At 35.5% G+C, this 288,358-nt stretch overlaps 1 protein-coding gene and 2 non-coding genes across 4 annotated transcripts; 1 reads left to right on the plus strand and 2 right to left on the minus strand.

Moving 5' to 3' along the window:
- Nucleotides 1-5,484: 5,484 nt before the first annotated feature.
- Nucleotides 5,485-127,253, minus strand: LOC138691096 (NPC intracellular cholesterol transporter 1 homolog 1b-like). Of its 2 annotated transcripts, XM_069812806.1 has the most exons (25): nt 127,125-127,253; nt 116,724-116,793; nt 100,467-100,620; nt 97,203-97,397; nt 94,596-94,749; nt 87,134-87,269; nt 74,265-74,463; nt 72,484-72,576; nt 67,121-67,338; nt 60,994-61,080; nt 55,270-55,439; nt 53,523-53,699; nt 44,998-45,199; nt 43,016-43,132; nt 37,113-37,293; nt 34,320-34,447; nt 29,149-29,409; nt 23,792-23,955; nt 19,571-19,656; nt 19,359-19,495; nt 17,531-17,724; nt 14,639-14,870; nt 9,369-9,482; nt 6,121-6,283; nt 5,485-5,675 (listed from the first exon to the last, which is right to left on the minus strand). In XM_069812806.1, exons 2-25 carry the CDS (start codon nt 116,781-116,783, stop codon nt 5,500-5,502), a joined length of 3,798 nt encoding a protein of 1,265 aa, XP_069668907.1. In that variant the 5' UTR covers nt 116,784-116,793; nt 127,125-127,253; the 3' UTR covers nt 5,485-5,499. The 2 variants fall into 2 exon arrangements, with proteins under 2 accessions (XP_069668907.1, XP_069668906.1); XM_069812805.1 differs by having other exon boundaries at nt 19,359-19,656.
- Nucleotides 127,254-171,213: 43,960 nt separating this feature from the next.
- TRNAK-UUU (transfer RNA lysine (anticodon UUU)) lies at nt 171,214-171,285 on the plus strand. The gene has a single exon. It is a non-coding gene; the product is annotated as a tRNA-Lys (tRNA).
- Nucleotides 171,286-287,045: 115,760 nt separating this feature from the next.
- On the minus strand, nt 287,046-287,118 carry TRNAS-ACU (transfer RNA serine (anticodon ACU)). Its single transcript has one exon. It is a non-coding gene; the product is annotated as a tRNA-Ser (tRNA).
- Between the last annotated feature and the right edge of the window lie 1,240 nt (nt 287,119-288,358).

The raw sequence follows: 288,358 nt of genomic DNA on the forward strand, positions 1-288,358 counted from the left end.
TACAAATTTTATAGGCTACAATTATAGGTTAAGTTACTCGTACCTGTGGGAGCAGGACCAATGTCTGCTGTGTCTTATTTCGACCGTTACTTACAATCAGTGCTACACGAAAGCATTTTTTATAGCTCGACAAACGCATTCTCGCTGTAGTGTGTAACGGAACTAAAGCTGCATCTATACAGTTCAATATTCCAACCGCGTATGCGTGCAATCTGGGAAGAATATCGAAAAAATCAAGTTTAAAAGTACGTTCAATTAAGATGCATGAAGATTTTGTGTCTACATGGTGCGCCGTTTTGAATGTCGTCTTCACTGCGTAAATATATTAATTAATATTAAATATCAATCTTGCATTCATTGCTTTAAAGTTGAAAGAAACGTTTAACCGTGTAGTTGCAACTTAATGTATTCATGATCATCATTTTTACGGGGAAACAGTTGACGACAACGACTAAACATAAGAACAACCATGCGATAAATTGATAGCGATAAATGTAGCTGCAAAAATTATCGCAAAGTGTGACTGTGATTGGTTGGAATTCAAAATTTCATTACACTTCATTGGTCGAAAATGGAATGACGTCATATAAACGAAATAGTCGATTTAAATTGTTCTACATGTTATGCTAATTATGTGAATAAATAATCACTTAGCATCTTGATAAGCTAACTAAGACAGCAAATACGTTAATTATTTTATTTAATTCCTAATGTGGAAGAGGTTTCATCAAATTAGGCCTACTTGGCATTATTCTGACAGTTTTTTCCACCCACCAGCAGTTTCCGTATAATTTACTGTAGAAGATGCTATGATGGGGCAGGTTTTCTTCGAGTATATGTCATTTAAAACCAAAAATCTGGCACCAAAGTAACATACTAAAATAGATTGCACGTTTCATTGTGTCCGAATATACCTGCAAATTAAATTTCGATACATTGACGTTAAAAATATCAGACCCCTACTACTCGATAGTGATCGGTAATTTGTTCCTGTAAATCTAGCTTCTTTAGTTAGGCCTATTATTACTTCTATGAATGGATGACGAAGATAACATTCAGTGTCGCCAATAATACATCAAAACCCGCATTATAAAGTTCAAAATTTCATCCCCTCTAATGATTGCAAATACACTAGACTCAGCATGAAACCGCTGATACTGTCAATTATGAGAACAATTTATACTTAATCCTCGTACATCAACATTTTCCCAAATAATTTTTAACTCGTCCCAATAATAGGGTCACCTCTTGAGAACTAGCGGAACTACTTCAAAGTTTGTCAATTTGTTAGACTTATCCCGTGGTTAGAAAGTTCTCTTACACGATCATAAAATTGTAGGTTAAATCTCATTGAACACCAGTGAACGATTTTAAACGAGCTATCAGCTCACATAACACGAGTTTATGTGTAATGCAAAGTTCACTGTGCGCACTACAGATGGCAGGCAAAGCAGTACTAGTATTCTATAATCTTACTTCAGTATTATATTATTTACGTTAAACTAAAATATACTTTATTTAAAATATATTCAACAGAAATCAAATTTTATGGCGAGTGGAATTTTGTATACAAATGAATAAAAGATAAAATAAGCTCACGGGAAAATGGCATTTTTCCTCAGAATATTAAATAGAAACGTTAAACCCAATGAATAAATGATTAGGCAGAATAATGCGTAAAATAACACGGAAACAAATTTTATATTGAAAACCAGCAAAAAAATTAAAGCTTTGTTATGCAAGTCAGAGATGGCAAAATAAAACCGAAACAGTGGGTTCTCCCATTTATCCAAGTAATGATGGTGATGGTGATGGTCATGCGTGGGCGACTGATCATGGAGGGGTGGTTTGTTTAGCTCTCACCCCATGACGCACTATCGAAGAGAGTAAGGTAACCCGTTTTGCTTCCGCTTGTTTCGTTGCATCATTGGCGGACGTATTTTAAACATAATACTGAGTTTAACATATTGCTAAGTAACTGATTATCTATTTCTATTATTACTAAAAACAGTTTACAAACATGTGTAAACGTCCCAAACATCAGTTTAACATCAGTCACTTACAGTATCATTTGTAATCCGTAGCTATTATTTTTCTCGCGGTATATGGCATTCAAATCATTCCAACTTTTCTGATGATACTATTATTCCTTGCTTAACTGCAAATGACCATGTACGCTACTTAGGTGTAAATTTTCCTGACGTTTTATATATTCGATTCCCTAACCGTTTCAAATGTAAATCATTTTATCTTTTAAGTGTGTTTTTCAAATTATACAGAGTGTAAGGGGTATAAGTGCCGTCCTTTTAACAGTCGTCGAGGACGGTCTACAGGATCAAAAAATGTCCATACGACATAGGGTCAAAACTCGTTAGTTTTCCCAGAAAAACGTTTTTCTTTCCTTATTTTATTTGCGTTATACTGCTTATATCGTTACTAAAATTACGAAAATAATTACATCAGTAGATACATCTAGCAAAGAGTTAATATTAGTTTAAATAAATATTTATGTGTTCTATTATGTTTTCGTGAAATGAAATAAAAATGCATGCTTAAATTTGTTAATATTCTGGCATGAAAGACGTGGCAACGTGTTGAGCAGGCAGTACTCTGCTTAGACGTAAGTACGAGTCAGCTGAGTTCAAGCTCCCTGTGCATAGCTCTACTGCCGAGCGGATGGCAGTTCAGTACAGGGTATTCGACAATGTCATTCACAGTTTAGGAATATCATGTTATGGAGAAAGTCGTCGTAATTCAAGTGAGGCAAGAAGATGTACCGTCAATGTTTTCCTCAAAGAAGGTTACCTAATCGGCGAACTTTTGTAGTAGTTTCTCAACGATTATTAGAAACTAGAAGTCTCTTACCCCATTTCGAAAATCACACAATCAGAAATTTGTTTAAAAATGATACTGCTTTACGGAAGCGGAAGAGATTAAAATGTTGCATCAGAAAAAAAAGTTCGTGTGATTTTGTGGAGACAACCATTATTGTTTACTTTTTAGACGTAAGTTACAATTAAAAATGGAGCAATATTGTTACATAAAATGTAAATTCACCATAATTTTCTATTAATGAGATTGGAGGTTTGTATTTGCTGCTCGTTTTATGTAAACAACAGTATTGTCATGGTCCACTCCTACACTAGAACAGAACATCTGTTTTGTACCGGTATGTCTGTATCCACTTGTAATGTGTACTTATAAACCCCCTCCACCCCTCTTGAGCTGTACTGTATACTTCTAAACCCCCTCCTCCCATCCAGCAACGTTGTCAAACGCTTAATATCGTAAATTTTAATAATTATTTAAATACTGCAATTATAAAAAAATTGTAAAGACATTTTTTCCTTATGGCATGAATAATCATCAGTTAAAATAATGGCACTTATACCCCTTACACCCTGTATATAGGTCTAATACATTTTATCAAACCTGGCAACCTTTTCATAAAGGATGCTCAATTAATTAATAATATTGTATCAATTTACAAAATATAATATTGAATCATTGTTCCATAGATTAATTTGAAGGTTTAATATTAATCTTCACAGCAAACCCGAAATAATGACGTATAAATAAATATTTTATAAACCTATAGGCTTAACCAGTTTGCAACACAATTAATTTACACTTTTACTATGTGTACCTGTACATGGGAATGTTCCCGAAGACTTCTGACACCTGTTCCTCTGAACTAGTATGTTAATATCTGGTTTTAAGCCAGATGAACACAGTCGCAAAACTGAAACTAGCTTGAACTGCACACCGTACCTTTTGCTGAATGGAAGCTTCAGTCTTAGGTTTATTTATACCTTTTAGTCCTATATTACGATGTACCGAAGTACATATGATATTTCAGTGCAGAAATTCTGCATCGTCATATGATGATGGAAGAGTGGAACAGAGAAAAATTCTCTCCGGCACCGGAATTTGAACCCGGGTTTTCAGCTCTACGTGCTGATGCTTTATTCACTAAGCCATACCGGATTCCCATCTGAGGATTCGATCCGACATCGGGAATAACCAACCATTGAATAAGTAAACTGGTGAACAAAAAAGAACCCATACATCTGGCGCACGTTGCATTTAAACGAAGTTAATTACAGGAATGATTTTCCTTTATATTCACATTATAAATTAGATTTGTTTTAGTTTCTATTACGAGATCAACATAGTCAATTTCACTTAAACTAGAAGTTATGTACTTTCATAATTTAAAAAAAGTTATGAATGATTCAATTTTTACAAGCAAAATTATATTATACAGACCTAAATGCCAATAAAACGATAAGGCATTTAATCTGATTGTTTATAGCAATATGTTTTGAAAAGAAGTAGCCTACTTAAGTATTTTATTCATGACTAAAATTTACCTAAGCTACTAAGACTACAACAGGGATAAGTTTTGTTTAAACATTTGTATCATTAGTTCATTTTAACCAATTGAAGTTAAATGTGAAATTGTGCATTTAAGTAGCTTCAAATCTTTTTTCTTACATATAAACGCATAGTATTCGTTTACATACCATTATACAGGGTACAAGGGAAACATTACATTAGTTCAGAGAGATAATAGATGAAGTCAATGCTAACAAATTTTGTCATACAAATTTTTTGATATGTCCAATAGTTTTGGAGTACGAAATGTAACGCGTTGCAACGCTGTAACGCTGCTTGAGGCCATTACTCTGCAGAGCGGGTCAGTACGTATTCATCCATTCCGAAAGACTTGTGAGAGAAGAGTGTGAACAAACATGCATCAAGGAGCGTTACAGCGTTGCAACGTTTTAAATTTCGTACTGTCAAAACTATTGGACGTAACAAAAAACTAATTTTACAAAACAGCCTGTATATATATGTAATGCATTTAATCAGAATTCGTTGATTAAGTTAATGTTATAATTATTGTGTTCCGAAATACTTTCATTTTGTTTGTGAGCACCAGTTTGTTGTAATCCGCCACATGGTTGTGGACAGATCACGGAGACGTCATTCAACGTGTTTGGTCTGTGGAAAGGGAACCAATGCTTTCCCCATGCTTCTGCCTCTATCTCTGTCAGTTCTGCATCCCTGCCTCGGTGTAGTCAGCCGGTGTGGGTTGGGGATGCGCAATATCTCCTAGGTCACAATGCTCCTTCTGAAACTCAATTCAGTTCACTACGAAATAGCCTATTAGTGTTGTTTAGCCAACTGTCGAAGACAGATCCACAGCCAATAAGTAACACCAATAAGACATCACTCATGAGATAATAGGGTAGCGTGGCCAGTTCCTTTCTCCCTCCATTGCATACATCGCTGGCTACATATTACACTAATCAGACTTCAGAAGTATATGTACAAACAATTATTATTTTTCCTCTGACACATATCGTCGAGTGAGAAGTACTGCCTGATAATTAATGTATTGATGTACATATCAGCCAGAATCTCAATCAGAAGAAATTTAAGGAAGGATTAATCATAAATAAATGTGATTAGACAACATAACAAAATCAAATGTTATTTATTTTCATTCATGTGACTTGAACCATTGCATTGAGTAATGTTAACATCAGTATGGATATTTTGCTCATTCTGTATGTTTATTACTTGCGAAGGTATATCTGTTACTTGCGAAGGTACATTTATTACTTCCGGAGTCGTAGGAGTGACTATTTTTGCCTTTCTCAATGGACCTGCGAACAAAATAATTTCTATTAATTATCTGTCTTACATCTCAATGAAAATAACTTTTTAAATATGTACCGGTATTTCGAATATCTTATCGATGTCTACTCATGGCTATTCCAGGCATGCCAAAACCCTGCACATTGTGCAGTAGCCTCTGTGCGATATGCATTTTCTATTCCCCTACCTGGAGGGAGTGAATCGCCTTGGAGGGGAACGAAACAGGGCTATACAGACCTGCAACAGCATATCAGCTTTTCTTGTTTAAGTTTTAGCTTACCTTGGGTGTAATTAACTATTTTTTTTTTATAAATGTCACTTATACCTCTTTGTTTCTGACTCCCTCATATTAGATAGGCTGCAAGCAACTAACGAAATTAACTTTGTGTGAATACCTATTTAGGCTTGGAAGATATTGATATTATAATGTAAAAGTGAAAGCAATAGCCTCACCTATGTAGCTGAGAACCACAGGGAGGAATACCAAACCATGTAAGGCGCCAATGAGAACTATTCCCAGGTACATGCGGAAATAAAACACTCTGAAGATCTGCGATTTCGCGAAAGCCAGAACAACAATGCCGGCGAACTTTGTGAGCGTTATGCCTGACAGAACCTGCGGACAAGAAAAACTTATAAATATTTTTGTTAAACAATACAGACTACTTGTACACACATACACATATCGCAGTAAGGTTTGGTGTTCTATTCAGATTTAATTTAATTTCAAAATCTGACTCTCTTGATCGAACACCAGGACCACATGGGGGAAATATAGTATGACCTCCAGCTCAGACAAGGCTCGCATGATATAGAAGGGTTTTCAATCCAAAACTGTGGTTTCCTCTAACGGGGTTTCTCATGCACTGAGGACAATACATTATTTTATGCTCGACCATGCTGAAATGTAGTAATTATACACCTGGTAGCAGCCCTTTAATGGACCTCATTAAAGTACACCTATTCATTAAAGTTCAGGTGCTCTACCAATCAGAAAACACCATTGTAGCAATATGAAAGCGCAAGTATCGATTATTCTCGGATATGCAATCGAAAGACAACTAGCGAAACGTCACGGAGGCTGGAAATCCAATACTGTCGCAGAAGGTTATGTTCTGTTACTATAATAATTAGCGTTAATTGTAAATAATATTCAAATAAATTCAATTTCTCATCTCGTTTTTCAATGTCTAAATCAATTTCAAGGTTATATCAAGATTAATGTTTATTTTACTCTCTAGATTATATCAAGGTCAATGGCATTTGTGTCTCGGAAAAAATCAATACTTTCGCGTCTGCGCACATCTCACAATTTACGAGATATTGCACAAGGTCAGTTTGGCTCCCCAGTCAGATAAGAATAACATGAATACTTCTGAATAATTTCAAGTTAGAAATATGGTCGAGCATAAAAAGTCGTATGAAACTTGACTATAATGGTAATTAAGACGCTCGTATGAAAATTATGAAACTCGCGTCTTAATTACTACCATTATAGGCTCGTTGCATAATGTACTATTATTGTTCATCTTTCTGACGGTAACAGTGGTATAAGTCCACCAAAATGTCAGTAAAGTTTGAAGTTGATGTCGTTACTAATACGAGAGATCAAAATAATACTAACGAGAATTTGTTTGTGAAATAAATTTGTTTCTTTCTTTATTGATTGCAACTGACTACTGTGGCTGAGAAGATCAGGACAATAAAATTATTCATTACAACTTAATTCAGAATGCTTCAAACCTAGCAGCGGTAGTAGAGGTGGAGATCGATAGTAGTTTAGGAATTATTCTAGTGAGAAAAAATTAAATATGCCCATATTTAGGTGATTTTATGTGGAAGGATGTCATCGATCGTGAAAAAATGTGTAGCCTATCATGTATGGACGCCGCTAATCGGAAGTCAAATTGTTGGAAGAGCTTCAATTTGAAATAAACGGATTAGCGTGAATTGGTTGTGAAGAGAACTAGGAATATTACACACAAGCACTATTGTCAGAATTGTAAAAGAGAGAGTAAACGAAATTTCGGGACAGGTTATCTTTCGTAATATAAAGGACCTAGGATCACTTAAGTGCTAGGTAAGAGAGAGATTAAAACGATTTGGTGACTGGAAGAATATATTAGAATAAATTGAAGAGAAGAGAGAAAAGGAATGGCATGGTGGTAATTAGTAGGCCTATTTGGAGGCTCAATAATAGGACAGAAAACGTACATAGGAAAGATAAATGTCCCTTATGCGGGCAAGTTGAAGACGCAATCCATATAAGCTTGAAATTGTTCAACAACAAATGATTTGAGAAATTTTTGGCTGGATAGAAAATTTTTGAACATCAAAGCAATAATAAGAAATGAATGACCTCTAAATGCTAAAATTCAGATAAATTAGGGAAATTTCTACGTAAAGTTAAAATAAGGTGGGAAAACAAGGTAACAGCTCTGACTGAACATTGAAGACAGAATAATATTGCAGAATTCTCATAAAGACACTGAGTAAAAACACGGAAAGTCACATCCAGAATACAAAACGATTACTGAACCAACAACCACTGACTTCATTCTTTACTGAATCGGCACATATCTCCTGCGAACTACGTTTAAAAGTACATTCTTGACTTGAAATGTGTACACCGTACGCCAGCCGTGACGAAAATGTGACTCACGAGCACACTGTGGCTCGCAATGATAGCTATACATTTCTCTTGCTTCTTACCTCCCCCAACCCCCACCCTCTCACTCACTGGAGTCAAACTCTGTTCCATTTGTACTTGTCTCTGACCTACGAGTGGCATATCGTCGCAATGTCTCTCTCGAAACCATGTACCTCTACAATAACGGAAGTTCCAAGTAGGATGGGAGGACGCATTTTTGTGCTGCCAATATGATGAGAATATTAACTGTATGATTTGTTCACAAGTATTACGAGGAAAACGGTTGTATAACATAAAACGGCATTATACTACATGTTACTGATGAAACATTAAAAGGTTAAGTGTTGTTATTGTTGTTATTATTATTATTATTATTATTATTATTATCACCTCTGTACGTCGATCCTTTTTCAGCAGATGTACGAATAATGCAGTTATATCTTCAATTTGAACTCACTGATTTACAATGTGATGTCAAATGGAAGCTAGATGTAAAGACTTGACAAATGTTGAACTTCTCAAATCGTTGCCAAAAAATAAATATCCGAAGCTTCGTCCTTTCGCTTGCTCCGTTGAAGCCATGTCCGCTACAACTTACGTTTGTGAAAAATTATTTTCAACAATGAAAATAGTAAAACCCAAATTTAGATCACGACTGACAGACAAATACCTTCGTGATCAACTACGGCTGGCAGTAAGTGACATAATTCCTGATTTTGAAACTCTGTCGCAGAGACATTCTGAAGACAGTTAATTTTAGGTTGTGATAATGTGTCCTATGTTTTATTGTTCATTTCTTTTTTCGTTACAGGTACTAAACATTAGTTTGTAGCCTTATACTGTATAAAATTATATTTAAGTGCTTGACGTAAGGAAAATGAAAATCCTTTAATAAGTCAAACAGTTGCTTCACTTCCCCTTCGGGTGTCCGCCTCCCTCCATAGGTGCTATGCACGTTGCAGGTTACACAATGGCTCGGCGCACGATCACATTTTCGCCATGGCTGCCGTACTCTATCTTAAGGCACCTTTGATTTCGATAACAGACTTACAGAGCTTCCGGTGTTGACGAGAGCATCTGTGGCTTTATCAACTCTGGTTTCGCCGGTAGACAGAGTGAAGGCATGCACGATGTGGCTGCAGAACTCCACAGCTATGCCAACAGCCTGCAACGAGAGAAAATGTCATGGTTATCACCACAATGTATTCATCATCATCATGCTTAGAAATTGGTAAGTTTCTTGTTCCAGTTTTGATTTGTCATTTCGGAGAAGATGAACAACATATCCGGCAAAGGCGCTTGCCTGCTGATTCGGAACTGGGTTCGTTTTCCGCTTGGACTGATTACCTGTTTAGAACTTTTCCCAAGTTTTCCCCAACCTAAGGCGAATGTCAAGTAAATCTATGGAAAATCCTCGGTCTCATCTCCTCAAATTCGGTCTCTTTAGCACCGATCCTATCGACGCTAAATAAACTAGTAGTTAATACAGCTTCGTTAACTTTTTAATTGGTTATTTTACGACGTTGTTATCTAGCGTCTGAATGAGATGAAGGTGATAATGACAGAGAAACGAGTCCGGGGTTCAGCGCTAAAAGTTACTCAGCATTTGCTCTTAAGGGGACACTCAACTTAAAAATTGGAGAAAAAGTGTCATAGAAATGAAAAATTCAATTTCTACACTAATTTACGTGACAGAACTAAATCAATACGCAGAATTCTTCCCCTATTCATTGAGAAGTCACAGTCAAATGCACAAAGTCAAAAAATAAAAAAAATTAAAATTAAAAGTGATATTTCAATTAATGATTGATTAAAAATTAAATTTTTTTTATTTTGAAAAGTATTGGATCCAATGAGCTGAGATTTTGCATGTTACTTTCCATGTGTATATTAAACTTTTTCTCCAAATTTGAAAAAGATTGGACAAATAGGAAAAAAGTTCCAAAATATAGTTGAGTGTCCCCTTAATGAGTTGAAGGAAAACCCTGGAAAAACCTCAACCAGGTAACTTATTCCAACCAGGATTTGAACCCGGACCCGCTTCTTTCACGGTCAGGCATGCTAACCGTTACTCCACAGCGGTGGACAGCTTAGTTAAATAAAGAACTTAAGGGGAGGGGATTTTTGTATGTAGAGAGGTCATACCTGTGGCAACTCAACCAAATAAAAATATTTTGAAAAATAAATTATTTGGGGGCCCAAATTTGAAAAAATATATATACCCAATATAGGATTGTACTAAAACCAATATATCTAAACCATCTTTAATGATAGACTCAAACGGTTTTTTACGATGTATTTGCAAAAGCATGTTCTACAAACTGTCTGTAACAGAATTTTGATATTAGTCCCTACGTCTGTAAAATAAACAATTAAATTTTAATAACAATTTTCTGATTTCCTTTCTTGCAAACAAACGGACGTATTTTTTTAAATGAAATCAATTAACAAAATTCTGTTACACAGAAAAGTTTCCTAATAGTCTAAAGAATGTGTGTTCTAAATTTCATGCATGTATCTTTAATAGTTCAGAAATTATATCCATTTTTGTCTGGCAATGTAGCAAAAAAAATGAAGTTACTGGAAACCGATAAAAGCGGGCGTGTGGTTTAAAAATCCATAGCGCAGGAAGTTTAAAAATGACGTCTCAACATCCGATAAGGGCACAAATACCCATTAAATGTTATGCAATGCATTCCACATGTATCAAAGGGCATCTTAAAGAAAAAAATTTTTTTGAAAATTTAATTTACCGGAAACAACAATAAAAGTGGGCGAGTGATTTAAAAATCCCATAGCGCAGGAAGTTTAAAAATGACGACTCAACTTCCGATAAGGGCACAAATACCCACAAATTATTATGCTATGCATTCCACACATATCACAGAGTATTTTAAAGATTTTTTTTAAATTTATTCATTTTTCACCAAAAAATACCATCCTCTCCCCATTTGGTTAATATTGAAAGCTGATATCTGTATCCTTACACTCTTCATTTTATACTGTAAAGCTTATGTCATTTATCTACGGTCCATCCGAGTGGTTATGTCGCAGGGTCGTAGAAACGGGGGAAATCACGTGTCAGTTACTTACTCAACGGGGCCCTTTTCTTTAAATTATTTAAATCAGTTACATAATATTATGTAGACTTCCAATTCCGTATGGCAAATGTTTTAAGGAAAAAGCCTAACAGCCCAGCCACTAGCCTTTACAGAGGGGCTAACAGAAATGGATGAGAGAAACTGGGATACGACATAATCATTTGGACAGCCAATATAGGATCTGCAATATTTTATTTTCTTTTCCAGAAGAAATCACATCACTGAAGGATATAATTTCCGTTTTACAGATTTCTCTTATAATGTCTTGTGCTCCGAAACTGCACTCGGGCGTGAGTTCGAATCTCGCTTGGGCTGGTTAAAGTATTTGGATTGTTTTTCTCGAGGTTTTCCACAAAGCGATTTTCAGGTAATCTCATGGCAAATACTGGCATTAATCTATTATTATTGTTATTATTATTATTATCATTATTATTATTATTATTATTATTATTATTATTATTATTATTTTGGTGAATAAATATCGTTCCTTTCCGAGGTTTGTTATTGGGTCATGGAATTGAACGACATCTATACTAATAATAAATCTGTAGCCAAAATTGTTCTGGTAATTTTCGATTTTACAAAAATAATTGGTGTTAACATGTATAATTAACCATCCTGAAACCGAAAATCGCTTTTTTTTAATTTTTGTTTGTATGTCTGTCTGTCTGTCTGGATGTTTGTTACCTTTTCACGCGATAATGGCTGAACCGATTTATATGAAAATTGGAATATAAATTAAGTTCGTTGTAACTTAGATTTTAGGCTATATGGCATTCAAAATACTTTATTTAAAAGCTGGGTTATAAGGGGACCTGAATTAAATAAATCGAAATATCTCCTTATTATTGATTTTCATGACAAATATTACATAACAAAAGTTTCTTTAAAAATAATTTTCGATAAGTTTTATCCTATACAAAATTTTGATAGGACTGATATTTAATGAGATAAATGAGTTTTAAAATTACAATAACAACACCATCTAAGGCGCTGTACTGAAATAAAAACGAATGACTTCGTCTATAATGGGCCTTGCCTTGGACAACAACAATCGAAAGCTATTAAACATAGCCTACAGATAATGTTTCTGTGTTTGTATGAAATAATATCGGAAGCTAATTAATTGTTTAATTATTATTCCACCATTGGGAAGTGTAGTTTCTCTAGATGGACATAATTCTACAATGTTATTACAGTAACTTCTGAAACATATAGCAAGCAATATAAATTATACACATTAAAACTAAATGATATGTCAATCTTCATTAAACTATGGTTGCATGTAATAACAAATAAGAAACATGTTAAAGGAATTGGCATTGCACCAAATGATTGCTCTCCGGACCAAAATGGCCGCATTTTAATCATTTAAATACAATTTAAATTAAGTAACATATTAAACGATTTATCCTTCTATCAAACACGAATGTTCCTTGGATCAAAAGTACTATTTTAATTATGTAATTATTTTATATTTATTTCTAACGGGTGCAGCGGAGCGCACGGGTACGGCTAATTTACTAATAAAAATTAAGAAAGGAGATCCTGAAATTGTCCGCCTTCTTGTTCCAAACTTACTTAAAAATTACTTCATACAGTGCTCGATCATATAATTATCAGTGAGTATTATCAAAGAGAGGAAGACCAAGACATAGTTGCAAATACAATATTAAGGAAGAAGACTGCTTGGATAGAGAGAGTTGAAAACTGGAGGCTGAGAAACGACATTTTAGCACTCCTGCCTGTATATGCCGTTTCAAGTGCTTTTATTTAGTAATATTTTACATTAGTAGTCTGTGTTTTGTAGAATCATCGATACTACGCTTTCTCTTCAATCAGAGTGTGGGTGAGCACTCAGCTACGCCAATGTTGCCGCTCTCAGACAGGGAGATAATGTGTTCACCCAGAAGTATGATAATGTCAGGAAAACAAAACAGCCCTCACATAACCTGCAGCAATCGCCTTATGCGCCATAAACCTAAGGCAGTCATGTCAATTGATGCCCATAGGAGCAAGCGCGCGCTTTAGAGTTCAGGAGAGCCTGAGCGCTTTACAGCGGAAAGGAAAGAGACAGACGAAAGAGGTAGTATATGCCGCTTGGTCGAGCTATATTCAGGGATGGCCAGCACTGATTCAATGGATAAAGGAAAGAGAACTTATTAAAACTGTATCCATGTTAATTTTTAGATTTGCCTGAGAAGTATAAGTGCATTATAAGAATGTAAGTTTTAATTTTAATGCTCATTTTTCACAAGTTTGATTTTTTTATTCAAAAGAAATATTTTCTCAACTTTTCGTATAGAAAAGTGAAATTTTCAGGTATTGGCCTATTTATTTAGTAGCCTTACAGAATGTTTTCGTAAATCTATTATACCGTAAATACGTATTACTGAAGATAGCATATTACAAATTTTGAAAATATTCGCATGGAAATGAATTAACAAAGCAACTACTGTTACATCATAAGCAAAAGATACGTGCCCATATGTTGTAAAAATGTCAGCTCTATAGCTTCAGTAGGTTTCGAGAAAATAATTTAATATTCTCTTGATAGGAAGTTGCTCACCATGCAATAAGAGTTTTGTTATGTAATATTAGTTACAATTAAAACAGATACAGTACCTAGGTAACTTTGCTTTGTACTGTAATAGTGTTTTAATTAGTTTATTGACTACTTTTGTAAGACTGAAGGTACCATCAATATCAATTCCAACTTATCATGTCATACTCAATCCCTTTTTTTTTGGGGGGGGGGGATATCACTTTCTTTATGAATGATGTGTTTCATCCACTTAGTACAATACAGTTGTACTACTATGGAATTTATGTGAATATTCCTTCTTAACTCTTTATTATGTTATTAACATTTAAAACACAACTGCAATATTAAGAAATTGGTGTTAGTACTTTTGTTTTACAGACAATATAAATAATATCAAACAGAAGGAAGTCATATAAAAATAACGACATAACATTTCACGTTCCATTTGAAGTTTGTGCACCACTGTTTTCTTAATCCAACAGGTTGCTTATTCCTTCTTTCATACCAAGCGCTTGATGCCCGCGCATGACGTCAAGGTCAGAAAAATGCGTTTGCTTTAACATCACTGACCTAAGGCTATATAACCTTCTCCAGGGACTGGCCAGTGAACCTTTTGGTCTTAAGTCGTCAGTTTATTGAGCTATGGTTGAGCACTCTTATGTAGGCTACACTTACCATGACGAGATTTACTAAGGACACAGCGTTGAGAGACACGCTCCACCAATACATGAGGCCTCCCAGGTTGATCAGCACCATCGTCACCATGACAAGTACGATGATTGCGGAGAAGATATCGAAACCCGTTAGCACCAGCGTCGCTAAGAACACGGCGGCGAGGGAGAATCCTAGGGACTGAATAGCGTCTGCCCAGATGGTGAGATATTGCTCGTAAAACACGTAGAATACGCTGGAAAAAAAAAATTAAAATTCATAAATATGGTGCACAAACTATAGCAAAACAATCTAACATATTGTAAAAAAAAAAACTTGTTGTTTTCCTTTTTTTCTAACAATCTGTAAATTAAATAGTTTTTATGTAGATCTAAGGTAAAGGTGGGTGATAGGATAGAAAGGTGAAGCAGAGAGAAAATAATAAACCCCCGCCAAATTGCGAGATAACGGGATATAAGAGCAATTACTTACAGATAGTCACCATTGGTGCCTATGTTGCCAGTGAAAGTGCTTGGGTGTCAAAACGGACTAAGAAAACGCCAGAAATCAGTACTTTTGTGAATTTATTAGGTAAGTTTAGTTTGCATAAAACATTTTTCTTAATTTTTCACATCAGAAAATTGTGAATATACAACTTCCTTGAAGCACAATTGTGTATGTAATAGTCCGAAAGAAAAGTGTTTGAAGGAACTAATGGCTATTAAACATTTTCTATTGCCATTTTTAAGATCTTCATAAATCATGGATTTAGAAATAGCAACAAAAGAGGGTGAATCAGTGAATGCTATTCTCGAGGATAATTCTGACATTAGAGATAAATTATTTCGAAAAATTGTTTAATTATGAAATTATTATAAGGCAAAACCGAGATAATGTCTATGGTCATGGGGTTATAGTGCCTGACTGTAGATCTGGAGATCTTGGATTCTTGGATTCCGCCTTCCTCCATAGGTGCTATGCACGTTACAGGTTACACAGTGGCTCGGCGCACGATTACATTTTCGCCGCCGCTGCTGTACACCATTCCTGTACTGTTAGTTATTATTATTTCTTGTTTCGTATTTCCCCATAAGTAGGAATTCAACGGTTCCAGGAAGTAGGGACACAAGGCTAACTTGGCATTTAACTTCGTAAGGAAAAACTTCCAACGCCTATGAAGTTACTTCTAATTTCAGATATTAGAACATAATTTTTGCATACTGTGTATCCATTATACAGAGACATCATTTTATTTTTACTAACATTTTTAATATTAACCTGGCTATATCTTTAGAGAACCGGAAACACAGTTTGCTACCCCCTTCCACGACTGTAGTTCGATGATACTGGCGTAAAACGCAAACAAATCACTTTACTAGGTATAGGATGGAAGAAAAGTAGTTCATCCATTTACGTAAACTAGGAAATATCGCGATTTTGATTTCGATAATTTTCATTAGGTTTTTCTTTAATCAAAATACAGTCCTGTATTAACAATGAGTGTTTTTACTCACGAACTGAGTTATCCACTCGAACGTATTCATTATGCAGTGCATATTATACTGTCTACTGTATACATTTCGATACAGGCTTCAGTTCTTTTGTGCATATTATCGCACTACTGACTATTGCATCTAATCCAATTGCCAGTTTCGTCCTTCGTAATAGTAACTCATGTTGAAATAATTCTGTACCTACTCTATAAAAGAGTACCTTACGTACTGTAAATTCAATCTTCACTTCCGCCCGATTCGAAAAGATAAAATTACTCAGACATGCTATCTACTGTCCGTCCAAGTGGTTACGTCGCAGGATCGTAGAAAGGGGGGGGATCACGTGATAGTTAATTACTTAAAGAGGCCCTTTTATTTAAGTTATTTTAAACAGTTGTATAATATCACGTAGAAGTCCAATTAATTTCTAACAGAACTTAATGTTTTCAGAAAAGAGCTAAGACAGCCCAGTTTTACAGAGGGGCGAGCAGAAGTAGGTGGAGGAAACCGGGATGCGACGTAGGCAAATGGACGACAGTACCTGTGCGAAAATATGATTCAATATTGAAAGCTCTTTCGTCACTGGAAAACGCGAACATATTTCTGGAACATACTACACTCACTAACTCAGTACTGTTTACTATATTCGGTGTTGGTTCTGTGTGGAAGACAGTTGGAACTTCATTAGTAGAAGGGATGGGAGTGAAGTACATTCAAAAACTCAGATACAATAAAAATTGAAGTAAAAATAAAATGATGTCGCTGTACAAACATAAGTTGACTACATGAAAGTAAAAATTAATTTGTGCATTTTTTATAATTATGTTCATAATTGAATGTACCGATTGTTTTACTTGTAATTCCTCCCTCCTTCAGTGTACTTTATCATATTTATGGCAGCCAGGATTTCCAGAACGGGCGATCCAAATAGTATGGAAAACACTCTTTGCAACAGGGAACATATTGCATCCATAATTTCATTGCCAATAATATCTTACATACCTCTGATTGAGGTTCTGCCTGATATGAACATCTATTATCAGGCAGTACATCTCACATGACAATATGTCTGATTAGTCGACTATGTTGCTAATCAGTGATGAATGCAATGGAGGGGCGAAGGAACTGTTCACCCTATCTCACTATCTCCTAGCTACCATGACTGATGCCTTATTGGTGCCACTTACGAGGTTCCAACATCATCTTACTTTAACAATATGGATGATAAACTGTGAAGAATGTGAAGAGGAATAAAATTAAAAGCAAATATCATTAAAAAACCTACTAACACTAATTTTATTCATATTTGATCTGACCAAAATTTTAACCCGTTCATGAACAGGAATGAGAAACTACGTATCTTATATATAAAATTATTGTCGATCCCCCAACGTCTGTAGTAAGTAGAGAAGAGAAGCCTTACCTGTACGGAAACACCTCCACGTGGGAAGAACCCGTCTTGCTCTTGATCATGCCGGATATATCACTAGCCACGCTGCGGGCAGCTCTCAGAGCCTCGTAGTAATCTTTGGAAGTCTTGAGCGTTGTGTGGTACGCCATGAAGTAGCTGTCCTGAGGATGAGCGTTGCCCTGGTTGTCCAGAATATAATTCAAACCCTACGATAGATACATAATACAAAGTTACATATACTGTACATACAAGTTGTACAAACATACAAACAAATATGCGCATATGTTTACATGTATCTTTGTTCATTTTAAGAAAAATCTTCAATAATAGTAATAATAATAATAATAATAATAATAATAATAATAATAATAATAATAATATTTGCCGTGGACGATTTTTTATTCCGAAGTGTATTCTTTTGGAGGACAATCTGAGAATTTCTTCGTTCTGCCTACGAGCTATTCCATCTCAAATCGACCGAAATATAGAGAAAATTGACCTTGCAATTTCTAAATACAATGAAACTTTTTTTGTACGTAGAGAACTGTGATACAATGCTTTGTGCAAAGTTTGAGGCACCAGAACTTCATAATGTTTAAATTAAAAAATATTTAAATTTATCGTATTTTCATAAAATTAGAAACTTTAAACTGTTGTGGCTCCGAAACCCTTTCACCCAATGATCAAAATCATGGTTTATTTTGATGCTGAGAAATTAAAGTTTATATTGACATACAAAACAGATTTTCTTACTTTTTATGGAAATGGAGAAATTTAGATTTTTCCTTATTAAGACGCCTTTGCCTAGGAAAAAATATTTTAAAAATATATAGTTAGATTCCGCATTGAAAGTACAAATAAACACATATGCTTTACTGGCGCAACGTTGATAAGAAAGTATTGAAAAATCAAATAAAAAAATAAGTAGTACGCCCGTGAACTAACCAGCTGACTGCGACGCGGGAGCTAGCCGAGACAAGCAAGGCCAGGAGACATAAACACGTGATGTGTCGTCTAGCAGTCATGGCTGTGCTAGCTTTATCAAAGGTTTTCATAAACACAGGAGTAAAATGACGCCCAACGCTCGCTTATCTTCAGCTCTCGGCCAGTGCGTGCAGTACTGCGCCGTTCAAGTCTAGGCGTGTGAAAATAATTTATTTAATACCCTCGAAACTTATTGCCGAGCCACTAAGCAAACAATGCCGAATCCCTCTTAATAATGCAAGGTTTTTCTCAATATTTTTAAAATTTGTACAAATAGGCAAGAAGTCTAAAAGTAAGTAAAATCAGATTATCTGTCTCTCTGTATACAATGAAAACAAGGATTACTTCTTAACATAACCTACCAAATGTCACCTTCAAAATGAGCTCTAGTTCGATGTTCTGCAGTAAATGGTTCCCGAGTTCTGAGCGCTGAAAGAGGCTTGTTTTTATAAAATACGCTAAATTTGTCGCTCAATAGTACGAAAACCGTTTGACTTTCGATAGTATACTTTTTGAAAATGCACCCTCCTCAGCACCTTGTAGGCTATAAGTAGGGAAAAAATTAGAGTATAAAAAATGCGAAATTTTTTACTGATCGATTTCATATGGAATTACATATCAGACCATCTAACTTGTAACTTAATTAAAAATTAAGCAATAAAAAAATACCCACGCAAAATACATATACGCAAATACATAAACATAAACACATATATTTACACATACATAAACACTGACTCCCTTATGCATTTTCTTCTCACATTTGAAATCTCCATACTTAGTATCCCCTCTTCTTTCAATGATGTTAACACATCACGTAGTGTTTTAGGTCGGCATAATGTAACAATTGTATTACCTGCGCATATGCCGCATGTCCTCCCTTCGCACATGATGGCCCTGGATTGCTAGCCAGAAACTCAGGCAGGTATTCCTCGAACTCCTGAAGGGTGGGCCGCACAACGCCGTTCGTTACAGTATCAGCACACACACCGTCTGCGCAGAAACATCGCGTGTTACTCAAGTCATCGTTTGAACTCTTTATTCTCAAGCTATGAGCGCATACGTTACCTATTGGTGAGCTACAGCAACTGTCCAATGTCGTCCAGTCGAAGTAGTCATCAATCCAAGACGAAGCAGGGCGTGCCAAGCGTGAGCTGTGAGAAGATACGAAATAAAAATAGGATATAGCCTGCAAACATCTCCACCATTGACTTTATCGATCCGTTAGCTTTACAAATGAACTTGTGGCAGTGGCGAAACTAAGGTGTAAATATTTATTTATTTATTTATTTAATCTGACAGGATTAAGGCCATAAGGCCTTCTTTTCCATCCTACCAGATAGCACATATAAAAAGAAATACAAACACTAATGGAAATAATACAAATTAAATTAAAGCCCTATAGAGGGTCAACAGGGTCAAAAGAACACTATAGAGCTCTCATCGAGCTAATACAAGAAAAAAAACAGAGATAGCAATGATGATAGTGATAACTGATGATAATAATAATAATAATAATAATAATAATAATAATAATAATAATAACACTTAAGCTTTTAATGTTTCATCAGTAACATCTATATAATTTGAACTGGTAATGGAAATTACGGGAAAACGGCCGAACGGATTTTAATAAATGACCCCTCATTTTGAAGCTTGGAACCCAAAGTTTTTTAGAAAAATAGTAGTTTTAAGTGAAATGTCCATTTTCCTACATCATTTTCCTATTTTCCTACATCATTTTCCTATTTTCCAAAATCCGTCTTTCGTCAGTTTTGAGAACTAATTAATTGCATTTCAGAATAAAATAAAACAGACACTACAATAAACAATAGACTATTACACGAGGGCCATGACATATGGGATTGCTGACATAGAGTTCAGATGGCTCAGATTCTTTCACATCATAATGCCAATATGTCGATCTTCATTTGTGTAATTTTTTGATAACATATAAAAAATAATTTACAGGTCTGATTCTCTGGTCTGTAGTTTTCCGAGTACAGCTGTGTATTGGATATTAAGAATTATAAAACTTAAGAATGTTTGATGACATTATTACCATTAAAAATGAAATATTATTATAGTTAATGCAACACATAATGCTATACTGATGATATGAAAGTGAAACCTTTTGGGGCTTTAAGTAAGTAGACTCAGAGAAAGAATATTTTATATTATATCTTTATTTCTATAATTTACTGAGTAACGGCTGTATATATGTTACTGAAAACTATAAATCTTACGTAAGGTAACAATGTTATTAAAAATGAAATACTTTTATAGTTATTAATCAAGTAGCGTATTCTCTAACTTTCCTTGGTAGTAATTGAGTCATGCTTCGTATTTTAGCTGCGTCTTTAAACTATATCAAAATTAATTTAATATTTCTTTCGTTTAATCGATTAGATTTGTGATCGCTGCCAAGCATATTTTGTTGTAGGGAAAATAGCATGCTATTTCACTTCTTGCTACCGTGATGAGTAAGTTTATTTCCCGCAACCAGCAACGAATGAAACACTGAAACTGCTAACGATTTACGATGGACAATTTTATTTAGGGCGCATATAAGGTTCTACAACTCTGACATATCATCGCCTCATTTTCCGCATCTCAGCAATAGATTTCTCACAACAGCCTATATTACAGAAAATATATGAGATAACATTCATTGTTACACAAATTAATCCAGCAGTATTTGGTAGATCAGTATTGTCTGGAGGAAGCGCAAAAATTACAATTCCTAAGAAAAGACCAAAAGGTGTTACTTACTGATAAAATAAGAGGCTACAAGATTTTGTAGTCACGAAACATGCAGCAGCTATACCAAGTCTTTTGTACAAAGCATGACAAACCTTACATTTTCTTAACTTTCACCTACAATCCGCAATGACCTGAAATAGCTACTGCAGTACTCCCATATGAAAAACTCGCTGATCGTCCTGACATTGATACTTGCGATTTCGCATTGAAACTCAAGAACTAAAGACGGATAGGTTCAAGGAAAAGTATTTGGCATAAAAAAACATTCACAGGGAGTATGTTCCACTATTATGGAAGCAAATAACTTTCAAAATGTCTGGTATTCTTCATTGAAAATAAATCTGAACAATTTTTATTTGAACTTCTTATGGACTTAGTTTGCAGTATTTACTGCACAAGCCACTTAGTTTAGTATAACTTAATGCTGTTTTATGTTATACAACCGTTTTCCTCGTAATATTTGTGAACAAATCATACAGTTAATATTCTCATCATACTGGCAGCAAAAAATGCGTCCTCCCATCCTACTTGGAACTTTTGTTCTTGTAGAGGTATATGGTTTCGAGAGAGACGTTGGGACGATACGCCACTCGCAGGTCAAAAACAAATAAAAATGGAACGGAGTTTGACTCCAGTGAGTGAGAGGGTGGGGGTTGTGGGAGGTAGGAAGCAAGAGAAATGTTGTTGTTGTTGTTGTTGTTTTCTAATGCCAGGCGTTTGACAATAAAGTCATTTGACCTCTTGCACTCCAATAATTTTCAACGATATTATCATGACCAGCCAATGAAGCACAGATTTTGAGGTGTTCCGAATCCATTTCTTGGTTTGAGTCGCACAATGGGCAGTTAGGGGACTGATATATTCCAATTCTATGCAGGTGTTTAGCCAAACAATCATGGCCTGTTGCCAATCTAAATGCAGCTGCAGACGATTTTCGTGGTAAATCGGGAATTAACTGTGGATCTTTATGCAGAGAGTTCCATTTTTTCCCTTGGGATTGTGTTATCAAATTTTGTTTGTTGAAGTCTAAGTATGTAGATTTAATAAATCTCTTCACAGAGTAGGCTATACGTAGATTTAGTAAAAGGTCTGTAAGTAGCAGTGCTGCCCTTCTTTGCTAAAGCATCCGCATTCTCGTTTCCCAGGATTCCACAATGGGATGGTATCCATTGGAATACAATTCTTTTATTGAGTGATATTAATTGAGAGAGCATTTCAGTTATTTCTGCTGTTTGAGATGAAGGTGTGTGTTTAGAGACGATTGATAGAATAGCTGTTTGGAGTCTGACAATATAACTGCATTCCTAAATTTATTGATGTGGCATAGAAGATTCCTGAGACATTCACTTATTGCAATGATTTGACCATCAAAACTTGTTGTTCCATGTCCAAGTGATCTATAAAGTGAGAAGAGACAGCACGTAACACCTGCACCGGCACCTTGTTCTCTGGAGATCAAGGATCCGTCGGTGTATAAATGAAGCCAGTTTTGTGGAGGGAACCTAATATTAATTGTCTCTAAAGACAATTGTTTCAATATTTCATTGTTTACTTCTGATTTCAGTATTTCTTCTGTTAAATTTAGATTATATTCTATATTTAATAGAGTTAAAGGGTTTGGTTTAATTTGTAAGTTTTCTTTTTAAAATTCGGGATATTGATTTTCTGTTTTAATTCTTGAACAATGGATATGAAACTTTTTTGAGTTTTCAATCTATAGAGAGGACTGTATGAATGCCAATTGTTTCCTGGTAATCTGATAAGTTTTTCATATTGAATCAGTGCTTTTTCTTCTATTGTCATTTTGATGCTGTTAATATTAGTGAGGAATCTCACAGAATCTATTGGAGTTGTTTTGATTCCACCAGTAATGAGTCTGAGAGCTTGGTTTTGAACATGTTCTATGTCGTTTATGAAAGGTGAAGTAATTAAAATTTCTCCGCAGTATGTCAGCACTGGCTGTATAAACATTTTGTATGTAGTGTTCAAAGTATTCCTAGAGCATCCCTATTTCTTTCCTGCTAGTCTTTTTAGAAGGGAGAATCTTTTACGAGCTTTTCCAGAAATGTATTTCAAATGGTTGCTCCGTGTTAACTTACTATCGAAAATAACTCCAAGATATTTGGATTCATAAGTCCTAGGAAGGTGTTGGCCATTGTATTGGATGTTGAATTCTCTTTCTTATTTACCGAGTGAAAATATTTGGTAGTTGCAAGAGAAATGTATAGCTATCATTGTGAGCCACAATGTGCTCGTGAGTCACATTTTCGCCACGGCTGGCCTAGTGTGAAAGCGATGTATTCACATGGTACGAGAAGTTCTCGAAACAGGCATTTCTTCGAATCGATTTCGTGCGGACAACAGGGTACACAAGGGTCGATTTTTTCCCGTGAATAATGAAATTTAAATTATGAAAATCGAATCGTGTGTACACTGCTGTCCGCAAGAAATGGATTTGAGAAATGTCCGTACTGTATGAATTGGCACTAACTTGACAATATTGGCATAAAGGCAGATGAAACCTACCTGTCAGGGTACAGCGCAGCGCGGTACAAATACGTGCTGAGAGAATCCGCATTACAACCTTGGCCGCCGCACACCACGTTCTGTGTGCTGGTGTCACTGTAGTTCAAACCAGCCGTCAGTACGAAGTATACGGGAGGACCCATGGAAAGCAGATCCTTCATGTACTGTAAATAGGCAAACATACATAGAACATAGCATGAAAAACAAAGAGAAACTTAGGTAAGACACATACAGCACAAACAATTTTCTTAGGTCTGATCCTGAGAACATAGTCCATTTTCTGAAGTCCTAGAACTTTGATTACAAATCCATCGCACTCACAGTTGAAGTGGAAATATATCTGCCTCTCATGTGTACTAGTTGTGCTGTCTCTTCTCATGTGACTGTTGTGTTTCATGTCCTTGTGCCATACTAACAAAATGGATGTCTACTGTATTAACTGCAGTTATACTGAGGATCACGTAAGAGTAATTCCTATGGGTGCGGACACGTTGGAGCGACGATAAACGATAAAAGAAGCAGCGATGCTATATCAGAGAGAATTGAAGCATGCATTGTCATTGAGGTGTGCATATTGGAGTAACGATAAAAGAGAAGAAGCACGATAAAAGCGACGAAAAAGAAAAGTTCCATTTTCTTCGCTGTTGTCGTTTATATGATCTCTGATTAAGCTAATATTAATCTGTATAATGACCGGTAGTTATCAATATATCCGAATATTAACCGATTTATTATTATTTCGGCATACTAAATTAATTATTGTAGATATTGGCAAATTGATCAGTTGTGTATTTATTCGTCTTATGTTATGTGATCACAAGAACCAATCACAACACAACGAATTTATACTATCTCTGGGATGAGAAACGGGTTTAATTTTGTACGTATTTAAGTTATATTAACCTTGAACTTAGCAGCTGATATTTCCTATATATCTTCTGTCATTAAGTGGATGCATAGAATATCTTCTACTGATAAATCAAAATGTTCGCTTCCCGCGTCCTCGTTGCTCCGATATGACGATATGAACACTTGATTCTTTGATAATATCAAAGCGTCGCTAGATCATTTCTTTTATCGTTTATCGTTGCTCCAACGTGTACGTACCCTAAAAGACTAATTTGACCGTCTCGTCAGTGTTGCCAACTAATACTAAATATCACCAAAGGAAGATAAAATCACACAATGCCATGTACTATAATAATAATAATAATAATAATAATAATAATAATAATAATAATATAGTATTAACAATAACGATGTTTTGCTCATTTACCACATCTCATCTTTATGTTGGGGAGCTGTTGTATAAAAGGTTCAATAATTTGTGAAAGAGTATATTAATTTTTCTTCTGGATCTCTCACACATTATGTTAGTAGTTAGTAGATTAGTGTATAATCTAATATTAAAATGTATTTTGTCTGACAACATGAAATTCATTGCTTTGATTAAACAGTTAACGAATCATGAGACCTTAACCTAAAAATGTATTTTGTTTGATCACGTGAAATGATTAGTATGAATTCCGAAAACGAATGTCACTTTGAAATGTATGCTTTAGAATATTTATTCCATTATTGTAATACAAGTCTAAACACGAAAGAAATTAATTAAAATGTGAAATGGTATTTTTATCATTACTCAAGGGCATGTATCACGCGAAATAGGTTATATTTATTTACACTTATTCTACTTGACTCTGATCTTGAAGTTGTAACCACAAAACAAAGCAACACATACAATAACTATTATGTATTAATATTAATACTGATATTAATTAATTATTAGTATGTTCAAATTTCACTAGCTTCCAGTAATAGACTCAGAAATCTAGAACAATTCGAATTTTCATAATTTAAACTACTGACAACTTGTGTCACTGCTGCCAACATAACAGTTATAAAATCACTACCAGGTGTACTATTGCTCAGTACCGAAATTCGAAACGAAGCTGGCAAAAGAAAATTCAACCTGCAAACTAGAAAATCACTATAATCCACTAGCTTATGTAGTAATGGGAGAAAAATGGTTAGGTTTCACCCTTAGGGTATTAAGTAAGCTGACCCGGACTATATACTGGTGACAGACTACAGTCGCTAATCACAATTAGCATTATCGCACACACTAGGTCCCGTCTGGTCAACAGCTGAATTATCATAGAGGAAACAATTTTCTCTATGTACATACGTATATATTTGTTTCCCTCCTGGACAACACCTAAAGTTCATACTTTATTTTGATGTTTGTTCATTGTTTTTTTCCTTTTTTGTTGTTTCTTGCAGCTTGATATGGGAATTTATTTGTTAAAATAATTATATGCTTTACAATGCAAACTGATACAATTTATATCATTACTATTTATATTATTTTGAAGAGAGATTTTATAACCTATAAAATTTATATCATCCTGTCAAAAATGTATATTATTTTGTAATAAAACATATTTTTAAAATCAACCCTAACCTCAACGATAGCTTCGTAATGGAGACTGAAATTGAAAATCTGAAAAAGAAACCAGTTCCAGTTTGTAATCCATTATTTATTGAAATGAAACATCTTTCAGCAGCCTTCTATTGTGTGTGTGTATATATATATATATATATATATATATATATATATGAAATATGAATAATTCGTCTGTCATCTGTTAATATATTTCTTTTTACTTTTCTCACATCTGCATTAAATTTCTCCACTACGTCTAATAGTAGCCAAATTCATTTTCTACCCATTCTTTTTCGTTTCTGTTTCATATAATACAATGGAAGGAGTAACAAAATTCCATAGCAGAAGCTATCACGACTTCCTAAATAATATAAATCAAGGTGATTCGAAACCAAAGATTACTAAAATGTTACTTTCGTTCACTGGGCCGTGCCTCAGCGCGATTATCTTGTTCTGGGAACAGAATTTAGCTCCTGATCGCGATCGGGACGGTGACACACTACAAACCCCATCGCAATTAGGTCGATAATCGCGATTAGTGACTGTAGTCTGTCACCAGTATTAGAGACTGGAACAAGCTCACGCGCTTTTGAGTCATTCTTTGGGCCCATTTCCATATCTCCAAATTTTGATGTGATCGAAAAAAAAAACCGATAAATATTGTTAGGTGTCCTCTCATTGAGGTTCAAATTTCTCTTAGGTGCCACAAATCTACGACGAAGGACACTCAGTTTTACCACCTTTCCGAACTTTCGAAGGAAGTCAAGCTGTAGATTTCTATCGCTCTTCATATTCATCGCGCTCTGTTGGCTTTGAACCGGAGATCTGGGATACAACGGCAAGAAATATGTTTCATACGACTTTTTATGCTCGACCATATTTCTAACTTGAAATTATTCATAAGTATTCGTGTTATTCTTGTCTGACTGGGGAGCGGAACTGACCTTGTGCAATATCTCGTAAATTGTGAGATGTGCGCAGACGCGAAAGCATTGATTTTTTCCGAGAAACAAATGTCGACATTGACCTTGATATAATCTAGAGAGTAAAATGAACATTAATCTTGATATAACCTTGAAATTGATTTAGACATTGAAAAACGAGATGAGAAATTGAATTTATTTGAATATTATTTACAATTAACGCTAATTATTATAGTAACAGAACATAACCTTCTGCGACAGTATTGGATTTCCAGCCTCCGTGACGTTTCGCTAGTTGTCTTTCGATTGCATATCCGAGAATAATCGATACTTGCGCTTTCATATTGCTACAATGGTGTTTTTTGATTGGTGGAACACCTGAACTTTAATGAATAGGTGTACTTTAATGAGGTCCATTAAAGGGCTGCTACCAGATGTATAATTACTACATTTCGGCATGGTCGAGCATAAAATGTATTAATCAACAGAAAAGATTGCATTAGAGACCTCGGTGTATTAATTGACAATAAATTATATTTTCACAACATTGATTATATTTATAACCATGCAATAAGAATGTTAGGAATAATTCGGTCAATTACTTATTCTTTTTCAACACCTGACTCTCTTTTAATACTATACTATACATTAGTGAGATCGAAACTCGAATATGCATCTGTAGTTTGGAACTCTATTACTAGTTCTGATTCGGCTAAACTGGAAAATATTCAAAGGAAATTTATTTCATTATGTTCGTACAGATTCCTGCCTAATAACTCTGGGTATAACTATGATAAAAATGCGAGCACTTTAAATGTCGAAGCCTGTATGCCAAACGTCATGATCTCGATTACTTATTCTCATGTAAGGTCCTTAAAGGTGACATTAATTGTCAATCTTTCTTAAACAGTGACATCCTTCGTATTCCTATGAAGGACATGAGACATCACAAACTCTTCTATATTAGAAATTCTAAATCTTCCTCGCCGGTCTCCAGATGTATTAAACATGCTAACTTACATGTAGGCGATTTCGATCCATTCAATGTATAGAAGTATTAGAACATGGCAATGTCTTTCCTAATATTATTTGCATAATCCTTATACACAAATTGGTAGTACGAATCAATTCCTTTTCCTAATAATTTATAGTTTTAATTATTGTAAATTAAGTATTGTAATCTATGTTCTTTATTTTGTTGTTAACTCAAGTAATTAATTTGTACCATAGTTGTTCATTTTAATGTATTAATTGTATCACTGTGCTGGACTTTTATTGGCCAATGGCTGTTGTCCAGCAAATAAATAAATAAATAAATAAATTAATTAATTAATTAATATATGAATAAATAAATAAATAAATAAATAAATAGATGAAGAAATATGTGAATGAATGAATAAATACATAAAAATAAATAAATAAATAAATGAATAAATAAATGAATGGATGAATAAATAAATAAATGAATAAATAAATAAATAATAAATAAATAAATAAATAAATAAATAAATAAGTAAATAAATAAAGAAATGAATAAATAAATAAATGAATAAATAAATAAGTAAATAAATAAATAAATAAATAAATTAATTAATAAGTAAATAATTAAATAAATTAATGAATGAGTGAATAAATAAATAAATAAATGAATAAATAAATAAATAAGTAAATAAATAAATGAATAAATAAATACATAAATGAATGAATGAATGAATGAATGAATGAATGAATGAATGAATGAATGAATGAATGAATAAATAAATAAGTAAATAAATGAATAAATAAATTACTATTATTATTATTATTATTGTTATTATTATTATTATTATTATTATTATTACCATTAATAATAGCATCACTATTCTAATGCCTTTTCTATTTCTCGACTATAAATTGCCGTTTACTAATTTTGCAAATGAAATTGAAGAATGAATTTCTGTTTTCTTTTACTAACGTCCAAAATAATATACTCAAGAAGAGTTTCTTACCTGAAAATATACGAGGACATACGAATCTTCAGGCATAGACAATTCCTGATCCAGTCCAACGTCCACATGTTCGAAAAGCGAGAGACTGACGAAGAACCACAGCGGAAACAAAAGAAACACGATGGCACGCACCCATGGCATTCCCAACAGAAAAGGAGCGTAAAACTTCCTAAAGATGCCGGACAGGAGATTCTGATGCTCAGTCGACTCATCGTCCTTCTTGGAGGAAACTACGCAGCACAACACGTCGAATCTTCTATCCTAAACAAAGAAATCACATGATTAAAAACGTAATCGTTTAGAGACCTTAAGGCTAAGTTTTTATTGTCCTATCTATAGGATGAAAACCATGCAATAACTACATACCCCAGTATACATTTCTTTACAATCTTAAATAAACTTACATAAGTTTCTTTTATACGTGCATGCAAACATAAATATTTGATATAAATGACAATTTATTACATGTGCCGTCTATGCTTATCCTTATTTAACAAATATATTGGTTATACAATATTTTGTTACATAATATATTTTTTTAACGTTTTCGGCTCTATGGAGCCATCATCAGAAACAAGTAAGCCCATATGTATGGTGTGAGTACACTATATGTTGCCGTACAAGTAAACTCAATTAATGTTAAGATTAAAATGACATGTTTCTATTTAAAATCAATAATTGTAATAGATTCATGTGAATTATTAAGATCTTGGCATTAATAGCATTGAGATATGTATATGCTTTGTTCTGGAAACGAGCATCATTGAAATTTTGAGTATAGATATTACATTTGATACTTTCTTCCCCACAGCTGTTGCCCCAGCTCCCACCAAATATGGAAAGCTACATAACCATCAAACTGGACGACTATTAATTCTGATCTTAACAATTTTAAAGTATTTTAGTTAATTTTATTATCAGCAATTGTAACATTTTATTACGGCCCATAGAGCCGCCTTGTATTTATAATGTAATTTCTGCCTTACAATTATTGATTTTAAATAGAAACATGTCATTTTAATCTTAACATTAACTGAGTTTACTTGTACTGCAACATATAGTGTACTCACACCATACATATGGGCTTACTTGTTTCTGATGATGGCTCCATAGAGCCGAAAACGTTCAAATAAATATATTATGTAACAAAATATTGTATAACCAATATATTTGTTAAATAAGGATAAGCATAGACGGCACATATAATAAATTGTCATTTATAGTAATTAGCTTATCGGCCCCATCATGCCTCTTAAATAAATATTTGAACCATTTCTTTAATTTGCTTGCTTGTATCACTTGAATTACGGTGAGCGCATACTCTCATTGTGCGCGCAAGTGCACGCATAACACGTACACATTACATACATAGCTGAATCTTGAAATCTGGGTATTTAATTAGTTGTTAAATTTATATGAAAAATAAATTTGAATAATCTTACATTGCTTAGAAAGGTAGATGTACAGAATGTAAATAAAATAATAGTTATTGTTATCAGAAAAAATTATGAACGAAAAATTCCTTTCCAATGTATTTGGTTTGGCTTGGCTTGGCTTGGCTTGGCTTGGCTTGGTTGTTTGTTTGTTTGTTTGTTTGTTTTTTGTTTTTTTTTTAAATACAGTACAGTATTAACAATAAGTGTTTTCACTCACGAACTGAGCTATCAATTCGGACGTATTCATTATGCAGTGTATATCATACTGTCTACAGCACATTAGCGTACAATATAGCCTAGAGAATGAAGTTAAATTGAAAAATGATCATAGTATGGATAGGCTATATAAACACATGTTTGAAAATTGTGGCCGTTCATTTCGATACAGGCTTCAGTTCTAATGTGCATATTATCGCACTATTGACTATTGTACCTAATTCCAATTACCAGTTTCGTCCTTCGTACTAGTAACTCATGTTGAAAAAATTCTGTACCTACTCTATAAAAGAGTACCTTACGTACTGTAAATTCAGTCTTCACTTCTACCCGATCAGAAAAGATAAAATTATTCAGACATGCTAGCTACTGTCCGTCCAAGTAGTTTTGTCGCAGGGACGTAGAAAGGAGGAAAATCACGTGACAGTTAAATAATTAACGAGGCCCTTTCATTTAAGTTATTTTAAACAGTTGTATAATATAGCGTAGACGTTCAATTCCTAACAGAAATTAATGTTTTCAGAAAAGAGCTAAGACACCCCAGCCACTAGCCTTTACAGAGGGGCGAGCAGAAGCGGATGGGGGAAACCGGGATGAGACATAGGCAAACGGACGACAGTACCTATGCGAGAATATGATTCAATATTGAAAGCTCTTTCGTCACTGGAAAACGCGAACATATTTCTGGAACGTACTATACTATCTCAGTACTGTTTGTGTTTACTATGACCGTAAGCCGACTTTGACTGTATACGCTTGGTTCTGTGTGGAGAACGGTTGGACGTTTACTAGTAGAGGTGGTGGGAGTGAAGTACATTAAACAACTTAGGTACAATAAAAATTGAAGTAAAAATAAAATGGTGTCCCTGTATTAATGAATACATAAATAAATAATAAATGCTCTCTCAATTAATATCAGTCAATAAAAGAATTGTATTCCAATGGATACCATCCCATTGTGGAATCCTGGGAAACTAGAATGCTGATGCTTTAGCAAAGAAGGCCAGCACTGCTACTAACAGACCTGTTACTAAATCTACGTATTACTCTGTGAAGAGATTTATTAAATCTACATACTTAGACTTCAACAAACAAAATTTCATAACACAATCCCAAGGGACAAAATGGAACTCTCTGCATCAAAATCCTCAGTTAATACCCGATTTAACACGAAAATCGTCTGCAGCTGCATTTAGATTGGCAACAGGCCATGATTGTTTGGCTAAACACCTGCCTAGAATTGGAATATATCAGTCCCCTAGCTGCCCATTGTGCAACTAAAACCAAGAAATGGATTCGGAACACCTCAAAATCTGTGCTTCATTGGCTGGTCATGATAATATCTTTGAAAAATAATGGAGTGCAAGAGGTCAAATGACTTTATTGTCAAACGCCTGGCATTAGAAAACAACAACAACATAAATAATTATTAAAAATTACAATAATACAGTAAATCACAATAAAAACAAACTTATTTACACCGACTATTTGCTTTACGAGTCTCTATACATTATAAGGAGTGACTGACTGTAAACATTTTTAGTGTTTCAATTTTTTTTTTCTGATAACATACGTTTTCTTCTTTCCGAATGAAGTTTTTGCTACATACCAAATTCTCCTATGGGAACATTCGTTTCTAAACGTCTAGTTTTGTTTTGTTTTGACATGGTTCACTAGACACTAGCGCTATATTCCTACGCTGTTGCGCCTTGCTCGGAGGCTTCAAGTAACCAAACGCAGGACTCTACTAATAACAGATGAGAAAAATGGCGATAATATCCGAATGTTTTTAAATTTATTTCTACCTGAATAAACCCTATTCTTTTACTAACAATGCAGCATTATTATTTTTTATACACTCACATCTTAACAAAGTTAGGGAACTTTCAAATTTTTCGTCACTTTTGAATAATTCTGTGCCTCCTATAAAACATTCACTCTTATTCAGTTACTTTGAAATAAATATATTTGATATCATAAACTAATATTAATAATAATAATAATAATAATAATAATAATAATAATAATAATAACAGCTGTAAATTATACTAAATTGCATATCGGGACGAAATTGACCGTCGAGAGTGATTAATATAAATCAAAGAGTAAGTAATCCTCTAACGCAGGCCTGCACAAGGTTTGCGCTCTCCGTGCCGACTCACAGTTCACGAGCGGAATGCAGATATTAGCTGTGCTCTGTATAAGGGTGTACTGGAAGAAGGGGTGATCTCGTACAAAATATACACAAAAGGAAGTACTATTACGAGTCTTTAAGAAATGAATTCCCGTTCGTGTTTGCAAAACTATCTTGGACTATTATTAATTAATAAAGAAATATTTATTTTACAGAAATAATAGAAATTCTATAGCTACTTAAATGTACAATATCATTTTGTTATATTTTTATTTATCAGTACATCAAAACGAGGTTTTATTCTGTTGGCAGCTGAAAGGAACAGTAGCCTACTGATCGTAATGAAACATCAGTTACAGATGTTCGATGTCTGCCTTTATTAAAGTTGATTATAGAAAACAGTTGCTCACAAATATAAATGTTGAGCCAAACATAGCAAACATTTTTACAGCCAGCCTGTGTAGTCGTGGATATTATTGCTAATGTTTAGTCTTGTAAAACTCAACCAGGCTAGTAGTATTATTCAAAAGATCTTTAGCCCTTAGGTCACAATGAAGATCAATAAGTTCTAGCTGTAAATCGTTAAATGTTAAATGTTATGTTTTAGGCCTATTTAACGACGCTCGCAACTGCCGAAGTTATATCAGTGTCGCCCGTGTGCCGGAATTTTGTCCCGCAGGAGTTCTTTTACATGCCATTAAATCTACTGACATGATCCTGTCACATTTAAGCACACTTAAATGCAATCGACCTAGCCCGGAATCAAACCCGCAACCTCGGGCATAGAAGTGATTAAGAAAGTATCTGTGATAAGACAATGTATTTCAAATTCATAAAAAATAAATACAGACTGTATCTACCTCGGGTAATAATGCAGTTTCCAAGTCCTGAACCTTTTCAGTGCGATCTTCAGCAACAAAACAACCGTAAGTATCTTTATGTCTGGACTCGTAAAGACGCATTACGTATGTTATGTTTCTTTCCACCTTTCAAAATGTTGTAGCAGATAAGGCACTGAGTATTTAATCCAGCAGCTATGAAAAAAATAAGCATTTCTCCATGCAACATTGAAAAAATTTGCCTGATGATCATTTTTCCGTCTTTTAGATTCCTCCATATTGTACTGTAGCAGTAGGTAAGGTGAGAATTCACTGAGAATACACACTGCACTCCACTAGATAGCTGAGTGGTTGTTTCCCACTCCTCTACCTACTGCGAGTCTATGTCATTCTGACGTATCTTCCTCTCCGTTCCGGCGAGCGGTAAACATAGCTCTCCCGCTCCGAACAAGCGCGCGCTCGTTGAGCGCTATTTGTGCAGGTATGCTCTAACTCTAACGTGTAACACAAGTTAGCTTTACAGAAGGAAAATAAGGAGTTGCTTACAGCACGTCGCTTGTCATCCAGAGCCAGAAGGCTGACGAAACACGTGATTTGGAACAGGAAGTCCAACAAAAGAGCGACAGCGGCGTATAACGCAAAAGTCTTCACCGCAGGCATGTCAGACAAAGCACCTGGAAACAGTAAACTAAATTATAAATTTCACATTCTAACACAAAAGTATGACAGGATGAACACAGAAAAATGTGAAAAATATCGACATTTCTATGGAAAGTTACAATGTCGTTAAAATATCGATATGATTGAAACTAACTCTCAGAGGTTACGCTCATATGGAATAATTAAACTCATCATTATTTGCCTTTCAGCAGACCATTAAGACCTCACTATTGACAGTAAATTAAAAAAGAATATAATAATTTTAAAAGAAAATAAAGATATCTGTAAAAATACGATTGTGTGGTTTTCTCCAGATGAAAAACAAATTCTTTAAATTTCAGTAAAATAATGGAAATGTAAAATAATGATTTCACTTCCCTACACTACAATAATTTGTGCATCTACTATTATCACGTACACCCAGTCAAAGTACAGTGAACTAAAGATGGTAGATTATATTTCATGATTGAAAAGAAAAGTGTAGCCCACATTTATAGTGCTTATTGTCTTCTATGAACATAAACACAAGTTGAAACCATGAGATTCACTTATACAGACATTACAAAGAGTCAACACAGATCTCATGCAGTTCGAACATTTTTCTGAAAAGTGTCGAGATTTCCCAAAACGACCCTACGCCTAGTTTAATTGGAAAGAAACAAATTCTCCATATTACTCGAGAATTGAACCTGGACTTGTTAACTTTGAAGTTAAAGGCACTATCTCTTCAGCTACTGTGGGGTGATAATTAAATTTACCATATATGTATATATGCATGCACGCACACATAACACACACACACACGGTTTATCACGTACTACGCAACCGCCTGCCCACATCTCCCACGGCACGTCTACCGCATAGCCTAGCACTGTTGCCGTATCACGGCCGACTAGTCTCCCCTGAGTTTTGCTTAAACTAAGGCCCATTCACAATGAAAATTAAACATAACCGTAACATAAACACAGAAGTTTGCGTCCAGGCTACCAAATGGGATCATTCACAATAATTCACATAAGCATTGACATAAACATTACCGTAAGACGTTAACATGAAAGTTTGCAAACTCCAAACTTTCATGCTTATGCTTACGTGATTTGCAAACAGAACACAATCGTAGAGCGCTGAAGTATACGACAGAATATGAGGAAATGGCATCGTTGTTATGTTTCCATGGTTACCAAGTATGTTTGCTGTTATGTTTATGTTCCCATCGTGAATGATGGTATGACTTCTTGATTTTACTGTAACGTTAAGTTAACGCTTACGTTATGTTTAATTTTCATTGTGAACGAGCCTTAAGAAGTGATGTGACTAGATTAAGCTTACCTTTATTTCATTTTGTAAACTCTCTTTTCATTTTGTAAACTCTCTACAATCTGTAAATGCTCTTGCCTGAAATAATCTGTAGATGTGAAATACCTGGGAATTATTGTTGATCAGCACTTGAAATGGGATAGACAAATCACCTTTTTATGTAACAGGATCCGTAAAACAATTTACAGATTTATAAACCTTCGCCATTACTTGCCTACTCATGTTCTACGTTTGGTTTATTTGGCTATAGTTGAATCTGTTATCCAATATGGTATAACTGGATGGGGAGGCATTACAAAAACTGCTCTTCCCTCTAATTATGTTGCAAAAACGTATAATCAAAATCTGTTTGAAAAGGCGACTGGATTATTCAACAAATTTGATCCATTCCGAATTGAATGTTTTTAGAATTGACCAAATTTATAAATACTCCTTAATAAAATTCTATCATAAAAATAGAATGAATTTTGCAGCTCAGCCACATGATCATAATACAAGACGAAACGAAATTCTTAATTTAGTTGAACCTAAATGTTTCACATCTGCTGCTTTACTACACAGTACAAATTATGGTCCACGTCTATATAATTCTATAATAAAATTTCATCCAGAATTGACTACTTTAAGCAATGAAATTTTCAGATCCAGAATTAAAAAATTTATATGACAGACTTCCCTGTATTATATTATGTACCATGTATTGTAAAACGAGTTTATTTCTATCCTAAGTATATTTTTTCTATCTTATCTTGGTTACTATATCAACATGACCTGTACTAATTATACTACTAATAATAATTTAATATTAATCCACCAATCTCAACGTCGTCTCTTTTTTTCACTCAGTTATTACTAGTATTATTACTTACTAAATTTACTATCATCTTTATGTGACCATTTTCTGAAGTATTTGTCTACGAAGTATGTATATCTATGTAACGGAACTGTCCCAGAACACGAGCTTTGCTCTTTCGGGGTATTTTAATGTAACGTTTTTTGTGTACGGTATATGTTATTATTAAATAAATAAATAAATAAATAAATAAATGAAATAAATTTACAGAAGGTGCTCAAAATGACGTTCCTCTGCTGATAGAGAAGCCTGGCACCTTTTGAACACGTTCTTAAACACTTGACGAATTTCGGCTGCCGAAATTGTTGAAATCATAATCAATGAAATGCTAAACGAGGCAACGATTTTCTCGGACCTCTTTCTGCGTCGTACGTGAGAAACCCGTTTTATATAGGAGACAGGCAGAGAATAAAATACTATAGAACCCTCATACTTGCTAGGTGTGAAATAGAAGCGAAATAAGTAACAAAAATACGATGTAATCTCTTGAACTACTTCTGTTGACGTACCAATGAGGAAACATGCAGCTTCTGACACACTGGTTAGGAGCATGCTGGGTCCAACTCGACCGAGAGTGCGGCCGACGTGCTGCGCATGCGTTTCGTCTTTCCGTCTTCCTTCACGTTGGTGGGTTTGTACCAGAATAAATATATTATCCACGCCCACCGCCAGTACCAAGAAAGGTATCACCTGTAAATGATTGTTAGCCTATGTAAAATACGAAATGATATCTCACCAAACACTATTGGATTTTGTTATGGCCAGATTCTGAGAGTTTCCTTATTGAGCTAAAACCAGATATCCTCTAAGAACTTTGGTTTGCCTGACCACTGTCATTCCACTTTTCCTTTTTCATGAATGTGTTACAAATATTTCATCAACTTTGATTAGTAGGGCTAGGATTTTGATGAAATTGCATCTTTTTTCTAGTAAGCCAGAAACATAGCTGCTTTAGTATTTATATGTTATGTGATAAACTGAGTGTTTTAAGACATATTTGTTTGGGCATTTTTTTTTTAATTTTTTTGCCTGTTTCAACTCATATGAGCATCTTTTGTGTTTTTCGGACTTTTTTTTAGGCATTTTCATTTAATTTTGGCCACAAATCCCCATTATTAATATAGAATAATGTTTATTTCCTTTGATATTTTGTCTACATATTTTCTCCATTAATACCATTTATTTTTTACTTGGTTATTTAACGACGCTGTACCAACTACGAGATTATTTAGCGTCAATGGAGTTGGTGATAGTGATATGATATTTGGCGAGATGAGGCCGAGGATTCGCCATAGATTACCTGACATTTGCATTACGGTTGGGAAAAACCTCGGAAAAAACCCAACCAGATAATCAGCCCAAACGGGAATCGAACCCGCGCCCGAGTGCAACTCCGGATCGGTCTTAACCGACCGAGATACGCCAGTGGCTAATACTTATTATTTTGTATAATATTTTAATAGTTTTTCTGTACAAATATTGCCCTTTTAACGTAGTACACCCCATGTAATGGATCAGTCCAACCATCCCTTCAATATAGACTCCTCTATACTTTCTAATTCCGGATAAGAGTGGCCTTGTGAGATAAAATAATTAATTAAAGTGTAGCACTTAGAAAAAAAAATGTAAAATTAAATAAACTTAAATGTTGGTACTAGAATTTAATTTAATTACTAGTCCAAATATTAAGTAGCACAAAACTCCTTTTCCTACTAAGCCAATTTTAGAATGTAAGATCAATTTTTAGGGCATTTTAAGGGCATTTTTGAAAGATTTTTAGGTCATAAATGCATTGTTATTAGGACATTTTTTTATGATTTATAGGTCATCAAAATCCTAGCTCTATTGATTAGTATCTGCAGTTGGAAAGGAATGTGAAATTACGTAGGCTATAATTATTTTCATAAAGACTGAAAATGGATGTTAAATATATAATTGTTGTTTAGTCAACTATCCGAAGACAGGTCTGAAACTCACTAATGATACTAAGAACGCTTATGAGACAACTAGGCCAGGAGATAATGGGGTAGGGTGGCCAGTTCCTTTCCCCCTCCATTGCATACATCGCCAATTAGCTACATATTACACTAATCAGACTTCAGATGCGTACAGAAAATTGTTCTTCCTCTGACACACATCGTCAAGCCTGATAATAGATGTACATATCAGCCAGAACCTCAATCAGAGGAAAGATATAATTATCTTGTCTCTCGATATCTTCGGTAACTTAAGTAGAACGCTAAATTCTTATCATTTTGTTACATCTGGATAACCTTATTAGTTTAAAGGAATTTTAAATCCTGCATTATAATTATTATTAGGAATACAGAATAATTTTGTCTACTTCATTACTTCTCGTAGTTAAAAAGGAACATGAAGTATTGAAGTTACTATTCTCAACTTATCTATTCTATTTTATTTATTTATTTTTTTATTTATTTATTTACCTCTGTTGCTTAAAAGAATGTTAAATAAACCATTAATCTTATAATTTCATTTTCTCTTCATATCCTATGTTATTTAAAATAAGACACAAAACGTATTAGTATTATTATTATTATTATTATTATTATTATTATTATTATTATTATTATTATTATTATTATTGTTATTAGTATTAGTATTATTATTCCAGAAATGCATATAGAGTGTTAGTTGGAAGGCCGGAAGGAAAAAGACCTTTAGGGAGGCCGAGATGTAGATGGGAAGATGATATTAAAAGGATTTGAGGGAGGTGGGATATGATGGTAGAGACTGGATTAATCTTGCTCAGGATAGGGACCAATGGCGGGCTTATGTGAGGGCGGCAATGAACCTCCGGGTTCCTTAAAAGCCAGTAAGTATTATTATTGTTATTATTATTATTATTATTATTATTATTATTATTATTATTATTATGTTGTTGTTGTTTAAAGGGAATGCTAAATGAAGTATTGAACTTACTACAATCATTTTATCACCTCTACATAGACCAGCGGTTCTCAAACTGTGAGGCACGCCCCCTCCCTGGGGGGGCGCCGTCTCTTGCCGGGGCGGGCGTCAAATAAATGAACATGATAGAACATTTTTCTTGCATTTTTATTCCATATTTAAATTTTGAATTTAAAATATAATAAAAACTAAAGCATTGCAATAAAACATTTCTAAGGCAAAGATCTAATGACTAATATGTGCCTGCTTTGGTTTTATATTCGAGATAGTCACTCTGAGCTCATTTTATATTTGAAGTTTGTTTCTATATATTTAGATTTTGAAGCAGCTACAGCTGAAAACCAATTTCGCAAAGGTAAGAAGTGAGAAAAGGTAATGATAATAAGAGAATAATTACAAGACAGTTATTCCAGAAATTTAATAAAGACTTAATAACAGAATATGATTTTTCTGAGCTACTTGAAGAAAGATCTATCAGTTGTTCTTCTTATTGCAGCGATAGGCCGGGAGGTGTACTGTCAAATGGATTTATTACTTAATTCAGTCACACAATTTAATGTCTTCTCCGAAAAAATATTTGCTGACATAGACTATGTTGTCTAATGGAATATTAAATAAAACATTGAACTTACTATTATCATTTATATCTTCTGGCTAAAAAGAAACTACTGAAGGATGCATTGGAATGAATGGTAAACGAGAGAAAAGTTCAGGTCAGAAGAACATTAAGACATCATATGAATCGTATGCGGAGATTAAGAGGAAGAGCGGAACTAGAGAGATTGAAGAATGCTGATTTGCAGTGAAAGACCTGCCCTCGGACAGAAAACTATGAATGAATGAATGAATGAATGAATGAACAGAAATGTGAGTGAATCACTACAGGAAAGCAATATGATGATAATAAACATGGTTATGAATATGAATGACGTTTCTTTAAGGGAATTTTAAATAAAGTACTGCACCCAGTATTATCATTTTGCCTCGTCTACATAGATTGTGTTATGTAAAGGGAAAGTTAATAATGCATTGAACTTACCTTTGTCACTTATCGTTACTATGTCTTCTCTACATAGTCTATCTTGGTTAATGGCAATAATAAATAAAATACTAAACTTACTACTATCATATTATTATCTGCTGTTAAATGTTATGTTTTATTTAACGACGCTAGCAACTGCAGAGGTTATATCAGCGTCGCCGGATGTACCGGAATTTTGTCCCGCAGGAGATCTTTTACATGCCAGTAAATCTACTGACATGAGCCTGCAGCATTTAAGCACACTTAAATGCCATCGACCTTGCCCGGGATCAAACCCGCAACCTTGGGCAAAGAAGGCCAGCGCTATACTAACTTGCCAACCAGGTCGACTCTGCTGTTAATATCCTCTGTTGTTTAAAAGGAACGTTAAATAAAGCGTTATATTTTTAATTATCAATCTATCACTACTGAATAGCCTCTATACTTTACGAGAATACTGAAAAAGTATTACAACTGCTATTATAATTTTATTGTCTCTTAATAGTGGCTGTAACTTAAAATAGCCCGTGATAAACAATTTACAAATTGTAGTTGTCATCTAAACGTCTCTGAATATAGCACAGTTTGAATATATTTTCGTATAATTTCTGAACATTCCCTGCAGCTTAAATTGGACGTTGAATATAGAATTGAGAGTATATTCGTCATTTCATCATATTTGAATGACCTTTACATTTTAAAAGGAACGTGAAATAAAATAATTCAAAACCACAACTATAATCTTATCGTCTCAGAGTAAATACTGCATGTTAAATAGAACGTTAATGAATAATTAAAGTTACATTTATCATTGTGCTATATTTAATAGACTCTAATTGCTTAAAAGGAAAATACAGTAAAGAATTAAACATCTAGATTACAAACTTTTAACACTATGTTTCTTCGGAAAACGTATTATGTGTCTTTCTCGTGTTAAGTTTTACGTTATCTAGTTAACAGGCTGAAACATGTTAACGAGGTAATGTTTTTTTTTTTTTATCCAATGCCACCAGGTTGTCTTTTCGACATTTCTGGTCTTCTCTCCTTGCCCTGGCTTAATTGTAACTTCTGAGGTTGGGGCGCCTGGAAGGCGGAGTTACATTACTCCGATGATGTGATAGGATGATTATGATAATGTGGTGCCAGGAGAGGTCTTAAATCTAAACTTAACCTAAATTCCACACCATGGACGAACACAGGAATAATCCCCTTTTAAGGAAAAATTCCTGTGCTCTAACCGGGAATCGAACCCGGGACCTCATGAACTATAGCCAGAAGCTCTGACCACTAGACCATGAGGCTGATAATGTAATGTAAAATTTAACACGAGAAAGATACATAGGCGTAATACGTTTTCCGAAAAGAATTAAAGTTAAGAGTATAATATTATAGACACTAAATAGTCTCTGTGATTTATGTTTAGCCTATATGGAAATTAGGTAAGAGTATTACTAAATGAAATCTTCAAAGAGAAAGCGCGAAAGCGTCAAATCTTAAATTATACTTTAATATAATTTATGCTCGATCATGCCGAAATGTAGTAATTATACACCTAGTAGCAGCCCTTTAATGGACCTCATTAAAGTACACCTATTCATTAAAGTTCAGGAGTTCCACCAATCAGAAAATACCATTGTAGCAATATGAAAGCGCAAGTATCGATTATTCTCAGATATGCAATCGAAAGACAACTAGCGAAACGTCACGGAGGCTGGAAATCCAATACTGTCGCAGAAGGTTATGTTGAAGAATCGATCCAAAATAAAATTGAAATCTCAAATATGATATTAATCTCAGTCGAAAAAAACAACACACAAATTAACATCAATTCACCGTCATCTTCCAGCCTTTCACAAATCACATTCCCGCAAAATCATTTCACCAATTGCACAATAAATCACCTATATTTGAAATAAAGTCAGTTCCGTTACTATAATAATTAGCGTTAATTGTAAATAATATTAAAATATATTCAATTTGTCATCTCGTTTTTCAATGTCTAATTCAATTTCAAGGTTATATCAAGAGTAATGTTTATTTTACTCTCTAGATTATTTCAAGGTCAATGTCGACATTTGTTTCTCGGAAAAAAATCAATACTTTCCCGTCTGCGCACATCTCACAATTTACGAGATATTGCACAAGGTCAGTTTGGCTCCCCAGTCAGATAAGAATAACATGAATACTTATGAATAATTTCAAGTTAGAAATATGGTCGAGCATAAAAAGTCGTATGAAACTTGCATACAATGGTAATTAAGACGCTCGTATGAAAATTATAAACTCGCTTGCGCTCGTTTCATAAACATACTCGCGTCTTAATTACTACCATTATAGGCTCGTTGCATAATGTACTATTATGTAACATCACATCATTTCATTCATTCATATATTAACATAACGAACTATTAATATGTATGTTAATTAGGCCTACTATAAAATACAGTTTGTAAAACTTACTTCTATGGTTAGAAGGGTCGTGGTGACACCAGCGTAGCCGAATATCCCAAGGGCACACACCACGGCCATGAGCACGATCAGAATGCCTCCTACGCCAAGTGTAATTTTACTGTCTACCTGTAACATGAATTGTAAGGTTGAACGGGAAAAAGTATTTGTAATAGAAGGATATTCAATCACTATCACCTACTGCATCGGTTAATCACTTGAGAAAGAACACACAAATATGGATTACTAAAAATGTTGTAGTTCGAAACAAATATTGGTTGTCGCAAAGCTCTCAACTACAATATTGTCATTAAAAGATATCAAAGAATATCAAAACAAATGACGAAAATATCTAAGAAAAATGTCCTCGAGTCCATGTAAGTGGATGGCAATTCGTCTTTCGCGCAGGTGCCACGAGTTGGCGATCGGGCTCTACAATGGGCCCACCCGAGCGGCTGCTTGTGAGGACAGTTCCAGTCCGTGCCTTCCCTTGAAGATATATAGCATGCTAGCACTGAGCCACAGAAGCAATAATCAAATGAATAATTGCAATTACATATATCATTAGCCATGACCATAACGAAAAACATGCCTTTACTAAATACTTTTGCGTTTTTAAAGTAGGCTTTTATTCAACATTACTTTATTTCACTAGTGAGATAAAGACTTTACCTCACAGTTTGAACTTTATCTCACAGTTCATCAGTATTTTCCTAGTACCCGGGCACACACGTAACTTTTACATTCAACTATTACTCAAGAAGTTAATTATTAGTTACTAGATGTCACTACTTCTACTTCTTTATTACCATTTCTTAAATATACATACACTCAATCTCCTTATCTTATTGTATTTTTCATTTAACCTCTGCTTTGTATTCTGGATCCTAGTCGTCAGCCGTAGATTTCGGCCAGATGTCCCAAATTGTGGAATTTGTTGTACTACGTCGTAATTTGTGCATTGCATCCATATCTAATATGTATTTTTTTTTTAATTTGTAATAATTTACCTTTTGGAATGCGAGCAGACTTGAACCTGCGAAGTTGGGTTTATAGGATTTTAGTTTTAGGATTTTAAAACAACACGCGTTAGTCAACTGAGCTAAACAGACACGACGATTAATTGAATGGGTTATTTATGAAAGGGCCTAAGTCTTGAATACTAAATTGTTAACAATGTATGAAAAACTGCTTACAGGCCGAAATTTTTAAGTTAAGGCTGAAATAAAAATTGTATCATAAATTCTACTAAGCATTAGAGTTTGAAACTTAGTCCTCTTCATATCTAAATCGAAGTATCTACACCAAAAGAACAGTTATTACATTACAAACTCATTTTAACAAAATAATGACGTAGGCCCTTTAATATATAACCTATTAAATTAAGCTTTAATATTCCTCTTAAGTTTACAGAAGTAAAATGTGAAATTATTTTAATCACATTAGTCCTGTGAACACTTCTCAACAATCCCTGAAACTTCAAAAAGACGAAAATTCACGTTTAAAATGAAAATATATATATATATATATATATATATATATATATATATATATATTCAAATTATATAATTATTATAATTTGTTATTTATCCAATGCCTTAGATACCATTCTTCACTAATCATGGCCTCCTACATCATGGCCTACCTACTACACATATCGATTCTAAAATCCATGTCATGATAAATGTGATTATACGAGGACTTATTTTCAACATATTTTCCTTTATAAAACATAATTTTTCGTTATGGTCATGGATAAAATTACGTATGGTACTTGTGAGCGTGATCTTTATCTCGCTCGGCTGACGCCTCGTGCTTAAATCTTTCCACTCGCGCAATAAAGATGCACTTACCTCACAAGTACCATAAATAACTATTTCATATTATCTGTAATTTAAAATGGACATAAAGTAAAGTAATATAGTGAAGATTACAGAAGTGAACGCGGACTGTCAGTTGAGCATTGGGAATTTCTTATTGAGAATTTGACTCACCAGAAGAGTAGAAAAGCTGCGAAACTGACCAAGTGCCACGGCGATATACACGAACATGACCGCATAGCTGATGACCACCGTGATTATCTCAGCCTCAGACTCGCGTTCCAACTCGTCCTGTATGGAGCGCTCTGAGGAAAACGCCACTGACATGAAAGGCGGCATTTGCGTCTGCGTCCAGTTCTTCATGAACTCCACAAATCTAAACAAATTTTATGAAATTAGGCTTTTGTGAAAGATAAGGAGGCAGATTCGCGATGCGAAAAAGAAGCTAAAACATTATTGATTTTCGACGGTGATTATTATTATTATTATTATTATTATTATTATTATTATTATTATTATTATTTGAGGGAGGTGGAATATGATGATAGAGACTGGATTAATCTTGCTCAGGATAGGGACCAATGGCGGCCTTGTGTGAGGGCGGCAATGAACCTCCGGGTTCCTTAAAAGCCAGTAAGTATTACTATTATTATTATTATTATTATTATTATTATTATTATTATTATTATTATTATTATTATTATTTGAGGGAGGAGGGATATGATGGTAGAGACTGGATTAATGTTGCTCAGGATAGGAACCAATGGCGGGCTTATGTGAGGGCGGCAATGAACCTCCGGATTCCTTAAAAGCAAGTAAGTATTATTATTATTATTATTATTATTATTATTATTATTACTGTTATTATTATTACTGTTATTATTATTATTATTATTATTGTTATTATTATTGTTATTATTATTATCATCATCACTGTCATCATCTATATCACATTTTATTAATATTTAATAAAGCAGAGGTTATTAAGCGCCGAAATTCAACGTGAACTTCAAGTCCAACGGCTAGCGCTGGAACACCAAATCTCCGAGGACGGTGTTGATGGGGCTGATTGATGCACCGCAGTGTGGGAGCTGTTTTATTAATTTTGTACATGCATTACTATACTCATACGTTTGAGTTGGGCAGGGCATGTAGCACGTATGGGCGAATCCAGAAATGTATATAGAGTGTTAGTTGGGAGGCAGGAGGGAAAAAGACCTTTGGGGAGGCCGAGACTAAAATGGGATGATAATATTAAAATGGATTTGAGGGAGGTGGGATATGATGATAGAGACTGGATTAATCTTGCTCAGGAAGGGACCAATGGCGGGCTTATGTGAGGGCGGCAATGAACCTCCGGGTTCCTTAAAAGCCAGTAAGTAAGTAAGTATTAATATAATAATCCGTGGCGCTACAGCCCGTGAAGGGCCTAGACCGACCAGCCGGCTGCTGGCCTCACGTCCACATGTCGAAGCAGAGGTGGACGATCATCCAACCAGAATGGAGGTATCGTGTGGTTAGCACGATGATCCCCCCAGCCGTTATAGCTGGCATTCGCAACCGGATTTCGCTACCTATCGTAGCTCCACAAGTGCATCATGATGCTGGGTGGGCACCGGTCCCATACACTGGCCGAAATTTATGAGAAAATTTCTTCCCCCATGAGGACTCGAACCAGCGAGCATTCCGTAACGCGCGTCCCAGGCAGGATGCCTTACACCGCGACGCCACGGCGCGGGACAAGTAAGTATTTCTATACTCATTTATTTTGAATTTATTATAATATGTGTGTTGACTGTCGGCATGTGAAAAAAAGAAAACCTTCCAGAAAGAAGGCGTTGTCCGATATAAATTTGCGAGAAAAATGTATTATAGATGTTCATCTGCGGCCTTCGCACGAAAATAATAATAAATGAATATTTTAGAGAAAAATATTTTTTACTTTGCTATATTTTCGTAACAGGTAGGCCTACGGTTACTTTCATTGTTAAAAGTAATTCTTGTAGATAAATTCAAGTTTTAAGTTTGTTGTGTGAATGAATTTCCAAATCGAGGAAAACTTCTGTAGATGTTACTGGATGAGCGGATGAAAGTTATTTCGTAAAATATTTCTTATATAACCCTATCTTTCCAATTTACGCCACTGCAAAGGAAAGCTCTCTAAGTTTATTCCATAACCCGCTCAAGCGCATGCAACATTTGGTGACAGTCGATCTTACTAAACAGTGTCGACTCCGCAGGAGGATGTTGCATGCGTGTTGTGGCTAGCCGAGTCAAAGTCTGCTACCGCTGTTTAGCTTCGTTTTAGAACGCAATATGGACGTGAGCCTCCAAGACGGAAGCATTCGGATTTCAGGCAAACTCATTACAGGAAGTCCGTTTTATTTTTTGGAGACATTTCATATGGACACACTATCATTAAGTTTAATAGTAAATGAAGTTATTTCTTCTTTTTACGCAACGGGTAAAAATATCTTCGCACAGCCTAGATATAACCTCGTCTGCCCTTCGGTATCATATATGATAGCTTAGAAATTTATTCATGTTATTCGTTATGCGCTTATATAGGTCCGTGGTCTGAGGTATCTTATTCTATACCATTCTATACCATTCTGCACTTCCGGGTTATGATTCGAGTTTCTTCTATTTTCTTGTCACTAGATGCTTCCATTTGATTGGATTTATCATTCCGTCCAGTCAGCAGCATGGCTGACAAAAGCAAATGTAATTAGCGATTTGTTATATGTTAAATGAAATAATATTAACTGTTGATACATTCTTACACATTACCTATTCACGTAATAATAATAGAAACATTGTTTGGGCTCTCATACAGGCGTACAACACTACTTTTTAAGAGGTATCATTGGCGATAGCTTTGGTCACTAGCATGACGTTTCATAAATCACATTACTATAGTTTTCTATAATAAGTAGAATACATAATATTGTACAAACGTGATAGCTGTTATTTCGTGCTCGCATCATTTTCATATAATCAAAATATTCTTTACAATATAATACGCTTCACTAAAAAGTGACACTGATATGAAGAAAGAATGTAGGGATAGTTACGAGCAAGTGGTGAGAAATTACGACAAACTAGCTCTACTAAAGTAGTTTACAATGCGTCCATTTTATGGCATCCACTGAATTCAGTGTGGAACTAGTAGAAGACTGTAAGTGCTGGTAAAAAAAAAAAGGAAACTGTGCCCGTGTATTGTATAATACTCCAATAGATGGACAGTTTAGTAAAAAATTGTGGGCAGAAACAATTCGTATAAGGCAATGGCTGTAATAGGAAGTGTGTGTGAAACTCCCAATCAGATGTGATAGCTAGCCCATGTATTGTATAATACTCCAATAGATGGACAGTTTAGTAAAAAATTGTGGGCAGAAACAATTCGTATAAGGCAATGGCTGTAATAGGAAGTGTGTGTGAAACTGCCAATCAGATTTGATCGCTAGCCCATGTATTGTATAATACTCCAATAGATGGACAGTTTAGTAAAAAATTGTGGGCAGAAACAATTCGTATAAGGCAATGGCTGTAATAAGAAGTGTATGTGAAACTCCCAATCAGATGTGATAGCTAGCCCATGTATTGTATAATACTCCAATAGATGGACAGTTTAGTAAAAAATTGTGGGCAGAAACAATTCGTATAAGGCAATGGCTGTAATAGGAAGTGTGTGTGAAACTGCCAATCAGATTTGATCGCTAGCCCATGTATTGTATAATACTCCAATAGATGGACAGTTTAGTAAAAAATTGTGGGCAGAAACAATTCGTATAAGGCAATGGCTGTAATAGGAAGTGTGTGTGAAACTGCCAATCAGATTTGATCACTGTGCCCGTGTATTGTATAATACTCCAATAGATGAACAATTTAGTAAAAAAAATTGTGGGCAGAAACGTATTGTTGTTGCTGTTATTTGAGTTATTGTTATTATTATTATTATTATTATTATTATTATTATTAATATTATTATTATTATTATTATTATTATTATTATTATTATTATTATTCAGATGCTTTTTTTTACCTGTAATGTAGTTCCTGGTACAGAGCATCTTTTATATAATAATGTATATATTTAACGAGAGTATTATATTTGCCATGATTTCTAAGCGTAGTGTTGCTGTTAGAATACAGATACTTTCATTTCATTATTTGTAAGGAATTGTATGCATTTTTGTAAAATAAATGAAATTGAATGGATACCAAATTAAGTCCCCATAGAATCCCAAGGTATCACATAATGATATCTAGTATAAAACAAGAATTGAGGTCATGATAAAAATTTTGATTGGTTAGTGTTTGTCTTTGTATCGCCAATTATCAAATAAATAATATTTTAAATTTTTTTTTACTTTAAATTTATCTCGGGACTGAAGAGGATAATATTTCAGATCTGCATTTTCTGTCAAAACAAGTTTTCGATTCAAGACACAATTATTAAACAATAGGTTTAATTTCTCTACTAGAAAAGTTTTTGGACACAATGTTCGTACAATTTCGTTCATTACGTCATCTTGTGCAAATATAGTTTGGGTCCAATTCGAGGAATTCTCCGTTTTGTGCCATTACTCTAAAATAAAGATATTATTAATTCTTCTAAAAATAGGGCTATCGCTAAACTGGAGAATTAGCACGGTAGATTTGAACCATGCCGTTACGGTTACGACCAAATTTAACTCAATACACAATGTTGACAAAACTTTGGTCTGTGGTGTCGTTAGAAGGAGAAATTTCTTTCTTTTTTTCTCTACCTCCTTCGTTCTGAACATTACTGAGAGATAGCACCACTGTTACTCTAATCTATTTCAATGATTTTTCCCTGAACCGCCAATTTGTTTGGACGACATTTCTACATAGAAGATTAAGACAGATCTTACAAGCGATCTCCAGTTACTAACAGTATGGTCATCAAAATTGTGTGTCCATTTTATCTCGAACTAAAATCTCTCTCGCATTTTCTTTTGTTTCATCGAGGCCGAATGGATTTATCTCTTCGGCATCGATGTTTCTAGTCGGTCATAGCCTTCATGACAGTTTTTGTTTCGTAATATTGATAAACAATAATATAATTAAAGCAGGGAATAATTTCATGGTCCATAAAAGGTTTTTTTTCGTAAAAGGTTAGGTATTTTCTCTAGGTCACAAATAAAACTTCAACGCGGTCATAATTACGTACTAATGCTTTGGCGAAAATTAACCGGAAATTTAAATTCCGTTATTTAAATGATATGCCGTAAAACACACCTTTTCCCCTTTATTTCGTTGTTATTTTACTACATATGCATTTTCTTTTAGTGCATTCAAAACATCGTCGTTGTACTGCATAAACTTTGCACTTGACTAATGGAGTGATTTATTTAAGAATATAGTCGCGAATTTTACTACCACCATTTCGATTGTCTTTTGTTTGAACGGCTCCGTACGGCCCGGTGACTAGTGGCCAGCGAGTAACTTCGACTATTGACATTGCTCTGCAGTGGGTATTATCCAGTTTTTCCATTATAGCTATGTTAATTAGCAAATGAATAGATTCGTAGACACTAAGTCTGAACCAAAACTATTCAACAGCTTAGGAGAAATCGTAGTGCAGAGACGAACAATGGATAGATAGCATGTACAAAATCAGTTTATTAGATAATATATCAAAAGCGTATATTTCCATAAAAAATTTCAATAAATATATTTCTTGTAGAATGCCAAGACTTGCCATTACTGAAATTAAAAATGGAAAAGTAAAAAAATCAGTTTCTAAAATATACATAGGATCACGAGATCTGTAATTGGCTGTGCAGTAACAAATCAGAGCACGGGCATCGATATTAGAAGAAATTGTGGACACTAGCCCAAATTATATTACATCGATACAAAAGTAATTTCAAAAGTGGATTCTAACAAGTTAATGTATAAGGGCTATTCCATATGAAATCGATGAGTACAAAACCTCGCATTTTTTTTAATACTCTAATTTTTTCCCTATTTATACAAGGTGCTGAGGACAGTGCATTTTCAAAAATACACTATCGAAAGTCAAACGGTTTTCGTACTATTGAGCGACAAATTTAGCGTATTGCATAAAAACAAGCCTCTTTCAGCGCTCAGAACTCTGGAACCATTTACTGCAGAACATTGAACGAGAGCTCATTTTGAAGCTGACATTTGGTAGGTTATGAAAAGAAGTAGCATTTATTTTTATTGTAACAGAGAGACAGATAATCTGATTTTACTTACTTTTAGGCTTTTTGCCAATTTGTAAAAATGTAAAAAATATTGAGAAAAAACCTCGCATTATTAAGAGGGATTCGGCATTGTTTGCTTAGTAGCTCAGCAATAAGTTTCGAGGGTATTAAATAAATTTTCACACGCCTAGACTTGAACGGCGCAGTACCGCACGCACTGGCCGAGAGCTGAAGATAAGCGAGCGTTGGGCGTCATTTTACTCCTGTGTTTATGAAAACTTGTGATAAACATAGCTCGGAACTTGGGGACTTGTGTGTCGTGTGCTTGAGTAAGGTTACAGGTACAACGTACACAAAGCTAACCCTGCAAGTGCTCAGGGACAGTCGTGTGTACTAAGAAAGTGGTCACATCGAATGACAGGAAGACGGACGAGGAAACTGTGTCGTGTCGAAGCCAATGACATTCAGATAATTAATTAGAGGTAAACGGTCTGTTTGAAAATAAGAAAATACGTATTATTCGAATGGGTATTGTATACGTTTGAAAATATATTTCTTAAAATTTAGGTACAGAATTTCGTGGAGGAATTCTGAGGAGATACATTATTTTCTTCGAATGGAGAGATAATATTTTGTAACTTGTGTCAAACACAAACTAGAGATTGGAAACGGGCATTCATTGAAATACATTGCAGTCCCTTAAATCGGTGGAAAATTTGTCCATAGCCATGGATCAAGTCGTAGTGGAACCTTCCCTAGTAGTGACATAGAAATTGAAAACTATTTTCGAGACAAATTTAGGATACTTATCTTTCTCAGATACGAGATCAGCTAGCAACTACTGAAAATCGAACAGGAAACAGTGACAGTGAAAACATTCAATACTTTATTTCGGCCTAAGACTTTATAATTTTCCAAATTTGAAATTTTTTAAAATTGAAGCTTTTAAAAAATAAATTTGTAAAATTATCCACAATATAATATTAACAAATGTATTTTTTTTTTTACCTTTTATTTCTGTCTACTATATTCATGTTTTTATTGAATATCACTGGCTTCTGTCGAATTGTCAATTTATATTAAATGCGTATTTTTCTCTCTTTTTCTCTTTCTTCTTTATTCTTGCTCTTGTGTTGTATTTATTGGTTTGAATTAAGTTACTTACTGTATTTAGTAAAGTGTCCTTGTAAATTTTATGTTATATTATTGACTAAGACCACACCGTACACGAGCCTGGCTCTTACGGTAGTGGCTAGAAACATTTTTGTTTTATAAATGTAATTTGTATTCAGTAGGTAGCTAGTTAAAATAAATAAAATAAAAAAATTAATTTTGCTCCCGTCACTTCATGAGACGTGGAAATAAGTTTCTTTCGTTTCAAATCATGTTTAACTAACAGATGAAGAAGGTATGGGTTCGAAAAATATTCGAATGTATGTAGTCATACACTGTAATAAAATGTACAGAGCAGAACTGTAAATTTGATATATTCCGCATGTTTATTTATATATATGCTATAAAATTACTTGTTTCAACCTACCATAATATTATCATTATGTTGTTCCAGCCAGGAACCACTTTTATAGCAGACCTTACAGTACCTCTGTGCTGGAAGCGGGAGTTTGTTGACATTGAAGTCTGGTCGCTTAGCTACGTTCAAAGACACAAGTCCCCAAGTTCCGAGCTTTGGTGATAAAGCTAGCCCAGCTATGCGCTACTAGACGACACGTCATGTGTTTATGTCTCCTGGCCTTGCTTGTCTCGGCTAGCTCCCGCCTCACAGTCAGCTGGTTAGTTCACGAGCGTACTATTTATTTTCTTTGTTTGATATGTTCAATACTTTCTTATCAACGGTGCACCAGTAAAAAATATGTGTTTATTTGTATTTTCAATGCGGAATCTAACCACATATTTTTAAAATATTTTTTGTGGTCAAAGGCGTCTTAAAGAAGAAAAATCTAAATTTCTCCATTTTCATAAAAAGTAAGAAAAACTGTTTATATGTCAATATAAACTTTAATTTCTCAGCATCAAAATAAACCATGATTTTGATCATTGGGTGAAAGGGTTTCGGAGCCACAATAGTTTAAAATTGCTAACTTTATGAAAATGCGATAAATTTAAATATTTTTAATTTAAACACTATGAAGTTCTGATGCCTCAAATTTTGCACAAAACATTGTATCACAGTTGTCAACGGACAGAAAAAGTTTCAATGTATTTAAAAACTGTAAGGTCAATTTTCTCTATATTTCGGTCGATTTGAGATGGAATAGCCCCATTAGTTGTTATATTACATATCAGACTGATCACGTGCAAAAGTAATGTTTGATGACAGAAAAAAATGTTATCACATACATTTAAATAGATATTAAAATATGTATCATTTTTATGAACCGGAACATGTCTAAGGGCCTAGTCATGCAATGTAGGCCTATATCATGATGAATTTAAGTTTGTCGAATACAGTTTGTCAACAAGTAAATTCTATTGAGTATATACCTGAGTTCCCATTCCATTGCCGGTAGCAATTTCGTCTTGTTGTGATGATTATTCACCATGAAGGATATAGATAAGCCTGTTGCTTGCGTGAAGTCTGAGCCTTCAAAGCCTCCTAGAGCGACGCCAGGCTCCACAGGTCCCCCATAGGGAGCAAGACAGCTGTAGTCGTACGTGTTTCTGTTGTAGTAACGAAGAATAATATTTTACAGTTGGTGTTGAGAATACTCGTACACTGACGTTCAAAGATTGTATGATCACAGTCTAATATATACAGTCACGAAGCTCAATTCTTACTAAATATGCAAACATAGACAGTTGAAATATGCATCCATAGATAGTTGCTAACCACCAGGATCGCTACTATCGCCTCATCACAGACCCTTTCCCCAGCAGACGATAAAATGTATTGTACTTTCGATATCGTATTCTTTTCAAAAAATTAACACCTTCCTTCCACTATTGAAATATGAAATACATAAGGTTTATATATTATTTTCATAAAGTATATATTATATTTTATAAACTCACCTTCCTGGATCTTTCGGAAGAAGGATAACTCTGACCTCTTTTTCTTACAATATTTATAGTACCACAAACGTCTCCTTGTCCCATATTATTATTCAAATTATTGTATTTTAGCCATTTACAGTTATTACAACCGATAACGAACATTTCACAGTTTACACAACTTTTCACAACAAAGCGAATTACAAAACTGTGTTATTTTAATGTGAAGAGAATTTTACGTGTTAACATAATCTGTCTGCATCAACATTTCAAGTTTAGAATGGAAGCTAATTTGCGGTTCAATAAAAACGAATTTATATTGTGATTTTAATTCAGCACATCTACCTTCCTTAATTGTAGAGAGAAAATTTACCATACCACTCCTACGAAATTAGTGTAACTACGATTGTGTTACTTCGTCTCTTAAGTAGTAGATAAATACAATAATTCAGTACTCAATTGTAGTATTAAAATACAGACAAGTAGAATGTGACGGTTGTCATATATGACATTATGTTTAATTATAATTGCGAATATAGGAATGTATGTTAAATATAGTAAACATAACCTATAATTTCCATATGACATAACATACATATGTAGTGGCAGGGCATTGGAGACCACTAAAATTAGACAGAAAGGGGCAACTGGTACCTACAGTAAACATAACCTATAATTTCAACATATCTAAATATTCGTACGGTGCAACTGAAAATTACTGAATCGTGCATAAATGAATGTACAAGAATTTCGCAATATTTAATCGAAATAAAGGCAGGTATTACACATACGAACAACGTAATTTTCACACCAAAAATAATATTACACCTTAACTCGCAAGGAATTATGTCTGAAGTGTCTCCTAATCATTGTTTTAAATTTTATTAATGCAATTACACTACATTTTAGAGAAACATGTGTTACTCTTTATGCATTCCAATTAATTTATATGGTTGAAACGCCGCCCTTCGTGATCGGGTTAAGCCAGTCACATAGTTGTGCCTTACGGCCTGTATTAGATCACGATGGTAGTGACACAGTATATTGTTCCTAGTACTCACAGCAATCCAAGCGGCTAGCAACTATCGCGAGAAATGCAAAAAATCATCCCAAGCTTCGTGACTGTACATAGTAGACTGTGGTATGTTCGTGTAAGCGATCGTTCTAACTACGGGATAAGTCAGAACCAAAGATATTAAAATTGAAAAACTTTGAAAGTGTCATTACTGATTGTACGTACTGGATACATTTGACCATGGTGTCCACGTAGTTGTCCGGTAGAGTTTGGCTGTTCTGCAGGTAGCCCCAGACACTCTGCACGGTGCAATTTTGTACTGTAACGTTCTGACCCTCGTTTACAAGCGGAGCAAAACAGATTTTGCTTAAACCTTTTCCCTCATCTTCTCCAAGCTGTAATATACGAAGTTACATATTATTTGTAGTTTAGAAATTGTTACAATCATTCACTGCTAAAAGTATAATTTTCTTGATAGGAATGGAATTTGTATTATACAGAGTCAGTCAACCAGAGATAGACCGGCGTCAGAGGAAAATCGTATGCTTAGTAAAGGCCCATTCACAATGAAAATTAAACATAACCGTAACATAAAAACTGACATTAACATTACCTTAAGACGTTAACATGGAAGTTTGCAAACTCCAAACTTTAATGCTTATGCTTACGTGATTTGCAAACAGAACACAATTGTGAAGCGCTGAAGTATACGACAGAATATGAGGAAATGGCGTCGTTGTTATGTTTCCATGGTTACCAAGTATGTTTGCTGTTATGTTTATGCAGCGAATAGGGATTATAAAGAATGGACACTGAGCGAATTTTCCTGTGTTTTGTTTTTCTGTGCGCCAGCGGATAGTTCCACTTTCAAGCGCTAGAGGTAGTGTAATCGAGCATACGCTAACATAATAATTGAGAATAGAGTTGAGACACAGGATCCAAACATCGCCTACCTCATTGCATAATCCAGTAACGCTTTGCTTCAAATAAATTCAAGTTAACAGCTTTTCCTTATTTCTCAGTGACAAACTAGTTGTAATAATAATATTTTATATTTCAGATATCATAAATTATATTATAAAATAATATAATACATTATAAAATTAAGCATCAAATTCGTTTAATATTTTTATAATATAATATAATATAGGTATATGGTTTTACTTCTCGTGAGAGTTTTGTTTTTCCATTTTCAGCGCTATCAAATCATTACATATTTTAATTGTTCTTGGGGTCAACGTCTGAACTCTCATTATAAAGGAACTCTAGAGTCTAGACATTACAGTTAATGATGGATTTATTATTTTATGGATCCAATTTATTTTATTTGAGTACATAATGTACCTAGATGTATTAATTATATGTGTTATATTTCCGCTGTGTCGACTGCTAGCTGGTGTGATGTCAGCGCCAACTCTAGGGAGAAAGCAGAATCTGACGCTCTAGCTGGCTTGAAGGCCATTGAAATCGGTCCGGTTACATCAAAGGTACCGACGCGAAGTGTCCATTCTTTATAATCCCTATTCGCTGGTTTATGTTCCCATCGTGAATGATGGTATGACTTCTTGATTTTACCGTAACGTTTACATTCTTAAGTTAACGCTTACGCGAAGTTTAATTTTCATTGTGAATGAGCCTTAACTGCTGCGCCATCGCAGTGATCAGACCTCTTGCTCGCGAACGTTTCGTGTTTAGTTACGTAAACACGTTTACACAGTGAGGGTGCAGCTGTATACCGTACATTTGGAGTACAGTAGCGAGTTCATTATGAAATATAGCCTGGAACAACGAGTGTTTATTTACGACAACTTTGTGAAATACGAATCGTGGAGAACAGTTGTAACAAACTTCCGTCAGTCATTCCTTGATTCGCCAGATTCTTCTAAAGCAAAATTTAGTGAAGAAATTTCGTACAACTGAATCAGTATTAGATAATAAACGAACATGGGTGAAGCGTGTTCTCACTGAGGAGATGTTAGATGAAATTGGCCACCGACTAGAGAGAAGTCCTACGACGTCATCCCGCCGTGTAGCTCAGCAGGTAGGGGTGTAACAGTCTTCAGTGATAAGAGGTACGAAACAAAATTAAAACCTTACAAAATTCGTGTAGTTCAGAGGTTAACGGAACCGATTATCAGAGTAGAATTAGGTTTTGCATGTAGAAATATGTAGTCTGCCAGATATCACAAGGACGGAATTATGGATTCGGTAAGTACATCATTACGCAATACTAACCGCAAAAGCGCGGAGGGAATCCTCCGCATATGGTAGCGTCGTTATGTTTGAATCAGCCGCCATGAGTGCGGTTAGGAGTCTAGCTCTGGCTGGTTCACTCTGTATTAGGTTACCTGGCAATGCTGAGACTAACGGGAAAGTATCAAAGTAATGGTTGGTTGGGTGGTTGCTCGTTTGGTCGGTCGGTCGATTGATTGATTGGTTGATTGATTAATTGATGGAATGGATTGATTGATATGAGATGCGTTGGATGAGTTGGGTTGTTTGGTCCCTTTCTGGCAGTATCAAATTACATATTTCTCATATGTGATTATTGATATAGCGAGATTCATTATCTATGCACTTGAGAGCGATTTTGTGTATTTGTATGTATTAGCGTATTCCGAATCTCACCGGACGGTGGACAACAATGACGTCACGTTGCAGGGAGATAGGAACAAAACTGCTGGAAGGATCGATGGCTGTCATGGCGACTGTATAAGTTGTTGTCTGTGCTACGCTAGCAGAATTTTGCGAAATTTCCGTACTGCCATCACGTTCAAAGAAAAGAGAGCATAAGCAATTTATTTCTTGAACCAGTAGTAATAACTGGTCCATTGACATGTTCGCTCATAAGCCATTAACATATTGTTTTACGTTGTGCTCATTACAAACAATACAGCAGAATACACCGCCATGACACAACAGTGCACGATGTTATTCGTCTGCTAATTCCCGCCCTATACAAGAACCAATCAGATTCATTGATGGCGGCTATTGGAGACTGCCACCACCTCTGCAAGCTGATGGCACCGGTGCGACACCGGTGGAGCATCAGTGACGACATCGGTGAAATTCGGAACACCGTGATGCCATCAGATTGCTCAGCGCTGAGATTCGGAATACATTCTATGTCTATAGGTAGAATAATAATTATGAACATTAAATCCAGACGTTTGAGATGGACAGGGCATGTAGTACGTATAGGCGAATCCAGAAATGCATATAGTGTGTTAGTTGGGAGACCGGACGGAAAAAGACCTTTGGGGAGCCCGAGAAGTAGATGGGAGGATAATATTAAAATGGATTTGAGGGAGGTGGGATATGATGATAGAGACTGGATTAATCTTGCTCAAGATAGGGACCGATGGCGGGCTTATGTGAGGGCGGCAATGAACCTGCGGGTTCCTTAAAAGCCATTTGTAAGTAAGTAAGTTGTATATAGGTAGATTGGAAAGAACGAAAGTCTTTCTGCATGTCGAGCATAGTTAATTCATTATGGATACAACCCCGTAGAGGTAGGGTTGTAATAAATGAGAAACTCTACGGATGGTTCAGGACGACAGAAATGCTTATGTAGACTCATAACGGTCACCAGATATCACACACCAATCCCGAATACTAAAGAGACGCCACTTAGACGAGCTACAACTGACACTATAACCATTCTGTGTCTCGCTGCAACACGCTCTCCGTTTAGCTAGCCAGCACCCCCATTGAGCTTCTCCTCGTGGGGTCCGGTGTTCGATCTCGAGCATTTTACAGAGAAGTTTCAGTCTGGCTTATCATCTACATTCGGTGTCACCAAACTCAGATAGCCTATCTTATCTCGAAAGTTAATTTTATAGATATGATGTGAAGAAAAAACAGAATGAGATGAAGTGTTAGTGATATGAAATCTGTAATGTTGAGGGAAACCCCTCATTCTTCGGTCTAGAGAAAAGAATGGTGACAATTACACCTCTGACGTGAGAATGACTAAACATCGCAAACCTCAGAAAATAACAAAATGGATGACCGTTACAAGAAAATAGGATTAATAAGAACAAAAGACAGCCATTTTAACTAATATAACAATAAGTGTAAAATGTAAAGAAAGATAGAGACAGATATGAATCTTTATCACAAGTTATTTTCCAAGTTATAAAAATGTCTGCTATAAAAAAAAGAGTACTAAAGCTGGGTCAACACTATATAACAAAACACGTTATATAACAAGCTTTGTAAGCAACATGTTTCTTTAACTTGCTATATGTTATATTTATGTTGGTATCAAACTAATATTCTTATAACAAATTATATAACTCGATAAATGAAATAATGTCACGTTTGAAAATGGCGTCGAGGGCAGATGATATAGTTCTTGCTGCTGCTGCTGCTGCTGCTGCTTGTGTGATTCTGGCAGGAAGTAGTAGGCCTTGTAAACGAAAATGTTGGGTGCGACCATCTTTACAAGCTATAAAGCAATAGAGTATCAGTAACCTTTCAGCAGATCTTAAGAGAGATGATAGACATTCCTTGGCAGGGGAACTTCGATGTGATTGAAGTTTCAAAAACTTTGTTTTTTATTTCTGTACACAGTTGTTTCTGACCTCAGGTAACGAATTTGAATGACATGTGCGTCAGGAGTCACACGACAGCTGAACTGTGGCGCGAGGTGACAGACCAGTAGTGAGTGATCTCATAGTCAGAGTGCACGGCTACTCACAGCAGAAATTCCGAAGAAAATGGAGCCATTTTTGGAGGGGTACATTATGACCCTTTCCAATGCCAAATACAGTTAAGTGAAAATAAAATAAGCCTGCAATAAACGAGGTTTCGTTATTTCCAAGAAAGGCATCTTCTATGTACTTAATAAGATAGGTAAAGTTCGAATGGAATTAATTTGTATCATCTCGTGGGGTGCGGCGACTTGTGACGGGGGATGGATTTGCTTACTTTTTCCACTTTGGAATTAATCCCATTCGAGCTTTGCCAGTCTTATTAGGTACACACAAGATGCCTTTCTTGGAAATAACGAAACCACGTTTTTTGCAGGCTCCTATGATTTTCACGTAACTGTACTTGGCATGGGAAAGGGTTATTATGTACCACTCCCAAAAAAGGCTCGATTTTCTTGGGCATTGCTACTGTGATACACCGTGCACTCTGATTATGAAATCACTCACTACTGGTCTGTCACATTTCGCCGCAATCCAGCTGTCGGTGTGATTCTTGACGTACATGGTGTCAGAGATCGGAAACAACCCTGTAGTCCATGTAAGTCGGATCTCTCAATGCCCTTTTTTTCTCTGTACAGCTGAATTAAGTCACAAGTTGCAGTCTTATTTCACTACATTATGCCAAGTTGACTTCGGAACAGATGAATAATCACGCCAAGCGCACAGAGAATTCGTATAAGATACTACGCAATAATTCAAAACACATGATGTGATGATTCCAGCAAGACTCGGCTCGTACAGTTTTATGCAGCGGGTGTGTTTTGTAACAAGTTACACGATGCGCAAACATGTTATATAACGATGTTTTATAACATCCGTTGATCTTTACCGACAACCGATGGATAACATATAACTTGCTATATAACAGAAAAGAACTCATTTTAAATAACATTTTCTTCCCGTGTCTATAAAGGCTGGTTCACAATAAACCGGGGACGGAAACGACAATGAGAACGAGAACGGAAATAATGTTAAAATAAATGTATTTAAATGTCAGTATTCACAATTAACTATTGTGAATGCTCTCATTTAAACACATTTATTTTAACATTATTTCCGTTCTCGTTCTCGTTGTCGTTTCCGTTCCCGGTTTATTGTGAACCAGCCTTTACAAGTTATGTAACTTTGTTATATAACGTGTTTTGTTACATAGTGTGGACCCAGCTTAAGTAGAATGTCTTTCATGAGATACTTATTTAAATTTTTTGCAACGTTAATATTTTCTAATACTTGCCTGTTGTATTTGATCCTGGAGGTCGAACACTGCACTTAGAAACTTTTTATTGAAGATGGGTCCATACTCCCTATCTCCCCATTTCACCTGTAACATGCATGCATTACAGTATTGAATACTCTGAATTTTATCTGCAACAAGTAACAGACTAACGTGTATACAGTTACGTAAGAGTGTGATTCAATAGGTGCAGATTGTTAATATAAAGTGTTACTATTTTTCCACAGGCCTTCTATTCGTACAGCAAGGAAATTCTTGTCTTGACATCTGTTACTCATTCCTCACCTCGCCATTGTTTCTATGCCTGTTACGTAGAACTTATTATACTGATCAAAAGAATAGAAATCATAGTATCGTTATGTCTAAACCAGCGGTGACCAAAACTCGAGCTGTAGTGATTACATGCGACATACAGCCTATGAAGTAAGGAGACGGAGGAAAGGTACTTGGCATGAAAACTACAACCAGTGGTGGTTCCTGTACTAACATCTTGATCAATCTCAAGTAATCACTGTATCAGTAATGTCACTGCTGTCATCAAGAGCCAGTGAATAATGTAAGATTTTTCTTGCTTCTTTTTTTAACCTTCCTTTTGAATATAATCAGGAATTTTCTAAATTCTTCTCTCGATACTTGGGCGAGAAATTCGTAGTTTTTCAAAAATAAAACTTCTTATGGACAAGTTACTTAAGCTATTTTAATCATTATTCTTTTGAGAAATTCTGTTCTATTAAAAGCCTTTAGAGCACGAGATATTCCAAACCCCTTTAGGTAGCTGACTTCCTTACATTTATTTATCTCATCTTTCTCTTCCTGGCTATGATTTAAGACATGTCAATTCCTGGCGTTTAAAAGTTCGTTGGCACATAATATTGAATCACTTTTCCTACAATATTGTTTTTAAATGAATAACTAATAAATAGTTACACTCGTCTAAAGATTAAGAAGATCAAAATTGAGATAAAACCTAATAATTTTATGCTTCTAGGGAGAAGATCTAAAAATATCAATATTCATGCACGTACAGAAGAATTATAGAAACACATACTTAGTGGTCAGTAGTAATAAGCTAATAATAATAATAATAATAATAATAATAATAATAATAATAATAATACATTATTCAGCATGGCAATTAATGTTTCTAATTGAACCGTTGAGTAAAATAAACATATTACATTTTGTTCGACAGAACAACAAAAAAGTTCTCATTCTTTACGAAACCAGCTCTTACTGCTTGTAGAGGCAGAGTTTGTAGAGCGACTTGATACCGCCACTGCTTGCCTTCAGTACGTGAATGAAACACACAGAAATGGACAGGAAACTCCTCGTACCCGTCTGAACGTCTGTGATTACACGATGTAATCACGACACCCGCTTTGGTCACCGCCGGTCTAAACTGTAAGTTATGTGATGACGTACTTGACAACGCATTTCAGAGAATGTTTGGAAAGTGTATTTTCCACCGTGTGATTTAATATTATCAAGCATCAGAATTACAGTAGGCTACATTTCCTCAGATGCCAAGAACGTTTGCTCATAAGTACAGATTCAATTTTTTTCTTTACTTAGTTGAAATAGTATTCATTTCCGACTTTCCTTTCATCTTCCAGATAATCGCAAAATGTCCGGTTCTATGTAATCAATAAGAAGCTGCAACTTTCGTGCTATATTAAGCCCAGTTCAGACGGTGCTAATTTCTGTGATGGATTCCAAGGTGGCTGCGCTGATGGTTGCCCTGCGTACTCTCTTGCTGGCTCCTGTGTTGCCTACGGTGATGGTAGTTGTTCACAAGGAGCTGGCTCTTTTCACAGTTCAAATTGGAAAATCATTGCTGCTTCATCTGTTGCCAACACTCATGGTCAAAAAGAAACTAAACCGTGAGTGAAAAACAACTGAAGTCCCACATTAATAATAAATGTCGTAATAAAGTAATTAAGCCATAAGTGCAAAACAGCTAAAGTCCGATATTTAAATGTTGTTTCTTAGAAACTAAAGAATATAGAAAAAAAAACAGGTTTAGTTGGGAAACAACGGACAAGGCGACATGGTTTCAGTGGTGATATTATATGATTATCTTTGGATCTAGCCTGCAAACCATCACGAAAAATAGCAAGGAACCTACCCTCGAAATCCAGCAAGCTAGCCATCCAATGAGCGACCAGAGCGCATTACTTCCGGCGAGTGACCACGCAGGCTACCCATCAGCGCAGCCACCTTGGAATCCATCACAGAAACACGCATCGTCTGAACCGGGCTTTAGTGTTCATATTTTGAATAATATTTAAAGGTTTATACAAGATTTGCTAGCTCATAACTACAGAGTAGCCTACATCAGTTGCTGGAGCAACTAGCTACGGATTGAATGGTGAAGGGATTTTTCCAGAACAGCCACGAGGTTCACGCGGCATCCTGTCAAACTGAATACCGTATCTTCCTGGGGGTAAAATGCAGCCGGAGAGTGGTGCAGGCCACACCACCTCATTCTAGTGCCGAGGTCACGGAATCATGCTTATTTTAAGTCCATGTCACCATGCGCCTTCAAAGCGTCTAAAGGGGATACCTTCACCATTACCTATATAACTAGCTACAGAAGTAATTTCAAACAAATTTGTGGAAAATGATATAAGACTCAATCTACACCTGGACGTCCAAACACTGTTAGAAGAAGGGAGGGTGGACTCACCTCCTCCTACTTATTGCAAGAGAAAGACGTATTCAAGCACGCTTTATGTTTAAAACGTCTCCACTAATTCCTTTCTTTCAGTGACGAATCTGTGGGTTAACCTATTATCTAGATCCAATAAGTTGCTATAATTTGGAGCTTTGCTTTGTTTATTTGCATAAGTAAATATTTTTTAAATTAATATTTGAGGAGAAAAATTCGCTCCGGCGCCGGGGATCGAACCCGGGTCCTTGGTTCTACGTACCAAGCGCTCTGACCACTGAGCTACGCCGAATTCAATCCACAGCATCGGGGCGAACCTTCCTCTTTGAATGTTTCCCTTTGGCCTGACTCCAAGTTAGGCATATATGTTGACGTATATGTCTAATGTCAACTGCCATTACCGTATATTAGGAGCGCTCTCAGTTGAGTGACTTGTTTGGCCGGGATTCCGCAGTTAAGTGCACAGTAATCAGAAATATGCACTGCTAGCTATGAGAATATTAAAGATATTTTTATTAATTTGTCCTACAGAATAATATCTGTAATATTGACAATCGATATTTGAGGAGATTACAGATATTATTCTGTAGGACAAATTAATAAAAATATCTTTAATGCATAAATAAAGTTGTAGCCAGGCAGGATGACGTGTGACCGCGTATGCGTATTTTCACCCAACCTCTACTCTTGTTCCAACTTTACCCAAAAGTACACACCAGTGCAAAATGCTGTCAGCTGTCTGTCTGTATTAGCACATCTCATCGCACTTTTCCCCTCTGGTAAGTCTTCCTAGATCAGGGATTCTTAATATTTTTGGCCAAGACCCGAAATCAACCAGACGATCAACTTGCACGACTCATGGATCCATTTTGAAGTTAAACTGTGTCAATTTAATAACACCAGTACTCTACAATATGCCGACTTTGTATTGTTTTCATTATTGATCGTAAAACCTCGTTCTGAAAAGGTTTACAATTTTAAATTTAACACCATATAAACTCATGGACATATAAGTCAACGGTATATTGGTGCAAGAGGGATCATAAAAAATAATCGCTATCATTCTGTCGTATATCTGGAGTTCCAACGACAATAATGGAAATTTCTATGCTAGCTTTCAAGGCTTCTCTGCAAATTTTACGGCGACACTTGTACTTCAGTTAAAAATACAATTAATTTTTTTTCATTTTATTTTTATCTTCATGATCTTAAATTGCAAATCATTTTATCTACTGTACTTGCTGTAAATTTCAATTTATGTAGGTATACTATTTTCTTGTGAGGCACTTAAATGTCACATCTTAATGTTATTGTTCAACATTCTTTGTTTTCGGCAACCTCACCAAATTGAGGAAGATTAAATATTAATTAATATTATTAATTTTTTCAGAAAGCTACGACGATCCATCTTGAAAGCCACGGCGACCCATAGGTTAAGTATATTTATTCTAGAAGATTCGAACTATACTACTCTCCCATGCTTCCCGCGCTTCCGAGTCATTCCTCCTGCCCGTGATCACGCCTATTTGGACGCAAGACTATGGCTGATATCTTATTTCCCGCCGATACTTCTAGAATAAAAAAGATGTAAGTAGGCTGTTTAGTACTTCAGCCTTTTCTCTAATCAACCTTAAAACTAACACAATAGTCTTCCTTCCAGTCAGGGTGCCACAAATCCAGAACCACGATGGCATTGTTGTGAAAGAATACAGTCTCTACTTCAAATTATCAGCACAATTCTGTTTGTTCCTGGATTTTAAATTCCCAGTCCACTTTCCTCTGAGCAGTGGCGGCTCGCGTTAAGGGGCACATGGGCACGTGCCCTCCCATTCGTTTTATTTTCCCAGAAAAAAATAAAGCAATTTTTGCTTAAAATTATCCGCTTAAAACTTAATGATTTAAGAGCATACTGTGAAATGTGAATGCCTTCAGCTACCGGTACGTCGAGCGAGTGAAATCGTGGAAACATCTGTCTCGGACACCGGAGTTCTAGTGTCCATCCTTTGCACATGCGCACAACTACTCAGAGTTTCAAGTGCAAGAGAGCAGTGTGAGGTGATGGATGCGGGGATCGAGAAGATGAGAGGGGAAGCGTCGGGCAGGGCTCTGTCATTCGCGTGGTCATTCTGTGCACATGCGCAAATGGTTTTCAAACGTTGAATGCGATGAGGAAGACGTTACGTATAGAAGTATGATGGTAACGCTGTCATGGCCCGAAGAACCAATTGAGTTGCCAGGTTAGCTATTCTGTAGCTACATCTAGTTTTTTTAGATTAGTGACTATAATTGCTATATTTCATATCAGAGGTAATGCTTTACTATGTTTTCTGATTAATTTAGCTATTAAAATTAAACAGTTTAACATTGTTAATATAGAAGTTTAGCTATATTCAAAATTATGGTAGGCTGCTTTTTTTTATAAAGATTGTTGGCAACATTGACAACAGTACGAAATACATGTTATCGGTTCCTGCGTTTGTATTCGTAGCGGCAATAATAAAATTCTGAGTGTTATTAATAATTCTCTTCTTTTCTATTTTAAGTGTGAAGTTAATTGAGTAATTTAATATCAAAGACGGACGTCTATCGTCTCCATAGTTTTGACCTAGAGACAATTTTTTAATTCACAGTGTTCTTTGTAATATTTAGCACCATTTATTTTATAAATGTAGTGTTAGAGTTTGCATATGGTTTCACTATAACTGGAAAGAGCTTGAAAAATTGTATAAAGAACCACAGCTATCTAAATTTCGATTGAGGTCAGATGTCCGTCTTTGATATTAAGCTACTCAATTATATTAGTGTTCGTTGAGTGCTTGTGTATTTGATCATTTCAATATGAATAAAGTTAGTGAACTAATTGGAAGGCAATTAGATTTCGACAGCAGAGTTCGCGCCAAGAAAGACTGACAGCATTAGCAATGCTTTCAATTAAGAGTAAAATGGTGCGTTTGATTCCTAACTTCAACCAGCGAGTTATCGAAGTATTTGTTCGAACTAAGGATCGAAGAATGGACTTCATCTATAAAATAGAAATGTTACTGTATAATACATTCCTTATATTTACATTTTTCTATTGAAATCTTCAGCAATTATTCAGTATGGCAAGCCTATGTTCGTGTAGTGAGGAACTTATTGGTTCAATTAATCCAATATTAGTGTTTTAAGTTGTGCCCCGCCGAATAATTTGTTCACGAGCCGCCACTGCCTCTGAGGTCGAATATCATGGCTGTAACCCCCAACTTGAGAGTTAATAAGAGAAGAGACCCAGGAACTTTCTTCCTATCCTTCAGCCGCTCTTTGTCCTTCGTGTGGAATTTTAAAGACTAGAATACATTCTGTACCCATATTTCTCCCTCACAATTCTGCTACTCCTACAAAGTGAGTCGATGAGAAAGAAATCTAGTCAAAACAAGCAAACGTTAAGCAACTCTATTCTATTTTAAAAATTTGACTTACCTTATCTAAACCAACGGTCTTCACGAATACTTGTTCAGTTCGATAGAAAGGTTCGAATCTGCTGTCAAAATATTCTTTCTCAATACGCGAGCGACTCTCAGGTGCCGCCCATATTTCCACGGGATCTGTCGTAACATTCAGGTCGAAAGCACCATACCCCAAAGCTAACACGACCCAAGATGATGCAAACAGCACTATCGTAGGGTGTGAAGCGAACACTGAAAAAAAGGCAAAGAAAATAGATGATAGTGTAATAAATTCTGACAGATTTCGCACTAATCTAATAAGAATAGAGATATAGCTCCTTAACGAAAGTAGTGGAGATTATACCTGTCAATAAAATGTATAATTTAAAATGGATGTTAAATAAAGATTCCAGTTTATTAGAATTATCACTCCGTCAAATGTAAGTAGAGATCACAGTGCTGCATTGGAGTTAAATCGCTCGCTTGAACTCGGTCGAGTGTCTCACCCTCGAGTGAGATACCATCGGTCGTGATACGCTCGTAATAAATAGAAACACAGTACAAGGTCATCTCACTGACATGTCTTATGTTGTATGGAAGGCGACAGATAAGATACACATATGTTTTGCCCACACGGTAAAAATAAGGCTTTATTTTCTGCGTTTATGACAAACGTTTAATGGAACAGTCAATGGAACGTACCAAAACAGGAATATGAAATTATAAATAAGATAGTATGAAAAACTTCGATATACAGTTATTATTGCTAATTAATAATTATTCAATATTTGATTTACCACATATATAATATGATAGGTCCGTACATAGTGTTCCGCCTATATACTGCGACAATGTAGAAACGTTTTACAAAATATTATTGTTGTAGCAGTAGATTAATAACAATCTTAGTACAGAGATAACGTCACAGAAAATATAACAAAACGAATAATCATGCTGCACAACTGTTACAGACGCAAAGATTGATACACTAATTATTATTATTATTATTATTATTATTATTATTAGAAAACTTGATACAGGATACCGTTCTTGCCTTATCGTGATTGTGTTCTCCGTTTATAATAATTACATTTACATCCAATAACATCTAACAGATGTGGCAAAAACAAAAAAAAAATATATATATATATATATATATATATATATATATACCTACAACATTCATATTACATTTTAAAGCAAGTTTTGTAGTTGTACTATGGAGAGGTTAGTTAAACACTGCAAAGTTTTGAAATGATAAACATCTATGATGTTACTACACAGTTCATCACTGTAACAAGAACGAATATCTAACCCTCGGCTTATACCGTTCGAGGATTTATCCCTCGTGCCAATTTTACCCATCATGCATGTGCGCTACCCATCGGATTATGCTATGAACTACTTGGCGCTCGAGCGAAAACGTCCCATGCAGACCTCTGGTAGATATATTATTGATTAAACTTATGTTGCGATACTCCATCAATATGTAAAATTTATTCTACATACTTTTTCTTGGGTTCAATCGCTATTCGTGATTTTGATTTCAAACAAAGTCTCATTAATATTTTACTGAAATGTATTACATTTAATGCTTATTTCCTGATAAATCGATTCATATCCACATACTGAGCAGGACAAATCCCACCCATCAGTTTAGGAGGAACTGTTGTACACTGGCGTTCAAAGATAACTAACTGACTCCTACTGATCGATAATTTGAATAATTTCGAGGGAAAAATTGTTCTGGGGCCAGGCATCGAACCCGGGACCTTTGGTTTAACGTACCAACGCTCTACCAACTGAGCAACCCGGGAACTCTACCAGACACCGATCCAATTTTTCCCTCTATATCCACAGACCTCAAAGTGGGCTGACAACCGTCAAGCAACCAACGTTGAGTACACACTAACTCTGTGTGACTTAAATTGTGGTTTTCTGTCAACGAACAATGACGTGTATTATGCAAATCAAGCTTTCAGGTATAACTCCCTGTAAAGTTGATTTGAATAATTTCGAGGGAAAAATTGTTCCGGGGCCAGGGATCGAACCCATTGTTCAAGAATTTAAACAGAAAATCAATATCCCGAATTTAAAAGAAAACTTACAAATTAAACCAAACCCTTTAACTCTATTAAATATAGAATATAATCTAAATTTAACAGAAGAAATACTGAAATCAGAAGTAAACACTGAAATACTGAAACAATTGTCTTTAGAGACAATTAAACCACAAAACTGGCTTCATTTATACACCGACGGATCCTTGATCTCCAGAGAACAAGGTGCCGGTGCAGGTGTTACGTGCTGTCTCTTCTCACTTTATAGATCTCTTGGACATGGAACAACAAGTTTTGATGGTGAAATCATTGCAATAAGTGAATGTCTCAGGTATCTTCTATCCTACATCAATAAATTTAGGAATGCAGTTATATTGTCAGACTCCAGAGCAGCTATTCTATCAATTGTCTCTAAACACACACCTTCATCTCAAACTGCAGCAGAAATAACTAAAATGCTCTCTCAATTAATATCACTCAATAAAAGAATTGTATTCCAATGGATACCATTCCATTGTGGAATCCTGGGAAACGAGAATGCGGATGCTTTAGCAAAGAAGGGCAGCACTGCTACTTACAGACCTGTTACTAAATCTACTTATTAGCCTACTCTGCGAAGAGATTTATTAAATGTACATACTTAGACTTCAACAAACAAAATTTGATAACACAATCCCAAGGGAAAAAAATGGAACTATCTGCATCAAAATCCACAGTTAATTTCCGATTTACCATGAAAATCGTCTGTAGCTGCATTTAGATTGACAACAGGCCATGATTGTTTGGCTAAACACCTGCATATAATTGGAATATATCAGTCCCCTAACTGCCCATTGTGCAACTCAAACCAAGAAATGGATTCGGAACACCTCAAAATCTGTGCTTCAGTGGCTGGTCATGATAATATCTTTGAAAAATATTGGAGTGCAAGAGGTCAAATGACTTTATTGTCAAACGCCTGGCATTAGAAAACAACAACAACAATAACAGTAAAAAACCTCGCATTTGTTTAATACTCTAATTTTTTCCCTATTTATACTAGGTTCTGAGGAGAGTGCATTTTCAAAAATATACTGTCGAAAGTCAAACGGTTTTCATACTATTGAGCGACAAATTTAACGTATTTTATAAAGCAAGCCTCTTTCAGCGCTCAGAACTCTGGAACCATTTACTGCAGAACATTGAAAAGGAGCTCATTTTCAAGCTGACATTTGGCAGGTTATGTTAAGAAGTAAGCTTTATTTTTATTGTATACAGAGACAGATAATCTGATTTTACTTACTTTTAGGCTTTTTGCCCATTTGTAAAAATTTTAAAAATATTGAGAAAAAACCTTGCATTATTAAGAGGGATTAGGCATTGTTTGCTTAGTGGTATTGCAATAAGTTTCGAGGGTCTTAAATAAATTATTTTCACACGCCTAGACTTGAACGGCGCAGTACCGCACGCACTGGCCGAGAGCTGAAGATAAGCGAGCGTTGGGCGTCATTTTACTCCTGTATTTATGAAAACTTGTGATAAAGCTAGCATAGTCATGACTGCTAGACGACACATCACGTGTTTGTCTCCTGGTCTTGCTTGCCTCGGCTAGCTCCCGTCTCACAGTCAGCTGGTTAGTTCACGCGCGTACAATTTATTTTCTTTATTTGATATTTTCAATACTTTCTTATCAACGGTGCACCAGTAAAAAATATGTGTTTATTTGTACTTTAAATGCGGAATCTAACTATATATTTTAAGATATTTTTTCGTGGTCAAAGGCGTCTTAAAGAAGAAAAATCTAAATTTCTCCATTTCCATAAAAAGTAAGAAAATCTGTTTTGTATGTCGATATAAACTTTAATTTCTCAGCATCAAAATAAACCATGATTTTGATCATTGGGTGAAAGGGTTTCGGAGTCACAACAGTTTAAATTTGCTAATTTGATGAAAATACGATAAATTTAAATATTTTAAATTTAAACATTATGAAGTTCTGATGCCTCAAACTTTGCACAAAGCATTGTATCACAGTTGTCAACGGACAGAAAAAGTTTCATTGTATTTAAAAATTGCAAGGTCAATTTTCTCTATATTTCGGTCGATTTGAGATGCAATAGCCCATACAGTCCTTTTCTCCATTAAAAATAAGAATAAGAATAATGGAATACGGAACTACGTGTTGGGATCCCTATAGAATATATCAGATAAATTCCTTAGAAAGAATCCAGTATAGGGCAGCTAAATTTGTTAAAGGTAAAAGAGAAGATGGGAACGATACGATAAAAGAACTTAAATGGGAAACTTTGGAAAACAGACGTAGGAAAACTAGAATAACATCATTGTATAGAGCACATCTAGGTCAGAAAGCATGGGTAGACATAACGGCTCGGTTAGAAAAGCCAACGTACTATGGTAGGAACGATCATGATTTTAAAATCAAATGTAGGAAACAGAAAACGGATGTAGGTAAATTCTCATTCTTAAATAGAACTATAAATGATTGGAATGACCTACCTGCAGCGGTCTTTGAGGGCTGTCCTTCCTTAAGGAGATTCAAGAATAATTTAAAGAGTTGTGTATAAAGTGAAAATTAAAATTAAGGTGACATTCAACATTTAATTTTTTAAGGTGACATGTATTTATCTAGCCTGACGAGTTTACTTCCTTGGTTTGAATTGTAAATTATTTAAAAATAGCGTGTAAGCGGGCCTTAGACTAGAAATGTTTAGTTTAAATGTAGTTCTGTTTATAAGTATGCATAAGAATGCAATTATTTGACTTATTTGAACTGTTGTATCAGTGAAGCGAGGTGAGTCAGTGAAGTTATGGTTTTACAGTGCAGTGAACAGTTCCAATCAGTGATAATTTATAGCGTCAATGAAATGTGTTCTATAGTGTCAGTGAAATGTGTTACAGAGTGTCAGTGAAATGTGTGCTAAAGTGTCAGTGAAATGCGTCATAGTGCCACTACAGGGAATGAGATGAGAGTAAAGTGAAAGACTATTGAAACTTATGTAGGACCTATACATAATTATGTAGGTTGTGTTGTAAAATTAGGTGTTTTATTTTATGTTTTATTATTATTGTGTTAAATTGTATTGTGTATTCTTATTGTATTGTGTATAAAATTGTATATGTGTTGTAAATTGTACTATGTATTGTACATTTTATTGTGTATTGCTTATCATTTTAACTGTGTATTGTTAATATTGTATATACCACTGCCACCGGGTGCTTGCCCACTTGCAGTGTAAATAAATACATACATACATCCGTGGCTTGCGGATTAGCATATTTCAGAATGGAGATTATTGTACTACGCAAAACGAGTGACGTGTCCTTCTGTAATACTTACCAAATCCCCACTTGTAGAAGAATTTTTCTATCAGCCGATTGAAGGCATCTTCAAAAACCGTTAAAATCGAAGGCCAGTAGCACGTTAAGTTCACTACAACATACAAAGTTGGAGTTGCACATAAGTAGTGAATATAGTTCTTAGATGACGTAACAGCTGCTTGGGTTAGAACAGAATTAATTTTGAAAAAAAAAAAAAAAAAACGTATATTCTGCTTAAATGCTATACAGTTAAGAGTCTGCGATTTGGGTAACTAATGCTACTAAGGAAATTGATCTTTACATAAAGGGTTGAAGTTATCTAGAGCAGTGAAAAGATCTCTTTAAATTAAGGGGAAAGGATGGTATTTTTTAAAACTTGTTTCCTATTTGGTGTAAAATATTAATTTTTGTATGTAGAGAGCTCATAGCTGTGGCAACTTAAGAAAATAAAAATATTTTGAAAAAAATTATTTGGGGGCCCAAATTTGAACAAAATATACCCAATGCAGGATTGTACTAAAAACAGATATTTATCTAAACCGTTTTTAAAGATAGATTCAAACAGTTCTTTTGCAATGTATTTTCAAAAGCATGTTCTACAAACTGTCTGTAACAGAATTTTGATATTAGTCCCTACGTTTGTAAAATAAACAATTAAAATTTAATGACACTCTTCTGATTTTCTTTCTTGCAAACAAACGCACGTATTTTTTAAATGAAATCAAGTAACAAAATTCTGTTACAGAGAAAAGTTTCCTAATAGTCTAAGGAAAGTGTGTTCTAAATTTCATGCATGTATCTTTAATAGTTCAGAAATTGTATCCATTTTTGTCTGGCAATGTAGCAAAAAAACCGATAAAAGCGGGCGTGTGATTTAAAAATCCATAGCGCAGGAAGTTTAAAAATGACGTCTCAACATCCGATAAGGGACAAATACGCACAAAATGTTATGCAATGCATTCCACACATATTAAAGAGCATTTTAAAGAAAAAAAAAGTTTGAAAATTTAATTTACCGGAAACAACAATAAAAGTGGGCGAGTGATTTAAAAATCCGTAACGCAGGAAGTTTAAAAATGGCGACTCAACATCCGATAAGGGCACAAATATCCACAAAATGTTATGCTATGCATTCCACACACATCACAGAGTATTTTAAAGATTTTTTTTGAAAATTTACTAATTTTTCACCAAAAAATACCATCCTCTCCCCTTAACATAACCATATGAATTACGTCACAATCAAGCTTGAAAATTATGCGAAAACCCTTTAAAGTAATAATCTTGCAATTGCTCTATAGCTCCTAAAGAAATTTTTATATCAAACGACTTCAAGTTACATTTAAATCTGGCAATGCATTGAGAATGAGAGATATTGTCCAATTACAATGTAGTAAAATTGCTATTTGTCCTTGATATCCTTCCAAGTTAATAGTATAGAACTATGATGAAATTCACCTTTGCTTTTATTATACTTTGTAAGTATAAAACAAAATGTGACTTTACATTTATCTTTCTTGAGGCGCTACTTCATCATATCAGATATTTTAGCCTTGGCTTTGGGCCAACATTATACTCTTTCTTCCTCACGGAAGAGGGCTTTCCTGACCGTATGTTCAACACATTATAAGGCCACCGCGGAGACATCACAGAACAAGAAAAGTAATAATCTTCATCCACATCGGGAATCGAACCACGGGCTCCTTGGTTGGAGAGAACATGCGTTATTCACTGACCCATAGCGACGGACAATTTCAAGTTTACACATTGATATTTAATTAATTAACACTTCTAACTTACCCTTAAGACAATAAAAAATGAGCAAAAAAGCAATAAAACCAACAGCGAATATTAAGTACACAAATCCAGAGATAACAGCCAAGCCATATGCCTCAAAGATTAAAAATTCTTCGTCGCCTTCTATCACGATGGGGTCCAAACCTCCGGCATTAGGACAACTCGCTTCACAGTCCAAGCAGCTACAAGCCGCACTGTTACTCTGTAACATGACAAAACAGGTAAAGGATATTATATATCTGTAATTTTGCGAGTAACACAATGTTAGGATAGTTAATTTGAAATAGAATAAAGTGGGAAGCAACAAGTTACTCGTTTACTAAGGGTCGTATTCATAGACGAGACTTTGGACCAAAGTTGACTTTGGAAAGTACAAAGTCGCCATTTTCCTATTCACAGTAGACTCTTTGACGAAAGGAAACTTCGATCGTGACCTTACTTCGAAGTCGCCGAAAACCTAGATTTTGACTTTGACTTTCGTTGGTGGACATAAGAAAAATGGCTACTATTTGGGAAATTGTTATATTTGCCGCGAAGATTGATAACATCCAGGAAATTATTGAAGCTCTTCATGTGTCTCGGCGTATTATTAGACATGTACAACAAAACTCTGCTGAATTTTATATAGATAATGAATTCAAATCAAGATACAGATTTGAAAAATGGACCGTATTAAATAATATCCGCGATTCAACATGCACTGATGAATAATAGAATAATAAAAAAGGATTACCTGTTCCATTAATAATACTCTTATTTCACTTCGATATTGCTCTATGGGTATAAGGATTAATGGTTTACTATTGATTTTGTATGTTTAATTGTATTATTTATACGTCTTCACAGTTCTAGTAGCATGTCTCTTTCATAGTCTGTCTTTGGTGGCATCTTCTTATCTTTCACGTCTTCACAATTATTTTACATTGAAATAATATTATAATGCTGCAACGATCGCTTAACGTCTGCCGATGTTCAATTGTTTCACTGATTTGAGACTCAAAAGTTGGCTTTTATTGTGGCAATGCCTACTCTACTTCAGCTATTCATTAATTTAATTCGTTCAGAATGCCATGATTGCGATTGCTAACATTCATAAAAGATCGTCAAATCTCGACTTACCGAAGTGAAAGTCAAATTTTCAGAAGTAGTGTTTATGAATAGGACTTTTAACAAAGTTAAACTTTACTATGAAAGTCGACTTTGGGAAGTCTTCAACCAAAGTCTCGTTTATGAATACTACCCTTAGTGCGTTTAAAATATTCATATAATACGAAAATCAATGCATGACAATAAATAGCAAACTAAACTATGAATTAATAAACTATATTGGGTGTTGCGAGTAGCAATAGTAAACTAAACTATGAATTAATAAACTACTGTATATTAGGTGTTGCGAGTAGCAAATCTGAACTCTTGACAATCGTCCAGTGTTACGATTGACGTAAACGGCTACCGTACTAAGTTCCTGCAGTGGTCTAGCCCATCAGCTTGTCAGAATGGGAATTTTTTAATTAAAATTCGTAGTGATACTTGTGGCGGACAAGGTCGCAGTTAGGGCTTTTCTTTGGATTCTCCATCTCTTGTTTCCCCACTTTAGACATCAACATCATCCCGTTGGCAAGCCTTACCGTGAAATGAGTGGGCCTGGGTTCAAATCCTCGTTGGGACAAGTTATCTTGTTTTTTTCTCCGGGGTTTTCCCTCAACCCATTAAGAGCAAATGCTGGGTAAATTAAGGCGCTGGACCTCGGACTTGTTTCGCTGGCATTATAAAAGAATCGTTAGAAAGTTTTAAGAACAAGAAAGCGCCAGGAACAGACACATTAAATATAGAACTAATAAAATATGGTTCACCATCTATGCATAAAAGAATATTAGATTTACTTAACCAGTGGTGGAAAATAGGAAGTATCCCAGAGGAATGGAAAGAACCAATTCTATAAATAGTATTTATGTTTAGGGAGATTTTTGGTTTATTTATTATTTTTATTTTGTTGATTATTTGTTTTGGATAAACATGCGAGAATAAATTTATTTGCCTAGTTCCTTTTAAAATCTTAACAAAAATTTAACAGTATAATTAGAAAATTTAAGAAAGGAAATAAAGAAGACTGCAACAACTACAGAGGAATCAGTTTGCTGAACTCTTGCTGCAAGATATATGCAAAAATTTTGAGAAATAGAATTAATAATATAATGGAAACATTTCTCTTGGAACAACAACATGGATTCAGAAAAGGCAGGTCTTGTTGTGACTGTATTTTTACAATAATGCAACTGCTTGAGAAAAGAAAGAAATATAATTTGCCAATATTTATAGCATTTATAGATTATGTTAAAGCCTTTGATAAAGTAAAAAGAAATATAATATGGGATATAATGAACCTACGAGGCTTTCCAAGTCACATGATAGGAGAAATTCAAAGCTCGTACGCTGGAATAATGATAAAAATAAAAAATGGAAACAGACAGTCAACTACCAATATAGAGATAAATCAAGGTGTGAGACAAGGATGCCCTTTAGCACCCGCTCTGTGTAAACTTATATTGACGATGTCATAAGGAAATGGCAATATATTTTATCAGAAAAGTTTAGGGTTGATAATAGAAAATTACATACACTCCTCTTCGCAGATGATCAGGCAGTGATAGCAACTGACGAGGACGGCTTACAGAGAGCCATTATCCAATTAGAAAGAGTTGCTGCTGAGTATAACCTACAGATATCGCCAAGCAAAACCAAGGTAATGGCGTTCCATGGGAAGAATATAGTAAGAGTCAAAATAGTAGTGAATAACCTTTTAATAATACAGGTAACTGATTTTAACTATTAGGGGTCTTCCTAGGAAATGCTAGGACAAAGGATATTAAGAGAAAATTAAACCTGTTCCAACATATTTGTGGTACAATTAAGACAACACTAGGAAGGAAAACCAGAAGAGAAACTCTACTTAAGTTCCATAATGTTTTAGCTTTGCCTGTATTGATGTCTGGCTCGGAATCCTGGACCCTTAATAAAAGCATGATAAGAAGTGTGGAAGCAGCAGAAATGAGATTTCTTCTATATGTAGCAGGATATACTCTTTTAGACAAGAAAAGGAATGAAGATATCCGCAAAGAACTACAAATAGTCAGCATAGTAACAAAAATAGAGGACTATAGAAATAAATGATTTGAACACGTCAGCAGAATGAATGAAGAAAGGCTGCCCCGTATGATCCTAAATTATAAGCCTCAAGGTCACAGAAGTCGAGGACGACCAACCAAAAGATGGCGTGATCAACTATACTTTGGAGCCGGAACAGATCAGTAATGATCTAATCCATGAAGGAGATGATGATGATGATTATCACATTCATCTCATTCAGATGCTAGATGACCACAACTTTTGATAAAGCGTCGTAAATGCCAATTAAAGAAACATAATTCCGTTCGATCGTCATTTCGTAGCATTCTCTGATCGTTGACGCTGTTCTAGGGAAGGGAGAAGAGGAGCGAAGCCTGTTCTAAACCTGGATACTCAGCGAACGTTAGTGTGGTTGGGAATACGCCTAGTTGGGGATCAGAGTAATAGTCTTTTGAAATGGACGTAGCGCTAGGATTCCTCTCTTCCATCAAGATAATAAAAGCATGTATTCCAAATTTTGGGGTTTTCCCTGCATTACGAGTAGGCTAGCATTAGCGAACTTGACTGCTGCGTCTGAAAAAACAGTTATTGCCTTGATAATTTGATGACGCACAGTTGTCTTATCATGTTAGCAATGATATTTCATTTATAGTTAAATTTCTTGGACTACGTTGATATGTCATGCATACATGAAATCACTGTACCATACACATAAATAAGTAAATAAACTTCCATTTTCTTCATTGCAAAAAAAAAAAAAAAAAAAAAAAAAAAAAAAAAAAAAAAGAAAAGAAATTATGTTCTTTATAATTAAAAAAGTAATATATAATTCAATTGTTTTATATGATATTCTTATTGAATTTGGTATTCCCAAGAAACTAGTTCGATTAATTAAAATGTGTCTCAGTGAAACGTACAGTAGATTTCGTATAGGTTAGTTTCTGTCGGATGCGTTTCCAATTCACTGCAGGCTAAAGCAAGGAGATGCACTATCACCTTTACTTTTTAACTTTGCTCTAGAGTAGGCCATTAGGAAAGTCCAGGATAACAGAGAGGGTTTGGAATTGAACGGGTTACATCAGCTGCTTGTCTATGCGGATGATGTGAATATGTTAGGAGAAAATCCACAAACGATTAGGGAAAACACGGGAATTTCACTGGAAGCAAGTAAAGTGATAGGTTTGGAAGTAAATCCCGAAAAGACAACGTATATGATTATGTCTCGTGACGAGAATATTGTACGAAATGGAAATATAAAAATTGGAAATTTATCTTTTGAAGAGGTGGAGAAGTTCAAATATCTTGGTGCAACAGTAACAAATATAAATGATACCCGGAGGAAATTAAACACAGAATAAATATGGGAAATGCCTGTTATTATTCAGTTGAGAAGCTTTTATCATCCAGTCTGCTGTCAAAAAATGTGAAAGTTAGAATTTATAAAACAGTTATATTACCGATTGTTCTTTATGGTTGTGCAACTTGAACTCTCACTTTGAGAGAGGAACATAGGTTAAGGGTGTTTGAGAATAAGGTGCTTAGGAAAATATTTGGGGCTAAGAGGGATGAAGTTACAGGAGAATGGAGAAAGTTACACAACGCAGAGCTGCACGCATTGTATTCTTCACCTGACATATTTAGGAACATTAAATCCAGACGTTTGAGATGGGCAGGGCATGTAGCACATATGAGCGAATCCAGAAATGCATGTAGAGTGTTAGTTGGGAGGCCGGAGGGAAAAAGACCTTTAGGGAGGCCGAGACGTAGATGGGAAGATAATATTAAAATAGATTTGAAGGAGGTGGGATATGATGATATAGAATGGATTAATCTTGCTCAGGATAGGGACCAATGGCCGGCTTATGTGAGGGCGGCAATGAACCTCCGGGTTCCTTAAAAGCCAGTAAGTAATTAAGTAAGTAAGTATTATTCAATTTCTTCATTAATAAGTTATATGATTTAGATAGATATAAATATGGCATTAGATTTGTATAAATTAATATAAAATACAGTACTGTTGTTTAGTTAACTGTCCGAAGACAGGTTTGAACCTCACAAGTGATATCATGTCACCACTTATGAGACAACTAGGCCAGGAGATAATAAGGTAGGGTGGCCAATTCCTTTCCCCCTCCATTGCATACATCGCCGATTAGCTACATATCACACTAATCAGACTTCAGATACATACAAACAATTTTTCTTCCTCTGACATATATATATATGTCAAGTGAGATGTACTGCCTGATAATAGATATACGTATCAGCGAAATTTTATGTATACGAAAATCTGTTTTAAAAGATATAAACACATTAAAAGACATTAATGGGTTATAGTGTGATTCTAACAAATATATCCCTTCTTTATAAATAACGAGAAGCAGTGTGAAATAAGATTGTTCGCCTGTTCATAAAAAGGGGCCTAAAATAGTGGCCGGTAGCCTAATAGTTCAAGAAAGAGTAAATCTATTATTAGCAGCACGTCCTGTAGATTTTTTTGATGTTACGTTTTGTTGAGATGGATTAACTTAGATGGAAATTACATCTAGTGGTAAAAATTATTCTGTGGACAAAACTTCCATTTTTCTGGAGAAATAACTTGATCCATTCATAACACAATACCATTTCATTTGTTAGTAACTCGTTTACTTTGATTTGGAATAAGTAGCACTTCAGCCCAAAAAGACCCAACTAAACCATGTGCCACACTATCCATTCCTCTCCAGCTTTAAAATCCATATATCCAGCGTTTCTCAACCTTTGGTTCGCGAAGGCGGGACAGGAGGTCTGCAGGCAGAATTAAAAATTTAATTTTAACTGAATTAAAAATATCATAACAAAAACTAAATGAATAAAAATTATTCACATAAATTGGATACCGTACTGTATAAGTCACTTTCTAAAAGCCACGAATATTTAAACGAGCAGACAAAAATCTGGTATTTCAAGGAAATGTGGGTGTGACTGCATTGTTGCTAACTTCAGAGGGACCGCAATACAGGCTGATAAGAATTGGTAAGGTTGGTAACATAAGAGCGGTGAAGTAAACAACAATACAACGTGGTTTTATTGCTCCCTTTTTCCCTTGCTGTTTTAAGTAAACATATGTTGTCCATACTTCAACAAATTGATTGCTTATTGTTATTTGCTACTAGTTTTGCTCACAGTTGCCAATTTAGCGATCTAGCAGTTTCAGTAGATCTTCAGAAGTGCTAAGTTATATGTAGTTGGACAAAGTGTGTCGTAAATTGACTCCAGTTTAAGTGTGACGATCTGTTCATAATTCGTATAATCAACAGCAGAAAGGGTCCATGTCTACTAGCAACTACATTATTATAAATGATTGATTAAATGGCAGCCATTTAATCAATCATTTATATTTAAGTGTTAAAAGTAGTGTACGCAAGATTGAAGATGGATACATTATATTATATTATATTATATTATATTATATTATATTATATTATATTATATTATATTATATTATATTATATTATATTATTATATTATATTATATTATATTATATTACTAGCTGTACCCGTGCGCTCTGCTGCACTTTTTAGAAATAAATATGAAGTAATTACATAATTAAAATAGGACATTGGTCCAGGCAACATTCGTGTTTATAGAAGGATAAATCGTTTAATATGTCACTTAATTTAAATTGTATTTAAATAATTAAAATGCGATCATTTTGGTCCAGAGACCACTCATTTGGTGCAATGATAATTTCTTTAACATATTTCTTAATTGTTATTGCATGCAAATACTTAAATTATGATCATTTGGTTCAGAGAACATCCGTTTATGGTGCAATTTGATCCCATAAAAATTTTGCATAGAATAAAACTTATTGGAAATCACCTTTAAAAAACTTTTGTTATGCAATATTTTTCATGAAAATTAATAATAAGGGAGATATTTCGATTTATTTAATTCAAGCTCCCTTATAATCCCCCTTTTAAATAAAGTATTTTGAATGTCATATAGCCTAAAATCTAAGTTACAACAAACTTAATTTATATTTCAATTTTCGTATAAATCGGTTCAGCTATTATCGCGTGAAAAGGTAACAAACATCCAGACAGACAGACAGGCAGATAAAAATTTCAAAAAAGCGATTTTCGGTTTCAGGATGGTTAATTATACATGTTAACACCAATTATTTTTGGAAAATCGAAAATTACCAGAAAAATTTTGGCTACAGATTTATTATTAGTATAGATTTACGCAGTGAAGACGACGTTCAAAACGGCGCACCATGTAGACACAATATCTTCATGCATCTTAAATGACCGTACCTTTTAAACTTGATTCTTTCAATATTCTTCCCAGATTGCACGCATACGCGATTGGAATGTTGAACTGTGTAGATGCAGCTTTAGTTCCGTTACACACTACAGCGAGAATGCGTTTGTCGAGCTATAAAAAATGCTTTCGTGTAGCACTGATTGTAACGGTCGAAATAAGGCACAGCTGACATTCTCCCACAGATAACTTAACCTATAAAGAGTATAAAATTTGTATTTTGTGAATGAAATGAAACAATTAATAGCAAGTCAGATGTTCAAATTTATGTAACATCATCGCATATCAAACCAAAAGACCTTGCATGGTAATAATAAGGTCTTTGATCAAACTGCCTTCCGTATGGCGTAATAAAATTCGTGTTTTAATTAGGCCTATCTATACAGAGATGGCTTCACTGTGTAGCAACATGTCTCGCTGTGAATACATAAGCATTGGTATATAGATGTCCCTACTGTTACTGTTAAATTAAATTATGATTTCAGCAGATAATGAAAATGTATTTATGTTATAATAATAAGAGAAAAGTGCAGTACATGTAATTAACATTGTTAAACCTGTATTTCGCTTTTCGCAAATGGCATTACTGAATAATAACATCGAATTTCTTTATTGCAGTAATCGATATTAATCTACGAGTATTTCAACTTCACAATGTCTGAATAGGTTAAGTATTCGTTAATATACAATTATTAACATTTTGTGATCGAATTTTAGGAATATATTATTTACATTTTTATTTTATTCACTAAATAGTCCTAATAAATGTCACTCGAGGTCTGAGATTACTACAGAGAGTTCCACCTAAATTGCAAAAATGTCTCACTGATAACGTATATCTAAAGAAATTAGTGTTCACAAAAAATATGAAATGGTGTAAATAATGATCAGTCAAACATGACAAAATAAGTATTGAAGATCAAGACTCATCTTCATGGCTGTTTCTCACGTACAATAGCAGTATCGGCAACTTAATTGACATTGTTGACAATGTAATGAAATTCGTGAGCATTACCCACTATATTTATTTGTCTGTAGCCATACCGTGGTTGCATTGTTCTTTTATGCACATGCAATAAATATTTCACTCTCAGGTTATGTCACAGCCTGGCGAGAATGCGACTCGCGAGACATTGTGGCTCGCAGTGAGAGCTACACATTTCTCTTGCTTCTAACCTACCCTAACCCCCACCCTCTCACTCACTGGAGTCAAACTCCGTTGTATTTGTCTCTGAAATGCGAGTGGCATATGTCCCTCTCGAAACCATACACCTCTACAAAAACGAAAGTTTCAAATAGGATGGGAGGACGCATTTTTTTTTTTTTTTTGCTGTCAATATGATGAGAATATTAAATGTATGATTTGTTCACAAGTATTACGAGGAAAACGGTTGTAGAACATAAAACGGCATTATACTACATGTTACTCATGGAACATTAAAAGTTAGGTGTTAATAATAAAAATAAAAATAATAATAATAAAAATAATAATAATAATAATAATAATAATAATAATAATAATAATAATAATAATAATAATAATATAATCATCATCTCTGTACGTCGAACCTTTTTCAGCAGATGTACACTTAGCGGCAAAAAGAATGGGCTGACTCTTGGTCGATAGAAATGCTAAGTTCTATCGCGCGGTTCACTCGTGTAAACGTAACCCAGTGCAAGGCATTGCTGTGGCGTCTCTTCATTGAAAGTCGTCCGTCTATAACGTAATAAATCTTACGAGCAGTGTGTGGCCCCGTGATAAGAAGTCTGACATCCGTACCAGAGGTTGTGAGTTCGCCTCCTGGTACGGTACAATTATTTTTTTTTTATTTTAACTTTTACTTAATTTATTAGTTTAAATGTGAAATGACATTTGTTAACAAACTTCGTTATGCCTGCCTTGTAAAAATATTATTGCCCATCAACTATGGGCTATTAATAGGCGAGACCTAGTCTGTATAAACAAAAATACTTGTTTCACATCCTAAAAAAACGGGCGCATATCAATAAATAATTAAATTAACAAAAACAAACCATTTGTTGATATATTAACAAAACAAGGCTGTGGCGGGGACTAGCATCTCGTTCACAAACCACCTGCGTCAACATCTGCCCTCATTCTGCGCGGCATGGAGTCCACAAGATTATGGAACAGGTCTAAATTCTTGGCCATCTTCTCCCTTGCATCTAGAACTCTGTCCCACAATTCCTCAGGTGTCCGAACGGGTGGTTGTTCTGCCCAATTAGAGCGTAGGATCCTTTTGACTGCAGCCCACAAATTTTGAAACGGATTCATATCTGGTGAATTTGGAGGCCAGTCGACTGGGTCGACATCACGCCTCCTCGTAAACCATCTTTGAATCCGGTTGGCGGTGTGTATCGGATGATTATCCTGCTGGAAGAAAAGTGTTCCTTCTGGATATCGTTTTCGGGCGGAAGGGATCATTGCATTTGCCAAAATGTGTTCGTAGAGTTCTGCCGTAAACAGACTGTGGATGCGTTCCAGAAGTCCTGCCCCATCGTATGACATCCACCCCCAAGACACGACCCTCACGCGAAGCGTATCGGTGGTCATTCATACAATAAACTAGGGCAGTACCATTGCTATTGGAGACAATTCCCTCGTCGGAGAAAATGACATTTCTCCAATCAAATTCCTGTCGGAGAATAGCATACACAGAATGTTACGGGAGACAATTACCTGGTCGGAGAAAATGACATTTCTCCAATCGAAGTCCTGTCGGAGAGTAGCATACGCAGAATAGCCTATGCGAATCAGGGCAATGAGTTATTGTTTCTGTGCCATCTTCAAGCGTAATGACGAGACAAAACGTTATATTAACAGATAGCAGTATTGCTTGAAAGAGAGAGGGAGGTTTATTATTTGTTAGAGTTTGGGCATATATATATATATATATATATATATATATCGCCACATAATTATAGCTTTGCGAGACACATATGATGGCAAATTTGTAATAAAAAAAAAGAAGATCAGGGGAGATTCGAACCTCGAGCTACTACTACTAACTTGTTCAATATACCAATGCCGTAACAACTTACGCTACTGCAACTGTTTATGTCAGTTGGGCATAATACACGGTTTTCCTGTTCATATTCGCTCCGGTCGATTTTGTATTTATCAATTTTATTATTATTTCACTCTTCAAGGGCCCTGATGTATCTAGAATCAACCTGCCATTCCATTTTATTACATATTTTAGCATATTAAACAAAATACAGCAAATTTAAATGGTTTAATTATGTGTTATCTGGTGAACTACGGCGTTGACGAGACGAGCATGCGCAAGGTATGTCTCTCGAACTTGGAAATTGTCGGCCGGACCATTCTTTTTGCCTCTAAGTGTACGAATGATGCGGTTAGCTCTTCAATTTGAACTCACTGATTTACTATGTGATGTCAAATGAAAGCTAGATGTAAGGACTTGACAAATGTTGAACTTCCAAATCTTTGCCAAAAAATAAATATCCGAAGCGTCGTTCTTTCGCTTGCTCTGTTGAAGCCATGTTCGCTACAACTTATGTAAGTGAAAAATTATTTTCAACAATGAAAATAGTAAAAACCAAATTTAGATCACGACTGACAGATAAGTACCTTCGTGGTCAACTACAACTGGCAGTAAGCGACATAATTCCTGATTTTGAAACTTTGTCGCAGAGACATTATGAAGATAGTTAATTTTAGGTTGTGATATTGTTCATTTATTGTTCATTTCTTTCTTCGTTACACGTACTGTATAAAATTATATTTAAGCGCTTGACGTAAGGAAAATTAAAGTCCGTTAATAAGTCAGACAGTTACTTCACTTCCCCTTCTTGTGTCCGCCTCCATATGTGCTATGCACGTTGCAGGTTACACAGTGGCTCGGCGCACGATTACTTTTTCGCCACGGCTGGGTTATGATGTTAATTATAAAGTTAACAATTTCGCATGGATAGATAAACATTTATAACATTATACATATACATATTCCCATCATAGAATACAAATAGTGTTAAATAAATAATATTCTCTCTTTGATGTGTGCAAGGCCATCTTAAATAGACTGAGTCATTTGTTCTGATTTCATTATAGCCTATTAATCTCAGAAAGCGCTGCGGCGCTGGTAAAACGTAGTTATTTTAAAACTCTTGTATCTGCTTAAATATCACTCCTATCAACATTTTACATAGAATAAAATTGATCGAAAATAATTTTTAAAGAAACTTTTGTTATGTAACATTTGTCATAAAAATCAATAATGAGGGAGATATTTCGATTTATTTCATTCAAGCCCTTATAACCCCCCCCTTTTAATTAAAGTATTTTGAATGCCATATAGCCTAAAATCTAAGTTACAACGAACTTACTTCATATTTCAATTTTCATATAAATCGGTTCAGCCACTATCGCGTGAAAAGGTAACAAACATCCAGATAGACAGACATACAAATAAAAATTTCGAAAAAGCTATTTTCGGTTTCAGGATGATTAATTATACATGTTTTTGGAAAATCGAAAATTACCAGAAAAATTTTGACTAAAAATGTATTATTAGTACAGATTTTATGTTATGTTATATTATATTATGTTATATTATATTATATTATATTATATTATATTATATTATATTATATTATATTATATTATATTATATATTATATTATATTATATTATATTATATATTATATTATATTATATTATATTATATTATATTATATTATATTATATTATATTATATTATATTATATTCTCGACCATGCCGAAATGTAGTAATTACACACCTGGTAGCAGCCCTTTAATAGACCTCATTAAAATACACCTATTCTTTAAACTTCAGGTGTTCCACCAATCAGAAAACACCATTGTAGCAATATGAAAGCGCAAGTATCGATTATTCTCGGATATGCAATCGAAAGACAACTAGCGAAACGTCACGGAGGCTGGAAATCCAATACTGTCGCAGAAGGTTATGTTCTGTTACTATAATAATTAGCGTTAATTGCAAATAATATTCAAATGATTATTATCAAGATTAATGTTTATTTTACTCTCTAGATTATTTCAAGGTCAATGACATTTGTTCCTCGGAAAAAAATCAATACTTTCGCGTCTGCGCACATTCACAATTTACGAGATATTGCACAAGGTCAGTTCCGCTCCCCAGTCAGATAAGAATAACATGAATACTTATGAGTAATTTCAAGTTAGAAATATGGTCGAGCATAAAAAGTCGTATGAAACTTGCCTATAATGGTAATTAAGACGCTCGTATGAAAATTATGAAACTCGCTTGCGCTCGTTTCATAAACATACTCGCGTCTTAATTTCTACCATTATAGGCTCGTTGCATAATGTACTAATATTATATTATATTATATTATATTATATTATATTATATTATATTATATTATATTATATTATATAATTACGTACATCATAAGGCTCAGAGCAAGATTTTGTCTCAATATTCAAGGGTATAAAATCTCCTTCCGGTTCCGTAATTTGAACATAATTTATCTGAAAGGGCACAAAGTCGCTGTCTGCTTCATTCCCCATGTACGCGAACCATCTGAAACAATTAAAACACTAATAATAAACTGGCCACATTTCCTTTTTCTATCTTTATTCACATATTATAAATTTTCTTTCAAACATACAGTAGCCTATTTACAGAAAATAACTGAAATATATGTTATTGTTGTTTTCTAATGCCAGGCGTTTGACAATGAAGTCATTTGACCTCTTGCACTCCAATATTTTTCAAAGATATTATCATGACCAGCCAATAAAGCACTGATTTTGAGGTGTTCCGAATCCATTTCTTGGTTTGAGTTGCACAATGGGGAGTTAGGGGACTGATATATTCCAATTCTATGCAGGTGTTTAGCCAAACAATCATGGCCTGTTGTCAATGTAAATGCAGCTACAGACGATTTTCGTGGTAAATCGGGAATTAACTGTGGATTTTGATGCAGAGAGTTCAATTTTTTCCCTTGGGATTGTATTATCAAATTTTGTTTGTTGAAGTCTAAGTATGTAGATTTAATAAATCTCTTCACAGAGTAATACGTAGATTTAGTAACAGGTCTGTAAGTAGCAGTGCTGCCCTTCTTTGCTAAAGCATCCGCATTCTCGTTTCCCAGGATTCCATAATGGAATGGTATCCATTGGAATACAATTATTTTATTGAATGATATTAATTGAGAGAGTATTTTAGTTATTTCTGCTGCTATTTGAGATGAAGGTGTGTGTTTATAGACGATTGATAGAATAGCTGCTTTGGAGTCTGACAATATAACTGCATTCCTAAATTTATTGATGTGGCATAGAAAATTCCTGAGACATTCACTTATTGCAATGATTTCACCATCAAAACTTGTTGTTCCATGTCCAAGTGATCTATAAAGTGAGAAGAGATTTAAACTCGGGATATTGATTTTCTGTTTTAATTCTTGAACAATGGTTATGAAACTTTTTTGAGCTTTCAATCTACAGAGAGGACTGTATGAATGCCAATTGTTTCCTGGTAATCTGATAAGTTTTTCGTATTGAATCAGTGCTTTTTCTTCTATTGTCATTTTGATACTGTTAATATTAGTGAGGAACCTCATAGAATCTATTGGAGTTGTTGTGATTCCACTAGTAATGAGTCTGAGAGCTTGGTTTTGAACATATTCTATATGTCGTTTATGAAAGGTGAAGTAATTAAAGTTTCTCCGCAGTATGTCAGCACTGGCTGTATAAACATTTTGAATGTAGTGTTCAAAGTATTACTAAAATATATGTGGTTAGTTTAAGTGAAATTCGGCGAGGCAATGCGGAATGCAGGTAAAGCCATGTTATAGTTCTATATACAGTGAAACCTCTCATTTACGGACATCGATGGGACGCAACAATCTGTCCGCTTCTGGGAGGGAGGCTCCCCAATGTAACAGTAGATTTGTAATGTAGATTATGTATCCCTTCACGCTTTAAATGAAATGTATTACTATAGTTTAATCTTAATATAGTATACTACAGTAAATTCTTTGCAAATTTGAACTCCAGTAGATAAGACCGAAAAAGGAAAATACAGTACTGTGCCATGCAATTTTATTCTAGGTCTACAGTTATGCAGTACTGTAATTTACAGTTTTCAACTTAACCTTTACGTTCAGGTGCCATGTCTCTCGAAACCGAACAACTGATTGAAGTGCAGAGAATAATCCTACTAACCCTATCATATGTCGAATACAATTTCAAGATCGCGGAAACCTTGGACCCATCAGACAGGTTAAATTTTATGACTTTATCCACCCGCTTTCAGCTAACGAGGGGTAGCCAGCTGGGCTAGTGGTAGCCTACGAGACTCTTGTTGTCTTCTTGCATGTTAAGGAATTTCTGTACAGTTTTCAAAACTAAATTTTCCATTTTTGTAACACATTAGATCTTGAAATCCAAGTTCTGTCCACAGTCAGGACTGTGAAACAGCTGTCCGTGTCCGTATCTGAGAGTGTTCGTAAACGAGAGTTAAATTTATCATTATTTTTATATTATTTCAGTTGGGACATAAAAATCTGTCCGTATCTTGGGGGTGTCCGTAACGAGAGGTTTCACTGTATATATATATATATATATATATATATATACACACACACATTATTGAGATCTATTACCATTGGAATATCTGACGCCTGGATAAATGATAAATGCGCAGAGCAATACAAACATTCTCGGACATCTTAGAGAAAACATCAAGAATAAACGCCCATGTCTTTAAACAAGAAGTGTGATTTTACTCCATCACAATGCTCGAACTCTCACTGCCAGATCAACAAGGGACGAATTATAACGTTTTCGCTTGAGAAACAATACAACGCCTGGGGACAGAGACTTATCTCCATGCGATTTCTATTTTTTTTTTTTTTTTTTTTTTTTTTGAAGAAAAGTCTGAATAGAACCACATTTCCATCGGATGAAATTATAGTAAATGCTGTTGAACATTGGTTCACCTCCAGGAACGGGGATACTTTGAACAGGTTCCGTTACCTGGTATTATAGTGGGAGAATAAGTATTGTCAAATAAATGTTTTATTATATTTCCGTCATTGACTTATCATATATTATCATAGAGTGGAACTCTTTATATTACATATTTTACAATTTTTATGAACGTTTTCGTCACCATTGTGACATCATCAGATACATGTGATTTTCAATATGTTAACCTCATGTCTATAGGATTTGTTTGTAATATAGTAGAGTGGAATTGTTAACACAACATTAAAGGTAAATATTAAAAGACTTGAATTAAGTTAAAAAGTTAAAAACATTAAAAAAACACACTACGAGCCTTCACTTACTAATAAAAGGGCCATTCCATGTCAAATCAACACAAAAAAGTGGACTTTTCAACCCGACCACCTCAGATTTTCATTAAATTTGGTGGGATGGTAAAGAACCTTAAGTTAATTAATTATGTTAAATTTTAGCCCTCAATAATGCACGATATCCATACAGCAGTTCTGTCAATATGAGAAAAAATGTAAAAATGTTGCATACTATGTCAACAAAAATAATTCATAACTTCTCTTCTAATTGAGGTAGAATCTTAAACTTGGGCTTATTTTAAAGCTAAGGAATCATACTTTTCAATAAAAATAGGTTTGCATCAAAGTATCGAATTCTTTATTGAATGGTCACGTGAATCACATTTTAACATTTGAATATCTAAAAATGCGGGGCACAAATTATTTCGCGAAAAATATATGTTATAGAGGTAACAGCATTCTCCCCTTTGTGTAAGTTTCATTTTGGTAACGTTTCAGGAATATCAGTAAAAAAATATATCAATGTCTTGGTTTGTAGCACTAAAACCCATCTTACACCAACACTGCATGCGTGCGAGTTCGTACTTGTCTGATTATATGCGTCGTCTATCTGTCAGGCCGTCATGAGTGGCAGTTTATACAGTCTTCAATTTATACAAAACGTGCGATCTGTTTCAAGTGCAGTGTCGTTAGTTTTTGTAGTATGTGGTAGTTTTGTGCGATGTAATGGAGTTGCATTTTAAGTTATATGTTTGCTGCAATCTCTTCGAGAAATCAGGGTATTGTAATTAGAGGAAACATTTAAGAAGTGTTATATGGTGGATGCTTAATATATTTCCTGATTTAAAACAGGAACAAAAGGTGTGCGCTATGTGTCGCAAAGAAATAAAAATATAATATGATGCTATCACGCAGAATCCTCAGAATGACTCTAGTAATGAAGAATACGTCGATTCTACAGGAAATGTAAGTTCATTAAATGCAAGTCTTTTTGACCAAGGTGTGTTCCTTATTAAACAAAAAAGGCTACAACAAGAGAAATATAAGAGACAGAAATTTGAAAATATTGAAAAAGTCATAAAAGATAAAATCTTCGATATTAAAGACGCCAAGGAATCAGGACCTTCATCAAGTCCTGATTCTGAAATTTTGTCTCAGTTGCAGGAAAATTTTCAAAATTCAGGTAAAAGTGAGAAAATCACCATTTTAACACTACTACCTAAAAGCTGGAGCGTAAATAATATAAAAAAAGTTTCTTTCCGCTTCCGAATACATAATTCGGAAAGCCGAAGTCCTGGCAAAGGAAAAGGGAATTTTGTGTTCACCAAATTCGAAAACCTGGAAAACCCTTGCTCGCGGCTGTTGCTGGTAAAGAAAAAAAGAATTCTGTTGTTCTGACGAGATTAGCAGAATGATGCCTGGTAAGAAATATTTGTTGTGATTAAAGAATCAGGGAGTAAATCACATGAGCAGAAATTAATTATATGCAGCATTTAAAAATTCTAACCCTGAAATGAAGGTAATATTCTCCAAATGTTCACCTCTTAGACCAAGAAATTGTATTCTAACTGGAGTTCGTGGAACTATGCTGTCTGTGTTTGTGTCCTCATCAGAATGTAAAACTTATGCCGGAAGCAATTTATTAAAGTTTCAGGTCTATGTGAATTTCTAGAAAATTTTTCCTTATACCTTCCAAGTTATCAACATTTCTTGGCTACTATGGTGTGCAATCCTCCTCATATAAATTGCTTGTTCAGGAAATGTACAGAATGTCCTGAACCATTCAAAATAAGAGAGGGTTTAGAGAAACGTTTCGAATAAAACTTCAGTGATTCAGTGACCTACAACCAGTGGATGACGACTGACCGATCAACGCTTGAGACCATAATGAAACCCACAGACAGCAACTATCTCTTGGAGAAACTTGGTGATTTACTAACTCACTCATTTATATCATCTGAACAAAGTAAGTTTCTACGTGATATGAAATCATTTCTACAGCCATGTCAGCTTGTGTGTTAGGCGACTTCGCTGAAAACTATTATTTCGTAATCCAAGATGAAATTCAGTCTTACCACAGGACTAATGTGCAGACAACCATTCATACTTTCGTAATATATTATAACGAATCGTCATCCGGTACAGTCTCTATTAAAAATCTGGTAATAATTTCACACTGCCCGAAAAATGACACTACAGCTGTAGGCCTACATCTTTTTCAAAAATATATAATGGAGTCATTAAAACAAACATCTGTAATTCACCACAAAAATTATGTATTTCTCCGATGGATTCCCTGCTCAGTATAAAAATAGGAAAAAATTTCCTGACAATCACATTACATGAAGAAGATTTTGGATTTCCAGCAGAATTGCATTATTTTTGCATATCGCATGGCAAAAGAGCATGCGACGTTGTAGGTGGGACACTTAAAAGATTGCGGCTTGTGCTAGTTTGCAGAGACCATCCGATAAACAAATAACTACACCTAGGAAATTGTACGACTGGACAAGGGATCATCTCCCAAACATTAATACCGTTTATGTGACTGAAAAAAGCTATACTGAAGAGGAAAAAATGCTTGCTCTTTGATGTGCAAAATCCACCGCAGTGCCTGGAACACAAGTTTCATACAGTCCTGCTGTTTAGGATGGGTATTATACTTGCTAAGCAGTTTTAAAATGCAGCTGAAACAACGCAGCATCCTGTCTGGAAATATGATCAGGCTATTTCATTTCAGCAATGAAAGGTAATCATTTCTTACAGAACTTCAGTTTTAACAAACTCCATGTGACAATAATTATTTATTTGAGGTAATAATTAAAAAAATTCGAATTATGTACTACATGTTAAATTACATAGCGACATTCGAGAATATGATCAAATATAATTAAATGCAACGAATGTGTGGGACATAATTATCGGGACTTATACGGTTAGCTTACGCTTGCAGTGACATAATAATTTTTATCTTTGTAACCTATGATGATTCCAAGTTGAAACTTACCAGTTCATTATATCACTAATTGAGACGTACTATATATTTTTTTTTCCTTAAAATAGAACCCTCGCATTTTTAAATATGAATATATGAAAATTGTTTCATCATGTTTTTTAGTGTAATTGAATACATGCAGAAAACAATATAAGCAATAAAAACTATCACATATTAAGAATGTATCACCCAATTTTTGTAAATTTATCTGGAGACGTTGTTGAGATATATAATTTTAATTGAAGCGGCGTGCTTACAAAAATATGATTTTTTTAATGTTTGAAACGCCACTGTCAGAAAACGAAAAGCACAGGACATATGAAACTCGGCAGTTTTAGTTAGCGCGGCAGGTAAAACAAACCCTCAAATTTTGAAAGAAATCTGAGTCGGTCGGGTTGAGCGCCTTGTTGATTTGATATGGAATGACCCAAAACAAACAGTTCGTAAGTATTATATAACATTAAATAGTTTCACAGATACGATTAATGAACATATTTTTACGTAAAGGCATCCAATTTACATAGATAGTATTAATTTCTGCTTTTAATATACATAAAAATAAATACAATATATTATCATGCAAATGCAGATTCTTTATTTATTACATTAATAAATGCATTCAATAAGTTCAATTTCATAATACTAATAAAACATATCTCTCCTTTTAGTTTAGATAATACTGAATTCACTTTGCAACTTAAATGCACGATAACATCGTCGTAAACCACTTAAAAAAAAGAACATAAGTTTAATTTGGACATATTCAAAACACATTTCTATTACAATCTATATAACATACTTACAATAATTTTCATTTTAGATAATCTTCCATGAAGTTCCACAATATACACCACTGCTTCCAAACTATGTATGATAACATCATTGTAAAAACTACATACTAATAACTACGTAAGTCTAATCGCACAATCAGCCTACTCAGACATCTCTCTAACAATTAATATAATATCTCTACAATAGTCTTTCTCTTTTTAGATAGTATTTCGACAATAGTTCCACAGTTTGCATCATCAAATTATACAAGACTGGAATACGAGAGCAACTCCATATACTAACATTTTATCTATCAAACGAAAACTTCACATCACATAGATACGTAAGCAATACAAACATTAATTACTGATTATGGATATGGCATTTAATATAGTTTATATGAAATGCAAATCGTTCTACAGGATGCAAATAAAAATTGTAAACGAGTTTTCACTCACATATAACTATATACAATATTAATGATTTATACAACAATATTGCACGATTTTAATTATGAACATACAACATAACAATGTTTGTTTTATCAGTAGAAGGTAGAAGGCTCGTAGTGTGTCTTTTAAAATGATTTTAACTTTTTAACTTAATTTAAATCTTTTATCATTTATCTATAATATTGTGTTAACAATTCTACTCTACTGTATTATAATCAAATGCCATATAAATGAGGTTAAGATATTGAAAATCACATGTTGATAAGTGTAATAAGGTATCACATCTTAGCAGCAGTTACAATTTTACTGGATCAACAAGGATTATTTAAGTCCGAAATTCAATTCTTGTCATTGGTTGAAGGACTCACCTTTCCTTTGTGCAGTTGTCGGCTCCATATGGAATGCACATAGCAGCGAGAGCCAGTCCGCCACTGGATGGCATCACCACTTGGCGGCATGACTCATATGTTCCATTCATGTAGTCTGGATGCACGTACAGATCTACTTCGGTTATATATTTTTCTGAAAATAGAAACATCGTTATGGACTGCATTATTGCAAGTAAATTAACTACTAAAGGAAAGCAATTAGATGACAGGTGTTGAAATTTATAGCTACTTTCTCTGCGTAAAATACTTGCTTTATTATTTACAAACGACATTCATATAAATAATAACGTCGCGATGCTATTTATTTTTACTTACATGCAATTAATTTTGTACTTATTTTATTTATTGTAGGATGTACTTAATTTTATTTGTTAATTCCTTTATTGGATCCTACTGTCTCACGAAGAACAGCCACAGGATGTGGACTCCGAGAAGAAAAGCATATATGAGCCTACTTTCACGTATTACAAAACTAAATATAAGCTGCACAGTATAAATTTTGTTGGCTCAATGGTTGGAGCACGAGGAACTATTCCCAAATTTCTGGTGCAGTTTTGGACTTCATATGAAATCAGTTCATTGGCAATAATTATACATTTTAATATTTTTGTGTAAAAGAAAATCATACTCCTTCATTACTGTTACTTTTTGTAGAGCTATAATTGTTGTAATTTTATATTAGACTTTTGTTATTTTATTATATATTTTCAAGTTGTTTACATCACTTTGTCATGTGGCAGCTCTCTAATGAGAGAAGTTTTTTTAATAAATAAATATTTGTAAATGTTTAGAAATATTTATACTTAATTTTATTTATTTATAATATAAAATTTTGATACTATTTACGTGGGGTGTAACTTTAATAGTGGCAACACTGCTGTAAAAGCGAAACGAGACGGAGTTAATTGTTGCCACTTCTACCACACGTTAGTCTGTGTCTGCCCTCCTCCCCCCTAAAAGGACTCATGTCCGACTCACAGCGCATGCGCTGTGGAGAGTTGAAGTTAGTCTCCTGTTAGTTACAGCTCTAAGCGGTTGTGTTTCGCCATATTTACAAAGCAGGAATAGCGATCTTGGCTGGAAATTCAATCTGTCCGTGGTCGTACAGCACGACAATGTCATGACGGTCTTATTGAGGCATGTGGAGAGACGGCGTTACCATACAGGACTGTGGCGAGATGGGTTCGAGCCTTCAACAAGCGGTGTGACAGAGTGGAAAACATGGCTCGACCGAGTCGTCCGAGTGTTACCGCTATCAGACGGTACGTGAGTTAGCCCAGGAGATAGGAATATCGCATATGACTGTGTTTCGTATTCTAAAGAATGGCCTAAAATGAGAAAAATTGCATCTAGTTGGATTTCCTAGGATTTCACGGAGGCACAGCGGTGGATACGATACGACACCGCTCAAACTCACTTGGAGCGTTATGATCGTGAATGAGACGCCTCCTTACGGCGTATTGTTGCGCTTGATGAGACATGGGCCAGGTCATACGAACCTCTACTTAAGCGCCAATCAAACGAGTGGCGTCATTACGGGTCACCACGCAAAACAGTGGTGCGTCGTACCCCTACAAATGTGAAAGTTATGCTGATTGTTGTGTACGACTGTGACGGCGTCATCCTAACACATAACGCCCCGCAAAGACAGAATGTTAATGCACAGTATTTCCGTCATTTTTTGGAACATAATCTGAGACCAGCGTTGCGAGGAAAGCTCCCACACGTATTGCAGAACCCTCCAATTATTTTGAAGGACAATGCAAGGGCGCATACGGCACACCCTGTATCTGATTTGTACCGTCGTTGGGGGGTGGGAAGTGCTTTTCCATTCACCATATTCACCAGACTTAAGCCCCTGTGATTATGATTTAATCCCAAAGATGAAGGAACCACTTCGTGACGTTCGATTCCGGACTGTTCCGGATATTCTGCAGGCAGTAGGGCGGTCCACCAGAAACATGAATAGAAGAGGATCTGCTACAGGGATACTACGACTTCCACATCGTTGGCAACGAGTTGTAGACAATGCTGGTCACTACATTGAAAGACTGTAGAAGTTTCACAGATGTATCACTTTTATTTTCATAATAAATAAATAGTTGCCATTATTAAAGTTACAACCTGTGTATATACAGAGAGTAAAACTAATTAAATACAAATTAATATTGGGAATATCGAATCAAAATGTAATTAAAACTACAGAGCCATTATTTTCTTACGCGAGCCGGGAAAGATTATGTCCTGTTGTTACAATTACAATTCAAAATTACTATCTTAATGTCTCTGAACATTCTTTGTAGTTTAATAGATTTATTAAATAAACAATATATATTGCAGTCATAATCTTAACTTACCTAGCGTTAAATGAAACGTTAAATATATATTTTCAATAAAAATTATGAACTTATAGGCCCCTCACCTCTGAACACTCTCTGCAGCCTAAAAATATAAAATATAAAAATTTTATTGCTTGTGAATGGTCTCTGTAGTTTAAACAAAATAAATAAATAACTACAACTAGCTTTAGGATCTCATCATCTTTGTAGATAAAAATGTGTTAAATAAAGAATCGCGGTTACTTACTGTCTCCATCCATTTGGGTTTCTTTTGGATGCATAAAGTTGCTGTGAACTGTGGAACAGGTAAATTCGCATATGTGTATCATCAAGTTCTTCACACAAGACGTGCAGCGCTTGAGAAGGCCCTCGGCTAATTGCAGCTTTTCATCCATGGCTTTCAATTGTTTGCTGTCGCAACACGTGTGGATCTTCCCGTCACCTTTCATGAAGACAAATTTATTATCAGTTCAACATTATTGTAATAACGCACATGCGAGTAATACAGATCATCAGTGTGGTTTTAGGCGTAATAGATCAACTATTGATCACATATTTTGCATTCGACAGATAATGGAGGAAAAAATGGGAGTATAAGGGTACAGTGCATCAGTTATTCATAGATTTCAAAAAGACATATGACTCGGTTAAGAGAGAAGTTTTATATGATATTCTTATTGAATTTGATATTTCCAAGAAACTAGCTAGTTCGATTAATTAAAATGTGTCTCAGTGAAACGTACAGCAGAGTCCGTATAAGTCAGTTTCTGTCAGATGCGTTTCCAATTCACTGTGGGCTAAAGCAGGGAGAGGCACTATCACCTTTACTTTTTAACTTTGCTGTAGAGCAGTAGTGTCAGAGTTGTAAGTTCCAATACCGGTTGTGGAGCTAGATCGGAGCTTGAACTTGCTTATATCTATGGAAACACCGGAGCACGCAACCAGTATAGTGGAGCGCTCCGCTCCGTTTAGTCCCTGTCTGACATCGCTGCTCTAGAGTATGCCATTAGGAAAGTCCAGGATAACAGAGAGGGTTTGGAATTGAACGGGTTACATCAGCTGCTTGTCTATGCGGATGACGTGAATATGTTAGGAGAAAATCCACAAACGATAAGGGAAAACACGGGAATGTTACTTGAAGCAAGTAAAGAGATAGGTTTGGAAGTAAATCCCGAAAAGACAAAGTATATGATTATGTCTCGTGACGAGAATATTGTACGAAATGGAAATATAAAAATTGGAAATTTATCTTTTGAAGAGGTGGAGAAGTTCAAATATCTTGGTGCAACAGTAACAAATATAAATGATACCCGGAGGAAATTAAACACAGAATAAATATGGGAAATGCCTGTTATTATTCAGTTCAGAAGCTTTTATCATCCAGTCTGCTGTCAAAAAATGTGAAAGTTAGAATTTATAAAACAGTTATATTACCGGTTGTTCTTTATGGTTGTGAAACTTGTACTCTCACTTTGAGAGAGGAACATAGGTTAAGGGTGTTTGAGAATAAGGTGCTTAGGAAAATATTTGGGGCTAAGAGGGATGAAGTTACAGGAGAATGGAGAAAGTTACACAACACAGAACTGCACGCATTGTATTCTTCACCTGACATAATTAGGAACATTAAATCCAGACGTTTGAGATGGGCAGGGCATGTAGCACGTATGAGCGAATCCAGAAATGCATGTAGAGTGTTAGTTGGGAGGCCGGAGGGAAAAAGACCTTTAGGGAGGCCGAGACGTAGATGGGAAGATAATATTAAAATAGATTTGAAGGAGGTGGGATATGATGATATAGAATGGATTAATCTTGCTCAGGATAGGGACCAATGGCCGGCTTATGTGAGGGCGACAATGAACCTCCGGGTTCCTTAAAAGTAAGTAAGTAATTAAGTAAATAAGTAAGTCAGTAAATATATTTCTCTGATTACGTACAAATGTTGCCAGGTGACAGCTTCTCAGGAAAGACTATTTGATAACAGAAAGATTGAGTTCGATATAAAGACAGTTTTGCAACAGATTTTCTAGTCTTTCCTTTATATTTAGTTTCTTTTTATTTTTATTTTTTTCATATGTCATTTCTATCATTGTTCCATTATCTCTGCATGATCAGAATAGTTTCAATAGTTGAAAATAAAGGTTAAGAAGGGAATAATGATTTCTCATTTCTCATTTTGTGATTTGATTTTTCATTTAGATAACTTATCTCTTGCGCATCTTTCCAATACACGTTTGTGCAGATGCATATCAAGACGACACGTCTAAAATACAGTACTTCTGAGAATTTTGGACTAAAAAAATTAGGTTTCATTAAAATTCAAAATTAATTATCTGTAGCAAGTCAATAATATTGACTTCATAGAATTATATTTAATATTAATTATTGTCATTCATAATGAATTTCAATGACAGATGATAATGATCTTCAATGTTGAGTAAAAATTATTTATGGTCTGCTACATTCTACGTCTTATTTACATTAAAGCACCGTAAACATAAAAAAGTCATATAAACAGAACAGATCTATAGAAAGTCTAGAATGGGTAAAATTGTAGGGTCAAGTTTTACTCATTAGCAGATAGTGTATGCGGGATGACTTAAGGAAAAGTGAAGTTGTTTCGTATCGGAGTATATGGCACGTGCCGCGCCGTCCGTCTTTTGTGTACCTGGCGAGTACAGCAGCGTTCAAAACGAAGGAACCCCGGTCCACATTGCAACGCAATGTGTGCAGTTGTGTTATCCTGCTCAAGTATTTAGTACACGCTGAATAGTGTAGTGCTGACCCATTCATAATGTGGAAGGCAAAACATTAAATTCGCTTAGAGATACGAAATGCAATTAAGAAGTATGAGAGTGACATTTTATGTATTAACGAGACAATATCGTGTGTAATGTATGCAAATTGAAATAAAAACCAGAACAACACAGGCTATACAGAAACATTGTAACAGTACATCGCACAGGAAATGCGTTGAAATGAAATCTGAGGAATCATCTACATCATCATCGTCATCATCATCATCATCATCATCATCATCATTTAGTTGCACGGGTCTAACGACACGTGCAACATGATACTCAGTACAAATATTCCTGTGAAGAAATTGAGTGATCCCCATTTTAGAGTTTTTCTTCAGAAATTCTCTCGATACAACAACTGTTTAAGCGATAGGCGAAGACGATTCAGCTTCGACAACTTACGAGAATATATCGTCGTTTACTGCAACGCTGGTAATTGCATCAATGATGACGAGGACTGTACTTGCAAGGTATGTACTACAGTACTACAGAACGTTATTTTTCTTTTCCTTCTGACTGTACGGAGATACAGTAGCATGTTGATGTCGTCTGTTTACGTTTAAAACCTGTTGAACCAATGGTCTGAATGAAAAAATGTAACATATAGTAAATGTGCACCTACATTCAACAATAAGTCATCCCGCATCCACTGTATACTCATTATATACTTAAGAGCTACATTCTAACAATTAACTTTGTCTTATTTTACTTACTACTTTCAACATGAAGATGAGGACATCTTCTCCGTAAAATCTCGAGCCCGGCAGAATCTTCCAGAGCTGGAGCTTGTGTGTCGTTGTAGCAATTCTTAATTTTATTCTTTTCGTCTGTAAAGCATTGTCCGTACCATATGCAATGTCCAGCGGCCTGTAAAAATTACATTTAGACTATACTCGGCCGTAGTAGAAATATAAATTCTCCAATCAATAGCATAATTAACCATAATATATTACAAAGTGAGTCAAACCTAAGTCCATATGCCGAAGCAGAGATGAACAATCATCCAAAAAAAAATCAATAGTATAATTTACCCTAATATAAAACAAAGTGAGTCAAACCTAAGTCCACATGCCGAAGCAGAGATGAACAGTCATCCAACCAATATAATCAATAGTATAATTTACCATAATATAATACAAAGTGAGTCAAACCTAAGTCCACATGCCGAAGCAGAGATGAACAATCATCCAACCAAAATAATCAATAGTATAATTTATCATAATATAATACAAAGTGAGTCAAACCTAAGTCCACATGTGGAACCAGAGATGAACAATCATCCAACCAAAATAATAAATAGTATAATTTACCATAATATAATACAAAGTGAGTCAAACCTAAGTCCACATATCGAACCAGAGATGAACAATCATCCAACCAAAATAATCATTAGTATAATTTACCATAATATAATACAAAGTGAGTCAAACCTAAGTCCACATGCCGAAGCAGAGATGAACAATCATCCAACCAAAATAATCAATAGTATAATTTAACATAATATAATACAAAGTGAGTCAAACATAAGTCCACATGCCGAAGCAGAGATGGACAATCATCCAACCAGCATAATAAATAGTATAATTTACCATAATATAATACAAGTGGGTCAAACCTAAGTCCACATGCCGAAGCAGAGATGAACAATCATCCAACCAATATAATCAATAGTATAATTTACCATAATATAATACAAAGTGAGTCAAACCTAAGTCCACATGCCGAACCAGAGATGAACAATCATCTAAGCAGCATAATAAATAGTATAATTTACCACAATATAATACAAAGTGAGTCAAACCTAAGTACACATGCCGAACCAGGGATGAACAATCATCCAACCAAAATAATCAATAGTATAATTTACCATAATATAATATAAAGTGAGTCAAACCTAAGTTACCAGCATTCTTACCAACCTGCGAGATTACCGCTTGGCAGCAGTGTGCAGGGTTTTTCCGTCATTTTGCTTGTTTTAAGGCCGGCAAAGAACACAATGCATGGGTTTGCCTTATCAGCTTTTGCACTAAGCGGGGGACACAATAATTCTACTGACACATTATATTGTCAATCTCAGTTAGTTGTCAGAACTGTATTGAGAAATACAGGGACATCACTTTATTTTTACCAACATTTTTAACATTAACCTGGCTATACTCGGAAACACTGTTAACCCCTTACATTATAGGAGTTTGGTGTTACTAGTGCAATATGTAAATAAATCATTTTAAAGGCTATAGAAGGAGAGAAAAGCTGTGTATCCATTTATGTTGCAGGGAAATACGATATTACGATTTTCAATTTGTTGAGTTCTTTTACGTTATTTTATCAAAATACAGCAGAGTACTAACAATATTTCACAAACTCAACTCTTCAGGCGGTTGTATTCATTATATAATGGCTACTTTATTCAGCATATTACCGTACTTTCGGTAACTGTAATCTTCACTTCAGCTCAGTGCACACAGATAAAGTTATTCAGTCATGCTACACACCGTACCTGTGCGAAATAAGCAGGACCAGGTGTTTATGGAGATCGCGAAAATCACGATATAATAGATATACAATAGATTTTACTAATCTCTGCGAATTAAGTGACTCTGATTAATAATGTGCGAATAAAATAATCACGACAAATCGCGAAATAGAGTTCTAATAGCGAAATATAAACATATTCGCGAATTATTATTATTGCGTCTTTTTATAGCGAATTTCATATTCTGAGTTCTTTTTTCGGACCTTTTTTCATTTGAATTTGTTATACATTCAAGTAGCTACATTACATGGTTTTCCAGGTGTTCTGATTACATTAGTGACCTCGAAAGTCTGAGTATTCAACATTTTACTAATAATTTAAAAGTGTTAATTTGAAGGCTGCAAATTTTGTTTCGATTTTAATGAATGTGTGTTAAATACAATTTCAATCCAACAAATATTGTCTATTGGCCATATCACACTTTTACCAGAATCCAACGAACTTTTAATGTTAATTATTTGGAAAGTAATATTCATACTGAGTTAATACTCCAATTTCAAAATAATTGTATTTTCCAAAATTTCCATTAATATCCAACAATCTCCTCCGACACTAATATTAAAAAACACAAATGACAAAATTAATCTCCATAAATACCTTCCCTGGAAATAAGCTTCAATAATACAGGCTCTTTCTTCTATAGAAAACGCAACCATATTTCTGAAACACACTATACTCTGTACTGTTTACTTCACTGCTAGCAGACGTCGAATGCAACAGCTACAGTAAGTTTGTATGGCCGACGGAAGCAAGAACAGAAATTAATGTTTTCAGAAAAGAGCTAAGAAAGCCCAACCACTAGTCTTTACAGTGGAGCGAGCAGAAGCAGGTGGGAGAAATCGGAATGCGACGTAGGCAAACGGACGACAGTACCTGTACGGAAATATGATTCAATATCGGAAGCTTTCGTCACTGGAAAACGCGAACATATTTTTGAAACGTACTATAATCACTAACTCAGTACTGCGGCCTTTGCTCTGTGTGGAGGACAGTTGGAACTTCGTTAGTAGAAGGGGTGGGAGTGAAGTACATTCAAAAACTCAGGTACAATAAAAGTTGAAGTAAAAATAAAATGATGTCCCTGTACAATTTCGGCGTCGCTGTCCAGAGACTTCACAACTATCGAAACATTGCGTTGTTGAATTACTTAATAAGTTTCGAGGAACAGGTTCCATTCTCGATAAGAACAAACACAGTCCGAAGTGTGTTCTAACAAAACGAACACGTGAAAATACTATGTCTACACGTATCAGTGGCGAAGCTAAGGTGTAAATACTGGGTAGGCTGAAAAAATCTGCTTACCTTATATCTTTTTATACAGCAGATGTTCCTCGATTTTTCTATCAACATTTTTTGTGACACAGACCCCACAAGAAGATGATGACCACTCATTTTCACCCCCAAACAGAATGCAGGTATAACAATATAACTTGTCTCAGAGCACCCTATTAGCCAAGGGTATTTCTTATACCATCAAAATTGAAATTTTCTCTTTTGTCTTTCTTCATCCGCTGTTTTAATATGTAAATGTGGTGTCGATCTCCTTTGTAAACATTTTGTTTCATACGCCCGACTTGATAACGGTTTCTCTTATAATTCTGCAAATAATAACCTCAACGTTCTCAGTATGAGCCATTTTACACAAACTTAATACGTAGCACACACATGCATGCCATTTTGATTAAACTAACACTCAACAATGCAGAGCATTCACAGAAAAAGAATATAGCGCGGCGTATTATATCGCGGTTGTGGGTAGCCCCGCTTCTTGCTACTGAGTTGTAGTGAATTGATACACTCTTCTCCCCAGCCTTCCTTCAAGCTTGCGAGTACCACTGCCTCTGAGCGTGGTCTATGACGAAGTGAAAACAGAGCTCTGAGTAGACCTTCAATAATTATGTGGGAGTAGCGCTTCCGTTTTCACAAAATCATTAGCAGAAATCATTCGAATATTCGGATGTTTATAGGATCCACTCGAAGAGATAATTCAGAAATCCAAACGACTATTCTGCAGTTATCCGCGGGACACCTCAACATCCGGTACCCTAATAAAAAGATACATTTTGAAGCCAACGGTAGCTAGAACAATTTGTGTGCAGATATAAAATGTATTGCGTACGTAACATTGAGCTGTATTTGAGAATCATAAGTTACAAAATTGAATTAATAAAAAAAATAGTCAAATCTTCCGGTGCATTCGGAAAGAAGAAGAAATGTCCGAGTTGAGTGCCACGATTTCCTAGGAGGCATCCGAATTGCGTGCCATCACATACACAAGTACAAACAAATTTAAAGTTATGCAGCATCTCCCTTTCAATTGTTTACACTAAGTATAAGTATAAGTGTAAGTCTTAAGACTGATAGTTACAGCTTCACGAAGAAGCTAACATTGGTAGGCCCATGGTTATAAAAAGCTACATATATTTTGCTTCGTTGAACTTTGTGTAGACACTGGTAGGTACCTTTTGATAAACTGAAAAGGTTTTATTTCATTGTTTCATTATTGATTGCAATTTTATTTCTCTTCAGCGAGTTTGTGTTCTCTTCAACACGTCCCGCTTCCTTATTATTAATTAGTGTCTTTTGAATGTAAATTTAAAAAATCAATAATAAATGGTTTCTTAATTTTTCACTCTTCCATTGTAGTAGGCCTAACAGTTGGCTATGTGATTAAATCTCCCTCTGGGGATGAATGCATCTAAATATAACAGTTTCCAATAGCAGGTACTGTTGATACAATAAATAACATTTAAAACTATTAACAAGTAGACCTAGTTTGTTTCAGTCACCCTGTCGTGTTGCATTACTGGAGAGAAGCAGCTGACAATATTATGTTTGAGAGTATATTTCAAATTAATTTTGTTCTACTTTCGGGGGTTCGACCTTTCCCTTATGAGAGTCCTCCACGCATGCAATTCAAGTGTGTCTTCAAAAATCATTGCATGTAACACTGGTCAACAGCCATTTTGTGCCAGACGTAAAACTAACAAATTCTGACTAATTTCGACCTCCTGAATTAAAAAATAACAAGCAAAAAGTTCCATCAGTTCGGGTTTTCGAGATGCACAATATAATTAATTTTATATGCATTCTATTAAAAAAAAAATCACAGTATTTCATGTGTAACTACTTTATTTTACAAATGTGACGACCCATTATGTGAAAACAATATTAGTATAAGTAGGCCACCATGTTAGAAGCACTTGTAGAAACGGAAATTATTTTATTGCCTTTTTACGAGTCTATTTGGAGGGAGGGGGGAACAGGTTCGCGGTATGAATTCGCTTGAGTTTACCTGATTTTACTTGAGATATGTATTTCTTTCACTGTGAGCCTTAATGGCATTAACTGTAGTTTATATTTTGGAACAGACCCCCTTGTCAATACCACTTTCAGAAGCTACAATTGTTTTATTGCCCTTTCCGGTTACATTTGAAGGGGGAGAAACAGGTTCGCTATATGAAATCGCTTCAGTTTACCAGGAGATTTCCGTGGTGTTAGTATTCTCTGTAAGATGTGTATTTCTTTAAATTGTGCTTTAATGATAATATTCAAATTACGAATTGTTTATATGTGCGGATTTGAACGTTGTAGCATTGCTTCTTGGAATGCAATATTGCTTTCTGTGTGAATAGGACAGTCGCGCTCGAGATAAGCATTACAAAATAAAATGACAATCACTAGAGTCAGGGAAGAAAAATATTATACATCAACCCCTTGTACCTCAAAGTAAAGTAATTTTACCCCTTCACACATTAAGTTAGGATTAATGAAGAATTTTGTTAAAGAGATGAATCATAAAACTGAAGCATTTAAACATATCCAGGAAAAATTTCCTGCTATTAGCGACTCGAAAATAAAAGAGGGAGTGTTCAGTGGGCCACAAATTATAGAAATAATGAAGGACAATCGCTTCTAATCTCTGCTGGAAGGAAAAGAGAAAGAGGCTGGACTGCATTCAAGGAGGTTGTATTAAATTTTCTGGCTGACCGTAGAAGGGACAACTATGAAGAACTAGTGCAAAATTTACTGTTGGCTATGAAACTATGGGTGATAACTAGAGCCTGAAAATTTACTTCCTTCACTGCCATCTTGACTTTTTCCCCGAGAATTTTGATGATTTCAGTGATGAGCATGGTGAGCGCTTTTATCAATAAATTTCAAGTATGGAAAAAAGATACCAAGGACAGTGGAGTACCAATATTCTAGCAGACTATTGTTGAACTTTATTTCGTGATGTACCTGATGTCCAGTATAAAAGAAAATGCAGAAAAAGAGAGCTGTAATCTTCTGAACAGAGAGTATTTAACCTTATTGTCATTATACAAAGCAGTATTTTGAATAGATATACATTTGTAAATTTCTCAAAAACCGTAACCAACAACTGTTTTTTATTGTCATATTCGTATTCATGAGGCTCCAATTATACGAGCTATTCCATCTCAAATCGACCGAAATATAGAAAAAATTGACCTTGCAATTTCTAAATACAATGAAACTTTTTCTGTTCGTAGACAACAGTGATACAATGCTTTGTGCAAAGTTTGAGGCATCAGAACTTCATAGTGTTTAAATTAAAAATATTTAAATTTATCGTATTTTCATGAAATTAGCAACTTTAAACTATTGTAGCTCCGAAACCCTTTCATCCAATGATCAAAATTATGGTTTATTTTGATGCTGAGAAATTAAAGTTTATATTGACATATAAACAGATTTTCTTGCTTATTGTGGAAATGGAGAAATTTAGATTTTTCCTCATTAAGACGCCTTTGCCAACGAAAAAAATATTATAAAAATATATGGTTAGATTCCGCATTGAAAGTACAAATAAACACATATTTTTTACTGATGGTACGTTGATAAGAAAGTATTGCAAATATCAAATAAAGGAAATAAATAGTACGCGCGTGAACTAACCAGCTGACTGTGAGGCGGGAGCTAGCCGAGGGAAGCAAGGCCAGGAGACAAACACGTGATGTGTCGTCTAGCAGCGCTTGGCTGTGCTAGATTTATCGCAGATTTTCACACAGGAGTAAAATGACAAAAGAAAGAAGACTGCATCCAAACATTTACTAATCAAATGTTGATATTTCTTGCAGAGAACTTCCACGCTCCCTTCTGCAGAAGAATATGCTTTAGTTTAGTTTGGGGATACTTTTTCTGATATATTTTCTTCTTTTTCACGCCAATCACAGTGAGTGTCTCGTTTAAAGTAGTGAGGGTTGCCTTGTCAACACATTCCGTTTCACCCTTACCCGATTCTTCATTATTACTGTTGCTGTTATTACCACAACTCTCAACTTGAACACTGCAAGTTGGCTGAACATTTTTTTCTATGATTTCTCGTGATTGAAGTGCGTTATCTAAAGAATGTGATTTATTTACTTTCAATCTGCAATATGTACATAATCGAATTATGTTTTGGTACTTTTCAGGTACGCCAAATTTTTCTGCAATCGAACGGGATACTTTCCGAAGCCCTTTAACATTGACCCTTTCGTAACGCGTAAGTTGAAGGGTATTCGAGTAGCGGTCACCTGAGTAAGATTTTTCCTCTATTTTAAGCAACCTGTGAAATAAATTTTGTTACAATATATAAAATATTTACATTACGGAAGCGCTCACGAAAGACACGTATTTAACTCAATAATTTGATCGATATTGTTTTGAAATACTTTATCTTACCATGATGGTTTCACAAATATGCCTTAACGAATAACATATAATAATAAATATAAACTTGAAAAAATACTGGGTCACAACACTTGCACTTATAAAATGCACACGCAACTTGGCTACTTTTGGTCGCGTACTGGAGACTAAATATGCCACACCGTTGTCTCAGAGGATGGCATGACTCCTCCTCCCAACGCTCGCTTATCTTCAGCTCTCGACCAGTGCGTGCGTTACTGCGCCGTTCAAGTCTAGGAGTGTGAAAATAATTTATTTAATACCCTCGAAAGTTATTGCCGTACCACTAAGCAAACAATGCCGAATCCCTCTTAATAATGCAAGGTTTTCTTCTCAATATTTTTTTACATTTTTACAAATTGGCAAAACGCCTAGAAGTAAGTAAAATCAGATATGTCTCTCTGTATATAATAAAAATAAGGATTGCTTCTTAACATAACCTACCAAATGTCAGCTTCAAAATGAGCTCTCGTTCAATGTTCTGCAGTAAATGGTTCCAGAGTTCTGAGCGCTGAAAGAGGCTCGTTTTTCTAAAATACGCTAAATTTGTCGCTGAACAATACGAAAACCGTTTGACTTTCGATAGTATATTTTTGCAGATGCACTGTCCTCAGCACCTTGTATAAATAGGGAAAAAATTAGAGTATAAAAAATGTGAGGTTTTTACTGATCGATTGCATATGGAATAGCCGGTATAGAAAACATGTATCACATGCCCAGCGCAAAAAAAAAGTTAAAATTTGTTACGCAGTGTAATTCATTGTTTACCTTTCGTACCTGTAATGAACCAACCCGATTGGAATTCGAGTGTACCCAAATCTTCTCACCAAGAGAAGACTGTACTTAATATGGCATTATTATTATTATTATTATTATTATTATTATTATTATTATTATTATTATTATTATTATTATTTTCTACGCACGTATATCGTATGAACGAAAAACCTTTGTGAGCGAAAAGGGAGTGGACAAAGAATTCATGGACATATCTACTTACGAGTACAATAGAGGAAAGATTAGTGCGGATCAAAAATAAGATTGGACGAAATGGTAATGGATGTTGACGAAACGCCTGGGAACCGTTTTTTGCGGTAGTCATGGAATTAAACGGAAAATAAAATGTGATAAAATATATTAGTTTAAAGTTAAGCCGGTTATGAATTTCACGGTCATAAAAACACCTAAGATCGAGATTGCCGTGAACAACAATGTCAATTCCATAATTACGAAAATAAACAAATTGTAATTACTGAATTTTTTATGTGTGGTTTGAAAGACAATGAAGGGCCAAGCTTATTCCTGTCTCTCATAGCGAGCGGACGCATACGCTCAGGTCTCCCCATGCCTGGAGATAGCTTTCATCGCCAAGTAAGACAACTGGTACTACTACGTGGTACAGTCATTAAGTTCTGACACTGACGCCTGAAGGGTAGGCACCCACAAGAATCTGGATGTCTCAGAAGATGCCGCGTGATACGGCGTACACTTAAACAGATCGACATCCTCCCTCAATATAGTCGCCGTTGGCCGCTATGCACGTCTGCCAACGTTGATGTAGCTGCTGGAAGCACCGCTGAAAGATGTTGGCAGGAAGATGCCGTACGGCTTCTCTTGTGGCAGTCATGACCTTTTCGGCCGCATAAAAATTACGCCCTCGTAGGATTGATTTCATGAGGGGAAAGAGAAAAAAAATCGCATAGTGCGAGATCAGGTGAGTACGGAGGGTGTGGCAAAACAGCGACCTGTTGCCTTGCAAGTTCCTCTTGGACAAGGATGGAGCGATGTGCAGGGGCGTTGTCGTGTAGCAACAGCCAATTCTTCCTATGCCAAAGCTCAGGACGCTTACGACGAATTGAATTGCTTAAACGGCCAAGAATCTCTTTGTAGAGGATCTTGTCTACAGTTGCACCTTGTGGGATGAATCCTATGTGAACAATTCCATTTGAATAAAAAAAAAACTGTTAAAGCATCACCTTGCCTTTTGACCTGTCTTGTTGCGGATTTTTCTGTCGTGGAAATAATGGCGTTTTCCAGGTGGCGGATTGTCGCTTCAGTTGCGGATCGTAAAGGAAACACCATGTTTCGTCTCCAGTTATGATCGGTTATAGCAGTTTCGCCTAATTTCTGACAGAACGTGACGTTTGCCCGTTGCTCAAACTGCAACATACTCGAATTCCGACGCGCGCATTCAAATCACCGTCACAACAAAGACCGTAGTTCTGCTTACAGTGCATGCACTCAACTGTCTCTTGTTGGGTCGAGAGACTAACTGACAAGGTATCATACCATGGCGCCACCTATGCGCTATAGTGCACCACAACGCCACTATGCGCTCAGTATTAGAACTTAATGACTGTACCACGTATAACCTGCAAGCGTTGCAAAGAGACAGTTTCAAATGCTATTAAGTGTGTGAATTGTGTTTGTGCTTTTCATCTTAGTTGTGCAAAATTGGTGCGTAATATTAAATTTATTAATGATTCTTCAGTTATATGCTGTGAAAATTTCGATGTTAATATAAGTGAAACCACTGAAAATGTGACTGTGTGCGAAGCTTTAAAAGATTTTGCTGATAGTAATAATAAAATAGACATTAGATTAGTTATGTATATATTGTAACAAAAAGACGTAATTATTAATGAATTAAGAGAAAAAAATGATATTTTACGTAAGCATAATGACTTACTATCTTCAGTTCATTATAAGAATGGTGAGGCCTACAAGATGACTACGGTTAGTGAAGTTCCGTCTGCTCGGAGTCAAGAAATGTTAATCAACTCTGAAAACACATCTAAGAATAAATCTGCTAAGTTTATTAAGAAGACTACGAGTGATAGTGCTGCAGCGTCTAAGTATGACAATAATATTGATCAGGAGAATGTTGTTCAAAAAGTAGCTGAGCGGCAACAACATGTATTACCCCATTCTAATCAGTCAAAAGTAGCAAATGAACTTTGGACTGATGTTGTGAAACGTAAACATAGGAATCATCATATGTTAGTAGGAAAGAGAGTGAGTACTGATTCAAATGCTTTGAAATTAACGGGTGTGCCTAAAACCGTAGCGCTTCATGTATAATTATATAGACTTGCACCCAGTACAACAACTGAAGATTTAGTGAACTTTCTTAAAGCTGATATACCTGTAATCTCTTGTGAGAAATTGAATTCCCGTCATCCCGATCAGTATTCCTCCTTTAAGATTGAAATCTCTGAGATTCATCTTGAAACTGCTCTTAACCCGGAAATATGGCCTGATAATGCTTTGTGTAAGACGTTTTTTTCAACCACGTCAAAGGTTTTTAAACGGGTAGTGATTGATGCAAATATGACGGTTTCGAACAGCAATGATTGTGATAGTTGTTTGAAAGTATTTTATTGGAATTTCCAAGGCTTATTAAATAAGCGAGATGAAATTGACTCTTTAATAGATATGTTTAATATGGATTTAATATGTGTGACTGAGCATTGGATTAGTGTGAATGAATTTCAAAATGTATATATTCCAGGATTTTGTTTAGCAAATTCATATTGCAGATCTGTGCTAAAACGGGGTGGTGTGGCTATTTTTACAAGACATGATATTAGATTTAAACCACTTGAAATGTGTAGTAAGTTTTCAGTGGAATCTGTCTGTGAAATTACTGGAGTGTTGATTGAAAACTGTAATACTATCGTGTTAGTTGTTTATAGTTCACCCAATTACAACAATTTTAATGATTTCTTAGATATTTTATACAAGGTATTAGTATTAATTTTTAATACAAAAGATAAATATTCTATCATTTTATGTGCTGATTTTAATGTTAATTTTTTAGAAAATAATGCCAGTCAGCATAAACATAAATTGTGCAATATGTTAACTAGCTTTGGTCTTAGAACTGTTGTAGATGAAATAACCAGACCAAATCAAATTGGGCTAGGTACTTGCATTGATAATATAGCAACGTCAATTCATGAGGATAGGTTTCTGTATCTGTTGTTCATACTGTTCGATCTGATCATGATGCTATTTTACTTAGAGCGAAGGTTGATCAGACTAATAATGAAAAGAGTAATTACGTATCTATTACTCCTTACAGGTTCATTAGCAACTGGGGTAAGCTGTATTTTACTTTTTTATTGTCTCTAATTAATTGGCTTCCTCTTTATACTTTAGCTAGTATTGATGATATGTTTTCAGGTTTTATCAATTTGATTATTAATGCACTAGATAATTCTCTACCTTTCAAATTTCGTACAAACAAAGTTGTTGAAAGTAAACCCTGGTATAATGATAATTTACGTATGATGAAATATCAATTTTTAAAATTACATGACATTTATAAAATGAGTAAAAGCTTTATTGCAAAGAATGCTTATTTGGATTATAAACGTAAATACATTTCTGAAATCAAATTGGCTAAGAGAAAATTTAATTCTGAATTAATTTTACAAGCAACTAATAAATCTAAGGCAATATGGTCTGTAATAAAAAATCTAACGAGTTCAAATGAGTCTTTTAAAGATTTTTTTATCAATAAGGTTAGTGACATTGTTAATGGTACTGAACCCAGCGTAAATAATTTTAGTACTTTTTTAGATTTAAGTAATATAAATGGTTCTCTTAATTCGTTTAATTTTAGAGAATTTTCAGTTGAGGATGTGCATAAAAAATTTTATCTCTAAGTAATAATAGAAGCTTGGACATCTTTGGTATTAATACTGTAATAGTTAAGTTAGCTTCGCCTTACATTTGTGAACCATTAAGTATTTTATTTAATAAGTGTATTAGAATGTCTTATTTTCCTAAAATCTTGAAGTATTCTAAAGTTATTCCCATTTTTAAGAAAGGTGTAAAATCAGATATGGAAAATTATAGGCCAGTGACTATTGTACCTATAGTGGCCAAGGTATTTGAATCTCTTATAAATGATCAGATAATTAATTATTTTGAGTCCAATAATTTATTTTCTACTTCCCAATTTGGTTTCCGTAAAAATCGTAATACTTGTGACGCTATTCTTTCACTAGTAGGTGAATGTTTGAAAGGTCTTGAAAAGAAAAAAATCTGTTTTATGTAAATTTTATGATATGACAAGAGCTTTTGACACCATATCCCATTATATATTAGCAGACAAATTAATGTTTTATGGTTTTAGTTCAGAGGCAAAGAATCTTATAAATTCTTACTTAAATAATAGATTACAGTGTGTAGCTTATAATGGTTCAGTATCACAGTTCAAGTCTTTAGTTTATGGTGTACCTCAGGGATCTGTTTTAGGCCCTATATTATTTATTATTTATATTAATGACTTACCTAGTGTTGTTAATAATAACTCTGTAAACCCTTATCTATTTGCTGACGATGTGGCTATTCAGCTAGCTGCTGATTGTTATTCTGACTCTCAAGATTTGTTAGATGAGAATGATATCTTAATTAAGTCATAGTGTTCTTCTAATTATTTATATATTAATGAAAGTAAAGTGACAGATCTTAAATTTAGCTTAGATAGAAAAAGTTATGCTTTTCATAATAACATCAAAATTTTGGGTATTTATATTGAATGTGGTCTGGGCTGGGATAGCCATATCAATATGATTTCGGGTAAGATATCTAAAGGAATATTTATGTTAAGATGTTTGTCTAAAACTGTGGATACAACAGTGCTATTAACAGTATATTTTTCATATATTCATAGTCATCTTCAATATGGTGTTTTATTATGTGGGAATCATAGTTCATCTTTTAATATTTTTAAATTACAGAAGAAAGCAGTGAGAATTATTTGTGGTGTTGGACCAAAAGAACATTGTAAACCATTATTTCAATCCTGTAAAATTCTCACTCTTCCGTCCACACCTGTGGAGTAACGGTTAGCGCATCTATCCGCGAAACCAGGTGGCCCGGGTTCCATTCCCGGTAGGGACAAGTTACCTGGTTGAGGTTTTTTCCGGGGTTTTCCCTCAACCTAATATGAGCAAATGCTGGGTAACTTTCGGTGTTGGACCCCGGACTCATTTCACCGGCATTATCACCTTCATCTCATTCAGACGCTAAATAACCTTGATGTTGATAAAGCGTCGTAAAATAACCTACTAAAATAAAATAAAAACTCACTCTTCCATCGCTATATGTATTGCAGTGTTTGTTATACACCAAAGTGAATATTGATAATTTCCCTTTGAACTTCCATTTTCACGAACACCATACGAGAAGTTGTTACGATATAGGACTTGATTTATGCAGACACAAGACTACATAAAACAGTTTTTATTATATGTCTCTGAAGTTTTATAATAGCTTACCTAACTCAACTAAAAATTTAAATTACGATTCATTCAAATCGTTAATTAAAAGAAAATTATATGAACACAGTTTGTATAGTATTAACGAATATTTTAACTTGGCAAACAATTTTGTATGATTCTATTTATATTGACGTTGCTAATGCATAATGTATTTATGTCCAAGCTATAAAGTAGCTATCTATCTATCTATCTATCTATCTATCTATCTATCTATCTATCTATCTATCTATCTATCTATCTATCTATCTATCTATCTATCTATCTATCTATCTATCTATCTATCTATCTATCTACCTATCTACCTATCTACCTACCTACCTACCTACCTACCTACCTACCTACCTACCTACCTACCTACCTACCTATCTATCTATCTATCTATCTATCTACCTACCTATCTACCTATCTATCTACCTACCTATCTACCTACCTATCTACCTATCTTATAATGTTTCTGAATGGCAGGAGTTCGCTGCATCGTACTTGATGTCAGAAACATGCGAAGTTCAAGAACTGATATTTGAAGAAAAGTGTTAATGAGCAGGCTATAACAAACCTGTTCTGCCTTCCAACTTTTAAGAAGAGGCAAAGACACTGAAAGTTCAAATTCTCGTGTTCTTACAGGTTCTGGAATAATTAAAATAATCTAGTTAAATAATAACATTAGCATATTACTCGTACTTAGAATATACTGTAATATGTTATTTACGTTTTTGCGGATAAATGAGAGAGTTTCACTTAGATTTCGTGACTGAATAAAATTTTAACATTGAATGTTTTATTGTTTCCAGTATAGACCGTAATGTAAAATGCTTTTCCCACACAATTGCTAGAAAGGGCCATTGGATTTGGTGATATCGCTGTATGTGCAGCAGTAGAAAAAATATACAGGGACATCATTTTATTTTTACTAACATTTCTAATATTAACCTGGCTATATCTTTGGACCAACGGTTTAGAAACGGAATCACCGTTTCCTATCCTCTCCCACGACTGGAGTTCGATGATACTGGTGTAATATACAAACAAATCACTTAAATAGGTATAGGAGGGAAGAAAATTAGTTCATCCATTTACGTAAACTAAGAAAATCACTCTTTTGAGTTCGATAATTTTCATTAGGTTTTAGTTTAATCAAAATACAGTACTGTATTAACAACGAGTGTTTTTACTCACGAACTGAGCTATCCATGCGGAAGTATTCATTATGCAGTGTATATTATACTGTCTACAGCACATTGGCATACACTATAGAGAATGAAGTTAAATTGAAAAATAATTATAATACGGATATTTAAACGCATTTTTCAAAACGGTGGCCGTTCATTTCGATATAGGCTTCAGTTCTAATGTATGTAATTCCAATTACCAGTTTCGTCCTTCGTACTAGTAACTCATGTTGAAATAATTCTGTACCTACTCTATAAAAGAGCACCTTACGTGCTGTAAATTCAATCTTCACTTCTGCTCGATCCGAAAAGATGAAATTACTCAGATATGCTATCTACTGTCCGTCCAAGTGATTATGTCGCAGGATCGTAGAAAGGGGGGGGGGAAATCACGTGAGAGTTAATTACTTAACGAGGCTCTTTTATTTAAGTTATTTTAAACAGTTGTATAATATTACGTAGACGTCCAATTCCTAACAGAAATTAATGCTCTCAGAAAAGAGCTAAGACAGCCCAGCCACTAGCCTTTACAGAGAGGCGAATAGAAGCAGGTGGGGAAAACCGGAATGCGACGTAGGCAAATGGATGACAGTACCTGTGCGAAAATGATTTAATATTGAAAGCTCTTTCGTCACTGAAAAACGCGAACATATTTTTGGAACATACTGTTTACTATGATCGTAAGGCTACTATGACTGTATATGCGGTCTTGGATCTGTGTGCAGGACGGTTGAACTTCATTAGTAGAAGGGGTGGGAGTGAAGTACATTAAAAAACTCGGGTAGAATAAAAATTGAAGTAAAAATAAAATGATGTCCGTGTATTTCCGTGTAAATTTTGAAATGTATTTTTGCAACATTACTATTATATTTCTCTTTAAGCTTCGTATAATCAGGAAATAAAAGACCATATCTCACCTCGTGATTAGTAATAGCAGTGAAAAACAATGACAACAATCATTTTTATTAACAAATGTCCACCGCTGTGAAGTAACAGTTAGCATGCGTGACCGTGAAACGAAAGGGACCCAGGTTCAAATTCTGGTTGGGCCAAGTGACCTGGTTGAGGTTCTCTCTCAACACATTGAGAGGAAATGCTGGGTAACTTTCTGTACTAGACCTTGGACTCATTTCTCTGACATTATCACTTTCATTTCACTCAGACTCTAGATAATCATCGCAGTTGATAAGGCGTCGTAAAATAAACCAATAAAAATTTACTAAATAAGGAAACTCTAAATTGGCAAATAAAGATAAATTATCCTTTTTTTTTACTCACCCGAGTTGTGTATATCCATGAGAGAAGGAACAGAAGCGACAGTTGTGTCTTGTAATTCATTGTCAGTGTTCTGAAAATGGAATGCAAACGCTCTGTTAATTTACATCATGCAATAATTCCAGGTAGGCTGTTGCAAAAGAAGCTCTGGAATCATGTATAAAAAAAAACTTTCCAGATCTCTTGATAAGAACAATGCAAAGTTTATAATTTAGATCAAACATAGAAATTCAACTTCGTAATGAATCAATAAAGACAAATCAAGGAGATAAACATGATTGTATGCCTACTAATGTACAATATCTTGCATTGTTTGATATAGTACATCAATATTGACGGGATCATTAGACAATGGAAAGAACGATTAAAAGCTAACTTAAAATTACTGACAATATCTTGAATACCATATTGTTAGCAGGTGACTAAGTACAGTAGGCCTAATATTATTTTAGCAATTTATAGCACGAATTAGAAAAGGGTCAGCATTCCCTTACTTACACTACTTACAGCTTAAACACAGATGAATCGTGACCTTAATATCTGCTCTTTACTATGTCTTTCATGTCCTTTCACTTTCACTTATCCCCTTTTCTAATTTATCACACTTTATTAAACTACTTCACTTCTCTTATTCTCAGCTACACGAATAGCTATTTACACTAATTTTCTCATTCAACTTCACTGCCAGTTTTCTCATAGCTAACTAAATAATTCCGCCTGTACGTAACAAAAATACCTTTATACTTATTAACTATAGAAGACCTAATCCTTGTTGTCTATTTCAGGAAAAACATAACCTGTTATTAAATTCATCGTCGAAACAGTTTTATGTTCATTTTCAATGTCAACCACTCCCAGCACACATTCACTATCACTTCACACGTGTCCCAATAATGTTCTTTCACTTGCACTTCAACACCAAAGAAGATTATATTGTTCCTCCTTTTCTCTTCTTCTAAATATTTCACCTTCTTTTTTTAATAGATTGTTTTCCTTTTGTACATCTTCCTGTTTACTATAAACAATATCGGTAGTCTCCCTTAGACTTGTATTCATTCTCAGCAGAACCTCCACCTCACTATGAAATGTCTTGCGTTATACTAAGCTAGCAGGCTGCTGTGAATCGCGTCTAAAGGCTGGTTCACAATGAACCGGGAACGGAAACGACAATGAGAACGGAAATATTGTTAAAATAAATGTATTTAAATGTGAGCATTCACAATTAACTTCCACGTTCTCGTTCCCGGGCTCCGGCAAGCTTTTCGTTAATTGTGAATGCTCACATTTAAATACCTTTATTTTTTAAATATTTCCGTTCTCGTTATCGTTTCCGTTCCCAGTTTATTGTGAATCAGCCTTAACTCATCTGGCTGCTCAATGAGGAATCAAACACGTAAGTAAATATAACATGAAAGCAATAGGGCAGCGATGGGGAAAAGGGGTGGAACGAACATAAGCAGCAAATGGTGGGTTTACACGTGCATGGATATACTGGCGCCAGTTAACACGCCAGTCATACTTTTGCGCCAGTAAAGGTTTACACGAGTTTCTTTATTTTACCTCGCCAGTGCCATTTTCAAGTGAGGCTGCTACCTGAATGTTGCACGAGGACATAACATGTCAAGTGAAGTTGAACTTGTTCATAGCGCTTGCCTAATAGTCTAATAACTTTGTTGGTTGAGGAGATGATTTATAACTTGGAATAAAGAAAAGACATACCAGAAGATTGTATATTATGGGTGAAAAAATGGATTGTTCGGAGGGAGAATTTAAATACATCTGCGAGAATTCTAAAAGAACTTTCAACACAGATACCTACTAATGTTACAGATGACAAAAGACAATTCTGATAATCTATTACATGTAATAATAATAATAATAATAATAATAATAATAATCCATGACGACAGCCCATGAAAGGTCCAGACCACCAGCCGGCTGCTGGCCCCACGCTCACCACATGCCGAAGAAAAGGTGGACGATCATCCAACCAGAATGGAGGTATCGTGTGGTTAGCACGACAATCCCCCACCCGTTATAGCTGGCTTTCGCAACCGGATTTCGCTACCTATCGTAACTCCCAAAGTGCTATGCGTAGTAACATGAGCTGCTGCCAAGAAGTCAAAAGGCAAAGGAATGTTTTGGCAGAAAACTGAGTATATTCTGCTAACCTAGGAGAAAGAACTTTGTCACTGGCTAAGAAAAAACTGCATACTGAAGGATGCACTGGAAGGAATGGTGAACGGGAGAAGAGTTCGGGGCAGAAGAAGATATCACGTAATAGACATCATTAAGATGAATGAGACATATGCGGAGATTAAGAGGAAGGCTGAAAATAGGGGAGACTGGAGATTGCTGGATTTGCAGTGAAAGACCTACCCTTAGATAGAAAACTACAGTATTTGTATAGGTAAATAGCACGCACACACGTCGAAATCTCATTTTTCAGTAGATGACACTTAGCCCCTTTTGAATTTCCAGTCTTAAATTGTATATAAATTAAGACTGTAATCTTCTTATACAAAGTTCTCAAAATTTCTGACGACTGTATTTCTCTTATTTGCACTACTTGGTACAAAATCCTATCAGCAACTGGAAATCATGTTACTTTAGGTTTGTTGATGTGAATCCATCAATTTTCATTGTCCTTGCCATGTTTTCGTAACCCTTTATTCTGGCATCTCAATTTATATATATATATATATATATATATATATATATATATATATATAAAGATTAGAGTTCAGATCCCACAAACTCTGGTGTTTTTCATATACGTAAAGAAACTTTGTGACTATCTCAGAATTGCACTTACTCATTCTTATAAATCAAATTTATAAAACTTGATGCAAAGACATCAGCGGACTACGTACTGTACAATACTGGCGTGTCGATGAGAAACTTCATGTTTACACGTGTAACAGAAATGAACCGCTTGCGCATGCGTCGCCACTGGCGCATTGAAAAGTTAGAATGCCACAACTTTTCGAAACACTGCATGCAATGTTTAAACTTGCACGCCACTATAGGTTTACACGTGAAAGTTGTTTTTACTTGCGCGCCAATAGCTATTGGCGCCAGTGAATCCATGCACGTGTAAACCCACCATTACTCACTCCACGTCTAAAACAGCAAGGTCAGGCGTATTTCGTTTGATTGTTTACAAGGCGAGTCCAAAGCTGTGCAGCGGCGTAACCCAGTAGAAACGCGATGTAATAGTTGTGTTGTAATACTCCTGACCTAAACTAATAGGGTGCTGATAAATGTTAATAGGACGAAACAAGCGTTTACATTTTATTAATTAAAATGTATTTACATAAATAGAACAAAAATAATAATTGTGTTACTTCATTCCGTAATCGGATCGGATAAGTAATGAACAAAGTAAATAGAATGCAAATACTTTTCTTGCAACAGGTGAACTGATAGCACGAATAATTAAGAAATATATAAATAATGTCCGATTGCTTTAATGAAAATATTTAGTATTAGTGATTTCCAGTACTGAAGATGATCTACAAAGAGCCATTTTTACATTGGAAGAAATAAGTGCCAATTATAATTTAAAAATATCAAATAATAAAACTAACATTTTAGCATTTAAAGGACATGATTCCTTAAGAGCAAAAATAGTAATTGATAATACAATTTTAGAGCAAGTGAATAGTTTTAAATGCTTAGGTTTTAACTTATTCTATATTAAAAGCGAAGATATTAATGACAAAATAAATAAATTTAATCTGATGTGTGGTACTATTAAAAGAACCCTTAAAAATACGAGGAAAGAAACAAAAATGAAATTTTATAAAGTAATTGCTGTTCCTATATTAATGTATGGATCGGAATGTTGACGATCACTGACAGACAAGAACAAAGATTGGAAGCAATAGAGATAAGATTTCTAAGAAATATAGCAGGATATAATCTAACAGAAAAAAATCGAACTGAAGCTATAAGAAAAAAATTAAATATTTTCAAAGTCACTGATCGAATAGTTAAATATAGGAACTCCTGGAAACAACATATTGATAGAATACCAGTAGAAAGATTTCCAAAACTGTTGTTAAATTATAGACCTTATGGAAAGAGAAATATTGGACGCCCACACAGAAGATGGTCTGAACAATTTTAACAATTCTAGCTTTCATGAAACCGGAACAAGCCTATGGCTTAATCCTTGTATGGTGATGGTGATGATGATGATGATGATGATGATGATGATGATAAATAATGTTACAAAAGAAACAACAACAACAACAACAACAACAATAATAATAATAATAATAATAATAATAATAATAATAATACTTTATTGCCAGAACAAAGATACATATTGATTTTTTAACATAAAACACTCTAGCAGCCCCAGAAAGAGTAAGTTACATACTCGTGCTCAGGGAATACTCCACATAATGTTAAGACATTTTTATTAAATAACAGAGTAAAAGATAAAAAAGAAGAAGAAGAGAAAAACACAATAATTGAACTTTAAATTTTCTCTGTTAACAGCAATTTTTAATTGATTTTTTTCTAAATAAGCGGCATTAGCAAATTGTATGTTTAGGAATTTAGCTATTATCATGTTATAAAACCTTGGGCCGAAGTTGTTACTCCCTTCCGAGAACACCTAAATTTCTCTACTATATGTTTTGAGAAAATATAACTGACACTAAGTATGTCTGTTGCTAAACAAATTGAAGCTGGCTCGTCTTTGGTTTTTAATGAATGTTTTAATTCTTCCAATTTCTGATCCTATTTCAAAGGACATAAATTAGCGTTTAATTTGTAAAACGACTACACAAAACCGTCACGATACAGTAATATCAGGATTACTGTTATAACAGTGTCACCACGATATAAATACAAATTCATATATTTATCTGCCAAATTCTTCTCACTATAATTCTGTTCATGGAGGGATTTAAAATGCCGGAACACACTAAACAAGGAGCGGAATACCTCCTTGCTGCACGACAAACACAATGCTTTGTTGTTTCGAGGAACACAAAAGTACTTATATGCCCATTCGTCTTTGTAAATGTATCTTTTTACTTTGATGTGGACATGATTCCACCACTGATACTCGCAGACTTGTGGTCGCGATGTGGACGGAAACAGATACAGGAATGAGTAGTCTGCTAGCTAGCAGTGGGAGGGGTTCAACTATGATTGAGGGGAAGGGAACACATTGTGCTATTTTTCCCCCATCGCTGCAATAGGGTTATTATATATATAGTCCTCTTGCATGAGAGTCTCCGAAGAAAACTCGAAAGTAATGGATTTTATTGGAATAGAACACCTAAGATGTAAAATAACGATCAATAATAAACCGACAGAAGAAGTGAGCAATTTCTATTATCTGGGATTCAATGTTTCTTAGAGTGAAATGAACGAATTAACTAGAAACTGAGGAGTTTCTACAGTATACTGTATGTGTTGAATAATAAAAATAAAAAAAAAATATTAAAAGTAAGACTTTAAAAACCACACAACTAAAGCTTTATAAAACTATGGCGGTATCAATGCTGACATTACGTCATGTTAAAACTGGACTATTAACAGATTCGATATAAAAAAAACTGCAGAGATGAAATTCTTGTGTTCGCTACACTTCACTGGAGAAGGAACTTATTCAAAACATAAGAGATGAATTGGAAATATTTAACCTAAAGGATAAAATACAAAATCTAAAAGTCAGCTGGTATGAAGATATACAAAGAATGTTACTATACACTTTACTATACTATTACCTAAAGGAATAAGAAATATTTGTAACTCATTAACAATATAGATGGACTGTCTTTGGAAGTGGAAGTAGGCCTATAGCCTAATCGTAGCCTAATTCAAAGAAAGAGAAGAGGATGAATTTCAGTTTAAGTCTTATAACTAAAAAAACCATTCAAAATGTCCGGCAGACTGTGTATGTTACGACCTTTCCTATTATAATTCAGATTCAAGAATTTAAACCCATCCGAGGACAATAGATTTTACTTTAAACTAAATTGAGTAGATGTAGAGGTGCTTATCTAGCGGAATACAAGGCATTCCTAAACACTTCGTCCAAATAAGATTTTTGTGCACCCGTGTTAAAATGAGTTGCATCTCGATTGTGCTCCCCGGTTAAACCGCCTCCACTACCCGTCACACTATGCATTTTTCTCCAGGCATCATTTTGTGTCGTTGGTGAGACAGGAAGAATTTGGGAGTCTCTATTAGTCGTTTAGTACCCACCATCACCACTGCCAACGCGAAGAACAACCACACTGGTTGCTGTTCTTTGGTGAACTGTCCAAAAACAGCTTTGAACTTCATAAGTGACACCAATAACGAAATACTCATGACACAACTAAGCCAGATGGTAGCCAGTTCCTTTCCCCCTCCATTTCATACATCACTGACTAGTAGCATATTATAATGATCAGGTTGTTTTGCTATTAGATCTATGCAAAAGATAGTAAATATCAATACCTTAAAAACAATATACTTTGCATACTTCCACTCGGTAATGAGGTTTGGAATAATATTCTGGGGAAATTCCACAGATAGTAACAATATATTTCTATTACAAAAAATAGAAATTAGAATAATAGTAGGTGCCAAATCTAGGGAATCGTGTAGGACTATTTTCAAAAAACTACAAATAATGCCCATGGCTTGTCAGTATATCTTTTCATTAATAATCTTCCTCGTATGTAATCGTGAAAACTTTGTAACTAATTCAACAGTTCATAGCATAAATACACGTCAAAAAATGACTTTCATACTCCATCGGAAAGTCTATCGTGCTATCAAGAAGGAGTGCGTTACATGGCAGTAACAATTTTAATAGCCTCCCTATGGATATAAAAAATGAAACTCAAAACAAAATTATTTAGGACCAAATTAAAGAAGTACCTAATTTCTCACGCCTTCTATTCTGTAGATGAATTCATGACAATCAATAACGCTTCATGAAATTGATACTAAAACTTTGTGTTGTACTAGAAGACTATATTGTAAATCTCGTCTGTATATATTTCATCTAGACTGTGACTATAAATTAAGACTTTATAATAGTATTAAGTTTTTTGACTTGTTCCATATTCTAGCTGTGAAACAATGTATGAATACCATGGAATGTTAATAAATACAATACAATACAATCAGACTTCAGATGCATACAAACAATTATTGTTCTCTCTCTGACACACTCATCCTGATGGACGATAGATTCGGCGTCAAGCAAATACAAATGCTGAATTTTTTTCGAGACACAGATGATAATGAAAGAGGAATTGTGGTAACTATGAGGTAAAAATCGGGAGAATCCAGAGAAAAACCTTCACAACCGTGGTTTTGTCCACCAAAAAGACAATTCCGCCAACGCAGAAGTTTGAACCCTGATCGACGGTTGTCGTAAATTTGAAGTATAATGTTGTTCGTAAAGGAAACGACTCCAGAGAAATCATAGATTGTTTTTCTGTAATATCGAAACAATTCATTCCTCAATCATTCTATAGCAGGGTACCTGTATAATGAATTTTACCTAACAAATAGTTCTCACCCCGATATGAAATCCTCCATGAAGTTTTTATTCTAACACAAACATTGTGAACCTATATGTTACATCTCGTGATCATTATTATTTCAATTCAGGGGATTCTGCTCAATACACTTGCCCAGATGTTAAACATTAAGTAGTTATATTCGCAAATAGATCGGAGGTTCATAGATTCAAACCTAGAGGACGACAAGTAATTTTTAAGGGAAGTTAAGTCAGAGGTCTCTGTTATAGGCCTTCAACATTTACGGGGCACAGAAGAACGAAAGAGCTTCGAGCGAAACGGTTTCTCACCCACCACAAAAGCTATAGGGCAGCGGTGACCAAAACTCGAACGGCAGTGACTACACGCGAGAGACAGTCTATGAAGTAAAGAGACGGGGGAGAGGTACATTGCATGAAAACTACAACCAATGGCGGTTCGTGCACTAACACTCAGCTCTTCATCAATCCGCTAATAAAAATAGCAAGCTTTGCTGTATCAGTAATGTCACTACTGTCATCAAGATCCAGTAATATATATATATATATATATATATATATATATATATATATATATATATATATATATATATATATATATATATTTATATAAATTTTCTTGCTTTTTTTTTAATATTCCTAGTGAACACAATCAGAAATCTCCTGAAATCCCTTTTGGATATTTAGTCGAGAAAGCGCAGTTTTTCAAAATTAATTAACAACTTTCATTGGACAAATTATTTCAGTTACTTTGATCATTATGCTTTTAAAAAACTCTCCTTTGTTGGAACGCTTAAGAGAACGAGCTATTTCGTTCGCCACTAGATAGCTGGCTTTCTTACATTTTATTCATATCATCTTTCTCTTCATGACGATGATTTATCACTGATTTCAGTTCTTGTAGTTTAATAGCTCGTTTCATTACTACACTAGCACGTAATATTCAATCAGTTTCTCTATATTATTATTATTATTATTATTATTATTATTATTATTATTATTATTATTATTATTATTATTATTATTATTACTGCTGCTACTGGCAATGCTATGATTATTGTTATTAATATCATTATTATTATTATTATTATTATTATTATTACTATTATTGATAATAATAAATCAATAACTAGTTAATAACTGATCATAGTCACCAAAAGATAAAAAAAATTAAAATGGAGATATAGCGTAGCCTAGTAATTATTTTATCATTCAAGGGAAGATGTAAGCCTATATATTGAGGCATGTATATAAGAATTATGGTAACACTTGCTGATAAATAATAATAATAATAATAATAATAATAATAATAATAATAATAATAATAATAGTAATAATACCTGTTATGCCTGTGTATTCAGCGTAATGCCATGTAATGTCGCTTCTATATACTACTACTTATTGAACCGTTTAGTAAAGCAACATATTACATTTTCTTCTACAGACCAGTGAATAAATTCCTCTTCCCATTCTGTACGAAACCTTATGTTCCTGCTCGTAGACAGAGGATCTGTTGAGCGACATGGTACCGACGCTGCTTACCGCCTTTTAAACTACGGTTTGGCTACGGCGATCTTCGCCGACGATCATCGTTGGCGCTCTTCGCTGGGATTCTGTCCCGTTGATTTGAATGTGCATGGTTTTTTGACGGCGATTAACGTCAACGAACGTCGCTGGGCTCGACGAACATCGTCGGCGTTTGCCTTGGAGGCAAAAACCTGGCGATCATCGCCGAGAAACCAATTGTAAAATTACAGTAGGTGATGAATTAATAACATGTGATTTATACATCATACGTACCATAATGGCGGTAAAACAAAAATCTTTCTGCAGTTTCTCCACTAATGAAGACGAGATATTAATTGAGTAAACACAAATCCCTGTTCGACATCAGCCAACAAGAAGAACTAACGTAAACAATAACAAATCTATGTTTTGCAACAACCAGAACTGTTAATACAATTGAGTAAAGTGATTCATAATTGAAGGACACACACGTTGCGGCAGATTTAGCTACTGAAGCAAAAGTTTCAGTGTGAAATAGTAAGTGAAATGGAATTCCGAGCAAAGGAGAGAAGTGCAACAACATCCTTCTCACATTATTTTTTTATTTGTAACATTATTTCCTAAATAAATGCTCCTAAATGAAAAAAAAAAATAACATTGTAAAAAGTAAAAGTAAAGTATGTATATAATTGGTTTTTCCCTTAAAGTTATGCTTATCTTTCAGCTGGGCTTATTGGTTTGTGAATAAATTTTGTGGGTAATTTTACAATATCATTTTCAATTGAACTTAAAACAAAATGAAATTGTTCGGGAGAAAGTCTGAAATATTCCTTAAAATTGGTGGGTTCATTTTCAAGATGTCTTAATATCAATGAATTAAAAGACCCCTCTGTATATCTATTTCTAAACATGACATTAGCTACTTTAAAGATCCGTATTTATATTTCAAGGCAAACCTTATATTATAACGTTATCATATTGTCATCCACTTATCAGCTGATCAGACATGGTCAACTATATAAAAAAATAAACTATCCACCTACGAAGTTCGCCGGTAAAGAAACCACTCTGACGATGATCTCTGGCGATTTCAATCGTCAGCGATGTTCGTTCGACGAAGATCGTCGTAGAGAAACCGTAGCTTTACTCTAGAAAAGACCCGGTACTCAGTTTGGCAGGGGATTGAGTGGACCCCAGAGCTGTTTGGTAACGAGAAAAATATTAAGGGAATTTTAAAGTACCTGTAATTGAAAAATAAATATATCTGTAGCCGAATCAACTTTAAATAGGCATAATTTCCAACAAAAAAAATAAAATAATAATAATAATAATAATAATAATAATAATAATAAAGTAATAATGCAATGGTACACTACCTTCTGTGAAGTCTTGTTCCCTCTCAGCCATCTGTCAGACTGACCGCTCATATCTCCTGCAATAGAGAATACTCCAAGAGATTAGCGACTCCATTCAAAATGACACGTGATCTCATATTACAAAGAAAAATTATAACTTCAGAGAACATAGCAATCATGATAAACGGGTTTCAAGTATCACCTGTGTCGCCAGAATAATATAGATGTAAATTCCTTATCAAATATGATTAATTTCCGTTGATAATATTTACGTCGACTCAATCGAAGCACAGTCATCTGAGATATGCTACTTATAGGACCGGCAAATACTCTAAAATTGTGGTTGACTATACGGGAGACACCGACATGCGCAACAGTCACCTCAACTGACCTTCGACATAGTGATAGGTGCCCCACGATTCCCGGCTCGAAATAGTGTTAGGTGCGCCAAGGTTTATAATTGCCTAATTAGATAGGCATATTTTTTTCCCCTTCCTATCTTACCAGGCTTAGGATTGGTTACGAAATTACGTAAGTGTGGTTAAAAGTGATTGGACAAATATTTTGTCATTTTCGAAAATACTTTTTATTCATATTGATATGAAATTTATTGGTGAATGAATGAATGAATGAATGAATGAATGAATGAATGAATGAATGAATGAATGAATGAATGCATGAATGGATGAATGGATGAATGGATGAATGGATGAATGAATGAATGAATGAATGAATGAATGAATGAATGAATGAATGAATGAATGAATGAATGAATGAATGAAGCGCATTTATTGATACATAATAAATTATACAAACTGAGATACACAAGATCTTTCGCACGAGATCGTATGGCCATTCGTGCTATAACTATGCACAGTTTGAATCTTCAAAGAAAACAAATAAAATAGTAAATCAACAGTTATTATTATTACTACCGTTATAATTAATTATCACAGTTACAACTAATCTAACTTCATACCAAATTTCACAAAAATAATAAAAATAAAATAAATGTAAGATATGAAAGGAAAAAAAACACAGTGAAACATATATAATTCAATTCCTTATTGAAACTGCAACAAATAATCCAAATAATAGATGAAGAGTCCACTGCAAGAATGATGGATGTCACTTTCTTGTCTAAAATTAACCAAGACTGTCAATGCGTAGCTTAAGACATATAGAATGTACATAGAGACTTATATGGCATTAACACTGATAGTCATTGTCCAGTAACGATCGGAAAATCACAGTTAAGCTTTGAGCGCTAAGCATTTCAAACTTTCAATTGCTTCTCCTGCAAAATGTATTCCAAATGACATCCATCATTCTTGCAGTGGACTCTTCAAATATAAAGGTAATACATAAAAAACATACACACGCAATAAAAAACAAATAGAAAAAAGGACACAGTAAATACAAAAAGAACATTATCCCCTAATTACCTCACTCGCTCAGTGTTAATACTACTCATTACAACATTAATAAATAACTCCTTCCCTTATTTCCTTGGCTCCCTCCCCCTCGGCCAGTTCCACCCTCAACTGTCTGTTGCCAAGTGTCCCCTGCTAGATGTAATGAAGGACTCTGGCAGGAATAGTTTCCTCAGAGCTTCTGTGGCTTCACACTCCGATAATTGCTAAATTAGAGCATCGGTTTTCTTAAGATAATTTTTAATACAATATGCTCTTAATAGCTATTCTGTTCTCAGCGTACTCTTCTTTTAAAATCGTAATAGGCTCGTACTTATCAAAAACTGTACGAATTTTTCTTACTGGTACATGCTGATGACTGCTTCGGATTTTTATATAGCCTATTTCGAGGTTTTCAATTCCCATAGGATGTCAATGAAGGTAAATGTTTTGGGATGGGTATGATAAAAGGAAGAACTGAACTTCAAATGGAAATATTGTATACTATTTGTGACGTTTGCCCACATTTTGGGGCGGGGGACTTGGCTTCTAGAGAAATAGAGTACTCGAATATGTAATCGAAAAAGGAATCTTTTCCGTCTCCTTCAGATTTGCTAGCCTTCAAATAATCTGTGAAGAAGTGATCAATCTCTTCAATTTTTGGAAATGGAAGTCCAAAAACATAGCCCAAAAACGTAACAGACTCATGTCCACTTAAAACAAATTTCAGTGCTGTGGTGCACTTAAATATTTTACTTTCAGTAATTTCTCCAGTCGCATGGCCCTACGAATGTTTACCAATGCACATTTGAGGATTAAAACCCTAACCGTGGCGCAATTGGTAAGTTATATCCCGAATAAACAGGCGTGGAGTAGGATCTCTCAGAGACTATCACTTCTACTAACATACTTAATTTCTTGGTTGTTCCATTGTAACCAAACTATCATTATCATTATCATCATTAACAATCACGTATCAGGCCTTTGCATACATATTTTGGCCCCATCTACTAGTCGTTTCAGAGATCTGCCTGGTATTCTGTGTCATTATTTTTGAGCTTCTTGTTCTGTCTATGCTTGATACATGGTGTGATCAGACTTCCAATTGTTAATTTTGTCTCCAATTGATTCAACATTTAATTTTGCTAAAATATATTCATTCATTTTTAAGCCTAAAACAGCTGCTGTTGTGGGAAATTTCATTTCAATTGTTCCCAAGCTCTTTTATCTCCTCATTTTAGGATTGAAATTTCGCTTCCATTTAACAGTTTAGGTAGGGCTGGAGTATTATACTTATATAGATTGATTTGAGACGATTTTGCAATATATTAGATTTTAGATATACAGGGTGTTTCCGAGCTGGTGTTACAAACTTTCAGGGATGATGGGGAACGGCACATGTATCAATTTGAGATAAGGAACCCTGGTCCGGAAATGACTCAGTCGAAAGTTATAAGCAACAATAGTCGTGTGGATATGGAATTGTAGTTTCGCACCACGTGCCCTCCTTCCCTTAACCTTTGGGATGATCGTGGAAAGATGGTATGGGCCAGATATCTCCTACGTGGGCACTTGGCCCGATACAATCTGTGAGCTTGTCTACTGTTCCCATTGGCTCATCCGTATTCGAAAATCAGGTCTGCATATTCCGCTCTCGTGTACTCTCCATTTCACTAGGACTGATCGACTGGACACTGCAACTTGTACACATACATTGCTGTCTACAGACGTGCATATCAGGACCGACCATGTCCGTTACACATTACGCTATCTGCATTGCTTTAGTGTAGTTTCCTGTCCCCACCCCTCAGACAGCGCACTGAACGGAATACTGTAAGTAGACAACGTAAACAACGTCAGATGAATACAGTATGTGTAAGATGTACAGATAAATACACATAAATAAGGTGTGCAGAGGAATAAAATTATTTCATTTCCACAGAACTATTTTTGCTTGTAACTTTCGACTCAGTCATTTCCGGACCAGGGTTCTTTATCTCAAATTGATACATGTGCCCTTCCCCATCACCCCTGAAAGTTTGTAACACTAGCCCGGAAATACTCTATATTTACTGTTCCTAAAATTTATGTGAAATTTGTAATTTTCTTATCTACATATTTTTCATTTTCTTAAGCTACACCACATTTGAGGTACTGTTCTTTTCCTAAACATTCTTTTTATTACTTATGATTTTCCTTCTGATTGGGATAGACACACCCACAACATAGCTTCTTCTACCCAAATTACATCCTCACCTTCCAGTAGTCCATTCTGTTTCTACTAAAGCGAAAATGACGACCGAATCACAGCGGTGTAAGACCCAACAACTGCAGATGAAATGCTGCAGCATATGTCTATCCAAATACTACAAAGTGGCAGGTAGCGATAAGGCGAGTAAACTATTCTAAGAAAAAAAACAATATTATGTTCAAAAGTCCAAGAAGTTATAAACGGAAGAATAATTCGAAAATTTTTAATCTAAAGGCCGTCATTATCAACTGATCATGAAAGACAAAAGAAATTAAGAAAATAAAATAATAAAGATATAAATCTAGGATGTCAGAAAAGGAAGAATATTGAAAACAAATATAATAAGACATAGAGAAAGGAAATCTATAAAAAAAAATAAAAATATATTAGAGAGAAATAAAGAAATTACAAAGAAATAAACATATAAACTCAGGAAGAAATTGAGGAAAAAATAAAAAATGAAAGGGAGAAAGGTGCAATGAGGTGTGAAATATACTTGAAACAAAAGAAAGAAAGAAAGAAAGAAAGAAAGAAAGAAAGAAAGAATAAATAAACATACAAACAAAGAGAGAGAGAGAAAAAAAGAAGAGCAGGATGAAATAGGATAACAAAGAATAGATTTATAAATAAAGATACTAATAAATGTCAGGTAAATAATAGAAAGAAATGAGGAAAAACAAACATGTTTCAGTGATGAGAAGATACTGCTCACGAAAGAAAAAAAGGAAAGAAAAGGATAAAGATAATGAATAGCAATGTAACTCACAGACTTGAACTGAATCACACATGCATAGAAGATCTTTCAAAGGTCAAGCTGAGCTGTGTAATTTTACGATCGTCAGTTTTCAAAAGACTTGTAATTTCATTCGAACAAAATGTGGTAATCTCCCGCGCCGTGGCGTCGTGGTCTAAGGCATCTGCCTAGGACTCGCGTTACGGAATGCGCGCTGGTTCGAGTCTTCATGGGGGAAGAAATTTTCTCATGAAAGTTCGGCCAGTATATGGGACCGGTGCCCACCCAGCATCGTGATGCACTTGGGGAGCTACGCTAGGTAGCGAAATCCGGTTACGCAAACCGGATGATCGTCCACCTCTGCTTCGGTATGTGGGCGGGAGGCCAGCAGCCGGCTGATCGGTCTTGGCCCTTCGTGGGCTGTAGCGCCAAGAATTATTATTATTATTATTATTATTATTATTATTATTATTATTATTATTATTATCATTAAAATGTGGTAATGTAAATATTAATGGTTATTATTTTTTTAAAGCTGTTTAACTTGAAAACAAAACCATTGCCTCAAAATCTGATAAATACCAGAAGTTGGCTAATTTGAAAACGAAACCATTGGCTCAAAATCTGATAAATACCAGAAGTTGGCTAACTTGAAAACGAAACCATTGCCTCAAAATCTGATAAATACCAGAAGTTAGCTAACTTTAAAACGAAACCATTGCCTCAAAAATTGATAAATACCAGAAGTTGACTAACTTGAAAACGAAACCACTGCCTCAAAATCTGATAAATACCAGAAGTTGGCTAACTTGAAAACGAAACCATTGCCTCAAAATCTGATAAATACCAGAAGTTGGCTAACTTGAAAACGAAACCATTGCCTCAAAATCTGATAAATACCAGAAGTTGACTAACTTGAAAACGAAATCATTGCCACAAAATCTGACAAATACCAAAAGTTGGCTAACTTGAAAACGAAACCATTGCCTCAAAATCTGATAAATACCAGAAGTTGGCTAACTTAAAAACGAAACCATTGCCACAAAATTTGACAAACATCATCATATACTCTTATCTATTACGAGTATAAGTCGAAAGGTCATTGACCATTTTTGTTAGTGAGACATAAAATGTCTCTTTTACTTTCAGTAATACATTTATCACCGCGATATGCTATCAACTGAAGTACCTTTTAATTATTGTCCTCACTATTATCTTTAGATTTATATTACTTTGTGCGTAACATGAAGTAAATTCTTATGTCTGGGAAACATATTAATTTCCAAAGAACTCCTGATAATAATTGTACATTTATGCACATATATTACATTACATTACATTTTGCACACATACTGTACACAGAGTGCTTCCGTTATGTGATCCATACTTTACGATCCTTATTACCCAATCGCCTTATCGTGAATGTAGCCACTCCGAGTAGCTTCTGCAGTGTAAGGTTAAGTGAAGATCTGTAATGACATCAACACGTACCAGCAGTTTCCTAGCCTGATACTAGATCTTCGTCCGCCGTGAAGGTACCCGCTTTCATCGCGATATATGCAGAGACTACTCTTCAATGTTACGATCAGGCTTCGAGATTTCGGACCCAATAGAGCAGTTTAGTGGGAAAGCGCACAACGGCGTACTGTGTATAGCGGTAAAGCATACAGTGGGTGGGGGGTACTGTAGAATGAATGCCAACAAATACGCGAAGGAAAACGCTCTGGATTTGAAGGTTCTGATCAATAATTTGGTTCTCATACAAACCTATTTTCAAACTGTGTCTGAAGCTATTACACGGTTAGAAAAGTCAGAGCAAGAGATGCCGGAAGCCCTCAAATTAGTTGAGGAAATGACGCAGAGTATTAATGAGACACCAAGTACACCGGTTACTGAACGTGTAAAACAGAAGTGGAAATCAATTTTATGTAAAAATAACGGATATGGAACATTGTGTAATATAAACAGCAAATTAGTGGATATAGAGTCACCCGAGAATGAAGGACTGTCTCTTAGAGACTGCAATGATGTTAGGTTTTTTCGTTTTGCTCCTATCACGCCATGCGACGTAGAGCGCAGCTTTTACAGTACAAACTGTGTTTGGTAGACAACTGAAAGAGATTTACGTTTGAGACACTGAAAATGTATCTTGTAGTACATTGCAATTCGGTACTGTAACTGCACTTCCTAAAGACGACCAATAGCATAAATGAAGAAATTAAAATTGCTACATGTTTATTTCCACCATTAACACTGTGTATAATTAAACACAAATGCTTATAAATGACAGGAGAATAAATGCTTTTCACATTCTTTTGACATTGTCATTGTGTAATGTATATTTACTTTTAGAATGTACATATGTGTGTTTCCCCATACTACCGTACTCTAAATAGCAACGTTGTTACCTCAACACATCTCTACTTTTCAGTACCTGCAGCAAACAACCTATAGTAAGGCCTACAAGCACAGTAAACTTATTGTATCGGGTCCCAAGTCTCGAAGGCCTGGTTATGATTAAACTACAGGATTAAGGATTTTGAAGTACGTTGCACAGATAGAAACTATAATGAAACCATGATTCAGGTAAATGTTGATGAAAATGTATATCCGACTATTTGATATGAACTGTTAACTGCCTTGAAAGCTCTAAAAACAAGAAAGCACCCATAACCGACAATATTAATTCGAGCTTATAGGCTAAAATATGCACGTCAGTCCCTACTACAGCGATTACTTGAATTAATGGAAAGTATGTTTAAAAACCGGAAATATACCTGAAGATTGGAAACTTGCAAGAATAATCCAGTGTAAAAAAGGTAATAGAAAGGATGCACTAATCATCACGGCATTGGTTTATTAAATAACTGCTATAAGATTTGCGCAAATATAGCCTACTATGCATTATATATTTTTGTTTAGCATAACTGATGAATTGTATGTGCTGTAAATTGAATAGTATACTGTATAGGTCAACTGATGGTTTGTTTAAGCTTATAAATTGAATTAATCTACTTCATTTGAATTGTACAATTTTGTATAGCTTAACGAAAATAAAGCCCGAGAAAATTTCGAATTAACGAAAATAAGTTTGTAAATTGAACTAATTTGATTGTATATGTTTGTATAGTTTGGCTGATGAATTGTATATGCTTTTAAAATGAATACTAGTCTGTATAGCTCTACTGATGAATTGTATATAGGCCTACTGTAAATTGAATGGTAGTCTGTATAGCTCAATTGATGAATTGTATATGCTGTAAATTGTATAGTAGTCTGTATAGCTCAACTGATGAATTATTTATGATTATAAATTGAATTAATATACTTGATATTAATTGCACAAATTTGTATAGCTTAATGAAAGTATGCTTGTAAATTGAATTAATCTGCTTACTTTGTATTGTATATGTTTGTATAGTTTTGGCCGATGAATTGTATATGCTTTAAATTGAATAGTAATCTGTATAGCTCTATTGATGAAATGTTTGTGTTTGTAATTTGAAGTAGTTTGCATGATATGTATTATCAATTTCTCTATATCACAACTGATTAAATTGTTTATGCCTTAAATTTAATTAACTTACTTGTTTAGTATTATACATATAGCTCAACTGATGAATGATCGTTTGCGTTTGTAAATTTAATAATCTGATTGGCTATTTATTGTATATTTTTAGTAGAGCATCGATGTAGCTCAGTCGGCAGACTCGCTGGGTTGCTGATCCGGAGCTGCGTTCGGGCTTGGGTTGGATCCCCCTTTTATCTCATTGAATGGTTTCTTCCGAGGTTTTCCTCAGCCGTGGGACTGAAGCCGGATGGTCTATGGCGAGTCCTCGGCACAAACCCCTTTGATTTGATTACCTGGATGGGTTTTTCCGAGGTTTTCCCCATCCAAAAGGCAAATGCCGGGTAATCTTTTGGCGAATCCTCGGACCTCACCTCATCTCACTACACCTCGCCAAAATATTGTAAAAAATTGCAGAAAAATGTAAAAATTGTAGAATATTACTAAATTGTAAAACTGTAAAAATTTGTAAAAATTGTAATTGTAATAATGTAAAATTTTGACTTGTTCCACATCTTAAAGCTTCATTGCTCATGTAAGATCTATGGAATAAAATGAACGAACGAACTAACGAATGAACTAAATAAAAGTCTGAATGTAATAATAGAGAATATAATTTTGGAATATCAAAACGGCTTCAGAAAAAGAAACCTTGTGCTGACGATATACAGAGTGTCTCACCTAACTCTGCGACCTCAAATATTTTCGAAATGAAACAAGATGTGAAAAATCTACTTGAGCAGGCATGTACCCATGTCAGGGGCTCACACAATGACAGGGTATGCACAATACAAAACCATAAATAATATCACTTTCAACTCAAAGTTATACCTTTTTTTAAATGGAACACGTATGTTTCTTCTAGTGAACTGAAAACTAGATTTTATTTTATTGGGTTATTTTACGACGCTGTACCAACATCTAGATTATTTAGCGTCTGAATGATACGAAGGTGATAATGCCGGTGAATTGAGTCCGGGGTCCAGCACGTATTGGGTTGAGGGAAAACCCCGGAAAAAACCTCAACCAGGTAACTTGCACCGACCGGGATTCGAACCCGGGCCACCTGGTTTCGCGGCCAGACGCGCTGACCGTTACTCCGCAGGTGTGGGCTTGAAAACTAGAGATACAATAAAACTAGTGATAACAAAATTGGTCCCACTTTTCTAAACCTCAATACCTTCTGAAATAACTAAACTTTTAAAAAGTGGCAAAGGAGACACTGTTTGTGTCGTTACGCAAAGAGTGTATTGTATTGTATTGCATTTATTAACATTCCATGGTATTCATACGTTGCTTCACAGCTAGAATATGGAACAAGTCAAAAAACTTAATACTAGGGTATTATAAAGTCTCAATTTATAGTCACAGTCAAGATGAAATATATACAGAAGAGATTTACAATATAGTCTACTAGCACAACACAAAGTTTTAGTATCAATTTCGTGAAGCGTTATTGATTGTTATGAATTCACCTACAGAATAGAAGGCATGAGAAATTACGTTCTTCTTTAATTTGGCCCTAAATAATCTTATGTTTTGAGTTTCATTTTTTATATCGATAGGGAGGCTATTAAAAATTTTACTGCCATATAACGCACTCCTTTTTGATCGCACAATAGACTTGCCGATGGAGTATGAAAGTCATTTTTGACGTGTATTTATGCTATGAACTGTTGAATTAGTTACAAAGTTTTCACGATTACATACGAGGAAGATTATTAATGAAAAGATATACTGACAAGCTATGGACATTAATTGTGTAGTGCAGTACAGTACACACAGTGACGATTACTTGTCTCTGTACTAAAAGATACATTAAACATCAAACAAAGCAACATAAGTACAGCACGCTCCACTTCTGATCTGATCTGCAGTAGGACTATGTCTGTCGGTGTCAACACATTGATAGACGAGCCTGGCTCCGGACGAAGACGCGAGCGTCCCCAACTGCATTAAAATTGCGGCATGGTCGTGGAGTTAAAACACACACACACACACACACTCTCTCTCTCTCTCTCTCCGCGCGCCAAATGCTTTTGTGCGAGATCGTGCATATTTGCTTGGTTTCCGCACAAAACCAATCCGCGGAAAGTCTAAAATTCCACATTCAGCATTCCCAACCTAACACACATAACAATTTCCCTCTTCTTACCGCTTAACTAACATATTGATTTTACTGCTTTAGGCTTTTAACGTATTATTTTTAGAAATGTTCAATATAGTAATAAGTTAATTATAAATTGGAAACTTACCACTGCAATTTCAACTAAATTGCACTGTTAATTATTGTTTTTAAATATTTGCAAAAAATTAAATAAACTCTAAATCATTACATAACCTTACCGTTTGTTTTAAGTTCGCATTTATAGACTGGGGGGAAAAAAAGACAGACGTATATCACGACCTGGTGGGGTATAATAAACACAGAATAGTAATATACGTTACAAGAGCGGTATGTTGACGTTTTCATGTTCGAGGAAAAAATTGAAAAAGCGAAACGTAGTTGAACTTTTTTAATTTCCGAGAACATGAAAACAAACATACCGCTCGTGTATCGTACATTATTTTGTGCGAAGATCGTTTATTACATACATTAAAGACGAATTTCTAATTAGTTGCAATGAAATCTCCATCTTGGTTTCTGTTTAATGACGTCAACTTCGGAAAGTCAAAATATCTTTCTTCAACATTGTTGCTATAAAAAGTTTTTTGTGTTTACTATACTCCAGCACGCCGTGATATACGTCTGTCTTTTTTCCCCCCCCAGTCTATAAATGCGAACTTAAAACAAACGGTAAGGTTATGTAATGATTTATTTTTCATTTTAATATTTTAACAATATTATTTATATAACATATTGCAGTAATAACATCGGCATCTGGAATCTTGTTGATTTTTTCACGGCTTCCTTAATGTTACTTGTATCAGGAATGCAATAAGTTTCGTGGAGTAGTAGACTTTACTTAATTTTTGCAAATATTTAAAAACAATAATTAACATTGCAATTTAGGTGAAATTGCAGTGGTAAGTTTCCAATTTATAATTATTACTATGTTAAACGTCTCTAAAAATAATATGTTAAAAGCCTAAAGCAGTAAAATGAATGTCGCGCTTAAGCGGTAAGAAGAGGGAAATTGTTGTGTGTGTTACATTGGGAATACTGAATGTGGTATTTCACACTTACCGCGTATTGGTTCTGTGCGGAAAACAAGCAAATACGCACGATCTCGCACAACACATTTTAAAGCAACAATCTTGAAGATAGATATTTTTGTTTTGCAAATTTGCCGTCATTGAACAGAAAACGAGATGGAGATTTCATTGCAACTAATTAGTAATTCCTCTTTCAGGTATGTAATAAACGATCTTCGCACAAAATAATGTACGATACACGAGCGGTATGTTTTCTTTCAATTCTCGGAAATTAAAAAAGCTCAACTACGTTTCGCTTTTCAAACTTTTCCTCGAACATGAAAACTTCAACATACTGCTCTTGTCACGCATATTACTATTATATGCAATATGAATCCTACAGCCTGCATTCAAATTCCCCTATATCCATTTTCACAAATAGAAAGATTCTGAGAGTAACAGGTGGCAAATAGATGAAATTGTCAACCCAACAATGACTTTTAACAAGCTTCTTACTTTAAATTTAGTGACTTCTTGAATTCAAACTATATAAATCATTAGAATTCATTCTTAGCAAGCAATATGTGTACATAACTCAATTGTGAACAAAATAGTCTTTAGGGGATTTTGAATTTAGAGAATTCATATGTTGTTTGTTGTTTAGTCAACTGTCCGAAGACAGGTCTGAACCTCACAAGTGATACCAACATGGCACCACTTATGAGGGAACTAGGCCAGGAAATAATGGGTTAGGGTGGCCAGTTTCTTTCCCCCTCTATTGCAAACATCGCCGATTAGCTACATATTACACTAGTTATATATAATACTAGCCGTATCCGTGCACTCCGCTGCACCCATTAGAAATAAATATAAAGTAATTACATAATTAAAATAGGACATCTGATCCAGGGAACATTCGTGTTTGATAGAAGGATAAATCGTTTATTATGTTATTTAATTTAAATTGTATTAAAAAAATTAAAATGCGATCATTTTGATCCAGTCATAAAAATTATTTTAGGAAATACAGAAAACGAATGCCTAGCAAGTTTTCTGAGCAGAAGAGGCTATTTTAATCTTACCTGTCCTCGATTCACTCAGACGTTACTGTAATAACATTATAGCATTATGTCCATCTAGAGAAACTACACTTTCCAATGGTGAATTAATAATTAATTATACAAATCGGTTAATTTAGCTTCCGATATTATTTCATACAAACACAGAAACATTTTCTGTAGGCTATGTTTCATAGTTTTCGATTGTTGTTGTCCAAGGCCCCTTATAGACGAAGTCATTTGTTTTTTATTTCATTACACCGCCTTAGATGGCGTTGTTATTGTAATTTTGAAACTAATTTATCTCATTAAATATCAGTCCTATCAAACTTTTGCATAGAATAAAACTTATCGGAAATTATTTTTAAAGAAACTTTTGTTATATAATATTTTTCATGAAAATTAATAATAAGGGAGATATTTCGATTTATTTAATGCAGGCCCCCTTATAACCCCCCTTTTAAATAAAATATTTTGAATGCCATATAGCCTAAATTCTAAGTTATAACGAACTTAATTTATATTCCAATTTTCATATAAATCGGTTTAGCCATTATCACGTGAAAAGGTAACAAACATCCAGACAGACAGACAGACAGACACACAAACAAAAATTTCAAAAAAGTGATTTTTCGGTTTCAGGGCGGTTAATTATATATGTTAGGACCAATTATTTTTGGAAAATCGAAAATTACCAGAAAAATTTCGGCTACAGATTTATTATTAGTATAGATATCGGTATGTAATTTTGTGTGTATATAAATGTATGAACCTCTTAATTCTAAACTCTATTTCCAACACTGGTTAATACTAGGAACATAAAAACGCATCAAATTAACACACAATAATTATAAGTTACTGAATAAGTTAACCTTATTACTTAATATATTTTATTTTATTTTATTTTTTGAGAACTTTTAATAAGGGAATGCAAGTAGAACAAGGAAATACAAGGAGAACAAGGGAATGCAAGGAGAACAAGGAAATAAAAGGAGAACAAGGGAATAGGAAAACGATGGAATGCAAAGAGAACAAGGCAATACAAAGAAAACTAGAGAATACAAGGAGAACAGAGGAATCCATTCATTACAAGGGAATATATTCAAGGGACTCAAAGAACATAATTAACAGAAAGTATTTAGATTTAAGCATGTAAAAACAATAAGAAATTCATATATAATGCATTTACTTAATGTTATAACATTTGAAGGGTTCAGACCATAGTGGGCCAAGCGCCATTTATTAAAAACGGAGAAAGCAACGGTTAAAGTTAAGTGAATACCATAGTTCAATGAACATTCACATATCATTTTGTTTTAATGTGTATACTTTATATTACTTGCTATATGTTTCCATTGAATTATAGTAATAACTTAATTTTTCTACGGTTTTAGTAAATGGCACTTAGCCCACTATGGTTCTGAACCCTTCATATAGCTCAAGTTTGGGCTCTTAAAAGAAGCTTCATGAAACGCACAGAAATGGATTTTTGGAGACGAACTACAGGAAACTACAGGTAAAGAATTTCAAATGAATGGATAAGAGAAATAATGGACATAAAATATACACATACTAACAAAAATTATATAAGAACCAAACAAATCTAAGAATTGAGAATGAAAGATTACCAAAGCAAGAATTTAACTTGATATCACCGGACTAAAAAAACGAGGAAGATCAAGAATAAGATGACGAGATGGTATAGAGAACGAAATATATAAAGAGGAATCGAGGAAAACCTATGGAAAGATCGAGACAGAAGTAGATTCGGAATCGGAAGAGAATCTGTTATAAACAAATAATAGTCTATATTATACGGTTTAAATTAATTAGAAGCAATGAGCACTTTTTAAATTTCAACAATCGAACTTTTAGTAATGAGATGTCCTTAAATAATGTTATAACTGTATTAAGTTTTGTGAATTGATCCACCCATTAGAAACTGAAAAAAGTTACATTTGATATAATATTGATGACATCATGGAACATTGTTTCCCTTGACGGAAACGGTCTCAATAGAACAAATACGAGCATTATATTGTAATCTATTAATTATTATCTATCGTATTAAGGATAGTTTCACACTAACTATGATGATGACAATACAATAATGTCTTATCCCTTCTACTGTGGTATGTAGCATTCACACCTGGTTACATTCTTTTATCATACACCGATAAGGATAAGATATCTGTGAAACAGGTGTGCAGTAACTGAGATCTTTTTGTTGAAATCATGATTAAGGCATTTCTGAGTTATCACAGATGACTCAATTGCTACAGTTTCTAAAGACTCTAAGACAGAACTTCGTATATCTAAGAAGTGTCAGTGACTTGTTTAGACTTACGCACGAGTAATCCGATATTAACCAGATGGTCACAAGAGTGATAAAGATGAGAATCAATTTATAAATAACGTATGGGATGATAAACTTCAATTACTGTAACAAGTTTCATAGCAAAACTGTTTTCTCATAGAATAAAAATATGTATCAAGAAAATACAGTAGAAAGGCGCATAGCTTTATTCTATTGCATATCTTCAAGGGTCGTATTCATAGACGAGACTTTGGACCAAAGTTTACTTTGGAAAGTACAAAGTCACCATTTTCCTATTCACAGTCGACACTTTGACGAAAGTAATCTTCAGTCGTGACTTTACTTCGAAGTCGCCGAAAATCTAGACTTTGACTTTTACTTTCGTTCGTGAATATAAGGAAAATGGCTGATATTTGGAAAATTGTTGAATTTTCCGAGAATATTGAGGACATCCAGGAGATTATTATAGCTGCTCATGTTCCTTAGCGTATTATTATAGATTGTAAATTAAAATCAAGGTACAGATTTGACAAACAGACAGTAATAAATACCTCGTCATGTTTCAACTTTCATTGACGAATAACCAAAAAGGATTGTCTGTTCCACCAATAAATAATACAATTTATTTCATGGCGATTTTACGCTACAGATACCGGTAAGGATTGATAGCTTAATATTGATTTTGACTATTTAATTCTATGAAGGATAGGTTATACAGTTGGTTATGCAGTTAATTTATAATCCTGCTCTCGTCATAATAATGTTTTCTGCATATTGATTTCAAATAATTTTAAGTAGTTTCTGCAGACAAGCAGGGAATAACTATGCCATCTGACAGCAGGATATGTCTCTTTCATAGTCTGTCATTGGTGGCATCTTCTTATCTTCTGTATCTTCAGAATGAAATTATTTTACAGTGAAATAATTTGAGAGCTTAATGTGAAACTAATGTAACTACAATCGATGTCTTATTCACAACAAAATTCTTAACAGGCAATACTATTGGGTGTTCAGTTCAAAATGTGTCTTGGCTCGCTGTATGCCGTCATGTGGCTAGCTGATGAGCCTAGAGAATTCAATCTTCCTACACTTCCGCAGCTCAGGTGTATAATCTAAGAGGCAGAGAAGTTGGCTAGCAAGTACGGCGTTCATTCTGAAGAGTACGTGCCGATACGTACGGTAACGCCGGTAGTGACAGGAATGTGAACTGTTTGGAAATACGTACTGTCGGGATATGGGGAGAGGGTTAAGACGATTACTTACGTATTTGTTGACATTAACTTCGACGGTCAACATGGACACGGAGCATTTGATTTGTGTTGTGGAATGTTACCGTACGCAACCGATGATAACAAATACCCTGCGTACGACTTGCCGGCGCAAAACACAGTTCGAAAGAGGTTATGGTAGCACACAGACAGTACAGACCGCCATCTGTTGCTACGACGTTCAAGTTATACCGTACACGTTCTCAAGTTCAGATTGAAGAACGCCTTAAATAATAGGCAACTTCTCTAACATATAAACTGAAACTCGCTTCAAATCAGTGACCCAACAACAGTGACGTCATGACACACTTTGAAATGAACACCCAGTATTTCATATGAAGTCTACCATCATGTTTTGTATTTACGAATTGTTATTACCGGTTGTTCTGTATGGTTGTGAAACTTGGACTCTCACTCTGAGAGAGGAACATAGGTTAAGGGTGTTTGAGAATAAGGTGCTTAGGAAAATATTTGGGGCTAAGCGGGATGAAGTTACAGGAGAATGGAAAAAGTTACACAACACAGAACTGCACGCATTGTATTCTTCACCTGACATAATTAGGAACATTAAAGCCAGACGTTTGAGATGGGCAGGGCATGTAGCACGTATGGGCGAATCCAGAAATGCATATAGAGTGTTAGTTGCGAGACCGGAGGGAAAAATACCTTTAGGGAGGCCGAGACGTAGATGGGAGGATAATATTAAAATGGATTTGAGAGAGGTGGGGTATGGTGATAGAGACTGGATTAATCTTGCACAGGATAGGGACCGCTGGCGGGCTTATGTGAGGGCGGCAATGAACCTTCGGGTTCCTTAAAAACCATTTGTAAGTAAGTAAGTAAGTTATATACAAGACTGTTCGAACTGAGTTGCGATTTTTTGTGGCCAAGTAGAAGAACAAATTATTAGCGATTGGTGTAAAGACCTAAAAATGTCCATTTTTGTACTTACGTTAGTTTCACAATAAGCCCTCGAATAATATTATTCTTATGTAAAGCTGCAAGAACGGTTAACAATCGCTTAACATGTACCGATGTTCATTTGTTTCATTGATTTGTGACTCAAAAGATGGCTTTGATTGTGGCAATGCCTACTCTATTTCAGCTATCTATTAATTTAATTCGTTTACAAGGCAGTGATTTTTATTGCCAACATTAGAGCAAGATCGTCAAATCTCGACTTACCAAAGTCAAAGTCTCAGAAGTATTGTCTATGAATAGGACTTTTAACAAAGTTAAATTTTACTACGAAAGTCGACTTTGGGAAGTCTTCATCCAAAGTCTCGTTTATGAATACGGCCCTAAGTAAAATTACGCATTCTCGTGGTATTCCCCTTGTTTTCGCCGTTTTTCTCTTTTTCTCCATGTACTCCACTTATCCATTTTGTGTTCCCTTTGTCCTCTTTGTATTTTCTTTGTCTTTCCTCTGTCCTCTTTGTATTCTCTTTGTTCTCTTCGTCTTCCCCTTGTTTTCCTTGTCTTCTTTTTATTACCCTTGTATTTCCTTTCATCTCCTTGTATTTCATCTCTTCTGTTTGTCTTCCCTTTGTTCTCCTTGTCTTCCCCTTGTTCTCTTAGTAGCTGCGAGAAGGGCTAGCACGTTTACGTAACAGTCGATTCTTAAATTACCCCCCCCCCTCCATACCTAGTGACGCAGCCTAATTCTACGTCAAAACATGTCGTTTGATTTTCTGTTCATTTCTGTGCCCCCATAACCAAATAGACATAGAAAAATCTTCACGAAACTCGCTAATTAGACGTCTAAAAAACTTTTAGTGACAAACTAGGTTCAGTGAAGGCAGCTCAGTCCTATGGATTGACTGAAGTGGTGGTTTTTTCAGCTACAGTAGAACCCTGATTATCCGTCACCCTATTAACGATTGGCGGATTATCCGACAGTTTTTGTTTCGCTTTTATTTCAGAAATAATTTACATGAAATAGGCTACTGTTTTGTACATTATATTAGTACAGCCCTGGCATAAGACGGGAAGTTAAAGGAACAAAGACACCTCCGCCCATATCCTTTTCGCTTACACCGTATGGCTCTGTGCATCAATGGTGGATTTTAGTCGACCAGCGAGAACCGTAAGTTCGTAAAAACCTGATTAAATCCGTCACTAACTTCCTCTCCGCTCGTACCGTACCAAAACATAATTGTCTCAGCCGGGGAAGGTGGAGTGGGGAGTTAAAGGGTGATCTGCATGACTCAATCGAGTTAATAACGCCCAGGTCTGTACTGGTACGAATTTTTTCAAGAGAGCATTATTACAATCTTTTATCGTTACGCAGTATGGTCTACTGTTCGAACTGCCGTACTGTATAACTTTTATTTTCTTTTAATTGCTTATTTTACGACGTTTTATCAACTTCTAAGCTTATTAGTGTCAGAATGAGACGAAGGTGATAATGTCCGCGAAATGAGTCCAGGGTCCAGCGCCGAAAGTTACCCAGCTCTTGCTCTTTATGAGTTGAAGGAAAACTCCGGAATAGACCTCGACCAGGAATTGAACCCTGCTCGCTCGTTTCACGGTCATGCATACTAACCGTTACTCCACAGCGGTGGACCTACTGTATAACTTCTAAATAAAATGTCTTCCACGGGTGCCAAGAGAAAACGTATCGAAAAACGTGCAAATAATTGAATGGTTTGGAAAAGGGAAAGTATGGCTTATCTCGCATCAGAATACGAGATTGGAGTTATAACTGCGATATTTAATAAAAAAACAAGGATAGAATGTATAAAAGTATGTAAATCTATAAATGTGAGACCTTCATTATTCCTATTTTTCTGTAGTCAGTCATTACAAAGAGTTTTCTTGCCCCTTAAAAACTCGTTGTTGACAACAAGAATAAAATTAGTGAACTGTCCACTATTTAGCGTCGCAAACACAACATCACGTAGAAAATTACGAAATATTTATGGTACGGATTATCTGATTTTTTCGATTAACCGTTCAGCCAATCCCCTTCATTACCACGGATAATAGAGGTTCTACTGTACCAAATGTGAGGATCTAGGTTCATTTCCATGCAGAGGATAAACATTTTATTTCCTTTACTAGAGACTTACTGCCTTAATCACACGTCCAAGGAGTCCGAATATTTATGTTGGTCCATAATCTTCATAGCAGGGTCTGAGAATGAATCGTGAATTGTAAAACAACATAAGTGACATTTTGTAGAAAACTCATTTTATTAGTGAATCTTGAAGGTTGGATAAAAACGTATCGCTTGGTGTAAAAACAACATATATGCGGCACCCGTAAGTGGTTTAAACGTAGTGACAAAATTCGGCTTTGGTGTAAAAACAACACAAGTGACAAAACTTACGTTGTTCTTACAACAAAGTAGCGGTTGGCTAATCTGGCGATTGCAGGTTGGCTTGAGAACTGCTAGTACAAACATAACCTCTCAGTTACTTCAGGATAGCTGTTGCTAGAACACACCTATTAAGCACTGTTTAAATTGTGTTCGACTATCATGAATGAGCTTTTGGCTGAAGAAACGAATGAGCTTTTGGCTGAAGAAACAGTTGAGTCCGTGAAGAAAAAGCGTATAGCACACATTAATAAGGTTTTGCAATGCATTCGTGGAAACTGGCAAGTTTTATTTATCCTCTTCGAGGTCACTCATTTTTGCTCTGTGACAGAGTATTTGGGACAATAAAAAGGGCTAAAAAGATGTTGAATCGAATGTATACAGTAAGAGATGTAGTTATATTGTTGCGAATGCTTCAAGTAAATTTTCAGTAAAGCTTGTTGAGCAGGATGATATCCTTAGTTTCAAACAGTGGTGGCCTAAATTTTACAAAAGATCATGTATGTCTGACTGTTCCAAACGAAACATTTCAAAATCTCCAGCTTTAACCATTTTGCCCATTCAAAAGATGCTAAGGGCAAGGTTCACTGCAAAGAGTTCATTGGTGATAACATTCTCTTCCAGACATTCAAACTAAGAAATGCAGCTAAAAGCAGCCAAGAGGAAATTCTAGCTTTACCTTCTCTTGCTGCACACACTGACCGGACATCTATCAACGTTAAAAAAATAAATGATGTAAAAAAAAGTGATTCTCTGCATTCCTGAAGACAAAATGAATTTCTACAATGATATTTTGACATGGCCTACAACATGATGACACTAGTGATCACGAGAACTAAGACAGACTACTTGAACTACTGAACATATTTATAATACTAAAAAAAACTGTTAAAATATAACAAATTGTGGATGAAAAAATGTTTTTGCCATTATTTAACCCAATATTTACCTAAAAAACTCCGTTCAGTGAAAAAAACAAAATAAGTACAGCGCCATATTTGATTCTGTTTAGTTGCTATTAATAGCAAAAAAATATAGGCTATAAAAAAATATGTCCATAATTAGTTTAGGTTTACTAAATATTATATAAAAACAACAAGAATGTGGGGTCAAGGGGGAGTAAAACAAACAGTTTTTTGTCGTTTTCCTAAAATTTTAGTTTACGTTACTTATATTGTTTTTACAATTCACGATTCAATTATGAAGGTGACAAAAACAATAAGAACGATGAAGATAATGAGATCCAGATGGAGAAAGATGGTGAAGACGAGTAGTAGTATGATGAAGAGAAGTAAGACCATGAGAATAATGAAGATGAGAATGGGATCGAGACGGAGAAGGCTGATGAGGACGAGTAGGAGTATGAGGAAGAGGAGGACCATAGAATAATGAAGATGAGAATGGGATCAAGACGGAGAAGGCTGATGAGGACGAGTAGGAGTATGAGGAAGAGGAGAACAGTAGGAACGAGTATAAATACGTGGAAGATAAAGAGGATGATAATGAGAGAAAGAATGAGAATGATGATTATTATGAGACCAGGTACACATATGAAGGAGACAAAGGAGATGATGATGATGATGATGATGATGATAATTACAAAAAAGTAGTGAATGAGATAATAATAAAAGGAGGAAGAGGATGAGGACAAGTAGGAGGATGAGGATTACAATAAAACGAGGGGATAATGAGCACGAATAGGAAGCATGACGACAACGATGAAGCTGAAAATGATTAACATTATGACCATTATTCCATATAAGGTAAACATTGGTAATTTCGTGGCAGTGGTTATTTCGTGATACTTTTTCTTGGCTCTTTCGTGAACTAACCAATGGCCTTACGAGATTCAAATTTCCGCCAAGGGATTGCATAATATGTTGTCCGGTTTCCAGAAACATACAGCTACGCTTTGTGTGACTATTGTAGCTGCTTCAGTGAGCTTTTATGTTTGGAGAGAGCAAGTTAGCGTCGACTTCTCAGGCATACAAATTTTGTGGATGTTTGTAATTACATTACAGGCTTATTACTAAAGGTAAGCATATGATATTTAGTACAATTTTATTATACCTTAATGAAATTTTAGAAAATATTTTTTGGAATTTTAGATACGACTGTAGTCGCCATATAGGCTTAGCTTCACTGATAGAAATCTTAGCTGTTTCAGGCGAAATTTTGTTGAGCATTAAGCGTTACATTTTATACTATTTTAAAAATTGTATTACAATACGAATTTTAGAAATCTGAAGATAAGATGTGATAACAAAAAAGAAAAGGGGGAAGCAATGGTTCAGTATAGATTCTGTTTGACCTGTTATCATGCTAAGTGCCAATGATAAGTGCTAGATGACTTACTTTCAAGAATTATGACAGAAGATGAAACATGGCTCCACCATTTTGGACAGTAGACAGAGGCAGACAATGGAGTGGCATCATGCAAATTCACCAAAGAAATAGAAATTCAAAAGTGCACCTTCGGCAAGAAACGTTATGGCTACTGTGTTTTTCGGGACTCTTGCTTGTAGACATCATGTCACACGGAACCACCATTAATTCTGACGCTTATGTGGCAACTCTCAAGAAACTTCAAGCTCGACCGAGTCGTGTTCGACGACATCGGGAGAAGCAGGATGTTCTGCTATTGCACGACAATGCACAGCCATATGTCAGTCACAAGACCACAGACCACATCAGAAAATTCGGACAGACAACACTGAAACACCTACCTTACAGTCCTGAACTGGCACCGTTCGATTACCATCTCTTTGGTAAACTGAAGGATCCCTTGGCGGAACGAGGTTAGAAGATGATTCCCTTGTGCACGCTGCTAAATGGTGGCTCAGACGTGTTGGTCCAGACTTTTACCGTGCTGGTCTACAGGCCCTCGTTCCTAGGTTACGTAAGGCAGTTGAAAGGGATGGGAATTATGTGGAAACGTGACATTTTGTTCCTAAAGAATGTATCTACATTCTGTGAAAATAGCAAAGCTCAGGATAAAAATATAATTTTTAAACAAATGTTATGCATTACTTTTGGAGTTACCCTAATTATAAGCTATAGTAAAGTCCGTAATAAAAGTGTTCACCCTTTCAGGGCAAAGAAGATCCCTTTTCAATTTCAATTTTTACGTGATTTCATTCTTATTGTGTGTTGATATGTATTTCTATGTTTTCTTGCTATGAATATTAGACGGAATTACTATGTTTGAAGTCTTGTAACAATAAATGAGAATTTCATTTGACGTTAATGAATTTTTCCACAATTCTTCTACCTCTCACGAAATTATCAATGTAATATCACAAAATTACCAAGGTTATCACGAAATAACCAACCTTTCAGCTTAAGTTGTAAAAGTGGTTTTTGGCACTTATTCAAGAACGTATCCAATCTTTTATATCTCCAGATTTGTACAGCAAGTTATCGTCTTTTAGATGAAAAAATCGGAATAAGGATATATTTACACATTTGCATTTTAAATTAATTTCCATGAAATTATCACGAAATTACCAATGTTTACCCTAACTACCAATAAGGCAATTTAGCTTAGTCAGATGACTTCTTACCGAGAGGACATGGCTCATTCCCTATCACATTCTACAAGATTTATATTGGGAGAGGATTTGCGTGGAGTACTTTGCTTGCGCTGTCATTTAAAATAAGTTTGCGTTATTAAGAAAGTCAAGGGGACAGTAAGTTCTACTGTTCATAATAACTATGCATGTTAATTTAATAACATTGAAATGATGCTAATATGTATCATGATAATATTATGGATTGATACTATTTCACTAACAGTACCTTGCGCAAGCAACTCGTGACAGATATTCTCTCACGGCATATGGGTTCTGGGAAGTGAATTAGCGTCAAACGGAAACTGATCATCTTTGGATAGAGTTGCAAACGATTGTTGATAAAGTATACAAAAGAGCTTTTAAGATTCACGTTGCTGTAATAACTTGCTAACTGCAAAAAAAAAATCTTAGAATAAAGCTTTTTCACATAACAGTCCATTGACATTATCGTACATTACGATCAATTGACCACGTTGTGGGAGTTAAAAGCTTTGTCGCATAATATTTCATGTTCGTTATTGCCCATAACGATTTCTATCTCCTTTATGTGTTTTAGTGTTTTTTAAAAAGCAACTACATAATATGACGTGTTGAAAGAAATAGTAGAGCCGACTTCAGTTGTTTGGATATCCAAGTGTGTAACAGTTGCATAATTACAAGTTTAAAGCTTTTTAAGTTTGTAAAACGAGATAAACAGGAACAGGCAAAGTGACACTTTATGTGATTAATTTCATGTATGTTACATAACCTCAAAGTTGCTTTTAGCTATTTTTTTTTCCATAAGCTTTTTGATTAGGCTTCATTTATGACAGTGCAATTAGAATTTTGGATTTAATACGGCACATAACTTATACCGTTTTATGTCTGATTCACTCACTACTGTTTTATTTTACTTCCATTAGTGAAATAGAAAATTAAATATCCATATTTACTAGGGACTTACTGCCTTAAGTACTATGCTAAAGGATTCTGATTATTTGTGTCATCTTAAGCTTGAAATTGTGTTACAAGTGACTCGACATTTAGAAAGTTTACATGGCCTTAAATTTGTACACAAATTTCTACTCAAAGATTTTAAGAATACTTAGGAGAAAATTTTTGTTTTCTTCAGGTGCCGCAGTTCACTTCCCGACATCAAGATCTCGGTGCTCTCTTTTCATGTAAGGTCTTTAAACGCAATATAATCTTTGGATTATTCATGACCTGTGTATTATTTATGAAATGATTCTCATAATAATAACAATAATAATAATAATAATAATAATAATAATAATAATAATTATTATTATTATTATTATTATTATTATTATTATTTTTATTATTATTATTATTATTATTATTATTATTATTATTATTATTATTACGTCTGTACGTCGATCTTTTTTCAGCAGATGTACGAATAACACGGTTAGATCTTCAATTTAAACTCACAGATTTACAATGTCATGTTAAATGAAAGTTATATGTAAGGAGTTGAAAAATGTTAAACTTTTCAAATCTTTGCAAAAAAATAAAAATAAATATCCGAAGCTTCGTTCATTCGTTTGCTCTGTTGAAGCCATGTTCACTATAACTTACGTTTGTGAAAAATTATTTTCAACAATGAAAATAGTAAAAACCAAATTTAGATCAAGACTGACAGACAAATACTTTCGTGATTAACTATGACTGGCAGTAAGTGACGTAATTCCTGATTTTGAAACTTTGTCGCAGAGACATTCTGAAGACAGTTAATTTTAGGTTATGATAATATGTCCTATGTTTTCTTGTTCATTTCTTTCTTCGTTGTACGTACTAAACATTAGTTTGTAACCTTATACTGTATAAAATTATATTTAAGTGCTTGACGTAAGGAAAATGAATATCCGTTAATAAGTCAGACAGTTACTTCACTTCCCCTTCGGGTGTCCGCCTCCCTCCATAGGTGCTATGCACGTTGCAGGTCACACAGTGGCTCGGCGGACGATAACACTTTCGCCAAGGCTGCCCTAGAGTTTCTGTGGCTTCAAACCCCGACAAACTAGGAAGCGATGTCTCGCCTCTAGCGCAAGCAGGACTTATTTTCGCCTCTTCTTCTTTGATGAATTTAAGTGACCTCCATGCTCCTCCATAGTATTATAACTCTGTTCCCTAATTTTTGAAATTATGTGTCCTAAAAAATTCACATACGAATATCTGCAGGAAACAGTCACAAAATAAACTGTTGCGATATCTAAAGAGTTCTAATATTGCGTTACAAAAGGGTTCAGAATTTCTGACAATCATTTACCAAAGAAAATAGTCAAAAGCTCAGACGTAGGATGAGGCAGACCACCAACATGGCTGATAACAGTCGAACACGGCACAGGGTCATTATTTCTGTTTGCAGGCCAGTAAATATCAGATCTGCTGGCGATAATTAGCACGTGCGACATACATCAGTATATTTGACTTTCATTGCGTGTATGTCGCATCTCCGTAACACAATATTGTGAGGTTAAAGCATTACATCGAACCTTTCTAATGTGCACACAGCTTAATAAATTAATGTAATCATAAATTGTGCACATGTCACGTGAGTGTAGCACCTATAGTTTATCATGTAGCCAGATGATAACCCGATATTTCAGTTTCAAGACCATTTCGCCACTCAAGACGAAGATACAAATAACTAGACCGCGTAAAATGTATTTCTTAAATGTATTAAAATAAGTTTCTGTTCTGTATTTTAAATTCAATACGCCATTCTTCACAAGAAGATAAACAAATTAACGTTAAGTAGACTTCTACGAGCGTCTTGTTTTTATGGGTGAGTCTTGAATAGGCTTAATATATAAAACAAGTCACACAATACACTAATAGACTATAATGGAAATCGTTAAATCAGTGAAGTAATTTTGTCTCTGAGAGCATATGAGCTATTCCATCTCAAATCGACCGAACTACAGAGAAAATTGAAAAACTTTTTTGTACGTAGAGAACTGTGATACAATGCTTTGTGCAAAGTTTGAGGTATTTTTTTTTATTACACTTAACATATTGCATACATAATAATTAGCATATTTTCATTTGTAAACAGACTTGGATAGAGTGTTTTCTTTTAAATATACCGTCCATTTCAAAACCATAACATTGCAAAACAAATTAACTTGCATTTTTTTATATAGAAACACCGTTCCTCTGTGACATTGTTACATATCACATCTTAGTATTTATTTTAGAATTACGACCTTGAATCTGAAGAAATTAAATTGTTATAATTGAAGAAGGTCAAGTTGGTGGATTTTCGATCGAGCATCACTTTGATATTTATATTTTACTTTAATCTTTTCCGTTTTCAGCATTCCTATATAGTCATTTACAGTTGGTAGTTCAGTTGTTAATTGGTAATGCAGCAAACTTACTGCCAACCACACATGTACGAATACATTACTTTCTGTTGGTGGGTCGATACAAAGGAGGACCTGATTCATACCACTCACACTCTGGATGTTTCCTATACTATGCAGTCGTCGTTTTGCTTCTTCCCAAACAAACTTTGCAGGTCCACAGTTCGTTACACGATGTTTTTGTGTATCCAAAAACCCACATTTTTTGCAGGCCGGTGACGCAGTGATATTGTGGCGATGCTTCTTCTCTTCCGTTGGGATAATTTCATTGATGTATTCATATGCTGAAATCTTCCATGTGGTGGGAATGTCCGCCAGGTGGAGGTTATTCCAGATTTTGGACCGTCTCTCATTTGGATATCGTTCCATTATATATGGTGTCTGATAAGTGTCTTGCAGAATGTGTTGATATATCATTTTTGTTTGTTGCGGGCCATTTACTCCCAAAATATCTGCTGGGCATTTTTCAATCTGTTCCCAAGATTGTCTTATCACGTGGGGTAATGTGGAGGTCCTCTTTCGTAGTGATGGTGTGTGATGTTCCCAGAAATTTATATCTACCTAGTCTCCCCTTCCTTGTAGTGCTCGCATTACGTTAAGTATAAAAAGTGCTTGACATTTCTGTTTTACGGCTGTTAGCTGCAACCCTCCCTTCTTTTTCGGTAGATATAATTGCGCTTTTTGAGCTTATAGAAATGCCCCTTCCATGTATAATAGTTTACCGCTTTTTCCATGATGCATGAATATTTGTTAGTCATCGGCAGAACTTGAGCGATATACCATAATTTTGACAGACAAAATACATTGACGTGCCAAATTTTCTGAAACAAATTAAGATTTCTGGTGATATTTTTAAACATTGAGGCTCGGCTGCTGGCAGTAACTTTAGACCAATTGCTTTCCACCATATCGTCAAGGGAGGTGCAGACCGTTAGACCTAGTATATTTGTTTTAGATTTAATTGGGATGTAATTAATTGTTTGTTGTTGAGGCCATTTCCCTACGGGCAATAAAGTTGACTTTTGATAGTTTATTTGCGCGTTTGAGGCCTCACAATAAGTTTGCAAAATGTCTGGTAGATATTCACACTCTTCGATGTCACGAAGTAGGAGGGCAACGTCGTCTGCATACACTTTTATTGTAAACATTGGTGTTGATACTCTATTTCTAGAGTGCAGTACCTGATGTGCAATTCGTATAAATGGTTCTATACTGACGGCAAAAAGAAACATAGATAGAGAACACCCTTGTCTGACTGAGAATTTTATTGTAATTCTTTTATTAATAAACCCATTCACTTGAATTTGAGAATGTGCCTTAGCATATATCGCTTTAATGATATTAATTATTTTCTGAGGTATACAGAAGTGCTGCATGACTGCGTGTAAATAATTGTGGTTCACTTTGTCGAAAGCTTTCTGAAAATCGAGTGATACCAGTGCACCACTTTCATTTGGATGTTCTTCATAGTACAATATGGTGTCTCTGATGGCAGTGAGATTGTCTATGATGGACTTATTAGGGATGCCACATGTTTGCCCTGTTTCAAAAATATCTTCAGATATAGGTCGAAAACGTTGGCTAGATCTTTCATTAGTAGTTTATAATCGGTGTTTAATAGTGTGATGGGTCTATAATCGACTGCTCTACTAGGAGATTTCTTCTTCGGGATGAGCGTCACCACACCGTCACTGAACCCATCAGTTACATCATGAGCAGGCTTCGAGACTTTGGACCCGATACAATAAGTTTACTATGCTTGCACTATAGGTTGTTGATTCGCTGCAGGTAGATAGAGATGTGTTGAGGTAACAACGTTGCTATTTAGAGTAGAGTAAGGTAGTATGGAGAAACAGACACAGATGTACATTCTGAAAGTAAATATACATTACACAATGATAATGTCAAAAGAATGTGAAAAGCATTTATTCTTCTGTCTTTTATAAGCATTTGTGTTTAATTATACACAGTGTTAATGGTGGAAATAAACATGTAGCAATTTTAATTTTTTCATTTATCCTATTGGTCGTTTTTAGGAAGTGCAGTTATAGTACCGAATTGCAATGTACTACAAGATACATTTTCAGTGTCTCAAACGTAAATCTTTTTCGGTTATCTGCCAAAGTTTGTGCTATAGAAAGCTGCGATCTACGTCGCATGACGTGATAGGAGCAAAACGAAAAAACCTAACATCATTGCAGTCTCTAAGAGACAGTCCTTTATTCTCGGGTGACTCTATGTCCACTAATTTGCTGTTTATGTTACACAATGTTCTATATCCGTTATTTTTATATAAAATTGATTTCCACTTGTGTTTTACACGTTCAGTAACCGGTGTACTTGGTGTCTAATTCTCTGTGTCATTTTCTCAACTAATATGAGGGCTTCCGGCATCTCTTGCTCTGACTTTTGTAACAGTGTAATAGTTTCAGACAAAATAGGTTTGTATGAAAACCAAATTATTCGTCAGAACCTTCAAATCCAGAGCGTTTTCCTTTACGTATTTGTTTGCATTTATTCTACAGTACCCCCACCCACTGTACGCTTTACCACTATACTCAGTACGCCGTTATGCGGATTTCCCACTGAACTGCTCTATTGGGTCCGAAGTCTCGAAGCCTGATCATGAGTATTAAAAATATAGTTGAACAGTTCCAACAAATATTCTTTCATCACTATCCAATGTGTTTTATAAAACTGATATGTTAGATCATCTGGACCGGGTGCTGTGTGTTTAGGCGTTGAGTCTAATGCTTTCCGGATTTCCTCTTCTGTGATTGGGTGTTGCAGTTCTTCTTGCTGGATCACGCTTAAATGACGATTGATATGTTTGAGTAGTTTTTGTGTTTGCTGCTGCGATTTATTTGTATTTGCATACAGAGACGTAAAGTGTTTCTCGAATTCTGTTATACATTCATTGTTTGTATTGAGAGTTTTCCCAGCCGCCGTCTGAAGATTTGTAATGAATTTGACATGTTGTTTTTGTTTTTCTTTTACTAAGTGATAGAGGGCTCATTTTTCGTCTTCGTTTATTGTAGGAACTTTCGATCGAATTACTACTCCAGACATTGTCTTTTCCTGTAAAGTGCATATAGTGCGTTTAATTTGACGGATTTCTTCCCATTTATTACCTTCTGTCTTATGACGAGAGTAAAGTTCATTCAACATCTGATAATAAAATTGAAGTGTAGCTCTACTTTCCTGTGCTCGAAGATATCCCGCAGTCTGACAGAACGACGGCGCACAGTTCCAAAACCCTCTAAATCCACTTTTTCACCAAAATTATGTTTTATCTCTTTATAGTAAAGATTAATGCACTCTATTGACCTATATATCAATAATGTTCAAAAGAGCTCTAATTATAGTGAAAAAATTCATTTGAAAAATAGTTACTTTTCCAATATCCTCTAAATGCAATCTCTACTTTTCCAAAATCCCCTAAATACCAAGCGACTTTTCCAATATTCTCTATAACCAGTATTTATTTTTTGCATATTCTAGTAGTGTAGGCCTACTGATTGTGAGATCTGGCATTTGGTATGCCTTATCATGTTTTCCCGCCAGGTAGGGTCTTTGGTAGATTAGAAAAAGAATAAGGAAAATAAATACGATCACTGAACTTATGTAGAAGAAGGAACTGTTAAGAAGCTAGGATATGATGTTCCTGTCAACAGCTGGAAGGAAAGGAGTGACACAGGTGCTGAAAGCATTTTCAACTTAGCCCCTTCTAAGAGAATTTTCTTCAAAAAGGGAAGTCAGGTGTATTAGTGAGAGGAGAATGCCACTATCGTAATGATTTTGGAGTTTACCGAAGTCTTTTGAAACGAGGAAAAGCAATCCATAACATGCAGTTGCAAAGAAAACAGTTGGGGGTGACAGTAAAAAAGGATAAAATTCAAGATATTGATAAACTTTTTTCAAAATATTTCGGTCCTTTGTGGAAAACAAACAACAATCTGAATTTTATGCCCATCTCATCAATGAAAATGGAGAGAAAGCACAAGAAGACGAAGGAAACATTTTGGTCACCTGAAGCTGTAGGAGTAAATGTCAATTTATAAAATGATTGTTCAAAGTAAACCCTGGACTGAATTCTATTTTCTTTATTGCTGGGATTCCACTGTGATATGTGTGATTGTTGCATACATTTGAAGATATTTTTCTCTTGGAATTCACCTCAACAGTGTTCTATTAAGAGTTGAGTAATGATTACTTTCATATGTATTCGAGCACGTAGCCCACCATATCCAAATTTGTAGCATGATTATAGATTGTTTCTTGAGTAATTCTTTATCTTCAATTTGCATTCTTATTTACGTGAACAGTATAATAATAATCAATAATATCTTTGTAACGCTTCCATAGATAAATATGTTAGTTGAAATCTACTAAGGAAGAGACTAGTGAAGTGCTTTGTGTAGAGTGTGCCATTGTACATTTGCCGGCCTGGATGGCTCAAGCGATAGGGGCAAGGCATGTCTCTATCGCTTGGTCTGAAAGGTTGCGGGTTCGAGTCCCGCCTTGGGCATGGGTGTTGTGTACCTACTTGTTTAAGAAAGCGGAAAACAGAAAACAGAGAAAGAGAAACGAAAAAAAAAATGGAGAGAAAAAAGAAACAAATGGATAAAGGGGGGGAAACAAAGTAGAGTAAATTTCTATAAAAAATAAAAAAAAAAGAAAATATGGGGGCAGAAACATGGACATTACGACGAAATGAAGAGAAACAAATAGAAACATCTGAAAAGTGGATATGGGGAAGAATGGAGCGTGTGAAGTGGACAGACAGAATAAGAAACGAAGCTGTGTTGGAAAGAGTGGGTGAAGAAAGAATGATGCTGAAACTGATCAGAAAGAGAAAAGAGGAATTTGTTGGGTCACTGGCTGAGAAGAAACTGTCTACTTAAGGATGCCATGGAAGGAATGGTGAACGGGAGGAAAGTTCGGGGCAGAAGAAGATAACAGATGATAGACGACATTAAGATATACCGATGATATGCGGAGAACAAGAGGAAGGCAGAAAATAGGAAAGATTGGAGAATGCTGGGTTTGCAGTGAAAGATCTGCGCATGGGCAGAACACTTATGATTGAATGAGTTGAAATCTTTGTTTTCATAGGCTTCATCTCGTGTCTAAAACCTGACATATTTAAAGTTCCTTTCCAATATCCGCTAAATACATTTTGTTCCTTTCCAATATCCTTAACATAAAGATTGAGTTCCAAAACCCACTAAATACAAAAAAAGAACATTAATTTTTGGCAATATGGTTTATAATATTTATATGAAAAATTATATTGATGTTTTCTACTTTCAAATTAAGTTGATCAGAAAAAATCAGTCATTTCAAAATAAAAACAAAAGCAGTAAAAGTTTTTTTCGTTTCTTGACAAATTTGCTCGAATCGATTTAGAGGGTTTTGGAACTGCACGTCTCGACTTAATTCCGGGTTTTATAATACGAGTCCATTTCTGCATAATACTTAGAGGGGAATTTTTTACTCTGCGTTTTATATTTTCAAAATGATCATTAAAATTCTGATTCACATCATGCAGTTGAAGTAAAGAGTTGTTTAGCTTCCAATAACTGCATCCATACAAAGGAGGAAGTGTTTCGGTTATTGTTGACAATCGCACACAATCATGGTCGGAGAATGGAGTGGGAATGACTGTCACGTTGTATATGTCATTTGTATATGCTTCACTGATGTAAAAACGGTCAAGTCGGGACGCACTGTTCTGTCTGTGAAATGTGAACGTTACGTTGTTGCCATGCTTATGTTCCCATGTGTCCACAAGCTCTAAGTCCGTCACTAGCGTTTTTAAAACATGCGAGGGGTTGTAACTCCCAGATTGGTCCTTGGCTTGTAGTACACAATTCCAGTCGATTGTATCGATGCCGTAAAAAGAAGGGCAAGTCTTTACTAAGGAAGTTCTCTTGTTCAGTACGATTGTTAGTTCCGGATGGGAGGTAAACATTCACTATGTGGGTGTCATTTAAAGTCAAGGATGTTACTCTACCACTTGGATGTCCTATATTTTTACAATAAAACCAGCGCGATAGACTATAGCAGTTCCTCTATTGTTTTCTCCAGTATGAACTACAGAATCAAATTGTGGTCCTAAAAAACTAAAATTATCCATGTTTACTTCTTGTAACAGTAATAGATTATGTTATTGTCTCTAATAACAGGGGCGGCCCGTCCTTATGTGCTACAGTGCTACAGCACAATGATAATTTTTGCTCAAATAATGTATTTGCAATACCACAGTATTTGATCTGCCATTTGACAATTTCCCGTGGTTATGTTCACGACGCGTTACAGAGTGTTTAGTCTTCGCTCTTCGCTCTTTGGTGCCTCAGGGGGTTCGTTGTGCTACTCAAAACTCTGTATGAAAATGTAGACAACTAATGCGCATGTGCGAAGCTGAAATCACTGCTCTGATTGGCTATTTTTACGCGGGGAAGTGCTGTAGTCAGCTTCAGCACAACACAGCTTGGAGATTACAAAAGGAAAGCGTAACGAAAGAATGCTTGTTTGTGGAAGAACTCGGAACTATGTACAATTTGTTTGGTAATTCAAGTGTCCGACCGCTGCTGCCATCTACCTGGTTTTTGAGGTTCCTCCTGAACCAGTCAGTCTAGAAAATTGAAGCCAAGGTAGTATGTGACCGTGTAATTCAGGAAGCTACTCACCGTTTCCAGTCTTTAACCTACCTAGACGCAACTAAATTGTTAAACAGCAAATTTTTTGACAATTTTTCGCATAATTTTCCTGAACGCGAACTTGAAGTTGCTGTCAACAGCTATACTGTAGTCTACTGAACAAAAGAGTGTTAAAGACACAACTTGGAGTTCTATGTGGAAGACCCGATTTCCGAAATATAGATGCAGCTGTTCAATTGTTACAATATATAACATAGCCTCCAACAATTCACAGGATCCATTCTGTGAAGTAACAAGTTGTTAAATATTTTGGTTACAACACCAATGACCACTGCTGAGCCAGAAAGATATTTTTCTTTCTTTAAACTCATAAAAACGTTTTTAAGGAACACTATGTCCCAGGATCGTCTCACTGCTCTTGCAATACTGTCAATAGAAAAGAATATGATGTCCAAGATGGAGGGGTTTAACACCAGAGTAATTGACAAGTTCTGGAGTAGGAAGGAACGTCGTATGGACTTCATATTTCGTCACTAGGCGAGTCTCAAATTAAGATAAATACATATAAGTGTATACAGTAGGCCGATATAGAGATTGTAGCACACTCATTATTTTGACCACCAGCCGCTACTGTATAATAAATTGACTCAATGCGTTTTGCTTGGATTTACTCTGTATGCAATTTATATTGAACGTAGCATAGTTTCTTAAGATTACCATACTGAAAAAGTAAAGAACTGTGATCGCATGTAGAATATAGTTGCTAGGAAATGTACCACCACGTTTCATAATAAATATTTGCAGCAAAAAGCTTTATTATACTACGCGACCAAGGCAGGAACCGTTTTGTTTGGTGGCGCTGCGATTCGCTTCACAACACAGGCCGTGCTGTAAAGTCCGTATCAGATGCAAAATGAAGCACATGCTGAATTGCGCTCTTGTTTCATCATTATTAACACGCTTTATATGTTATATGTTCGTATATATAGTTAACTTTATTGTTTACTTTTATTTTATCATATTTATACACATAGGAATCTATTCAGAAAACACACCACAACATCGGTGTTCGTAAAGGAGGGAACATGAATCGAAAGTAACGTAAACTAAGGTAGGTACTGTAATCTATACAATATTGCATTTGATATGCATTTCTTAACTTAGCATTTTAAAGTGGCCGGACTTCGGACATCATATATGAGGAAAACACCCGGTATAAAACCATCACTACACCAGCATGGGCTACTATAAGTCGTTGACCTGCACTGCTATTTGTATAAACTCCTGACACGTTTACGTCTTGCCAACATTTGTGGACAGTGTAATGGGTATGGAACCATGTTTCGTCCAGGCAGTGGCGGCTGATTGACTGAGACAAGTGAGGCCGAGCCTCAGTCACTTGGCTTAACTGAAATCAAATTGTGTGTTTTTATATAATGTATTAGTTATTTGAATGAAGCATATATCGCTGTAGAAGCATTTGAAAACTTTGTGATGTATATAGACCTGTTTTGCAGTAAAATTTGCTCCTGAGGCCAGGATCGCTCGTGCCGGGTCTCGCTTGTGATGTATATAGACCTGTTTTGCAGTAAAATTTGTTCCTGAGGCCAGAATCGCTCGTGCCGGGTCTGGCTTCTGAATTTCCTGTATTTTCGCGGGCTTTGAGCTTGCGCTTAAAACGTTGTAGCTGAGGCACAATTCGTCTGGCCTCGTGGCCTGGTCAGGTTTCACTCCTCCCATCCATAGGCCGGCCTCAAGGGTAGTTTGGGGTGGGAATAGCAATGTGACTTGTCTTCCTAAACAGGCCATAAATAACACAAATTCCAGCTCTTTGGCAGGCAGAGACCCACACTATTCCCTCCCCTTATGTCTTAGCAAGACTATCTCCAATACTCAGACCTTAATGTAGGCATCGATAGTGGCCAAAATGGCGCCGGTAGAGGTCCAAGCATGATTACTACGTGGTTTTGTTATGATGTTTTATTGTGTTAATTACGTCATGAAATGGGCCATTCGTGTTGTGTACCGGGTTGTAATTCTAATAGTGGATCTGTGTCTCATATTTCAGTGTTTGAGTTTCCGAAAAGTACAACTTTACTCGCGACAAATGGTTTAAGTGCATAATCGTGACAATTTCCAAGTTAAGGAAATTACAGTTTGTTGTTGTTTAGTCAACTGTCCAAGACAGGTCTGAACATCACAAATGACATAAACAAGGCACCACTTATGAGGCAACTAAGCCAAGAGATTATGAGGTAAAGTGGCCAGTTCGTATCTTCCGAAAATAACAGTGTTACACATAAAACATTTTGAATCTAAATTAGTTATTAGGAAAGATATTTTCCCTATCGTAAATGGCGATCCTTTTCGTATTCCTAGGGAAATGTCGAATCTTACCCATGACGCCTAAAGAATCATATTTCGTAACCAACTTTCATATCGTACTGTCAGCCATTCTAGTGCCTAGAAAGAATCCACATCAACGGAAAGGGGAACAGATGGGGAGAGAAGAATTTTTCAGGGAATGGTGTGAAAGGGAAATTATTAGCACTTTCGATCAGTTTCAAAGTGATGTTCAGGAAAGAAATGTGGTTTCATTTATGACTGTTGTTTAAGGTGACTGTTATTTTCTTTAATATGAAAGATGACCGTGTAGAAGAAATTCTGTCATTAATAACTGTACAAAGGTGTTGAACGAGAGAAAAACATTTCAAACCAATTATCGAGAAAAGTGAAAAGAAGTCATGAAGAGTTAGGCCTAAGCCTGAAAGTGACAAAACATGAAGAATTGAAATTCAAGACGAATTAGGCTAAGGACCCTAGATTGTCAACATCCATATATTAAAAATATAAAATATAAGCTGATTTATTATTATTATTATTATTATTATTATTATTATTATTATTATTAGTAGTAGTAGTAGTAGTAGTAGTAGTAGTAGTAGTAGTAGTAGTAGTAGTAGTAGTTGTAGTAATAGTAGTAGTAGTAGCAGCAGCAGCAGGAGCAGGAGCAGCAGGTAGTTGTATTAATAGACTTTGTAGGCCTAATATTGGCTGACCTTGTTCAATTGTGTTATTGATTTTGAGTATGTGTTAACCTTTTGTATGCCCAACAACTATTAGTGAATGTTTGCATATACTGCAGTAACTTATACGGAGTTCAGGGTATGATTTTCAATTTACTGAAAAGTGTTTTCAAGCTGGATTGCACTGTCAAGTTCATAACTTCATAGCAATGTGTTTCTACTCGTACCGTATTTATCTTATTGTCTCGCCTTTGAAATTGAACTTACCATTGCTCATAAATTAACACTGGACGTTCATTTAAGGCAAAAGTCAGTAATTCAACTTCAGAAATACGAAAAATTTAAGTATTTTGACATAAAGATATGGCGGAACCATATATATAAATGGAAATGGTTGGACCTCTACGGCGGCCATCTTTTTTCTATATTAAGGTCTGAGTATTGGAGACGGTCTTGGTCTTAGTTTATGACTTAAGCTAGGGTGTTGTACTATTGTACTTCGTAGTACAGTAGTGAATCTGGGCCAATGTTGTTATGTATTTCCAGAAAATATAAACAGAAACAAATGCGAGAAATAATGCTGGTGTAGTTAATTCATTGTTAGAGTGTCCTTTTTCGAGAAGAAATAATATTGAAAGAAAGGAAGTTTTAAATAAAGAGAGAGCCTACCGAGATACCTACGACATCACTGACAATTTTTCTGACAGATAATCTTAAGACGCGAGTTTCTATTGCATCCTGGTATGGGCAACATAAATGGTTAAGTGGTAATGTGGTGCAAAATAAACTTCTCTGTTGACCTTGTTTGTTGCTGTCAAGGGAAAAGAATAAAAAGAAAAGAAAGAAAGGGGATTTTCAACATATAATGTAGGTTGCTTCATCACACTGAAACAATCACTGAAACTCACAGCATAACAGCTTATTTGGTGAGTGAAATTATTATTTTTCATTAATAGTAGACTAATAATAATAATAGACTAATAATAATAATAATAATAATAATAATAATAATAATAATACAGTAATAATGATATTAATATTATAATAATAATAATAATTAATGTCATAAATAAACATATCCTATAAACTAGTTACATCTGGCCTCATCGAGGATTTCGATCACCGGCCCCTGCTGCGTTCAGGCAAATAACGGGCTACTATATCAGAGCGTTCTATTAGATATTTCCTTTTATCTGTATGTTTTTTGAATGCAAACCCCATGGATAGTATGAGTTTTCGTAAAATTTCCTTGTACCCTTTAAAACCTATCTCTCTCTTACAAAATTTATGCAACTTTCCTAATGCTGAAAGCTCTTTGTAGAGACTATAATATTTATGAACTTCTCTTCTTATGATACATTTATCCATGTCGTCTAATTCAACCTTATTTCCAGGAGGTCGTCTAACTTTAGTGTAAATATTTCTAAACCCTTGTCCTCACATTCTTTACCTTTCTTTCTAATTCTACTAATTGCTTCCTTATTTAACTTCACAATAGCTGCAGCACTCTCTGTTGTCTTCGATAGAGGTAGGAATAAACCAGTTGTCTTTTCTTCATCACAAAACTTTATGGCATTATAAATAACGCTCCGCGCTTGGCTACGAAACACATGTCTTTCTACATGCGGCATTGCGACCAGATTGAATTGGTATTGGATGTGACGACACTCCAGCAGTAAACATACGCAGCGAGCACGAAGTTCCTCATTCTGCCACGACGGGTCCCGCCTTGGCCACGTAGTACGATACACAGCCAAACTTTAAGGCAGTGTTATCTCCTGTAGAACCAGTTTCAACCGCGTTTTCTTCCTTGGTTCCTTCTTTAGTACGACCGTATATCGCGTAAGGATGGGGTCGCGGGTTGTTCTTAATTTTACTTATTGTACTAGTGTTCTGCGACTCTTTTTCTACGATGTTACTTGAATTTGCTGTTTCTCTTTTTCGCAGCCTAGGATCTCGTATAATTTCGTGTTCTACTGTTGATTTCAGTTTTTTGTTCGGAGTTGCATCTACCTGCTGTTCTTGCACTTTGCAGTCCACAGATTTTGTTGTATCTTCTTCTGATGGATGTTTCTCCTGATGTTGAATTTTATCCTCCATGTCTTTGTATTCTGCTTTCTTATCCTGTTCTTCAGGTGTTTGCTCTACAAAGTCCTCCGTTGCCTTCAAATAATTTATGTCATTTGACTTTTCTACAGACTTGATGACGGGTGCAGGAGACGCCGGATGTGTTTCTTCTAAATCAGTCTTGCGATGGATACTAATAATTGCGGGCGAGAGCTATTTTATGCCCGCTGCGCGCGCGCGGAGCTCTTTTACCTGTAAACATTGCTAAAGGATGTACAGATCTTAGAACACAGCGCATCATGACGGAACGTAAGCGTTTAAAGCTTTTAAGGAAGAGTGGAAGATACAATATTTATGCTTCGAACATGGTGATGAAGTCCAGTGTTTGTTGTGCAAAAATATATATATATATCATTAGCAAAAAAAAAGATACATAAAACAGCATTATGAGACGCAACATGAAAAAAAATATATACGCATTATTCAGAAGAGAGAAATAAATTCATTTCGGAATTGACATCGAAGGTAAATTAATTTACATTTGGGTCAGTAGATAGTATCTAGATTCCTTTTATTTCTTTAGTTTAAATGTATTGTTTATTTTTATTTTTGTAGGTTATTTTACGACGCTTTATCAACATCTTAGGCTATTTAACGTCGGAATGAGATAAAGGTGATAATGCCGGTGAAATGAGTCCGAGCACCGAAAGTTACCCAGCATTTGCTCATATTGGGTTGAGGGAAAACCCCGGAAAAAACCTCAACCAGGTAACTTACCCCGACTGGGAATCGAACCCGGGCCACCTGGTTTCGCGGCCAGACGCGCTAGCCGTTACTCCACAGGTGTGGACTGTATTGTTGATATTTTATTTGTTGCTTGTTTCTGGATATTTACTTTTATTAGACTACGTGTTTCTTTAATTTAGAAATAATATTTTATCTTTGATTGCACTTTAACTTATAGTCTACTATTACTAAGCTCAAAATGCTAATTCACTTTTATTCCAATAACTATTTTCAGGATTTTTAGCAAATATGAACTAAACATTTTGAAAATTTTGATGTAAGGAGCTTTTTTAGTAACGTCAATATAAAATATACTTAAAAATATAATTTCAAAACTATTAGACCTAATTGCACCAAATTTTGTACAGATGATATTATTATAGATCTGTTTATATAGTTCAAATTTCACAAATTTTGGCCGAAATTGTGGAAGTTTTAATTTTTTTTTCATTTTATTGGGTTATTTTACGACGCTGTATCAACATTTAGGTTATTTAGCATCTGAATGAAATGAAGGTGATAATGCCAGTGAAATGAGTCCGGGGTCCAGCACTGAAAGTTACCCAGCATTTGATCATATTGGGTTGAGGGAAAACCCCGGGAAAAAACCTCAACCAGGTAACTTGCCCCGACCGGGATTCGAACCCGGGCCACCTGGTTTCGCGGCCAGACGCGCTGACCGTTACTCCACAGGTGTGGACTGAAAGTTTTAAAAAAGTCATACATATCCCCTTAAATGATTGACTCCAAAAATTACGATAGCTCTCAATATCTTAATTTAATCAATTTCTTTTTTCGTGTTACGTGCATCTCACAAATCACTCTAAGAAAACTCATTACATAATCACGACTGGAGAGTAAGGACTACATTTTCACAATCACATAATCAATATACTCTATTTCAATCAATATTGTCATTATTATTTTTTCAACAAATACTCAAAAGTACTTAGAGATCACACACGTCGAGCAGGTAGACCCTATTAGTTTCTCCTAACCAATGAAGTGAAGTATTTACATAATGAATAATTGCTGTTAACAAGAAAATGGTTTACATACATTTAACTGTTCCTATTTCTCTTTTTGTTCCTAAAAACGCTTCCCTTTACGATTTATTTATATATGTACATGTATATTAAATAACTTAGTAATTAGCCCTATTACACAGCCAGAAATTTAGTAACACAAGTTATTGTAATAATTGCTGCCTTTATTCGCTGCACGTGCATGTACTGTACATCCCTTTGTCTACGTTACGACGCCAATAAATGGATGCGCTATGCGCCCGTGATCAAGATCGAGCTATTCTACCGTAATTGGGAGCTAATATCGTCTCATCCCTGTTCTAATTCCATTGGATCGGGCTGTTCGTCATGTATTTGCTCCGTCGTTGAAGTAAATTCGATGTGCTCCGCGGCAGGGGAAGCCGGCGCGGAACACTCTCTAATCCCCGCAACAACGTCACTTAGCAGTAGTTTCCTGGGTTGAACACTCACATTCAATTTGGTTTTTCGTTTAGGGCATTCTTCTTTTAGATGACCTGGCTCGTGGCAGACGAAACACAACTGCGGTTGACCTACATACGTATGTTATTTGAGCAGGGAAGGCAGCAATTTTTACTGATCCAGGAATATGTTGTTTAATTTCCATTTTTACTGCCCTGATTCCGTTGTTGACTGGGAAGGGAAAGGCTGTACTCCACTGTTCGTTTCGTATTGAGGCAATGGTTCCATATCGGTTTAACACTTGTGTCACTACGGAGTTTGGTATTTCCAGGGGGAGGTTAAATACTCGCACTGTGAATGAGGGAAAGTCCGCTTTGCTAACTTTAACTTGTGTGTTTTGACCATTCTCATATTTAAAAGGCACTTCCCCTTCATATGTTTGTACTATTCTCTCAAATAAGTTAGGAGAAATTACCTTAAGATAAAGTGATCTTTCCTGTGTGTTGAGCTGTACCATGTCCAACTGATCTGCTGTTATCTTTAACTGTTGTTGTATCCATCTGTGCAGTTCCAATGCTGTAGGTATCGTTGCCGTTGTCTCAAATTGAACCTTGATGGTGTTGACACGACGAAAGGTCGTCATTCTTGTTGAAATTCACTTGAAGCACAACTATTTATATTAATTAGATGTATATTGTCTGTTATTAATGTACCTTATTTGACCGCACTATGTCACTTACACTGTAAATAATAAGAAACTTTACGTGCGCGTAATCAATCAGTTCTCGTCACGGTACACAAGCCGGATCGGAAACACACGCCCTTCCTCTACCGTGGTCAGAACCACACTGAGGCATCAGAACTTCATAGTGTTTAAAATTAAACATATTTAAATTTATCGTATTTTCATAAAATTAGAAACTTTAAACTGTTGTAGCTCCGAAACCCTTTCACCCAATGATCAAAATCATGGTTTATTTTGATGCTGAGAAATTAAAGTTTATATTGACATATAAACAGATTTTCTTACTTTTTATGGAAATGGAGAAATTTAGATTTTTCCTCATTAACACGCCTTTGACCACGAAAAAATATTTTTAAAATATATAGTTAGATTCCGCATTGAAAGTACAAATAAACACATTTTTTACTGGTGCACCGTTGATAAGAAAGTATTGAACATATCAAATAAAGAAAATAAATAGTACGCTCGTGAACTAACCAGCTGACTGTGAGGCGGGAGCTAGCCGAGACAAGCAAGGCCAGGAGACATAAACACATGACGTGTCGTCTAGCAGCGCATGGCTGTGCTACCTTTATCACAGGTTTTCATAAACATAGGAGTAAAATGACGCCCAACGCTCGCTTATCTTCAGCTTTCGGCCAGTGCGTGTGGTACTGCGCCATTCAAGTCTAGGCGTGTGAAAATAATCTATTTCATACCCTCAAAACTTATTGCCGTACCACTAACCAAACAATGCCGAATCCCTCTTAATAATGCAAGATTTTTTCTCAATATTTTTTTACATTTTTACAAATGGCCAAAAAGCCTAAAAACAAGTAAAATCAGATTATCTGTCTCTCTGTGTACAATAAAAATAAGGATTACTTCTTAACATAACCTACTAAATGTCAGCTTCAAAATAAGCTCTCGTTCAATGTTCTGCAGTAAATGATTCCAGAGTTCTGAGCGCTGAAAGAGGCTTGTTTTTATAAAATACGCTAAATTTGTCGTTCAATAATACGAAAACCGTTTGACTTTCGATAGTATATTTTTGAAAATGCACTCCTCTCAGTACCTTGTAAAAAATTAGAGTATAAAAAAATGCGAGGTTTTTTACTGATCGATTTAATATAGAATAGCCCATATACCAATTACATATTAGGAAATCATCAAATATCTTTCTACACTTGTGTAGATATAACAAAAAGAATTGATATATTACTTCATTCATGTACCTATTCGCCAATGGAATGTAACAGTTGCTAAATTTAAACAAATTAGAATCACATATCACTGCAAAATTATAATTTTAAAGTTGTCATTTTTTTATCACTACTGCGTACCAATTTTTTTCTCTTTTGTAAACAATTTATGACATGGTTAGTCATACGTAAAATTAAAATTTTCATATTGGCGTAAGGTTAAAAAAGATTCGGTAAATCTTTCGAGCAAGAAATTAAGAAAATCATTGAAAATGCAGGACTAATTAACACAAACAAAAACTGAGCAACTGCATGGAACCAATCTGTGTCAATATATAGCCTACTTCCCTCTTTCAATAAGCATATAGTAAGCTGTATCAGCCAGAGAACAATAATATCTACTAGGTTAGTAAATTAATTACCTAGTTTAATAATATTTACTTACTTACTTACTTACAAATGGCTTTAAAGGAACCCGAAGTTTCATTGCCGCCCTTACATAAGCCCTCCATCGGCCCCTACCCTGAGCAAGGACAATCCAGTTCCTACCATCATATTACACTTCCCTCAAAAACATTTTAATATTATCCTCCCATCTACGCTTCGGCCTCCCCAAAGGTCTTTTTGCCTCAGGCCTCCCAACTAACACTCTATATGCATTTATGGATTCGCCCATACGTGCTACATGCCCTGCTCATCTCAAACGTCTGGATTTAATGTTCATAATTATGTTAGGTGAAGAATACAATGCGTGCAGTTCTGCGTTATGTAATTTCTCCATCTCTTGTAACTTCAACCCTCTTAGCCCCAAATATTTTCCTAAGCACCTTATTCTCGGACGCTCTTAATCTCTGTTTGTCTCTCAAAGTGAGATCATAACCATACAGAACAATCTGTAATATAAATATTTTATAAATTTTAACTTTCAACTTTTTTAGAGCAGACTGAATTATAGAAGCTTCTCAACCGAGGCATTTTCCATATTTATTCTGCGTTTAATTTCCTCTCGAATGTCATTTATATTTGTTACTGTTGTTTCAAGGTACTTGAATTTTTCCATCTTTTCAAAGGATAAATTTCCAATTGTTATATTTCCATTTCGTACAATATTCTCGTCACGAGGTATAATCTTATAGGCCTACTTTGTTTTTTGGGATTTACTGCCAAACTTCTCCTTACTTGCTTCAAGTAAAAATTCCGGTGATTTCCCTAATAGTCTGTGGATTTTCTCCGAACATGTCTGGTTTAACAATAGCGTTATTAACTTCATTTTACTGATTATTTATCATTCTATTCGTGAAATAGTCCTAATGAATAGTCGAAGTTTCGATTTTCCCTAGATAAATTTATTCGTAATTAAAATGGCTCATAAAATGTCGGTAAAATTAAAACTTCTCGTGGTATTACGCATGAAGCTGATTATTGAAAAGAAAGAAGGCGATCTTCAATGATTAAAATCAACTATTAAATTTATTACTCGAGATACAGAGAAAATCTTCAAAGAAAAAGGAAAAGAAAATTTATTCTCTGGTGCGCGGAAAAGGGGCATAAGTGACTCTATACGAAATTTACAGGAGGAACTTTCACAGATTTAAGCAACTGCTGTACATCTGAAAAGTAACATGTTTCGGCTATTTCATGTTTTTTTTTATTTTATTGTTGACGTCACTGGGTTTAGGATCTGCTTTAGGAAACGGGTTTAATGATGGAATACAAAATTAAAATCTTATTACACAAAAAATGACTTAAGCCCTTTTCCTGCCCACCGCAGAATTATTAAAATGTTAAATATCCTAAAAACTCATACGAGTATAACATATTATTCAAAGACTGATTTCATACGCAATATAATAAGTACATAGGCTACGCGGAACATACAGTAGGCCTATATTAAAAGAATAATACAAGCTAGAATGCTCAGTGGTAGAGCGCTGGTACGTTCAACCAGAGATCCCGGGATCGATACCCGGCCCCGGAACAATTTTTCCCTTGAAATTATTCAAATCTGCTTTACAGGGAGCTTCACCTGAAAGACTAGATTTGCATAATATATACGTTACTGTGTACGTTAACAGAAAACCACAATTCCAAGTCACACAGAGGTTGTGTGCACTCGTTGGTGGGTCTCTGGCGTTTCGTCAGCCCACGCGAGTTGTGTGGATATAAAGGGAAAAGTTGAGACGGTGTCGGGTGGAGTTCCCGGGTAGCTCAGTGGTAGAGCGCTGGTACTTTCAACCAGAGGTCCCGGGATCGATACCCGGCCCCGGAACAATTTTTCCCTTGAAATTATTCAAATCTGCTTTACAGGGAGCTTCACCTGAAAGACTAGATTTGCAGGATGCAAAATGTTTAATAAGTTCTTAAAACAGGGACATCTTCGAAGAATACGAGGGAGTCGGATCTTCCTGCGTCCGGCACTCGAAAAGTCCTGTCAAGAGGCATGTGACACAAAACGGAACTGGTTAAGAGTGTCATAGAGTGACACAGACGCATTGGGGCTATTGATGTAGATAATGAGTAACCAAGCGTATTCCACCATTCTAATAAAAATCAAAACTAATTTCAGTAACTTAAGAATAAGAAAATGCATTTATTTTACTGTTAATTAAATAAAAAAACTAGTGACTTGTGCAGCAAATGCTGCAAACTAAGTTTATAGAATTTCAGCTACAAATTTTTCAGATTTTTTTTGCAATGAAGCACATTTTGAAAGTTATTTTCTTCCGTAATAATGAAACATACTTCCTTGGAATGGTTTTTTATGCCAAATAGTTTTTCTTGAACCTATCCACCTTCAGGTTTTGAGTTTCGAAATCGCAAGTAACAATGTCAGGACGATCAGTGGGTTTTTCATGTGGGAGTAAAGCAATAGCTATTTCAGGTCATTGTGGAATGTAGGTGTTAAAAAAATGTCATGTTTGCTATGCTTTCGAATAATAGACATAGCTTCTTGGTATAGCTGCTGCATGTAGAGGGTAAAATCATTTTATCCTGCTAAGAGATCTTGGTGAAATGATCGGGAGACTACAACATTTTGAAGGCTTCTTATTTTATCAGTAATTAATACCTTTTGGTCTTTCCTTAGGAACTGTAATTTCTGCGCTCTCTCGAGCCAATACTAAAGAGAATGACGCATATAAATATCCACACCATACCGCCATTATATGAAAAGGACCCAACCCCACTTGATTAATAACTATAAAAATATTTGATTTGTAATAACAAAATTATCTTACGTGGTATATATAATATATAGCCGCCACTCAGTAAATTATAAGAATAAAGATCTAATTTAAGATATTCTCTAAATATACATATATGACCCCTAAAGTTTCACTTTCATATCATGAATATAGCATTAATATGTATAATTAATGAAAAAATAGTCACATCGTGGCATTAACTATAATAATATCACAGTTTAGTATATACAGTTACGAAGCTCGATACTTACTAAATATGCAAACATAGACAGTTGAAATATGCATCCATAGACAGTTGCTCACCACCAGGATCGCTACTATCGCCTCATCACAGACTCTTTTCCTAGCAGACGATAAAATATATTGTACTTTTGATATCGTGTTCTTCTGAAAAATTAACACCTTCCTTCCACTATTAAAATACGAAATACATAAGGTTTATATATTATTGTCATAAAGTATATATTATATTTTATAAACTCACCTTCCTGGATCTTTCGGAAGGATAACTCTGACCTCTTTTTCTTACAATTTATAGTGCAACAAACGTCTCCTTGTCCCATATTATTACTCAAATTATTGTATTTCAGCCATTTACAGTTATTACAACCGATAACGAACATTTCACAGTTTACACAACTTTTCACAACAATGCGAAATATGGCACAGTCAATGCCTTTTCGATCTAGACCGGCCGTAATATATGTTCGGGTTTTCTATTTCAGTATATGGAGCTCAATGAATTATTATGTTATAACTTTATTTCGTATCATAGCTAAGTTTTATTTAGTGTAATGTGTCCATAAGTTCCGTTTACTTCTTGTTGGATAATATGTTGCAGAAATAATTACAAAACTGTATTATTTTAATGTGAAGAGAATTTTACATGTTAACATAATCTTTTCGCATCAATATTTTAAGTTTAGAATGGAAGCTATTTTGAGGTTTAATAAAAAAGAATTTATATTGTGATTTTAATATAGCATATCTACCTTCCTTGATAAAGACAGAAAATTTATCATACCACACTTATGAAATTAGTGTACGTACGATTGTTACTTCGTCTCTTAGGTAGTAGATAAATACAATAATTCAATACTCAATTGTAGTATTAAAATACAGACAAATTGAATGTGCGGAGTATCATACCTGACATTATGCTTAATTATAATGTATAATTGCGAATTTAGGAATATAAGATATAGTAAACATAACCTATAATATTTCCATATGAATGGCAGGGCATTGGAGACCTCTAAAATTAGACAGAAAGGGGCAACTGGGACAGTAAACGTAACCTATAATTTCAACATATCTAAATATTCGTGCGGTGCAACTGAAAATTATTGAATCGTGCATAAATGAATGTACAATAATTTCGCAATATTTAATCCAAATAAAGGCAGGTAGGTCTATTACACATACGAACAACGTAATTTTCACACCAAAACTAATATTACACCTTAACTCGCAAGGAATTATGTCTGAAGTGTCTCCTAATCATTGTTTTAAATTTTATTAATGCAATTACACTACATTTTATAGAAATATATGTTACTTTTTATGCATTACAATTAATTTATATGGTTGAAACGCCGCCCTTCGTGATCGGGTTAAGCGAGTCACATGGTCTGCCTTACGGCCTGTATTAGATCACGATGGTAGTGACACAGTCTATTGTTCCTAGTACACACAGCGCTGCAAGCGGCTAGCAACTATCGTGAGAAATGCAAAAAATCACCCCAAGCTTGGCGACTGTATATACTAGACTGTGATAATATTTAATTTCTAATAGTAATAATGTCATCAAACCATCTCAATTTTTGTAGATTTTAATATCCAATACACACATGTGCTCAGAATATACACCGCAGAATCAGATCTGTAAATTATTTTAGTAAGTCTTGAAGATTTAATAACCAATTGAATTTGAGCTCTAAAGATATCAGCAATCCTGTAGGTCATGGCCTTCGTGTAATAACCTATTGTTTATTGTAGTGTGTGTGTTTTTTTATACTGAAATGCAATTAGTTCTCAAAACTGACGAAAGACGGATTTTAGAAAACAGGAAAATGATGTAGGAAAATTGACATTTCACTGAAAACTACTATTTTTCTGAAAAACTTTGAGTTCCAAGCTTCAAAATGAGGGGTCATTTATTAAAATCCTTTCCGCCGTTTTCCCGTAATTTCCATTACCAGTTCAAATTATATATATAGATAATGTGCCAAAAGTAAAACAAAGTCATGTAGGCTTACTAACAGATAAAATGAAGAATAGGTTAAATTCAAGACAGCTTGAGGCATATTAGTTAGGTATTGCGTGATAGGTGGCCACAAAATGAAGTGTAATGCGATAGAAGACAACGGAGGTCAGAAGATAATTTATTTGTGCCAAGCGTGCAAGGGGTTAATACATTAATTCAACTTAGTTTTGTACAGTAGAACATTGCTAATATAAAAATATTATTCCCACTTTCGTTCTAGTACAGCCCCATAAATATCCTTCCATCTTATCAATATGAAAAATAAAGATACCATAATTAATTAATGATTAATCACAAGTCTTAAAAGATAGATGTAACTACTCTTAGTATAGGTATTTTTTATCTAGCATCTGGTAATAATAATCATTATTCATTAGGGAGTTTTGTTTACTTGTCCATTATTAATCCTCCTGTTTGATCATATTGTGCTCTTTTCTTATCAATTTATTGATCTATTACCTGTTTATTAATTATTCATTTATTCATTATCTGCTATATTTATTTTAGATAATAATACTGTATATCATTCAGAAACTGAAAATTGATTGGTCAAATAGTTGGCTTGTCAATGAACCAGGAGGAATCAGGTTCCATTTCTGGCTATATGCAAAATATTTTTCAAATGAATACGGTTTGAAATAGGATCCTCCCAGAATCGTGATCGAAAAAATTGGGAAGCCACAATAAATGACGAAATTTGATTTAAAAGAGTGGCGATCCAATGCCGGAGACACACGCTACGTAGAATATGTCTTCAAGAGTGTGGGCCGAGAATCCTTTGTAGCCTATTCATAGTTGTCTGCGGTATCAGGAAATATTTTACACAGTTGCGTCAACGTTTGAGGAATTTTTAAGAGAACGCTGAAGATTAAATAGATGAATTGATGAGTCGTGAAAGGAACTAACTACACTTTGTGTGGTTTTCGGTAAATCGAAAAAAAAAAGAGTGTCGCAAAGTTAGCTTTTTAATTTTTATGTTTATTTTATTTTTCAGAGTGGTATATACTGCGTCATTGATGTTAAAAATGGAATGTAAATTTTAATTTTGTTTCTTACTGTAGGAAAATAAATTAATGCATTGTAGTTAGTTCCTTTTAATTCTACATGAAAGTAACGGACAATAAATTGGCACGTCATATTACTTTATAATCATTTTTTCAAACATAAAGTTGTATTCAAATCTCTGAAATAATAAGTGGACACAATACTAAACAGATTAGACAACATTATAATCATTACAATCATACAGAAATAAATGAATGTATTGTACTTCGTTTCCTTCAATTATATTTAAGAATTGGTTAATAAATTAGCACCTCAGATTACTTTACTTTTATTTTTGCAAACATAAAATTACACGTTTTGTAAGGCCAAATGTTCTATCGCAATGAAAGAGCGAATGTCCTCTACCAAGAAAACAATGAACAAAATTTTCAGATTTAGAGATTCAGTGAGTAATAAACAGAAACAAATGACAGTAAGGGTCTTGTTCTGTCCAGGACAAAAATCAGAGAATAAACGTAAAGTCTTGATACTTGCAGGAACATAGTTTCGAGTATAACGATACAAAAATTTTCAAATTTTATTTCCAACTTCTATATATATATATCCTTCAGTTCATAAGTAAATAACATAACTACTGTCCTTCAGATTTGTCGCACAGAAAACGAATAGGCCTACATATACAGTGAAACCTCTCATTTACGGGCATCGAAGGGACGTAACAATCTGTCTGTATCTGGGAGGTGTCCTTTATTGGGAGGGAGGCTCCCCAATCTAAAAGTAAATTATGCATTATGTATCACTTCACGCTTTAAATGAAATGTATTACTGTAGTTTAATTCTAAATACAGTATACAGTACTACAGTAAAATCTTTGCAAGTTTGAACTATAGTAAATAAAACCGAAAAAAGAAAATACAGTACTGTGTCATGCAATTATATTCTAGGTCCAGTTATGTAGTACTGTAATTTACTGTTTTCAACTTAACCTTCACGTTCAGGTGCAATGTCTCTCGAAACAGAACAACTGATTGAAGTGAAGAGAATAATCCTACTAACCCTATCATGTGTCCAATGCAATTTCACGATCGCGGAAACCTTGGACCCATGAGACAGGTTAATTTGTTTATCCACTCGCTTCCAACAAACAAAGGATAGCCGGCTGCGCTAGTGGTAACCTACAGGACCCTTGTTGTGTGTGTCTTGTGTCGTGTGTATCGTGTGTGTGTGTGTGTGTGTGTCGCATGTGCGTCGCGTGTGTGTCGTGTGTGTGTCGTGTGTGTGTCGCATATGCGTCGCGTGTGTGTGTCGGGTGTGTGTCGTGTCTGTGACGGGTGTGTCGTGTGTGTGTCGCGTGTGGGTCGTGTGTGTGTCGCATGTGCGTCGCGTGTGTGTCGTGTCTGTGACGGGTGTGTCGTATGTGCATCGCGGGTGTGTCGTGTGTGTGTCGGGTGTGTGTCGTGTGTGTGTCGCATGTGCGTCGCGTGTGTGTCGGGTATGTGTTGCGTGTGTGTCGGGTGTGTTAAATGTTATGTTTTATTTAACGACGCTCGCAACTGCAGAGGTCATATCAGCGTCGCCGGATGTGCCGGAATTTTGTCCCGCAGGAGTTCTTTTACATGCCAGTAAATCTACTGACATGAGCCTGTCGCATTTAAGCACACTTAAATGCCATCGACCTAGCCCGGGATCGAACCCGCAACCTTGGGAATAGAAGGCCAGCGCTATACCAACTCGCCAACCAGGTCGACAATGTCGGGTGTGTGTCGTATGTGTGTCGCGTGTGTCGGGTGTGTGTTTTGTGTGTCGCGTATGTGTCGGGTGTGTCGAGTGTGTGTCAGATGTGTGTCGCGTATGTGTCTGGTGTGTCGCGTGCGTGTCAGGCGTGTGTGTCGGGTGTGTGTTGTGTGTGTGTGTGTGTGTCGCGTGTGTGTCGGGTGTTTGTGTGTGTGTGTGTGTTGTGTGTGCGTCGCGTGTGTGTTGTGTGTGTGTTGGGTGTGTGTTGTGTGTGTCACGTGTGTGTCGGGTGTGTGTTGCGTGTGTGTTGCGTGTGTGTCGAGTGTGTGTCATGTGTGTCGCGCGTGTGTCGTGTTTGTCGCGTATGTGTCGGGTGTGTCGCGTGTGTTGGGTGTGTGTGTTGCGTGTGTGTCAGATGTGTATCGCGTATGTGCCGGGTGTGTGATGGGTGTGTCGGGTGTGTGTCGTGTGTGTCGCGCGTGTGTCTTGTGTGTCGCGTGTGTTGCGTGTGTCGGTTGTGTGTCGCGTGTGTGTTGGGTGTGTGTGTCACGTGTATGTCGCGTGTGTGTCGTGTGTATGTTGCATGTGTGTCGTGTGTGTGTCGTGTGTGTGTCGCGTGTGTGTCGCGTGTGTGTCGTATGTGTGTCGCGTGTGTGTCGTGTGTGTCGCATGTGCGTCGCATGTGTGTCGCATGTGTGTCGCGTGTGTGTTGGGTGTGAGTCGTGTGTGTGTCGTGACTATCGAGTGTGTAACGTGTGTGTGTCTTCATATTTTCAAGAAATATTAACTTGTAGTATGAAAATTTCACGAAATATTAATCCAAACCTTCATATTTTCATGAAATATTAGCCTATATTATGAAAATTTCACGAAATATTAATACAAACCTACATATGTTCAAGAAATATTAATCTATTGAATGAAAAGTTGACGAAATATTAACCCAGAACTTAATATTTTCACGAAACATTAACCTATAGTATGAAATTTCACGAAATATTAACCCGAGCAATCATATTTACAAGAAGTATTACCATATAGTAAGAAAATTTAACGAAATATTTACCCAAATCTTCATATTTTGAAGAAATATTAACATACAGTTTGAAAATTTCACGAAATATTAACACAAAACTTCATATTTTCAAGAATTATTAACCTAAAGTATGAAACTTTCACGAAATATTAACCCAAAACTTCATATTTTCAAGAAATATTAACCTGAACTATGACAATTTCACGAAATATTAACCCAAAACTTCATATTTTCAAGAATTATTAATCTAAAGTATGAAAATTTCACGACATTTTAACCCAAATCTTCATATTTTCAAGAAATATTAACCTATAGTATGAATATTCCACGAAATATTAACACAAACATTAATATATTTTCAAGACATATTCATTTATAGCATAAAAATTTCACGAAATATTAACAAAAATCTTCAAATTTTCAAGAAAAAATTAACCTAAAGTATGAAAATTTCACGAAATATTAACCCAAACCTTCATATTTTCAAGAAGTATTGTGAGGGGAGGTGGTACGATCATCCACTCCTCTTTATCTTTCTTATATTGGCTGATTTCGCCAGGTAGACGGCACATTGAAAGGATTGGGTGTGCGCAGTGGAAGACATTTAGAATGAATAATGTGAATTTGTGAAACAAATATAATTAACAATAATAAGTAACAATGTACATAAATGAAAAATGAAATAACAATAAACATGAAATAGATAAGTGAAAATAGGACTAACTAATCTGAAATGATATCCCCAGGATATGTAAATCATGTAAGTATCACAAGGCTATACATTAACTATCTGAGTATGAATCTAAACACAACACCCAGCCAGCACATTAACTTAATATATGATCCATTCGACCATAGATACCACTCAGTCTGACTAACCAAACTAAAAATACATGTACACTCAATAAGAGACAATCTCTACCCAGCATAAGGCATTACATGACAGATCACTATACATTACCCATTGCACATATTGCTCACATAATCTGTGCAAATAGCACTAACACAAATCTCTGCACTTTACCAAATGAATACCCAACGGAGAGAGAGAGGGATGGAGACAGATGCACGTAATAAGTAACGGACGATGATTCCAATGTCAAGGATCATTTAAATAGCAACAAAACTCGACGCATATGATAACAAAATAGCGGCGAAGGAAAGCGACAATCAAAATGGAGCAGGGAAAACACTAAAACCATACGTGAGACCGTAATCGCTGCCTTATCACTCTAACCGTCTCGGAACATGAACTCACATTTCAAATCATATCTCCTTACATAATTCCCAATACAATTTACCTCAAACACATATATCTCACAAATATGTTACTCGATGCAAATACTAAAACTTGCCCCCAAGACGTATCACTAGCAAGCGATATTTCAAACTACGATCCACTAAAATCCCAAACACACACGACGCAATTTAACTACTCCACTGATCTATCTCCAGCACGTACAAAGCCCGAGTCACGTTGTCTATATCATCCGCGTACTAAAATGCTAAGTCTTGTTAAATGTTTCGGTCGCGTACGAGAGCTTGAATCTGACCCAATAGTTTCCGAATATCTCCCGCGTACGAGAGCCTAAGTCTTGTTAAGTGTATCTGCCGCGTACCGGAACCCAAGTGACGTTCCGTGAATCTCCGTTAAAACAGGTAAACTCTCTCCCCCACTATCCTCGTGGGACGTAATGACCCGGCCAATAGGGTTATTTGGAAAGAACAAATGAAGGGATTGATAGCGCTATCTATTCCATGACGTCTCAGAGCGCTCTCACGGATGAAGTGACGTACTAGGTAAACGGCCGTGGTTGTAGGAACGGCTCAATATTAACCTATAATATGAAGATTTCACGAAATATTAACCGAAACCTTCATATTTTCAAAAAATATTAAACCTAATCGATGAAAATTTCACGAATTATAAACCTAAATCTTCATATTTTCAAGAAATATTAACCTATAGTATGAAAATTTCACGAAACATTAACCCAAACCAACATTTTTCCAAGAAATATTAACCTATAGTATGAAAATTTCACGAAATATTAACCCAAACCTTCATATTTTCAAGAAATATTAACCTTTAGTATGAAAATTTTAAGATTAAGCAAAATCTTCATATCTTCAAATAATATTAATCTATAGCATAAAAATTTCAGGAAATATTAACCCATATCTTTATATTTTCAAGAAATATTAAACCTCATCGATAAAAATTTCACGAATTATTAACCCAAATCTTCATATTTTCAAGAAATATTAGCCTATAGTATGAATATTTCACGAAATATTAACCAAACCTTCATATTTCAAGAAATATTAACCTATGGTATGAAAATTTCACGAAATATTAACCCAAACCTTAATTTGTCCAAGAAATATTAACCTGTAGTATGAAAATTTCGTGAAATATTAACCCAAACCTTCATATTTCCAAGAATTATTTACCTAAAGTATGAAAATTTCACGAAATATTAAGCCAAACCTTCATATTTTCAAGAAATATTAACCTATAATATGAAAATTTTACGAAGTACTAAGCAAAATCTTCATATTTTCAAGAAATATTGACACAATCGTTGAAAATTTCACGAATTATTAAGCGTAACCTTCATATGTCCCAGAAATATTAACCTATAGTATGAAATTTTCACGAAATATTAACCCAAACCATTATATTTCCAAAAAATATGTAGCTGTAGTATGAAAATTTCACGGAATATTAACCCAAAGTTTCATATTTTCCATAGATATTAACCTATAGCATGAAAATTTAACGAAACATTAACCCAATCCTTCATATTTTCAAGAAATATTAACATGTAGTACGAAAATTTCATGAAACATTAACCCAAACATTGATATTTTGAGAAATATTAAACTATATTATGAAAATTTCACGAAATATTAACACAAACCTTCATATTTTCAAGAAATATTAATATAAAGTACGGAAATTTCACGAAAAATTAACCCAAACCTTCATATTTTCAAGAAATATTGACCTATAGTATGAAAATTTCACGAATTATTAACCCAAACCCTCATATTTTCAAGAAACATTAAACTAAAGTATGAAACTTTAACTAAATATTATCCAGAACTTCATATTTTAAAGAAATATTAACCTAAACGTTAGGTTCCCAAAGTGTGCTCCGCGGAGCCCTTTAGGGCTCCGCGAATGATTCTCAGGGGCTCCGTCCGCGGAAGTTATTAAGATGATAAAAATTGCTAATTCCATCTAGTCTCTAGCGGGGAAAACGGAAACTACTTTCATCAAGCGAAAAATACTTTCTGAGAAAATAGTTTGCACTCTTCTTGCTACATGGAAGCATTAATATTAGATCTACTCGTCACTGGAACTATCTCGATCTTTCTTGCTTGCCAAGTACTCAATGATTCTCGAAATTTATTTTATTTTTTATATACTGGGCAGGCAGCGTTTGTTATTCATGGTACGTGGAATCTACAATCTATTGACTGTTGCGTTACCTAAAAAAATATATATACTGTATACTTGCATGTTTATTTGGTAGCAGATGTGTTAAGTAAACTTTCGTTGAACTTGAGCTGTGGCTTAAGACGGGCTCCCTAAGACCTAAGAGTCATTAGACATCAACCAGTGCTCAGTCAAAGGGAGATAACAACAGCTATAACCTTACTTCAAAGAAGATAGTGCGAATTCCTGGGAATTGAGTTCGGAATATGTTGAACATGATCCTGTCTGAGAATCTACGGTGCCCAGTGTAGAGGTATTGAAAGTAACAAACGAAAATATTGTGATTTATACTTAATGGTAAAACACACATATTAGGTCAATAATACAGTGTTCATTGATTTTATGAAATACATTAAAAGTGATATGTTTTTCATTGTGATTTATATTTGGACATGGGATGCACTGAGTTTGTTGATGAACGTCCACAGTCTGTGATATGTAACAAAGTTTTTCCCAATAGTTCTATGTTTCCTGCCAAGCTTAGACGGCATTTCTCAATTCAAAAATTCACAAATTAAACTGCAGACTACTTCGAAAGAAAAAGTGACGAACTCCATGCAGTGGAGACAAAATTTTACCTCGTGTAAAAACAAACAACGAGAAAGCACTGAAAACGTCGTACTTGGTTAGTCATGATCAGACTCTTGGTGGTAAACCTCATCCTTGTTGAAACTCTTATGAAACCACTATTAGTGAAGGTAGTGAACTGCATGGTGGACGAGAAAACTGCAAACTTGATTACCAGTGTGTCCTTATCAAATAACACTGCATAAGCGAATCCAGAATCTATGAAAATACGTAAAAAATATCATTATTTCCCGTATCAGTTAAACGAAATTTTCGTTACCGGTACAACTTGACAAATCCACGGTCTTTGCCGGATTAGCTATGTTAATGATGTTTGTGCGGTATGAATTTTCAGGTTCTTTCATGAAATATTTTGTTCTGCAACCCTTGCCATCCTCTACAAGCGGTACTGAAATTTTTTCTTCTTCACTGCAAACTCGATACCGTGGGATAATTGCATTGACGTGTGCACAGATGGCGCAAAGGTCATGGTAGGTCCAGTTGCTGGCACTGTTACAAGGATGAAGAAAGTTTAAAAAATTGAACAAGTAGTCACTGTGTACTACACCAACACGCCCTCGCAACGAAAAAATGCCAGCGTTATTAAAGCAGGTACTAGACAACGCCGTCAAAATGGTCAACTTTGTTAAGGCACGACCTTCGCAGTGTAGACTACTAAAAATCCTGTGTGAAGATATGAGTAGTATACACGAGTCATTGTTAGTAATATTACACACAGAAGTGCGATGGTTGTCGCGCGGTAAAGCGTTGTCCCGATTACATGAACTTCGAACGGAAGTTTCTTCACTTTTGAATTACCAGAACAGTTTGATAGCAGATTATTTGAATGATCAGGAATGGTTGTACAAATTATGTTACTTAGCCGACATTTTTCAAAAATGAATTCAGTATATTCGATGCTAATGACGAAATTCTCACTGAAGAAAAAGACACCGTTCTACATAGAAAGAGTCGAAAATAAGGATCTTACTTTTCTCATTGACTTCAAACTTTATAGAAGAAAATAACATAATAATGAATGTCTCATTCATAGGAATAATGAAAGAACACCTTGACAATTTGCTTCAAAATATGTATTCATACTTTCAAAGGAACACTCAGGAATCGATTCTAAATAAATATGAGTGGATTGTAGATCCATTTCCAGTGATGTCAAAACCAGCAGCCCTCACTGCTTCAGATATGAGGTCCTTATAGACATGGTTTCGAACAGCCACTGTCAGGCATAATTTAAAAGCAAACCATTTCCCGAATGTTGGGCTAAGTTAGGGCAGGATCTTTTGATATTACTGTAAGTTCAAAAGTTAAATTTCTCTCACTGCCTTTTGATACTGTGTACCTCAGTGAAACGACCTCTTCGAGGAAGGCTACACGGCTACAAAAACAAAATATCGAACTTGTTTGGACACAGAAGACGAAATACGTCTTCAACTGACTTCTAGGACACCTGACATTGACAAACTCTGTCGCAAGAAACAGGCACATTCAATTTAACTTCGGGTGTACATGTAACATTGTAACATTTTTTTAAATATCTTAACTACTTGTTAATATCATTTTGTAGATTTAAATAAATCATATCCAGTACTTTTTAACTATTGTTTACTTTATTATTAATATATATATACATATATATACATAAATATATTTATCTATACATACGTTTATGTATAGTGTAAAATATGCTTCATACAACGTAGACAGATAAAACTAAAAAGTAAAGATTTCTTGGGGCTCCACGAGAAACTTTTGCTTCAAAAAGGGCTCCGTGGCTGAAAAAGTGTGGGAACCGCTGAATGAAAATTTCACGAAATATTAACTCAAAACTTCATATTTTTCAGAAATGTTAACCTATAGTATGAAAATTTCACGAAATGTTAACCCAAAACTTCATATTTTCCACAAAAATTAAACTATAGTATGAAAATGTCACGAAATATTAACCCAAACCTTCATATTTTCAAGAAATATTAACCTATAGTATGAAAATTTCACGAAATATTAACCCAACCTGCTACATCGCATCAGTGGTTCCGCTAACGCACCTCAGTAGTGCAGCGAACACTTGTCAGTGGTGCTGCTAACGCTTGTCAGTGGTTCTGCTAAAGCCCTCAGTAGTCCAGTTAACACTTGTCAGTGGTGCTGATAACGCTCGGCAGTGGTTCATCTAACGCTCGTCAGTGGTCCAGCTAACGCTCGTCTGTGGTCCAGCTAACGCTCGTCAGTGGTCTATCTAACGCTCGTCTGTGGTCCAGCTAACGCTCGTCAGTGGTCTATCTAACGCTCGTTAGTGGTTCAGCTAACTCTCGTCAGTGGTCTATCTAACGCTCGTCAGTGGTCCAGCAAACGCTCCCCAGTTGTCCAGCCAAAGCTCGTCAGTGGTCCAGTTAACGCTCGTCAGTTCTGCTGACGCTTGTCAGTGGTCCTGACAACGCTAGTCAATGTTTCAACTGATATTAGTCATTGGAGCTGCTAACGCGCCCCAGTGGTTCTGCTAACGCTTGTCTGTGATGTTGCCAACGCGAGTCAGTGATTGTCCTAATGCTCGTCAGTGGTGTTGTGATCCTGCTATCGCGCGACATTGGTTCGGCTAACGCTCGTCAGTAATCACAGCTAAGACGCGTCAGTGGTGCTGCAAACGCTCGTCAGTGGTCCTGCTAATGGGTGTCTCTGCTATAGCTAACGCTCGCCATTGGTACTGCTAAAGCCCAAAATTTCACGAAATATTAACCCAAAGCTTAATACTTTCAAGAAATATTAATCTATAGTATGAAAATTTCACGAAATATTAACCCAAAGCTTCATATTTTCAAGAAATATTAACCTATAGTATGAAACGTTCACGAAATATTAACCCAAACCTTCAATTTTCAAGAAATACTAACCTATGGTTATGAATTTTTCACGAAATATTAACACATACCTTCATATTTACAAGAAATATTAACTTATGGTATGAAAATTTAACGAAATTATACCCCAAATCTTGATATTTTCAAGAAATATTAATCTATAGTATGAATATTTCAAGAAATATTAACAGAAACCTTCATATTTTCAAGTAGTTTTAATCTAAAGTATGAAAATTTCACAAAATATTAATCAAAATCTTTATATTTCTAAGAAATATTAACCTAAACTATAAAAATTTCACGATATATTAACCCAAAACTTCATATTTGCATGTAATATTAAACTTAAGTATGAAAATTTCACGAAATATTAAACCCAAAATTTCATATTTCCAGAAATATTAACCTATAGTATGAAAATTTCAGGAAATATTAACACAAACCTCCATATTTTCAAGAAGTGTTAACCTGTAGTATCAAAATTTCACTAAATATTATCCAAAACTTCATAATTTCAAGAAATATTAATCTAAAGTATGAAAATTTCCAGAAATATTAATCCAAAACTTCATAATTTCAAGAAATATTAACCTATCATATGAAAAGAGCACGAAATATAAACCCAAACCTTCATATTTTCAAAAAATATCAACCTATATTATCAAAATTTCACGAAATATTAATCCAAGGTTCCATACTTTCAAGAAATATTAATGTATAGTATGAAAATGTCACGTTATATTAACCCAAACCTTCATATCTTCAAGAAATGTTAACCTATAGTATGAAAATTTCACGAAATGTGTACCAAAACTTCATATTTTCAAGAAAAATTAACCTATAGAATGAACCTTTCACGAAATATTAACCCAAAACTTCATATTCTCAAGAATTATTAACCTATAGATTGAACATTTCACGAAATATTAACCCAAACCTTCATATTTTAAGAATTATTAACCTAAAGCATGAAAATTTCACCAAATATTAAAACAAAACTTCATATTTTCAAGAAATATTAAACTAAAGTATAAAATTTTAAGAAATATGAACCTAAAACTTCATATTTTCAAGAAATATTAATCTAAAGTAAGAAAATTTCACGAAATATCAACCCAAAACGTCATATTTTCAAGAAATATTAACCTACAGCATGGAAACTGCACAAAATATTAAACCAAACCTTCATATTTTCAAGAAATATTAACCTATATTATGAAAATATCACGAAATATTAACCAAAACATTAATATTTGCAGGAAATGTTTATCTATAGTAAAAAATTTCACGAAATATTAACCCAAACCTTCATATTTTCAAGAAAAATTAATCTGTGGTATGAAAATTACAAGCAATATTAACCCAAACCTTCATATTTTCAAGAAATATAAACCTATAGTATGAAAGTTACACGAAATATTAGTCCAAATCTTCATATTTTCAAGAAATATTAAGCTATTGTATGAAAAGTTCACGAAATATTAACCTAAAACTTCATATTTGCAAGAAATATTAAACTTAAGTATGAAAATTTCACAAAATATTAACATAATACTTCATATTCTCGAGCAATACTAAACTGTAATATGAAAATTTCACGAAATATTAACCAAAACCTTCATATTTTCAAGAAATATTAACGTATAGTATAAAAATTTCACGAATTATTATCCAAAATTTCATAATTTCAAGAAATATCAATGAAGTATGAAAATTTCACGAATTGTTAAACCAAAACCTCATAACTGCTGAAGTTTTCCTGGCGACGTGATAATTCGAAATTTTCTCGGGCTTCCAGCCAGGTCATGAGTTGGTGATCCACCGACGTTTCGAGGATGTTCATCTTCCTCATCTTTAGTGTTAAATGATATCTAAGGGTACCGAGCTCCGCGGCGGAACGCGGTAACCTGAATCGGGACTCGGGTCTCCAACTAAGCGCGGCATGGACACCGGCTATTAAATTTCTCATCGCCCGGACAACGGGCCGTCATCAGCGGAGGACACATGAGAACTCGTCCGCCGAGCCCATCGTGAGACCCAAGGTCATTCAGCCGAACAGCACAAAGCAAGACTACACGTCGGCCGCGTTCTCGCCGCGGTCCGCACTAATAAGAACCAATCGGCGCACAGCTCCTCGGCTGACTCCTCGCATGAGTCTACTAAGCGACCGACAAAACTGACTTCGTAATTGAGCCATCATATAGCCAAATGGCTGGTCTCAAAATTGAGACGATTCAACAAGGCTCATGATAACAATCACCTCCTACATAATAGCCAAATTGGCTAGTCTCCTATACATGAGACAACTCATCTCGCCTAAGGTATTCCGTGGTTTTCCTCAGGCGTAAGACAAATGTCGGGATAAGCCCTATAAGAAATGGGCCACGGACCTATATGCCCTTCCCCATATATATTCCACCTCTATTATAAACAATGTATGCCCTAGTTCAGATAATATTAATAGTCTATTAAATATACGAGGTCACTCAATTAGTCGCAAATTGAAAGAACAGGGACCTTTCAAATTGCAGATTAGATTTCACGGCGCTTCTTCCGACGGCCTTCACATGCTTTGTCATTGAACAACAGATTACGGCGTCTTGCCATCCTAACGGCAAACACCAGCCAACTCCTCCTCGCCCCGTTCCGTGATCAATTGATCAATCTCAGCCCCCCTCGCGTATGTGGTACCTAAGAGGTTACGTCCAATTTCGGCTTCCCATTCAAAATTTTCTAGAGCTCCTTCAGGGGAGCAGCGTAACCCGGAGTGAGACTAGTGGCCAACAGGCTTGGAGCTCACATATTTAGTTTTGTACAGCCCCCAACCCCTTGCAAGGACGCGTTTTGCGTACCTTTTAAATTTTCCTCCCAATTCTCCTTCGATTTTTTTTTCGCCCACTATGTGAGGACAATTCTGCCGACGGACTTGGTACAGAGACGTGCTACTGAGGCTCTACCAACATCACCGAGAACTCGTCGCTACGCATCATCTCCAGGTGGCCTTGAGATGAGCAGCAGCAGCGGTGGGCGCGGACCGCCGCGACGTTCACCTGACACAGCAGTCGTCAGGGACGATCATGGTGTTCAACTTTTCACCGTTCCAACCAGCACGAAGAAGGGAAAGAAGACTGAACATACTACGACAAATGACTCCACCAAGACTACGCACGACCACCATACAACACACTCGCATGAGTCTACTAAGCGACCGACAAAACTGACAACATTAGATCCATGGACTGAACTGAAGAACTGGCCATCCGAAAGGGCAAACCGATCAGTAATGGTCAAAGACGCAGACCCAGGACTACTAGCGACGCTACAACCACTTCATCGAGCCGACACGTTGACACTTGGACGAAGAACGAGAGTGTTCATATTCTCGTCACGACAGAAACTGCAGAAATCTACGATACCCAACCCAAAGCAACTTGGGAAAGTAGCCCGCTATGCTACGCCACCGACCGCAACACTACAAGGACCTTGGACACTACCGACGGACGCTCCTGCACCATCCCGATCTGTGAAACCTGACCGGCCCTCAGAAGGTCCTTCCTCCGAACCCACCAGACCCGACACCCCTCCAATGCAACACATCCAGGACTCATACTTCTACACCACATGTGAATCGGCCTCTTCCGAAGGTTCAAATAAATCCGAAGGAGAGGAAGATCCAGACTGGCAGAACGTCAAGTCACAGCGCAAGAAGAAGACTCGACCAACCGCGAGCGCCGGTTAGACCACGGCAGCCGAAAAGGTCACGCCCACTCACAACCTGCTCCCCAGAATTCCCTTGCACCCACACCACCACCAGACCGTGACACCACAGCCGCAAGTGAACAGCCGAAGAGCAGAACGACTGTAAAAATCACTAGACACACGACTGGCAACAATAACCCACTATTCACCCAGAAACTTATACTACAAAACAACTTAAACATGGAAACACCTAGACAGTACTGGGCCCACACAACAGGAACGACAACACTCACATTTCGGACGATCAACGAGGCGGAACAATTTGTTAAAGCCATACCGGCCAGAACTTTTAGACCGTCCGTCCGCACAAATTTACATCATCCCTACACTATCTCACCAAGGACAAAGACTTCCACGAAACCGAGAGATCAGTGTCGTCATGAAGAATGTCGGCACCCAGATCCCGGAGGACGAATTGTTGCAGATTCTACGAGAAACGTTTCCTGGAATCAAGCGCATTTCAAGAATAACTTCCGCCCAGACTAACCAACCGACGCAGATGGTTCGACTTATAGTACAGGACGTAACCACAGCCGACCAACTTCTAATTGGAATCAACATAGCCGGACGTAATTACAAGGTCGAGCCCGCCCACGAGACAATATTCCACAGACCCTGTCAGAACTGCGCCCAGTATGGACATGACAAAACCGGCTGCCAAAACGACAAGACGTGTTTCACTTACGGAAAAAATCCCGTCAACGGCAAACATCCACCAGACAGCAAAGTCAAGTTCTGCGCCAGCTGCAAGAGCGATACCCACTATACGGGCCAAGCACGCTGTCCAAACTACCCCCGACATAACCCAACCCAACAAACACCAACCCACATCCAGGTACAAATACCTCAACAGATCCCTCCACCAATTCCTAAACCCTCACAATCCAGTCCAACCCAGCTTCCCGAACCAAGACCTGGATTATCGTACGCTAGTGCGGTAAACCCGACAACGACAGAGAAGACGGAACCGACACAGACTAACACCGAACAACTCGTAGCAACAGCTCTAAAATCTGCAATGCAGAAATTAGAAAGCTACATTGACGAACAAATTAACAGGCTGCGAGATGAAATTGTGATGTTCACAATTTCACTTCTCACGACAGACGCCCAACCTAAGACAAGACGGACGACTTCAGCAACAGCTAACCAGACAGCAAGACGACTCTTACGAAGACAAGTAGCTCACCACTTTGTGGGCAACAAACTGGAACGGAACTCGGGCCGGTCCGCCAACAGCAGCACCAAACGCAGCAGCAGCAGCAGGCGGACATCCCTTCGCCTTTGGATGTGCCCGTTGCCGCGCCTCTGTGGTCCACCGTGGCAGCGACAGCCACCTAAACTGCTGCCAATAATGTAGGACCTCTTTCCCAGCGCAACAAGGGGCAGCAGAAAAGCCACCAAGGTTACCACGGTAAGGTCCATCTCTGCTCCTGTCCCACCGGCCCAGCAGAAAGCTATTGCAAGCACCTCGAAAGGCCCGACCGGTCAAGGCGCTACCTTGGACCAAGTCCAGCACTTTGCCTAGGCGTTGCAATTAGCAAACCCCAATCTTCCGGTCGCCCCAATCCTAGAAGGATTAACGAGAGTGATAGTTCTCATTATGGAGAATCCTATGTCTGCCCTCCAGGAGATATTTAAGCTCCTAACCTCCCTCGTTTCTCTCAATGGCCAGACGAAGTGACGGAGTTTCTAGGATGTGCCAGGGGCCTTAGACATGATAGACATTAATTCAGGGCTTTCCTGGACCTAATAATATAGACGTAGCATTTATAACAGAAACGTTCCTGACACCCCAAGTAAATTTAAGATGCGCGGGATTTAAAGTCTATAGACAAGATAGAGCGGGTAGAAGAGGCGGAGGTGTAGCGGTGTTCGTTCGTTCTTCGATCGCGCACTGTGAGTATCTCCTTCCAAAGCTAGCGGCATTAGAGGCAGTGGCTATTAGAGCCTACATAGGCAGACTCCCCTTTCTGCTTATGGCTGCCTACAGTCCTCCGGGCACACTAAATGAACGCGATTTAGATATAGTGACAAGTCTATCCGATAGATTCGTAGTCGCCGGCGACCTCAACGCGAAGCACGCTAGCTGGAACTGTCAACGCCCCAATCGGCAGAGCGATAGGCTTTTTCTAAATTCTACAGGAAACGGACACGTCGTGATGGCCCCTAGGGAACCCACACACGTACCGGATGCTGCAAATCAACTCCCTGACATTTTGGACATCATTCTGGTGAAAGGTCTCACAACTAGAACGAGACTAACAACCTTGGATGATCTTCCGTCCGACCACCTACCGGTGATAATGGAGATCATTCACCCAGTCGAACTCTCCCCAACCGCTGAGAAATTCAACTACAAGACGGAAGACTGGGTGTTCTTCCAAGACCAGGTAGCCGCTACGCTTCCACCACTCCCCCCTGAAGTCACTCCGGCAGGGATAGATAGGTCAGTTAGCGACCTGACGGAGCGCATAAAGAAGGCAATGGTTGCTGCAATAACGAAACGGTCTTCACAACCGGGACGGATGCAGCTCCCAGCCTATATTAGAGACCTAAAGATCGCCCGCAATAGAGCAAGAATATTGTGGAAGCGTACTAGGTTAGATGAACATAAAATAGAAATGAACCGCTTGCGCAGGCGGATCAGTGAGGCGGTCCACGAAACGGTCGTGGATGCTTGGAAATCCAAGGTTGAGACGATGGACAGCAGAAACATGCCCCCCTCATAAAAGATGTAGGTCATCCCATATTATTTGCAGATGACACAAGTATAGTAATTACAGCCAATAACTCCAACACATTCCAATCTTCAACAAAGGAAATTCTCTTCAAAATATGTGACTGGTTCTCAGTCAATAAATTAGTATTAAATTGTAACAAAACTAACATAATTCTATTTAAATCCTGTCCAAATTCAACGTCGCAAATTTCTAGCGCAATAATTAATAATAGATCCCTATTAGAAACAACAACAATCAAATTTCTTGGCTTAAAAATCGATAATGTCTTAAACTGGAGAAATCATATTAAAGAAATTACCCCCAAACTAAATTCAGCTTGTTTTGCTATTAGATATATGCAAAACATAGTAAATATCAATACCTTAAAAATAATATACTTTGCATACTTCCACTCGGTAATGAGCTTTGGAATAATATTCTGGGGAAATTCCACAGATAGTAACAATATATTTCTATTAGAAAAAAGAGTAATTAGAATAATAGTAGGTGCCAAATCTAGGGAATCGTGTAGGACTGTTTTAAAAAAACTACAAATAATGCCCATGGCTTGTCAGTATACCTATCTTTTCATTAATAGTCTTCCTCGTATGTAATCGTGAAAACTTTGTAACTAATTCAACAGTTCATAGCATAAATACACGTCAAAAAAATGACTTTCATACTCCATCGGCAAGTCTATCGTGCTATCAAAAAGGAGTGCGTTATATGGCAGTAAAAATTTTTAATAGCCTCCCTATCGATATAAAAAATGAAACTCAAAACTTAAAATTATTTAGGGCCAAATTCTATACTGTAGGTGAATTCATGACATTCAATAACACTTCATGAAATTGATACTAAAACTTTGTGTTGTACTAGTAGACTGTATTGTAAATCTCGTCTGTGTATATTTCATCTAGACTGTGACTATAAATTAAGATTTTATAATAGTATTAAGTTTTTTGACTTGTTCCATATTCTAGCTGTAAGCATGTATGAATACCATGGAACGTTAATAAATACAATACAATACAATACAATGTCTGGCGTGTATCTCGAACTCTGTCCAATCCGTCTCAATCCATACACCCATTAGTAGTCGGTCCAGATGTCACGGCCTTTACTCCTGAGGAGAAGGCTACCGCACTGGCAGACGTTCTAGAGACCACTTTTCAACCCGTGGAACAAATTTTAAACTTGCCCCATATCAGAGCTGTTGAGGAATCGGTTCGAGACCTCCTTAGCAGAGAGCCGGAAAATGGGATACGACCTACGAACACCCACGAAGTCGCCCATTTCATTCGTCGGCCTCGGCCCTCATAAGGCCGCAGGAGCCGACGGTATCCAAGAAATTATATTGCAGCATCTCCGAAGGTCAGCTATGAAGCGCATAGCAGAGATAATTAATAACATCTTGGGTTCCGGTCACTATCCCATTCCCTGGAAAGAGGCTCACGTAGTTCTCTTTCCAAAGCCCGGAAAGGATAAGACGAATCCAAGCAACTATAGGCCTATTAGTCTCCTCAGTTGTCTCAGCAAACTGGCGGAGCGGGTCATACATAGACGCCTCACTGAAGTAGTGTTGCCCCAAATCAGTAACGAGCAGTTCGGTTTCCACCCTGGTCGTTCCACTACACTCCAGGGACTCCGCATGACGGGGGACATTACCTGGGCTATGAGCACGAAGCGTGTAGTAGCTGCAGCTTACTTGGACATCGAGCGAGCTTTCGACAAGGTTTGGCATGAGGGACTCCTTGTTAAGTTACTGGGCATGGGAGTCCCAGATGGAATGATACGCCTCATTTCTAACTACCTCCGAGGCCGTACATTCAAAACCCGTGTAGGCACTAGTTTCTCCACCCCCCGTGAAATTCACGCAGGAGTCCCACAGGGCTCCATTATCGGGCCCATACTTTTCAATATATTCATTAATGACCTCCCGTTTCGCTATATCCACGGCAGAAGTAGTCATCTGTATATCTATTCAGATGACACTGCCCTCTTGGCAATGGGCAAAACCTATAGATTAGCGTCCCGTAGATTGCAGTCGATCTTAGATCACCTCCAGCCGTGGTTCCACGACTGGAGAATCAAGGTCAATGTAGAGAAATGTCAGGCCATACTCTTTTCACTAAGAGCGAGGCTCGAAGACACCACCACCCACACTTTTCGGACGAGAAATGCCGTGGATGAACCAAATTAAATATTTAGGAATCATTATGAACTCTAATCTCACCTTCCGAGATCGCATCCAATCCCTTCTTCGTAAGGCCAACGGGCTGATAGACACTATCCCATTCTGGCGGCCTTAACTCCTGACAACCTGAGGGTAGGACTTACCATGTATAAGGCCCTCACTCGCTCTGTCATTACCTATGCCGCACCAGCATGGGGGTTTGCGGCAGTGTCCCATCTCCGTAAACTCCAAGTTATCCAAAACCAGGTGATTCGACTCATTACCCATCTCCCCCGAGTCGCCTCGAGAAGAAAGTTCCATGATGAACTAGAGTTGCCAACCATAGACGAGTTCATTGCTCGACTGGCTAGGAACCTGTAAGCGCAAGCTCGTGCTAACCCCAACCCGCTCATATCTGGCCTCGGCCAGTATGATCCTAGGTTACGGCGTAGACACCAGACAGGTCCATTAGCTATACTATTGAGACAGGAGGACAGGGAGGCTGGCGTTACTCCCAGGTTTTGGTAGCCACGACTCAACTCCATGAGACTCCTTGGATAGTGCAACCGCTTTAAAATTACCTTGTCTTAACTGGGCTAAACAAAATCCCTCCCTAACAATATCTACTTTTGTTGATCGATGGAACTATCATAGAGCCAATTGGCTAGCATATATCCATCGATTCATAGAGTCATTCAACCTAAGAGCCAACTGGCTAGTCTCTGATATTGAGACAACTCATCCTGCCTAAGGTTTTTCCGCGGTTTTCCTAAGGCGCTAAGACAAATGTCGGGATGAGCCCTAAAAGAAATGGGCCACGGACCTGCACTCATATCCCCATGAATCTCCCTAATTACTCTAAATGAATTAACAATTACATCTCTCCCCCTCTTCGTAATTGAGCCATCATATAGCCAAATGGCTGGTCTCAAAACTGAGACGATTCAACAAGGCTCATGACAACAATCACCTCCTACATAATAGCCAAATTGGCTAGTCTCTTATATATGAGACAACTCATCCTGCCTAAGGTATTCCGTGGTTTTCCTAAGGCGTAAGACAAATGTCGGGATGAGCCCTATAAGAAATGGGCCACGGACCTATATGCCCATCCCCATATATATTCCCCTTTATTATAAACGACATATGCCCTAGTTCAGAACCTATAAATTGTCTATTAAATATACGAGGTCACTCAATTAGTCGCAATTTGAAAGGACAGGGACCTCTCAAATTGCAGATTTAGATTTCACGGCGCTTCTTCCGACGGCCTTCACATGCCTTGTTATCGAACAACAGATGACAGCGTCTCGCCATCCTAACGGCAAACACCAGCCATCTCCTCCTCGCCCCGTTCCGTGATCACTTGATCAAATCTCAGTCTCCCTCGCGTATGTGGTACCTAAGAGGTTACGTCCAATTTCGGCTTCCCCTTCAAAATTTTCTAGAGTTCCTTCAGTGGAGCAGCGTAACCCGGAGTGAGACTAGTGGCCAACAGGCTTGGAGCTCACATACTTAGTTTTGTACAGCCCCCAACCCATTGCAAGGACGCGTTTTGCGTACCTTTTAAATTTGTCCTCCCAATTCTCTTCCGATTCTTCGATTTTCCCACAATGTGGGGATCGTATGTTGTAGCTAATCAGTTACGTCCATTTTCGGCTTACCCAATGGAAATTTCTAGCGCTCCTTCACTGGGACGGCGAAACCCGAAGTGAGACAAGTGGCCAAGAGGCTTGGAGCTCACATATTCAGTTTTTCAGAGCCCCAACTCCTCCCTTGCAAGGACGTGTTTTCACGTACCTTTAAAGCTTCTCCTCCCAATTCCCCCCCCTCATTCATTCATTCATTCATTCATTCATTCATTCATTCATTCATTCATTCATTCATTCATTCCCACTATGTGGTACCTAAGAGGTTACGTCCAACTTCGACTTCCCCTTCAAAATTTTCTAGAGCTCCTTCAGTGGAGCAGCGTAACCCGGAGTGAGACTAGTGGCCAACAGGCTTGGAACTCACATATTTAGTTTTGTACAGCCCCCAACCCCTTGCAAGGACGCGTTTTGCGTACCTTATAAATTTGTCCTCCCAATTCTCTTTCGATTTTTCGATTATTTCGATTTCCCTTACATATCATTTAACCCTGAAGATGAGGAAGATGAACATCCTCGAAACGTTGGTGGATCACAACTCATTACCTGGCTGGAAGCCCGAGAAAATTTTGAATTATCAAAACCTCATATTTTCAAGAAATATTAACATTTCATATGAAAAGTTCACGAAATATTAACCCAAACATTCATATTTTCAACAAATATTAACCTATGTATGAAAATTTCACGAAATGTTAACCCAAACCTTCATATTTTCAAGAAATATTAATCTAAAGTATGAAAATTTCACGAAATATTAATCCCATCCTTTATATTTTCAAGAAATATTAACCTATTGTATGAAACGTTCACGAAATATTAAACACAGAACTTCATATTTTCAAGAAGTATTAACCTATAGTATTAAAATTTCACGAATTACTACCCCAAAACCTCATATTTTCGAAAAACAATTACCTGAAGTATGAAAATTTCACTAAATATTATCCAAAACTTCATAATTTCAAGAAATATTAACCTAAATTGTGAAAATTTCAATAAATACTATCCAAAACTTCATAATTTCAAGAAATATTAGTGAAGTATGAAAATTTCACGAAATGTTAAACCAAAACCTCATATTTTGAAGAAATATTAACATAAAGTATGAAATATTTCACGAAATATTAAATCAAAACTTCATATTTTGTAGAAAAATTAACCTATAGTATGAACATTTCACGTAATATTAACCCAAACCTTAATATTTTCAAGAAAAATTAACCTAAATTATGAAATTTTCACGAAATATTAATCCAAATCTTTATATTTTCAAGAAATATTTACCTATTTTATGAAAAGTTCACGAAATGTTAACCCAACACTTCATAATTGCAAGAAATATTACACTTAAGTCTGAAATTTTCACGAAATATTAGCATAATACTTCATATTTTCAAGAAATACTAACCCATAATATGAAAATTTCACGAAATATTAACCCACACATTCATATTTTCAAGAAATATTAATCTATAGTATGAAAATTTCACGAATTATTATGCCAAACACTGATATTTCAAGAAACATTAACCTAAATTATGAAAATTGCACTAAATATTATACAAAATTTCATAATTTCAACGAATATCAATGAAGTATAAAAATTTCACGAAATGTTAAACGAAAACCTCATATTTTCAAGAAATATTAACCTTTCGTATGAAAAGTACATGAAATATTAACCCTAACCTTCATATTTTCAACAAATATTAACCTATTGTATGAAAATTTCACGAAATATTAACCCAAACCATCATATTTTCAAGGAATATTAATCGAAAGTATGAAAATTTCACGAAATATTAATCCCATCCTTTATATTTCGAAGAAATATTAACCTATTGTATGAAAAGTTCACGAAATATTAAACACAGAACTTCATATTTTCAAGAAATATTAATCTATAGTATGAAAATTTCACGAAATATTAACACAAACCTTCGTATTTTCAAGAAGTATTAACCTATAGTATGAAAATTTCACGAATTACTCTCCCAAAACCTCATATTTTCGAGACACACAAGCCTAAAGTAGGAGAATTTCAACAAATATTATCCAAAACTTCATAATTTCAAGAAATATATACCTAAATTGTGAAAATTTCACTAAATATTATCCAAAAACATCATAGTTTCAAGAAATATCAATGAAGTATGAAAATTTCACGAAATATTAAAGCAAAACCACATATTTTCAAGAAATATTAACTTAAAGTATTAAAAATTTCACGAATTATTAACCCAAATTTTCATATTGTCGACAAATATTAAACTATAGTATGAAAATTTCACGAAATATTGACCCAATCCTCCACAATTTCAAAAAATATTAACGTATAGTATGAAAATTTCACGAAATATTAACCCAAACCTTCGTATTTTCAAGAAATATTAAGCTGTAGTATGAAAATTTGACGAAATATTAAAACAAACCTTCATAATTTCAAGAAATATTAACCTATAGAATAAAGATTTCACGAAGTGATAACCCAAAACTTCATATTTTCAAGAAAAATTAAACTGTAGTATGAAAATTTCACGAAATATTAACCTAATGCTTCATATTTTCAAGAAATATTAACCTATAGTATGAAAACGTCACGAAAATTAACGCATAACTTCATATCTTCAATAAATATTAATCCGTAGTATGAAAATTTCAAGAAATATTCACCCAAAACTTCATATTTTTAAGAAATATTAAACTACAGCACGAAAATTTCACGAAATATTAACCCTCACCTTCATACTTTAAGAAATATTAACCTAAAGCAGGAAAATTTCATGAAATATTAAAACAAAACTTCATATTTTCAGAAATATTAATCTAAGTTATGAAAATTGCAAGAAATATTAACACAAACGTTCATATAGAGCAATTCCATGTGTAACTGACTGACATTTACAGTACACTTTGACAGCAAAACGTCTGTCTAAATTGTATAATGGGTTGAAATTAGACTGTGTCACCGCAGGATTTTATACAGGGAAGTGTACACTTAAGATACATATAAAAATAAACGTCTTTAATAGGAAAAGTATAGAGTAATTCCACGAAAATGTCATACTGAAGTGAATTTCCTGAAATTGATGTAGGAGTATTTTTGTTGAAGAAATATGTTTCTTTATACTTTAAATCGCCTTATTTCGTAAGATAATGTTTAAAATACCCTTTCTTTTAGTCTATAACTTGCTGCAGATCTTGTCATATTCCAAACGCTTAAAAAAACACGTATAGATACTTATGTTTCGTGTCACAATTTGGACACGTAAATTTGTTTTATTTCGAGCCGTCTTTTTTGTATACTATATTTTGGTCTTTCCTTGAAGTGAATATGTAATTAGTTGAAGTATCCTAAGATCCTAAATAACTTAAAATCATTATAATTATTTGTACTGTAAGTTACGGTCAGTCCGTCACACTAAACATACAAAAACTCTTCCACACAGCACAATGACCAATAAAAAAGTATTAGAACATTTTCTTCTAAAGTGATTTCGTTTTCCGCAGCGGCATTGTGAGTGACTGACATGTCGCGCTCTCAGCTGTTATGCTGTTCATTCTCACAGCGTGCTTATTTACTTGGAAGGCCTTGGTGAAGTTACACGTGAACTGCTGTTAAGTGTGCAGTAATTACACCTGAAAAGAGCAAAATGAGATTCAGGCAGCTCATTGGAGCAATAAGCAGGTCTCAATATTTACTGCTGTTGCCTGGTTTAAACAGGAAGGTGACACGGAAGTTCAGAAGAAATCCTCTGCATTAGTGTAAGATTATGTAACACATGACAAATAGGCTATGCAGTGAATGTTTGTCTACGAAAAGTGTTTTCGGAAATTTTGGCGATTCTTCCGAACATTGAGGTGGTAAAAATATTTTCAGATAAAGCAGCGAGTCATTTTAAACAGAAGTAAACATTGAGCAATGTGACATTGCTTGCTCGCATATTTGGATTTAACATAAATTGGAACTTCTTACAGTCACATCATGGCAAAGGGGCCGTGGATGTGATTGGAGGCCAAATAAAAAGGATGCAAAATTGGGGAAGAAGATGCAAAGCGCTACAGAATTTTGTAACATTGTGAGCAATAAAAACATCCAAATTATTGTTAAGGAGGTAGCACAGATTGAGATAGACGAAGGAAAAAAGTATCTTGAAACACGATTTGAACATCTTGCACCTATTCCGGCATCTCAGGAGTTCATTAAGTGAAAGTGTTAGATCCCTATGTTGTAGTATATGTACAACTATCTTGAAACATTAACCTACAGTATGGAAATCGCACAAAATATTAAACCAAACCTTCATATTTTCAAGAAATATTAACCTATATTACGAAAATTTCACGAAATATTAACCCAAACATTCATATTTTCAGGAAATATTAAACTATTGTATGAAAATTTCACGAAATATTAACCCAAACCTTCATATTTTCAAGAAATATTAATCTATGGTATGAAAATTACAAGCAATATTAACCCAAACCTTCATATTTTCAAGAAATATTAATCTATAGTATCAAAATTTTACGATATATTAACCCAAACCTTTATAATTTCAAGAAATATTAACCTACAGCATGAAAATTTCACGAAATATTAATCCAAATCTTCATAATTGCAAGGAATATTACTCCTAAGTATGAAAATTTCACGAAATATTAACACAAAACTTCATATTTTCAAAAAATATTAATCTATGGTATGAAAATTACAAGCAATATTAACCCAAACCTCCATATTTTCAAGAAATATTAATCTATAGTATCAAAATTTCACGATATATTAACCCAAACCTTTATATTTTGGAGAAATACTAATCTATAATATGAAAATATCACGAAATATTCACCCAAACCTTCATATTTTCAAGAAATATTAACCTATAGTATGAAAATTTCTCGAATTATTATCCCAAGCTCTCCAACTTCAAGAAACATTAACCTAATTTATGGAAAATTCACTAAATATTATCCAAAATTTCATAATATCAAGAAATATCAATGAAGTATGAAAATTTTACGAAATTTTAAATCAAAACCTCATATTTTCAAGAAATATTAACCTATATTATGAAAATTTCACGAAATATTAACCCAAACCTTCATATTTTCAAGAAATATTAATTTGAAGTATGAATATTTTACGAAATATTAATCCCATTCTTTTTATTTTCAAGAAATATTAACCTACTGTATGAAAAGTTCACGAAATATTAAACGCAGAACTTCATATTTTTAAGAAATATTAACCTATAGTACGAAAATTTCACGAAATATTAACACACACCTTCATATTTTCAAGAAGTATTAACCTATAGTATGAAAATTTCACGAATTGCTATCCCAAAACCTCATATTTTCGAGAAACATAAACCTAAATTATGAAAATTTCACTAAATATTATCCAAAACTTCATAATTCCAAGAAATATTTAAGTAAGTTGTGAAAATTTCACTAAATATTATCCAAAACTTCATAATTTCAATAAATATCAATGAAGTATGAAACTTTCAGGTAATGTTAAACCAAAACCTCATATTTTGCAGAAATATTAACATAAAGTATGAAAACCTTCACGAAATATTAACCCAAATCTTCATATTTTCAAGTAATATTAACTATAGTATGAAAATTTTACGAAATATTAACCCAAACCTTCATATTTTCAAGAAATGTTAAACTACAGTATGAAATTTTGACGAAATATTAACACAAAACTTCATATTTTCAGGAAATGTTAACCTATAGAATAAAGATTTTACTAAATTATAACCCAAAACTTCGTATTTTCAAGAAAAATTAACCTATAGTATGAAACTTTCACGAAATATTAATCCTATTCTTCATATTTTCAAGAAATATTAATGTATAGTATGAAAATTTCACGAAATATTAACCTAAACTTCATATTTTTAAGAACCATTAATATATAGTATGAAAATTTCACGAAATATTAACCCAAATCTTCATATTCTCAAGAATTATTAGCTTATAGTTTGAAAATTTCACGAAATATTAGCAAAAAATTCATATTTTCAAAAAATATTAACCTAAAGTAAGAAAATTTCACGAAATATTAACCCAAACCTTCATACTTTCATGAAATATAAACTAAACTATGATAATTTCATGAAATATTAACCGAAAACTTCATATTTTCAAGAAATATTAACCTAAAGTACGAATAATTTCACGAAATATTAACCCAAATGTTCATATTTTCAAGAAATATTAACCTACAGTATGAAAATTTCACGAAATATTAACTCAAACTTTAATATAATTTCAAGAAATACTGACATATAGTTTGAAAATTTCACGATATATTAATCCAAACCTTCATATTTCCAAGAAATGTTAACCTATAGTATGAAACTTTGACGAAATATTAACATAGACCTTCATATTTTCAAAAACTGTTAACCTATAGTATAAAGATATCACGAAATGATAACCCAAAACTTCATATTTTCAAGAAAAATTAACCTATAGTATGAAAGTTTCACGAAATATTTACCCAAACCTTCATATTTTCAAGAAATATTAATCTTTAGTATGAAAATTTCACGAAATGTTAACCCAACATGTTAACGCGCATCAGTGGTTCCGCTAACGCTCCTCAGTAGTCCAGCTAACACTTGTCAGTGGTGCTGCTAGCGCTTGTCAATGGTTCTGCTAAAGCTCCTCAGTAGTCTGGTTAACACTTGTCAGTGGTGCTGATAACTCTCTTCAGTGGACTATGTAAAGGTTGTCAATGGTCCTGCCAACGCTCGACAGTGGTCAAGCTAACGTTCGACACTGGTCCTGCTAACGCTCGTCAGTGTTCCAGGTAAAGCTCGACAGTGGTCCAGCAATCGCTCGTCAGTGTTCCAGGTAAGGCTCGACAGTGGTCCAGCTAACGCTCGTCAGTGTTCCAGGTAACGCTCTCAACAGTGGTCCACCTAACGCTCGTCTGTGTTCCAGGTAAAGCTCGACAGTGGTCCGGCTAACCCTCGTCATTATTCCAGGTAACGCTCGACACTGGTCCAGCTAACCCTCGTCTGTGTTCCAGGTAAAGCTCGACAGTGGTCCAACTAACCCTCGTCTGTGTTCCAGGTGACGCTCGACACTGGTCCAGTTAACCCTCGTCTGTGTTCCAGGTAAAGCTCGACAGTGGTCCAGCTAACGCTCGTCGGTGTTCCAGTTAACGGTCGACAGTGGTCCAGCTAACCCTCGTCAGTGTTCCAGGTAAGGGTCGACAGTGGTCCAGCTAACCCTCGTCAGTGGTGCAGCTAACCCTCGTCAGTGTTTCAGCTAACGCTCGTCAGTGTTCCAGGTAAAGCTCGACAGTGGTCCAGCTAACGCTCGTCTGTGGTCCTCCTAACACTCGTCAGTGGTCGAGCTAACGACCGATAGTGGTCCAAATAACGCTCTTCAGTGGTCCAGCAATGGTCGTCTGTGGTCCAGCTAACACTCGTCAGTGGTCGAGCTAACGCTCGGCAGTGGTCCAGCTGACGCTCGTCTTTTGTCCACCTAACGCTCGTCAGTGATGCAGCAAACGATTGTCTGTGGTGCTGCAAACGCTCGTCTGTGGTTCAGTTAACGCTCGTTAGTGGTCCAGTTAACGATCGTCAGTTCTGGTGACGGTCGTCACTGGTTCTGTTAACACTAGCCAATATTCCAACTAATATTACACACTGGTGCTACTAACGCGCCCCAGTAGTTCTGCTAACGCTTGCCTGTGATGTTGCTAACGCGCGTCAGTGATTCGTCTAACGCTAGTCAGTAGTACTGCTTACGTTCGCCTGTGGTCCCGCTAACGCGCGTCGGTGGTTCGGCTGACGCTCGTCAGTAGTCCAGCTAAGACGCGTCAGTGGTGCTGTTAACGCTCGTCAGCGGTCCTGCTAATGGACGTCAGTGCTATAGCTAACGCTCCCCAGTGGTTCTATTAACGCCAATAATTACGCGAAATATTAACCAAACCTTCATATTTTCAAGAAATATTAACTTGTAGTATGAAAATTTCACGAAACATAAACACATTCATAATTTCAGGAAGTGTTAACGTTAACTTTGAAAATTGCACGAAATATTAAACCAAAACTTAATCTTTTAAAGAAATATTAACCTATAGTATGAAAATTTCACGAAATATTAAACCAAACCTTCACTTTTCGAGAAATATTACTCTAGAGTTAGAAAATTTCACGATATATTAATCCAAACCTTCATATTTTCAAGAAATATTAACCTAAAGTATTAAAATTTCACGGAATTGTAAACCAGCTTTCATATTTTCAAGAAATATTAACCTAAAATATTAATATTACACGAAATACTAACCCAAAACTTCATAGTTTCAAAAAATATTAATCAAAATTATGAAATTTTCACGAAGTATTAACCCAAAACTTCATACTTTCGAGAAATATTAATCTATAGTATGATAATTGCACAATATATTAACCCAAACCTTCATATTTTCAAAAAATATTAACCTGTATTATGAAAATTCCACGAAATATTAACCCAATAGTTCATATTTTCAAGAAATATTAACCTATAATATGAAAATTTCACGAAAATTACCCCATAACTTCATATTTTCAATAAATATTAATCTATAATATAAAAATTTCAAGAAATATTAACACGAACCTTCATATTTTCAAGATATATTAATTTATATCACGAACATTTCACGAAATATTAACCCAAACCTTCACATTTTAAGAAATATTAACCTAAAGCATGAAAATTTCATGAAATATTAAAACAAAACTTCATAGTTTCGAGAAATATTAATATACAGTATGAATATTCCAATAAATATTAACCCAAAACTTCATATTTTCAAGAAATATTAACCTATAGTATGAAAATTTCACGACATATTAACCCAAACCTTCATATTTTCAAGAAATATTAACCTGTAGTATGAAAATTTTACGAAGTATTAACCAAACGTTCACATTTACAAGAAATATTAACCTAAAGTATGAAAATTTCACGAAATATTAACGCTAAACTTCACATTTTCAAGAAATATTAGTCTATAGTATGAAAATTTCACGAAATATTAACCGAAACCTTCATATTGTCAAGAAATATTAACCTATGGTATGAACATTTCACGAAATATTAACCGAAACCTACATATTTACAAGAAATATTAACCTATAATATAAAAATTTAACGAAATATTCACCCAAATCTTGATATTTTCGAGAAATATTAATCTAAAAAACTAACATTTCACGAAATATTAACCCAAACCTTCATATTTTCATGAAATACTGACCTTTACTATGAACATTTCACGAAATATTAACCCAAAACTTAATATTTTCAAGAAATATTAACCTATAGTATGAAAATTTCATGAATTATTATCCCAAACTCTCGTTTTTTCAAGAATCATTAAACTAAAGTATGAAAATATCACTAAATATTTTCCAAAATATAATAATTTTACCTAAAGTATGAAAAGTACACGAAATATTAACTCAAACCATCATATTTGAACAAACATTAACCTATTGTACGAAAAATTCACGAAATATTACCCCCAAGCCTTCATACTTTCAAGAAATATTAAACTATAGTACGAAAATGTCACGATATATTAACCCAAACCTTCATATTTTCAAGAAATATTACCCTATAGTATGAGAATTTCACAAATGTGTACCAAACTTCATAGTCTCAAGAAAAATTAACATATACTATGAAAATTTCAAGAAATATTATCACAAACGTCATATTTTCAAGAAATATTAAGCTATAGTATGAAACTTTCACGAAATATTAACCCAAAACTTCATATTTTCAAGAAATATTAACCTAAAATATGAAAATTTTACGAAACATTATCAAAAACCTTCATATTTTCAAGAAATGTTAAACTATAGAATAAAAATTTCACGAAATATTAAACCAAATCTTCATATTTTCAAGAAATATTAACCTATCGTATGAAAAATTCACGAAATATTAACCCAAGCCTTCATACGTTCAACAAATATTAAACTGTAGCATGAGAATGTCACGATATATATTAACCCAAAAAATCATAATTGAAGAAATATTAACCTATAGTATGATAATTTCACGAAATGTTAAGCAAAACTTCATATTTTCAAGAAATATTAACCTATAGTATGAAAAGTTCACGAAATATTAACCCAAACCTTCATATTTTCAAGAAATATTTACCCATAGTATGAAAATCTCACGAAATATTAACCCAGACCGTCATATTTTCAAGAAGTATTAACCTATGGTGTGAAAATGTCACGAAATATTAACCCAAACCTTCGTAATTTCAAGAAGTATTAACCTATACTATGAAGATTTCGCGAAATATTAACCCGAAACTTCATATTAACAAGAAATATTGAGCTATAGTATGAAAATTTCACGAAATATTTTAACCATCCTTCATATTTTGAAGAAATATTAACCTGTAGTATCAAAATGTCACTAAATATTAATCCAAACCTTCATATTTTCAGGAAAAATTTGAATTAAAGTATGAAAATTTCACGAAATATTAACCCACACCTTCATATAACCAAGAAATATTAAACTACAGTATGAAAATTTCACGAAATATTACTCCAAACGCGAATGTGTGTCTCGTGTGTGTCGTGTGTGTCTTCTGTGTCGTGTGTGTCGTGTTGTGTCTTGTGTGCCGTGTTGTGTCTTGTGTGTCGTGTGTTGTGTGTGTCGTGTGTGTCTTGTGTGTCCTGTGTGTCGTGTGTGTCGTGTGTGTCTTGTGTGTCGTGTGTGTCTTGTGTGTCGTGTGTTGTGTGTGTCGTGTGTGTCTTGTGTCTTGTGTGTCGTGTGTGTCTTGTGTGTCGTGTGTGTCGTGTGTCTTGTATGTCGTGTGTCTTGTATGTCGTGTGTCTTGTGTGTCGTTTGTGTCATGTGTGTCGTGTGTGTCTTGTGTGTCGTGTGTGTCTTGTGTGTCGTGTGTCTTGTGTGTCGTGTGTCTTGTGTGTCGTGTGTGTCGTGTGTGTCTTGTGTGTCTTGTGTGTCGTGTGTTGTGTGTGTCGTGTGTTGTGTGTGTCGTGTGTGTCTTGTGTGTCGTGTGTCTTGTATGTCGTGTGTCTTGTGTGTCCTGTGTGTCGTGTGTGTCATGTGTGTCGTGTGTGTCATGTGTGTCGTGTGTGTCTTGTGTGTCCTGTGTGTCTTGTGTGTCGTGTGTGTCGTGTGTGTCTTGTGTGTCGTGTGTGTCGTGTGTCTTGTGTGTCGTGTGTCCTGTGTGTCGTGTGTGTCTTGTGTGTCGCGTGTCTTGTGTTGTGTTATGCCTATGTTATGTTATGCCTATGTTATGTTATGTTATGTTATGTTATGTTATGTTATGTTATGTTATGTTATGTTATGTTATATGTAAGGAATTTCTGTAGAGTTTTCAAAACTAAATTTTCCATTTTTGTAACACATTGGGTCTTGAAATCAAAGTTCTTTCCGCAGTCAGGAGGTAAAGCAATCTTTACGACTGTGAAACAGCTGTCCATGTCCGTGTCTGAGAGTGTCCGTAAACGAGAGTTAAATTTATCATTATTTCTATATTAATTCAGTTGGGACAAAAATCTGGCCGTATATGAGGAGAGTCCGTACCTTGAGGGTGTCCGTAAGGAGAGGTTTCACTGCAACTGTCTCGAATAAAAATTTCTTGCACTGGGATGCAGGACACAGACAAGTTCTGCATGTGGTCAAACACATCTACAGACCGTGTTATTCTGACAATTTGTTCTCTGAACTCCAGTAGCTCATTATAAAATTATTTGCTTTTTCGTTTGTGTATTTCCAGTTCGCCCTGTACAACAGAATCAGACAGTAGGTAATTTTAATCTTATTTTCAGCTCCCAGTTGTCATTAAAGATTGAGAGATAAAAGCTATTCTTAGCTTTGTTTCTGAGATGAGACATTTTAAAGAGGTTGTACATTTTCACATTTAATTCAGAGTGTAAATATTGTACTACTTTTTCGCCATAATGAAGCTTCAAATGGGAAAGAATTTATGTCATAACTCATAATAAATCTTCTTACAGACATCTCCTGGAATTGCAGAGGACATTTTGGTGTAACTCTTGCAGCCGGAGATCAAAAGTGGAAACCCTATTCTGTGGTGTAAAGTAAAGGATTATGAAAGCGTTTCTGTAAATTTCTAAGCGGTTTGAGTCTTATCGTTACCAAGAATGTCTTAACCGATCTTGTTCTTTTTCAGAATCCATTCCAAACTATCGTTTGCCTATATAATTCCAAACAAATATTGGAAAGTCATCAAATTAAACTTTGAAAGGAAACTGAAGTTTACTACATGCAGATATATATTCATTTATTTGTCACATTAATGCAACCACTGTCAAATCAGGTGCTGAACTTTTGGAAATGAACGAAACTAAGTTAGTTTCTTTCTTCACCAACTCTAAAGAAGAGGTTATAATCTACTCTCTACATAGTTGTTGTAGGTAGTTCCTTTCGTTACCAATCGATAGGGCTATTTTCAAAATATAAGAAATAATTTATAACTCACTTTACCAAAAAATTTCACTTGGTGCGTTTTAATTTTTATTGATTCAAATGTAAGCGTTTCGTTGATTTTTTTCACAATCTTTTGGTTTTGTACGAGGTATCAAATTCAGGGAAAGAAATGTTAAACATTACAAGATTTACTAACTTTACTGCTTTCGGTATATTTTAATGCGTACTGAGAGTTAGAGTGGTTTCAATAAAAACGGGGAGAACTGAATAACGCACATGAAAATCCTAGTAACAAGAAATGCAAAGATATCATAAAGTTTCCACAATTTTCATTTTTTCTATAAGAACGGTAAAAAAATGTAAAAAAAAATTTGGTTCAGTAACTTTGTAAAGTAAATTTCATTGAGTGTTTCTAGGTAACTGTGGTTTCAATAAGTAAAACAATAAGTTAATTACACACATGATAGCTTAAATTTAGAGGTCTCAAAATGTTCTAATTTTAAATACATGCGAAAATTCATGGAAACTAAAGGAATATAAATTTTTTTAAACTGTTTTCGCAGTCTTCTTCAATTCGCTAATCGTGTCGACTAAATATCGCTATTAATGGTGATTGTATAAGTAATTTATGTACCGCATGCGCGAAAAGTTAAATTTTCTGTACAGAATCTATATATATATATATATATATATATATATATATATATATAATTTTAACTGGAATTGGAATTTACGGGAAAACGGCTGGACGAATTTTAATAAAAGACCCCTCATTTTGAAAGTTTTTCAGAAACATAGTAGTTTTCAGTGAAATGTCAATTTTTAAACATAATTTTCCTATTTTCCAAAATCCATCTGTCGTCAGTTTTGAGAACTAGCTAATAGCATTCACGGCCGACTTGATATACCCTTCGCTTTTTTGCAAAGGAGAAGCGAAGCGAGCATCAAGTCAGCCGTCTTGCATTTCAGAATAAAACAAAACACATACTACAGTAAACAATATTACACAAAGGCCATGATCTGCAAGAATACTGACATATTTACAGCTCAAATTAAAATTAAAAACTTAACTTACTAACAATAATTTACAGGTTCGATTCTGTGATGTGTAATTTTCTGGGTACAGCTATGTATTGGATATTAAAAACTACAAAACTTGAGGTGGTTTGATGACATTATTACCATTAGAAATGAAATACAGTATTATTGTAGTTAATGCCATGATGTGACTATGTTGTTATTGTTGTTGTTTTCTAATGCCAGGCGTTTGACAATAAAGTCATTTGACCTCTTGCACTCCAATATTTTTCAAAGATATTATCTTGACCAGCCAATGAAGCACAGATTTTGAGGTGTTCCGAATCCATTTCTTGGTTTGAGTTGCACAATGGACAGTTAGGGGACTGATATATTCCAATTCTATGCAGGTGTTTAGCCAAACAATTATAGCCTGTTGCCAATCTAAATGCAGCTACAGACGATTTTCGTGGTAAATCGGGAATTAACTGTGGATTTTGATGCAGAGAGTTCCATTTTTTCCCTTGGGATTGTGTTATCAAATTTTGTTTGTTGAAGTCTAAGTATGTAGATTTAATATATCTCTTCACAGAGTAATACGTAGATTTAGTAACAGGTCTGTAAGTAACAGTGCTGCCCTTCTTTGCTAAAGCATCCGCATTCTCGTTTCCCAGGATTCCACAATGGGATGGTATCCATTGGAATACAATTCTTTTATTGAGTGATATTAATTGAGAGAGCATTTTAGTTATTTCTGCTGCTGTTTGAGATGAAGGTGTGTATTTAGAGACGATTGATAGAATAGCTGCTTTGGAGTCTGACAATATAACTGCATTCCTAAATTTATTGATGTGGTATAGAAGATTCCTGAGACATTCACTTATTGCAATGCTTTCACCATCAAAACTTGTTGTTCCATATCCAAGTGATCTATAAAGTGAGAAGAGACAGCACGTAACACCTGCACCGGCACCTTGTTCTCTGGAGATCAAGGATCCGTCGGTGTATAAATGAAGCCAGTTTTGTGGAGGGTACCTAATATTAATTGTCTCTAAAGACAATTGTTTCAGTATTTCAGTGTTTACTTCTGATTTCAGTATTTCTTCTGTTAAATTTAGATTATATTCTATATTTAATAGAGTTAAAGGGTTTGGCTTAATTTGTAAGTTTTCTTTTAAATTCGGGATATTGATTTTCTGCTTTAATTCTTGAACAATGGATATGAAACTTTTTTGAGTTTTCAATCTACAGAGAGGACTGTATGAATGCCAATTGTTTCCTGGTAATCTGATAAGTTTTTCATATTGAATCAGTGCTTTTTCTTCTATTGTCATTTTGATGCTGTTAATATTAGTGAGGAATCTCATAGAATCTATTGGAGTTGTTTTGATTCCACCAGTAATGAGTCTGAGAGCTTGGTTCTGAACATGTTCTATGTCGTTTATGAAAGGTGAAGTAATTAAAATTTCTCCGCAGTATGTCAGCACTGGTTGTATAAACATTTTGTATGTAGTGTTCAAAGTATTCCTAGAGCATCCCCATTTCTTTCCTGCTAGTCTTTTTAGAAGGGAGAATCTTTTACGAGCTTTTTCAGAAATGTATTTCAAATGGTTGCTCCATGTTAACTTACTATCGAAAATAACTCCAAGATATTTGGATTCATAAGTCCTAGGAAGGTGCTGGCCATTGTATTGGATATTGAATGATATTGATGTGACTATGTTTCATTAATTATACATATTAATACTATATTGATGATATGAAAGTGAAACGTTTTGGGGTTATATAAGTAGATGTAGAGAATAACTTAAATTAGATTTTGATTTCTATATTTTACTGAGTGGCGGCTATATAGTATATGTTACTGAAAGCTATAAAACTTACGTAAGATAATAATATTATTAAAAATCAAATATTTTTTTATAGTTATTAATCAAGTGGGGTTGTTTCTTTTTCATATATTTAATGGCGGTGTGCTGTAGATATTTATATGCGTGGTTCTCTTCAGTATTGGCTCGAGAGAATCTTTTCATTGTTATGGAAGCAAATAACTTTCCGAATGTCTGGTATTCTTCATTGAAAATAAATCTGAAAAATGTTTATTTGAACGTCTAATAAACTTAGTTTGCAGCATTTGCTACACAAGCCAATAGTTAGATATAATCTGGTGCAATTAATTATGACCGGTTGTATTTTTATTATATTTGTCTCGGTTCACTTAATTATTGTAATTCTTTCTAAAACGTGTTAGAAATAGCAGTCCTCCGCTGCATCATGATCACGAGAAAATAGCTTCCCTCGTGAGTACTCTAACGCTAATTCCAAGGTATGACGCTCTAGAACAGAGTTTCTCAAACTTTTTTGAAGTGAGGACCACTTTTTTAAGTAAGAACAGTTCCGCGGACCACCTTACTCTTGTTCCCTTCGAAAGCAAATTTATCATTTTTGTAGCATATTTTAATACCAGTATACTTATATTTTAAAATAGAATTAGTTAATTACAATACTTTTCTCATTATATTTTTTTAGCCAATCACAATTAACTTATAACAAATTATGTGCTTTGTTGATTCATCGCTTGCCTGTTAGCAGTTAGTTGTTTGAAATCCTTCTTATGTGGTACACGCAGTAGTTATCCATGTTTCTGTTAAATAGTGTCCATTAGAAATAATGGAAAACTGGCTTTGATCCGGATATTTGAAAAGAAAGGAACATGATGATACGCTTCTTTTAGGCAGTGCTAATAGTTCAGAAGCTGTGTGTGAAGAAATATATTAATATCAGTGATTATAGTGCCACTACAGAAATATCTAGTCCTAGTGATAGATCTTCAAAGAAAAAATACTTTCGTAAATATGACAAGAGTTATTTGGAACTTGGATTTACTTGGTGTGGCAATGAGAGTGAACCAAAACCTCGGTGCGTTGTTTGTTACGAAGTGCTTTCAAACGAGTGTATGAAACCTGCGAAATTGAAACGGCACTTAGAGACGAAACACGTAAGTGTAAAAAGTAAACCTATGGTATATCATCATCTGGAAAAAGAAATAAAAAAATTAATGCAGAAACATGCCCGATTTTCAGCAAGTAAAGATGCAATTTGGCACGTTCTATTTTATTGGTGTACGACGTATTGTACGTGCCCATTTCAATGTGCAGACTGGGTGTCGGAAAAACTATCAAGAAAGTCATCAATACATGAAAAGGTTCGGTACTTTGGTCCTCTGTTATGAATTCGTGTGGTCCCTGGCTGGGTTACAGGCGCGGCACCAGATGTGCAGGGAAAAGATGGCGAGAAATACCACGTTCATAGTTCATAGTGTTTTAAATCCCTCGTTTGTTATTGAGAGTAGAGTGGGTAGACGGGTAGGGTAACAAATTATTTCATGAAATATTAGTACTGGGAGAAAAAGTGAAAGGCGATTGTCATGTGTCATTTCCAAACTCTGAGATTTTCAGCTATAGTGTGATACGCAATTCGTTTTAATTTTATTTCTTCTTCTGTCTTTTTTGAAGGACCACAAGGGCAGAACTGGAGGACCACAGATGGTCCGCGGACCATAGTTTGAGAAACGCTGCTCTAGAACACAGAGATGCGGCGGGACATTTGAATTATGAATTATGAAGTAAAGAAAATAAGTCACATCCAAGGATATCATTGCTACTATGAAGAAACAACTCCATTTTTGTAAATACATAAACCATACACTGAGATTGAGTCTTCCACAATACACTTTTAAATTACCCGTACATTTTATTCGTAGATTAGTATGGGATTATAAATGTAATTACATTTTTTCATGTATAAGCGATGGAATGAATATGAGATGAAAATGAGAAATCAGTGGAATTATAATGGGACATAAACTCCAAGAAAAGGGAGTATCACATGTGCTATGTCCACAATAAATCTCAATAGATCTTCTAAAGATTGAATATAGATTCCTCCAGTAAGAGTCACCTAACTGAGATACAGCTAATCCTAATTAAAATTACATTACAAGCTTATACAATAATTATAAAGTGTTGTATGTGAAACATGCGATTTTTTTTTATGGAGAAATAAGAAAATATTACACTGCCATTTCTACAGCACTCAATTTAACACTAATTATTTTATTTTTAGGTAGTTGAAAATACAAATCCGTGGTGCTGTAATGGAGAATTGGGCAGAAAAGAGAAAAGATGGTTGTTTTACAGGCGTTGCTAACACCTACACCCATCACAACTTCAGCGAGAAAACCATTCATGGTAAGTATGCATACATAGCTCCGATAGTTATACTTCTTCCAATAAAACTTGTATACTAACTTTCAGTGGCGGTTCCTCGGGGGAGGAAAGGGAGGAACGTCCTCCTCACATTTTCTTCTTTTGAAAGTAAATACCAAATAAAATATGTGCCTTGAAATTCGAGGAAGATTCGATAATTTTTAAGTTCACAGCTATAAGAAAAACTCGGTTGATCGAGTTTTAAACGACGCGCGCTCATGTGCTGTAGAAAACTGTGAGAAAGATGCGAGATTGTCAGTGTGGAGGAAAGGCACTCCCTTCCTCCTCTACTGCAGTTAACACACATAGACAACAGCGCACTAGCGGCCAAAGAAAGAAGCGGAGTTTTCAAGCAAGTAAATGAACGGCGAGGGAGGAAATCCTCCTCTGAATCGGTCATGGGCGGGAAATAGAAACCGACTGGTCGTGCAGCAAGCTCGCTAACGCTGCCACCTAACGATGTTGCATTCAACCGGACTATAACACATCTAGGAGGAGACAACAAAAACAGTTTTAACGCAACGCTATGAAAGACACCATGTAAACTTTTTTTTTTAAATTATAAATCAAAAATATTATTCATTGCACTTTATGGTTTGAAACTTTCGTGGATATTTGAAAGTTAAAGTCGGGTTTATGTAAAACAAAGAGGAAGTAGTTCTACGTAATTGGCCCCTGAAATTCATTTCTATTCATTGTTTACTAGACAGGGCAACAGCCAAGTTGTCAGTTTTGTACAAATATATTTGAAACTGAAAGTAGGTATTCCAAGATACACATCATTTTTAACATAAAAAAATTAATCGGCCACCGGCAGCTTTGAACAATAATGATAGTATGACCACAGTTTAGTATATACAGTTGCGAAGCTCAATACTTACTAAATATGCAAACATAGACAGTTGAAATATGCATCCATAGATAGTTGCTAGCCACCAGGGTCGCTACTATCACCTCATCACAGACTCTTTCCCTAGCAGACGATAAAATGTATTGTACTTTTGATATCGTGTTCTTCTGAAAAATTAACACCTTCCTTCCACTATTAAAATACGAAATACATAAGGTTTATATATTATTTTCATAAAGTATATATTATATTTTATAAACTCACCTTTCTGGATCTTTCGGAAGGATAACTCTGACCTATTTTTCTTACAATTTATAGTGCAACAAACGTCTCCTTGTCCCATATTATTACTCAAATTATTGTATTTTAGCCATTTACAGTTATTACAACCGATAACGAACATTTTACAGTTTACACAACTTTTCACAACAATGCGAAATATGGCACAGTCAATGCCTTTTCGATCTAGACCAGGCCGTAATATATGTTCGGGTTTTCTATTTCAGTATATGGAGCTCAATGAATTATTATGTTATAACTTTATTGCGTATCATAGCTAAGTTTTATTTAGTGTAATGTGTCCATAAGTTCCCTTTACTTCTTGTTGCATTATATGTTGCAGAAATAATTACAAAACTGTGTTATTTTAATGTGAAGAGAATTTTACATGTTAACATAATCTTTTCGCATCAACGTTTTAAGTTTAGAATGGAAGCTATTTTGAGGTTTAATAAAAAAGAATTTATATTGTGATTTTAATATAGCACATTTACCTTCCTTGATAAAGACAGAAAATTTATCATACCACTCTTATGAAATTAGTGTATGTACGATTGTTACTTCGTCTCTTAGGTAGTAGATAAATACAATAATCCAATACTCAATTGTAGTATTAAAATACAGACAAATTGAATGTGCGGAGTATCATACTTGACATTATGCTTAATTATAATGTATAATTGCGAATTTAGGAATATAAGATATAGTAAACATAACCTATAATATTTCCATATGAATGGCCGGGTATTGGAGACCACTAAAATTAGACAGAAAGGGGACAGTAAACATAACCTATAATTTCAACATATCTAAATATTCGTGCGGTGCAACTGAAAATTATTGAATCGTGCATAAATGTATGTACTATAATTTCGCAATATTTAATCCAAATAAAGGCAGGTAGGTCTATTACACATACGAACAACGTAATTTTCACACCAAAAATAATATTACACCTTAAGTCGCAAGGAATTATGTCTGAAGTGTCTCCTAATCATTGTTTTAAATTTTATTAATGCAATTACACTACATTTTAGAGAAATATATGTTACTTTTTATGCATTCCAACTAATTTATATGGTTGAAACGCCGCCCTTCGTGATCAGGTTAAGCGAGTCACATGGTCTGCCTTACGGCCTGTATTACATCACGATGGCAGTGGCACTGTCTATTGTTCCTAGTACACACAGCACTCTAAGCGGCTAGCAACTATCGCGAGAAATGCAAAAAATCACCCCAAGCTTCGCGACTGTATATGCTAGACTGTGGTATGACTTTACAAGAACTGACATTCTTCAAAAGCATATGATACTAACCTTTTAAAATGTACATGTGACAACACAGACCACGTGGGTGGGTGCAGTGTTCTCGCTTTCCTCAGATTATTTCCCATTCCCATTTCCATTTCCGTAAAACGGTTCCGGTTACGTGTTAGTAGCTAGTCTCTTCCAACACGTGTGATGCTGTAGTGTGCTCGAAAAATGCTACGAGATTGTGAATTTTCTTGTAATTGTTAATTTGCGCAATTATTCAACAATGAATGGAAGTGAAAACATATTATATTTTGGACAATTTAGGAAACTCAGTTTACAAGAACAGATTATTGCTATGCAGAAGGGAAGACCAACCCCAACACTACCTGGTCTTACATGTATGCATGTAGGCTAATTTGTAGCATGTTTCGTTCAAGAAGGTGTCATTTCGTGCTGTTAACTTCTTTCCTCCTCTTAAGAAATATGCAGGAGCCGCCACTGCTAACATTATAAATCCTTATTTGCCTTTGATGTTCACTTTAACACTTACTATAAAATATATAACCTGCTTAAAAATTAGAAACTTTAAAAGTATTAAAACTACTAAATTCCAGAGGGCAAAGATATTATAATATAGTAGTGCTAAAATGGCTGAAAAGAAGATAGGTGCGCAATCCACAAATCTAAGAAATTCCTTCAATCCTTGTGGCTGCCTGCCATTCACTTCTGTAAGAGTGTAATAACTCTATTTAGAGTATTTCAGAGATTATTTCTTATCTTCTTTTTTTTTAACAAAAAGTGGGAAATATTTAACGGGAATGAAATACACTTCACTCTTAAAGAAGTATGTCAAGATAGGAATACAGGTGTATAGATTTAAATCAGTCCATTAACAGCAAGCAGACACGTGATGCAATAGCTTCAATTCAAGAATAACTGAATCACCCAGAAGCCGCCTTTAAAGCAAAATCTCTAGAAGCACATGCCATACCTTTCGACTTTATAATCTGTCTCATAATTTGGTACGGCACAGTCAGGCCTTGCTAGTAAAAATATGAAAAGGATGAATACGGATTTACCTGCTGTGTTTTCTCTAATGGAGAAATGTGAACTTTTTCTGAGAGATTACATTGACTTTAGTTGCGACGCTAGAGTTATCATTAAGGAGCGGATTCCTATGTAATTAAATATTCTTTTTGTGTATGATAAAATACAATTAACAAAGTTAAAAATTCCGAACATGAAGTTTCAAGCTTAAAACCCGAATTTTATTACACATAAAAACACATATTTTCACAAAACATTATGTAAATACATATTTTCAGGAAATCTATTATAAACATATAAATCTTGGAGTTTTTTAATGAAATAATTTTTTTACAAGAACTTTTAAATATTTTAAAACTATATCAATTACATCACTCAGAAGTACGTTATCTTTTTAAGAAGTCTTGGTTGCTTCGTGTTTTAAGCGCTGTGTCGTGTATCCGTGATCTATTTTTGTAATAGTATGTAACAGTATCGTTCTGCGAACTGCTAGGCAGCATATCAGTGTTATCATATGAGAATAAATTTACACAGACAAGGAGAAGAGATCTTGCAAAACATAAATATTAGGAATGTTTATTTTTGCTGAAGATGATTTCATTCCACGCTTTGTTTGTGAAACACAACAGATAAGAGCTCGGGTATGAACATTGTTTAATTTAAACAAATCTCTCGCCTCTCGCTCATGTCTATCAAGTAAGGCAATATATCTTGTTGTGATTCCCTGTTATCGGGCTTCGTCAATCGATATCCTTCAAGATATACTGAAAGATGGTTGTTTAAAAAACGATTTGGCTTTCCTATTAGCAAATCTAAGCTTTTGCGTGACACCATAAAAAAACTCGAAACATCAAAAGCCTGTTGTCTGAAACAGGGAGATGCATGCCGTGAATATTAAACTAGACTCGCTACCAGGTTCAGAAATACAAGTACTAAGGGACAAATTCCAGAATGTGTTTGGGAAAAACAGTGGATATAAAAAAATGTGTAAAGTTGCTCAAATAATGGAGGATGTGCCTGTAGGTGGAATTGACGGTGTATGTATTTGTGACATTCCTCTCTCTAAATATGCACGTTTGACGTTCTGTGATGTAGAAAGATCGTTTTCACAGTATAAGTCGTTGTTCAGTGATAATCGGCATGCATTTGTCATGGAGAATTTGGAGATGACCTTTGTTGTTCACTGCAATTCTCGGCCAACTACTAGCATTCAAGTGTGATTGGTGAGTATCTAGAACATTTTTTTTTCAAGCTAAGTAAGGTATTTTTGTCATATAAAAATATTTTTTTCTTTATTTTTAGCAAATATTTTCGTACTTTTTAGCACATAAAAAATAAACATATTTAAATTTTCTAGCACATAAAAATCCGCTCCCTAGTTATCATAGCTAAAGACACTTCAGAAGCGCTTGGCACTGATTGGGTATTTCTGGAAGCGCCATCCAGGGAAAAGAAGAGACAGTTTTCATGATCCCAAAATACACTTTATAAGAGCAGTAACTTATCCATGGCAAGACAGTTATCTTGCATTTAGCAGAGATTCTCGCAGCTTGTTACAAATTAATGTTTGATAATACTCTGCAGAAATTACCAAACCCCAAAACTTTAAGATAACAGTGTCTCAAACTTCAAGGAAGTATTCTGGAAGTAGATTCAGGTGAAAGAAGTGTAGACGACCAGGATTTGTGTGAGAAATTTATTTGTATTTACAGGAATTGGTGAAAAATAATAATGTAGGAACCCCTTTCAAACTTTGAATTACGCTACAGAACAAATTAGATTTGGATATACCTTAAAATTTTGTTAACTATTTCTCACTCAGGTGCAAATAGAGACGGAAGCTTCAGTAAAGTGACGCTGGTATTTGCGCTCTACACTGATTCAGCAACATATGTCAGCATTAGCATTAAATGAGTTCTGCAGTGATTGGGAAAAGTGGCATAAGTCAGTTTCCATAAACATTCTTTAATAATTTATTGACAACTTACGGAACATCTGCTCGCTTAGGAAAAGAGACGTAAGTCTTTCTCCCATTACAATAATTCATACAGAAGAAAATCAAATCGACATAAACCAGAGTGAAGACAGTTTCTTTCCTTCTACTGTAAAATCAACATTTTTGACTTGTGCCACTTTTCCCGAGCACTACAGAGTTAAGAATTACATTGTTGATACTTTGTATCTTTCTCATGTTATAGAAACGTTTGTAGAAAGGAAAGCTATGCGCGGAAAATTTGTGTAAAGTTATTTGCCTAAAAATGTGGTGAATGTGAATCTGTTGATTTTGTTACGAATAAGAAAAAATCAAATGCATATTAATAAATACTAATAGTTTATCTAACATTTTAAAAGTAAAACCATATAAACGCATAATAAACAGAAACACGTTTAAAATCGACAAGAATTGATAGTGACGGGCATGAGTTTTGAAGTCAATGCGTTATAATGGATTACTAAGTTGCAGTCTTTATGAAAGACACATTTTGAAAAAGTGGAAAAGGCATCATTATTATAAGTGACTCCGTTTCCAAAAATTGTTTGGGATGTCCAATTGTATGTACTAGTTGTTTTCTACGTTTCCGCCACAGCTCAGTGGACGCAAACAAAACCCCACTGCTACTACAAATTAGGTGTATGGCGATAATAATAGCTTCGCTTTGTAAGGAGAGCACTGCATTTCAATCTACAGGGAAGCAGTCTTGCAGCAAGCACCGGTACTGTGTGTTCGCGTCTGTTTATTCACGTGCCTATGTAGGTATAAGTCGGTGAACAACAGTAAGAGTGCTCATGTACAAAATACCACTTGGATTTAATAACAATAATAACAAAGTATTTATTTAAAAATATTTTATGTGTATATATTTATTAACACTACAATTGGGTATCCACCGGTGGCAGTGATATATAATATACAATAATACCATTACAATTATACAATAATTACAGCAATAAAAGAAAAATAAAAGAAATAAAATAAAATAAACCTAAATTTAATTCTAACTATAAATAAATAGATGCAATAAACCTAGGAATATAAATAAAAAACTATTCTATAATAACGCCTAACAATAAGCAAAAGTAAACCTAACTTACAAGTACTTCTATTTCACCCAACTATTACCAATCTAAGTAATTACATATCACCTTAATTAACTACAAATCAACTTAATTACATATCTTAATTAATTACATATCACCTTAATTTATTTACATATCAACTAAATTACATATCATCTTAATTAATTACATATCAACTTAATTAATTACATGACACAACTTAAATAATTACACTGCACCTACAATTACATTTTCAGTCTAATCTTCTCAACCTTTCCTTAAATGTATTGATTTTGAGAGGACCACCCTGAAATATTGGCGCAGGTAAGCTGTTCCAGTCTACTATTGTGCGGTTAACAAAGGAAAATTTTTCCACGTCTGTTCTTATACGCAATAAAACATTATTTTCACCAGGGATAGACGAAACTCCAAAATTTTCAGCAGACAGTATATTTTGCCCACACATGCAATGAGGAAATCGTTGGAGATAAGATGAAGATGCATTTACTAAAATATATTAAACAATATTAAATATCTATGCGGTGCAAACAGACGCTCTCAGAGACGCTCTGTGCCCTTCACTGAAGCTATGTATTGACAATATCTTGAGATGTGCAAGAAATATAACAATATTAATCTAGAAAGCACATTAGAATTTCTTCCTACAGCCGCTTTTATTAACACAACGGATTAGTCGTAGTGATATAAAAGATAGAAATCTTTACTGAACTAACTGCTTCTAAACGCTAATTGTGTAGCATGTCAAATCATGACCATACTTTTACTATACTGTCACTGACTTCTCAGAATCCAGATCGATACTATTTTAAATGGTATAGACCTAAAGAGCTGCGTTATAGTTAATGCGATCTCTGTGCACGCGAGGTAAAATGGGATTGGGACACAAAGTTTAAAATAAACAGTGTCATTGAGATAACACATATTTTTCCATATATTTTGTGCATTTCGAAACAATTTAGTTGTTTCTTTTTTTTTTATTATTTCATATTATCGGCTACAATCCTGTCTTCGTTGGATAGAAACATTCTCACATTATACTTAAATTGGATCGCCGTTACCTACTTCGACAGACACACATACATTACCCTGATAAACTTCTGATATCACGTACACAATAGTTAATGCACATGAATTGGTTACTCACAGAAGGTCAGAACTAGAGGAGGAAAAAAGGTGGAGAGGAAAAGTTTAAAAAATAATGAAAGGGATAATGGTATAACAAATACAGAAAAAGGAAGATCTTTGACTTTATTTAAGAACTGTATTATTTAAGTAAATGGGATGTGCGGTAACATAGCGCTACAAGCAAAGAAGGTCGTGGATTCGATTCCAGATAAGGTATTGGGTTAGACTATTCCTACCGGAATATGACGCTCAGGGTCACTCAGCCGGTGACAAACGATAACCACGCTGTTTCATTGACGGAAAACACGACCAGCGCGTAAGGATAACATCCCTATAGTCCCGTGCGTCGCTCTAAATTCCGGCAGCCAATCACGTTGCAGGTCGGCTACATTTAAACGTGTGCGTCTTGTGATCCGCTGATGAAGACGTTATGTATTTCCTAAGGCTGGATAAATACTTAATATAATCGCCCGCCAATTTGGTTCTTTCGTTGGCGTTCGCAGAAAGCACACGAGGACGTTATTTGCCGCTAAATTATTTGCTGAATTACAGTGCGTTTGATTTATTATCATAGGAGCTACGACATGATAGTGTTTAATGGTGTCGCAAATAGATCCCTCGTCTGGTAGCTCGGCAACGAAAGAACAAAAATGGCGAACGATACTACCTACCTAGACTTTATAGAGCCTTGACTTCTTAAGACATAAGCAAAGAAGAGGAGTCACGCCGGAAATAACAGCGTCGTGACTATAGTGCTACTCAGTGCCGAATATTTCCTGAGATTGGAGTCTTAACATCCGTCTAGGGGACTTTCGAGAGCTATAGGAGATATCTTTGCTTTCATTATTTAAGAAAATACTTGTAGTTAAATATATGCAAGTTTGCATTGTAATAATTTGGCTAAACACCACCAAAAAGAAGATCAACTGTTTGATCAGGGCAGGGTGGCAAATAGAATACCAATAGATTCCAACTCATGTTAGCATAGCCGGAAATGAAGCTTACACAAACTGGCTGGTGTGCGACTCCTCAATCCACAAAACGGGCTACTTACGTCAAGTGCAGCCTCCCCCTAAAAATGACCGCAATCAATTTATCGTACAGGACAGCGAAAAAGCAGAAAAATTAAATTCCTATTATGCCACTGTTTTTGGGATGAGGACAATAGTACCACACTTAGCTTCTGTGGAAAATACGGGTCAGTTTTCTATCAAGCCTAGGGACATAAGGAGAAGGATCTCTAAATTGAAAACTCATAAATCAGTAGGACCTGATGGTATCGCCGGAGACGTACTAAAATTGGGAGGGGAAGCCATGATTCCCTATCTAGTGCGTATATTTGAAATATCAATTAACAACGGTACTGTCCCGCGAGATTGGAAAGATGCAATAGTGGTGCCAATTTATAAGTCAGGGTCTCGCTCAGATACAAAAAATTACAGACCGGTCAGCCTCACCTCTGTGGTTTGCAAAGAGATGGAACACTTGATTTCAGCTTATCTAAGGCAGCATTGGGATGACTCAAATTCGTTACATAACTGTCAGCATGGATTTCGGGGGGGGCTATTCATGTGAGAGTCAATTAGTAACGGTATGTCAGGATTTAGAAGACGGAATAGATTCCAATAGCCAAGTAGATGCAGTGATTATGGACTTTTCACGCGCATTCGATGTAGTCCCACATGATATATTGTTGGTTAAACTACAATCAACGGGGATTGACTTCAGAGTGTTCCAGTGGATCAAGGAATTTTTAACTTGTCGTACTCAGAGAGTACGGGTAGGGAAGGAATTATCGAACCCAATTGAAATTACTTCCGGGGTCCCGCAGGGGAGTGTCTTGGGGCCTCTTCTATTCTTGGCTTTTGTAAATGATCTGCCAGTTAATATCTTGTCTAGGGTTCGCTTATTCGCGGATGATTGTATGTTATACAGGGAAATAAAAAGTCATGAAGATACTACTCTTCTCCAGAATGACCTCAATAGAATAAATGATTGGGCAATAGCCAACAAAATGAAAATAAATTCTCTAAAGAGCAAAGCCATCAGCTTTACAAGGAAAAGAAATAAAATAGTCGCATCGTATACGTTAGGGGGTGAAACCATTCCGGAAGTTAACAAATGTAAATACCTCGGAATAACATTTAGCAGCGATCTCGGCTGGGGGGAACACGTTACAGACACAGCGGGAAAAGCATGGAGAGCGTTACACTTTGTGATGAGGGTACTAAGAAAAGGTTCTGATAAATCCAAAGAGATTGCATATAAATCACTAGTACGTCCAGTAATGGAATATGGTGCTGCATGTTGGGATCCTTACAGATTAGAGCATATTAAGACACTGGAAAAGATTCAAAAACGGGCTCTTAAGTGTTGTCGGAAAAATTCACCATTAAAATGGGACACACTCACGGACAGGAGAACGCGAATTCGATTATGTTCAAACTGTTCAAAACATACAGAGGTGAGCCTGCCTGGAAAGAAATAAAAAATAGGTTGCAGCCGCCAAATTACTCTTCAAGGAACGACCACTCATATAAATTGAGGGAAAGAAGGCAGAGGACGGACACTGGAAAGTTTTCTTTTCTCAATCGTACTATCAGGGACTGGAATGCTTTACCTGCAGACTTACTAAAGGCTTTACCAACAACCAAAAATGTATTTAAAAATAGGCTTAAGGACCTTACTAATAGACGGTAATTATACACAGTACTTAAAGGGTGTAAACGATATGTTGTTATCGAAGTGTTGTATCAGTGAAGAATTATGTTGTGTCAGTGAAGTGTGTTGTATCGGTGTAGAAGTATGTCGTGTCAGTGAAGTGTGCTGTGTAAGTGAAACGTCTTCCTGTCAGTGAAGCTGTATAGGTTATAGTGGCAGTGCAAAGTATTTGAACAGTGAAATGTTTTTGAAGTGTTAGTGAAATCAGGATAGAATCAGTGAAATGTGTCGTAGTTCCAGTGCAGTGAGTGAGATGACAGCGAAATGAGTGTAATGTTGAAAGGTACTTGTGCAGATATGAACATATACTCGTGAGTTTTAGTTCGTTCTTAGTTTTAAGATACAAACTAGAATATTTCAAATGTTATTTTAAGTGATCGTTTCATTTAATTTAGTATATTCCCTGTTGTTGTTGTTGTTGTTATTATTATTATTATTATTACTATTATTATTATTATTATTATTATTATTATTATTACTATTATTAGTATTAATTATTAGTATTATCATTAATTGTATTTTAAATTAATAAGTTTATTATTGTCATTATTGAGTGTAATTAGTTACCACTGCCACCGGGTATATACCCATTGCAGTGTGAATAAATACATACATACATTGCAAATAACGCAGTTGAAGCGAACTGAAGAAAGAAGGACTACAGGCATCAACAAGGAAAACATGGAGAACTCTGCTCACACAATTTTTTGTCATCAAATTTCCAAGGAAAATCTTCACAGCAAACTTTCTTTTTCATTTTTGCCATGACTACCTGAAAAAAACACCTGTACAGGATCAGCATTGCTATGTCAATACATCGCATTTCATTTCGTGAAGAGAAGAAACATCTTCTGCAGTGTGAAAACGACAGTTTTAAGGTAATTAGGGAGGGAGCCTCCGAAAACATGTTAGATGCTGATAGCATAATATAAAAAAGTTGTAATAAGTTATAATATTTTTATTAATTTACGAAAATCAGTTCAAAAGTGACGTAAATGTTAAAATACCACAAGTCTTCTTTGAATCTATAATGCGTAAAATGGGTTTTAAATAAGGCGTTCTAATTCTATTACTACGTGGAAATACAGCCTTCTTCATGAAAGTAGTGGACAACTGACGGAGGAGGACTCCGAAGGCGAGCACCGCATCCTAGAACGAGTTTACTGTGTTTACCACTTCTTAATATGGAAATGTTTGTTTCACTCCGTACGGCCGCTTTCTTGTAGATATAGTGACTAAGTTACGTGGTGCCATCTGTCGATTCATCTATATAAGCTCAAAGTCCAGTGAAGTCCCGCTAGAGCGCCCTTTCACCCGCGAGAACATACCACTCTGCTCAGACTGACACCATCTGTACGCCAGTCAGAATACTACATCCCGCAGCAACTGCTTTGGGCAAATACTATTAAAATGATGATGTATATTGAAATGGAGAGTGACGACGGACTGGTGGAGAGAAAGGAAGAACTCAAGGAAAAATTTTTAACCTTGGCCTTGTCTACCAGAAATACGACCCCGTCATTTCCAGGGTTTGAAACCGGATCCGTGCCTCGTTCCTGTTACTACTTCAGCAATGATGACCGAGCTTACGATGTTGATATTGGATTCGCAACAGAAGGCTCTGGAACAACGTTTCGATCATTGCAAGACTCGCCATCACCGTCTACACCAGCGGTCACCAGCACAGTGCACCATCGGGCTAGCGTCTCTTAACCATGCATAAGAGACTACACTATGGTGCATCTGTGTCTGCTGGCGGGTATGCTCTCTCCCTTTTCCTGCTGCACGACGGGACATATTACGATGTTCTGCTTACCCTTACACATTTCAGCGAGTGATGACGACCTCTGGTCTTCACCCACAGACTGGGCACGGGAGCGAGCCTCTCATCTTTCAACGTTTCCTGCTCAACCTCTGACGTGACACTTTGACCTGTTCCTGCTGAGCTGCTCTCTTCATTTTCAAGAGTTCCCGATTTGCCTGACTATTTTTTTTGTTTTCATATGCTTCCGATATTTCACTGAAACCAGCTCTTGAGCACAGCTATTTCAAAATTATTTTCATTAAAACTTCTCTTATCTTTATAAATTGTATTATTTTAGCAGAACTTATAATTCTGAATCAAAAGGCACCGAATTGAACGCTGTAGTTACCGTGTTATGGCCGCTTACAGGCGCATCACTAGAGATGGGTAAAAAAAGTTGGAATACTTTTTTTTTAACTGTTTCACAATTGAAAATGTTTCGATACGAAACAGTTTCGTGAAATAACCAGTTCCAGCTGTTCCAAGGAGTTAAGGCTTGTTCACAATAAACCGGGAACAAGAACCAGAATGAAAACGAGAAGCAGAGGACGTGAATATGAAAATTTTGTATTCACAATAAACCGAGAACGTAGACGACTATGCATATCGATATGCATGTCAATAACGATATGTAAAGTCGATATTACGCATTCTGATGTTATTTGTGTATAATTGACCAATGGCGTTCTCTCATGAGTACAAGGCAGCCAACATAAACACAGGTTAACCAACTTCGAAATTTCAACTGAAACATTTCATTAGGTACGGTACTATAAATATGCCCATGCATCTTTATTATCACAACCTATTTTAAGTCTACCATAACGTAAAATAATTAGAGAAGAAACATTTGTAATAGAACAAAAATGAACACAACAGTAGTTATTGCATTGAAGCATGAATATGTTGTGTGTAATACAACCAATACAGTAATAAAATATGATTCACTTACAATCGGTGTTCAAAGATGCAGCTATTGAAAGCTACGTATTCTCCTTCATTTTCTCATCTTTATAAGAGGCGCGCCGCTTATCGTAAACGTGAGGATTTTCCTCAACACTCAATATTAGAATCTCATCAAATAAAACTTGCTCCATGATGTACAGCACAGAACAAAATAATGCATAGGTTATGTCACGGTCTTCTTGCTACAAAACATCTGACGACAAAATAGCTTTTAGATGGCAATAGAATGAATCTAGTGGGCTGTGATCGGAAACGTGAACGCCAAAGTTGAAACTTGGCCAACTCTCCGTTCCCGATCCTGGGCTCCGGCAAGCTTTTCGTTAATTGTGAATGCTCACATTTAAATGTACACATTTTAACAATTTTACAATTTTCGTTTTCGTTCCGATTCTCGTTTCCGGTTTATTGTGAACCAGCCTTTACGCTGCTCCAGTAATCGTTTCAACGTTCTACATAGTTCAAATAGATGAACAGTTCAATTTCTAAATACCTTCCCTCCTCTTTTCTGTCTGCAAAGGCCACGTACAGCGCTATCATCGACCTCTAATCAAAAATAGATATAATATCGATTTTTCACGTGGCCTTCGTGTAGGACCTCGCAATTTAATTGTACGGATAAAATTCCCTAATAAATCTGATATTAACAATTATTAGCTGCCCATTGATCCAGAAAATGTTTATGATGCCCTGACATAGTGTTAATTAATAGACTAAATAGCCTATACCGCGAAAAATATTATCGGCTAATGATTTTAAATAAAGATATTCCGCCCGAATCACAATATTGCCTCATACTAATGCAATTCGTTCCCTGCTTTTCACTAGTGGAAAGTGCTTTTGTTATATTATTGTTAATTATATTATTATATTGAGGCTGAGACGTAGATGGGAGGATAATAATAAAAGGGATTTGAGGGAGGCGGGATATGACGATAGAGACTGGATTAATCTTGCTCAGGAAAGGGACCAATGGCGGGTTTATGTAAGGCAGGCAATGAACCTCCGGGTTCCTTAAAAGCTATAAGTATAATATTATATTATAGTGTTCAATATTATATATTTTATAGATTATTTATTTATTTATTTATTTATTTATTTATTTATTTATTTATTTATTTATTTATTTATTTATTTATTTATTTATTTATTTATTTATTTATTTACTTATTTACGTATTTACTTAATTATTTCATTCATCCATCCATCCATTTATTTATTTATTTATTTATTTGTTTATTTATTTATTTATTTATTTAACCTGGTAGAGATATGGCCATCAGGCCTTCTCTTCCCCTCTACCAGGGGATTACAACTACAATATTAAGAATACAATTACAATTATAATTACAATTAATATTAAATTTACAAATACAATAAAAATCAAAGTACTGAAGATTGACTGATTAATAAAAGCTAGACAATTTATTGTAAAAGTTAAGAAGAGAGAAACTTTTTTTTATTAATTAAGTAAAAATTAAACCTACTCTACGCAGTAAGAAAATGCTTAATAAGTTTGCTTTTGAACGCTACTAAATTCAGACAGTCTCTGATGTCAATGGGTAGGGTATTCCACAAGCGCGAGATCGAGATTGTGTATGATGATTATTAAATACTTTGTTAAATGTTCGGCATATTTTCGCCACTTCGTAACAACGCCATATTGTATTTTATGCTCCAGTGAAAATGCTCCTTTGTTTTATAAAAATAGGAGTGTTTTCGTAAAAGACGAGAATTTCCTCTGGACCAAAAATAGATACATATGGCGTTGCAACGAAGTGTCGGTGATGTGCTGATTATTTACCAGTACTTTTAAGTGTTAATAAAATTCTTTCTTATCGAATTTCTCAACCACAGCTATTTTTATTCGTTTTCTTGCATTTATTAACAATGGCAAGATGAGTAAAAGCAAATATAATTTCAGTAACCCGTAGAAACCAACTAGATAGAGAAATCTCAATTTTCCACACGTGTAGATATCGGTTACTTTTAATCTTTCCGATCTCCCGATAACATAATGGATGAGGTGCTTAACTCAAGTTGCAAGTAAATCATAGTAAGATCCTACAGTATCTTTACCTGAAAGTAGGCGGTGCCGTATTGCGTCACAGACTTAAGTACCTACTGTTCACATTGCAAGTTATAAAATCGTTAAAATTTTTACGTATTCCTTATCGATGTCTCTAATGTGTTGCGAAAATAAAAATAAAATTATTTTTACAAGAAATGTAATAACTTGTAATGAGTCTCAGAATGGTTCCAAACTTACAGCTAGTTAGTTGTAACAAACACAGAACGCTTGTCTTCAACTATTGAAATCACTTAACATGCACCCAAACGAGAATATGGACTTCCTGTTCTTGGATTGCACATAAAAACATTCTTCATAATTGTGAGCTTTCTTTCCAAAACTCACTGTATACAAAATTTTAGGTATTTAATTAAGAGTGGATTCATATGTTTGAGGTTTGGTATCCACTGGTGACTTTATTTTCTGCAAAATAATACTAAATCCCTGTGAATTCTAAATGAAAAGAATGCAATTTTTTCCATAACTAATTAAATCCAGAGCAAAAATGAGCTACTTTATGAATAATTTCGAGGGAAAAATTGTTCCGGGCCAGGCATCGAACTCGGGACCTTTGGTTAAACGTACCAACGCTCTACCAACTGAGCTACCCGGGAACTCTACCAGACACCGATCCAATTTTTCCCTCTATATCCACAGAAGTGGGCTGACAACCGTCAAGCAACCAACATTGAGTGCACACTAACTCTGTGTGACTTAAATTGTGGTTTTCTGTTAACGAACAGTGACGTGTATTATGCAAATCAAGCTTTCAGGTGTAACTCCCTGTAGAGTTGATTTGAATAATTTCGAGGAAAAAATTGTTCCGGGGCCAATATAAGTTACACAGAGTTACTGTGCACTCAATGTTGGTTGCTCGATGGTTGTCAGCCCACTTTGAGATCTGTGAATATACATAGAGGGAAAAATTGGATCGGTGTCTGGTAGGGTTCCCGGGTAGCTCAGTTGGTAGAGCGTTGGTACGTTTAACGAAAGCTCCCAGGTTCGGTGCCTGGCCCCGGAACAATTTTTCCCTCGAAATTATTCAAATCAACTTTACAGGGACTTATACCTGAAAGCTTGTTTTGCGATCTACTTTCTTTTCATGAAACAACTATATCCACAGGACCGCAACAGAAATAATTCTCTAAGAGGAGCAAAATTACATGAAAAATAATGGAAGTATAAATTTCTATTTGATTTTTGCTTGTAGCGATGACAGCAGAATTCGTGTTTCCTCTAAAAACAGATTTTTGGAGATAATGAATTTTGGAAAGAAAGCTCACAATTATTCCAAAAGCTAAGCATTTGACGGCTATCGTCGTAGTCTCAGCGTAACGAGTGGTATTAGAGATCACGCGTTTGTGGCTCAAGTGCTAGCGCTGGTCTTCATCCAGGTCAGGTTCGATTCCCGGTCAGGTAGTGATGGAATTTTGGTGAACAAAGCAGATATTGTAGGTTTTTATCGGGGTTACTCCCGTTTCCCTTTATAATTCCACGAACACTTACGAACTTATTTAATATATCATCTGGAATAGTAAAACTAGACCAGGTTGAAGTCTTTGGGGTAATAGGAGATTCGGCTGCCGATAGAGGAAGGGCTTGGGGCGGGTTTTTATGTGCTAAAAATTTTAATATGTTCATTTTTATGTGCTAAAAAGTACGAAAATACTTGCTAAAAATTAAAGAATATTTTTTTTTTTAAATATGACAAAAATACCTTACTTAGCTTGGAAAAAAAATGTTACTAGGTACTCACCAACCTCACTTGAGTGCTAGTAGTTGACCGAGAACTGCAGTGAACAACAAAGGTCATCTCCAAATTCTCCATGACAAATGCATGCCGATTATCTCTGAACAACGACTTATACTGTGAAAACGATCTTTCCACATCACAGAACGTCAGACGTGCATATTTAGAGAGAGGAATGTCACAAACACAAACACCGTCAATTCCACCTACAGGCACATCCTCCATTACTTGAGCAACTTTACACATTTTTTTATATCCACTGTTTTTCTCAAACACATTCTGGAATTTGTCCCTTAGTACTTGTACTTCTGAACCTGGTAGCGAGTCTAGTTTAATTTTCACGGCACGCATCTCCTTGTTTCAGACAACAGGTTTTTGGATGTTTCGAGTTTTTTTATGGTGTCACACAAAAAGCTTAAATTTGCTAATAGGAAAGCCAAATCGTTTTTTAAACAACCATCTTTCAGTATATCTTGAAGGATATCGATTGACGAAGCCCGATAACAGGGAATCACAACAAGACGTATTGCCTTACTTGATGGACATGAGCGAGAGGCGAGAGATTTGTTTAAATTAAATAATGTTCATACCCGAGCTCTTATCTGTTGTGTTTCACAAACAAAGCGTTGAATGAAATCATCTTCAGCAACAATAAACATTCCTAATTATGTGTTGCAAGATCTCTCCTCCTTGTCCATGTTAATTTATTCTCTAATAATAACAATGATATGTTGCCTAGCAGTTCTCAGAACTTGATACTATTACAAAAATGGATCACGGATAAACCACACGGCGCTTAGAAACACGAAGCAACCAAGAATTCTTAAAAAGATAACGTACTTCTGAGTGACATAATTGATTTAGTTTTAAAATGTTTAAAAGTTCTTGTAAAAAATTATTTAAGTAAAAAACTCCAAGATTAATATGTTTATAATACTGCCCTGCTAAGGCTAAGTGCCGTATCTACAAAAAGCGAAGTATCGAGAAAAATGAGTTTAAAGTTTTCTGTACAGCCCCTTTCGATTTTTACGTATGATTACATAATTTATGTGGTTTCCAGCTATATACGACATTACAAAATTACTGAAACAAACAAAAATTATATTAATTCAGCCATTTAATAGAAACTGCAGATACCGCTCTTTAACACAGCATGACTTAATATAAATATCTGCCTTAACTACAAAATGCCGTATGTTGCCGCCCTGCTAAGGAGAAGTGCGGTATCTGGATAAAATTAAGAAATGAAAGAATAGGCGTCCAGAACTGTAAGGGCCCAAAGTACGGAATCGAAAAATTCACATTAATTTATGATATTCAAATTATTATTCAGATTTCTAATATGTTAGGTTTTGATTTGTTCGTGGTACAATCTTATACATCCCACAATATCTATTAAAATATATCAGAACATGCATATATGCTAAAATTTACAAATTCACCACAATGTGCTTTAGGCGTCTCTTATGTTGAAGTTCTGAAGTTGACGATTCTCTATTTTAATTAATAATGCTACATGAGTAATATGCAATAGCAAATGCAGAAACCCATTAGTAACAAAAATTGAATACATATGATAAATCCTTTCTAATTATTTCACAACATGACATTATGAGAGACAAAAAAAAATCACAATTTAAGTCATGAACAAAATTATAGTATTAAACAATGTAATATTATTAATAATAATCAATCTTTAAACATAAGTATGCACAAAATATTTACTGTATTAGTAAATCTCGCCAGAATTTTTTTAGTCTGTTTTCTGGAATGCCTTCTTTCAAGGTGTTCTCAATTCTATCTCTCTTCTTAAGATCAAATCCACAGGGCTTATCCAGATGTTCAGGCAATTGCATGCCATGTCTTTTCTGTGCTTTCTTTTGCAGGAAATCTAAAATTTTGTAACTTTCAGTTTCATTATATGTTGTTTTGTACTCCAATACATAGTTACCTCTCACTGATTTCACATGAACGATATCCTTGAGGTAAGGTAGTTGTTTTGTAGTTTTTTTATGATGGGCAGTGTAATCTTTCCTTTGTGGAAGTTTGTGTGATCTATCTTTATTAGTTCCATTTTTCCATTATTTTCACCTTGACAAGCGTCTACAAAATCGTCAAAGTCGTATGTTCTTTTCTGCTTTTTGAGAGACATTTTGAACTTGGTGCTGAATACTGTAAGCAGAATAAATGTGTGTCCTGGTTCAAAACAGAAAAGATTGATTTTTTGGTCAGCTATTTCCTTGTAATTCACCATGAAGACCAAGAAAGAATACAGACACCAGTTCTTGTTCTGGCTTGAACAATTATCTACCCAAATTACCATATTTTGACATCTCAGTGTCTTTCAGGAACATGTAAAACGTACCTATAATACCTTCCTTATTTCGTCCTATAATAGCTTCATTCCAAACAAATGCAAAAGGTTTCAATTTATATTTCTTTCCCACTGAAGCGAATGTCTCATAAGCTAGAATTCATAAGTTGACTTGCAACACTTGAATTAAAATTTTCATTTTCTATCATGTAGGATAAAGAACATTTTTCCAAAGGTAATTTTACTAATTGTTTAGATCTAAAAGAAGCAGACATAATTATAATTGCTTTTAACACAGATTGCTGTTTAATATAACACTGACAGGTGCATACAAGCAGAAAGCGGCATGTGGATAAAAAGAGTGTGACAACGCTAAGAAAGACCACGGTATATGCTTGGTAAAGTGGCCACGTTCAATTAGTAGGCTAGCGGTGTCAAAGAGGACGGAAGCTTTGTAGTTTCAATAATTTTAATTATGTCGCGCTGTCCATTGTCGTCAAGTCTTTTGAAGGCCGCTCCAATACTCCACGCGGCGTGTATGGACGGAAGCTTTGTAGTTTCAATAATTTTAATTATGTCGCGCTGTCCATTGTCGTCAAGTCTTTTGAAGGCCTAGCCCATATCCATGTTATATTAATATATAGCAGCAACAAACAAGACGTGACAACGTCGCATTTTCATTTTATTATCGGTGCATGCAATAAAGACCTACAAATATTAAAAGGAATGCCGCTGCCTAATAATTAAACGAGGCTAATATACTAAACAACAATGCAGTATCTGCAACTCACATACCGCACTTTTGCGTAGCATGAGAGACATACTGCAGTCTTGCTTAGTTTATCTAGCGATTTTGTGCAGATACGGCAAAATAAAAAGCTTATATTTCATTTTTCATTGGAGATACCGCATTTTTACCTAGTCCAATGAATTTCTGACAGTACAAAACCCTATAAAGTGTGAAAACCCCATTTTTCAATTTTTTGCAGATACGGCACTTTTGCTTAGCAGGGCAGAATAGATTTCCTGAAAATATGTATTTACATAATTTTTTGTGAAAATATGTGTTTTTATGTGAAATAAAATTCGGGTTTTAAACTTGAAACTTCATGTTCGGAATTTTTAACGTTGTTAATTGTGTTTTATAACACGCAAAAATAATATTTAATTACATAGGAATCCGCTCCTTAGTTATGACGCTACTCCTTCGCGAATCAGACCTGGCTCTATCAGGGACTGAGACAGGATGGCTCACTGTCACGGATCGGACTTGGACAATCATCGCGTAAGTTGCACAATGGACCAAAACATGCCTTGGCGGAAGGATCCGTCCCAGTCTAGACCCTCTTCATTGAAAATTGGAAGGAGAATTATTCCTACATGTCTAGTCACAGTTTGCTTGGAAAAAGCTGAAAGCGTGAACACAAGTGATTGTACGATTAACTACAGGGACATCATTTTACTTTTACTTCAATTTTTATTGTACCTGAGTTTTTGAATGTACTTCACTCCCACCCCTTCTACTAATGAAGTTCACCCGTCCTCCACACGGATCCAGTGTGATAAAGCGATTGAAGACAGAATGCTTATGTTTGGCCTACACGTCGAACTGATAAGAAATGAACGGGTCAAACACGTGTGCTGCAACAGCTTGACAAAAGGCTACTGAAATGCGAGTTGTGGCCTATTTTTGTATCTTAAGGTCCGTTAAACATCGTTCACACTTTCCAAGTAACTTGAATTCAAGTCACTTGATTCGACGAACTTGAAAAGTGTGAACTATGTTTCAAGTTGACTTGAAATCAAGTAATGCCTTGAATTCAAGTTTCAAGTGAAGTTTAATCCCTTTCTACTTTTACTTGACTTGAAAGGACACTTGAAACACTTGAAGAATGTGAACGTCACTTGATAACTTGAATTCAAGGAGAAAAGCGCGGGAATTTAAATTAACAGCTGTTTTAAGAGCGTTAAATTAACAACTGATTGTTTTTCTGTTCTACTGGGAACGTAAAAATAATAGTAAATAATAGTAAGTGACATAATGACCAAATATTTGAGTTTCTGAAGTTGCATAAAACTCACGAAGGCCTGTGGATTATAGAAACTGCAAAGTTTCGTGACAGAAATGCAAAGAAAGCTGCTAAGGAATGAATGAAGAGTTCATTGAAGAGTTGAACAGCAGAGATTTTAACATGGACAGAGATGAGATAAGAAAGGCAATTAAAAATCATTAAACTGTAGATAGAAAAGAAGTGAGGAAGACAGGAGGGATTAAGAAGAGCTTTGCTTGAAGGGATGACATTTATCGGCCGAAACTGGCATGGTTCAATGTGGCAGATAGATTTTTTTGGGAACTATAACAGCTTCAAGGTAATCATTTTCAATTATGGTAAATCGGACCTGCTTATACCGGGACAGCACTTTATTTTTACTTACATTTTTATTATACCTGCGTTTCTGAATGTACTTGACTCCCACCCCTTTCACTAATGTTCTTGCTCCAGCCAGCCACACAAACTTACGGCCGCTGTTAGAAGAGCCTATATTATTGATGCTTATTTTCAGGGGCAGGTATTTATGGAGATTAACTTTATCATTTGTATTTTTTAATATTGGCGTCGGCGGAGATTGTTGGAGATTGATTTGTACTTTTGGCGGAGATTAATGGAATTTTGGTAAATACAATTATTTTGGAATTGGAGTATTAACTCAGTATGAATATTAGGTACTTTCAAAATAATTAATATTAAAGGTTCGTTGAATTCTGGTAAAGGTACGGTATGGCCAATAGACAATATTTGTTGGATTGAGACTGTATTTAACACACATTCATTAAACACGAAAAAAACTTGCAGCCCTCAAATTAACACTTTCAAATTATTAGTGAAAGGTTGAATTCTCCGTCTATTTTGTTCACTAATGTAATCAGAACACCTGGAATACCATGTAATGTAGCCTACTTCGATATTATAACAAATTCAAAAGAAAAAATAGTCCGAAAAAAGAACTCAGAATATGAAATTCGCTATAAAACGACACAATAATAATAATTCGCGAATGTGTTCATATTTCGCTATTAGAACTCTATTTCGCGATTTGTCGCGATTATTTTATCCGTATATTATTAATCAGAATCACTTAATTCGTATAGATTAGTAAAAATTCATTGTATATCTGTTATATCGTGATTTTCGCGATCTCCATAAACACCTGGCCCTACTTATTTCGCAGAGGTACGGTGTGTAGCATGACTGAATAACTTTATCTGTGTGGACTGAGCAGAAGTGAAATTAGAGTTACCGAAAGTACGGTAATATGCTGAATAAAGTAGCCGTTATATAATAAATACAACCGCCTTAACATTTCAATTTGTGAAAAAAAAAAAAAAAAAAAAAAAAAAAAAAAAAAAACTGTTACTACTCTACTGTATTTTGATAAAATACCGTACAAGTAATGACCAAACTGAAAATCCTAATATCGTATTTCCCTGTAACATAAATGGATACACTACTTTTCTCTCCTCCTATAGCTAGTAAAATGATTTGTTTACATATTGCGCTAGTAACTCCAAACTCCTGTAATGGAACGGGGTAACAGTGTTTCCGAGTATAGCCAGGTTAATGTTAAAAATGTTAGTAAAATAAAGTGATGTCCCTGTACTTTATCACCAAGGACGACACTTTGTCCCAGCGTCGACGGATTTTCGGTTGGTTGTTGCTTGTCTATATTGACGTCACGGAAGCCATGGATTCGAAGGTACTGCAATTTAACAGGAAAGGGCAACCTGTGTGAGTAGAATACAAATGACGGGGAGTGACGGGCTCCTACAGGCTCCCACAGGCTCCCCATGTGACGTCACAAGTGGGCGTGGCAAGTGACGTCATAGTGGGCGTGGCAAGTGACGTCATGGGCGTGGCCAAAGTATGACGTCAGGAAGAGGGTGGGGGGCTTAAAGTATGACGTAGGAAAGGGGCGTAACTTAAATTACGTCATAAATGGCAATCTAAGAGTTCAAGGTTAAAGTGTGACGTCATGCACACGTGCAGGTATGTAATTCAAGTTGTGGCGTTTGAATTATGCATGTTCATACAAGTTTGTATAGTTAATTGTAAGGGGGGGGGGTGAAATACACAAGTTCATACATGTTTGAAAATCCCACAATCGCTATCAGCTATGTGTGCAAATATTATGCTGATTCACATCCGGTGATTGTTCTTGCAGCGTCTTATGTTATACAAGGGTTGAGGTAGGGAGTGACTGGCGGTAGGGTGGAGGTAGGGAGTGACTGGCGGTAGGGTGGAAGTAGGGGGTTTTATGTGACGTCAGAAGTGGGCGTGGTGAACGTCACATGTGGCTTTTCACGAAGGGACGTAACTTAAAAGTGTGACGTCATAAATGGCTGACAAGTTCATACATGTTTGAACATCCTATCTGCTACGTGTGCAAATATTATACAAGCTCACATCCGGCGAGTGTGTGAATTGCTGAGTAAAGAATTCACTTGTAAATTAAACACATACATTCTTCTTGTTACTATTATTAAGATTCTAGTGTAATGGTAATTTAATTGATGGGGAATGGAAAATTGGGGGGGGGGTTGGGTGTTGGAAATTCGCAAGTGTAAATAGGAATGGAGGGCATAAATGGTTGTACTTTAAGCCAATTGTTGATAAAAAAATTAATATAGCACACTTGTAAATTAAATTTGTAATTGAAGTTGGAAATGGGGGAGGTGGGTAATAATTTGAAATACATACGGCGTAACTTAAAGTGTAACGTCATAAATTTGTAATTGAAGTTGGAAATGGGGGAGGAGGGTAATAATTTGAAATACACACGGCGTAACTTAAAGTGTGACGTCATTCACAAGTTCAGGTATGTAATTGAAGTTGGGGCGTAACGTAATAATTTGAATTACATATGTTCATACAAGTGTGAATGGATGAAATAGACAAGTTCATACATGTTTGAAATTTCAACTACACAATGATGTGATTACACGTGCAAGCTCACATCCGGCGATGAAATTGCTGAGTAATGATAAAAAAATATTTCACAAATATTGCATGATGCAAATAATATGCAAGCTGTTAATTTACATCCGGCGATTGTTCTCGCAGCGTCTTATGATACGCAAATATCGTATAAGCGCTTTCTGCTATGTGTGCAAATATTATGCAAGGTTGCTAATTTTACATCCGGCGATGAAATTGCTGAGTGATGATAAAAAAAATATTACACTCTATTCGTACGTGATACTTGATTAAAAAACAATCACAGAACATGGCATTATTATTATTATTATTATTAGTATTATCATTATTATTATTATTATTATTATTATTATTATTATGGTTCCAATTTAATACATTTTGAAGTAACATTTATTGGATTGATTAATAATTTAATACATTTTGAAGTAAAATTTATTGGATTTATTTTAAGCCATACATTATTACCGAAGCAGTTCGTAATACAGTAATTGTAGCAGATAAATATGTGTTATGAGATTGAAATATACAAGTTCATACATATTTGTAATTACAGTTTGAGTGGGGGGTTTGAAATATACAAGTTCATACATGTTTGTATGATGAATGATATAAAAGCTGAGGATATGAAAGCATAATTGAGTGTCATGGATAGCACAATTATGGGAAACGATGTGGCGCTAGCCATTGATAATCCACTAATATTGAAAGAAGAAAGATATAAAGTACCATTTGAGGTAACGTACGCATATTTTCCAGATGTGAGATATGAGTGGTTAAATGAACAATATGCATTAACACGCAAATACAATATAATAAATTCTGAGAAAGTACACACTGAGGTGGTAAGAAAAATGTATGGTGCTAATCAGTTACATACGGATTGGTCATTGGTGTTGCCTTGTGGTAATACGGAAATGAGTTTTATAAATGCACCGTCAACACATGAGGACACATATCACCGCAATATATGTTTGGGTAACGGTGAACATCGCATTGATTGCACAGATCCCAAAGAGTCCAGCTTACATGTATGGCGGGAACTGTGTGATCCCAGCTGTCTTACTTACAAAGAGGTGAGTACAGTTTATGTTGCTTTTATTAATTATAATATTATGATATATTTAACGGTGATATTTGTTATTTTGTTTTTGTGCAGAAACCAGAGATTGTTGCCATGGATGTCAAAGCATCTAAAATGAGATTTTATCGGAAGAGATGTGATGAAGCTTGTCCCAACTACAAAGCAGTAAGTTTTTTTCCCCCACATGAAGTATGTCTATATTTGTGATTCAAAATGGCTATATTTGCGATTGTTTCTGTTTAACAGAAGTCGGAAAGTGTGAAAATTGTTGAGAAAAAAGGAAAAGGGAGGAAAAACAGATTGTGGTGGGAGACATGCATTGAAACATGCCCCAACTATAAAGCGGTGAGTGTATGTTTTGTGTTCTGATATTGAATAGTGATTATGTAGAACATATACATGACTAATTTACATTATTGTTTTCAGAAGACAACTAAAAGAGGAGAAAAGAGGAAACATAGCGCATTGAAGGAGGAGGTGATGGGCGATGGATATTGAAGCCATTGTTCAACAATTGAGTGTATAGAAAATAGAAAATAAATGTGACATTTTCATAGAAAAGTGGTTGTGATCAAGTGAGATGCAAGGACAAAAGATAATAATAATTGGTTGTTAAGACAATACATGTATGTAGTGTGCATAATATGAGAATAGTAATAATAAAAAATGAATTTAATGAGTTATTTCGAATGAACCTGAATTCCTTGTCATTGGGGATGGGAGAGTAACCTCACCTTAAGTCCTTGTCATTGTGGATTATGTCGACAACATGACGTTGCAATAACGCAACAGCATGTCGTTGCAATAACGCAAAAACATGTCGTTACAATAACGCAACAGCATGTCGTTGCAATAACGCAACAGCATGTCGTTGCAACAACGCAACAGCATGTCGTTGCAATAACGCAACGCCATGTCGAAAATCGTATTCTTGTTGCGATAATGCAACAACATGTCGAAAATCGTATTCTTGTTGCGATAATGCAACAACATGTCGAAAATCGTATTCTTGTTGCGATAATGCAACACCATGTCGAAAATCGTATTCTTGTTGCGATAATGCAACGCCATGTCGAAAATCTCATTCTTGTTGCGATAATGCAACAACATGTCGAAAATCGTATTCTTGTTGCGATAATGCAACAACATGTCGAAAATCGTATTCTTGTTGCGATAATGCAACACCATGTCGAAAATCGTATTCTTGTTGCGATAATGCAACGCCATGTCGAAAATCGCATTCTTGTTGCGATAATGCAACAACATGTCGAAAATCGTATTCTTGTTGCGATAATGCAACAACATGTCGAAAATCGTATTCTTGTTGCGATAATGCAACACCATGTCGAAAATCGTTTCTTGTTGCGATAATGCAATAACATGTCGAAAATCTTATTCTTGTTGCGATAATGCAACAACATGTCGAAGTTGCTACATATATGTCGCAAGATTACGATTTTCGACAAGTGGTTGCATATATATCGCAAGATTACGATTCGACATATCGGTTGGATTGATGAGGGCGATGTATTGAAATAAAAACAAATTTATACACAAGCACTGTAGGTTTATTGTGATTAAATCAAAACTGTATAAATTACTACATTATTATTATTTACACACACATTTAAATCAAAACTATATAAATTACAACATTATTATTATTTACACACATTTAAATCAAAACTATATAAATTACAACATTATTATTATTTACACACACATTTAAATCAAAACTATATAAATTACAACATTATTATTATTTACACACACATTTAAATCAAAACTATATAAATTACAACATTATTATTATTTACACACACATTTTACTCTTGCACACGCCTTCTTTTACATGGCGGTTCATAAAATCCATGCGGTGCTGTATTAATCCCATCTTGTAATACAACTCTCTTATCATCGAAAGAATTTAAAGTCACTTTATTTACACACATTGTGAAAATATGATCTAATAGCACTGTTTTTTGTGTAAGTAGTGATACCAGATTCACGACATGTTGCATAATCTTCAAACGTAAGTTCATTCCTAATTACGCTTTTCTTAATGCCCTTCAGTTTCTTAATTTCAAAATCTGAACACTTTAAGGCATACACTTTAGTCTTCAAACCAACAAACTCATCAATATGCGAATTTGGAATTTCATCCTTGAACTTCCCAAGCACACCTTTATTATGTGATGAAAATAAAATATGATTTGGTGAATACACACTAGTATCCAAATGATCCCGAACATTTTGTAGATCATGGTACAAATCATCTGTTTCAATCAGATATATAAAACTGTCTGTATCCATATAACACAAGTTCAATTTATCGCCAAACTCTTCTTTCATAATGCTATAGTGAAAATTGTACATGTGCACTTTTGAAAGTTCTAAAATACACATACCCACATATAAAGCTTTATCAAACAAAATTTGAGTTTGCGCTAAATGAATACCCACCAGATTTTCAGCATAAATTACTCTGTCAAGAAAGTGTGGTTTCGAAATGAGTTTTTTTCAGTTTCTCATCGTTTGAAACTAATCTGAATTGCAGTCTTTTCGAACATTTTCCATCGTCTTTCCAAATACCGCATTATTCATAAGCTTGAAAAAGTCTTTTTCAAAGTCATTCTTTGCATTTTTACGCATTTCAGTATTCAAATCAATGTATTGTTTTAACCAATACGATTGCTTGAATTTTATAACACGGTGTATTTTGACAATTTGCAAACCATTATCCACTGTCTGTTGTAAAAGTCTGTAGTGCGCCACGTAGTGTTGTTTGGAATGCAGTGTTGTCAACAATTTTTTATGCTTTCCACCTGGTGGTTTCGCAAACTCAGCACAAAATGGTAAATCTCTATGTTTTTCAAACAGATGATTTGGATACTCTATATCAACCTCTAAAATATAACCTATTTCACTATCATCATTTATTGCTTGAAGATCAAAATGATGTATTTCCTCATCTGATAACCATTCAAATCCTCCATATGGTAATTTTTGTGACATGGCGAATCCATACAAATTATTCGCATCCACATAGTAAATGGCAGAAGGAGATTTAGAATCATAACATTTTCGCTTTTAGGATCATTCGCAACTGCGTGACGAGTCACACAATGACATATTCCACCACGGATCCCTTGCTCAAAAAGTAATAGCATTGTCATGTCTGTAATCAGCTGCAATTCAACACCTGTTAATTTCAACATTGCCGAATATGCAAGTCCTGGTACTGTATAGTAATACAAACAATCTAAATCGTATGTTTTCATACACATTTCGCGAAAATTTTCAAACACATCTGTTAAGATGAGGGTGTCAGATTTTAAGTATAAATCTGAATATTCTCCCAGCGTCTGAATATTAAATGCCTCCCACATACATTTTGCATGATTATAGTCCTCCTCGGTAATGTGCTCATTATTTAATTTACTGAAAAACTTCTCCTTCGGCGGCAGGCAATTATCCTCCAATCTATCTGATGTTGTCAAATAATCATAGGGAAAGAAACCCTTGCGAGAAACAAGATCGAATTTATCTTTGAACATTTTTTTCGTTTCCGAAAACTTATCATTTGGTAGATTGTCTGCTAATTGTGCTAAACTCGATGGCATAAACCGAAAAGAATCATAGAATCGCATTTGCATATAACTTTTTTTCTGTACGTGTTAGGGACATTTTTAACAAAACTGATGTACTTTTCCTGTGTATTTGGTAAAACTTGAATTGGGTTGTCGTCATAGCCCAATTCCCTCACAATAAAATGCCCATCATATGATGACATTATGTAATACAATAGGAATAAAGTGCTGATGCTGATACCTTAAATTACACTCATTGTGAGCAGCACCGCGAAATTTCCCCGTCAAATGATCATGATCTCGAACTTTATAATTATCAACTGTAAAATTACCCTTTTTGCAAATGTGAAATATATTTGCATTCGAGTATGCAGCATTTTCTTCACTGGTTAATGGAATCATTTCTTTAATATCTTGAAATAATATTTGCTCAAATTTTTCGTTTCCATTACCATGTCTTCCACAAAATGCTTTGCTGCATCACACCCCCTGTACAATTTCATGTCTGTGTATGTATCCTGACTATCCTTAAGGACATAACAATAACTAAACGGTGTATGTTTCTGATATTGCACTGTGTAACTAGAGTCTGGATTCCCATGACAATTCTCAATAGGCTCTAGCAAACACTCAAAATCTGCATAGATCACAAATCTCACCTTTTGTGAAAACTCTGGATGATCAAAAGACAGATATTGCTTATTTGGAAATACTGATCTAACAGCGCTAAATTGTGAACATACGCTCTCATGATCCTTTAATCTCTCTGCACACGACTTAAACGCATTATGCCGAAAATATGCAAAACATCGTTTACAAACGGCAATTTGACTTTTAACAGCAGCTGTCAGTTGAGGCTTTACGAGGGTGTTGAAATTTGTTATGCAACAATAGTGTGACGTATTTTCATTACTAATGTACAGCAAATCCCTATGATCTAGTAATTCGTTTTCACACATTCTAAGAGGAAACACATCATCATTCTCATCAAGTGCAAACACATTAATAGAAATGTCATTACGTTTTTCAAATTTTGCAATGTCCTTAATTCCCACGGGAAAGTCAATACACCAATCATATTTACATTCCAAATCTGGTCTGTTCACATAGCTATCGAGAAATTTCGAGAGTATACAATACTTGAAACAATAGATAATACTGTTGGCAATGTTTACTAGAGATTTTGAATTCTTGTACCTGTGAGGAAGTTCTATATATGCACTTCCTCCCATCAATGGTGTATATTTATTTACTCGCAATTCTAATTTGTGCAATTTGACATACAACAATCCCGATCCCTTCATACTACACTCTTCAAACTCTTTGAGAATCTTTTCCTTTTGTTTGTTTACAAACTCGCTAATATCTGAATATTGGTATAGCACATCATTCTACTTTTAAAATTATGAAATATTGTCTCGTTATGAACATTTGCAAACACACATTCAACAAATATGTTAAATTTTAATGCGAGCTGCTCCTTTAAATTTCCCTTTAAAATGTCTTCCATTTCATCAGCGATACAGTCTAGAATATCTTTCAATTCACGATCATGATTTGTCAAATTTAGAGCAATATAAGTCTTCAAACGATTTTTGAATGCTCTGTCTGATAACGTAAACACTGATTCGGAACATACTTGGCTTGATCCAGACACTAAGGCTGCTATGGGGGTAGATGAGGCAACCATCCCAGCATCCGCTCCAGAGGTAGATAGTGTAGTCATCTCGACATCCACTCCAGAGGTAGAGGGCGTAAACATCTCTGACGTTGGAACCAATGCAGTGCTCATCACAGGTGTAGCGTTTCCACCCTCATACAGTTTCTCATAAGCTCCTTTGATATCTGTTACCTGATACAAAAATCAATCATTAATGTTTTCATAAGTATTAAACAAACTCAGCATGCGCTAATATTTACATTCTACTCACCATATTATGATTTCTTATGTGTTCAACCATATATCTTTCCACTTTGCCAATTGTTCCACATAATTTACATCTGAATCTGTGTTGTGAGATTCTTTTTTGTGCCGAGCCAAAATCTTTTTCGTAGAATAGTTTTTTTTTTACAAATATTGCATATATTGTCCATTTTCTTCTTTATGCATTAAGCAGCTAGCGCGTCAACGTTTCCCACGACTATGCATCCATGACTCTCAATTATGCTTTTATACTCTCAGATTTTATACCATTATTCAGTAATTGTATCGCCGGATGTCAATCAGCAAGCTTGCATAATATTTGAATCATACAATATTTGTGTAACACGACACCCTGCAGGCGGTCATTATGCTGCGTAATCAAAAACATGTTTTTTTATCATTATTCAGCAACTGCTAATCGCCGGATGTGATTTAGCAAGCATGCATATTATCTGCATCATACAATATTTGTGTAATATAAGACGATGCAGGTGGTCATTATACTACGTAATCAAAAACATGTTTTTCTATCATTACTGCGCAATTGCATCGCCGGATGTAAAATTAGCAACCTTGCATAATATTTGCACACATAGCAGAAAGCGCTTATACGATATTTGCGTATCATAAGACGCTGCGAGAACAATCGCCGGATGTAAATTAACAGCTTGCATATTATTTGCATCATGCAATATTTGTGAAATATTTTTTTATCATTACTCAGCAATTTCATCGCCGGATGTGAGCTTGCACGTGCAATCACATCATTGTGTAGGTGAAATTTCAAACATGTATGAACTTGTCTATTTCATCCATTCACACTTGTATGAACATATGTAATTCAAATTATTACGTTACGCCCCAACTTCAATTACATACCTGAACTTGTGAATGACGTCACACTTTAAGTTACGCCGTGTGTATTTCAAATTATTACCCCCCTCCCCCATTTCCAACTTCAATTACAAATTTATGACGTTACACTTTAAGTTACGCCGTATGTATTTCAAATTAATACCCCCTCCCCCATTTCCAACTTCAATTACAAATTTAATTTACAAGTGTGCTATATTAATTTTTTATCAACAATTGGCTTAAAGTACAACCATTTATGCCCTCCATTCCTATTTACACTTGCGAATTTCCAACACCCAATCCCCCCCCCCATTTTCCATTCCCCATCAATTAAATTACCATTACATTAGAATCTTAATAATAGTAACAAGAAGAATGTATGTGTTTAATTTACAAGTGAATTCTTTACTCAGCAATTCACACACTCGCCGGATGTGAGCTTGTATAATATTTGCACATGTAGCAGATGGGATGTTCAAACATGTATGAACTTGTCAGCCATTTATGACGTCACATTTTTAAGTTACGTCCCTTCGTGAAAAACCACATGTGACGTTCACCACGCCCACTTCTGACGTCACATAAAACCCCTACCTCCACCCTACCGCCAGTCACTCCCTACCTCCACCCTTGTATAATATGAGACACTGCAAGAACAATCACCGGATGTGAATCAGCATAATATTTGCACACATAGCAGATAGCAATTGTGGGATTTTCAAACATGTATGAACTTGTGTATTTCACCCCCCCCTTATAATTAACTATACAAACTTGTATGAACATGCATAATTCAAACGCCACAACTTCAATTACATACCTGCACGTGTGCATGACGTCACACTTTAACCTTGAACTTTTAGATTGCCATTTATGACGTAATTTAAGTTACGCCCCTTTCCTACGTCATACTTTAAGCCCCCCACCCTCTTCCTGACGTCATACTTTGGCCACGCCCATGACGTCACTTGCCACGCCCACTATGATGTCACTTGCCACGCCCACTATGACGTCACTTGCCACGCCCACTTGTAACGTCACATGGGGAGCCTGTGGGAGCCTGTAGGAGCCTGTCACTCCCCGTCATTTGTATTCTACTTGTGTGTGCTGCACCGGAGAACGAACGTACGTACGTTTGACTTGTTTGGCTACAAATAGGATCCGATGGAGACACTTTGTGAATGCCCTATGCTCCTCATGAGGAGATACAGGAGTTTGATTGATTGGTTGGAAGTGAGTATTTTAGTATGGAGGGCGGCAACATACGCTGTAAAGTGTGAAACATAGAACTATAGGTACCTATATGTTCTTAAAGATTTCCAAAAGCATAGTGAACGTTTGCCGTTATTTCTCTCATCTGCACGGTTTACAAACTTCGAGTTTTATAATGATTTTTGCGAGATGATGGTATCTGCGAATAGTCCAATACGCAAGCTCAGTAATCCACATTTTCAGCGGTTTATGGAAAAATACACGTCTATAAAACTGTCTAGTATAACATCAATGCGTACAACCTATTTATCGTCTGTATACGAAAAGCTCTGAACCCATTCGAACAGTTGTAGGTAGTAACAAAATATTTGTATCTATAGATGAGACATCGGATGCTGTGGGACGACAAGTAGCTCACGTTGTTGTAGGAGTGATGTCCTCCACTGAACCAGGAAAGAAATTTTGTTGGCATTGAAAATACTAGAAAAAGTAAACTGTGCGACTATTGTTAATCTTTTTTTAGATGCACCTATGTATAACATTGTGCGATCTTGAGCGAACTTTCTCGCACTACAAGCATATTTTTAGTGGAAATAGAAGGAATTTCACTTTTTCACACTTAACCCAGATATGCCTGAAATATTTTTTTTGCAATTTTTGTGTATTTTTCAAATCTCATTTAATGCAGTATATAACTGAAGTATTTGTATGGTGACGAAACATTCTAGTTGCAACTGGTTGAGCTAGAAACAGGTGTCCTTTTAAAAGGACAGTAGGCATATGAGCATACATTTTGAGGAATAATTGTATGCTATGCTTACATGAAAGAAAACAATATAATTGTTGTAATTTACAATTATTATTATTAACAAATTATTACGTTGTTATTTTATTATAGTTTCTTTATTATTACTACTAATATTATTCTGAAGAATGATGCATTGTGGCTAAATTCGTTTTAACTCTGGAATGCTTTCGTCATTGAATAGTACCGTATTGCTATTGATACGTAAAAACAAGTAATAGGCGAAAAGAGTGTTGAAGTTTCGAGGAGGAGGTTATATTGGGAGAGAAGTGACGATACATATAATGAAGCAATTGCTGTGGCAATGTCGAAAGACAGGTTTCAGTTCATTTTCTAAAATCTACATTGTTATGACAATGACAATTTAGATAGAAAATAAGACCTCTTCCAAAAATACTAAATGAAAAACAATAGAAACTTATGTCCGTTCAATACCTCCTCCAGAACGTCACCAGTTCTCCACTTGTAAACAGATCTTGCTGTGCAAGTCTGGCTTTCAGGTATATCTCCCTGTGAAGCAGACTTGAATAATTTCAAAGGAAAAATTGTTCCGGAGCCGGGTATCGATACCGGGACCTTTGGCTTAGCGCATCAACGCTCTGCCGACTAGCTACCCAGCAACTACACCCGACACTGTCTCAACTTTTCCCTTCATACCACACACTTCAGTGGACTGACAAGACGCCAGAAACCCAATTTTGAGTGCACACGAACTCTGTGTGGCATTTGTTGGCTGCATTATAGTGATATGTCTGTATTTGAGATGAAATTTCGCCCGTAGCATAATTTTCAAACGTAGATAGCATTTCACGCAGGGAAAGTCCACTAAAATTGAAAAAGCGAAACAATTTCAAAATATATGTGGATATGCCTACTGTCCTTTTAAAAGGACACATAAGTTTTCGTCATTGTCATGTCGCAATGAACAGAACGCATTGTGGTTTCACGTTATATTCTGTTTATTAGGAGTCATTTGATCTACAACAATTTGTAAAATAATTCCGAACTGTAAAAATATTTAACATTCTTATCTGACTTGCGTCTCGGATGCCACAGCTGAAATAAACGAACAATTCTCACGTCCACATCTCAAACTCAACGGTGACCAGAACTCTCATTACCAGTCTTACCACACCTAGCAAGCCTCTAATTAAGACCAGTAATAGTGACACCTGTGAAAAAGTAAATGCGTTGAAACTAGAGAGGGTAATTTGAAACATTGACAACTGTCCTTTTAATAGGACAGTAGGCATATCTGGGTTAAAATGCACATTGTTATATATTGTAACGGACTACAATTTGTATCAGAATAATGTACGTAACTCTATTGCAAATACTTGTGTGTAATTTGGCTAACTCGTCGTTGTTGTATATGGTGTTGTAAATATGTGTATGTGTAAGTAATATTGCAAACATGCAACTAATCAAGGCATAATGCTACGCGCATACAGTACATATTATATGGCAGTGGTAACCTGCAGAAACGTTGCATTTTCGTTCCGCGGATCTATACCAGCAAACAGTCGCGTGCTGCCGCTGTATTGCTCCTATCAACTAGTAAACACAGGTACTCTATACACCAGTACCAGTGAACCTCGTGGCGAACTGGGACAAAGTGTCGTCCCTATTTATTACATTTACATTAAGAATTATTAAATCTGTTTATTCTATTTGTAATGGTCAATGGTCGTGTATTTCTCTTAGCAATCTAATTCCTAACCCATACTGAACAACGCGTCTTCCATTTCTTCAATATATTTATAATTTCCCTGGCACGGAGGCTTGTTACTACAGAAATTCCTAATAGCACAACTTCCATCGACGCCATTTTATCCTACTTGAAAACAAAATAACTTGGATATGTCTGAACTGCGACTTGAATTCAGGTTACAGTACTTGAAATGTGTGAACGAGGCTTTCCACAGCGAAGCGGATGTCCGCTGTACGCATGCGATCGATGGACGGAGTGATCGTCCTTACACAGCAACGCAGATGTCGGTTCGTTTCCATTGTTCGAAATGAATGTGAATGGTGAACTTACAAAACGAAATAAGTCCACATTTTGGAAGTTTTGAGTTGAGAGCATGATTATGTTAGTGTGTGCAAGGGGCATCGTTTAATAGCAGAATGACCTTAATCCACGTGTATAGTTTCTCTTAACAGCAGAATGTTTGGTTAAGGGGTAAAACGACTTTAGCCCTGGACTTAAGTTATTTTGCCTGTGAAGTACTGAATAAACTTACATAATATGTAATTTTAATCATACAATCAGCTGACAAAATGTTTTTTGTCCGTTGTCATTGGTAATTCTTTAGTTGAGAAAATTTAATACGTTTGAAGAACAGAACATGAAAATGAAAAGCAACATGCTCAGTAATCGTGCTAAACTTGTAGCTGGAGTAAAAGGTATTGCAAAATGGAGTCAAGTTAAGCATCGAGAAAGAGGATTTTCTCGCTGTCACATTTGACTACATGAAAAATGTATGCTTGCCTAAACACCAGTTCAGGATATGTACTACCGTATTGGCCCGAGTGTAAGCCGCACCCGAGTATAAGCCGCACCCTTAATTTTAGGGGGAAAGGAGAGAGAGAGAAAAAAAAAGAAAAATTGAGTGCAGAATGAGAAAAAAAGGAAAATTGAGTGCAGTGAAATTTACCTGTCACATTATCCAGTTACAAAACTGTTTACACTATTTAAACACTTTTTCTTCAATTACGGTATTACGTGGGTAAATCACCAAAAATACCGGTACAACTAATCACCGTCTTCTCCAATGTCACTGCTGACTTCACTACTACCGGTACCGGTATTTGTTTCACCACTGTCACTTTGTTCATCACTCTCCGCCCAAAGTACGTCGTCCTCACTGCCATCCAGAGCAGTAGACACGCAGCATTTCTTGAAGCCTTTGATGATTGAATCTGGTGATATCGTGTGCCATGAAGAGATAATTCACTCACACATAAGGCTGGCAGATGGTTTCTCGATCTTCCCAGATGGAGTGAATGCATGACCCCCTTCTAGAAGCCAATCCGAATACTGTTTTCGGAGATGGTCTTTAAAAGACTTGTTCACGACGACATCAAGCACCTGCAATTTTGATGTCATACTTCCAGGTATGACGACTAGGTCTGTCTTCAATGCAGTAATTTTCTTCTTTACTTCGGGTGTGAGGTGACCTTTAAAGGCATCCAATACTAACATAGCCCTCTTACAGAGCAGCGCACCTGGTCTGCGATTCCAAACCGTAGCTAGCCAGTCCACCATTAGTTCGGTTGTCATCCATCCTTTCTCTTGGCAACGAATCACTAATCCCTTAGGTAAATTCTCCTTGGGCATAGTTTTACGCTTCAGAATAACGTACGGAGGCAGTTTTCCTCCATCTGCCGTAACCGCCAGCATCACAGTGATTCTTTGTTTTTCATTTCCAGTTGTTCTCAATGATATGCTTTTCGCCCCTTTATTGTCAACTGTCGTATTGCTAGGCATGTCCCAAAATACGGGCGTCTCGTCGGCATTGCCGATCTGGTGTAATGGGTAAGAGTGGCGCTGATGCAATTCAATAACGTGCCTCTGGAAGTTGATGAGTTTCTCAGTAAAATCCTCTGGCAGTCTGTGCTAATGAAGTGCTTCGTCGGAGAACAAGGCCACTTCTACGCATAAACCTTCGGTACCAACCTATACTCCCATGGAATTCTGTCTGTGGAATGTTAGGGTCTTCGCTATTTCCAACGATTTTACCTGGATTACTTGTCGAGAGATAGGCATCCCTTCTTTCCTTTTGTCTTGTACAAAGGAAAGGACCCTACGTTCTAGTTCAGGGTATTTCCCAGCCTTGGGTCCTCTGAAAGATTTTCTGGTTGTACTGGCATTTTTCAGTTTATCCTCCGAGGCGATCCAGCGCCGCACATTAGACTCATCCACACTGAACTTTTTGCCGGCTTCTCTATTAGACGTACTCCTAGCATGACGAATAACTGCAAGTTTGAAACTAGCGTCATAACTGCGCCGAATTCCCAAGCTTGTTGAAGCTTTTCTTTCTACGTTCCGCTCATGGCTGAACCCGTAGCTACGTACAAACTGTTTTAATCTGTCCTATCATACAAAAGAGTACGATCACTGTAATATGAAGACTGGTACATTGTTGCGTCATATACCATACGACTGCTGACAATTTCAAACACGAGCGCGTGGCATTGTTGCTCGATTTCAAAATGATAAAATTACCGGTAGCAACATGCGCCACATTTCAAGTTTAAATTTATCGGCCGCGCAAATAAGCCGCACCCCAACTTTTCTAGTTTGAAATTTGAATAAAAAGTGCGGCTTATATTCGGACCAATACGGTACTATCGCCAGCTTACCGTCCCAGCTTTCTCTGTGCACAACATGAAAACTAGTGAAATATCCTTGCGTCTACCATGAGGGACAGGCCATGAAAAGTCTTAATGACGTATGCAATTTTCTCCTGCACACTACTTCAATAACTGTGTCCCATCCAGTATATATAAGAACTGTGGTTGTTTTGCGACAGTTGTCCGGACAAAATAAGAAGAACACACTAATCAAATTCTTAATGGCAATAAGTGCTCAGAAACATTTCTTCGACATCATACTTTTCTCAATCACAGGTCTGTGCTCTTGTGATTAAAAAATTGTTCAAAATAATGTTGAACAATTGCAATAAGGTTATTTTATGATTTTGGTATAAATATATTTAGTTAAAGATGTTTATGTGTCAATAACCTAATAATTATGATGCAGGATTGAAGTTAATTTGCAGGACAACTTAAGTCCTGAAGATAATTAAATATTTACGACCTAAAGAAGAGTACAAAAGTATGAATTTTTATACTAAACTATTTCTCTTACATATCTCTTGCATATAAAAAATTATATTGTGGCAACGTATGGTTCAGCGAGGCAAAAAATAGTTTTCTTTAATTTTCTCAAAACTACTTCTAGGGACTTAAGTCGTTTTGCAAATTCACCATTCATGTAAAGTTAGCGCAGTGGATTGTAGGAGAAAATAAACAGGCATGCAAGGTCACATGCTATTTACCTCCCCGTGTGGTTGCCCCATGGCGGAAGATATAGGCTACGACATGTTTACATTCTCTAAATATCCATTGCGCTGGCTGTACTACAAACCAAAGTTATGTTATCTACCAGAGAATCAAAAAACATAACAAAGAGCACGATTATGGATATATCCTCATCGATTATTGAAAGGCGTTTTTACAACTCTTTATGCAGATTTACATGAAGATGTAAACAAGTTCTTTAATTACTTCTGCATGTCTAACAAAACATTCTATGAACTAAGTTAACTATACAAATACTCTAATTTTTTCCCTATTTATACATGGTGCTGAGGACAGTGCATTTTCAAAAATATACTATCGAAATTCAAACGGTTTTCGTACTATTGAGCGACAAATTTAGCGTATTTTAGAAAAACAAGCCTCTTTCAGCGCTCAGAACTTTGGAACCATTTACTGCAGAACATTGAACAGGAGCTCATTTTGAAACTGACATTTGGTAGGTTATGTTAAGAAGTAATCCTCATTTTTATTGTATACAGACAGACAGATAATATGATTTTACTTACTTTTAGGCTTTTTGCCAATTTGTAAAAATGTAAAAAATATTGAGGAAAAACCTTGCATTATTAAGGGGGATTCGGCATTGTTTGCTTAGTGGCTCGGCAATAAGTTATTTTCAGACGCCTAGACTTGAACGGCGCAGTACCGCACGCAGTGGCCGAGAGATGAAGATAAGCGAGCACTGGGCGTCATTTTACTCCTGTGTTTATGAAAACTTGTGATAAAGCTAGCCCAGCTATGCGCTACTAGACGAAACATCACGTGTTTGCCTCCTGGCCTTCCTTGCCTCGGCTAGCTCCTGCCTCACAGTCAGCTGGTTACTTCACGCGCGTGAAGTTTATTTTCTTTATTTGATATTTTTAATACTTTTTATCAACGGTGCACCAGTAAAAAATATGTGTTTATTTGTACTTTCAATGCGGAATCTAACCATATATTTTAAAAGTATTTTTTCGTGGTCAAAAGCGTCTTAATGAAGAAAAATCTAAATTTCTCCATTTCCATAAAAAGTAAGAAAATCTGTTTACATGTCAATATAAACTTTAATTTCTCAGCATCAAAATAAACCATGATTTTGATCATTGGGTGAAAGGGTTTCGGAGCTACAACAGTTTAAATTTGCTAATTTTATGAAAATACGATAAATTTAAATATTTTTAATTTAAACACTATGAAGTTCTGATGCCTCAAACTTTGCACAAAGCATTGTATCACAGTTGTCAACGAACAGAAAAAGTTTCATTGTATTTAAAAATTGCAAGGTCAATTTTCTCTATATTTCGGTCGGTTTGAGATGGAATAGCCCGTATGTAAACATCTTATTCCTCAATTTGACGAAATGGATAAGGAAACTTAAGAAGAAATCTGATAAGCTGCACTAAGTTTTATCAGTTATTTATCATGCAATCATTATTGTTAATGTAATATTGTAATTGCTTTTGTAGGTTTCATTTTTACTGTATGATACCTGCCTATACTCTGGTAAAAGTTTAAAAAACGCTGAAATATAGCGCGTTCTTTCTCTTTCTTCTAAACTTAATGAATTTTCGAATACTGTTAAGGAACTGTATCAGCAGTAACAACATATTCAGCAGAACAGTCTCTGAAAGAATTAAAAGACTTCTTGTACGTACATGGCGCTCTCTAATCTTCGAAATCTGTCACTGTAAGATTAGGTATGTTCGAAATTGTTTCCATCTCGAACTCTTACGAAATTATGCAGGAGGCAACAGGTATTAATAATAGATACAGTGAAACCTCTCATTTACGGACAACGAAGGGACGCAACAATCTGTCCGCATCTGGGAGGTGTCCTTTATTGGGAGGGAGGCTCCCCAAACAAACAGTAAATTTATAATATCCATTATGTATCCCTTCACACTTTAAATGTAATGTATTACTGTAGTTTAATCTAATTACAGTTTACTTACTTACTGCCTTTTAAGAAACCCGGAGGTTCATTGCCGCCCTCACATAAGCCCGCCATTGGTCCCTATCCTGAGCAAGATTAATCCAGTCTCTACCACCATATCCCACCTCCCTCAAATCCATTTTAATATTATCTTCCCACCTACGTTTCGGCCTCCCCAAAGGTCTTTTTCCCTCCGGCCTCCCAACTAACACTCTATATGCATTTCTGGATTCGCCCATACGTGCTACATGTCCTGCCCATCTCAAACGTCTGGATTTAATGTTCCTAATTATGTCAGGTGAAGAATACAATGCGTGCAGCTCTGCGTTGTGTAACTTTCTCCATTCTCCTGTAACTTCATCCCTCTTAGCCCCAAATATTTTCCTAAGCACCTTATTCTCAAACACCCTTAATCTCCTCTGTTCCTCTCTCAAAGTGAGAGTCCAAGTTTCACAATCATACAGAACAACCGGTAATATAACTGTTTTATAAATTCTAACTTTCAGATTTTTTGACAGAAAACTAGATGACAAAAGCTTCTCAACCGAATAATAACAGGCATTTCCCATATTTCTTTTGGACGGCCTCCAGATATGGAGGGTAGCTGCGAATATATTGAATAAGCAGTCTTGGACAGCCAATAAGGGGTGGTCCTCCAGCGGGGGGGTTGGGCGAAGGGCTAACAACCCATCACCGTAAAAAACAGTTTGTTACGAAACCTAACAGTAAGCCTCGGAATGGGACTAATTACAGTTTACTACGGTAAATTCTTTGCAACTTTGAACTACAATAGATAAGACCGAAAGAGGAAAACACAGTACCGTGCCATGCAATTTTATTCTAGGTCTACAGCTATGCAGTACTGTAATTTACAGTTTTCAACTTAATCTTTTTCGTCCAGGTGCAATGTCTCTCGAAACAGAACAATTGATTGAAGAGAAGAGAATAATCCTACTAACCATATCATGTGTCGAATACAATTTCATGATCGCGGAAACCTTGGACCCATCAGACAGGTTTTTTTTTATGAGTTCGTTTATCCACCCGCTTCCAGCTAACAAGGGGTAGCCGGCTGGGCTAGTGGTAGCCTACGAGAACCTTATTGTCTTCTTTCATATTAAGGAATTTCTGTGCAGTTCTGAAGACTAAATTTTCTATTTTTGAAACACATTAGTTCTTGAAAATCAAGTTCTGTCCGCAGTTAGGAGGTAAAGCAAGCTTTAGGACTGTGAAACAACTGTCCGTGTCCGTAAACGAGAGTTAAATTTATCATTATTTATATACAGGGACATCACTTTAATTTTACTAACATTTTTAACATTAACCTGGCTATACTCGGAAATACTGTTACCCCCTCCCATTACAGGAGTTTGGAGTTGCTAATGCAATATGTAAACAAATCATTTTACTAGCTATAGGAGGAGAGAAAAGTAGTGTATCCATTTATGTTACAGGGAAATATAGTATTACCATTTTCAGTTTGATTATTACTTTACAGTATTTTATCAAAAAACAGTAGAACAGTAAATTTTTCTTTTTTCACAAACTCAAGTCTTCAGGCGGTTATATACATTATGTAATGTCTACTTTATTCAGCATATTACTACCTAATTTATTGCTGAGAATTTTGTGAGCACTTCCGTAAGAAACCCCAATTTCTACAGCTAACTTCTTGACCGACTTATTAGGACCTCGCTGCATCCTTTCTCTAGCATATTCTACAGCATCTTCTGTCACCTCTGTTGGCCATCTTACACTTTTCTTCCTTTCTGTACACTGTGTTGCTCTAAATTTATCTACCAGATTAATGACATTTCTACGAAAATATTCCGTAATGATATAATCAGGGGGAAAAAAAAAAACTGTTGTTCACATTCGGTTACATTGTACTTCCAGTTTCCATCATCGTCCTTCATACCTACAAATAGTAAAACAAAACTCTTGTTTGAATAATGTTGTTAAGTACCGTACCATATTATAGGGTACCGTACTTCGGTAACTCTAATCTTCACTTGTGCTCAGTCCACACAGAAAAATTCAGTTATGCTACACGCCATACTTGTGTGAAAATAAACTTCAATAATATAAGCTCTTTCTTCTATAGAAAACGCAACATATTTCTGAAACACACTGTACTTTGTACTGTTTACTTCACTGCTAGCAACAGCGGCCGTAAGTTTGTGTGACTGACGTTAGCATGGACATTAGTGAAAAGGGTGGGGGTCAAGTACAGTTAGAAACGCAGGTACAATAAAAATTGAAGTAAAAATAAAATGATGTCTCTGTATTATTATTTCAGTTGGGACATAAAAATCTGTCCATATTTGAGGAGTGAGGAGAGGTTTCACTGTATTGCCTAATCATGTTCTGCATTCAGTGAACGATAAAAAAAATGAGTTCTGGTTACTTAGAATCCAGTGGAAAAGCTAAGGTATAAATAGTTTGTAGGCTAAAAAAATCTGCTTACCTTATTATCTATTATACAGCATAAGTTTCTCGACTTTTCTATCAAAATTGTTTGTGACACAGACCCCACAAGAAGATGATGACCGCTCACTTTCACCTCCAAACAGAATACAGGTATAACAATATAATTTAATTGTCTCAAAACACTGTTGGCCAAGGGTATTGATAACTGAAATGTTCTATTTTGTCTTCCTCCATCCGCTATTTTCATATTAAATGCAATGTAAATCTTCTTTGCAAGCTCATTTTGTTACATACGCCCAACTTGAAAACAGTTTCTCTTTTAATTCCGCAAACAATAACCTCAATTTTCTCTCAGCATGAGCCATTTCACACAAAATTAATATACAACACTCACACGGATGCACTTTTGATTAAAATAACTCTCAACAATGCTGTGTATTCACAGAAAAATAACATAGCGCGGCGTATTATATCGCGGTTGAGGCTAGACCCTCGTGCTGCTACTGAGTCATAGCAAATCGATACCCTCTCCTCCCCGCCCTTCGATCAAGCTAGCGAGTCTGTGAGCGAGCCCACCGCGCATCACTACGAGGCTTTTCCCATGAGCCTCTCGCAGTGGAATGACTGCCACCAGTGAATTTAATACATGGAAGGATCGGAGTGAAACAACAGACTAGTATGTAGTCACGAAACTCAATACTTAATAAATATTCATCCATATAATAATAATAATAATAATAATAATAATAATAATAATAATAATAATAATAATAATAATAATAATAAACTGTCCCCCATTGAGGGTAGCCCTTACAGACTCAATATATTCTCAAAAAATTATTATACATATGTAAACATAGATATTAAATTTTAAAGAAGGGAAACAAAGAACAAGGCGTGAAAAATTACAATTACTATTAATGTGCCACCATGTGATTAATTAGGATTTGGCAGAATTTTTTAACACAATTATCAAAATGTCATCCCTCAGAGATGTTGGTAGAGCAAATTGCCGTCGAAATTCTTCGAAAAAAGCTGGTATAGCCCCTCGAGCACCTATGAGCAAGCCGAATACCTCAACGTGAATTAAGGCATATTTCAGCTTGAAATAGTTGACTGTAGGCTCATAGATCGACTTCTTCTCAAGGTGGACCTCGGCTGACTGATGACATCCTACTTCAAAACGTACCGTGGGGTCCACAATGATGCCCTGTTTAGTGTCAGCATTGTACGCTAAAATATCTACTCCTCTCGTTGACCCATTTTCAGCTAGACAGAATATTTCTTCTTCTACTATCCAGCCCTTATTTCTTAATGCGGCAGCAATTCGGATCATACAAGATGATGTCTAGAGTTCCTCAAGAGCAATCCCTGTTCACAGAATCCCAAGACGTGTGCTAAAGTTGCTGACCACCAGGATCGCTATTATCGCCCCATCATAGACCCCTTCCCCTAGCAGACGATAATGTATGTTCGGGTTTTCTATTTCAGTGTATGGGTCTCAGTGAAATATTATAACTTTATTGCGTATCATTGCTAGGTTTTATTTTATGTAATGTGTCCATAAGTTCCGTTTACTTTTTATTGCGTAATATGTTGCAGAAATAATTACAAAACTGTGTTATTTTAATGTGAAGAGAATTTTACATGTTAACAATCTGTTCGCATCAACATTTTAAGTTTAGAATGGAAGCTATTTTGAGGTTTAATTAAAAAAAATTATATTGTGAATTTAATTTAGCATATCTAACTTCCTTAATTGTATATAGAAAATTTACTATACCACTCCTATGAAATTAGTGTACGTACGATTGTCTTACGTCGTCTCTTAGGCAGTAGATAAATACAATAATTCAGTACTCAATTGTAGTATTAAAATACAGACAATTTGAATGTGCGGGGTATCATACATGACATTATGCTTAATTATAATGTATGATTGCGGATATAGGAATGTAAGTTAAATATAATAAACATATCCTATAATTTCCATATGACGTAACATACATATATAATGGCACGGCATTGGAGACTTTGTAAATCTAGTTGCTCTAGTAATAGCGCTGTGAGGTTATCGTATTTCAATATAGTGCAGTACAGCTGTTCTGTAGTCAAGTGTCCGAAGGCCAATAAGGCAGCACTCATAAAACGGTGGAACTAGCACTGAGGTAGTTCCTGTGATTTCGGAAGTGAAAAAACGTTGAATTTACAAGAGATTTTTGTGGAGGTGCAGTTGATCGTATAAGCAAGACTTAATAATAAAAGCCAAAAACTAACCACACCTAACCTTTCACAGATCTGTATATTATGCAAGGAGTATGAGTACAAAGGAACTACCTCTGCGCTAGTTTAGCCTACTCACATATTACATTAATCAGACTTCAGATTGGAGTACCGTAAGAAACTAATAGATACAACTGAAATATAGACAAATTCCATTTACAAGTTATCATACTTAAGTTTATGCTTAATTATAATTTATAAATGCGAATATTAAAGTAGCCTACTGGTACAGTAACTAGGCCTATATTATAACCTATAATTTCAACATATCTAAATGTCCGTGCGGTGCAACTGAAAATGATTGAATTGTGCATAAATGAATGTACAAGAATTTCGCAATATTTAATCTAAATAAAGGCAGGTAGGCCTATTACGAACAACGTAATTTTCACACCAAAAATAATATTACACCTTAACTCGCAAGTGAATTATGTCTGAAGTGTCTCATAATCATTGTTTTAAATTTTATTAATGGAATTACACTACATTTTAGAGAAATATATGTTACTGTTTATGCATTCCAACTAATTTATATGGTTGAAACGCCGCCCTTCGCGATCGGGTTAAGCGAGTTACATGGTCTGCCTTGCGGCCTGTATTAGATCACGATCACAGTCTATTGTTCGTAGTACTCACAGCGCTCCAAGCGGCTAGCAACTATCGCGAGAAATGCAAAAAATCATCCCGAGCTTCGTAACTGTATATACTAAACTGTGGTGAAACCAAGTGTTACGATACATCGTTATTACGAACTTGTATTGGTACTAGATATAATAACTCAAATTTTTTTAGTAAGCTAAGCCTCAAAAGCCTCATAAGAGCTTCGCCACTGAAATCGTCGGGTTCTAGTAAGTCTGTAATTAAATATTTTCTTTGTGTAGTTCAATCAGTTCACACGATTTTATAGACACACGAATGTAACTTAAAAACTTGTTTTCATCTTCATGTAAATTTGCAAAAAGAATTGTAAAAGGGCCTTTCAATAATCGATGAGCAACTATAGCATATATCCATAATCATGTTCTTTGTTTGTTATGCTTTTTGATCCCCTGGGAGATACAATAAGCAGCTACTACTTTTGTTTGTAGTGCCGCCAAATCAATGGATCGTTGGAGAATGTGAACACCTCGTTCCCTCCCCTTATGAGCCAATCACACGGCGAGATAAAGAGCATTTTATTTTATTCCATAAATCTTGCATGAGCAATGAAGCTTTAAGATGTGGAACAAGTCAAAATTTTACAATATTACAATTACAATTTTTACAAATTTTTATAGTTTTACAATTTAGTAATTTTTACATTTTGGCGAGATGTAGTGAGATGAGGTGAGGTCTGAAGATTCGCCAAAATATTACCCGGCATTTGTCTTTTGGTTGGGGGAAACCTCGGAAAACCCCAACCAGGTAATCAAATCAAAGGGGGGTAATCAAATCAAAGGGGTTGATGTCAAGGACTCGCCATAGACCATCCGGCTTCAGTCCCACGGCTGTGGAAAACCTCGGAAGAAACGAAAGACCAAAGGGGGATCCAACCCAAGCCCGAACGCAGCTCCGGATCAGCAGCCCAGCGAGTCTGCCGACTGAGCTACATCGATGGCTCTACTAAAAGTATACAATACATAGCCAATCAGATTATTAAATTTACAAATGCAAACGATCATTCATCAGTTGAGCTATATGTATAATACAAAACAAGTAAGTTAATTAAATTTAAGGCATAAACAATTCAACCAGTTGTAATATACAGAAATTGATAATACATATCATGCAAACTACTTCAAATTACAAACACAAACAATTTATCAATAGAGCTATATAGATTACTATTCAATTTAAAGCATATACAATTCATCGGCCAAAACAAAAAAAAAATATATACAATACAAAGTAGCATACTTTCATTAAGCTATACAAATTTATGCAATTAATATCAAGTAGATTAATTCAATTTATAATCATAAACAATTCATCAGTTGAGCTATACAGACTACTATACAATTTACAGCATATACAATTCATCAATTGAGCTACACAGACTACCATTCACTGCTAAACAAAAATATACAATGCATAGTAAACAGATTAAGTCAATATAAAAACATATGACCTTGCGTGACTGTTTAGGCCTACTTTGTTTTTCTACAATCCATTGCACTGACTTTACATTCATTTCCAACAACGGACACGAACTGATATTCGCGTCGCTGTGTAAGGACGATCAATCCGTCCACCAACCGCATGCACAGAGCGGAGATCGTCTTCGGGTCTTAGGGTACTGCCGTTTATCTGTCATTACACCAACACTTTCCGCCTCCCCCTCATTTCATATTTGTATTTGTTACTACATACAATACAAAATGAATAAACACAGCGCACACTCGTCTGCAATAGTTGAAAACAGGCTGGGGTAAATCCTAGGCCATACCTGCACAAACAGCGCTCAACGAGCGCGCGCGCTCCTTTGGAGCGGGAGAGCCGTGTTTACCGCTCGCCAGAACGGAGAGGAAGATACGTCAGAATGACACAGACTTGCTATAGGTCATGGATGGGCATCGTGCCTCACTTCAGGAATAATGTCTCACTGTCCTTCACAGAGCTTATCGCTCTGAGTGACATCATCTTCACAGTCCCCGTTCCTCCCTCACGCAGCTCCTAGGCGTGGGCAGGTTCTATATCAGTTTCATAAGCAATATCAGTGGTGGCATAATGGCATTATCAAAGCAGTGTGTACGCGTTAGAAAACGATTATTTCATGAGAAATGGGAGGAAGAATTTTTTGCTGTTTAAAAGGGGAGAACATACGATGTATGTTATGCTCGAAAAATCCTATTAGGCATTAATAAATTTAATATACAACGACATTATTCCTTATGTCATAAAGACAGGCGCGTATTTGGCGGACTACCGGTGCTACCGGCGGTAGCCCAAGGAAATTACAAAAGAAAAAGTTTATAATATAACATAATGTAATAATTTTGTATTATTAGTTTTACCACAGTAATTAAAATTAAAGTAATTGTTAGATTTATATGCGCTCTCTGTTCTCGAAAAGAAACAAGTTGTCAAGGCGGCATCGCTGGAGAAACCGCTTGCTACGTGACCGTTTCGCTCACGCTGTCCTGTCGCACAACTGCCCGTCCCCCGCTCCCTTCTGTTTCCATCGTGCAGTGTAGGCCGGGCGAGTTGCCGCTCTCGTGATCGGTTTCTTCGCAGGCGCGAAGCAACAATACGCTTAGTACGCTAGCTCATGAACGTGATTTTGTTCTTGCAGTGCATTATTTTAAATCTGTGATTTGTTCGAGTGTCTAACAGTTATATTAATTGTGAATTATTAAGTTTTTAATTTCCCAATTAAGTGATATTGTGAAAAATATGGCAGAACAAGTTTCTGGAGAGGTTTGTGTTGAAAATGACTGTGTAATAGAAGGTTTATTAAAAGCGCCTTTTAACCGTCGTACATAACAACGAGAAAGTTGAAATTGTGAAAATGGAAAGACCAACTCCTGAGTTAAATTTGTCCATGAACGTAAAAGAAAAACAGCGTGAGTACACACGCCATTTCACTTCAACATCATATGCTAAGTGGAATTGGTTGTGTGGTACTTCTAAACTGTCTAAACTATTTTGCTGGCCATGTTTGTTATTTAGCCGCGAAACTAATGCGAGGGGTTTTCTAATATGAACTCCCTTCGAACTGCAGTCCTAGAATACGACAAATCAAAAGCTCATATTTGTAGTAGCATGAACTTTGCAAACTTTGGGAAGACAAGAATTGATTTACAGCTAGATAAGCAAAAAGCTCTACACATCAACCAACACAATGCTCTTGTGAAAAAAAAATCGGGAGATTTTACTGTGTCTTATTAACGCAGTCTGCTTTCTAGGAAAACAAGAATTGGCTTTTCGGGGTCATAACGAGTGTGTGGAATCAGACAATATAGGAAATCATATTGAATATTTAAGTTCCTTAAGTGAATTTGACCATTTACTGGTCAATCATCTTGAGAGTTGTGGGTGGGTGTCGTTATTGAGTTCCCACGTTGGACGCCATTTGAGGGTGAGTGGTTATTGTGACCACACGTTGGGCGCCATTTGAGGGTGGGTGCGTCTCGATGTTGCGTGAGATTCACTCAGGGTAGCCGAGGTACTGTTGTGGTATAGGGTGATGTCGGGAATAATACCAAGCCGGCTACTTAAATAAAAGGCAGCGTAAACTTCAAAACTATAAGTTTATTGTCGTATCCACTTGGTAAACCCTAGAATATGTATTTCCGGCTGACATATAATTCAATCGTTGGTCGCCTTTTGTATCGACTCTATGGCGGCTCTGAATAAGCTCTATCCGATACTACAAATTCAATACTCTGTCCAGTACACTATGACACGAAGCGAAGTAGTAGTCCTGTCGACACCAAACGAAGTAGTTATTCTGCCCTGTATGTAGGGCCGCCGACACGATGTAAAGTTGTTTTGATGATCTCCGCTCCGAAGCGGGATAGTCGTCCTTATCTCCGCTCCCCGTCACCCTTATTTATAAAAACCTATCCTACGCTAAAACTAACTATTCTATTGGTTAAAAACTACGTCACTAACTGGCCTAAAATCTATTCCCTATTGGTCCAAAGTGACCTCATAAGCTGGACCAAGATCTCTTCTGATTGGGCGCGAAATATGTCATCTCTAAATTTAAGCTTTGGATTTCCCAGAACATCTAATTAGTTTGTATATCTCACAAGAATACCCGTTCTTTGGAAAACCCAAGCTTGGCAGTATCTTTCCCACGGGTCTAGTCTAACTTTAGGGTTTTATGCTTCATCGAGTCTCTATACGAAACCCCGCTCAAGGTGGCCCTAAATCTGTCCGATGCTGACAAGTGACGAAACACCTGTGTGGGGAAGCTAATTCTAACGAAGTCGCCAGAACATCCCCGCGAATACATGTAATAAAAATATGGAGATATCACTTCGCTAATAAATCGATCTCTCCCTCTCCTAATTACTGCTTCAGAGTTCAACAGTATTTCGTGGTACTTCTCCCGCAATTCAGAATGACTTAATATTTGCTATAAGTGGGGTTATGATAAAGAACATAAAACCTTTTGTGGCCATTGTTGTTGATGAAACAAGTTACTGCTCTAATCAGAGTCAATTGTCCACTGTTTTAAGATACGTCGACAGTACTGCCAATGTTCAAGAAAGGTTTATAGGATTCACAAATGTCAGTTCGGACAAAACTGCTGCTGCTTTGTTTCAGCATGTGGAAGGTGTTATAGCAGAATAGAATGTCGGCAATAAGTTAATTGCACAGACATACGATGGTGCTTCAGTTATGGCGGGAAATATTAATGGCTTAAAAACAAAAGTTCAAGAAAAGTATCCTCAAGCACTATTTGTCCATTGTTACAGCCATGTTCTCAATTTAGTTTTGCAACAAACTACTTCATCCATTCCAGAATGCCACATTTTTTTCAAAACACTTTCGGGTTTAGCTGCATTTTTCTCATCATCTCCTAAAAGATCAGAAAACTCAAGGAATTTATGAACAAGAAACTCCCAAATGTAGCACCAACTAGATTGAATTTTACATCTCGGCTTGTAAATACAGTAAAGGAATACAGAGAAAAACGGACTGCTTTCTTTAAAAATATCATTTGTAATGACTCTGAAGAAAACTGGGATGATGCTGTAATTGTGCAGGCTCAAGGATATTAGAATTTTTTCACACAGTTTCAGAATATATTTCTTCTTGAAGTCTATGCTAGAGCGTTCGCACATACAGATGTGCTCTACAATATTCTTCAGACAAAAAGTCTAGACATAGCCTACTGCTTGCAAGAGGTATAAAATTTAAAAAAATACTATATCCGAGTTCAGACTTAGTGGGTTTCCGTCCATATGGAGTAATATGGAAAATGAAAATTCTTCAGCCAATACAATGGAACCACCATTAAAGCGGAGAAAAGGAGATGATGAATTGAAATACAGGCAGCTGTACTACAGCATACTAGATCGTATGCACATGGAAATTACTGACAGATTTTCTAATTATGGAAAGCTTCAGTTCACACATCTTCTAGATTCTCAAAAATTTTCTGCTTATAGAGAAAACTTCCCGAATGAGGCACTAAACAAATTATTTCAGTCCCATAACAGTCAGTTTGATCAAGTACGTTTGAAAAATGAATGAAGTGTAATATATTCAACAGAAGTCTTTGATTTTTCGAACAAACCTATCCATGAAATTTTAATAATAATAATAATAATAATAATAATAATAATAATAATAATAATAATAATAATAATAATAATAATAATAATAATAATAATAATCCGTGGCGCTACAGCCTGTGAAGGGCCTAGACCGACCAGCCGGCTCCTGGCCTCACGCCCACATGCCGAAGCAGATGTGAACGATCATCCAACCAGAATGGAGGTATCGTGTGGTTAGCACGATGATCCCCCCAGCCGTTATAGTTGGTATTCGCAACCGGATTTCGCTACCTATCGCAGCTCCCAAGTGCATCACGATGCTGGGTGGGCACCGGTCCCATACACTGGCCGAAATTTCATGAGAAAATTTCTTTCCCCAATCCATGGAATATTATCTGCCATATATGAAAACCAGCTGAACCAAGTTATTCCTGAAGTCCTTAAATTGGCAACATTAATTGTGACAATACCAGCTACGTCAGCATCGGTAGAAAGAACATTTTATGCGTTGAAGAGAATAAAATCCTACTGTAGATCAACTCATACACAAGAACGTTTATCCGGCTTGGCACTAATATCCATTGAAAAGTCATTTCTACAGAAACTTTGCAAGTGGCCCAACTGTAATTTCAATGACGAAGTCATCAACGTATTTTCGTCCCAATCAAGACGTCTGGAATTCACATAAATATGTAAGGAATTTTATTATAGGGATTTAAAAATATATTTTGTGTAATAATAGGGTCAGTGGTAGCCCATACCCTTTAACCAGTATACGCCATTGCATAAAGAACATGCTGAATTAGAAGGTACGACAAATTAAATGTTATTTTTCGTACTATTCCGAAGAAAATTTATGGTCTTAACATTTGCATTGTATACTATGTAAATACGACATTATACCTTAAACACGCTGCATTAAAAGGCAGCCTACGAGGAATTAAATGTTGTTTGTACGTATTATTTCCAAAAGAAATTTATAAAAAAATATATATATATTAAATGTGCGTAGAAAACGAAATATGATTTTCTGAAATTATTTTAGGTCGAGAACGTGCAAATCTATTAAATAATCTTGATAAACGCCAGAATATTCAAGAAAATAAACGTAGATAACGTAGTGGGATATTATTTACGTGATTTAAATCAATTCAATGATGGAGAAATAGTAAAGAGGTTTATGATTAAAGCTGCCGAATTAATTTGTCAAACTGAATAAAAGTTTTCGAGTCTCTCGCGTTAACCAAGCGCTTTCCTAATAATTCGCCACTGACCGCCTTAGTGATTAAGATAAGGTGACGCAGGTCACAGCAGTTTATATTTCCCATCCTACTCTGCAGTCTCCTCGCCTAGTAAACAAACTATTTCAAATCGAGTGCCTCACGTAACAGAAAATTGTGCCCATGTATGCTATAGGTAAAGGAGAGGGAAACGACCACTCAGTTATCTAGTGGAGTGCAGTGTGTAGGCCTATTCTCAGTAACTGTTTCACGTTGCTTACCTACTGCTACAGTACAGTATGGAGGAATCTAAAAGACGGAAAATAACGTTTAATATTTAACGATTTACAGCTCGAACTTATTGATCTTCAATGTGACCTAAGGACTAAAGATCGTTTGAATAATACTACTAGTCTGGTTGAGTTTTACAAGACTAAACATTAGCAATAACATCCACGACTACACAGGCTGGCTGTGAAAATGATTGCTATGTTTTGGCTCATATTTATATTTGTGAGCAACTGTTTTCTACAATTAACTTTAATAAAGGCAGACATCAAACATCTGTAACTGATGTTTCATTACGATCAGTAGGCTACTGTTCCTTTCAGCTGCCAACAGCATAAATCCTCGTTTTGATGTACTGATAAATAAAAATATAACAATGACATTATACATTTAAGTAGCTATAGAATTTCTATTAGTTCTGTAAAATAAATATTTCTATATTAATTAATAATAGTCCAAGATAGTTTTGCAAACACTGAACGGGAATTCATTTCATAAACACTCGTAATAGTGCTTCCTTTTGTGTATATTTTGTACGAGATCACCCCTTCTTCCAGTCCACCCTTATGCAGAGCGCAGCTAATATCTGCATTCCGCTCATGAGCTGTGAGCCGGCTCGGAGAGCGCAAACCTTGTGCAGGCCTGTCCTATGGTGTAAGGTCACCGATGGAGATAAGAGATTCAAGAGCTTAGGACTCCGACTCCTGGGATTTATCAACTTCTATTCTGAGAATGTGATGTGATCTGTTAGGATTGAGGCAGAATGGCCCGCTTGTCAGCATCGAACTCATGAAATCTACCCTCCAACTTTGACAATCTTGACATATATGTTTAGCGTAAACAGTGGGTCAGGGAGAGCCTAGATGGATGGTCGTCAGCACTCGCTGAAATGTGCAAAGCGTAAGCGGGGCCGTCCCATGTGCCCCGTCGTGCAGCAGGAAGAGGTACCCACTAGCAGCTACGAGTGCACCATGGTGCACTGTGTTCTCCGCAGGTAAGAGACGCTAGCCTCAGGGTGCTCTGTGCTGACGACCTCTGGCCTAGATGGATGGGTCCGTCTCGATTGCAGCCCTCCAGCAGCCAGGCAGCAGCACTTTTTAGAAGGCTTTTGATTTGATAATCTTGTAAGATTCCCTTTTTAGGGTAAATCCTGCTAGTACATGTTCGTAAATGTATTGTAACGTATATTAAATTTATTGATCCTCTTAAGGTTGGAAAACCAAGAGACGCAATATTCCTTGGCAACGCAAACGAAGAAACATCGTCGCCCCGGGTGTTATCAATGTTTACCGGGATCTGCTGTTCGAGCACGTCCGCCGCTACTTCGAGGAGACGACGTTGCATGGCCTGCCGTACATCGCTTCGTTCAAGAGTCGCCTTTTGGAGAGGTAAGCACAAATTAAGCATGTGAAACGACTCGCACTAACAGCCACGTCCCTGTGTAGTCTAGGCTTTCCACGCAGGAGAATTGTACCCAAGTAAACTTGTGAATTTAGAGTATTCATTTTTAGCCCCTTACCTTTTAGTTGTGTGCACATGGAGTTCACGTCGTTTTTTGTTGACATCAGATTGAAGGGGTGGAGTACCCGCTGGGATACACTGGACACGTACACTCGCATTAATGTAAAGGTAAAATTCCGAGTCCTTAACCTGATTGTCAGCAGAGATGGACGATTGTTCATTGTCTACCCTGGTGAACTAATTTACGTGGTAAATATCTTTCTTCGAATTAAAATGTTGTTTCAAGTATTTACGTTTACTTCCCCTTATTGACGTCTTACACAAAACACATATTATAGAGTCGGCATGTGATTTTATATCTGCATTTCCAAAGTCCTCCACAATCTTCTTCAAACGATCCTGTAAAGAACGTTTTGCTTTCGGCATTGTAAATGCACTGATCTTCTACAACACGGTACAGGCCAGTTACTTTATGGTGACAGCTCTGGCCTGGCGACGCAGTGGTTTGGGCGAGTTCACTGTTTGTTCGAAGGGGTGTTCATTTTAGTCTTCCCCTGGCTGCCTTAGCAGTCACATCTCGGGAGCGTTAGTGCGGGCGTACAGTCGCGCTAAGGACGTAGTACACCACCACTGTCTTGTATATTGCAATTTAGTGTGTTTGTTACGTACATTTCATTTAGTTACTTAAATAGTCGCAGTGCTTCTGTTTTGTATTGTTTAGTATGTAGTATTTATGCTATGTTCTGTTTGTGAAAATGCTGCCTGTTAGAAGCAAACTGAAAGGTCGGGTACTGCATTCGCAGTCGCGAGAAGTCATGAGCAAAGCTCGGATCTTGGGGACTTGTATGTCGTGTGCTTGAGTAAGGTTACAGGCATAACGTACACAAAGCTCACGCTGCAAGTGCTCAGGGACAGTCGTTTGTACTAAGAAAGTGGTCACATCGAATGGCAAGAAGACGAACGAATAAACTGTGTCATGTCGAAGACAATGACATTAAGAGAATTACAGGTAAACGGTCTGTTTGAGGAATTAGAAAATACGTGTTATTCGAATGGGTGTTATGGAAGTTTGAAAATGCATTTCTTAAATTTTAGGTACAGAATTTCGTGGAGGAATTCTGAGGAGATACATTATTTTCTTCTAATGCAGAGTTTATATCTTGTAAGTTGTACCACACATAAACTAGAGCTGGAAACGGGCATTCATTGAAATACATTGCAGTCCTTTAAATTGATGGAGAATTTGTCCATAGCCATGGATCAAGTCGTAGAGTGACCTTCCCTAGTAGTTATACACTAATTGAAAACTATTTGCGAGAAAAATTTAGGATATACATATCTTTCTCAGATACGAGATCTGCTGAAAATCGAACAGGAAACAGTGACAGTGAAATATTCAGTATTTTATTTAGGCCCAAGACTTTATAATAAAATTTCAAACCATTTTCCAAATTTGAAATTTTTTAAAATTGAAACTTTTAAAAAAGAATTTTGTAAAATTATCCATGATATATAATAGTAACAAATGTACTTTTTTTACCTTTTATTTCTATCGACTATATTCATGTTTTTATTGAATATCACTGGCTTCTGTCGGATTGTCAATTTATATTAAATGTGTATTTTTCTCTCGTTTTCCCTTTCTTCTTTATTCTTGCTCTTGTGTTGTACTTATTGGTTTGAATTAAGTTAATTACTGTATTTAGTAAACTGTCCTTGTAAATTTTATGTTATATTATTCACTAAGACCACACCGTACACGAGCCTGACTCTTACGGTAGTGGCTAGAAACATTTTTATTTTATAAATGCAATTTGTACTCACTAGGTAGCTAGTTAAAATAAATAAAATAAAAAAATTAAAGTTTGCTCCCGTCACTTCATGTGACGTGGAAATAAGTTTCCTTCGTTTCAAATCATGTTTAACTAACAGACGAAGAATTTATGGGTTCGAAAATCTTCGAATGCATGTAGTCATACACTGTAATGAAATGTACAGAGCAGAACTGTAAATTTGATGTATTTTGCATGTTTATTTATATATATGCTATAAAATTAGATGTTTCAACCTATCATAATATTATCATTATGTTGTTCCAGCCAGGAACCACTTTTATAGCAGACCTGACAGTACCTCCGTGCTGGAAGCGGGAGTTTGTTGACATTGAAGTCCGGTCGCTTAGCCACGTTCAAAGACACAAGTCCCCAACTTCCGAGCTTTGGTCATGAGCAATGTGTAGCGCTTTATGAAGATAGCGTCGGAAGAAAAAAACATAACAAATGTTGGAAAACTTGTAGCAGAGTTTACCGCTGTCTGAGAGCTGTGTTAGCCAAATAATAAGGGAGAGTAAAGACATTGATAATCGGCGCCGAAATCAACTGTGGACAACTTTAATGAAGCTGTCATAACACGAACGAAAGCACGAGTTCTATATTTCACAGAAATAGCGGCCCACACTTAAATATATATATATATATATATATATATATATATATATATATATATATATATATATATATATATATATATTATTTAAATTAAAAGACTATCGACTTTCAGGGAGGTATCTATACTTTAAGGAAAGTTATTTTCAAATTAGGATTTCATTGAAAAAAAAACACAAAATAATCGCCTAATTGTGATGGAGAATCACAGCATTAGGGCCAAAAGTTTGCAGTATTTGAGGAAAATAAATAAATACAGAGAAGAAGGCCGCCCCATCATTCACATGGAAGATGATGATGATGATGATGATGATGATGATGATGATGATGATGATGATGATGATGATGATGGGGAAGGTAACAGTGAAGCACTGATGAACATTACCGGTATTTCCGCAAGAGTATATTTCATTGTTAATTTGTGATTAACTGTTAAATATAATGATTCGATTGCTGCTCATTTTATTTCCACATTAGTGTTTATTAATGACTATTGTTCCGAACTGCTGCTCATTGTATTTCCACATTAGTTTACTTCTTTAGTGTTTATTATTGTTCCGAACTCCTGCTCATTGTATTTCCACTAGTTTACTACTTTAGTGTTTATTAGTGACTATTGTTCCGAACTGCTGCTCGTTGTATTTCCACATTAGTTTACTTCTTTAGTGTTTATTATTGTCCGAACTCCTGCTCATTGTATTTCCACTAGTTTACTACTTTAGTGTTTATTAGTGACTATTGTTCCGAAATGCTGCTCGTTGTATTTCCACATTAGTTTACTTCTTTAGTGTTTATTATTGTCCGAACTCCTGCTCATTGTATTTCCATTAGTTTACTACTTTAGTGTTTATTAGTGACTATTGTTCCGAACTGCTGCTCATTGTATTTCCACTAGTTTACTACTTTAGTGTTCATTAGTGATTATTGTTCCGAACTGCTGCTCATTGTATTTCCACTAGTTTACTACTTTAGTGTTTATTAGTGACTATTGTTCCGAACTGCTGCTCATTGTATTTCCACATTAGTTTACTTCTTTAGTGTTTATTATTGTCCGAACTCCTGCTCATTGTATTTCCATTAGTTTACTACTTTAGTGTTTATTAGTGACTATTGTTCCGAACTGCTGCTCATTGTATTTCCACTAGTTTACTACTTTAGTGTTTATTAGTGACTATTGTTCCGAACTGCTGCTCATTGTATTTCCACATTAGTTTACTTCTTTAGTGTTTATTATTGTCCGAACTTCTGCTCATTGTATTTCCACTTGTTTACTACTTTAGTGTTTATTAGTGACTATTGTTCCGAACTGCTGTTCATTGTATTTCCACATTAGTTTACTTCTTTATTGTTTATTATAGTTCCGAACTCCTGCTCATTGTATTTCCATTAGTTTACTACTTTAGTGTTTATTAGTGACTATTGTTCCGAACTTCTGCTCATTGTATTTCCACATTAGTTTACTTCTTTAGTGTTTATTATTGTCCGAACTGCTGCTCATTGTATTTCCACTAGTTTACTACTTTAGTGTTTATTAGTGATTATTGTTCCGAACTGCTGCTCATTGTATTTCCACTAGTTTACTACTTTAGTGTTTATTAGTGACTATTGTTCCGAACTGCTGCTCATTGTATTTCCACATTAGTTTACTTCTTTAGTGTTTATTGTCCGAACTCCTGCTCATTGTATTTCCATTAGTTTACTACTTTAGTGTTTATTAGTGACTATTGTTCCGAACTGCTGCTCATTGTATTTCCACTAGTTTACTACTTTAGTGTTTATTAGTGACTATTGTTCCGAACTGCTGCTCATTGTATTTCCACATTAGTTTACTTCTTTAGTGTTTATTATTGTCCGAACTTCTGCTCATTGTATTTCCACTTGTTTACTACTTTAGTGTTTATTAGTGACTATTGTTCCGAACTGCTGTTCATTGTATTTCCACATTAGTTTACTTCTTTATTGTTTATTATAGTTCCGAACTCCTGCTCATTGTATTTCCATTAGTTTACTACTTTAGTGTTTATTAGTGACTATTGTTCCGAACTTCTGCTCATTGTATTTCCACATTAGTTTACTTCTTTAGTGTTTATTATTGTCCGAACTCCTGCTCATTGTATTTCCACTTGTTTACTACTTTAGTGTTTATTAGTGACTATTGTTCCGAACTGCTGTTCATTGTATTTCCACATTAGTTTACTTCTTTAGTGTTTATTATTGTTCCGAACTCCTGCTCATTGTATTTCCATCAGTTTACTACTTTAGTGTTTATTAGTGACTATTGTTCCGGAGTATGAAGTGAACACAGTGACAGGAGCTCAACATTATGCAGACGCCGCAACGTGCGAGAGCAACGTGAGACTTCATTTCTAATATGACTGTATTTCCCTCCCTCCATTCGCTCCGTCTCGGATCGGTCTCCCTCCCACAGTCGAACCTTCTCCTCTCTCGCGTCGACGAGCTGTCACCATAAAGCAACTGGGCTGTACGTTCGCTGTGTGCTCTACGTCAGCGGTGGCGAAAATGTAATCGTGCGCTGAGCCACTGTGTAACCTGCAACGTGCATAGCACCTATGGAGGGAGGCGGACACACGAAGGGGAAGTGAAGTAACTGTCTGACTTATTAACGGATTTTCATTTTCCTTACGTCAAGCACTTAAATACAATTTTATACAGTGCAAGGCCAGAAACTAATGTTTAGTACGTGTAACGAAGAAAGACATGAACGATAAATAAACAATATCACAACCTAAAATTAACTGTCTTCAGAATGTCTCTGCGACAGAGTTTCAAAATCAGGAATTATGTCACTTACTGCCAGTCGTAGTTGATCACGAAGGTATTTGTCTGTCAGTCTGATCTAAATTTGGTTTTTACTATTTTAATTGTTGAAAATAATTTTTCACAAACGTAAGTTGTAGCGAACATGGCTTCAACAGAGCAAGCGAAAGAACGAAGCTTCGGATATTTATTTTTTGGCAAAGATTTGAAAGTTCAACATTTGTCAAGTTCTTACATCTAGCTTTCATTTGACATCACTAGTAAATGAGTTCAAATTGAAGAGCTAATCGCATTATTCGTACATATGCTGAAAAAGGGTCGACGTACAGAAATGATGATGATGATGATGATGATGATGATGATAGCAACAACAATAACACTTAACCTTCATGTTTCATCAGTAACATGTAGTATAATGCCGTTTTATGTTATACAACCATTTTCCTCGTAATACTTGTGAACAAATCATACATTTAATATTCTCATCATATTGACAGCAAAAAAATACGTCCTCCCATCTTATTTGGAAATTTCGTACATGGTTTCGAGAGAGACATAAGCCACTCGCAGGACAGAGACAAATACAAATGGAACGGAGTTTGACTCCAGTGAGTGAGAGGGTGGGGGTTGGCGGCGTTAGAAGCAAGCGAAATGCACAGCTATCACTGCGAGCCACAATGTCTCGCGAGTCACGTTCTCGCCACGGCTGCTCTACGTGGACGGTCTGTCTTACAACTCCGCAACTATTTTGTATATGATCCGTACGTACTCAAGGTCAAGTGACGTCATCCATACTCCGTTCAGCTAACTTAATATTCGCTGTCTGTCGTGTTATGGGGCTAAAAATGAATGCTGTACTTGTGATACACGATGTCTTGTTTTCTCCACGTTTCATCTACAATAATTTTACAGTATTTATTTCCTCATTGAAATAATTATCTACATAGTTGTTTGATATAGGCTACCCACAAACCTCATGATCGATGGCAGACGCAAGAAGCAACTTCATTTATATTTTAATAAACACAGCTACACATCATTTCCAGAAATGCATATAGAGTGTTAGTTGGGAGGCCGGAGGGAAAAGACCTTTGGGGAGGCCGAAATGTAGATGGGAAGATAATATTAAAATGGATTTGAGGGAGGTGGGATATGATGATAGAGAATGGATTAATCTTGCTCAGGATAGGGACCAATGGCGAGCTTATGTGAGGACGGCAATGAACCTCCGGGTTCCTTAAAAGCCAGTAAGTAAGAATACAGTACATCATTTTCAACACAAAATCAGTTTCTAAGTGAATACTCCAAGGATCAAAAAACGACTGAAACGTTCAAGTAGACTGTAGAAGTAATTGTTGTTCATTTTTTAATTTGTATATTTGGTGTGCTGACTACGCGACTAGGGAGGTCCACATTGTGTGCTTGTCAACGCTAAATTCCTTTCGCTGACACTTCTTATCGCTACTTAGGGACGACAGAACAAACGTTATTACCTCAATTAGCTTGTGAACCTTGTAGCTCGCCCTGATGTCATGCACAGTGCCTCCTTTCGGGGACTTTTAAAGTATCTGTGTGTCATCAATTATTTCTAAGACTGTACCATTTCAGGCATTGCGCTATGATGTTACTTACCAAGAGGCCTAAGTCCTCTTGTTACTTACTTACTTACTTACTTACTTACTTACTTACTTACTTATTTACTTACTTACTTACTTACTTACTTACTTACTTACTTACTTACTTACTTACTGGCTTTTAAGAAACCCGGAGGTTCATTGTCGCCCTCACATAAGCCCGCCATTGGTCCCTATCATCAGCAACATTAATCCAATCTCTATCATCATATCCCACCTCCCTCAAATCCATTTTAATATTACCTTCCCTTCAACGTCTCGGCCTCCCCAAAGATCTTTTTCCCTCCGGCCTCCCAACTAACACTCTATATGCATTTCTGGATTCGCCCATACGTGCTACATGCCCTGCCCATCTCAAACGTCTGGATTTAATGTTCCTAATTGTGTCAGGTGAAGAATACAATGCGTGCAGTTCTGTGTTGTATAACTTTCTCCATTCTCCTGTAATTTCATCCCTCTTAGCCCCAAATATTTTCCTAAGCACCTTATTTTCTAACACTCTTAACCTATGTTCCTCTCTCAAAGTGAGGAGTCCAAGTTTCACAACCATATAGAACAACCAGTAATATAACTGTTTTTGTAAATTCTAACTTTCAGATTTTTCGACAGCAGACTGGATGATAAGAGCTTCTCAACTGAATAATAACACGAATTTCCCATATTTATTCTCTGTTTAATTTCCTCCCGAGTATCATTTATATTTGTTACTGTTGCTCCCAGGTATTTAAATTTTTCCACCTCTTCAAAGGAGAAATTTCCAATTTTTATATTTCCATTCCGTACAATATTCTCGTCACGAGACATAATTATATATTTTGTCTTTTCGGGATTTACTTCCAAACCTATTTCTTTCAAGTAAAATTCCCGCATTTTCTCTAATCGTTTGTGGATTTTCTCCTAACATATTCACGTCATCCGCATAGACTAGCAGCTGATGTAACCCATTCAATTTAAACCCTCTCTGTTATACTGGACTTTCCTAATGGCATACTCTAGATCAAAGTTAAAAAGTAAAGGTGATAGTGCATCTCCTTGCTTTATCCCGCAGTGAATTGGAAACACATCTGACAGAAACTGACCTATGCGGACTCTGCTGTACGTTTCACTGAGACACATTTTAATTAATCGAAGTAGTTTCTTGGGAATACCAAATTCAATAAGAATATCATATAAAACTTTTCTCTTAACCGAGTCATATGCATTTTTGATATCTATAAATAACTGATGCACTCTGCCCTTATAGTCGCATTTTTTCTCCATTATCTGTCGAATACAAAATATCTTATCAATAGTTGATCCATTACGCCTAAAACCACAGTGATGATCCCCAGTAATTTCTTCTACATATGGAGTTAATCTTCTCAAAAGAATATTGGACAAAATTTTGTACGTCGTCAACAAAATTGATATTCCTCGAATGTTACTACAGTTAGTCTTGTCCCCCTTCTTAAAGATAGGTACGATGTTATCACATCAAAATAAATTAATTGAACAAGTCCATCGATTGATGCTGATTTAGTTCATCAATATATCATTGTGGTTTTACGAATTTAGCCACTGTATGAATTTCGTTGTTCTGCGCAGACTGGTGTGGACAATTGTGTGCCTGATCTGCACCACGATGGCTGTCATTATGATGAAGATCGTGTGGCTAAGATTTCAGGAAAGTCCAACCGTAACTACTGTGGAGACTACAAATTATCCAATTTGGAACATCCCCTTCCCCGGAGTTACGCTTTGTAACAACAATAAAATACACCTTCCCGCCGCCATACGACTTGCAGCAAACCTGTAAGTACAGATTTAAGCAGTCTAGATTCAAACTCACAAGGCCGGTTTCCGAGGTTTTATGGATTAGGGTGATTTCGTTTTTAATTGAAGACCTCCCTCGAATAATGGTGTAACATCAAATTTTGCTTAAGTTGGATTATAGTGGAAACAGTACGCAACATCGATGTGTTATGTGATGCTGCGATCTGCAAGTCATACTCGTAATATTAAATGAGTTAGAGACAGTTGAAAGTAGCGGTCCGTGGAATACAGATGTAACATCTGTCAAGATGGCAGCCAACTACTCTGTTGTGATAACTCCAATTTATAAAAAAAAAACTATAAATAAAGGACGTAAACGCAGGATTAACATTGACGAATGGAAGGATGTCAAAAGGAAATCATTAAAGGAGCATGGGAAACAGTATACAATAAGAAATTGTATAATGAAACGTGCAAAACAACTTCCAAATTGTGTAAGTGGAATAAAGATGTAACATCATTACAAAGTCTTTATTTATGTTTAATACCCGCATTGTATACAAAAGTTTCCGATGTCATTGCTAACATACAGACAAATGCATAATGTAGTCATTATTCTACTCATTATTATTACAATACAAAAAACTAGTTCTAGCCTATAGGTTAGACGTAATGTTGGTGAGATTGAAATGTTAATGCATTTCATTGTATAAATTTAAGTGAAAATGAAATAAATTTGTCTTAATTTATACACATATATTGAAAAGTTTAAGTTTGTATGATATATTTGATATTTCAGGAAACTGTTTGCAAATGTAAATATGCAGGATGCAAAATTCTCGACCATGACACAAAACTACGCTTGTTTACGGATTATTATAAGACACACGATGAGCAGCCATCATTTCTTGTTCACCAGTGCGCAGTGCATTGAATTGTGTGACATTGGAAGGCGTTACAGAGAAGAAAATCTCTTACGTAGGCAATGTAGTTTCAAGTATTTTCTGTTCATTCGAAGTAAGAGAGTGCAAGTGTGTTTAAAGACTCTTCTTCAGGTACCTATATGCTATCAGCTCGAAACGCATACAAATATTGCAAGCCAAAATTGAAAACAATGAACCCTTAACGGATCAAAGAGGCAAGCATATGAATCGCCCACATCGTACCACAAATGAAACTATAGACTTGATTGTTCAACATATTCAGTCATTTCCTACTCAGGAAAGTATCTATAGCAGAAAAAAAAACTATATGCAGCTACATTCCACTAGGTTTAAATGTATCGGCACTGCATTCAATGTTTGAGGAAAAGTATCCAGATACCCATGTATCAATTCACCAATATAGAGATGTGTTTAGATCTAGATTCAATTTAAAATTTGGGCTTCCACGATCAGACACATGTCAAAAATGTGACAGGTATTTTGTATAACTTTCCAATGCTACAACTGCTGAAGAGACGAGAAGGATTGAGTTTGAAACAAACGTACACCATAGGAAAGAAGAACAAGCCTACGTTGTGTTGAGGGGAGGACATAGAAACAGCTAGGCAAAATAATAGTGTCGTAGTCTTAAGCGCAGACGTGCAGCAGGTTTTGTTTTCACCTATGTTAACACACTCCAATGTATTTTATCAGAGATAGTTCTCAACTTACAACTACTATGTTAGTAATGCTGGCTCTGATCAAGTAACTATGCATTTATGGCATGAGGGAGTTGCAAATCGAGGAGCCTCTGAAGTTGCTTCTTGTTTATTTTCTTATATCGTGCAAAATTTCAAAACTTTATCCGCTAGGGAAACAAGAAGTCTTATTGTGTGGTCGGATAGATGTGTGTCACAGAATAACAATCACAAAATGCTGTCACTTCTGAGGCATTTTGTTTTGTGAGGATATTTTTCTACCGTAGAGCAAAAATTTCTGTGCAGTGGACACAGTTTTCTGCCCTGCGACAGACATTTCGCACTAATAAAAAAAAACAAAAAAGGAGTGCATAAGTTTATGTACCATTCCAATGGGTTGAAGTGATAGTGGCCGCAAGACCAAAAAATCCATTAAAGGTTACTTACATGCAATCAAAGGACTTCAAAAATTTTAATACGATGGACAAGAATGTCACTCATCCAAAAGAATTTAAAATAACAGAAGCGATGTGGCTTAAATGTTCACAAGATGATCCCTTTTCTGTTTATTTGCGAAAATCTCATGGGACTTTACAGTCATGGGTTGTGTATCCATTTCACAAGAAACAACGTGGGAGAAATATTATCTGTCACTATTCCACCAGCTTCACTGGAACCTTACCCATCAAAAGAGAGAAGAAACGACATCTTACACACATGTGTGAGTTCATTATTGATATTGAGCATCGCAAGTTCTACATGGATTTACCTGTTTTCAACTAGAGTATAAGGAGTAGTGTCATATCGCGTGTTGTACTTTGATAACCTTTTTCTTACATTTTACTTTTTTTTTCTACTTTGCAGTGATTTTGAGCATGTGATGCCTATGTTCTATGAACATTATATTGTTCTGCCCTTAAAAATAAAGAATCTTTCATTTTCGTTCATAATTTTTCTCTTACATTTTTAGTCTTTTTCTACTTTGCAGTGATTTTGAGCATGTGATACCTGTTGTATGAACATTACATTGTTCTGCCCTCAAAAATAAAGAATCTTTCATTTTCGTTAATAATTTTTCTCTTACATTTTAGTCTTTTTCTACTTTGCAATGATTTTGAGCATGTGATGCCTATCTTGTATGAACATTACATTGTTCTGCCCTTAAAAATAAAGAATCTTTCATTTTCGTTCATAATTTTTCTCTTACATTTTAGTCTTTTTCTACTTTGCAGTAATTTTGAGCATGTGATGCCTATGTTGTATGAACATTACATTGTACTGCCCTTAGAAATAATAAATCTTTCATTTTTGCTCATTTTCATACGTTTAATTTGTTTTTTAATTGATGATACACCCTTATTCCATTGTAATCTCAAAATAATTTCTGTTATTTCAAAACTATGAACTTGAAATGTTACTATTTCTTATCTAATAATTGAATAAACAACGCTCAAACAAGATTATACTGGTAGCTGTAATGTTACATGACTTAAGAAGAGCCTATCAGACTTTTTTGTCCATAACATAAAAGTAGTATTTTGTTGGTTACACCGTTCTTCGAGGGAGGTCTTCAATTTGTCTTTTATCTTGTACTCCTCAAATGTCTGATCACATGCGAACTGCATTCTATACAGTATGTCAGATGGAAACGTGTCAGTAATACAGTAAGTTTTTATTGATGAACTAAATTCTCTAAAATAATTAGTCATGTAACAAGAATGCATTCTTCTTCACAACGAAGAAACGAAATCATTGAAATAAATACGACAATTTTATCAAATACCTTATTATAATAATAATAATAATAATAATAATAATAATAATAATAATAATAATAATAATAATAATACCGGACAGGTGTATACTAGCAGCATTGGCGTGAATGCGAAAAATCGCGGACCTGACATCTAGCGCAGAGGGATGGAATTACGTCCACATATACAAATATTAACATAGCGAGATTCGGACTATTGTTTAAAACGTGAGTTACTAATGTGGAATTATATATGAAACACTTAAGAAATGTTGAATAATATTTAATGTAAAATTATTATCTTATATCAAAGCTGCATATTGCATACTTCATATTACTTTCCGTAATTAATTGTTACATATTTTTTCTTTGGTTTACCGAGACAAAATCAATCTGATATTAGGAATGAATTTACAGTAATGTTTTATACACGCATTGCTGACAACTACAAAGATAAAATCAATAGTAATCTGATGCTTTTAATAATTAGTAAAGGCATGTGGACAACAATGAAACTTAATTTGATAAAACCTTAAAATCCAATACATTTTAACTTCTATTTATTTATTAGGTCTAAATAAAAAAAACTAATTTGTATTTTTCTATCAACACAAAGACGAAGGAATTAGGCCTACTAAAGAATGTTGTTGACTTACGTTTTATGAACTGTCGGAAATCGAAGCAATTTGTAATGCTGCAATTGTCACAAATATAAACAGCACATATACACCCTGACATTTTAACACTAGTACTGATTCATAAAACTATTAACAAATTAACTAGCCCAGCAACAATATACATTGCAGTTGATTACAGCTTGTTTCACGAGTATCTCCATCCCGGCAGGTAGGTAGCAGCACCATCGTCGTTCGCACGTGAAACTGCTAGCTGTCCGGTATTATTATAGTAAGGTATTTGATTTTATTGTCGAATATATAGAAATCTAAAAATAGATTATGGTTCAACAGGCATCATCGAAAATCGTACGCCACTTGTTTTTTTTATTATCCTCCAATCTTCTGCGCCACAAACATCACTCCAGTGAAAGAGAGTTCACGGAATATTCAGCCCGTAGTTTAAGATTGAACCACTAGAGCAGTCATGTCAATTGATGTCCATAGGAGCAAGCACGCGCTTTAGAGCTCAGGACAGCCTGAGCGCTTTACAGCGGAAAGGAAAGAGACGAAGAAAGAGATAGTATATGCAGCTTGGTCGAGCTATATTCAGGGATGGCCAGCACTGATTCAATAGATAAAAGGAAGAGAACTTATTACAACTGTATCCATGTTAATTTATAGATTTGTCTGAGAAGTATAAGTGCATTATAAGAATGTAAGTTTTAATTTTAATGCTCATTTTTCACAAATTTGATTTTTTTATTCAAAAGAAATATTTTCTAAACTTTTTTTATAGAAAAGTGAAATGTTCAGATATAGGCCTATTTATTTAGTAGCCTTACAGAGTGTTTTCGTAAATCTAATATATCGTAAATACTGTACGTATTACTGAAGATAGTGCATTGAAATTTTTTAAAATATTCGCATGGAAATTTTTTGTAAGGAAATGAACTAACAAAGCAACTACTGTTACATCATAAGCAAAAGATACGTGCCCATGTGTTGTAAAAATGTCAGCTCAATAGCTTCAGCACATTTCGAGAAAATAATTTAATATTCTGATGATAGTAAGTTGCTCACCAATATCACCTTAAAAGCATAATGCAATAAGAGTTTTGTTATGAAATATTAGTTACACTTAAAACATAGGCCTATACAGAATCTAGGTAACATTGCTTTGTACTGTAATATTGTTTTGATTAGTTTATTGATTAATTGATTACTTTTATAAGGCTAAAGGTACCATCAATATCAATTCCAACTTATCATGTCATATGCAATCTTTTTTTTTTATATCACTTTCTTTATGAATGATGTGTTTCATCCATTTAGTACGATCAAAATATTTAATTGATTAACCATATCGATTAATCGAGTTTTAATCGAGTTGAAAAAATGTTTTTATATACTGTAATACACAATTATTGTTAAATTTAACTTGTGTTCGGTGATAAGCATAAGTATTAAATGTTGTATATCTGTATATACTGTATCGTTACATTACAAAACAACTGTCTTAATTACTTACCAAGATATTTATTATGAGGCTTATAATTTATTGTGTCAATTTCTCCGGGAATTTTTTGAGACAAACATAAATAACAAAAAGTATGAAGACTCACCTAGTTAATACTGCTTCATCCATAATTTTAAACATGTGAGTGCATTCACATGCTCCAAATTAAGTGCCGCTTTACGTTTAGTAACAATGTTTCCTGCATCACCAAACACGAAAAAAAAAAAAAAAATTTTTTCTGTCAAGCACTCCATGTTTCACCGAGTTTACCTCTCAAATTCTCATATGACATAATGGAGTTTACACTTTTCACAAACCACAGAAAACTGAATTTTTTTCTTTATCAAACGAAAAACACAACCTTCATATAACAAACTCAGTACAGAAACTGCAACTGCAAAACTACAGCGGTCGAAACAGAAGATTGGCTCCTATTGTAATCGAATTACCAGATTTTAGAAAAAGAAGGTAGTTACGCTCTCACTTGCACACAATGTAGACATGACTAGGCCTATTTAGTAAGGGATGAGGGGGACGAATCCCAGAAAAGTATGTATTTCATATTCTAGGAAAATGAGCTGACTACAAGGTGGAAGTTTCGTTGGAAAACCATAAAACTTAATAGGAGTTTCGCGTTGTTTCAACTTTCAATAGAGCTAGAATAGTTTACTGTCCTCATATCTCCATCTCTTTCTTAAGTGTTTGTGCAAAGATTTTCCCTACGCTACCTGGTTTACAGTTAAAAAATAACAGTACTATTGTGCTTTTAAGTGAGCAATTTCCGAATATTGTCGGAATTTTTAGTATGAATTTGTATTAACAAAATAATAACTAATATCAACTACAACCGATTAATTTTATTCGACTCGATTATTCGATTAAATATTTTTGATTGATTAATCTTACAACAGAAATTGATCGATTAATCGATCAGATTAATCGATTAAATCCCACAACACTAATTAATATGTCCTTCGTGCTATCTACTGAATAGTAATAGTTTAAATGAATCGAATAGTAATTGCTACTTTGCGCTGTATTTTACAGAGTGTTTACTCATTACCCATTTTTTACTTACACCACTTCTGCTCTGAACGGCTCATATACTAATAGTAGTTATTAAGATAGCCGTTTTAAGATACAATATTTTCTGTATTGGAAACCAGCCTAAGAATAATATTTTATTTCGCCAGATTCAAACGCTGTAGAATAGCATGTCTGCATGCTTTATCTGTCGTAATAGAAGTACGTATCGTGTGTATATTAATCTTTATTCACTATAGAAGTGTGCAGCTGCAAGTCAATCATTCTGTTGTTCTGGAGATGCTGAGAATGTTGCCATCTCTGATCGGATCAACGAAACTTAATAGGAAAAAAGCGGAAAAGATGGACAAGCTATTAATCGGTTCTGGATACAACATCCCGGATCTCATGGTGCAGGTAACTGTTTCCACAGACATCATATTTTATCTCTGTCGCTGGTCCACACCCTATTATTATTATTATTATTATTATTATTATTATTATTATTATTATTATTATTCGGTTATTTTACAACGCTGTATCAACATAAATAATTAATTAAATGGCGATCTTACTCATGTTAATTATATAAGCATGTGTGGCTTACAGCTGTTTCGGTGCTACTTGACACCATCCTCAGAGCCTACTAGATCGCGGAGCTATCTCAACTTCGCTGCCTGTTGTGTGGGTGCGTTCGTGTGATGAAGAGTTGTGTCAAATAGTGTGTGTGTTCTGAAATTGATCTGTGTGTTGAGAATTTGATTAGGGCGTGTTTTAGTGTGTCTGTATATTTCATATTTTAAACACACTTTCAAAATATACAGAAAACCAACCACCACCACCACACACATACACAACACATCTAATCACTCTTTTATAGAGTAGGTACAGAATTATTTCAACATGAGTTACTAGTACGAAGGACGAAACTGGTAATTGGAATTAGATGCAATAGTCTGCAATGCAATAATATGCAAAAAAGAACTGAAGCCTGTATCGAAATGAACGGCCACCATTTTCAAAAATGTATTTAAATAGATATATTATGATTATTTTTCAATTTAACTTCATTCTCTATATTGCACGCTAATGTGCTGTAGACAGTATAATATACACTGCTTAATGAATACATTCTCGTGGACAGCTCAGTTCGTGAGTAAAAACACATTTATTGTTAATACTGTACTGTATTTTGATTAAACAAAAGCCTAATGAAAATTATCAAACTCAAAAACAACGATATTTCCTAGTTTATGTAGGCCTAAATGGATGAACTACTTTTCTTCCCTCCTATACCTAGTAAAGTGATTTGTTTGTATATTACGCCAGTATCATTGAACTCCAGTCGTGGAAGGGGTTAGCAAACGGTGTTTCCGGTTCTCAACCGTTAATCCAAAGGTATAGCCAGGTTAATATTAAAAATGTTAGTAAAAATAAAATGATGTCCCTGTATAATTCTACTAACATAACTTAATTCCTCCTACCGTTTCGTTCATCGCTCTTCATCTCGTGAATAACAAACAATAAGAAAAAAACATTTCTCAACTCTGAAAATTTGATTTTTAAAATCTCATCATTGAAACGTTTAGAAACTAACCACAAAATTTTACAAAACTACAATATTGAAGAACTACTAAACTTATTACAAACACCCCTACAAACTAACACTGGAACACATTTGGAACAATTTATACAGAATATCCCCTGCGAGATTATTTAGCATGAATGAAAGTTGGTGATAGCGAAATGGCACTTGGCAAGATAAGTCCGAGGATTCGCCATGGAGTTATCCGACATTTGCCTTATAGTTGTGGAAAATCTCGAAAAAAGCCGAACTGATTGCTCAAGCGGGATTTGAACGCTCTCCCGTGAGTAGTCTCGGATAAATAGGCAAGGGTGCTACCACCTGAGCTACGCCGATGATAACTAAAACAAATGAAAGTTGGCATATTTTACAGTGGTACTCACGTATCCAAAATACTCTCCTACAAAATTCGTAAAATTATAACGGTCACTTTTATCAAATTTGATATCGTGCATTGCCCGTTGAATAATATTTACATACCTTCATTATTTGCTCTTTTGCCGAGTAAGTCATTTCGAAATTAGTACACTGTCAAATGTCTTGAAAACTATTGGAATTAAGCCTTCTTAATTAGTTATTGACTTTTAAATTGCCTCAAAATCAGACATCGAAAAAGTATTTCCGGCTAGTAAAATCTGAAGGATGTACATTTAAGTTGGGACAAGCGTGGCACAAAAGTATGCTCAAGTTTATGTACAGCATAAGTTAGGCAACATCTTCACTTCACATCATTGCATGTGGAGTTGATGGATGGCCGTCAATATCAGTCACTTACTGGAACTACGTGTTGTGCTTTTTGGCTAATGGGCACGGCGTTGCTGCAAAGAGTGACGATAACAATACCGATAACGTGACTCACGTGACTGGAATGACCACGTTTTAGGGCAACATGACACAATTGTGCTCGATCCTTACTTACTTACTTACTTACTTACTTACTTACTGGTTTTTAAGGAACCCGGAGGTTCATTGCCGCCCTCACATAAGCCCGCCATTGGTCCCTATCCTGAGCAAGATAAATCCATTCTCTATCATCATATCCCACCTCCATCAAATCCATTTTAATATTATCTTCCAATCTACGTCTCGGCCTCCCTAAAGGTCTTTTTCCCTCCGGCCTCCCAACTAACACTCTATATGCATTTCTGGATTCGCCCATACGTGCTACATGCCCTGCCCATCTCAAACGTCTGGACTTAATGTTCCTAATTATGTCAGGTGAAGAATACAATGCGTGCAGTTCTGTGTTGTGTAACATTCTCCATTCTCCTGTAACTTCATCCCTCTTAGTCCCAAATATTCTCCTAAGCACCTTATTCTCAAACACCCTTAATCTATGTTCCTCTCTCAAAGTGAGAGTCCAAGTTTCACAACCATAAAGAACAATCGGTAATATAACTGTTTTATAAATTCTAAGTTTCAGATTTTTTGACAGCAGACTGGATGATAAAAGCTTCTCAACCGAATAATAACAGGCATTTCCCATATTTATTCTGTGTTTAATTTCCTCCCAAGTATCATTTATATTTGTTACTGTTGCTCCAAGATATTTGAACTTCTCCACCTCTTCAAAAGATAAATTTCCAATTTTTATATTTCCATTTCGTACAATATTCTCGTCACGAGACATAATCATATACTTTGTCTTTTCGTGATTTATTTCCAAACCTGTCTCTTTACTTCCTTCAAGTAAAATTCCCGTGTTTTCCTTAATCGTTTGTGAATTTTCTCCTAACATATTCACGTCATCCGCATAGACAAGCAGCTGATGTAACCCGTTCAATTCCAAACCCTCTCTGTTATCCTGGACTTTCATAATGGCATACTCTAGAGCAAAGTTAAAAAGTAAAGGTGATAGTGCATCGCCTTGCTTTAGCTCGATGCTTATGGAAAGGAAATAAATTTGCTCTTTATATCAGGAACTGAATCGTTTTCGTTTGAATATTCAGCACAAAACATCAAAAACTGAGAACTAGCTAACAATAAAGTGACTGACGCATACTGAAATCCCCACCATGTAGACAGTTCCCAATTTTTTCTGAGCTGATGTATCTGTGGCACACGAAAAATAAGTAATTTACTTTCAAGAAGAAATCTTCGTCTATATTTGTCTTTATAATTATTCACACAATCCAACATTTCTGGACATAGGTATCGTCTTGTTTTACTGATTTTCACGGAAGTAAATTTTCAGTATATACCTGATCTGTAAAAAATGTATATTTCCCTAATAAGTTCAAGATCCGGTGTGTAAACTCATGTTCATCGTCTTAATTGGCTATTTTAACATAAATGGTTTTTTAAGGTTTTCAGACAAGTTTTCTTTCGCAAGTATTGCTCCATTTTTTCGCTTTAAATGTTATTCTCTTACGCTCGTATGATCAAGACTAAGATCACACTTAATATTCGAGGACTAAAATTCGCTCCGGCGCCGGGGATCGAACCCGGGTCCTTGGTTCTAGTTACCAAGCGCTCTGACCACTGAGCTACGCCGAATTCAATCCACAGCACCGGATCGAATTTTCCTCCTTCAATGTTTCCCTTTATGGCCTGACTCCATGTTAGGCATAATATATATTGACGTATATATGTCTCCTCAAATATTAATTGTCAATATTACAGATATTATTCTGTATGAAAAATTAATAAATCTATAATATTCTCATAGCTAGCAGTGCATAGGCCTATATCTGTACAGATTACTGTGCACTTAACTGCGGAATCCCGGCCAAACAAGTCACTCAGCTGAGTGCGCCCCTAGTATAATGGCAGTTGACATTGGACATATACGTCAACATATATGCCTTACATGGAGTCAGGCCATAAAGGGAAACATTGAAGGAGGAGAATTTGATCCGGTGCTGTGGATTGAATTCGGCGTAGCTCAGTGGTCAGAGCGCTTGGTACGTAGAACCAAGGACCCGGGTTCGATCCCCGGCGCCGGAGCGAATTTTTCTCCTAAAATATTAATTGTCAATATTACAGATACTGTATTATTCCGTATGACAAATTAATAAATCTATAATAAGATCACATTTGCCTGTGTCTCATAATCCTCCAGTTATCCCTACCGTATAATTGTAATCCTTCGCTCTGTAGCTACTTCGAATATATCGCCATGTACACTTATTACTTTTAGGTACATTAGAAACAAATGTGAAATTATTGATCAATTAAAGTTGATTACTTTTTTCATTGTTGAAAGGAAGGGATGAGTTATGTGTTCCGGCTTGTGACGTCTGCCACAATTATAGCAGTTTTGCATCTCTGCTCTAATTAATACACTTAACATTAAATGTGGCAGTGACAGACCAACTATTATGTCATCTGCCCTCTTTATATGGAAATTGAATCTGATCTCATTTAACTTTAAATTGTGTTTGTCTGTTTGTTATTGACTGCCTTGATATTTTTTTCAAGTTCCAAGCTCCGCGTCTAAAAATGTAACTTTTTGCTACATGCTTTATATTCTAAAGCTTTATGCTAGGTTTACACGGCGACAGTTTAGAGCGAGAGAAGATCTAAAGTATCAGGAGAGCTCTCTAACGGAGTGTTTACACGGTGACAGAATATAGCTTCTCTAAACCCATTAGCGAGCTCTCATGAGATTTATATAACTCTAAACTCTAATGTTACTCTCCGGACCGTTTACATGGTGCAGACAGTTTAGAGTGAGGGAAAGTGATACGACCATATAGAAAAGAACAGGCTGGTCAGAACAACTATGGCAGAAACA

The sequence above is a fragment of the Periplaneta americana genome, chromosome 16 (genome assembly GCF_040183065.1).
Source record: "Periplaneta americana isolate PAMFEO1 chromosome 16, P.americana_PAMFEO1_priV1, whole genome shotgun sequence".
NCBI lineage: Eukaryota > Metazoa > Arthropoda > Insecta > Blattodea > Blattidae > Periplaneta > Periplaneta americana.

Excerpts from the sequence above, each read along its gene's own strand:
- LOC138691096 (XM_069812805.1), bottom strand. The coding sequence starts at position 116,783 with ATGAATTACAAGACACAACTGTCGCTTCTGTTCCTTCTCTCATGGATA. Across the intron at positions 97,398-100,466 it reads TCATCTTCATGTTGAAAGTA|GTGACGGGAAGATCCACACG; the intron begins GTAAGTAAAATA and ends TCTTCATGAAAG. Across the intron at positions 34,448-37,112 it reads AGCTGCATGTTTCCTCATTG|GTGCTTTGTCTGACATGCCT; the intron begins GTACGTCAACAG and ends TACTGTTTCCAG.